We start from the raw sequence: 288,358 nt of genomic DNA, 5'->3' as shown, positions 1-288,358 counted from the left end.
TGTAATGTTGTTAATGAAATCATGGCATAATTGTGTTAATCCAGTGGTTGCAAAACAAAACCCCAAGTGTGACAGTTGCATTTTTGGAAGCATCTCTGTATTTTAAATAGTATTCCTAAATTCTTATCCTTGGACTTAAGGTCCCAATACATCTGCAACAAATTATTGCAATTTCCTGTTCCCCCGATGACTGGGTCATGAAATCAGGATTATTCAACAAGTTTAAATATCTTGATTCACCAATCCTGACCGAAAATGGTCATGATACACGAATTGGGGATTTTTAATATGAAGAATTCCCTGATTCCTTGACGGACCGTTGATCATCGACTGCCGCCAATCGGCAGTACTGGTAGGGCAGGGGAATTGGTGGCTAAATGTATGGGGGCCTTCAGTTGACAGTCCTTCTACATTAAAACCCATCACCACCAGCACCAAAGTCCAGTCATCATAAACTTACAAGCATTAGTATTTTAAGAGAGGAGGGTACCCACGTACAGCCTCTGTTGCAAGCCACCGCCTCTCCGGCAGCTAGTAGACTCTAGCATTATGCCAGAGTCTACTGCGCATGCGCAGGTCTCCCTGGTAACATGGCGCCCGTGCCTTTTTTCTAGAGACATCTCCAGTGCGCATGCACACATCACTCGGAAATGGCAACGGCGGCCATTTTCCAAGTACTTGTGTCCACGTTGCAGGGACGCTGCCGCGGGACTCTGGAGGAGTAAGTATACTATATGGTTGCCATGTGTATGGCACCGCACACACTGCACCCATTATAGAAACTGTGCCTACAAGTGCCATACATTGGTCAACAATTGCATGTCCCTGTATAAACAGCAAGTGAGAGTTGACCATATGAAGTTTTCACAATACGAACATCCTAACATTGGGGTAATTCAGATCTGACCATAGATGTTCTAAATTTAGAACATTTACGATCAGACGGTGCTAGTCTGCCCCACATATCTGTCCCTACCTCCCCGCAAGGGTGCAAAAGCATCACACAGTGGCAGCGCTTTTGCACCTGCTGAGTAGCTCCCTGCCAGTGCAGTGCCTGTGCACCGGCAGGCCGCTACTTGCCGCACCCCGGGTTGCAGCGGCTGCATGTGACATCAAGCAACTGCCGCGGCCCGCTCTCGCAATGGTCCGGACATGCCTCTATTGTCCCGACCGTGCCCCGCGAACGGCATTCTAATGCCGTTGGCACACCCCCTCCTGCCCCGCGACCGCCTCTGCCTGTCAACCAGGCAGAGGCGATTGCAGCACTGAGATGCTTTTAGCATCTCACTGGGCTCCCGAGGTGCCCACATAGGAATTCAGACTGCAATCGCTGCCGCTGCAGTGATCCAGTCTGAATTAGGCCTTTAACATAACACCAGAGTAGTGATATGAAGCTCCTGTAATAGATAGATGCAACCTAGCTGCCTAGATTGTTTAATACAGCCCTGTAGCATCTGCAGCCCAGCTCTCAACCACTATAAGGCACCACCAATAGGGTAAACTGTTTTGGCCAGGATACACACAGCCTTTGCTCTCTGGCCCAGTCCATAACGTCATATTATTTTCTATATAGAGCCACATTAGACAAATAAAGAACCTCATCAATGTTGGACTGGCCCACAGGGGTACAGGGGTTTACCCCCAGTGGGCCCATTTGCCTGGGGGGCCCCACCTCTTCCTCTAGGAATCAGATTCCAGACTGTGCACTTTAAATATGCATTATACATATGTTACATTGTACTGCACAGGACTATGGTGTATTCTCTACAGGGCATTGCTCTTATTAATCTGATACATTATCATGCATGCACTGGCAGTATTTACTATATATATTTATTAAGAGGCCCAGACCATATACTTTACAATGGTTAGCCAAGCCTTTGTAGCAACTGGCCACACCCCCTCTTGAGAGTGGTCACACCCCTAAATATGGTCCCCTACCGCTATATCCCCTAGTGGGCCCTTCATGTCCCAGTCTGACAGTGGACCTCATTCAGCTTCAGTTGCAGCTCTGCGATTGTAGCACAACTGCAACTGCATAGAATCGCACAGCAAGAGCTGCCCAGCATGTTCAAAAGGCCGCCCAGCACAGAACAAGTTGCCCACCGATGTGTTCGCAGTTCTGCGAATGCAGCCGCAGAATTGAGAAAGCATTGCAAAAATTGAGTACCATTGATAGTTGCGGTTAACCCACGGCTACTAAGAATAATGAGAATACAGTTGCACCGGGCGCCATATTTTAAGTCGCAGCAATCGCAGCTGTCAGATGCATGCCCCCCGAAAACGGCCATGACACTCCTGCATTTTTCTGGCCACTCCCCGCAAATGCCATGTGTATGCCCACAAATGCCCGCCTCCTGTCAATTAACCTGCGACTGCATCCTCGCAAGATGCGATTGCAGAAGAATCACGGGTCACGCAAGTGCAATGCATTCGCAGCACTTGTGCAGATGGCCGATAATCGGCCGATCAATTTTTCAACTGAACCTGAGTAAGCCCCAACGTCCACATGTTCTTGATTACCCATTTTAGTAAATTGACCAGGGCTGAACTGCCAGAGACAACAGAGTCAGTTGCTGCCAGGCTCCAGCCCTGAAAGGGGCACCTCCTCCATTGTCCCCATTCCGTGTCCTTCTTGCTGCTGGGACCAATGAATTTAGCTGCCGCTGACCGCCAGTCTCCTGCAGCAGCACCTGGAAGTCCGGCAGTGGTGATAACACTGTACTGTGAGGGGGAGGGGCAGGATGGGAACGCTGTGCATGCACTGACGGATATAGTTTCAGCAGCAGTGGTGTACCTAGTGGCCTTCCATCTAGGATGCCTATCTGACTGTTTTCACAAGCAAGCCCTGCCCCTGCTCTGGCCTATCCTCCTCTGACCTTATGCTCAGGGAAGAAGGATCGGATTCTCGCATTAGTATCAAAATTTCTTCTATCGACTCTGCTCTTCTACTATGTATTGTGCCAATACATAGACGAGGAGCAGGGTCGACAGAAGAAATTGTGTGCCACCCAAGGGCTTATCATTGCCAGCCTCTAGTACATTTCAGAAAGAGTCTGGGTATAGAGATATCTGCATATTAGGGTGTGATACAGAAGATAGACATTATAAAGGTCAACAGGGATCAAAATTTTGACAGTCAAAAAGGTCAACAGGGTCAAAAAGTCAATAGTCAAAAGCTCCACAGGGTTAAACGGTCACCAGGGTCAAAAGGGCAACATGAAATGTTCGACTCAATTTTTTTTTAAATATGATTTTGTGTTTTTAAACATATTTCACCCACATTTGTTAAATGCCTTCCCTTGTGGGCTCGCTTCACTTACCACGCTTCGGGCTCGGAGGCTTGCTTCACTCCCCACAAGGTTACCAAAGGTAATAGATTGTGACATGAAAAGTAAATGTAGTAAAAGTTGTAAAAACATGATTTTAAAAAAAAAAATGGTTGAATATATAAATCATATGTGTCAACCTTTTTCACGCAAACTTTTGACTGTTGCTCTTTTGACTCTGTCGACCTTTTGACTGTCATCCTATGGAGTGTTGACCTTTTGACCCTGCTGACCTTTTGAGCCTGCTGACCTTTGGACTATTGACTGTTGACCTTGTATCTATCGATCTATCAACGACCCTCCCGCAAATTATAGGCAAACTAACATAATTGTTTTGTTTCCCCTTGTCTAATACTTATATTAACCGATATCCTTCTACGTCGCACAGCTCCCTCTTACATAATACTTTTTAGTTACTATTTCTTGATTTTTATTTATTTCATCTTGTAGTCTCATTTGTATTTTCTTAACCAGTTTATTTATGTTTGATAAGACTCAAATCTTGAAGTTGGCTACCATCTGTAGTATTTGTACACCTGTTACTGTCATTGAAAAAAAATTATGTGGCAAGCCCTCGCTTAGCATCTAGAATTGTATTACTAAGAGGGAAATAGCTGATTGGTTGCTGTGAGCAACTTATTCACTTCTCCATTCTTTAGGTTTGATACATTTACCCCTAAGCTTAAAAGCAGAAGCCACAATTCACTAGGGGTGTGGCATATTACTGTATCTAATCAGACAATAAAGGTTGAGGTTAAAGTGACTTTAACAACTTGCAAAATGCACAAAATTAATAGCTCTGGTATCACCAATGTTACAACAAGAGATAAACAGGCTTTGTTTATCCGGGAACTGAGCACACCCAAACTGTAACTTGGGTTTTCCCGCCAGGCTTATATTTCAAAATGGGACAAAATGTCACCTTCCCAGCGTTGGATGTTTTGAATTCGATATAAGTCCCTTCGGCAGTGATTTGGGAGCGATTTCACACAGGATTCCGGACAGAGAGCATATACACTAGACTGCCAGAGCATTATAGCAATATGTATTTGTGTTAATTTATCATTTGTGAAAAAAACAAAAAAGCTGTTTATGTTTTTGTACAACTTCTGCGTTCAATAAGCGTAGGCGCGCACACCCAAAAAAGGGGCGTGGTCTCAAACCTAAAGGGGCGTGGTCACACAATAGTAATAATGCCCACAGTAGTAGCACCCGGCCCTAATACACATAATGCCCACAGTAGTAGCACCCCGTAATACACAATGCCCACAGCAGTAGTGCCCCTTTTACAGTGACCACAGTAGTAGTGCTCCTTATGCAATGTCCACTGTACTGGTAGTGCCCCTTATATAGAGCCCATAGTAGTGGTGCCCCTTATGCAATGCCCCCAGTAGTAGTGGCCCTTATGTCCCCAGTAGTTATGCCCCTTATGAAGTGCCCCCTTTACAATGCCCTCATTAGTAGTGCCCCCATTAGTAATGCCCTTAATGGTAATGGCCCTGTGTAGTATTGCCCCCAGTAGTAATGTTGCCTGTAGTAATGCCCCCAGTCATTTAGCCCCCTGTAGTTTAGCCCCAGTAGTTATGCCCCCAGTAGTTTAGCTCCCAGTAGTAATGCCCCTGTGGTTATGACCCCAGTAGTTTACCCCCACTTTAGTTTAGCCTCCCAGTGGTAATGCCCCCAGTAGTTTAGCCCCTGTAGTTTAGTCCTCATGTAGTTTGCCCCATGTAGTTTAGCCCCCAGAAGTAATGCCCCCAGTAGTAATGCCCCCAGTAGTTTAGCCCCATGTAGTTTGCCCCAAGTAGGAATGCCCCCAGTAGTTTGGCCTCTGCAGTTATGCCCCCTGTAGTTTAGCCTCCCAGTAGTAATGCCCACCAGTAGTTTAGCCCCATGTAGTTTGCCCCAAGTAGGAATGCCCCCAGTAGTTTAGCCGCTGTAGTTATGCCCCCAGTAGTAATGTGCCCCTGTAGTTTGCCCCCAGTAGTTAGCCCCATGTAGCTTGCCCCCAGTAGTTAGCCCCTTGTAGTTAGCCCCATGTAGTAATGCCCCCTTGTAGTTTAGCCCCGCTGTAGTAATGCCCCAGTAGTTTGCCCCCAGTAGTAATGCATACCTCCCAACATGACCCTCTCCAGGAGGGACACAATGCTCTGCTTCTGGACTCTTCTCTTAATGTATGATAGCCAGCACCTGTGTTGAACAGGCTAATGGATAAGAAAGGTGTTTCAGCACAGGTGCTGGCAATCATACATTAAGAGGGAAGTCCAGGAGCAGAGCATTATGTCCCTCCTGGAGAGGGTCATGTTGGGAGGTATGGTAATGCCCCTGTAGTTATGCCCCCAGTGGTAATGCACCCCCGTAGTTAGCCCCATGTAGCTTGCCCCAAGTAGTAATGCCCCCAGTAGTAAAGCCCTCTGTAGTTTACCCCTTGTAGTTTAACCCCCCTGTAGTAATGCCCCTTGTAGTTCAGCCCCCCTGTAGTTTAGTCCCCAAATAGTAATGCCATCAATAGTTTAGCCCCTGTAGTTATGCCCCTTGTAGTTTAGCCCCCTTGTAGTAATGCCACTTTTATTTTAGCCCCCCTGTAGTAATGCCCCCCTGTAGTTTTGTCCCCAAATAGTAATGCCCCCAGTAGCTTAGCCCCTGTAGTTATGCCCCCAGTAGTGTGCCCCAAGTAGTAATGCCCCAGTAGTAATGCGCCCCTGTAGTTTGCCCCCAGTAATTTACCCCTTGTAGTTTGTCCCCAGCAGATGTGCCTTAAAACCCCCCAAAAAGCACCATACTTACCAAGCCCCATTCCCGCGTCTGACCGCTGTGATCCTCCCAGCGTCCGGCTCCCTGCACAATGAGAGGGACGTCATGACGTCTCTCTCATAGCGCACACTAGAGCCGGGAGCCGGAAGCAGGAGCTCAGTACTGAGCTCCTGCCGCCAGGCTTCCACAGTGCGGGAAGAGCTGGGCGCCGCTGATAACAGCGGGCACCCGGCATCTCCCTGCGGCGCCGGCACACATTGGGTTAGGTGAGCCGGAGGAGGCGGAACTGCGTTCCGTCTTCATGTGGAACTGACAGAACACAGTTCCGCCCCTTTCCGGCTCACTTTAACCCCTGTCTGGGAGGAGTGTGGCCACAAGACCAGAGAGGAGTGGTCAGCCATTATAGGCATTACCAAGCATAGTACATAAAGAAAAAGAGCTCTTCCTCTCTGCCCACTTCAAACTGTTGTGTATGTGCCTGGGTTACACCTGGAGAGAACAGTAGTATATGCGCCAGATGCAATTAATGACCCCAGTAGAGTGCCAGATACACATAATGACCCCAGTATATGGCCAGATACACATAATGACCCCAGTATATGGCCAGATACACATACTGCCCCAGTATAGTGCCTGATACTAATAATGACCCCAGTATAGTGCCAATTACTAATAATGACCCCAGTAGAGTGCCAGGTACACATAATGACCCCAGTAGAGTGCCAGATACACATAATGACCCCAGTAGACTGTCAGATACTCATAATGACCCCAGTAGACTGTCAGATACACAAAATGACCCCAGTAGACTGTCAGATACACATAATGACCCCAATAGAGTGCCAGATACACATAACGCCCCCAGCAGTGCCAGATACATATACGCCCCAGCAGTGCCAGACACACATATGCCCCAGCAGTGCCAGATACACATACGTTCCCAGCAGTGCCAGATACACATACACCACCAGCAGTGCCAGATACACATACGCCCCCGGTAGTGCAGTGCCAGATACACACATTCCCCTATCAGTGCCAGATACACATACCCCCCCAGTAGTGCAGTGCCAGATACACATACCCCCCAGTAGTGCAGTAAAAGATACACATATGCCTCCAATAGTGCAGTGACAGATACACATACCCACCAGTAGTGCAGTGACAGATACACATACCCTTCAGTAGTGCAGTGACAGATACACATACCCCTCAGTGGTGCAGTGACAGATACACATATGCCCCCTCTGCCAGTTACAAATTTTGCTCCCACAGTGCTGCTTATTATATATATATATTATTAGCCTGTCATTCAGCACTAGACAAGGCAGCTAGCCTGCTAATGACATCCGTCATCTGTGGTGGCAGGATCGTTCACTGCAGAGTCTGCACAGAACAAATATATAGCCCCAAACATACAGACATCATGGGCGGCAAACTGAACAGCTCACAGTAGCTGGGGGCAGGGACTGCCGCTGGCAGAGGCTCCCGATATTGACAGCACCGAAGGACCCCCTCATTTGCAACACCAGAGGACTCTTTCAGCCCCCTCCCACTGGTGGTGCCCACTGACTGCACTCACCAACTCCAGGACGTGCCTCCTCCTCTTGCGGACCATGGTGACAGGATCCACGGCAGAACAGTGTGACATTATGATGCTGCTAGATGTCATGACGTTACAAACCTGCAGTGCTCCTCTGGGAACGGAGCCTGTCACCTGCCTGGCTAAGTCCCTCCCCCCTGCAGACATAGGCATTGCTATCAACTGGCAGGGCATACCGGTGGATCCCTCGGTACTCTGGCAGGCCAGTACGAGCCTGGCCGTACCCCTCTGCATTAATAAATGTAAGCACTGAGTCAATATGGATTACGATCAATTGATAGAAGATCAGGAGCAGCAACCAAGTACTAGTGCTGTGGCTGCTGCACTCATGATAGTACTGCAGCACCTACTGAAGGTGGTCCAGGGGGCAGAATGTTTAGCAAAGGGCAACTAAAATCAAATCTTTAAAAAAAGGGGCAGAGGTGTCACATTAAAACCAACAAATCAGTGCCTAAAAAAAAACACTAAGGCTGAAGAACAAACTGTGTGTTTACAAATCCCTGAGGAGAGTCTAAAAGTTCCTCACACTGCATGCATGAGGCCAATCTCCCAACCCACTACCTCATCCCTTGGCTATCTATGCCTCACTTACTTCCTACCATCAGGCCACCTTTCGCTTGCTCACACCTCATGTCAACTGTCTGTCTCCCTATACCCCCTAGATTCTGAACTCCTCAGAGTGGGGCTTTCTTCTCTCCTGTTCTCACAACCCTCTTCTCTCACACTTCAATAACAGCTCTCTGCTCTCTCCTACATATTGATGTCTATACCTGCATCTCCTCTCACTCGTTACTGTTTATCTCTTTCAATGGCTGCCTACCCCTAGTAGTATGATGACTACTGCTTTGCTTCCTTTCATCTCGGCTGTAGTGTGTACTGAGAATTGTGTTAATAATTTGTTACCTGTGCTCTGTTTTAGTCTTTCTGTTACTGTAATGTTAAGTTCTGTGTACCCTGTAATATTTTAATGTCTGCCATATGTACCACGCTGCAAAACACTTGTGGCGCCCTATAAATAAAATGTAATAATAATAATGGAGAATTCTCCTTCACCTCCATCCATTATTTCTACACCATCTGCAAATGTGGGGATGAGCAATACAAGTAAAGATGGTGAGGACATAATATAAATTGAGGATGTTAGTGTGGATGATGAGGATGTTGATGATGCTTTTTGTGTAAGTCAGCCACCAGTGGCAGCAGTCCTGTGATAAAAAGAAAGCAATTGTGATGCCTAGGCATAAGATTAAAAAAGCCACCTCTTGTGTGTGGGATTATTTTTACCCAAATCCTGCCAATGTTTGTGAAGGCATCTGCTCCATTTGTGAGGCCAAAGTTAGTAGAGGTAGAGATGTTAATAATCTAGGCACCTCCTCAATGTCATTTGCGGTAAGTTCATGAAATTTATTTTACAAAATTATAATAATATGTAAAGTAATAAAAAGCAGTCCAGTATCAGCTACCAGAAGTTTGGACCAGCCCATGCAGTTTCTACCACCGATATCCTCATTATCAACCTGCTCATTAGTAATCAGAGGTAGTCCTTCTAAAAAATTGGTTGCTGGGGCCCAAACAAACCAAACACTTCAGCCACAAAAGTGTCAGTCCCTGTCGCTGTAGTGCTTGGTTTGTTAAACTCTGCATGTCCTTTTCAATATCCAACATAAAGGTGTGTGGGAGGGCCAAGGACAATTCCATCTTGCACCACTTTTCTTTTCTGCCACTACTGTGTGGCAATGTTTCATAGATATGCTATAAACTGTTGTGTGTTTGTGCCGCTGCTTTGTCGCTTAGTAATTAACTAGCTCGATGCAGCCTTTGGCCAACATTAATGAAAACAATATTATGAGGCCAACATTGACTGAAAATGACTGGAAATTAATGTTATTGAGGATTATCTTTCTAATTTTGTTTATTGATTTTGAGACATACAGTATACTTATATCATTAAGCAGAGTTGTCATGGCAAACTACACAGCTTTACTGTGCTCTCTGCATTGGATGTGATTGTACATATGCAAAGACAAAGAATACAAGCATTTTTTGGTGATACAGTATATAGATAATGTAGGAAAAAAGTATCCCACCTTCCACCAATGCACACTAACACCTACTTTTTCCAACATTGTCTAAATACTGTATCACCAGCAATAATTGTATTCTTTATCTTTGCATATGTACAAGAAAATTTCCCTTTGGATATTGTTGTAGGGTTCTTTTTCCCTCTAAACCAGTATATGGACAAGGCCGGTGAGGTGCGGCTGGTGAGGCCCTGGCTAGTATCGAGTTACACATACGCATATATGATTTGGTGGAGAGTTTTGAATATAAAATGGTGACAATAACACAAATATGAATAATACAAAGATGATGTAATTTTTATACTCAAAACTCTGAAGTGTACTGGAGTATGACAGGTGAGGCTCTGCCTCCATCGCCTACTCTGAACGTACGTCACTGGACAAGGCTGAAAGGCAAAGAGAAACTCAGAAAGATCAAGTCATGAATTTAGTAAAGGCTGGGCACACAAAATCCAACAAATTAAAGTTTTCTGAAGGTCGGAAACTCCTTTAAGGATAGATATTTGTTTTCATCCAAAAATTGATTGTGGACCTTATTCAGGCTTGTTAGCAAATTAAAAAAAGCATACTAATGGGAAAAATCATGTTGCACTGCTGGTGGGGCACATGTAACATGTGCAGAGATGTTTAGATTTGGGTGGAATGAGTTCAAACTGACATCTAAATTGCCGTTTCAAAATAAAGCAGCCAGTATTTACCATGCACAGAAACAATATAACCAACCCAAATCTAAATTTTAGTGAAACAGGAGTTAAGTACCAGATGCCAACCGTATAGTCACTCTGGGTGGTGAGAGCAGCACTGCAGAGCAGAAGCAGTGGGGTGCTTCCAAGAATCAGAGAGCCGGAAAAGCAAATGTGAGATGTCGCAGCCGGAGACCGGGCACTGCCAGGCCTAGTGAAATGCCACGCCCCATCTTGTACAGGGAGGATCCACCGAAACAGGTCCAGACAGTGAATACCTCTTCCGCAAAGTTCAGAGTGAGTACATTGAGACTGATATTGACACTAACCATGGGCAAACTAAAAACCCAGTGCCAGTATCCAGTTTGTTGAACTGTGCAGTAGAAAGAGTGCAAACAGCATAGCGCAACATTCAGTCCTTGTTGGAAAATATCAAAGACAACCACCTCGTGCTTAAACACTGTTGGGAAATAAGAGACTGAGTTATTTATGCAAGTGAAAGTGCATTACTTTATCTGGAAGAGACTGAGTTATTTATGCAAGTGAAAGTGAGTTATTCTATCTAGACGCAGAGACTGAGTTTATTTGCCCAAGAATCCCTTATTACCAAGTTAGCTACTTTTGTTCAGAGACATTCCAATCCCTTTGCTAGCTACATCTTCTTTTGGAATAAGATTGAGTTATGTTGGCATTCTTACAACCCAGGATTACTTGTGTACCTGTATGCCATTTCCCCCATTGCAACGCTGTGGCATCACAGGATTCAAAAAGAGCTCCAATGTTATTTGCCAGTGAATATTATTATAACTTGGTTAGGGAAAGCTACAAATTTAGCAACTGTTATTGCAAAGTGTGTTTTTCATTACTTTTCTCATTACCATATTAAAGATTGTAATATAATATAGCAATATATGTGATTTAATTGATTGTCTTTTGCATTTTTGAATAAACCAATGTGATGTGAACTGTAGTCAATTGTCCTCTCTTCATCTTCTTTTTATGCCCTATTCTTCTTGTGATTATTTAATATTTTGTGCCAACCAATCATCATCTTCGATCCAGAGTTCATTGCAGCTCAATAAAAAGACATCCTGTTAGAATTGCTGACTCACTCCTGTTTTGTATCAATCTATCCTATATCTCTGAACAAGGTACTACAGAGCAAGGTATGGGGAGAAAAATTTCAGGGGAAAGGTCCGTCACATAGCCACCCAACAGCTGTGTTACAGTACCTCTCTCAACCACTTAGACATGCCCGCGAACCCCGGGGTGTTACATATATGGTTGTATCGGAATGCAGAACATACAGTAAGGTGGGTATGTCAGTGCAGTTGGCAGATGACCATGCACACAGACTTGCAGCAGTCAAATGCTGCCATTTTTACAGCCATGCTAAAAGTCATCTTATCACGTTCTGATCTGGACCAATATGCAAACAGTTTAATCACCGATTATACTGATGTTGCGCTTCTGTGCTCTTTCCATAATAATGTTACATGGATGCTACAATATATAACAAGTAGCAAATACATTTTATACACTTGAATGTTTTACTTTAATTAAAACAAACTAAATTTATAAGGTGCAAATGAATAAAATGGCACATTGCATAACACCTTTACCTATATGCCCAACCATGCCTAAAGTGCACGTCTGCCTGACCGAAACTACCTTCTATTTATAGGTGTCTCTACACTACGTAAGAAATCATGGATGAGTGTAATTAGAATGACAAATAGGGCATATAAATGTTTACAGCCCTTTTTAGTCCAGCATAAAAGTTCAGGATTTATAAGAGTCGCTCTGAGCTGAAAGCAGTGATGATACCACTCACAGCACTTGGCACTCTACACCAGGCACATCCTGTCTGATCCTTCTTGTCCTTTTCATCATAACCATTAACCCTACAATCAGCAGTGGCAGCCAAGTACACTTACTGACAGACAGCCTTTTGCCTCTTCATTTAATGGTAATCTATGTGCATATATATTTAATCACTTCAAACTGAATCGCAAAATGTATCATTTTAGATGTATGACATGGTATTTTCAATATCCGGTGTACAGTACAATCAATCAGGGCTGCCAACCATTGGCCAGACAAGAGCGGAATGACATATGGACATATAAGCTGCGCCAGCAGAGGCTTCCTCTATTTCTACTAACAAGCAGAAATTGTGATGCGATCGCAATTTCTTCTTGTTGAAGGGGGGAGGCGGCTGGCAGCATGCTGGGCGGCCTTGACCTGTGATGGGCGGCCACCAGCATGCGATCCAAATGATAGCAAATTCTGCTAATTAGCTGAACTTGCTACTTAATTAGGCCCAAAATCTGCTATCTCATAGCCCAAAATCTGCTATGAACAAGGACATACTGTAACCCCAGGGTAAAGGATTTGAGTTGTAATACATCATCTCTGTAGGACCCGCTCCACACTTCTGAACATGCTTAGGGGCCTGCACAGTTCAGCGCTGTTTGGACCCTGAAACTGAAAGCCCCATTGACGGGGCCGGAATATAGGCAGGGCAGATGGGGCTGTCATTCAGGAGCCCCAACACATTGGGGACCCCACAATTTGGAAAATATTGCCCCGGCAGATTCTACCCTCCCTGGTTGACTCCCAGCAGCAGGGCACTGCAGTGAGTTGATTCGCAGGTGGGAAGAGGATGTGGCCTAATGCTGTGAACTGTTTGCCCCCATCAGAGACCTGTGCTGTAGCCTATCCACGCTGTGCAATTTGTGGGTTGAAGGGGACAGGTCCTAATGCAGTGAGGTGCCCGCTTCCTCAGAGACCTGGGCTGATTGCTGAAGCCTAGCCAGGCTGTAACAGGTAGTGTCTCTCCAATTATCTCCACCTCCCTCCCTATCTCTATTTCTCCTTTCTTGCTCCCCTCTCTCTCCCTGACATGCTCTCTCTCTCTCTCTCTCGCTCTGACACACTCTCTGCTGCCATAATGTGTAAAAAGGGGGACTCTGCTGCCGTAATATGTAAAAAGGGGGACTCTGCCTGCTGTAATGTGTAAAAAGGGGACTTGGCTGCCGTAATGTGTAAAAAGGGAGACTCTGCTGCTGTAATGTGTAAAAGGGGGACTCTAACTGCCATACTGTGTAAAAGGGCACTCTACCTGGTGTAATGTGCAAAAGGGGACTCTACCTGGCGTAATGTGTAAAAGGGGGACTCTGCTGCCTAATGTGTAAAAAGGGGGACTCTGCTACCATAATGTGTAAAAAGGGGACTCTGCCTGCCGTAATGTGTAAAAGTGAGTTTCACCTGCCATAATGTGTAAAAGGGGACTCTATTTGCCTGATGTGTAATAGGGGACTCTACCTGCCATTATGTGTAAAAGGGGACGCTACCTGCCGTAATGTGTATAAGGAAACTCTATCTTCTGTAATGTGTAAAAGGGAGCTCTGCCTGCCATAATGTGTAGAAGAGGACTCTACCTGCCATACTATGTAAAAGGGGACTCTACCTGCCGTATTGTGTAAAAGGGGACTCTACCTGGTGTAAAGTGTGATAGGGACTCTACCTGGCGTAATGTGTAAAATACGGCTCTACCTGGCGTGATGTGTGACAGACCTGGCTTAATGTGTGACAGGGGCTCTACCTGGCGTAATGTGTAAAAGGGGCTCTACCTGGTGTAATGTGTGTAAGTTTCGCTACTGTGCAGCATAATTTGAATAATGAAGACCACTGTACAGCGTAATATGAATTGGTATTCTTTTGTGGCCACGCCCCTTCTCCCATGAAGCCACTCCCCTATATTTTCTCACACACCTTGAAAGGAGCACTAATATTTAGAGTTTGTGTGGACCCCCCATGTTTTGGTTTTGGTTCTAATTACATCCTAGTGTTTAAGTTTTGGTTTGCAAAACCACCCTCAACTTATTGCTTTGGATTCGGATTTCGGTTTGGTTTCAAATCGATAAATAAAAACTATAATTATTCCTAAAAATCTATACAAATCTATAAAAACATCTACAATCATGTAATTTTTGCAATCCAAAACCCAAAATTCGGATTTAAAATCATTATTTCAAAGCTCAGGAAAATCTGAACTGAGGCTCAGATCAGATCTCCTCAGGATCCGGAGTGAGTTTTGGTTTGTTTCAGATCCACAAATTCAGATGGATTTAGATTTTTGGAGAACGAACTGCACATCTCCACTATTTATGAATGTCCTGATTCTACACTGTCTCTTCAATGGAGATGGCAGCATTATGTATATGTACAATAAAGTATCCAGACTTGTCAATAGTCAAATCAGCCAAACATAGATGACTACCCCTCTGGCTCTTGGCCTCTCCCTTTTGGATGACTTCCTCTAGTTTTTGACCCAGGTTCTCAGATATCAGGATCTACCCTTTTCTCTTTACCCATAGATTTTCTTTTGCTATAGTCCCTGTATTATTTCTGTACTTAACATACAGCACATGATTTTCCTAAAGACTGTTACTCTGCACACATACAATTTGAATCCACCAACTCAATACCTGTAAATGAAAGCTAAATGGAACTGATGAGTTAAGTAAAGGTAAGAAAGTTTTAGAAAAGTATAACAGAACTACTCATAAGGGGGTTTATTCAGAGTTGCCGACAAGTAGCCACAGATACTGCTGCATTGCATCCTCAGAACTAAATGTAGAGCTTCTAATGCAGTGCTCTCTAACCCATAGCTCGCGAAGCGCACGGGCTTGGGCAGTCAATGGCACTCCTCCTCCCTTCATTTTTAATATGGTGCCGGCCGTCAGCCAATCAGAGCTCGTGGACCGGCAGTGGCGGCACCTGATTGGCTGCCAGACCGCAAGTTTTGATTGGCTCACTTACCGGCACCATATTTTAAATGCCCGCCGGCGCCAGAGACTCTGTCACCCTCACCGTAGCCGCTCTCCGGACTTCACAGGAGAGGCTCGCGCTGCGCTCTCCTCCCCTTCCATCCCTCATACAGGAGGAGCAAACTGGTGGCAGTAGAAGAAGGCAGCAAGGGTTAGCACTGTGTGAGGCACTGTATCGGACACTGCGGGGGGGGCATTATTTGTCTATCTGGCACTGCTGGGGGCATTATTTGTGTATCTGGCACTGCTGGGAGGCATTATTTGAATATCTGGCACTGCTGAGGGGCATTATTTGTGTATCTGGCACTGCTGAGGGGCATTATTTGTGTATCTGGCAATACGCGGGGGGGCATTACTTGTAGTTGTGAGACCATGCCCACTTTGTGAGACCACACCCACTTTCCCAGAAACGCATGCGCATTGGGGGGAGGGGGTATCTCCTTCAGAGGTTTTATTTTCCAAAAGTAGCTCACACCCCAATAAAGGTTGGAGACCACTGTTCTAATGTATCGCTGTGGTTGCACTGCCTCTGTGCCATTATACTGTAACTATTTGTGCAGGCTGTTGAAAGAGGAGTGTGCTCATAGGCATGCTCAGCACATTACATTAGGGTGTGCTCTGCTTATGGGGTGCCTAAAACCAGTCAGGATGTGAGTCTAGCACTATTTTAAAGTCATCAAACAACTTCTTATAATGTTAACCCAATCAATCAAATATCCCAAACTCTTTCCCAGCACATCTTATCCCTGACATAGCTCTTCTCTCACACATCTTATCCCTGACACCAGAGCCATAACTAGCCTAGACATTTTGGTACCCTGTGCCAGAAAGAGAATTGGTGCCCCTTCCCATATGTAAAATAGGGACAGTGCACAGAGAATGCGCGTGCCAAAAATATGGTTGTGGCTTCATGGGGGAAGGGGTGTGGCCACAGAATGGTACCAATTCACATTACACCACACAGTGATATCCGTTACTCACATTACACCACACAGTAGTACCCCTTATACACATTATGCCATGTTAGAGCCCCTTATACACCTTACGCCAGGTAGAGCCCCTTATACACCTGACGCCAGGTGGAGCCCCTTACACACATTACACTAGGCAGAGGCCCTGAAACACACTATGCCAGGTAGAACCACTTAAACACATTATGCCAGGTAGAGTCCCTTATACACATGCCAGGTAGAGCACTTATACATATTATATCAGGTAGAGCCCCTTATATACATTATGACTAGTAGAGCCTATTATACACATTACACTAGACAAACCCCTTAAAGAAACTATGCCAGGTAGAACCACTTAAACACACTATGCCAGGTAGAGTCCCTTATACACATTACGCCAGGTAGAGCACGTTATACACATTATATCAGGTAGAGCCCCTTATAAACATTATGCCAGGAAGAGCACCTTATACACATTATACCATATAGAACTGTGATACGCCGGTAAAACACTATGAATAATAGTGGGTATAATGTTTGTAAGTGGACTTACTTGCTCCAGTACTGCAGGGGTTAACAGTTCCCCTACTGGATGATGCCAGCAGCTAGCAGGGAAACACTAGGTGCCAGAAGAATGACAGCCACAGCACCTGGAGAGTGGAAAGATCCAGAGCCCCAGCAACAGGCTGACCTGTGAACTGAGGAAGGGGAGGAGCCTGTGGTGAGGGAAGAGAGAACTCGGGGCGGATGTATTAACCTGGAGAAGGCATAAGGAAGTGATAAACCAGTGATATGTGCAAGGTGATTAAGGCACCAGCCAATCAGATCCTAACTGTTAATTTACATATTGGAGCTGATTGGCTGGTGCCTTTATCACCTTGTACATATCACTGGTTTATCACTTCCTTATGCCTTTTCTAAGTTAATACATCTACCCCCAGGTGAGGAGACAGAGCCAAGCTGAGTAGAGCTGCCTGGGAGCTGGCTTGTACCTGAGAGTGCTGACTAGAGGAGTGGGGTGCAGCTGTGGGAGGACTGCAGGAAGCTCTAGTGACTGGAGAGATCCCCTAAGCCACCAGGAGCCGCAACACAGGGACAGAGAGTGGTGCAGACATCAGAGTGTGACCAGTCAGGCACGTTGGGAAGCAGCACTAACACCCCAGGGTAAGCTCCTGTAAAATCAGAGGGAGGAGAGATCCAGCAACAGACAGACCCTCAGGAAATCCCCAGCCTGATACCTGACAGCTAACCTCCTAAGTGCCCAGTCAGTCAGTGTGAGCCAGAAGGAGAGAGACCAGATAGAGCAGGAGCTAGAGACTCTGTGTTGAACTTTTACTAAGGGCAGCTGGGTAACCCCCACATTGGAAGAAAGGCATTCAGCCAAGTGTGATACAACAGACTGTCAGTGGGAAGTATAGTCACTCTACTACAACTGACATCCAGCTGCTATTGAGAGTAAGAAACCAACAACCCATTCCTTATCACACAAAGTGAGAGACTTGGACAGTGATATAGTTATTGTCACACCCTGCAGGTTGCATTACAGACTGTAGTGAGGGGATAAGAACTCAACAAACCAGGAATTGTACTACTTCAATTTGGCTTTCCAAACAAAGAGAGACATATTGCTTCTGCCTCTTAACCTAGCAATCTGGTGGACCAATATGCAATAGGTAGCATCTATCCTTGTGTATCTATGCCTATTTCCCTATAGATTGTAAGCTTGCGAGCAGGGCCTTCCTACCTCTATGTCTGTCTGTTTTTACCCAGTTTTGTTCTATTACTGTTGTTCTAATTGTAAAGCGCAACGGAATATGCTGCGCTATATAAGAAACTGTTAATAAATAAATAAATAATGTGCTTTTGCTAACTAAAAATTCAACTGCCACCTGGAGGACACTAGAAATATTGCCAAGGTTCATTTAATTAATATTGTACTACATGCAAAAGTGGAGTACTACATTTGCAAAGGTGTGCTTAACCGTGAAGTGTGATGTAACTAACTGGCGTTACCTGAAAGATATTACTGTAGCAGTTAGGATTGTCATGTGTTTTACCTGATTTGGTACCATTGTGTATGGTAAACCATTTTCTTTCAAAAATAGCAGTGACAACCTTGTTACTTATAATAAAATACCAGTCACTGTCCTAACGCGTGGTGACGTGTTTGTTGGGATCTTTGGGGGTCCTTGTCTCTCTGCTAGTCACCGAGGAAGCCTGAAGAGAGATTGTACAGAAGGCCAAGGAAGAAGATCGGGAAACGCAGGTACCACTCGATCCACTCACACACCGCCACTCCACCACTAGTTGCGTATTACAGAACCTCTAACACGCATTATGCCAGGTATAGCCCCTTACACACATTATGCCAAGTAGAGCACATTATACACATTATGCCAAGTAGAACCCCTTATACACATTACACCAGGTAGAACCCCTTATACACATTACACCAGGTAGATGACAATCGAGTGAGTGTGTATGTGTCTCACTTACTGGTGGGTGGAGGAATGTGGGTGGGCACCACCAGCACAGCCCTAGTTACTGCCCAGCCTGACACAGCTCTTACCCCTGACCAGTGGTGAAAGTAGAAATATTTTCTTGCAGGTACTCTGTGCGACATGCACCAAAAAAAAATAGCCGTGAGCATGTGTCACAAGGGGAGTGGTCACATGCACAGGGGCACGGCGTGTGACATGCCCCTGTTTCTTGGCACTCTAGGGGTCAAATTGGTAAAGTAAGGTATGGTGGTCCTTCAGGTTTGTTAGCAAACCAAAAAAGTTTGCAATTGGGCAAAACCATGTTGCATTGAAGGTGGGACAGATGTAACGAGCATAGAGATTTAGATTTGGGTGTTGCTTTTGTACAGGGTAAATACTGGCTGATTAATTTCTACACTACAATTTAAATTTCAGTTTGAACATACCCCACCCAATCTAACGATCTCTGCACATTACATCTGCCCCACCTGCAGTGCAAATGGTTTTCGCCAATTCAGGGCCGTAACTAGGTGTGTGCGGAGGGGGCACCCCTCTTTTTGCTTTGTGAAAAAATGATCAGCATTGCAGCTGAGCAGATCTATGTAGTGTGTACTGCAAGGGACTGGTTGTGTGGCTGCACACTACATAGATCTGCTCAATTGCAATGCTGATTATTTTTTTACAAAGTTCCACAAGCCTCATATTGTTAGGAATCTCATAGTTTCTATGCAGGATCAAATAGCTCAGTGAGTAGGATGTCTGACTAGCATTCAAAAGGTTATACAGTAGGTTTGAATCCTGAGTATGGCAGTATATTGAAATGTGTAATTTAAGAAAGGGTAGGATTGTAACTGAATAACAGTGAGTCTATAAATGTGTGTGTATTTTTATATATATATATATATATATATATATATATATAAGATTTGGGGAGGGTATTCACAGCACGGGCTTTCTCTGGGATCAATCTTGTTATACCCCTTCCCCACAAGGCATGCGCCTTATGTCCCTATTGGAAAAATGGAATGGGGGGGGGGGTTTGCCAATTCTCTTTGGCACAGGGTACAAAAAGTCTAGTTACAAGTCTGGGCCAATTTCTAATTTTTTTAGTTTGCTAGCAAACCTGAATAAGGCCCATAGTACACATTTTATTGGTACTCAATTTAAGGTTAAAACAGAATTAATAAGTAAAATAAAAACAAAGCTACTATTGTAGAATGAAAAAGAACAGACGATTCAAAGATTCAAAACAGGTTTGCACCATATCAATGTAAAGCAGATGCTGGTTAGAAAGATGATGCCCATGTATTATGCCCACCTGAAAGTCAAATGTGCACGTGCATATCAATGACATGAAAATTTGATAACTTTGTCTCTTTAAATTTATGCTAAATACTCTATTGTGTTTAGACTGTCACCAATATACAATGAAGGTAATTGTAAAAAGAAAATTTCAAGTTGATTTCTTTCACTCCAAAGGGATGTGCCAAGGCCGGTGGTTCAGATTACAAAACAGGATTTTCTCTAGAAGACAAACTGACAGGTGAATAAACTTGTTTCTATCGTCTGTACAGCATGAAGGATGCACATTAGACAATAGGAGACAAACTAAACCTCATATGCCAGCAGTGATAGAAAAAATAAGATTTGCATTCATTATAACCTGGCAAGCATCATATTAAATAAATACACAAGTTAATTAACATCTGGTATCACAGGCTGAACAAGACATATGAGAGACAATTGAGGTATCACATACGAATCACATAACCTGGGTTGGTTGGTTGGTTGGTTGGTTGGTTGGTTGGTTGGTTGGTTGGTTGGTTGGTTAATTAATTAACAATTTTATATTTCTTTATTTTTTTAAGCAACATGGTCAATAGAAATCAGTGCACATTACCTATAACCTAATACTCACCAGGTTATTTGTTTCTCTCTCCCGGCCAGCACACAATAATGGACCAGCAAGAGACATACATCTTACATGATAATAGTAATGCAGAGATCTCAGTTACATACATTTGCAAACATATGGTAAACCACCAGTTACAGCAAGCGCTGATGGTACAATAAACCAATACATTTATTTGAGCAACTACCATTATGTGTATCACTGTTCTGAGAGACATGTATGGGATCAGCAGTTGGAGAGTATGCTGATATTTGTAGTGACATATTGGAGGAACTTGGGGTGCATCCAGGTGAGTTGACTCTCAATTTAGAAATACAGAAATGTATGACCTAAAGTAGTTAATATTATCATGTAATCAATGCTGCAAGTATGGCGGTATCAGGCAGTATGGCATACCATTAAGAACTTCATAGCAAGTATGCCATACCCCAAAACCACTTTACTACCGCAGGACTACGTTTATTTCCATTTGCATGTCTGACATGAAAACGGAAGAGTTTAGTTTGTCTGGATACAGCATACATGACATCATGACGTTGTGCTGCCCTGGACACCACTGGCTTGAAGGACAGTCACAGGATGCCGTAAGGGGCAGGATGTGACACATGGGGCAGGATGTGACACAGGGGTCATGAGTCTGATTGAACCTCTGTTGTATGATGATGACATTGGTTATATTTCTACACAGTCATCTTCCAGACCATGTGATTTCCTATGTGAATAGTGAATACCAACTGAAGACACTGTCTGTCAAGGAAGGGTCAATTTCTTCAGAGGTTCCCCGTTACAGAGAAACCACTATATAAGAATAGTTAATTTGGAATGGAGAGAGGAGTGCTCCCAGAGTGACACGCCCCTACTTCAAGTAAACACACCACGCGTGTCATGTGGCCACACCTGTTTGCCACGTGGCCACGCCAAATTTTGCCCATGCCATAAGCGTGCGCTCACAGTACCACTAAGAACTGTATTCTGCTTGAACTACTGCATGTAGGACCCCCAGGGCAGAACACTGCAGAAGTGCGGGTCATCCGCAATGAAATCTTGCAGGATCTCATGCATGGGCCATAGGCATATGCAAACTAGGCAATTGCCTAGGGCATTTGATATTCCTAGGGGCATCAACAGCTTCTGCTGATTAAAATGATATGCGGCATGCCTATATTCTGTGTGTAGCATTTCATATGCAGATACAGCTACAGTCTCACACAGTATATAGGCATGCTGCATATCATTTTAATCAGCAGAATCTGCTTGTGCATCCTAGCCACATAGCAATGCAAATAGGATGCATTTTCATAAAAAAGTGCCTGACGTTAGCATTGAGGCAAGATTTATGAGGATACATCTGTATCCAAGCAGAGTCAGAGGTCACACTGTTAGTGACAGTGTGAGTGCTGTGTGCATGTGAGTGGGTTGGTTGTGCAGTAGTGTTCGGAATATGTGTAAGGAGCATTATGTGTGTCATGTAAAAATGCATTAATAATGTGCAACAGATGTGTAAGGGGCACTATGTGTGTCATTATGTGTATAAGGGCATTAATAATGTGCGGCATATGTATAACAGGGTACTACTGTATGTGTGTCATTATATGTATAGGGGCACTAATAATGTGCAGCAAATGTGTAGGGGACACTATGTGTCATTATGTGTATAAGGGCATTAATAATGTGCGGCATATGTGTAACAGGGTACTACTGTATGTGTCATTATGTGTATAGGGGCACTAATAATGTGCAGCAAATGTGTAGGGGGCACTATGTGTGTCATTATGTGTATAAGGGCATTAATAATGTGCGGCATATGTGTAAGGGACATTATGTGTAAAAGGGCATTAATAAAGGTTGTCATAATGTGTAAGGTGCATTATGTTTATAAGGACATTAATAATGTGTCTCATATGTGTAAGGGGCATTACTGTGTGGAATTATGTATATAAATGCATTACTAATGTGTGGCATTATGTGTATAAGGTGCTCTACTATGTGGCGTTGCATATAGAAAGGGCACTACTGTGTTGTCTAATGTGAATAAAGAGCAATAGGGTGTGGTGTAATGTGAATAAGGAGCAATTCAGTGTGATGTAATGTGAATAAGGGGCTCTACTGTGAGGAGTAACGTTTATGATACTACTGTGGGATGTAATATGAACTATGGACACTATCGCATGATCAAATGTGAATAAAGTTGCAGTACTGTGTGGCGTAATTGGAATTGGGGTTACTATTGTGGGGCCATGCCCCTAGCCAGCAAAAACACACCCCTTGTTGGGCTGTGCGCAAAATGTGCGAACTGTTCCTATTTAAAATATAGGGGTACAAACCCCAAAATAAGGACTGCTATGGGTGAGGGGTGATGGTGCTGGGAAAGAGGTGGAAGGTCAGAGGCGGAACCAGGGGTTGTGCTAGGGGGCACCAGCCAAAATCTTGCCTAGGGCATCATATTGGTTAGGGCCGGCTCTGGGCACTAGAGCCATAACATACAGACCCTCCAACATGACCCCTTCCATCAGGTGCAAAATGCTTAGCTCCTGCACTTCCCATTTAGGATTGAAGTCACCTGTGTTGCAATTAATGAACTAATGAACACTAATGAACTAATTCCACACAGGTGTCAGCAATCATAAAGAGGGAAGTCCAAGAGCAGAGCCTTTTGTACCTGATGGAAGAAGTCGTGTTGGAGGGTCTATGACTTGCGCATTACCACTAGGCTGATTTGCTACAGTACATTACTTGCTGAAATGACTAGAAGAGAGAGTTTTCTCTCTCACTCAGATGGCTCACATATTAATCATACTTATCTACTCCCCTGGAATGGCCGAGAGTCTCCCGAAAATTGGGTGGCCCTCCCAGCTCCCCGGAAGAGCAGGCAAGTCTCCTCATTTTGGAGGTACTCCCTGCTGGCCTCCCACTTAGCGAGTAATGAGGGTGGTCCGGGCGGTTGATGATGCAATTGTCACGATGACCGACATTGTAGAGTGGGGGGGCGTGGCTACAATTATGCAAACCCGGCCATAACGTCCCCATGCCGCCTCCACCACACCCCCTTTGCCTCATCACACCCACGCTCCGGGCCCCCACCTGAGCCGACCTGGCTACTTTTCCCCGGAGAGAGCAGCACAGAAATCGGCAACTATGATATTAATACATATTGGTGCTATTGTTTCCCACTTCACATGGAAAAGCAGCAAAACAGCTTCATTTTCATAATGATAAGTGTACTATTACTTTATTTACCCCTTTATCACTCATTCAAAGGGAGATTTATCAAACCTTCTAAAGAGGACAAATGAAGAAGTTGCCCATAGCAACTAATAAGTGAAGCATGGGTTCTGCATGTCTCCCATTTCTAGGACAATCATCTACATCTGTCCATACTGCTGGTAACATTTAAAGTCTTGCTGGCAAAGTTATTTCACTTGATTCATAAAAACTCTTGGTTTTATTTTATTTAACTAGTTATACTGTATGGTAATCTCTATTAATGGTAAATTAAGTGCACTTCAGTTTCTATAAGAAGACTTTTGTTTACCAGCTCTGTAATTACATTCAGTTTTGTCGCCATGGATACATTCTTTAGATCTCTGGTTCAAGAGTACCATGTCAAAATAACACAGATACATTGTAATAATAAAAAGGTACAAACCCGCCGATTGCAATGTAAACAAAACTGAAAGACATACTAATTGTTATTTTTATGCATTTTTTCCTGATCCAGAAGAAGTGTTCTCTGGATGCTACTGGAAGTGTTTAAGACTACAACGGTTTCTATGGTGGTATTTACAAGTGTTACCGCACATTCAAAGCTGTCAAGGCAAAAAGAAAACACAAACTGCAATGAGCAGGAAATAACAAATTAAACAGCACTGCCTGTTTACGCTTATTCTGTGTGGTGTATAGCCCAAAAAATACAGTAAAATAAGCATTACGTCAACAGATGTATGTTATTACATAGGATTCAGAAGACACATGCCAGATGTAACAGCATTCGGGGCAACTGGAACTGTTTTCCATCTCCGTGAGGGTGGGATGTATTAAAATACATTGCCGCCCCTCGCCGCCTACCGCAGCAATGCTAATCGCATATGTACTAACATATGCGATTAACATTGCAATGCGGTGACGGAGGTCTCCGTCACCTCCCTGGGCTCTCCAACTCCTCCCAGGCCGGGAAGCAGACAGCAGGCTGTCCCGGGCGCCTCCTCCTCTTCCCTGCAGCCAGATGGACCTCTTGCTGTGTTGATAGGGGGAGGAGGAGTTTGGCTTCCGGGACCAGGGCTGCCTGCACACAGGTATGACGGGGGGAGGAGAGGAGCCGCTAGCGGCGCAAGGCAGCAGGATGCGGCTCGCCGGCGTTAAGAAGCCCATAGGCTTCTATAGGGTATCGCCATCAAAAAATGGCGATACCCTCGGCGGCAAAAACCCAGCAGCCGGGGGTTAGTACATATAAAAATGTGGTAAAACCCCTGAAAATGGGGGTTTTACCGCTTTTTTCCTTTAGTACATCCCGCCCTGAGTCACCAATTTAAACAATAAAAAATGGGTGTTGACCCGCCTGGTGAGTTACCCACACACAGTGGAAACATCCGTGACAATACAACGTATAAATTCCTTAAGCACTCATGATATCACTGAGGAACACCATCAATAATGGTATATTCCAAAACTATTTTGTGACCCCAAAAAGAGATAAAGCTGCAGAATCTCAGAAATCTATACTATTTTTCTTATCTGAAACAAGATATAAATAAATTCTATACAGTGTAATATATTTAATTGAAGTTATTAAATCCAAGAAAAACTGTTATGACCCAGGAGAACGCAGGCTAGAAAGAGCCTGGTAACTTATCATAATCCCACCTCAGCTAGGACAAAGTGGTGCAGTGTATGCGGTACACACGGGCCCCTGGGTCCAGAGGGGCCCACACCGTACTTCCTGCATCCATATTTTAATAACCTCTGCAGAGTTCCGCAGCAGTGACAATGACTCTGAGCACTAGGACTGCGGGAAAATGGCGTGGTGGCCATTTTCCTGCCATTTGTGCATATGCAGTAGGGAAAATGACTGGGAAGATGGCCACTGTGCTGTGTACCCAGAGACCTGCACACTAACTGGTGCTCAGAGTCACTGCTCTGCCTGATAGAGAGGTTGGGCACCCTCTTCTCTTAATACGCCTCTGGAGTTATGGCAGGTAAAATATTATGACAGGCCTCCAGACTGTAAGCTCTCACTAGCAGGACCCTCCACAGTCTGCACTATCATTGTCTCCATTGTTATCCCACAGTCAGCCTATCTGGTCCTTTCTGTCTGCCCTCCCAGCAATGCTAATAACTGACTCAGTTGTCTTATCATCTTACTGTTTGATCTTCCCCTTGTACTCTGTTTGAATTTTTTTTATATTGTATTGATTGTATTTGTACATTTACCCTGGTACAACCTTGCAGACACTTGGTGGTGCAATAGAAATGATGATTTCAAATAATACAGGTAAGTGTTGTTTCTGCTAATTTAGCGTTACACTGCTCTTTTATCTGCTATTTTTACAATGTGAGTTTTCTTACTGTGGCCTTAGCTAGGTTGTTCATCAGCGTTCATCACAATCCTCCCCAAGGTTCTAAAATCGCTCTCCGTTGCCAGTCATCATATTTTTTCTGTCAACATCTCTGGTTAGTAAACTGCCAACGGTCACATGTGCAGTGAGGGGCAATGAGCAATAGAACTTTATACTGCTCAACAGTATGAGGACTTCTGATCATATAAAGGCCATACATACTCACGTATTCATTTTCACTAATGTCCCTTGTTGAGTTTGTTTTGTATGTTGTGCTGTAGAGGCAAATGCAAAGCACTTTGAGTCCTATTAGGAGAAAAGTGCTGTATAAATAACATTATTAAGTTATTATGCATACTGTATAGTAAACATACAATGCATTTGCAGAGTTCAAGATACTGTACTTTGATTTATTGCAGAAATCTAAATAAATAAGCAAAAATCACAGAAAGCAGCTGCTGTGTATATTACTTATTCCAGGCCCCCAAAAAACAAAATCAAAACGAACAAAGACACGGATAAAGCTTCAACTTAAACATTTACAAATGCGCTTACAATGCTTGCCACAAGTGTTGCTAAATCACTGTAATCAGTAGCAGCTAATTACTGCTTCCACCATTACTTCTCACTATCACTCTACTGTAGCTGCAGGTTTCTGCTAAACAGGCATGCTGATAATTTTGTAACCACCAGGATTAGGATATTGAGGACATTACTACCGGTAGATATTTTACAGTCTCATAAATAAAAGGGTAATTCCATATGTAAATAATATATGTAATAATAAGACTAATATTTGTTCATGAAATACAGTATGTATTTAGTTTTGTCCTGTTATTGTGACCACTGAGATACATTTAGAAGATACTTGTATGAATCTCAGGGGCAGTTTCTAGAGATGAGCGCCTGAAATTTTTCGGGTTTTGTGTTTTGGTTTTGGGTTCGGTTCCACGGCCGTGTTTTGGGTTCGACCGCGTTTTGGCAAAACCTCACCGAATTTTTTTTGTCGGATTCGGGTGTGTTTTGGATTCGGGTGTTTTTTCAAAAAACACTAAAAAAACAGCTTAAATCATAGAATTTGGGGGTCATTTTGATCCCATATTATTATTAACCTCAAAAACCATAATTTCCACTCATTTTCAGTCTATTCTGAATACCTCACACCTCACAATATTATTTTTAGTCCTAAAATTTGCACCAAGGTCGCTGGATGACTAAGCTAAGCGACACTAGTGGCCGACACAAACACCTGGCCCATTTAGGAGTGGCACTGCAGTGTCACGCAGGATGTCCCTTCCAAAAAACCCTCCCCAATCAGCACATGACGCAAAGAAAAAAAGAGGCGCAATGAGGTAGCTGACTGTGTGAGTAAGATTAGCGACCCTAGTGGCCGACACAAACACCGGGCCCATTTAGGAGTGGCACTGCAGTGTCACGCAGGATGTCCCTTCCAAAAACCCTCCCCAATCAGCACATGACGCAAAGAAAAAAAGAGGCGCAATGAGGTAGCTGACTGTGTGAGTAAGATTAGCGACCCTAGTGGCCGACACAAACACCGGGCCCATTTAGGAGTGGCACTGCAGTGTCACGCAGGATGTCCCTTCCAAAAAACCCTCCCCAATCAGCACATGACGCAAAGAAAAAAAGAGGCGCAATGAGGTAGCTGACTGTGTGAGTAAGATTAGCGACCCTAGTGGCCGACACAAACACCGGGCCCATTTAGGAGTGGCACTGCAGTGTCACGCAGGATGTCCCTTCCAAAAAACCCTCCCCAATCAGCACATGACGCAAAGAAAAAAAGAGGCGCAATGAGGTAGCTGACTGTGTGAGTAAGATTAGCGACCCTAGTGGCCGACACAAACACCGGGCCCATTTAGGAGTGGCACTGCAGTGTCACGCAGGATGTCCCTTCCAAAAAACCCTCCCCAATCAGCACATGACGCAAAGAAAAAAAGAGGCGCAATGAGGTAGCTGACTGTGTGAGTAAGATTAGCGACCCTAGTGGCCGACACAAACACCGGGCCCATTTAGGAGTGGCACTGCAGTGTCACGCAGGATGTCCCTTCCAAAAAACCCTCCCCAAACAGCACATGACGCAAAGAACAATAAAAGAAAAAAGAGGTGCAAGATGGAATTGTCCTTGGGCCCTCCCACCCACCCTTATGTTGTATAAACAAAACAGGACATGCACACTTTAACCAACCCATCATTTCAGTGACAGGGTCTACCACACGACTGTGACTGATATGACGGGTTGGTTTGGACCCCCCCCCAAAAAAGAAGCAATTAATCTCTCCTTGCACAAACTGGCTCTACAGAGGCAAGATGTCCACCTCATCATCACCCTCCGATATATCACCGTGTACATCCCCCTCCTCACAGATTATCAATTCGTCCCCACTGGAATCCACCATCTCAGCTCCCTGTGTACTTTGTGGAGGCAATTGCTGCTGGTCAATGTCTCCGCGGAGGAATTGATTATAATTCATTTTAATGAACATCATCTTCTCCACATTTTCTGGATGTAACCTCGTACGCCGATTGCTGACAAGGTGAGCGGCGGCACTAAACACTCTTTCGGAGTACACACTTGTGGGAGGGCAACTTAGGTAGAATAAAGCCAGTTTGTGCAATGGCCTCCAAATTGCCTCTTTTTCCTGCCAGTATAAGTATGGACTGTGTGACGTGCCTACTTGGATGCGGTCACTCATATAATCCTCCACCATTCTTTCAATGGTGAGAGAATCATATGCAGTGACAGTAGACGACATGTCCGTAATCGTTGTCAGGTCCTTCAGTCCGGACCAGATGTCAGCATCAGCAGTCGCTCCAGACTGCCCTGCATCACCGCCAGCGGGTGGGCTCGGAATTCTGAGCCTTTTCCTCGCACCCCCAGTTGCGGGAGAATGTGAAGGAGGAGATGTTGACAGGTCGCGTTCCGCTTGACTTGACAATTTTCTCACCAGCAGGTCTTTCAACCCCTGCAGACTTGTGTCTGCCGGAAAGAGAGATCCAAGGTAGGCTTTAAATCTAGGATCGAGCACGGTGGCCAAAATGTAGTGCTCTGATTTCAACAGATTGACCACCCGTGAATCCTTGTTAAGCGAATTAAGGGCTCCATCCACAAGTCCCACATGCCTAGCGGAATCGCTCCGTGTTAGCTCCTCCTTCAATGTCTCCAGCTTCTTCTGCAAAAGCCTGATGAGGGGAATGACCTGACTCAGGCTGGCAGTGTCTGAACTGACTTCACGTGTGGCAAGTTCAAAGGGCATCAGAACCTTGCACAACGTTGAAATCATTCTCCACTGCGCTTGAGACAGGTGCATTCCACCTCCTATATCGTGCTCAATTGTATAGGCTTGAATGGCCTTTTGCTGCTCCTCCAACCTCTGAAGCATATAGAGGGTTGAATTCCACCTCGTTACCACTTCTTGCTTCAGATGATGGCAGGGCAGGTTCAGTAGTTTTTGGTGGTGCTCCAGTCTTCTGTACGTGGTGCCTGTACGCCGAAAGTGTCCCGCAATTTTTCTGGCCACCGACAGCATCTCTTGCACGCCCCTGTCGTTTTTTAAATAATTCTGCACCACCAAATTCAAGGTATGTGCAAAACATGGGACGTGCTGGAATTTGCCCATATTTAATGCACACACAATATTGCTGGCGTTGTCCGATGCCACAAATCCACAGGAGAGTCCAATTGGGGTAAGCCATTCCGCGATGATCTTCCTCAGTTGCCGTAAGAGGTTTTCAGCTGTGTGCGTATTCTGGAAACCGGTGATACAAAGCGTAGCCTGCCTAGGAAAGAGTTGGCGTTTGCGAGATGCTGCTACTGGTGCCGCCGCTGCTGTTCTTGCGGCGGGAGTCCATACATCTACCCAGTGGGCTGTCACAGTCATATAGTCCTGACCCTGCCCTGCTCCACTTGTCCACATGTCCGTGGTTAAGTGGACATTGGGTACAACTGCATTTTTTAGGACACTGGTGAGTCTTTTTCTGACGTCCGTGTACATTCTCGGTATCGCCTGCCTAGAGAAGTGGAACCTAGATGGTATTTGGTAACGGGGGCACACTGCCTCAATAAATTGTCTAGTTCCCTGTGAACTAACGGCGGATACCGGACGCACGTCTAACACCAACATAGTTGTCAAGGCCTCAGTTATCCGCTTTGCAGCAGGATGACTGCTGTGATATTTCATCTTCCTCGCAAAGGACTGTTGAACAGTCAATTGCTTACTGGAAGTAGTACAAGTGGGCTTACGACTTCCCCTCTGGGATGACCATCGACTCCCAGCAGCAACAACAGCAGCGCCAGCAGCAGTAGGCGTTACACGCAAGGATGCATCGGAGGAATCCCAGGCAGGAGAGGACTCGTCAGAATTGCCAGTGACATTGCCTGCAGGACTATTGGCATTCCTGGGGAAGGAGGAAATTGACACTGAGGGAGTTGGTGGGGTGGTTTGCGTGAGCTTGGTTACAAGAGGAAGGGATTTACTGGTCAGTGGACTGCTTCCGCTGTCACCCAAAGTTTTTGAACTTGTCACTGACTTATTATGAATGCGCTGCAGGTGACGTATAAGGGAGGATGTTCCGAGGTGGTTAACGTCCTTACCCCTACTTATTACAGCTTGACAAAGGGAACACACGGCTTGACACCTGTTGTCCGCATTTCTGTTGAAATAGTTCCACACCGAAGAGCTGATTTTTTTGGTATTTTCACCAGGCATGTCAACGGCCATATTCCTCCCACGGACAACAGGTGTCTCCCCGGGTGCCTGACTTAAACAAACCACCTCACCATCAGAATCCTCCTGGTCAATTTCCTCCCCAGCACCAGCAACACCCATATCCTCCTCATCCTGGTGTACTTCAACACTGACATCTTCAATCTGACTATCAGGAACTGGACTGCGGGTGCTCCTTCCAGCACTTGCAGGGGGCGTGCAAATGGTGGAAGGCGCATGCTCTTCACGTCCAGTGTTGGGAAGGTCAGGCATCGCAACCGACACAATTGGACTCTCCTTGTGGATTTGGGATTTCGAAGAACGCACAGTTCTTTGCGGTGCTACTGCTTTTGCCAGCTTGAGTCTTTTCATTTTTCTAGCGAGAGGCTGAGTGCCTCCATCCTCATGTGAAGCTGAACCACTAGCCATGAACATAGGCCAGGGCCTCAGCCGTTCCTTGCCACTCCGTGTGGTAAATGGCATATTGGCAAGTTTACGCTTCTCCTCCGACAATTTTATTTTAGGTTTTGGAGTCCTTTTTTTACTGATATTTGGTGTTTTGGATTTGACATGCTCTGTACTATGACATTGGGCATCGGCCTTGGCAGACGACGTTGCTGGCATTTCATCGTCTCGGCCATGACTAGTGGCAGCAGCTTCAGCACGAGGTGGAAGTGGATCTTAATCTTTCCCTAATTTTGGAACCTCAACATTTTTGTTCTCCATATTTTAATAGGCACAACTAAAAGGCACCTCAGGTAAACAATGGAGATGGATGGATACTAGTATACAATTATGGACGGACTGCCGAGTGCCGACACAGAGGTAGCTACAGCCGTGAACTACCGTACTGTGTCTGCTGCTAATATAGACTGGTTGATAAAGAGATGTCGTAGTATGTATGTATGAAGAAGAAAGAAAAAAAAACCACGGTTAGGTGGTATACAATTATGGACGGACTGCCGAGTGCCGACACAGAGGTAGCCACAGCCGTGAACTACCGTACTGTACTGTGTCTGCTGCTAATATAGACTGGTTGATAAAGAGATGTCGTAGTATGTATGTATAAAGAAGAAAGAAAAAAAAACCACGGTTAGGTGGTATACAATTATGGACGGACTGCCGAGTGCCGACACAGAGGTAGCCACAGCCGTGAACTACCGTACTGTACTGTGTCTGCTGCTAATATAGACTGGTTGATAAAGAGATGTCGTAGTATGTATGTATGAAGAAGAAAGAAAAAAAAACCACGGTTAGGTGGTATACAATTATGGACGGACTGCCGAGTGCCGACACAGAGGTAGCCACAGCCGTGAACTACCGTACTGTACTGTGTCTGCTGCTAATATAGACTGGTTGATAAAGAGATGTCGTAGTATGTATGTATAAAGAAGAAAGAAAAAAAAACCACGGTTAGGTGGTATACAATTATGGACGGACTGCCGAGTGCCGACACAGAGGTAGCCACAGCCGTGAACTACCGTACTGTACTGTGTCTGCTGCTAATATAGACTGGTTGATAAAGAGATGTAGTAGTATGTATGTATAAAGAAGAAAGAAAAAAAAACCACGGGTAGGTGGTATACAATTATGGATGGACTGCCGAGTGCCGACACAGAGGTAGCTACAGCCGTGAACTACCGTACTGTGTCTGCTGCGACTGGATGATAAATAATGATATAAAAAATATATATATATCACTACTGCAGCCGGACAGGTATATATATTATATAATGACGGACCTGCTGGACACTGTCTGTCAGCAGAATGAGTTTTTTATAGAATAAAAAAAAAAACACCACACAAGTGAAGTCACACGACGAGTGTTTAACTTTTTCAGGCAATCACAATATAGTATACTACTAACTATACTGGTGGTCAGTGTGGTCAGGTCACTGGTCAGTCACACTGGCAGTGGCACTCCTGCAGCAAAAGTGTGCACTGTTTAATTTTAATATAATATGTACTCCTGGCTCCTGCTATAACCTATAACTGGCACTGCAGTGCTCCCCAGTCTCCCCCACAATTATAAGCTGTGTGAGCTGAGCACAGTCAGATATATAATATATACATAGATGATGCAGCACACTGGGCTGAGCAGTGCACACAGATATGGTATGTGACTGTCTTGTACTCCTGGCTCCTGCTATAACCTATAACTGGCACTGCAGTGCTCCCCAGTCTCCCCCACAATTATAAGCTGTGTGAGCTGAGCACAGTCAGATATATAATATATACATAGATGATGCAGGCATGCAGCACACTGGGCTGAGCAGTGCACACAGATATGGTATGTGACTGAGTCACTGTGTGTACCGTTTTTTTCAGGCAGAGAACGGATATATTAAATAAAACAACTGCACTGCTGGTGGTCACTGTGGTCAGTCACTAAACTCTGCACTCTCTTCTACAGTATCAGCCTCAGGTCAATCTCTCTCTCTCTCTCCTAATCTAAATGGAGAGGACGCCAGCCACGTCCTCTCCCTATCAATCTCAATGCACGTGTGAAAATGGCGGCGACGCGCGGCTCCTTATATAGAATCCGAGTCTCGCGAGAATCCGACAGCGTCATGATGACGTTCGGGCGCGCTCGGGTTAACCGAGCAAGGCGGGAAGATCCGAGTCGCTCGGACCCGTGAAAAAAAACATGAAGTTCGTGCGGGTTCGGATTCAGAGAAACCGAACCCGCTCATCTCTAGCAGTTTCCTGTTTTTTATCCTTTGTGCGAGACTGCCTGTTTTTTTAAAGCAGCAATCATTTACAAGGCAAAACCCATTTGCCTATGACTGTGTGCAATAATTGTATTCAACTACAGCTTCCTTCATACATTACACGCATGTATCTAATAGCTGTATTCAGAGGTGTAACTAGTGTTTTCGGAGCCCGGGGCAAGATGAAGAGTGGCGCCCCCCCTCCCCCCCAAAAAACCCAAAACAAAACAAACACCAAAAGAAGTATGTGCGCGCTCCGGAAAATTGGCGTGGCCACGCCCCAGAAGGGGTGTGGCCACTGAAAATACCCCACAGTGCCAGCTACAATGCCCCACAGTGCCAGTTACAATGCCCCACAGTGCCAGATACATGCCCCACAGTGCCAGTTGCATGCCCCACAGTGCCAGTTACATTGCCCCACAGTGCCAGTTACAATGCCCTACAGTGCCAGATACATGCCCCACAGTGCCAGTTACATTGCCCCACAGTGCCAGTTACATGCCCCACAGTGCCAGATACATGCCCAACAGTGCCAGTTACATTGCCCCACAGTGCCAGTTACATGCCCCACAGTGCCAGTTACATTGCCCCACAGTGCCAGATACATGCCCCACAGTGCCAGATACATGCCCCACAGTGCCAGATACATGCCCCACAGTGCCAGATACATGGCCCACAGTTCCATTTACATCCCCCCCCCCCCCGCTCACTCACCACTTCTTCCTGTTCCCTCTGTACTATGTGAGGGGAGGAGAGCGCAGCGCCTCTCCTGGCCCTCAACGCTCCAGGTCTCCGGCGGCGGCTATGTGGCGCCGGTACGCTTGCCAATCAGAGCTCGCGGACCGGCAGCCAATCAGGAGCGCTGCTGGTGCTGGCAGCGGCGGTGAGGACATTGAGGGGAGGGAGAGACGCTGCGCTCTCCTCCCCTCACATTGCAGCGTGACGGGGGCGAGTGGGGCATGATGCCCTGGCCGCCGGCAGCGCCCCCCTCTGCTGGGCCTGTCAAGGCGCCCAGGGCACGTGCCCCACTAGTCCTACCTTAGTTACGCCTCTGGCTGTATTCCCTGGAGACATATTTGCCTAGGCTGACCATATTATCCCTTTAACCTGGGATACTCATGAATGACACAGGTTCTGTGGCTGGCTGACTACAAGCCTGCATTTCACCTGGTTTTAAGCAGCCACAGAACCTGTGTCATTCATGAGTGTCCCAGGTTAAAGGGATAATATGGTCAGCTTATATTTGCCAAGCTGCCGGACTGCATCATACAGTGCATCCGGAAAGTATTCACAGCGCTTCACTTTTTACACATTTTGTTATGTTACCGCCTTATTCCAAAATGGAATAAATATTTTTTCCCCTCAAAATTCTACACACAATACCCCATAATGACAACATGAAAAAAGTTTTTTGTGTGATTTTTGCTAATTTATTAAAAATAATAAACTAAGAAATCACATGTACATAAGTATTCACAGCCTTTGCCATGTCCGTCAAGGTTGTAACATAACAAAATGTGTAAAAATTGAAGCGCTGTGAATTTTTTCCGGATGTACTGTATATTGAGGAAAATTTAATTCCGGAATGTCACATGACATTCTTCCAGCATTTCAAGCTTTCAGTTGCACCCTCTACACTGTAGCAGATGTATTAACCTGGAGAAGGGATAAAGAAGTGATAAAGCAGTGATAAGCGCACGGTGATAACGCACCAGCCAATCATTACAGATATGAAAAATGACAGGAGCTGGCTGGCTGGTGCGTTATCACCTTGCGCTTAGCACTGGTTTATCACTTCTTTATCACTTCTCCAGGCTTAATACATCTGCCCCATTATTGTTTTACTGGCAGATACCTACTGTCTTAACGTAGCTTAGACAGTCCATATCTGAATGCTCTATCACATTTCAAGTTATGAAGGCTCTCCTGATAATACAGCAGTAGCGATCAGGTGCCTTGTGCAAGTGCCACTGGTGCGTGTAACAGGGAATAAGTATAAGGTGAGTTGAGGAGATGGGTCAGGAATAGATGGGTCACTTTATAAAGTGCCATTTGTGACCTCTAAGTGTGGCCATGCACCCAACATGGCATAGCCACTCCTCCATCATAACTTAATCCAGCAGTATATGTGTTTGGAATAATATAATAATGGAGCAATTTGCTTAAAAGTGGACATGTACTTCAATGCTTAGCTTAAATCTTTATATTAATATTATAGTAATATTATTTCCAGTCCTTGTCATAAGTTTTAAAGGATCCTCCCTTTGAAGGAGCAAATGCAGGATTTTTAGTAGGGTGTTTCCAAATGTTTGACTTTAGAGCAAATGTGGCCAAATCGGTTGGGCAATTGGAAACCCCCTTTACATTTGCCTATGCACTTTACACTGGATTTATTACAACAAAAGAGCAACTACAGTAAGAGAAACCTAAAATTAAATTGGGATATCAGTTTAACAAAGAGGTAAAAACAGAAATTGAAATATTATTTTAGATTTCTCTGAGCCAGTAATTTATTGGTACCTTTTCATTCATTTTACCCTGTCAATACCATATTACCCCTATCGCCAGATTTTAGAACTAATTATGGCCACATTGTATGTAGTGTGTGTGTGTATATATATATATATATATATATATATGTAGTGTGTGTGTGTATATATATATATATATATATATATATATCTGCTTGTAAAACCCTAACATCAATCACGCTTGATCACAATATCTTATGAAAGATGAAATGAGATGTCTTTCCAACAGGCTCACTTCAGTCTTTCCTTGATGATCCACTAATCACAAAGTATCTCTCAAGAAACAACTAACCTGAAGGACATTATTGATCAGAGTAAAAGCTAAAAAATACTGTGAGCCCTCAACAAATTAAGCCTGCCCGTCAGACTCGTCTAGATGTCATGGTTAAGTATCTTACCTTGTCTTTTAATCAATGCATCATGGAAAATTGGTCTTTCAGTGGTCAAGAGAGTGAGATTAGTCATTTAAAGTTATTTTAGTTTATGATCAAATTGAAATTCTGGTGATTATAGTGCAACAGTAGTAATTCTTGTTCACACACAAAGGAATCAAGTCAGTGGAAAACAGTGTTTAACATATACTGTATAAGTAAGTTTAATGTATCGATTGACATTAAATTCATAACACTTTTTTTCATACACAGGTATTCATACTGTACAATGTTACTTGTACTCGAGAGCACAAACTAATAAAGAATGGTGAGGATTTTATATTTCAATGTTACCAAAAGGAAAATGAATAAAAAAGTTATTAAGTATCCAACTAAGGTAAATATTTATCACTTTCCACCCCAATAATGTGTTTTATATCAGGAAAGATGAGTTCAGTGAAACACAAAATAGACCAAAGATGGCCATGCCTACTCCCTATTTTCAAGCCTAATAGATTATCAAACTCAGGGCCGTCTTAACGGCAGTGTAGGCCCCTGGGCAAAGCAATGCACTGGAACCCCTACCCATATTCCAGTGGTAGGGGAGGGGGGTGCTATCAGTGGCAGCTTTGATGTCCCGCGGGTGGTAGGGCGTGTTCTATCTTCCGCTCAGCATGTAGGATCTGGAGCAGTAATTTCTGATTTACTCCTTTACTGCACAGATGGTGGGAGATGGGGCGGGAAGGAGAACACTAAACTGTAGAAGGGGGTATTGAGCTGAATAAAGGGGCCCTGGTATATGACTTCCAGTATGGCATGGGGTGTTTAATATGCAAGGGAGGGGTTGATAGTTGAGTGGGCTTAATATTCATTATTTTCCAGTGGAAGGGCAGCTTGCTTGATTGCAGATATCTCCAGTTCCTGGAAGTAGATTTCTTAGCCTTTAATGGGAAAACCACTAGAAGTTACACCTTTCAGAAGTTACTGGGTACTTGGGGATCAGAGTTCAGGAACCAGAGCAATCCTACAATGAAAATATAAAACTGCATACCAGGCGTGTGGAGCTGGAGCAGGGACCAGCTGCTGGAAGGCTGATATCTCTGGTTCTGGGTATAGTAGAAACAAGCTGCCAGTGTCCACTGAAAGGGGAGAGTCCCCATTTTTGGACTATACCCTCAGAAAAACTCTAAGTCAGACAGAACCTGAGATACAGTATCTGGCTAGGAATAGCAATTGACAGGCTCGGATGGGGACCACTGCTTTGTAGTCCGGTTCCCCAGGGCCGGTTTTAAAAAGTCTGGTACCCCTGGAAAAAAAGGGACCCTCAGCTATCAGCCTAGGGCTCTTAAATTCTTGGGGCCCTTGGGCAAGAGCCATCTCAGCCCATACGAATACACGGCCCAGATGAAACTGGCAAAAATATATTGCTGACCCCATGGTTACAGTCTAGGGCCAGATGTACTAAGCCTTAAAAAGTGATAAAGCGGAGAGTGATAAACTAGCAACCAATCAGCTCCTAACTGTAATTTTTTAAACACAGCCTGTGACATGGCAGTTAGGAGCTGATTGGCTTGTAGTTGACTAGCCCAATGCGTCGGGCACAGATGTAGACACAATGAGTGTGGATGCATCTGTATATTATTGTATGTACATTTTCTCAGCCTTATACCAACATACACAGTCTTCAAGTATCTTGGTCCAAGCCTGGCTCATAGCATTACGGATTCTAGCTTGGTATCAGCATAGCTGGTCCCACACCAGCAATTAGCTAGTTGTCCCAGTCCGACATCCAGTCTGCCACCAGCCTGACATCCAGTTCATCATCTGGTCCCAGTCAATCATCTAGTTTCAGTCTGATCTACAGTGTATACCAGCTCCCGTACTAGGAATTCAAGTCCGAGCGCTGAGACCTGTGTGCTGGGTGCAGTAAAGCGCAAAGCTCATTGTGGGGGTCCCTGGGGAACACCACCAACACATCAGACTCCATGTCTCTGCACTGGGATTAGTCAGATACCTCAGTATGGGTAAATGTTCATCAATCCATCTGGAAATCGTGACACATTCTCTGCTGTGCTTTGCCTGCTGGGACGGGTTTAATGGTTCTGGTGAGGGGTAATGCTACTGAGGTAGTATTGCAATAGAGGCGTGTCTGGGGTGGGGGTAGATCTACAGTAGACACCCATGTATACAGGCTGGAGAGGGTAATGCTACAGTGGGGGCATATGGACATTGAAGGGGTGTGTAAAGCCACTGAGTGGAATCTATTGCCACTGATGGTGAAGGGGGGGGATGCTACATTATATGTCTAGAGGGTGGTGCTAGACACTGCTAGGTGCATTTTTTCCTGTAAAATATAAATAATTTTTTTAATGATTATATATATATATATATATATATATATATAGTTATATGTAGCGCAATGAGAGGTGGCACTCGGAGACTTTCAAATAACAAAAAGTGTATTAGTGGTGGCACATCAACGTTTCGGGGACTCCCGTCCCCTTCTTCAGGAAACGTTGATGTACCACCACTAATACACTTTTTGTTATTTGAAAGTCTCTGAGTGCCTCTCATTGCACTACATATGTTAGGCCAGCCGGCCTGTGGATGGCACCGGTGCAAGATTATCCCTCGACGGATTGCGAGAGTGCCGGGGCTTTGGAACATATATATAGTTATATATATTTAATAATATTTGAAATCAGGGCTGCTAATTGTAACTTTTGGACAACTGTCACACTAGCACTTCTATTACATTGTGGGACAAGTGCAGACTTTGGATGTAACTGCGCTCCAAATCGCAGATATAAAATGTGTTCACTAGAATAAAAAAAATTCCACAAGAATGTTGTAATTACTGACATTGCCATTCACCTTAATGTTTTCAGATACAGATAGAGCAACAACGATATGAAAAGATGAAACAATTAGCAGAATCTACTCACTTGTACGCTGTTCATGGGCAGGTGGGGACGTGGATTAATTTGCCATGATGTGGAGCCTGAATTGTATTTTGCTCACTCAATTTTGTAAACTTTAAGAGTTTTCATTTTAGTTTATTATTTGTAAGGTTATAAATGGAAACATTTTTTGTCCAAGGCTTTTTCTAATTTGGGAACAAAAGTTAAAACCTGCTTCCACACTGATTTCTCCCTGGAACGGCTTCATAAGTACATGTTCTGCAGCACGGACTGATTGCATTTGAGGTTGTATTTGTGAAATGAAGAATTATTGTCACTGCCATTATTTGGAATACCTCAGGTGGTTTGTTTGTGTTATTGCTATTTAATACTAGCGGCACAGTGTGACATTAGGAGTTTGCAGAATGTACAGTGAGCTTTATAATGCACTGTGTGCTTCTAATCAAGTGGTAATAGATTAACTTCCATTCATCAGCACTTATTGTCTGTCAATATATGAAAACTAAGCTTGTGTATTGATTATTCCAAACATGCTTGGAAAGCCCAAAAATAAGCAGCCTAAAACAAATCTAAAAGAATAAAAATCAATAGCAATTACAGTTATTATAACTTTTTTCTAGCAGTTTAGCAGATACAATTTCATTTTATACAATGCTTTCCTAATTTGAAATTTTAGTTCACAAATTCAGTTTACTATACTGTAGCTGAATAGGCCTATTTTAGTAAAACCTACAATTTGAATTAATAGTGGTAATTACATGTATACTACTACACATCTATACATGTACTGTAGTGTCCTCCTGCTCCTTATGGTCCAGCACAGGGGTAGGCAATGTGTGGCACTCCAACTGCTGTGCAACTACATATCCCTGCATGTCTTTCCAGTTTTAGCACACCCAAACAGTAAAAACTGCAGCAGGGCATGCTGGGACATGTAGTTTCCCATGAACTGGAGTGCCACATGTTGAATACGTTTGGTCTAGCACAGTGGTTCTCAAACTCGGTCCTCAGGACCCCACACACTGCATGTTTTTCAGGTAACCCAGCTGGTGCACAGGTGTATTAATTACTCACTGACACATTTTAAAAGGTCCACAGGGGGAGCTAATTATTTAACTTGTGATTCTGTAAGGAGACCTGCAAAACATGCACTGTGTTGGGTCCTGAGGACCGAGTTTGAGAACCTGTGGTCTAACATATTGTATATTAGGCGAGTCAATTTGAAAATAGCCAATGATTGTATTGTATGGGTTTCAGCTTATTAACAGCAGTAATAGTTATGGTTTGAGCTTTATTGTAGAGTTATCCATCAAAGGAGTCACCATCAAAGGTATTGTTGCTTGCAATCACTGGTTTGTGGCCATGCAAAACATAAATAAGGTGATCAGAAGAAAAGGAGAAACAAACTGTCCAACCTAACACTGCATTTCTGACTATGTGTGTGTGTACTGCTGCAGTTTACATGTACATCATTAATTGAAGGAAATGGGTTCTAGACCCCACATAATAAGGAAATGAGGAGGGGGTATTAGATAAATAAAACTGGAACTCCTTGCAGCAGCTGTTATCAACACCTGTTTCATCTGTATGTGTGTACTGTATATGATTTGCACATTCCCCAGTTTCTGGTAGCCCTACATCCTGCAGCCCCTTCACTCACTCACCTTTGGGCGCTATCCATCCTGTTGACACTTCAGCCACTCATAATCAATTTTGCAGCCCCTCTGTTATGAGCCACGGCTGTGGCTCATTCCTGTTTTGCATTTTTGTTCTGTATTTTATGTTATACTTCTGTTTATGTTCCCCGTGGGTGTCATGGGGTGCTCGGAGCTCACCCTTAAGGAGGGGATACTGTTATGAACCACAGGTAGTGGTTCATTCCTATTTTATGTTTATAAAGTTGTCTTGCATGCCAGGATTTCCCGTTGCTCTGTTTTAGAATACTCTTGTCTGCTGCCGCTGGTGGGTCTGTGTAATTGCAGCTTGTTCCCATGTGTTCAGCCTCACCTGGCTGCTAATTGTATCTTGTCAGTTTGGAGTCATGCTAGAGGGCAGCTGCACGAGATTATTAATTAGGCCTCTCTGTTATATGCTGGCTGACTGCAATTCACAGATGCTGGTGATATTTCTTGGTTTTCAGTCTGCTTGAAGTCTGATCTGGTTCCTGCCAGTCCCTGAGCTCCTGTATAGCAGTGTCTGACTAGCTGCTTCCTGTGTTGATTCCTGTGTCAGTCCCTGTGTCGATTCCTGTGTCTGATCCCGTGTCCTGCTGTTAGGCGTTCCTGCCCTGAGGTCCAGTGGCTTTGCCTATCCCTGGTCAAGTTCCTGGTTTCCTGGTGTCCACCGGTCTGTCGTTTTGGATTCTGCCTGTCCTCCAGTTCTGAGAGTGTGTGTCGGCATCATTGAGGGTTCCTGTCCGTTTGCCAGTATTCGTACCGGTTCCGTGAGTAGCGGCTCTGCCGCGTCCGTTGGCCTAGGCCGCTGTATTTCACTATTGTTTCTGTCCCTGGTGTTTTGCAGAGGGTTCTGCTTATGCTGTCACCGCCGGTACACAAAGGTATTGTGTCGGCGTGTGATCAGCATTTCCTTTGTTGTTATTTTCCTTTGGCGGTTTCTCCGCACATACTTTAGGTTTTTAGTTAGCTTGTAGCCCCTGGCCTGTTTGCTTAGTTAGAGGGCCTCTTGTTATCATCCTGTCTCGGATTTCCCTTTGTCTCTCACTAAGACCGGGGGGCATCGGAGTTGGGCAGACATAATCCGCCCTTCAAACGCGGCTGCCAAGGGCTCAAGAAACCATAGTCTCGCAAGGGATTTCTGACAGCACGGGTGAGACAACAGAGTTAGGGCGCCAGGGGCTATTCCCTTTCCATTCCCCTTTCCCAGCGTTACGTCCTGGTGCTCTGGACTCACTTCATGAACATCTCCCTTGTTCTGAGCACCAGGAACCTAACACCCTCCACCCACTCACCTCCTGCCACCCTCCATCCCACTGCCCTTTCACCCACTCACCTCCAGTCACCCGCCATCCCACTGCCCCTTCACCCAGTCACCCTCCATCCCACTGCCCCTTCACACACTCAACTTCAATCACCCTCCATCCCACTGCCCCTTCACACATTCATCTCCAATCATCCTCCATCCCTCTGCCCCTTCACCTACTATCTTACAGTCACCAGGGGCAGATTTAGGGGTGAGTGCACCCCTAGGAACACAAGTAATGCCCCTCCCCCCCTTGCCTAATTTTATTATTTTCAGTGATTGGTTTAAAGGTTTCATTTGCTTATAGATAATTTAATAGAATAATAAAAAAACCATTAAATAGTATTTCTTTTTTTTAAATTATGTATACATACTGTATTTACTAAGTACATACCTCCCAACTGTCCAGGCAGAGGAGTTGGGAGGTAAGTTAAGTAGGACAGCTTACAGGGGCAGTATGTGCATGTCCTACACATTTACACTCCATTCAAGATGGCATATGGTACACTACAGTGGAAATATTCTGCAGTTACTGGTACATATTGGGCTGACAGTACCAACACAAGCATTCAAGTGCCAACCCCAAACAAGTGTCTCCCCTAGGCACGTGCCTTCACCACTGCCGGTCACCCCCCATCCCACTGCCCCTTCACCTACTCACCCCCAATCACTGTACATATTGCTCCCTATAGTACTGCCTTGTACAACACTCTACAACAAGCACTGTAGGCTCAGCATTGACAACAGTTCACTTAAAACATACTGTAGGCAGGACTTCCGCCAAAAGCTACCTGTGTTGAAGAGCAATAGGACCTCTGTCATCGATGCAGAACCATCGACCGAAAACCATTGATTGCTGGTAACTATCAATGGAAATCCCTAGATGATTATGATTATTATTATTATTAAAGTGCCACAGTGCTCTGGATCATTGGACATAGCGAAAGCAATGAGGATGCTTTAGTGTTGGTGTTATAAGTGGAAATAGGTAAGCTTTAAGAGCAATTAAAGATTTGAATAAGTGGGTAGGTGCATGGGAGAAGTCTTGTCAGGCACAAGATAAAACAAGCTGCCAGAATCCAAGCACACTACTCTTGAAGGCCTGGTGAACCATAGGTCATAATATTGCCAAAATGCTAAGTTAAAATGGGAGATTATGTTATCAGTTTTCCTTGTAAAGGATTTCCTTGTTCTGGGATGTCCAGAGATTTTATGGAGACTGTCTATAACTCTTGTCAGATTGTGTATATAGTTATTATGTTTTCTAGCTTATTCCAAGTTTATAGCTATTATTGTATTTTATTTATAAGGCTCCACAATGTTTCAACAGTTCCTTACATGGAATATACATAGTAACAGTGAAGCTTGTCATACTGTAAATACAATGGGGTAAATTTACTAAGATGGGAGTTCTATTTAAGATGGGAAGTTGCCCATAGCAACCAATCAGATTCCAGGTATTATCTTCTAGAAGATAACTGAATGAGAAGTAGAATCTGATTGGTTGCTATGGGCAACATCCCATCCTAAATAGAACTCCCATCTTAGTAAATGTATCCCAATATAGGGTAAATATATAGGAACAGCATTTAACAATAAAATGAAAGACTAGGTAGGTGAGGGAGGAACAAAAAGGAAAAAGAGCCTTGCCCCATGAGAGCTTACAGGTGGGGGGAACAGTTGAAGGGTGAACTCTTAGCAGATGTGTAGATTATGGGCTGAGCTGTATGTGGAGATTTAGGAGATGTGTTAAGAAGAGACTCTGGCACATAAGACTACTGCACCGTGCAGGGGAGGGGGCCCATCCGGAAGTGCACACGGGACCTCTTCTCTGTTGAAACCCCCCTGTGCAGTATGCTTTGTCTAGATGCAAAGTTTCTACATTATTTGCTTTGCTCCCAACCCTGAATCAGCCCCATAAAGATTAGAATACTACAGTATATTGACCCAATATTTCCACTGTTGCCAAATTATTTGCACAACTCATTTTATATGATTCATTTGAATGATTGAAATATTGCCTTGCAAGCCAGGACTTCTCATTTCTGCTGTGTATTGTACATGCACTACTAGAAGTTTCTGTCATAGACACACTTGTGAACCATAAGAGTATGATGAGTATTCTAAACCAGCAGTGTAAGTAAGATGTCAATGTTATTAAAAGGGACAGATTCCTCTGGCTGAATTCATTATTTATTGCCGCTGACCAGTTTCATCTCAGACAACCCCGCTGGACTGAGCACATTGTGAGGAATTGCTAATTCTGTCCACGATTACATTATAACTGTATCTGTTTAAGATATCATGTCATTCCATACCCATATTGTTTTGCTGTGTTTTTGTAACATGCCCACACATTTACTAAATAATTCATGAATGTTTTTCCCACATTATTGCCTTATTGAAAATGTTTTTAATAACTGATTTTATTGACCATCTAAGCATGATTAGGAATATAAATTACAGCAGATAAGTATTTCTATTTGAAAAATAGTAAAATTTAGATCACAGAGATGAACCAAAGTGGATGAACGCTGTCGGTTTTTTGAAACAGTTTTGCTATTAAATCTGTGCACAGTATTTATACTGCAGGGAACACTGCACATTATTAACAATAGAGAGAAGCAAAAACAATAAATAATTTTCATAAATTGCTGGATTTTTGGCAATATAAGAGACTGCAAAGGGCATTTAGGCTAAATTCATCATGAAGAGACTAAATTACAATTACCGTAGTTAGCAAAACTGGGAGCAACGTCTGAGAACAGATGGGACAGTGCCTTGCTATGGCAGACATTGCTCAAAATATAATTTCCCATATCCAAGAACGTATTTACACACTGGGCCGTCCTGAGCTGTCAGACTGTGGGCTGAGAAAGTAATAACCGTTCCCTATTCATTCTCCCATATTGATCAAATGTTCATCTGGCTGTCCTGACATAGCTCATGGAGGCCAATCTGTACTTTCCAAACTCCGTTCTCAAAGGCCCCATACTTATTTGAAGGATATCCATGTTTGAGCACAGATGCTTAAATAAAAATTAACTATTATGTCACCTGTAGTCCTTTATGGATATACTTAAAACCAGGACTGTTGGGGGTTTTGAGGACTGAGCTTGGGAAACACTGGTGTATATGAGAAATGCTACTTTGTTGTATATATTATTTATTTCATGAAGTCCGACTGAAAAATGGAAGACCACTAAAAAGCAACACATGACTCCTAGTCAGAGCAGTAGAGAGCCTGACTGGGCCCCAGAACTTTAGAACTAATCACAGGAGACATGGCCATTTACCATAAGACAGAAATTGTATTTTAAGCACCTCCTTGGACATACTGCAGCCCAGCACTGTGGGCTGGGCTAAGGAGAAAAGCTGCAGCCAGGAAAGAGGGGCAGACCTGGGCCCCTCACTGGGCCCCTCCGCCAGACTTGGGCCCGGGTAATTAATACCCCCTGCTTTCGGTGCCGCTGCTCCTTGTAGGTACATAACTGGGCCTCCTCGAAAAACTTAGGAGGGGCCCAGTGATACTTCTGTAGACTTCTGTTCTCCCCACTCTGCTCCAAAAAGAGCAGAGAGGGGGCCACTTCTGGGCATATGCAGCCAATACATGTGCCCATTGAGCATACACCACTAGACAAGGACTCAGCTCTGCTATTTTCAAAGCAGTTAGGGGGCCTAGGGGAATTCTGTTGGCTTCTGCCACTGCATTCAAGCTAGATAACTAAAACTCCCAAATTTGAAAACAAAAATCGACAATACTTTAGTTACATGAAAGTTTCTCAGTGTCAATGCTACATCAATGCTGTAGCAGGCCAATTTTCTGATCTGTGCTGGGCCCGGCCTCGAAGACGTAGCATCATGATGTCACTTTTAGGGAGCTGAGCCACATTGACAAGGAAGAAGAGCACTAAGGATGCTCCGAGCTCTTCAGGCAGCAGGGTTCATGCCTGGGGTGTTCTAATGATGCCCTGGACAGCTCTGCTGCAGCTCCACAGCCTACAGGGTGTCACGGGGCAGTGACAGTGGCCCCTTAGGCCCTATCCCCTGGCAGTGTCACTGTCAGACAGGAACATACTGTACATTAATACTGCCTGACATTGAAAGTATTGCGGAGGGCTTTGCTGGTGCCTGCTGTAAATGCAAAAAATAGAACACAATGCATTCAGAAAAATGTATGTAACCGCAAGTAAAAAAGCCTGCGCTTATAGGGACACTAGAACACTTTCTGTTGTTTCAGTTCCTTAACCGCGGCACAGCACACTCATACCTCCTATTGTAAAATGCAATAAAAAAGTTGCAGGACATTACTGTATTCCTATTCATGTACCAAGACACACAATTTCATAGAAACAGGCAGTCACAGAGTTCCAGCGACAAATGCTGGGATAGATCGGGGAAATTGGGACACAGGAAACATGACCAATTACATCACTTTCATGTTTTAATGACCAACAGTAGCAAAGTGTAAATGTTAAAAGTGTGATTGCTTCAAACTACTCTCAGTAGTTCTACAGTGAAGAATAAAACAAATATTACATATGTCTGTGCTGTACTCCTTGGGGTTCATTTACTTTTATGTGAATTGTGTGCTTACTGCCTGCAATAGTAGACATATGGGGTGAAACATTACTGTAAATTGCTATGAGGATAACTGGTTCCTAAAGCAGATTAAAGCTTATTTCCAGACCTGGATTGATTCTTTGACATTTGCCAGAAGGCTGGTATGCTTGAGAGTATTAACGGACTATTCTTCTAAAAAAGTGTTAAAATAGTTTTCTCTGGCTCCCGGACTTGGTTTTAATAAAATACTATTCATCAATAGAGATGAGTGATTTGGATTGTGTTGAATCTGATAATTTCAAGTTCCAAGAATGGCCTCCTCACTTTAAATCTGAGAATGAGACAAAGGCCCTGATTCTGCCGGGATTGGAGTTCCAGATCAGGACAGAGAGGCCCCGCTCCACCTTCCCCGTGGCTACGGCCTGCAGACATGCCATCCTACTCACACTTTGCACTTATACTGACTCACAAAGAGAAATGAGAAGAACTTGAAGTGTAATCCCTGCAGTCAGGCGTGCTCTTACCAACCGCCCATACCTGCGGCTTGCTCCATTCCAAGGCTCTGACCAGCTCTGTGGGACTGGGCACCTTGCACTCCGGGGAATGGAGCACATTTAACCCCAGGAAACGACTCTAACAGCCACATAGTGTAGTTTATGCCCACACGTTTTATTTTGCCCACTATAATGCAGCAGCACAGAAGTAAGAGCCATATATCCATGCCCCATGTACTTAGTGGTGGATTTCCCACTGAGTACATGGGGTATGTGCCTAGGGGCGGCACTTTCTGGGGGGTGGCACAGCAGGCTGATAAGGCCAGGTGATTCTTTTATTTTGCAATAACAAATTGTGGCGCAAATTGTGGTGCGGGAGGTGGTTGTGGGGTGAGATTGGGGCTGCTTCGCAGTGTGCAGGCATCAGGACTGACCTTGACATGAAAGGGGCAGTGAGATGATGGGGGGACACACCAAAAATGTGCCTAGGGGTGGCCTGACCCATAAATCCGCCTCTGAGCAACAGTCAAGGTAACGTATTATTCCAATTATCCCAGGCCTATGCTAAAGTGTTCTGGGGGTGATTGTCAAACAAAAGAAATGCTCTGCGCTCCCAATCACTTAGAGTTAATTGACCAATCAATTAAAGGCAGTCTATCATGGAGAATAATTGACTCAATGAGGCTTGACCCTTTTTTAAAAAAAAAATATTTTATCAAACAATTAGATACCACATAAACACATAAAACAAACAATACATGAAAAATTGACAATTTAAAAATTCAGAGGTTAATACCTCTAGCATATGCAAGCAGAAACACTGTATCTATAATTGTAAATGTGCTATTAAGACAGTATACAATGTAACTAAAGTGCAAAATTGAATATCTTGAGAGAGAGGCTCTCTATCAGAATGTCAATTGATTCTACCACTGGCGTCCCAATATAAAATCATATATACTGTCCACAGAAGGCTCCGCAAAAACTAGTATGGCACTATTAAGGCAAAACAAACAATGATAGTTACCCCCGTGCTGGTTCCTGGAGTTTATCACAGGGTCCTGTATGCAAATGCACGAGGTAGATGTAATGATTTTTAGTTGATGCCTCAGTGATAATTGGAAGGCAAACTTGCTGAAGTGCTCTCACCTTCGTTAGAGAAGCCGGCAGTTGACCATATGATGCTATTGTATTAGGAACTTCCCAACAGGGGATGTGATTGATTCAGCTGGTGATAGCAGTGTGGTAAGGCAAGTCCACTGATGGCTGATGGGGGTGATTGTGGTCTTTTCATTGGTTGAATGTCAAAATCATAATATTGTACAGTGTGTCTGTGTGTGTTACTCTCAGTCTTCTACTCTGTCTTTCTACAATTGTTTGTGTGTGCATCTGCTCCCCCCATGCGTGCCTCTACTCTCCCGATGTGTGCCTCTGCCACACCTAACATCTGTACCTCTGCCAGCTAGTCACTCTCTTTATCTCTCTTTGTCCCATTATTCCATCTGTCTCCCCATCCCCTCTGTTCCTCCTCCTTCTACTAGTGGTATATTTGGGGGGGAGGGGAAAACAGGGTGTTGCCACTATAACACACAGGGGGAGAAATGAAGAGTAATAAACTGAAGAGAGACAAATTACTAGCCAGTAAGCTCCTAACTGCCATGTTACAGGTTGTATGGTAAAAACCAGGGTCCAACTGCGCTAATCCCCTGGTAATTTTTATATATTTTTATATATTTAAACTGTTTCAATCTGTCTAAAGGGGTTTTCCCCACTTTTATTTGTTTCTATTTATGTGAAAAAAGGTGCAGATAGCACTTTCTTGTATAGGATTTATTATAATAATGTACTCTGATAGAAAAAAATTATGTGCAGCTTTTATTATAATAATTAATAATAATTAATATTAATATTATAATAATTAATATTATAATTAATATGATAATTTTAATAATAATAATTTTATTTATATAGCGCTCTTTCTCAAACAGGACTCAAGGTGCTTTACAGACATCAAAAACAATGCACATAATACAGAGGATTTAAGTAATACTGCAATAGATAAGCCACACAGACATAATAAAAGAAAACCTTAAGCACACAGAAAGCATAATGCAAGATTGGTGTAGGCATTTTAGGTAATAACTTCCAAGGGTTGTGTATTCCACCCTCACAAGGTACCAGGTGAGGCAGCCATCTTGGGCACACAGTGTAGGATTACCCAGGGTGGAATAGTCTACCCCTAGAAGAGATGACACAAAATGGGGGTGATTCCAGAGTCCTAAAGTTCAGAGGAGGGTTCCAGCAAAACCACCAGGTCTATGTATTTCTCATTCCATCCACAAGCATACCAGATGAGGCAGCCATGGTGGGTGCACTTCGAAGGTTACACTGTGGGAGATGAGCCATACAAGGGCCCAGTGCATATATGGGAAAACTGACACTTGTGTAGTAGTATGATGTACCTTGTATGTAGGGCGCAATGGCAGGGTGTACAATCAGTGGAGGTAAACATTACAGGAAGAGCACACAGTGGGGTGGAAGAGAAAAAAAAACAACAGGGGGAAAACAATTGCAGGTAACCAGTGGCAGAAGGAAAATTGGGATAACATTATTTTGCTAAGATCACAGTACTTGTGGGTAAGAGAATGTGGGGAGCACACTCAGGACCAATGGAGATGTCCCTGCTGAGCCTGGTCCTGGTGCTCTCCCCCCACAGTTCTCTGCTCATCTTGAAGGTCAGGCCCAGAGGCAGACTTTATGTTCTCAGCCGGAGAGGTGGTAAGCCTGGTCCTGAAGATCTCATGGTAGAGGTTAAGAAAGACCACATAATGATCCTGAGTTTTTTGGTTGCAACGCAGTCCTTCTGTTTAATTGTTGGGTTGTTTGCCTTCTGTTTTCCTGCGGGTTATACACAGGTATAACACTGCTATTGATTTTAGCTGCCACCTTATAACTAGCCACTTCATATACTAGGCACTGCAGCGTCCTAAAGGACTGGCGTCCTGACCTATACTGAATAAATAAGTCTACAAACACATGTTCATCCTGATTACAACCCCCTCCCCCACACAGCAACCCTCCACCTTCAGCAAAAGGTGTTAATCAGATCTAACAAATGTAAGGTCAGTAAACCACACTCTATCACTATAAGTTCTTTGCATAGTACACTTAGAACAGCTTTCTAAAGTATTAACCATGCAATGTAAGTTGGAATAGTCTGCAATATTGTTTACCTAGTAACCTTTCAGTAAAAGCAGTTGGAATAGTCTGCAATATTGTTCACCTAGTAATATTTCAGTAAAAGCAGTTGGAATACTCTGCAATATTGTTTACCTGTTGATGAGAAGGGGAGAGGAGGAGTCAATTTGCAATCAATATCAGTTGAAGATGACATTCAGGTATAACACTGCCATTGATTTTAGCTGCCACTTTATAACTAGCCACTTCATATACTAGGCACTGCAGTGTCCTTTTTGGGAAAGTTATATAATAAAATTAAAATAGAATAAACAGAACAGAATAAATCCTTATTTGATGAATAGTAGCAGGCTGAAGAAGAACCAGGCTGAATAAGAACTACTTGGTCCTTCCCATACCCCTGAGAAGAGTAGGAGAGTTCATGAGTTGTACTGTACGTCTGATACTTGTTTATTGGTTAATTATTCACACTGATGAGGCTGATGAGCAAACTGAGAAATATTCCTCATCTGAGTCTGAACCGTATTCTGGAATACTCAACCTTTTCATTTGCTTTGTCTACCTGTATCTTTTATTATCTAATTACTGTCTGAGGCAGTTTTATCTGTGTCCAATCCCTCTTTTTATTATTATGAAGAGTTTCTGTGCTTTGCCCATCCATATCTCTTCTTAAAGTACTATCATACTACCTACCTGCAAGTTCATCATTCTTCATTTATGTCCAATGCCTCCTACTTGCACCGCTAAGACATGTTGGGCTTTGCCCACCTCTACCTTTAATTAAACTGCCATCTTGTCAGCCTTTCCACACAGTTTAATTCATTTGCATCCAATGCAAACTTGACTTGTTTTTTTAGAATGTACGTTTTGCCATCCTATTTGGGGCTGCTCTGTCACTCTGTTTACTTTGTGTCAAATGCCAACTCTCTTCCTACTAGTAGGAAATGGATATTTGATGAAAATGCCACCCATCTACCTATTTGGGGCTGTTCTGTAGGTTTCATTTGCATTCAATTCTATATCCAAGTTGTAGAAAGTTTACGCGCAAGGTCATCAACCTGTGACAAACAGCGATTTATTAAATACATAAAAAATATAAGGATACAAAAAACTAATTTAGGAACATAAAAACCATCAACTGTAAATATTTTTATTTGTATCCTACAATTTTTAAATTGAATTTACATTTCTGAGTTGAATTCAAATCAAACTCAACCCCATAAGATGACCTTGTTTTTGGATACATTTCTGAAACACAGTAATTCTCTTTTTTCAGTCTTGAGTTGCAGAAGTTTTTGGGGGCAATAAACAATTGGAAAGCAAACAAAAAATAATCAAATAAGTCATGTACCATGTGTGGACTGCTATATGTTTTATGCCAATGCTACTTTTTATCTCCACTGTAGTAATACTTACTAATTTATTGTTTGGAGCACACATGCCCTCGGGGCCTACACATCACACCTTGCACCCTTTTTTTCAATTCTCACCTCTCCAGAGTCCCCTGCCGGTGGCAGCAGCTCTCCACAAATCTCTATGTAAATGGCACATGCGTAGTAAGGAAATCTCAGGGTAAATGGCCGCCGCGCCATTTCCCCTGGAGATTTGTGCATGAGCAATAGAGTCTGTGCCCCTCTAGTGCTCAGACTCTATTGTGCTGCCGGGCGTCAGCTGCAGAGGAGATGGACCAGATGGAGGGGGTTACACACAGTCCTCCTCCACTGTTAATATGCCCACGAGTATTGCCAAGGTAGTTTCCTGTAACATGTGTTATATATAACATATGGATAATGGATTGGATCATTGTGACTGCATTTTTGAACTGGAAAGAATGCAATTTGTTTTGTAGTAGCATATCCAGGGTGTTTGGAACAAGGTCTGTAGTTTACATTCGCTGGTGCATTTTGACCTTGACAAGTGAGCTTGAGGTGATGTTTGTGCTTGTTTTTGTTCTGTTTGTTGTTGTGCTGTTTGAAGTTTACTGTGAAGTCCATGTAGCATGAGACTCGCTGAGTAAATGAATACATTTAAGACTACAAATATGTTGTGCATTCTATTTAAAAATGTACATGAAACAGAATATGTTCAGACTTTGCCTATACTGTTAGCTTATTTAGGCAAAGTCTGAACATATTCTGTTTCATGTACATTTATATATATATATAGCAGACGTGGAGACTGCGGCACTCGTGATGAATTTTGAAAAAAGTGCTGTTTATTAAATCAAGCCCATAATAGTAAAAATGCCACGCAAGGCCGACTATATATATATATATATATATATATATATATATATATAATTTAAGATACCAAAGTATTCTATAACTATTTAAAAAGACTAAGAAATATACTGTATTTAGCCCCTTTGGTGTTTTTCACAATTTATTTTCTTGCATCACAGGATCAAAATGGATTGATACATCTAAATAAGTCCTAAGTTATCTACAGAGCTCACATGAGATATTGATTAGTGTCTACCTGTGTACAATTAAAGTCTTTGCATTGATTTCAAAATAAAAACACTTGTTTGCGAGAATTCCTTTTATTTGGTTATTTTCAATCAAAGGTTTCATCATGAACATCAAAGAACATTCAAAGCAAACTGAGAATGAATCATTGAAAAGCACCAAAGGAGAAGACATGAAAAGAGGTTGCTCTCCTTAAGGGGTCTGTTTATAAAATAATATTTGCAAATATATCCCCAAATGTAACATAGATATCTGCTATGGTCCCACAATTTCAAACAACAGAAGCAGCCTTGAATCCAGGCTAGACTGTTGGATTTACTAAGCTCCAGAATGTGAAGCTTGGCCAAGGCAGCTAACGCCATCTTCAGATGGCATTAATGGCTATATCCTATGGGCTACAATTTGCAGAAATTACTGGGAACAGAATCCTCCCCAGGAGCAGACCAGGCACGTGCAATAGCAATGAGAGGTCCTGATAGACACATCGCAGGATGGCATATTTTGGAGCCTCTATCCCTGCATGTGTTTTTTAATACATTTTGGTGGTATATCATTTCTTCTTGCCACAAAAATTGTCAATAAGAAATTATAATTATTTGAATCTAACACTAGATAATTGAGTTAATATGCTCTGAATGAGACTTTCAATCCCATCACAATGAAATCAAAAGAATATGGCATCTCTGTGACTTTATCTAGAACAGTCTGGTCTACAAATCTAAGCATCCATGCAAGAAAGGTTTTCTGCCTCTGGGAGGATGGGCTTTTTCCTCAAGTTATTTATTTATTTATTACCAGTTATTTATATAGCGCACACATTTTCCGCAGCGCTTTACAGAGAATATTTGGCCATTCACATCAGTCCCTGCCCCAGTGGAGCTTACAATCTATGGTGGTCATTTCGAGTTGTTTGCACGTAGCAACTTTTTGCTGCTCTTGCGATCAACTTGGCTCCACCTATGGGGGAGTGTATTTTAGCATAGCAGGGCTGCGATCGCTTGTGCAGCCGTGCTATGCTAAAAAAGTTTCCTGCAAAACAAGACCAGGGTCAGACCTACTTACCCGTGCGACGGATCCAGCGACGAAGGTCCCGGGATTGACGTCAGACATCCACCCTCCAAACGCCTGGACATGCCTGCGTTTGGATCTCCCCACCCGGAAAACGTTGAGTAGATGCCTCGAAATACCTCCCCACCGTCAATCTTCTTGCGATCGCCGCTGCAATCACTTTCAGCGCCAGCGTCATCGCTGCCCGGTGACGACCATCGCCAGGCAATGACGTGCGTGTGCATTGCGGGCACCATGCAGCCGCAGTCCCAACCCCTTCGCACCACAGCGAAGAACCGCTGCGTGCGAATGGGTCGGAATGACCCCCTTTATTCCCTACCACATGTACACACACATTCATGCTAGGGTTCATTTTGTTGAGATACAATTAACCTACCAGTAATTTTGGATTGTAGGAGGAAACCAGAGTACCTGGAGGAAACCCACGCAAGTACGGGGAGAATATACAAACTCCACACAGTGAGGGCCATGGTGGGAATCGAACCCGTGACCTCAGTGCTGTGAGGAAGTAATGCTAGCCATTACACCATCCGTACTGTCCAATGGGAACCTAAGGACACAGGGTGGAGAGGTAATGCCTCCAGCAGATATATTTCCATTAGGGAGGAGGGGAATGGCACGGGGGAATTAAGTGCCATTTGGGGGGTAAAATTACATCAGCGATCTGACAATGGGGGACAGGGATGAGGGGGAGGGCAGGCACCCCCAAATCGTGTTTTTTTCACCAAAAAATGTAAAGATGTTTTTAAGTCTGTTTTGTTTTTAAACACTTTTTATAATGCATCAGAATGTACAGAAAATACCAACTGCAGCAATGACAGCACGTAACCTTGTAAGTACGTTTAAACTGGAAACATCTAAATCATTTTATCATTAAATATAGTTTCAAAGAGGGCTCCATAGTAGTTCACAGAGCAGTAATGGAGAGAGGTGGACTCCCAGGCACAGGCCCAAATTAACAAAAGAAAGATAAGGAAAAAATAAATTAAAGGAAGAAGGAAAGCGAAATAAAGGTACTGTAATTAAGGAGGGATAGGGGAGGGGGCAGATAAACTGGAGGGTCTTCCAGCAAAAGCCGCATCTCATATAACACAGTGCTCCTGAAACAGAGGTGAATTTGTTTAGAAGTCATGTTCAGTGGCGCACCCAGGGGGGTTTCCGAGCACCCAGAAACCCCCCTCCACTAAAAAAAAAAATATATATATATATTTTTTTTTTATTTTTTTTTTAGCTGCATGAGTATTATTAATGGCTGTCTAGCATCCTCTGCAGCCTGCTGTCTTCCTGGTGGCACTTGTAAGTGCAATAAAAGTTTACTTTATTTTAATTATAGTACAGATATATCCATGTCCATACATATATACACATATATATATACATACATATAAACACACACACACACACACACACACTTATGATATGTATATACATGTGTATATATATGTGTACTGTATGTGTGTGTACATATATATATATATATATATATATATATATATATATATAGGCATGTTTAATATGCTATGTATATGTGTATATGTATGTGTGTGTGTATGTATGTATTTATTTATTTATATATATATATATATGTGTGTGTGTGTGTGTGTGTGTGTGTGTGTGTGTGTGTGTGTGTGTGTGCAGATATATGTGTGTATATATATATATACACACACACACACACACACACACACTAGTTTTACGGACCCAGCATATACTGCGTCACCTCAGTCCGCACCCCTGTGATTGGCTCCGCCCAGTTCTAGAAAAAACCCCATGCAAATCCTGCGTTTGCCACTGATGTTCAAAACACCTCCTGATATGTTATGGAGAGAGACCTCCACCCAGACTATGGATCCTATTCAGGTTGGATTGCAGAATCTGCAATCTTTTCTATCGCATGCTGGGGGCTGCCCAGTGCAGGGCAAGGCCACGCCGCATGCTGATGGCCCAGCAACAACTGTGGATGACCCCCAGCCTTCGCAGCCTGGCTGTGAAGGCAGGTGCACTTTCACCATCTTTTTCTTAGAAGCAGCTGCATGTGACATCACACAGCTGCCCTGAAAATTGCTCTGACCCACCCCCATTCATAGGATCCTGCCACCGCAACCCCACGAACGCCTCTGCCTAGCATCGGCCAGGCACGCACGTGCAGGACGTGACCTGCGCGTGTGCCCTGGTGCCTGCTCAGGCAAATTGTATTGCGCTGCGACCTGAATAAGGCCCTATGTGTTTGACTTAGTGTGTGTATGTACATGGCCAGACTAGATGGGCCTAGTGGTTCTCATCTGCTGTATAATTCTGTGTTTCTATCTGTGACTAAATCACATTTTGCAAAAAATTGTCAATTTTTGAGTTCACAATTAAAAAAAATATTTGAGGTTTCCTGTTGAAATGCAGGGTGAATGCAGCAAGTCAACCAGATCAAAGCAGATGATTGTAGTCCAAAAATGTTCGAGGTTCTCAAAGCCAAATTCAAGCCAATTATTCTCTAGAAATGGAGAAGATGTGCAGAGATATTATAGCAAGGCTTTATACTGTCACAAATTAATTGTGAATATCTGAACTTTCTCCAACTTATTTTTAAGGCTTCCTTGTGTACAATATTTTATAAGATATGTATAATAAATATATTGTATAATGTCTATAGTAAAATAGATGGATTGTAAATTCATCAGGAAACATTAAACCTATAGGAATGGTAGATATAAACACAAAGATTATGTTAATACAGAACAAATATGTATCTTGCAGAATCAAACTCTCATAATAAAATGACACATTTCAATTTGTTTTCCCATAGTAGTTACAGTATGTTTATTTTCAGCTTGTGCCATTTGGTCTTGTTTTCCACATCCTCCCTTTTAGTCTCCTAAGTCACATTTCTTTCATTGAAAATATTGTTTCTGAAGTGGAGTCATCAAGTAAATAGGTTCAATTCGGGGAAAGAGAACTATATTCATCAGAACCCCCCTTTGTTAGGAAATGAAATCACGTAATGCCATGTACGCTGGGGAAGGAAGGGGCACAGCACACTTTCAAGACAGTAACTGCTGTGTGCACTGCTGGGACTTCAGCTTTCTTGTGTAGGAATCATTATTTATCTGGAACAATAGCGCCATCTAGAGTTTCTGCCTTTGCTAAGTTCACCACCTCCTCCCAATTCAACTGAATTCATTGAAACATTCTCTTAGTGGTTTCTTTTTTTATTCATGGGCAGATGTAATAACCTGGAGAAGGCATAAGGAAGTAATAAACCAGTGATATGTGCAAGGTGATAAAGGCACCAGCCAATCAGATCCTAACTGTTAATTTACATATTGGAGCTGATTGGCTGGTGCTTTTATCACCTTGCACATATCACTGGTTTATCACTTCCGTATGCCTTCTCCAGGTTAATACATCTGCCCCTCAATTACTATATATCCATATAAGCAAATCAAAGACATGAAAAGCTACCTCTGACAGGTTTTATCAATGTGTTTGAACACAAATGACTTGTATGAGAAAGATTTATACATTTTTTTATGTATTCTTAAAGTAATGCACTGTATTCTAGTGCATTTAATGATATATGGGGGGTGTACTGTAGTTCTTCAAGCAACATATTTGAGAATCTCCACTTGAGTCCAGATATCCTCTTCTTTCAGTACTCCAAGCCAGTCCTCTATCATCAGATGTCTATAGTAGATGCAGATTCAGCAGAGGCCAAACTGAACATTAACCTCAACCTCCAAGATTTTTTTTTTTTAAAGTAACCAAAAAAGAAGAATAAGACAGAGGGGTCATTATTTTAATCAAAATTGTGTACAGTATGGTTCTCCTCCTGGAGTGGGAGATTTGCCAGTGCCTGGTCCATATAAATGTGCAGCCTCAGCAGTGAAATAATCCTCAAATAGTAAAAATAAAAAGTGCATAAATCCCTTTTCCTTATTCTTCACACTAGTTCAGTATTCACAGCATATTTTTCCATCCACTGCCCGCCCTTTCCTATTTTCTTTTAGCAAATGCTCCCATTTGTTGTCCCTTCTCTCCTCACTTTTCTCCACCTCCTCTTTTCTCAAACTGGCTGAATGTGAGGTGCACAGACTCCACTTCATCAAAAGTTGCTCTGTTATTGAAATATGAAGCTATTTCCTATCCTAGAAGAAAACGGTTTTCCTGAGACCAGTTATCAATGGTCCCAATATGTTCCCTAGCAGCATAATGCCAGCCTGTTCTCAGGGCTTAACTGCCTGTGCCTGCTGCTTGCCCTCAGCCACTACCAAGTCTCCCATCCTCACCGTCTCCTTCACGTTCCCATCTGCTTCTAATTTTGTCCTGCAGTTGTATATACTGTATATTCCCAACCCCTCCCACTAGCGTGTCACCCAAACCCTGAACACACTATATATACTGTACATGCCAGTTACACAGTACTGTGACATTGCCTTTCCCATTGCATTGTTCAAATAAATAACTGTCATGGAACGTTGGCTGCTCTGATAAAGCGCAAAAAATGCAACATTGGCTGCGCTGACAAAAGCGCAAAGAAAATCGCACCTATGTGCGCACTTCCTCCTGGTTTCCCCTATACAGAGTGGAGTGTGGTGAGAGTTTGGGCGATCTGCCCCTATGAAGTCATCGGGCTTTTCCTATAGTGGGCTCGCAGTCAGCAGAGAGGTGCATAAAGGAGCTCTGTGAAGTTTGTGGTGGAGCGCTGGGTGTGTTGCGCACACAAAAGACACCGTGTTGCTGTCCTCAGCACCGCGCACTGAGAGCCGGGCAGGCTGAGCGCTGGGCTGTAATTAGCACAGCTGGGAGGCGTACATGCTCGTGACGTGTTACTTTCCCTTTCTGCTCGATGAGAAAGTGGCTTCTGGTGCCCAGGATCAGGACCTCTGCCATCCAGAGAGCCACAAAGAAACAGTCTGAACACACAACCAAAGTTTAAAAGGTGAGCATTTCAGTAGCACAATAATAATATTGATGTTTTATTTTCACTGCAAAGCAGCAACAGCCGATATCTGATCATTGTACTGTATAAAGAAAAAAACTTTTATCAAACTTTTTTTTCTTTTTGTATGTAACTATTTTGTAGATTGTTAACTTGGAATTAAATTACAAACTGCAGTATATACACATCTCTACCTGTAGAGTTTGTACCTGCAGCACAGCATACTGTAAGTGCCCATTAGCTGCATGTCACCACTGTGTTGGCAGGTGTACTGGACACCTTGATGGGTATTGAATGTCTATGGTAATGGATCCTGGCTATTAATACTTTTGCAGAGGGCCACAGCTCTCATGTTTTTCCTATTGGTTAGGTGACTGCAGGTTTGTTCTCCGTTTTACATACTATCAATTTGTGTATCTGGTGATGAAAGGTTCACAGCTGCTACTTTATTTGCCCTTTTTTATTCATGAAAAAAACTGGTACTCACATATGGGACTTTATTTTTGAATTACTTAAAATTAACCTCAAATGGTTTAGGTTTTTGTATGTTGCAAAAGTTTATTCCAATAGATAGATAGACGGACAGACAGACAGACAGACAGACAGACAGACAGACAGACAGACAGATAGATAGATAGATAGATAGATAGATAGATAGATAGATAGATAGATACAGTATATAGGTAGATAGGTAGGTAGGTAGGTAAATAGATAGACAGAAAGACAGATAGACAGACAGACAGACCGACAAACAAATTAGACTCCTATTTTTGGGCGTTGGGCTAGATTTTATCAAGTGTAGTTATCTCAGTGATAATGGATGGAGCCTAGAAGCAGTCAGTCACATGTTGATATGTTCTATAATCTTTTTTAAAATTTTTATAAGTGCCAAAACTATTGTTCTTACTGTATCGAAAGTAATATGTCAATGTATATATATATATATATATATATACACACACACACACACACACACACACACACACACACACACAGATTGAGTATCCCTTATCCAAAATTCAAAATCCTAAATCTGTGGGTCCCCTACTGAGATAATAACATAAATATTATATACATTATAAATATTATTTATAAAGAAATAAATATATAAATATATATATATATATATATATATATATATATATATATATATATAACATCTCATATCCACGTAGCAACATAGACAGGACCAGCACACTGTAATTTTGTCAACAATACCGTATTTACTCCATATAAGTGAACGGCGGGGAGTGATGACGGTGACTTCAGGTGTGACAGGTAAGCGTCATTAGGTGTGCTTAAATAGAGCACACAAGTGAACATGGTTTTGGCACTTTATACAGGCATTCTTTGCATTCTTTGCACAATGCACTATGGCACTTTTATGACTGTTCCCCTGATGATGGATTAAGTCCGAAAACGGCTGTTTGGGAGGTCTACTGTGTTTCCCTGTGCTTGCCAGACGATGAGTATATGATGAGCCTTGTATCTTTATTCACTTATATGGAGTAAATACGGCATTGTTGACAAAATTACAGTGTGCTGGTCCTGTCTATGTTGCTACGTGGATATGAGATGTTACATTAACTTTGTTGACCGGACACCTGGATCTTCTCTCTGAGAGTGTCAGTGCGGCTTCCCGGATTCCTTTTCTGTGATGACTATATATATATGTATATATATATATAGATAATGTATATAATACTTATGTCATTATCTCAGTAGGGGACCCAAAAATGTGGGATTTTTAATTTGGATATAATATATATAAGAAATACATAGGTATCATAGTATGTAATAGATTAATAAAACAACAACCTAATAAACAGGATAACATGATAGTATACAACAGTTAGCCTAATGGTGCATTTTCCAACCTAAGCTTTCTATATTCACAGAAAGGGCTCACAGATCATAGACCGTCTACTATGTGCTGTGGTTAGACCTGATACGACAAGTTTTATGAATGTGATACAACTCAGATTTGGTGGTGATTGCACAAATGTGAATTCCTGTCACTAAAATAATACACAATGGGCCAATACATATGGGAGTTTTCAGCGTGGAAAGTTTGTCTGTACATGTTCCAGTATGATGTCATAAGTTAAACAGACCTTTTAGTGTATTCTTGGCACAGAGAACCAGAATAAAAAAAAGTGCAATAATGCAGTTGCTAGCATATGAGAATATTGATCCAATGTGACATAAATCTGCTTTATTTATTTTCTTAGTAACATAAAATCTACAGATAATTCAATCTATGGTACATTTTATCTTCAGTTTAAAGTGCATTGTAAAACAATACACATGTAATGCACATTTTATGATGTGTCAAATTGTGCATAAAAACAGTGTTCTTTATTCATGAAATAACATTGAATCTGATTTTTTTAGTGTAAGCACATAAGCAGAATGCTTAATACCATCTTATACAGTGTGTTATAGTATGTAATTAATATACTATATATATATATATATATATATACACACACACACACACATGATTTGTCATACATCTAGCATCTATACGCCATACGGTGAAGATGTCAGGCGTTAGTAAGCAGCTCCGAAAGTTCAGTGTACTATCTTTTTCTTTAAAGTGTGCGTCTTATTCACACCGCAGATGCACCACTAGAAGTGTACTAGAGATGATGGTCTGCGACAGGAATTCGTTTTAATCATACAAAAAAAATCACAGACAACAGGCAACAGTACTTGGCATGAGGAGAAGCTGCGGCTGCTGCATTGTAGCACTTTGTATATAGATTTAGACTCATTTGCACACAAATGTACAAATGCTGCACATCACATTGATCAGTGTAATCTAGCAGAGTAGTTTTGTTGAATACATGAATAAGACGCACAATTTGATTGAGAAAGATGCTTGGTATGGACAAGTCACCCAGGACCTGTCACACCGAGTCACCTGGGACCTGGCATGCTGAGAGGGTCTGTTTAGTGGGACTGAAGCCTAAGTGTATAAGGACACATCTGTATATAGTTGCTTGGAGAAGGGACTGGATAGGTCTCGGGACGTTGTTCCTACAAGGGAATAAGGTTTCCTAATTTTGCACGTTAGGATTGTTGGATGATAGTTTATATAAAAATCAATGCTTATAATATCTTTTATGTCTAATGCTGTGTAATTATATATAGCTTTTTTATAAAGAATATATATTTATAATACAAATGTTTTTTATACTTTGCAAAAATTGTTGATCAAAATATTATTATAACAACTTGGTTCTACTTTCATATCAATTCGACTCTTACATATTGAGTGTGATATCTATCTATCTATCTATCTATCTATCTGTCTGTCTGTCTGTCTGTCTGTCTGTCTGTCTGTCTGTCTGTCTGTCTGTCAATCTATCTTTGGAGTCTCAATGGTTTTAAAGACTGTTATTTAGTAGGACCTTATGGTGGGTACACACTAAGACAACTCGCAATGATGCAATGTTGTCAGCAATCGGACTCGGCTGGTGAGGGGGAGCGGGGACCATGCTACGGAAAGCCCTCGCTGGCGATGTCGCCCGTCGGCCCTGCATGCACTGAACAATATCATGAACGGCGTGTCCGAATCGGGCACATCACGCCGATATCGTCCTAGTGTGTATGCACCTTTACTATAGCACATATGCTATTCAACTGTCCAGTAATGATCATCACTCTGCATTGTCTAAAATTCTTGAACTTTTGAGAAGTTTGTAAAAGTTATGATTTTTTGGCAATTTTGCTGCATAATTTAACTAATAAACTTAATAAAAACTAAAACTAAAACCATGTACTCTGTTATAGTCTCCCCTCCCCTTTTCATTGCAAATGTATGTAATTTTGTGTGAGACAAACATATATTTTCTTAAGTTGTTTATGATCTACAATAACATTCCATATATTGGGGTATTAATGCTGTATGCTTCGAACATTTGCACATTCAACTGATGTCCACTCTTTGGGGTTGATTCAATTTGGGGTTGATTCAATTTTGGGCATGGCTGTGATTTGCCCTTTCCGGAACGGCACACTACGGCGAACAACATGGCTACTTTCTCCCCACCCCATAGAGGTTGAGCCACGATAGGCAGATATGTGCACAGCGGAACACTGCGGAATGTTCTACGGCACATCGCCTGTAATCAAGTAGGTCTCTTTGACATCTATAAAAAACACAATTATTAGAAAGGGAATATTGTTTACCAAAGGTTATGATGCATAGCCTACTACAACACACGGAAAGCATTTTAATCAGCCTGAAAATCTGTCTTTAATGGCCTTATGTTTTTGTAACAAACACATAAGTGCTATTTAAAACAAAATATCATCATGTATAGATTACTGTGAACTTTTGTTATTCCAAAGGAATTATTAGACATTCCGGCTCCACAGTTCGTTACTGTAGTGCACAGCCTCATTTGAAAAGGTAGCTTGTAATTTGTAGGCAACAAAATGTTCTTTGGGATGAAAAAGGCTAAATGTACTTAAGGCTTCAATGAGTAGCGTTAAAGGAGGATTGGAGGAAACAGCTGGCTAAACAAATATTAGGTGTAGAGTAGATGCAATGGCATAAATTAATAATGCAGCTCTTTATTTACTATATGAATGGTAGGTTTGTAAGAGTAGGCTGAAATAACTATGGTTACTGTGCGCCACCTAGTGGTTACTGCCATGAATCTGGAAGCTTGGCCTTCAAACAAACCACATCTGTGATGGATTTAAGTGAACTCAATTCTATTTTAGTATGAACAAGACTTTTTTTATAAGGTAATGTTTAAATAAAGGGCTGGTACATGTAAAATTGTAAAATTAAGGAATACCAACGGTAACATTCCTATGGCTTTACTCACTTCTATAAAGCGTGACAAATGTGAGTCACGTAGACTAAAATAACCAAAGTTTATAAGACATGAATAACAAATGAAAAGTAACTAAAAGGTTGAATAAACAGAACTGTTTTTAGCTTAAGTGCAGCATAAGATAATGATTATTTAACTTAGCATAGCAAATACTCAACAGAAATAGGGACAGATCCTGCTGAACTACATCTACCAAGGTACCCAGCATTTTTATTGGCACATCGCAACCATAAATGGCAGGAAGGCAAACCAGTATAAATTATGACCAATGTACAAAAAGGACAAATTTAATTAAGTTGCGTCGAGGAATGATGTGCTATGGCAGCCAAGCAGTCAGCATTCATTAGTCTGGCTACAAAAGGATATATATATAATCTGAGAATTGTTTGGTTGCTATGGGCTGCAACACATCATTGCCATTTGTGTACTCTCATTTAGGAAAACCAAGGGCAATATGTATTAATCTGTAAGATGCAGGTTGTTGGGGAATTTCTGTGAGTCTGCCTAGGTCTGCCTACGTATTACAGTACATATTGGGCCTAATTCAGCATGGATTGTAGATGTGCTAAAAAATCGCACATCTACAATCCATTACACTGATGTGGGGGAACGCCAAGCACAGGGGACGTCTGCCCCACGTGACGGCTCCTGCCCCCCCCCAAATGAATAAATAAATAAATGTGAAAGCATCGTGCAGCGGTAATGTTTTCGCATGTTCATGGTAGCCCTCTGCCCATGCAGCCTAATTGCGAAGGCAGACAGCTAACCGGCATGTTTCAGTTCGCAGCGGCTACGTGTGATGTCACGCAGCTACTGTGGCCCGCCCCGCAAATGGTCCGGACACACCTGTGTTGTCTAGACTGAGCACCCCCAACGCCGCCACTGCGCCCCCTCCCGCTCCGCGAACACCTCTGCTTGTCAATCAGGCAGAGGCATTCGCAGATGTGAGATGCCGTCGCATCTCACAGTGTGCGTACACACAGTGTGGCTTCTGTGCGTGCGAACACTTCACAGGGGTTCAGCATGCGAACACTGCCGCAGCAGCGTTCCATGCTGAATTAGGCCCATTGCCCAAATGTCCACCAACAATTAATTATGGTGATACATTAATATTAGAGTTATGGAGCTCCGGTGATACCATCTTCAAGTTCTGCTTTTGCTGTGCTGTTCCATGTAATACCATTCTGCACTGTGATTTAATGTTCAAGAATAGAGTTGGGAAGATGTTTGTCAGTTCAGTTTGCTGTGTGGTGTAGTTGAGGTCGGAGGCATAAATACAAATTCTGCTGGATGCCTGTGTAAAACTAGACAGCCCAATGAGGAATGAGGTGAATATGTAGTGACACTGTATTTAAAATGTATTTATATGTAGGCATTCGTTACAGAAACTTGAGTAAAGAAATGTCTTTAGAATGGGCTCATACACAGAGTAATCACACAAAGTAAACATACTGGAGACTAAATTAATCTAAATACCAACACATTATGCATTAATTATGTATGTACTGACCACCATCATTTTGTGGATAGCACCAAGGTCACATTTATGTGGGTATCTATGGTTTTGTAGCCTTTCTGCGGCCTGACGTGAAGTATGGAGCTGCAGACCACCCCAACGGCGTACACCCTCCTTCCAGCATTACCACCTTTTAAAATGACTTGTTATAACTAAAGTTCCTATAGTGGTGGCACATACACTGTAGAAAACCCATTGAGTAGGCAAATAAGTGATATATAAGATAGAATAGAATATATTATCAGCTGTAGTTATCTGCTCAGTCATATACCCAGCAATGCTCAGTAATAATCACACCAATAGTAATACCTATTGATATGTACATTAATATGCATAGCAGTAATGACCAATTATTTACCTAGTAAAATAACAAGGACGAATGACAAGTAAGTAATGGTGGTCAGCAATGTGGTCATTATATTGCCAGCAGGGTAAATGTCTTGTAATGGGCTCAGAGTGGACCACCCCAGTAATTAGGGAGGCCAATTTCGGGCCATTTCTTCAATCCCGGGTATCGGGATTGAAAAATGGTCAATTTCGGAATTCCCGAGATTGGCTTTTCCCTATGTGGCCGCCACCCTCACCCCGCACACATAACTCACCCATACATCGGGGGCGGGACACATCCTCTTCTCTCTCTGCGGCTCTCGGCGGCGGTCAGATTGAATCCCGTCCGTTTTTGGGCCTCCCTACCAGTAATACAAACAGTGGTAGCAATAAATTTGCCAGCAGTGGAAATGCCAAGTAATAACCACAGCAGTAGTTATGTCAGTAAATAACTTGCAAGCAGAAGCACTGGGCTATTGTAGCTTTAGCACTCACTACTAATACTAAAGTATGTGTGCACTTGTAAATGCTTTTACCCCGCCGGGTCCCATCACTAGTGGAGTGTCGCAGGATGACACTTGGCCATGTGTGGGCACCATAAGAGATGACCTTGGCTGAACCAAGCGATGTGGACTAGCTAAAATGAAAAGGATTAGCTGGATCTTTGTCAGGTTAAATGACTACATGCACACACGTGTGTCAGCTGGGCATGCTCATATCATGTTTACCTTTCACCAGCAGAGTTAGGCTGCACATGAATGTGAGAAAAACCTTGTAGGGCCAGTATGGTTAGTTGCAGCCATACTTCTTTAAATACAGGTGTTTGCATATACAACTAGCCTCAATATACCATGTGGCGTGAGTGAGCTGCCAGGTCCTGTGCAACTCTTCTAGCGCAATCCATCTTAGTTGCAATGTGTTTAGAAGTAGGACACACCAGGCAACTGTGCTTGTTAATGTGATATGCAACACTTGTATATCTGTGTGCGACTCAGTCTGTTTACAAAGCACAAAGGCATTTGTCCTGAAAAAAAGCTGTGTCCACTGCATTGCGACACGTTGTATACAGATTCAGACTCAGGGGGTTATTCCTCATATTCGCAATTTCCCCTCTACCGGTGCCAATACACACGCGCAGGCCCTGCCCTGCGTGTGCACGGGCCGCCCAATGCGACCACTTCACATTGGTTGCGAACACCTCTGCCTGCCTCTTGACAGGCAGAGATGTTCGCGGGGCATCAACACAACACTGCGGGGCAGGGGGTCGTCCTTACTTGCTGAGACCGCAATTAAATTACGGTTGCATACGCCATTCCAAATGGTGGGTGACCTTACCCTGTGATGTGCGGGCCCCAGCATGCAAAGGATTGCAGATTCTGCTTTTTAGCAAAATCTGAAATCCAACCTGAATAACCCCCACAGTCACACACAGATGTACAAGTGCTACATATCAAATTAATGGGCACAGTCTCCTGGTGCATCGAGAGGGGCTATTTGGCACTACTACAGCAATATATTATGAGGACACGTCTGTATTGCTGTGATATGCTGTAGATAAAAGTTACCACCAAACATTGTTAAATAAACTTCTAGACTTAGGGGGAAATTTACTAAATCTTTTTTGTGAGAGTATACAAATCGCCCATAATTGCCCTATTTCACCCCTAATTGCAAGTGTTTTGGCTTGCATCTTGTCTTTCAGTAGAGGATGCAGTTGAATTTTGGCGTGTGTGATTTGTGTCAATTTTGCGGTCTTTTCATGGGAAGTTGCTTTAGAAGTCACACTTGAATGTGCTACAAGTCGCAATAAATTCACACTAGAATACCTCAGAAGGTGCATGCCAGTACAAACCAACTCACTCCTCAATTTACACCACAAGTCACAACTCAAATCCCACCATAAGAAGCACCTCAATTCGCACCACAAGTCGCTGTAAAGCCGCAAAATCCCCAAACACATTCCGATTTGTCAAAAAATGCACATTCTACGTTGACATCACTATGTTGTTATAAAAACTCCCCAAACCGCCAGGAACGTGAATTGGTGGCGTTTGTGGTGGAGTTTGGTTGAGGTAGTTGCACAGTTGTTGGAGAGGGGAGTTATATATCTATTTTGCCATTGTTACCTGGGACTGTAAATTGTCTTGTGTTTTTGTGCTGTCTTGGTCATTTTTAAAGCGTGCCTTGTGTTTGTCATGTGTCATTTTAAGTTTTGTCTTGTCATTATTTAGTAGGGCCTGTGGTGTGGAAGTGTGTTGTGTCTGAGAGAGTTGTTAGTGGAGGGATTTATTATTTTCTTTTATTTATCAGTGTTAAGTGTTTTTTGTTGTGATCAGTGGCGGTTTTTACCTATGGGCTGCAGGACTGCAGCCCACCCAGGTAAAATCTGCCACCCAGTTCACTGTCAGTGAAGCCAGATGCAGTCCGTAAGACTGCACTGGTTTCACAGTGACTGGCAGTGACTTCCTAATGGAAGTCCTACCTGACAGTTACAGACATAACAGGCAGTCCCAGTAGGAGGTGTTTACTCCCTCCGAGACTGCCAGACCGGGCTGCAATAGGCAGAGAGCTAGCTTCCTATAGTAAAATAGATTTTTCTTCACCACTTAACACAGCGATAGAAAATCTATTATACCTGAAATGTAATAGGAAAAACACTAGAGACAATCAGTGATACTCAGCTGCCTGGTGATACTGGCTGACTGCGGTAAAAATACTCTTAACACATTGCCAGACTGTCCTTACTCATAAACAGGGGTTAAAGTGGTGGTGGTGGGGGGGGGGAGCGAGGTGGAACTGAGTTCCACCACATGTAATGGTAGGGGGAATTAGTTCCACCTCCTCCATTGCACTACACAGTAATTTCAACAGAAAAGCATGCTCCATCACCTACGTCAATTAATGATGATGCAGGCTGCGCTAGTGTTACTGATGAGCTGCAGCCACTTCCCAGTTCCTCAGGTCCTGGTGGCTCTATGGTCTTCATCCATTTACAGCCCTCCTCTCCTGGTACTCACACACGCTGTGTCTGTTGGACCGCATTCATCCTCTAATCAGGTTCCAGCGGCTTCCTTTTCCGGCACAGCGTATGTAATGTTATGCTGGCACCGCTGCTGAAGGAGAGCCATGAAGAGGAGTAGGCTCTGTACCTCTTGAAGACAAGATGAGAGGGGGCTGTAGGGTCAAGAGAGGTTGGGAAGCTGCTGGAGGGATACAAGACATGGAGCTGCTGGAGGGAAACAGACGGTGAGCTGCTGGAGTGACAGAGGCAGAGATATGTATAAAGGGCACTACTGTGGGCATTAGGTGTATAAGCGGCACTACTGTGGTCATGATTTGTAAGGGCCACTACTATTGTGGGCATTATGTATAAGGGGCACTACTATTGTGGGCATTATGTCATAGGGGCACTACTACTGTGGACATTCTGTATATAAGCAGCACTACTACTGTGGGCATTTTGTGTATAAGCAGCACTTCTGTGGGCATTATGTGTAAGGGGCACTACAAGTGTGGCATTATGTGTAAGAGACACTACTACTGTGGGAATTGTGTAAAATGGGCACTACTGTGGGCATTGTATATAAGGGGCACTATTGTGTGGCATAACCATAATAAGAGGCATTACTATATGGTGTAATATGAATCAGGGACACTACATGCAGTGTAATGTGCATAAGATTGTGCTACTGTGTGGTGTAATTTGAATCAGGGGTACTATTGTGTGACCACACTTCTTCTTTCTGAGATCAATGTCTCTTTTATAAAGTATGACTCTAGCACTGGCCCTGGCTCTGCTTAATGTGTGTGTGTGTGTGTGTGTGTGTGTGTGTGTGTGTGTGTGTGTGTGTGTGTGGGGGGGGGGGGGGGGGGGGGGGGGAGGTGGCAGAGTAAATGACCACCACCTCTCCAGGACCACTTTAAGCCCTGCTCATAAATCTGACTCTTAGAATAAGATCCAGGAAAAAGGTGCAACTTTGTACCCAGGCAAGCTATTTCTGATGCAATGCCTGCAAGTCATATTTATATTTGCAGCAAGGAAACAGTGCCTGCCTTTGCATGTAGCCAACAGACACTGGAAGCCTCTATGTATATTCCGCAAGAGTTCAGCTAGAACATGCCCCCTTCTAACTCTAAATCTGTCTGCACATTTTAAACTTGCCCCCTCCTTTGTTATTTCAAGGTGCAAAATTGCACCCTATCTCTGGATTTACACCTAAAGCCAAGTGCACACTATACTATTATCATCCAATCAGCTGATAATTGGCTGATGGGCACGATTGGATAGTGTGAATGCAGGAGCGGTAGCCAATAAATTACTTCAAATGCTCCTGCAATTCGACAGATCGGGAGATGGGGAATTGCCTATGCTGCTCACCATGGGCGTAGCCAGAACTTTGTGTCCCCATAAGCAACATTTTGAAGGAGCTTTTGTACCAGTGCTTCTAGAGAGACACCTCTCCGCAGCAGTTGTTAAATTTATACCCCCCATAATAGTGCCCTAGTTCATTTTCTGAACCATAGTAGTGTCTTAATTAATGTTATGCCCCATAGTAGCGCTCTAGTTCACAAGATGTCACATTGTAGGGCTGCCAGTACACATAATGCAACACAGTACTCCCAATTCACATTATAAAAAATTTACCCCAGTTCATATTATGTCACATGACAGTGTCCCCACTTCATATTATGTCACACTATATTGCCTCCACATCATACTGTGCCACGTTACAGTGCCCCAGTTCATATTATGTAACATTATATTATGTAACATTATAATACCTTCAGTGCATTGTATACCACATTACAATAAGCATGTCCAGAGGCATTATTTTATATATATATATATATATATATATACATACAGATGGATAAGGCACTCCAAGAAAGCTTCACTGTGAATAATGCCGGTGCCCCCGTTAAGACAAAGCATAGGTAGAAGAAAAAGACGTGGCACTCACGGCAACTTGCAATGATCACAGACAAATCAAACTGCTGATGTGTCTGTGATCATTGCAAGTTGCCGTGGGTGCCACGTCTTTTTCTTCTCTCTCTCTCTCTCTATATATATATATATATATATATATATTTATTTATTTTTTGTAGGCCCCAAGGCAAAAGCTTGTAAGGGTACCTACATTATGTACCACCAATCTGCACACATGTAACTGTGACAGGGAAAATGGGCCCCTCTCAGCTCTGGGCCCCATAGCAGCTGCACATCCCTGTACCTATGGTAGCTACGCCCTTGCTGCTCAAACTATCTCGTTCCTGACCTCCCAGTCCCATTGAAAAGATCAGAAGAACGTACATACATACTGAGCAAGAAATTGTTGTGTGGATGGGTGCACACCGATCTGATAATCACTCAGGTGGATTGGAGCAGTTATCAAATTGGCATCAATTATTGTATAGTGTGTACCCAGCTTAGCTCTAAATGAGACCAATAAGAATGTATATACTGTAGTGTAACATTATGACATGGTTTATAACATCACAGAGCATCACAGCAGGGCAATGTAATAAGAGGGTAGCATCTGACTGATTTAGATTTTGCACCACAGGTGATTATTTTGCCAAGCAGTTAGAACGCAAAAGGATATAAACCATTGCCCTAAAATCATGCAATGCAATATATAATACAAAAATAAAGATATATGTATTTTTCCAGCAATAGGATAAAAAATTTAATTGCTGTGTGACTCATTCACAGTGACTCTGCCATGCTTCTGCATTCTGTCCCTTCTAAGTATGAAAACAAGATTTGGCAATGACAAAAGCAAGGTTTGTTGTATGCAATGTGATATTTGATAATATGTTTTTCATCTTAGTATATAAGTCTAAATTTGCCAATCTAGCAAGTTTATCTTACAGTGTGAAAGCGTTGCTGATAAAGGGGCAGCCGTGCCACCAGAGTGAATGGTATCAGTGTGTAGCAGCTCCTTTCTTTATTATGCATTGGCTAAGTAATCTAACTCGGCTAACCCTTTCAGTGCACAAGACCGTAAAAATTTATCGCACAGGGCCATTGTGTACTGTAGCTTAGTGTAAATACTTTAAAGTTGTTACAATTTGATATGAAATGTACTTGTAAGAATTTCTCTATCCAAAACATCCACTGTAGCTGTAGGATAGTATAATAAAGGATATTAGAATACAGGGATTATGCTTACTAAAGGTCGAATTCCATCAATTTCTTTTGATTTAAAACCAATGAAAAGTGATCTAAATCAATATTGGGTATCTGGGGCTAAAACACACATTTACTAGCACTTAAAAATGAATATTAAAAAAAATCATGTTAGTACGAGTGTGCTTTAGCCCATAAACCACAACACTGATTTAGATTTTTAGTTTTCCATAGAGATGAGCGCCTGAAATTTTTCGGGTTTTGTGTTTTGGTTTTGGGTTCGGTTCCGCGGCCGTGTTTTGGGTTCGAACGCGTTTTGGCAAAACCTCACCGAATTATTTTTGTCGGATTCGGGTGTGTTTTGGATTCGGGTGTTTTTTTCAAAAAACCCTAAAAAACAGCTTAAATCATAGAATTTGGGGGTAATTTTGATCCCAAAGTATTATTAACCTCAAAAAACATAATTTACACTCATTTTCAGCCTATTCTGAACACATCACACCTCACAATATTATTTTTAGTCCTAAAATTTGCACCGAGGTCGCTGTGTGAGTAAGATAAGCGACCCTAGTGGCCGACACAAACACCGGGCCCATCTAGGAGTGGCACTGCAGTGTCACGCAGGATGTCCCTTCCAAAAAACCCTCCCCAAACAGCACATGACGCAAAGAAAAAAAGAGGCGCAATGAGGTAGCTGTGTGAGTAAGATTAGCGACCCTAGTGGCCGACACAAACACCGGGCCCATCTAGGAGTGGCACTGCAGTGTCACGCAGGATGGCCCTTCCAAAAAACCCTCCCCAAACAGCACATGACGCAAAGAAAAAAAGAGGCGCAATGAGGTAGCTGTGTGAGTAAGATTAGCGACCCTAGTGGCCGACACAAACACCGGGCCCATCTAGGAGTGGCACTGCAGTGTCACGCAGGATGGCCCTTCCAAAAAACCCTCCCCAAACAGCACATGACGCAAAGAAAAAAAGAGGCGCAATGAGGTAGCTGACTGTGTGAGTAAGATTAGCGACCCTAGTGGCCGACACAAACACCGGGCACATCTAGGAGTGGCACTGCAGTGTCACGCAGGATGTCCCTTCCAAAAAACCCTCCCCAAACAGCACATGACGCAAAGAAAAAAAGAGGCGCAATGAGGTAGCTGTGTGAGTAAGATTAGCGACCCTAGTGGCCGACACAAACACCGGGCCCATCTAGGAGTGGCACTGCAGTGTCACGCAGGATGTCCCTTCCAAAAAACCCTCCCCAATCAGCACATGATGCAAAGAAAAAGAAAAGAAAAAAGAGGTGCAAGATGGAATTATCCTTGGGCCCTCCCACCCACCCTTATGTTGTATAAACAAAACAGGACATGCACACTTTAACCAACCCATCATTTCAGTGACAGGGTCTGCCACACGACTGTGACTGATATGACGGGTTGGTTTGGACCCCCCCCAAAAAAGAAGCAATTAATCTCTCCTTGCACAAACTGGCTCTACAGAGGCAAGATGTCCACCTCATCTTCACCCTCCGATATATCACCGTGTACATCCCCCTCCTCACAGATTATCAATTCGTCCCCACTGGAATCCACCATCTCAGCTCCCTGTGTACTTTGTGGAGGCAATTGCTGCTGGTCAATGTCTCCGCGGAGGAATTGATTATAATTCATTTTAATGAACATCATCTTCTCCACATTTTCTGGATGTAACCTCGTACGCCGATTGCTGACAAGGTGAGCGGCGGCACTAAACACTCTTTCGGAGTACACACTTGTGGGAGGGCAACTTAGGTAGAATAAAGCCAGTTTGTGCAAGGGCCTCCAAATTGCCTCTTTTTCCTGCCAGTATAAGTACGGACTGTGTGACGTGCCTACTTGGATGCGGTCACTCATATAATCCTCCACCATTCTATCAATGTTGAGAGAATCATATGCAGTGACAGTAGACGACATGTCCGTAATCATTGTCAGGTCCTTCAGTCCGGACCAGATGTCAGCATCAGCAGTCGCTCCAGACTGCCCTGCATCACCGCCAGCGGGTGGGCTCGGAATTCTGAGCCTTTTCCTCGCACCCCCAGTTGCGGGAGAATGTGAAGGAGGAGATGTTGACAGGTCGCGTTCCGCTTGACTTGACAATTTTGTCACCAGCAGGTCTTTCAACCCCAGCAGACCTGTGTCTGCCGGAAAGAGAGATCCAAGGTAGGCTTTAAATCTAGGATCGAGCACGGTGGCCAAAATGTAGTGCTCTGATTTCAACAGATTGACCACCCGTGAATCCTTGTTAAGCGAATTAAGGGCTGCATCCACAAGTCCCACATGCCTAGCGGAATCGCTCCGTGTTAGCTCCTTCTTCAATGCCTCCAGCTTCTTCTGCAAAAGCCTGATGAGGGGAATGACCTGACTCAGGCTGGCAGTGTCTGAACTGACTTCACGTGTGGCAAGTTCAAAGGGCATCAGAACCTTGCACAACGTTGAAATCATTCTCCACTGCACTTGAGACAGGTGCATTCCATCTCCTATATCGTGCTCAATTGTATAGGCTTGAATGGCCTTTTGCTGCTCCTCCAACCTCTGAAGCATATAGAGGGTTGAATTCCACCTCGTTACCACTTCTTGCTTCAGATGATGGCAGGGCAGGTTCAGTAGTTTTTGGTGGTGCTCCAGTCTTCTGTACGTGGTGCCTGTACGCCGAAAGTGTCCCGCAATTTTTCTGGCCACCGACAGCATCTCTTGCACGCCCCTGTCGTTTTTAAAAAAATTCTGCACCACCAAATTCAAGGTATGTGCAAAACATGGGACGTGCTGGAATTTGCCCATATTTAATGCACACACAATATTGCTGGCGTTGTCCGATGCCACAAATCCACAGGAGAGTCCAATTGGGGTAAGCCATTCCGCGATGATCTTCCTCAGTTGCCGTAAGAGGTTTTCAGCTGTGTGCGTATTCTGGAAAGCGGTGATACAAAGCGTAGCCTGCCTAGGAAAGAGTTGGCGTTTGCGAGATGCTGCTACTGGTGCCGCCGCTGCTGTTCTTGCGGCGGGAGTCCATACATCTACCCAGTGGGCTGTCACAGTCATATAGTCCTGACCCTGCCCTGCTCCACTTGTCCACATGTCCGTGGTTAAGTGGACATTGGGTACAACTGCATTTTTTAGGACACTGGTGAGTCTTTTTCTGACGTCCGTGTACATTCTCGGTATCGCCTGCCTAGAGAAGTGGAACCTAGATGGTATTTGGTAACGGGGGCACACTGCCTCAATAAATTGTCTAGTTCCCTGTGAACTAACGGCGGATACCGGACGCACGTCTAACACCAACATAGTTGTCAAGGACTCAGTTATCCGCTTTGCAGTAGGATGACTGCTGTGATATTTCATCTTCCTCGCAAAGGACTGTTGAACAGTCAATTGCTTACTGGAAGTAGTACAAGTGGGCTTACGACTTCCCCTCTGGGATGACCATCGACTCCCAGCGGCAACAACAGCAGCGCCAGCAGCAGTAGGCGTTACACGCAAGGATGCATCGGAGGAATCCCAGGCAGGAAAGGACTCGTCAGACTTGCCAGTGACATGGCCTGCAGGACTATTGGCATTCCTGGGGAAGGAGGAAATTGACACTGAGGGAGTTGGTGGGGTGGTTTGCGTGAGCTTGGTTACAAGAGGAAGGGATTTACTGGTCAGTGGACTGCTTCCGCTGTCACCCAAAGTTTTTGAACTTGTCACTGACTTATTATGAATGCGCTGCAGGTGACGTATAAGGGAGGATGTTCCGAGGTGGTTAACGTCCTTACCCCTACTTATTACAGCTTGACAAAGGGAACACACGGCTTGACACCTGTTGTCCGCATTTCTGGTGAAATACCTCCACACCGAAGAGCTGATTTTTTTGGTATTTTCACCTGGCATGTCAACGGCCATATTCCTCCCACGGACAACAGGTGTCTCCCCGGGTGCCTGACTTAAACAAACCACCTCACCATCAGAATCCTCCTGGTCAATTTCCTCCCCAGCGCCAGCAACACCCATATCCTCCTCATCCTGGTGTACTTCAACACTGACATCTTCAATCTGACTATCAGGAACTGGACTGCGGGTGCTCCTTCCAGCACTTGCAGGGGGCATGCAAATAGTGGAAGGCGCATGCTCTTCACGTCCAGTGTTGGGAAGGTCAGGCATCGCAAACGACACAATTGGACTCTCCTTGTGGATTTGGGATTTCAAAGAACGCACAGTTCTTTGCGGTGCTTTTGCCAGCTTGAGTCTTTTCAGTTTTCTAGCGAGAGGCTGAGTGCTTCCATCCTCATGTGAAGCTGAACCACTAGCCATGAACATAGGCCAGGGCCTCAGCCGTTCCTTGCCACTCCGTGTGGTAAATGGCATATTGGCAAGTTTACGCTTCTCCTCCGACAATTTTATTTTAGGTTTTGGAGTCCTTTTTTTTCTGATATTTGGTGTTTTGGATTTGACATGCTCTGTACTATGACATTGGGCATCGGCCTTGGCAGACGACGTTGCTGGCATTTCATCGTCTCGGCCATGACTAGTGGCAGCAGCTTCAGCACGAGGTGGAAGTGGATCTTGATCTTTCCCTAATTTTGGAACCTCAACTTTTTTGTTCTCCATATTTTATAGGCAGAACTAAAAGGCACCTCAGGTAAACAATGGAGATGGATGGATTGGATAGTTTACTAGTATACAATTATGGACGGACTGCCACGGTTAGGTGGTATAAAAAAACCACGGTTAGGTGGTATATATTATAATAATAATACAATTATGGATGGACGGACTGCCTGCCGACTGCCGACACAGAGGTAGCCACAGCCGTGAACTACCGCACTGTACACTGGTTGATAAAGAGATAGTAGTATACTCGTAACAACTAGTATGACACTATGACGACGGTATAAAGAATGGAAAAAAAACCACGGTTAGGTGGTATATATTATAATAATAATACAATTATGGATGGACGGACTGCCTGCCGACTGCCGACACAGAGGTAGCCACAGCCGTGAACTACCGCACTGTACACTGGTTGATAAAGAGATAGTAGTATACTCGTAACAACTAGTATGACACTATGACGACGGTATAAAGAATGGAAAAAAAACCACGGTTAGGTGGTATATATTATAATAATAATACAATTATGGATGGACGGACTGCCTGCCGACTGCCGACACAGAGGTAGCCACAGCCGTGAACTACCGCACTGTACACTGGTTGATAAAGAGATAGTAGTATACTCGTAACAACTAGTATGACACTATGACGACGGTATAAAGAATGGAAAAAAAACCACGGTTAGGTGGTATATATTATAATAATAATACAATTATGGATGGACGGACTGCCTGCCGACTGCCGACACAGAGGTAGCCACAGCCGTGAACTACCGCACTGTACACTGGTTGATAAAGAGATAGTAGTATACTCGTAACAACTAGTATGACACTATGACGACGGTATAAAGAATGGAAAAAAAACCACGGTTAGGTGGTATATATTATAATAATAATACAATTATGGATGGACGGACTGCCTGCCGACTGCCGACACAGAGGTAGCCACAGCCGTGAACTACCGCACTGTACACTGGTTGATAAAGAGATAGTAGTATACTCGTAACAACTAGTATGACACTATGACGACGGTATAAAGAATGGAAAAAAAACCACGGTTAGGTGGTATATATTATAATAATAATACAATTATGGATGGACGGACTGCCTGCCGACTGCCGACACAGAGGTAGCCACAGCCGTGAACTACCGCACTGTACACTGGTTGATAAAGAGATAGTAGTATACTCGTAACAACTAGTATGACACTATGACGACGGTATAAAGAATGGAAAAAAAACCACGGTTAGGTGGTATATATTATAATAATAATACAATTATGGATGGACGGACTGCCTGCCGACTGCCGACACAGAGGTAGCCACAGCCGTGAACTACCGCACTGTACACTGGTTGATAAAGAGATAGTAGTATACTCGTAACAACTAGTATGACACTATGACGGTATAAAGAAAGAAAAAAAAATACCACGGTTAGGTGGTATATATTGTAATACAATTATGGATGGACGGACTGCCTGCCGAGTTCCGACTGCCGACACAGAGGTAGCCACAGCCGTGAACTACCGCACTGTACTGTGTCTGCTGCTAATATAGACTGGTTGATAAAGAGATAGTATACAATACATACAACAATGAATATACTACTATACTGGTGGTCAGGCACTGGTCACCACTAGTCACACTGGCAGTGGCACTCCTGCAGCAAAAGTGTGCACTGTTTAATTTTAAATTAATATAATATTATGTACTCCTGGGGGCTCCTGCTATAACAACCTGCAGTGCTCCCCAGTCTCCCCCACAATTATTATAAGCTTTGCCTTTTATACATTGATGTGCAGCACACTGGGCTGAGCTGAGTGCACACAGACTGAGTCACACTGTGTGACTGGCTGCTGCTGTGTATCGTTTTTTTTCAGGCAGAGAACGGATATAGCAGAGAACGGATATATATTAAAATAAATAAAAGTTAACTAACAACAACTGCACTGGTCACTGTGGTAAACTCTGTCTGACTCTGCACAATCTCTCTCTCTCTTCTAATCTAATTTCTAATGGAGAGGACGCCAGCCACGTCCTCTCCCTATCAATCTCAATGCACGTGTGAAAATGGCGGCGACGCGCGGCTCCTTATATAGAATCCGAGTCTCGCGAGAATCCGACAGCGTCATGATGACGTTCGGGCGCGCTCGGGTTAACCGAGCAAGGCGGGAGGATCCGAGTCTGCTCGGACCCGTGAAAAAAACATGAAGTTCGTGCGGGTTCGGTTTCAGAGAAACCGAACCCGCTCATCTCTAGTTTTCCACTGATTTGAAATCAATAAAAAAAATTATGAAAACCGATCTTTATTGAATATACCCCCCATAAATATACCTGAGATCTGGCATTCAGCTTACTTCAGTAGATTGCTTTCCGGCCAATCATGCACTCCTGTCTTCTACTCTCCTATGGGAAGATGGGCTACTTAAAAACACAGCACGCATGGTCGGGAAGTTGGAGCTCTTGGGTTTCCCAGTGTGCCCTTCTCTCTTACTGCTGCATTTCTGTTTCAAACCATGGTGTTGGCAGTGGTTGATGCCTCCCAGTGAACTGCCATTTATAGGGCTAATGCAAAGCTGAATGCAGGTCAGCCATTACTGCACTATCATTGCGCTCATAGAACTATAAACCCCCATATGCAGATTTGTATGTATCTTTGCAAGCAGACTGCCCTCATGTGCACGTTAGGTTTGATACCATTCATCTTCATCAGCGTGCACATTCACCAGCCCTAAGATTAATGCAAAATATACTTCTGTAAACAGCTTCCACCCAACTCTGCATAACATCTGTGCTATCGATATGCCATCACTGTACACAGCCTATATGAGAGTGCCCTGTTACAACACAGTTAAAGTCCATCAATCGCTATTGGAGATGTGAATGATATGAATAAGACTTGGTTCTGGAACATGACATAATGCAAGAGACACTTTGCTAATGGATGTACAGGCTGGTCTATAAGTGTGGAAATACCCTTATAAAATAGAAATGAGTGGGAATATTAATCCACTGTCTACACACATGATGTGGGAGCGGGGGACAACTGTTTAGGTTATGTCACCAGTATGGCGGCCATCTTAAAGTAAGCCATCTTGGATGCAACTCTATTTTTTTAATTGGTATGGTGGTCATGTGACAAATCAAACCGATGCAGAATTTAATAAGAAAAACAATGGTGTTTGTTTTAACATATCTTTATTCATTCTCGAGTTTTAAGTGAGTTCAGGTAGTGACATTAATGACAATGGTACTTACACAAACAGAATGTGTTAAGATTGTCTTGATATTGTTGTGGGCTCTTTGAGAATGATGCCAGCACAGCAGTTTTTGGTCGTCCACTTTTTGGTTTATCTACAACTGCTAGGGTTTCTTTAAATTTGGCAACTGCACTGTGAGTATTGGGTCGCCTATTTGGGTGGCTTGGTTGAAATCATTTGAAATAGCACTTCTGCTTCATTTTCCAGATATCAAGACAATCTCAACACGTTCTGTTTATGTTAGTGCTATTGTCATTAATGTCACTACCTGAAAAAAGAAAACTCAATTAAAACTCAAGAATGAATAACGATACATTAAAATGAAGAACATCATGGTTTTTCTTGTAAAATCTGTTTGATATGTCGCATGACTACCTTCCCAGTTCAAAAATCAGAGTTGCATCCAAGATGGTTGACTTCAAGATGACCGCCATACTGTTGACATACCCTAAAAAGTTTTCCCCCACACCCATATCATATGTGTAGACACTCGACTAAGATGTCCTTACGCATTAACTTTTTATAAGGGTGTTTCCACACTTATGGACCACGCTGTACATTGAATTCTGCATTAGCATTTATGTGAATGGAAAGTTCACAGGCAGAAACATTGAGAACATCACTGTTTGTTTGAATTAAGCCCTTAGTAAAGGGAGAACAGCTGGATGAGGCACTGTTGAATCCCAAGAGACAAGTGTTCTATATAACAGAGCTTTATACTACATTTTTAGTTTATTCTTTCAAATACTGGACACTGATGTAAAAAATAGAAAATACAACATTTATTGTTCTGCAGTGACAAACTCATACTCCGTGTGAATCTGTATTGCAAGATAAGCATGCTATCCCCTTTCCGTGTTGCATTTTACACATATATTTTTATTTCCAGAATTACATTTAATTACTAGAATGCAATGAGAAAATTTGAGCATAATCAATTACATTGAAAAATAATTTCAAAGGAATAATTGCATTGTAAGAGAACATAATTTCTTCTGATGATAGTCTTAGTTACGCTAACACATTTCTCTAGAGAGTTACAACTTGGATCTAATTGGCTTTTAGCTCACTGCACAAGAAATCTTTCATTAATTAACAAAAATGTCTAAAATGTTTTGTGTATAAGGCCATGTGACGCAAAGGATATTGTATTTGTTATCATACTAGCAACTTTCTTGGGAAAAGTCAGTGTTTCATATTCAAAGCTTACATATGCATTTCTTGAGGATCCTTGTTCCATTATGGTACATAATAATGTTTTTCTCAGCCATGAAGATAGCATTGAATGCAAAGGATCTCAGAATGGACCCAAACATAATAGGTCATGCTCATTTCTGCTCCAAGACAACAGATCTGGGTCTTTATTTAGACAATCAATAAGAAGCTGGCCACCATTAAAACATCCCAATTTATAGGGACTGTCCAGCTGTCCAGTTGTGTTTTCAGCTGCACTTGCTGTCACTTGCAGTCTTTTGAGCTTTGAGCTTGGAGAGGTGGACCAGAGATTTTCACATGTAGTGTTGAGCAGAAGGAATCACCAACAAATTAGGCATTCAGAAGAGGTTACATAGTGCTGCTGATAGTCATCATCTTCATTCCAGAGCAGTGCTGCCACCCAGGATGCAGGACCTAGAGCAGGGGAAGAGCCAGGGGGTGGGCACTGAGTGCAATCACCCCTCACCCTCTGTAACTTCTCACCAGCCCACTACTATTGGCTGCTGTATAGCAGCGCAGTGGCACATCAAGCAGGGGGAGGGCAGGAACTGCTGCTGTGTAGTGGCAATAGCCTGCCTGGACCTATGCAGTGCTGGGTGGGAGGCAGCAGGGAAGCGATTCTTTGCAAGACCTACACTCACTGAGAGCTAAAGCTCCTGTTCTGCCACACCAGGCTCAATGAGATACCAGTCAGCAAAACACAAAAAGTTATATACTGACTCATGCATATGCAAGAAATACATACATACTAGTGATGTGCACTGGACATTTTTCGGGTTTTGTGTTTTGGTTTTGGATTCGGTTCCGCGGCCGTGTTTTGGATTCGGACGCGTTTTGGCAAAACCTCACCGAAATTTTTTTGTCGGATTCGGGTGTGTTTTGGATTCGGGTGTTTTTTTCAAAAAACCCTAAAAAACAGCTTAAATAATAGAATTTGGGGGTCATTTTGATCCCATAGTATTATTAACCTCAATTACCATAATTTCCACTCATTTCCAGTCTATTCTGAACACCCCACACCTCACAATATTATTTTTAGTCCTACAATTTGCACTGAGGTCGCTGGATGGCTAAGCTAAGCGACACAAGTGGCCGACACAAACACCTGGCCCATCTAGGAGTGGCACTGCAGTGTCAGGCAGGATGGCACTTCAAAAAAATTGTCCCCAAACAGCACATGATGCAAAGAAAAAAAGAGGCGCACCAAGGTCGCTGCGTGACTAAGCCAAGCGACACAAGTGGCCGACACAAACACCTGGCCCATCTAGGAGTGGCACTGCAGGGTCAAGACAGGATGGCACTTAAAAAAAATTGTCCCCTAACAGCACGTGATGCAAAGAAAAAAAGAGGCGCACCAAGGTCGCTGTGTGACTAAGCTAAGCGACACAAGTGGCCGACACAAACACCTGGCCCATCTAGGAGTGGCACTGCAGTGTCAAGACAGGATGGCACTTCAAAAAAATTGTCCCCAAACAGCACATGATGCAAAGAAAAAAAGAGGCGCACCAAGGTCGCTGTGTGACTAAGCTAAGCGACACAAGTGGCCGACACAAACACCTGGCCCATCTAGGAGTGGCACTGCAGTGTCAAGACAGGATGGCACTTCAAAAAAATTGTCCCCAAACAGCACATGATGCAAAGAAAAAAAGAGGCGCACCAAGGTCGCTGTGTGACTAAGCTAAGCGACACAAGTGGCCGACACAAACACCTGGCCAATCTAGGAGTGGCACTGCAGTGTCAAGACAGGATGGCACTTCAAAAAAATTGTCCCCAAACAGCACATGATGCAAAGAAAAAAAGAGGCGCACCAAGGTCGCTGTGTGACTAAGCTAAGCGACACAAGTGGCCGACACAAACACCTGGCCCATCTAGGAGTGGCACTGCAGTGTCAAGACAGGATGGCACTTCAAAAAAATTATCCCCAAACAGCACATGATGCAAAGAAAAAAAGAGGCGCACCAAGGTCGCTGTGTGACTAAGCTAAGCGACACAAGTGGCCGACACAAACACCTGGCCCATCTAGGAGTGGCACTGCAGTGTCAAGACAAGATGGCACTTCAAAAAAATTGTCCCCAAACAGCACATGATGCAAAGAAAAAAAGAGGCGCACCAAGGTCGCTGTGTGACTAAGCTAAGCGACACAAGTGGCCGACACAAACACCTGGCCCATCTAGGAGTGGCACTGCAGTGTCAAGACAGGATGGCACTTCAAAAAAATTGTCCCCAAACAGCACATGATGCAAAGAAAAAAAGAGGCGCACCAAGGTCGCTGTGTGACTAAGCTAAGCGACACAAGTGGCCGACACAAACACCTGGCCCATCTAGGAGTGGCACTGCAGTGTCAAGACAGGATGGCACTTCAAAAAATTGTCCCCAAACAGCACATGATGCAAAGAAAAAAAGAGGCGCACCAAGGTCGCTGTGTGACTAAGCTAAGCGACACAAGTGGCCGACACAAACACCGGGCCCATCTAGGAGTGGCACTGCAGTGTCAAGACAGGATGGCACTTCAAAAAAATTGTCCCCAAACAGCACATGATGCAAAGAAAAAAAGAGGCGCACCAAGGTCGCTGTGTGACTAAGCTAAGCGACACAAGTGGCCGACATAAACACCTGGCTCATCTAGGAGTGGCACTGCAAGTCAAGACAGGATGGCACTTCAAAAAAATTGTCCCCAAAAAGCACATGATGCAAAGAAAAAAAGAGGCGCACCACAGGTATAGAATGTAGATGGATAGTACACTTAATGACGACACAGAGGTAGGTACAGCAGTGGCCTTCCGTACCGTACTGCTATATATAGTATACTGGTGGTCACTGTGTCAGCAAACTGCAAAACTAAAATGCACCACAGGTATAGAATGTAGATGGATAGTATACTTAATGAATGACGACAGAGAGGTAGGTACAGCAGTGGCCTACCGTACTGCTATATATAGTATACTGGTGGTCACTGTGTCAGCAAACTGCAAAACTAAAATGCACCACAGGTATAGAATGTAGATGGATAGTATACTTAATGAATGACGACACAGAGGTAGGTACAGCAGTAGCCTACCGTACTGCTATATATAGTATACTGGTGGTCACTGTGTCAGCAAACTGCAAAACTAAAATGCACCACAGGTATAGAATGTAGATGGATAGTATACTTAATGAATGACGACACAGAGGTAGGTACAGCAGTGGCCTACCGTACTGCTATATATAGTATACTGGTGGTCACTGTGTCAGCAAACTGCAAAACTAAAATGCACCACAGGTATAGAATGTAGATGGATAGTATACTTAATGAATGACGACACAGAGGTAGGTACAGCAGTGGCCTACCGTACTGCTATATATAGTATACTGGTGGTCACTGTGTCAGCAAACTGCAAAACTAAAATGCACCACAGGTATAGAATGTAGATGGATAGTATACTTAATGAATGACGACACAGAGGTAGGTACAGCAGTGGCCTACCGTACTGCTATATATAGTATACTGGTGGTCACTGTGTCAGCAAACTGCAAAACTAAAATGCACCACAGGTATAGAATGTAGATGGATAGTATACTTAATGAATGACGACACAGAGGTAGGTACAGCAGTGGCCTTCCGTACCGTACTGCTATATATAGTATACTGGTGGTCACTGTGTCAGCAAAACTCTGCACTGTACTCCTCCTATATAATATTAATTATACTGGTGATCCCCAGTCCCCACAATAAAGCAGCACACTGAGCACAGATATGGAGTGTTTTTCAGGCAGACAACGTATACTGGTGGTCACTGTGAGCAAAACTCTGCACTGTACTCCTGCTATATAATACAGCTGCTCCCCAGTCCCCACAATTAAGCAGTGTGAGCACAGATATATTATGCAGCACACTGAGCACAGATATGGTATGGAGCGTTTTTTTCAGGCAGAGAACGGATAAAACTGGTGGTCACTTATCAGCAAAACTCTGCACTGTACTCCTCCTAACAGCTGCTCCCCAGTCCTCCCCACAATTAAGCAATAAAGCAATCAAGTTCAACAGTAAACGGAGAGGACGCCAGCCACGTCCTCTCCCTATCATCTCCAATGCACGAGTGAAAATGGCGGCGACGCGCGGCTGCTTATATAGAATCCAAATCTCGCGAGAATCTGACAGCGGGATGATGACGTTCGGGCGCGCTCGGGTTAGCCGAGCAAGGCAGGAAGGTTCGAACCTGCCTCGGACCCGTGTAAAATGGGTGAAGTTGGGGGGGGTTCGGTTTCCGAGAAACCGAACCCGCTCATCACTAATACATACGTCCAACTCATAATGACTCCCTAGATTTGCTCTTCACTATATTGGAGGTGGCACATTATGGGGCTGATGCAGAAACTGAAGTCCTACAATGTGTGCATAGAAACCAATGCATATGCAGTATGCAGAGTTGCCCATTGTAGAAATGTAAGCATCACTGTCCCAAGCCACACACATGGCTTCAAAGTTATCATCATCCCTGTTCACTTTTATTAGACCTATCCTCAGTGCAAAAGGTTCATCTAAAATAAAGCATATTCACGCATACACACAATTCTATATCGTTTCCAATTCTGCCTTCATTTCCTGTATGAACATTGCCTGCCAGAGAACTCCTGCCGCAAACCAGTTATGACATTTCAGTAGTAGGTAGAGATGTGGCTGAATTGTGTGCAGCTCTGCATTCCCATACTTGTGTTGTCTGGTTAGGAAGAATGCACAGTGCGAGAAGGCACAAGGTACAGTCGTGTCAAACAGCCCCTGAGACTCTGCTAGCGTAGGGCAGATTTTCTGCTTAATTCTTTGCTGAAAATGTGTCTCAGTCACAATGCAGAGTGACTATGAAGCATGAGGAGACTGTGCTAATTCATTTGATATATGACACTCAGAGGCGGAACTATCATTGGTGCAGCAGGTGTATTGCAGCGGGACCCATGGGACTCAGACCAGCAATGAGTTGTCCCCTGGCTCCCCACAGACCATTTTGAGCATTGTCAGATGAATGGCCCAGTGCAGAGAGCAGGGTGGGCCCCACTACGTGAGGAACCTACCCCTGCCACCCACTGCCCCCCCATGTCACCCTCTGCCTCCCCCTACCTTCCACTGTCACCCATTGCGTCCTCCTACCTTCCACTGTCATGCTTTGCCTCCCCCTACGCTCCACTGTTACCCACTGCCGTGCGGCATATTGTGAACTTTGGTTGGAGTGGTGTAGGGAAGCCCAAATTATATTTTTGCACCTGGGCCCACCACTCAGAAGTTCTGCCATTGATGACACATATATCTGTGCGACTGAGTCTCTGACTTTGTATATGCAGCGTTACAATGTAGCAGCTGCAGCATTTTGCTACATATACATACTTAGGGGTCTATTTACAAAGCCTTGGATGGAGATAAAGTGTACCAGCCAATCAGCTCCTAACTACCATGTCACAGGCTGTGTTTGAAAAATGACAGTTAGGAGCTGGTAGGCTGGTACTTTATCTCCGTCCATTTTATCTCTGTCCAAGGCTTAGTAAATATACCCCTTAGTCACAGATAATATACAAGCCCGATCAGGGGCACCAGAATGTTATATGGTGGGGTGGGGGGCAGATCATAGCGGAGACTCCAGTCCTTCCTTAGAAAGTCTGCCACAGCATCGTGCTGCCCCATTTCCTGTCCTAGCCAGTTCTTCACACAGATGTATTAATGGGAGGAGGCAGGGATGTCCCAGCAGGCTCAGCTTGGACATGCCTCCTCCCAGTAATGCATCTGTGTGAAGAGCCGGCTAGGACAGGACATGGGGCAGCACACTGTGGCGGCAGACTTTATAAAGTAGGATTGGAGTCTCTGTGGTGATCCAGGGGATAAGCGCTCCCCCTCCCCAAGGCCAGCGCCTCTGTCATGTTTGCAGCGCCTGCACCTCTGTCATGATTGGGGGGGTGGCATGCTACACCCGTGCCCCCCCCCCCTCCCCCCATTCCAACGCTCCTGAGCCTGATGTTAGCAGAGTTGCACAGGACCTGGCGGCTCACTCAGGTCAAGCATCTCATGCTGCATGTCATATTGAGGCTAGATGAATGAGGACACATCTGAATGTTCTGCAAACTGACTTGGGCTCAACCATAGTGGCTACAGGCACAATTCCAAATATTTCTGCAAATCTTTTATGATCTCCAGTCTCACCCTTACTGCCTTTATTTACCAGTGTGATGAAAGAAGTAAGTGTGCGCTCTAACTAATTACATACAATATTCTTCGGCCCCTAGGTGACATACTCTAAAGCTGAATTATACACAAGTGTCCCAATACTTAATTTGGGACACCCAAACCAGCCAAAACTTTGTTAGTTTTTTAAACTGACTTTGCATACTTAAAATCTTACTTTACTTAAACTTGCTTTTAATTTGAACTAAATAAATTGAGGTAAGATAAAGTAACCATCAAATAATCATAATACTGTATGCTGATTTTCTTCTTGCAGCAGGTGTTACACAAGACTAAACTCCCCAAACTCGTGCACCAGTACCCTGGTGTATAAAGTGATTATAAGGGAGAGCTGCGTGACATGGTGGCGGGTGCCGGTATACATATGTTTGACCGACAGATGGGATGTCGGCTGTCACTATACCAACAGCAGTATCCCGTCTGTCAGAATCCCGGCAGTGAATCCCCTCGCGGGCTCACTGTGCTGGCCACGCTTCGGGCCCAGTTGCTCCCTTCACTCACCACAGGTTATAGTCCCACTCAGCTGGTTGCGTGGACCCACCAACGGAGTGGGAATACCCCATGTTTGTTGGGATTCCGTCCGGCAGCATTTCACCGGCTGTCGGGATTCCGGTGCTGCAATGGAGGGCTCACCACTGTATATGCCTCCCTGAGGGATCTTGTATAGCTTCTCTAAAGACTGAAATCCTTTTAACTGAAAAACCGTATTGAAAAAAAGCCTCTAAAACTCCACACTACAGTCCAGATTGGTGGAACATGGACATAAATATGTACAGTATTACCTATTTATTACTGACAATCCCTGACGAAGCCGCCCAGGTGAAACGTGCACGTCGGTATACGGCGCACATGGACGTCACCCGACTGCCTCTGCTATCTCCCTACACGGACCCAGCAATAGCGGTGAGCCGCACGCCGCTCGCAGCGGTTCCATACGCTATCACCCGACATGGACTTGGCATCCTGAGGTGAGCCGTACAACGGTCTCACAAGCTGCGGTGAGCCGCGCGCCGATATTACTGTCTGTTATACATTGTCACCCGACAAAGACTTGTCAAATTAAAGGTGAGCCGCACGTTGCTAACAGCGGTCTCATATACTGCCCGGCAATACGGACCCTGTGAGCTGTGTTGAGCCGCACACTACCAGCAGCAATTTTCTATGCTGGCCGGACTGCCTGTGAACAGTGATTTGCTGCTATTAAACCCGTTGTGAATGTGTTGGAGCGACGGTCATTCCCGTCACTCCCATGGCTCTTATAGGGGTTAGCGTCATGATGGAGTGTGATATGGACGATCACAGCTAATACCTTTTAGTGACAAACAGCTTCCACTTCCCCCCGCATAAAGGAATTGGACGGGAAGAATAATAATTCGATTGATTCCATATGAGGTGACATGTATACCAATGAATTATCGAGGAGAATACACAGCAGATAAGTAACGATCTTTACCTCAATTTAATATCTGTTAGCAGTAATTGGCACATGAATCTAGGTGCTTTATTTCCCAAATGTGCAATGGAAATGACATAATTAATTAGACAGAAATAAGGGAATATAATTTCCTACTTTTAAGTGTGCTAATTGGTGACGTACACATGCATGATGCCGTTTGCAAACATAATGCAATTCTGTTATTATTGCAAATATGATGCAAATTTCTTATTTGTATACTAGACGCAACTATGATATTATCATTATGCTTGTATCAAATATATCACACAAAAAAATGTGTTTCTAACCGATTAACCTACATCTTATTGGGAATATTTACCCTGTGTTCAATTATTATGAAATATAAATTGTGTGGGGGTAAAATTGGTTAGATACTAGGCTATTCTATATGCAACAAGACCTGCAGTGAATACACTCACAAGAATACACTTTTATCAATTATATGACTTGTTCTTTTTCTTTTCTCCTACTTATTATTTCGGTGCTCTCTCATCGGCTTAACTCATTTATTGAGATACCGACAGCAGAAGCACACTATTATCATATTGCACAAACACCTAAAAGGACTCTCTCATCCTTAATTCGATGTCAACAAACATGATTGAGGACAGTAGACATCCTGGTCGTTATTGCATATGAAACCTGTATTTCATAGAAATTATCCTAATTTAATAGCTATGCTATATACAACTACATAAGCAACCTTGCTTCTTTTTCCTTTGAGTGTTTTTCACAGATGCCACAGACTTTATTGTGAATTCACACAACAATGTGATATTTCAAATAAATGTTGTGTTCTATACTAATAAAGGGCTTATAAGTAGTCAGCATCAAAGGTATTATACACTGGCTAGAGACCTATCCCCTGCACTCTCATTAACTTTGCCCTTAATTGGGCAGATTCAGTTAACAGCAGATACAGGTCTTGGGAGTGGTGCATGTGCTCCAGGTGGTTCTCTCATTGGAGATTCAATGCTTTCCAAGCAGATCTCCAAAAGCAGAAACCAGGCATTTAGTCACCTACTTCTCCCCATCTTCCTTCTGACCTTTTCCTTCTCTCCCACTTTCCCCCTCTAAAATATATATTTCTTCCACAAGTGCCCAATTAAGTTTACCTGCTTATTAGATACATACCATCAATTGACTGTAAAGTTTGGCCACAGCATGTATTCACAAAAGGTGCACCGTGTTAGTTGCTTTAAATTTCCAGTCATACTAGGGGATTATCAACAGCAGTATTACAATTAATCGTCTATGACATGTAGGGTGAATGGTTATACCTTAGTAAAAAACTTTGGATATTTTTGGATCTGGAAGTAATCCATAGGACATGTTCCCTACAAACAATCATTTATAGCAGTAGAACTTAATATTATGGACATTTGGATTTAATTGGGACAGTCATATCTATACAGTGAGAAGGACGTCACATGGAGATAGGTTTAGAGGCTTAGCCAGTCATACCATCAATTATCTTAATTGATTAAATGTTTTATGTTGTATGTTAATGTGAGTCCAATTTCAATAAAAGTTACGTTTTAGATTATTAATAGGCGTGCCCCATAAAAAGGAGTTGTCTTCTCTTTCTGTATATTAGTCCATTTATTACTGAGTCATTTGTATAAGAACTTTGATTGGCTATATTAAAAGGGAATATCAAAAGAAGTCAGTGTTGTTACTGCAAATCATTACCCGTGGGTCAAATTGGCAAATATCCTAATTTCAAGGATTCACTTTGTTAACTCTGCTTATAATTGTACGCTTATAATTTCTTCTTAGGAACTCAAGCTTCATTTTGCAAGTTCTTTCCTTGTAATTGCATAAAATGATTATCCAGATAGTGCCATAAATTATGTTTTTTTTAGATTCTGCAACCAACGGTGGGTATAATCCGTGTTTTCAAAAAAATAGATTTAGATGAAAATGTCAAAACAAAGATAAACTGTTGGGTTACAGCATGGATAAGTGAACCTCTAAGTAACAAGTATATAATTGTTTGCAATTATAAGTTTTAAGGACATTAATTATGTTCCTTCTCATACAACAATTTGTCATAGAGAAGAAACAATAAAATTGCAGCATCTAGAGCGATATTTCTTCTGTTTCTTTCCAAAACATGGTAACATTAGAAAAATGAATATAACATTGTATATTATTTCTGCTAGATAATACAGCTGCCTCAACAAAATGAATCTGGACATTTAATATTTACAAGTCTCAGGCATGTGAGTGGTGAGTTACTGCTAGATCTACAGAGATCAGAACAGCATTTATCATACCCACATATCATTTTCCACAATTGTTATTTTTAATCACATTAAAATGCTGGGAAATGATTTGGTAACTTTCTATAGCATACAGTCAACATTGTGAGTTAGCAGTGGCATCACAAGGGGAATCCGGATTATAGGTCAACAGTCAAAAGGTCGACACCAAATGGTCGACATAGTCAAAAGGTCGACATGATCAAGTGGTTGACATGGCAATGGTCGACGCAACAGTTTTTGGGGATTTGTTTTCTTCATTTTTTCAACTTTTTCATACATTGCCATCCACATGGACTACACCTGGGAACAGTAACCTGCTGCAAGCTATACGAGTACAATAAGTGGGTTTCCATGTGCTAGAAGCTGAAATCTAAGACCGAAAAATATGTTGACCTTTTCATTGTGCCGACATTTTTCACTTGTGGACCTTGTGCATGTTTACCATTTGGTGTCGACCCAGACACCGTCAACCTTTTCACTCTTGACCTATTCTATCATAACCATTAAAAGGGTGTGGAAAGTGGGGGGCGCACCCGGGTGTCACTCTTCTAGGAGGTGACACCAAAATGTCGACTCGATCTGCAGTGACAGGGGCCGGGTGCTGCAGTGTGACATTAACCTGTAGCACTCGGCTCCTGTCACTGAGAAGGAACTAGCAGTGCTAAAAGAGTCTCTGGGGGCAGCCTGCACGTCCCCGGTGTGAGGTAAATGGAGGCTTCCCCTGTGAAACCATGTCCCCTTATAGCAATGTCAGCGAGGCTCCTTTGAGGCCACACCACTTTCCGTGAAGCCATGCGCTCTCTTTTCAGATGCATGTGCGGTGTCATCGAACCTGGTGCCGCCACTGTTGGATCATAAAATGATATCAACAAATTGGAATATTTCACATACTGTAAAAGTGTTCAGTTCTGTAGGTGAGCCAGGATTACTGCCTCTTCATAGGTTTACAACCAATTTACCTGTTAATGACTTATGTTGATCTCAACGTAAATTAAATATTAGTTCCCTCTTAGACACTGGGGGCCTAATTTAGAGATGTACGCTAAGACTAACACACCTGCAAATTTGTATGCAGCAGCTGTGTGAAAATATGCAAATGTCGCAGCTACCGGGATTTGTACTTCAACGCCCAATGTGACATCTCTGAACCGTCGATTACATACAAAGATGGAACTATCAGACGTACGTCAGTCAAACATCGACCTTTGAGTAACCCTACTGTCATACAGCATGGCCGCTGACAGTAGCCGCTGGAGCCATTCTAACAGTATATGGGATCGCAGCCGTAAGTTGTGACACACCCTCCGAAATGGTTGTGAAACTCCACCATTACCTCCCAAAGGCAGTCACTTAAGCTTTGTACACATGGGGGGTCATTCCGAGTTGATCACTCACTAGCAGTTTTTAGCAGTCGTGCAAACGCTAAGCCTCCACCCTCTGGGAGTGTATTTTAGTTTAGCAGAAGTGCGAACGAAAGGATCGCAGAGCGGCTACTTCAGACTGTTTAGTTCCGGATTTGACGTCACAAACACGCCCTGCGTTCTTCCAACCATGCCTGCGTTTTTCCTGGCACTCCTGCGTTTTTTCAAACACTCCCTGAAAACGGTCAGTTGCCACCCAGAAATGCCCACTTCATGTCAATTACTCTGCGTCCAACAGTGAGAATGAAAAGCTTCGCTAGACCTTGTGTAAAACTGCATCGGCCGTTGTGCAAGTATGTAGCGCGTGCGTATTGCGCCGCATACGCATGCGCAGAAGTGCCTTTTTTTGCTTCATCGCTGTGCAGCGAACATTTTCAGCTAGCAATCAACTCGGGATGACCCCCATTGAGTGATGTCGAGCCGATTTGCCATTCGTAATGACAGATTGCCTACATTGCTCAGTGTGTATGGGTGATAACCCATAGAATGTTGCCTATCCAAGTTTTACATATTTTTATTTGTATTCAAAAAATCTAACCGCAAACATTACTGTGTTTGTGTTTGCCATTCACATGGAAAGGTGCTGTACAGCCATTTAAATTGAAATGTGTTCAAACTGGCCTGAATGTAATTTAGCCTGTTCTACGTTCTCTACTTTTAACTTGAGTTTGTTAGTCTGTCCAAAGCTTGGAGATATATATTGCAATGTTTTGGACTTAACACTGTTTGGAAACCACTGTGGTAAAAATGTGAGCATCCCTTGTACGGAATACTCATTGATAGTATTACTGACTAACATAGGAAAAATTATGGAAGTCTCTAAGCAGGTGAACACGTAGCATGCAGACTTACTTGTGTACAGAAAGCATTAGTAATTTCCCACCTCCTGGTCTATAAATTTTTTGTGGGCTTTCTTTGGACTGTTCTCACAAATTTGCCAGTGGATTTCCAAGGACTGCACTGCCCTGGAAAAAACGTCTAAATAGATGTTTACAGATAGAGTAATCTTTTCTTCATTTTATTTTTGTACATAGTTTGTGTTCTGTATTGCTAAAATTATACTGTAAAAATACTACACCATGAGGATATCTTTCTTACTCATTTGAACCTTGCTAAAGCCCCGTACACACTGGCTGATACACTAGACGATATGGACGATAATCTTTTTTTAAAGATCTATTGTTCATATCGTCCGGGGTGTAGGGATGAATGATGAACAATGCGCGCACCCTCCGGTCATTCTCGTTCATCCATGATCTACCGAAAATGCAGATCAATGTTAACTATATATTTGAATTGCATGTTCAGGGAGTGAGGGGGATGACGTCACTGAACGATATCGTTCATCGATATCATTCAGTGTGTATGCACTGGAGATCTCCCCTAATTAGCAATCAGCGATATAGAGCTGAATGCTAACTAGCTGAGGTCACACAGTGTATACCCGGCTTCAGACATACCAACCAACAAAACGTTGATGAGATTACGCAAACTAAATCCAGAAAAGCTATATTTACATTATAACTTTGATTATTGGCCCTCATTCCGAGTTGATCGGTCGCAAGGCGAATTTAGCAGAGTTACACACGCTAAGCCGCCGCCTACTGGGAGTGTATCTTAGCATCTTAAAATTGCGACCGATGTATTCGCAATATTGCGCTCACAAACTACTTAGCAGTTTTAGAGTAGCTCCAGACTTACTCTGCCTGTGCGATCAGTTCAGTGCTTGTCGTTCCTGGTTTGACGTCACAAACACACCCAGCGTTCGCCCAACCACTCCCCCGTTTCTCCGGCCACTCCTGCGTTTTTTCCGGAAACGGTAGCGTTTTCAGCCACACTCCCATAAAACGGCCTGTTTCCGCCCAGTAACACCCATTTCCTGTCAATCACATTACGATCGCCGGAGCGATGAAAAAGCCGTGAGTAAAAATACTTTCTTCATAGCAAAGATACTTGGCGCAGTCGCAGTGCGAATATTGCGCATGCGCACTAAGCGGAATTTCACTGCGATGCGATGAAAAATACCGAGCGAACGACTCGGAATGAGGGCCATTATACAGTAAGTTTGATATTATAAATTACATTTTACAGCACATATATTTTTAGGGGTATATTTTAAAACTACTGTAGCTGTTTTACCAATTCTTTGCACAGGAGTTTCTGATTAACCCGTAGCAGATACAGTAAAAAGTGACAGGACCATTTTTGTAGTTTAATTAATTGTACACACTGGAGGTGCAATCCAAATGTTGATTCGATTGTCTGTTTGGGTGTCATCGTTCACGCAACGCAAGCCACGCATTGGTATGATGTCACTATATCAACCACCTTTTCATCTCCTTAGGGGGAGTTTATTAAAATTCTAATTACGTAGTTTTCCTATTTCTCACCTGAAGAATACCTATGTTAAATTTCAGCTTCCTAAAATATCAGGAAGTAAGAGAATTAGTGAGTGAGTGAGTGAGTGAGTGAGTAAGTGAGTGAGTCAGTGAGTGAGGGCTTTCGCATTTATATACTGTATATACTGTAGATAAGTACAGTATCACACTATTGCATGCCTATTAAATCTTCAATAATAATAATCCCCTTGGAGATATTGGGGCACCCGTGGCCCACAATATCGATAGAGAAAATGGAGAACAGCTAGAACCATGACAACCAACAACAAGAATAGATAATCCTCATATTGGGGGTCATTCCGACGTGATCGCTCGCTGCAGTTTCTCTCAGCGCAGCGATCGAGTCGGAACTGCGCATGCGCCGGTACATGCCAGCCGTCGTTGCCTAGCGATCGCCTCTGAGGCAGAGGCGGTTGCTGGACGGGAGGGGGCTGGACGGCGACGTTAAGCCGCCGTTTCGGGGGCGCGGTCCGGCCAACGCAGGCGTGGCCGACCATTGGGGGGGGCGGGCCGCGGCGGCTGCGTGACGTCGGGAGCTACTCTTGAAGTGCAAAGGCATCGCCGCTGTGCGATGCCTTTGCACTTCTGCGGGAAGGGGGGGGTTGGCGGCACTGACATGCGGGGCAGACTAGCCCTGTGCTGGGCGTCCCCCCGCATGTCAGTGTGAATGATCGTAGCTGTGCTAAATTTAGCACAGCTCAATCAACTCGGAATGATCCCCATAGTTTTCCTTGTACATAGTGCATGTATTTGTCATTTTATTATTTCTGTAAAAGCAAACCATCAAAAATACTACAGTACTGTTGGATGCTTATCATTTATCACCATCATATATTTCTATGACTTAATGCAATCATTTAGTATACTATCAAGACTACTAGACGGCTGCCTCATTTATTAATTAGAGAGTGTTGTTTATTATTTTGCATATAGTTATGTGATAAATATTTTTCTGTAATTTACTGACTTCAGTTCTTACTTTTCACTGTTTGTATGCTGTTTTGTGAAATGTTATACAGGTAATGGTTGACATACTGAAAAATGTGGTTAAGCCCACTACCAATCTGGCACCATATCACCGATCTTCATTTCTTAGATACAGTAGATTCTGCTAAGGATCAACTCGCATGCTGAGGACCGCAGAGCACAGGGCAAGGCCGCCCAGCATGTATGGTGCCGCCCTGTGTTGCGGTCGCAACTACATTGCAATTGCATTGCGGAATCAGGAAATAGAGGACAACCCCTGTATAAGCAGTCAGGCTATGTGTACAGGGGCACAGCTGCCATGTTTCCCGTCACAGGAAACGCAGGCAACATCACTGGGCCAACCCCCGAAAACTGCAACGACACGCCTGCATTTCTTTCTCCACTACCCCCACCAACGCCACATCGCCGCCCCCGATTGCATAACAGAAGTTTGCGTATGCGCATTGCGGCCCCAGTGTGCAGCCGTCCACCTCTGAATACCCCCTATAGTCCAGTTGAGTAGAAAGAATATTACATTTAGAGTAACCACAGCCGTGAGAGTGCTGTGTAACTTTAAATCAATTGTTTAGTAGAAACCTAGTAAATGAAGTCAGAAGGTCATGCCTACATTAAGAATTAGCCTATATTTGCAAACTGCTGAACATCATGATGTAAAAAATGGGTTTAGTGTACAGAGGTATATCAGCAAATGCATTAATCAAGTAGCATGAAAAAAAAAAGAGGAAGAACAGTGATGAATCAAACAGGAACATCTAGAAAACTGGCTTGCTATCAAAATGACTGGCAAATCAGTGGCAACCAAATCAGCAAATGCATTAACCAATTAACTAGAGATGAGCGGGTTCGGTTCCTCTGAATCCGAACCCGCCCGAACTTCATGTTTTTTTTCACGGGTCCGAGCGACTCAGATCTTCCCGCCTTGCTCGGTTAACCCGAGCGCGCCCGAACGTCATCATCCCGCTGTCGGATTCTCGCGAGGCTCGGATTCTATCGCGAGACTCGGATTCTATATAAGGAGCCCATTTTCACACGTGCATTGAGAGTCATAGGGAGAGGACGTGGCTGGCGTCCTCTCCGTTTAGAGAAGAGAGAGACACAGTAGAGACGAGAGAGACACAGTAGTAGTAATTTTGGGGAGCATTATTAGGAGGAGTACTACTATACTACTATACTACTTGCTGAAGTGATATAGATTAGATAGTGTGACTGTAAGTGTATTGTATTATCTGACTTGTGGGGGAGACACTGACAGTGGGGAGCAGTTAGAGTCTGAGAGCAGGACTCAGGAGTACATATAACGTACAGTGCACACTTTTGCTGCCAGAGTCAGTGCCACACTGCCATTGTTGTGACCACACTGACCACCAGTATAATAATATATTTTGTGATTGTCTGCTTAGGACTCGGAGTACTAGTTGCAAGTTGCAACGTGAGTGACCTGACCACCAGTTTAATAATCAATCACCACCAGTTTAATATATATATATATATATATATATAATTGTATATAATATATATATATATATATATATATATAATATTGTATACCACCTACCCGTGGTTTTTTTTTTATTTCATTCTTCTTTATACATACTACTATAGTAGCTTACTGTAGCAGTCTGCGGTGCTGCTGACCTGACAGTGTCCAGCAGGTCCGTCATCAGTCATTACATAATAAATATATATAGTACCTGTCCGGCTGCAGTACTAGTGATATTATATTGATTTCATCTCATTATCAATAATTTATCATCCAGTCTAGACTCTATATTAGCAGCAGACACAGTACGGTAGTCCACGGCTGTAGCTACCTCTGTGTCGGCACTCGGCAGTCCATCCATAATTGTATACCACCTACCCGTGGTTTTTTTTTTATTTCCTCTTTGTACATACTACTATAGTATAGTAGCTTACTGTAGCAGTCTGCGGTGCTGCTGAGCTGACAGTGTCCAGCAGGTCCGTCATCAGTCATCATTACCTAATAAATATATTATCTACCTGTCCGGCTGCAGTACTAGTGATATTATATATACATACATATATATATTGATTTCATATCATTATCATCCAGTCTATATTAGCAGCAGACACAGTACGGTAGTCCACGGCTGTAGCTACCTTTGTGTCGGCACTCGGCAGTCCATCCATAATTGTATACCACCTACCCGTGGTTTTTTTTTTCTTTCTTCTTTGTACATACTACTATAGTATAGTAGCTTACTGTAGCAGTCTGCGGTGCTGCTGAGCTGACAGTGTCCAGCAGGTCCGTCATCAGTCATCATTACCTAATAAATATATTATCTACCTGTCCGGCTGCAGTACTAGTGATATTATATATACATACATATATATATTGATTTCATATCATTATCATCCAGTCTATATTAGCAGCAGACACAGTACGGTAGTCCACGGCTGTAGCTACCTCTGTGTCGGCACTCGGCAGTCCATCCATAAGTATACTAGTATCCATCCATCTCCATTGTTTACCTGAGGTGCCTTTTAGTTGTGCCTATTAAAATATGGAGAACAAAAATGTTGAGGTTCCAAAATTAGGGAAAGATCAAGATCCACTTCCACCTCGTGCTGAAGCTGCTGCCACTAGTCATGGCCGAGACGATGAAATGCCAGCAACGTCGTCTGCCAAGGCCGATGCCCAATGTCATAGTACAGAGCATGTAAAATCCAAAACACCAAATATCAGTAAAAAAAGGACTCCAAAATCTAAAATAAAATTGTCGGAGGAGAAGCGTAAACTTGCCAATATGCCATTTACCACACGGAGTGGCAAGGAACGGCTGAGGCCCTGGCCTATGTTCATGGCTAGTGGTTCAGCTTCACATGAGGATGGAAGCACTCAGCCTCTCGCTAGAAAACTGAAAAGACTCAAGCTGGCAAAAGCACCGCAAAGAACTGTGCGTTCTTCGAAATCCCAAATCCACAAGGAGAGTTCAATTGTGTCGGTTGCGATGCCTGACCTTCCCAAAACTGGACATGAAGAGCATGCGCCTTCCACCATTTGCACGCCCCCTGCAAGTGCTGGAAGGAGCACCCGCAGTCCAGTTCCTGATAGTCAGATTGAAGATGTCAGTGTTGAAGTACACCAGGATGAGGAGAATATGGGTGTTGCTGGCGCTGGGGAGGAAATTGACAAGGAGGATTCTGATGGTGAGGTGGTTTGTTTAAGTCAGGCACCCGGGGAGACACCTGTTGTCCGTGGGAGGAATAGGGCCGTTGACATGCCTGGTGAAAATACCAAAAAAATCAGCTCTTCGGTGTGGAAGTATTTCACCAGAAATGCGGACAACATTTGTCAAGCCGTGTGTTGCCTTTGTCAAGCTGTAATAAGTAGGGGTAAGGACGTTAACCACCTCGGAACATCCTCCCTTATACGTCACCTGCAGCGCATTCATAATAAGTCAGTGACAAGTTCAAAAACTTTGGGCGACAGCGGAAGCAGTCCACTGACCAGTAAATCCCTTCCTCTTGTAACCAAGCTCACGCAAACCACCCCACCAACTCCCTCAGTGTCAATTTCCTCCTTCCCCAGGAATGCCAATAGTCCTGCATGCCATGTCACTGGCAATTCTGACGAGTCCTCTCCTGCCTGGGATTCCTCCGATGCATCCTTGCGTGTAACGCCTACTGCTGCTGGCGCTGCTGTTGTTGCTGCTGGGAGTCGATGGTCATCCCAGAGGGGAAGTCGTAAGCCCACTTTTACTACTTCCACCAAGCAATTGACTGTCCAACAGTCCTTTGCGAGGAAGATGAAATATCACAGCAGTCATCCTGTTGCAAAGCGGATAACTGAGGCCTTGACAACTATGTTGGTGTTAGACAAGCGTCCGGTATCCGCCGTTAGTTCACAGGGAACTAGACAATTTCTTGAGGCAGTGTGCCCCCATTACCAAATACCATCTAGGTTCCACTTCTCTAGGCAGGCGATACCGAGAATGTACACGGACGTCCGAAAAAGACTCACCAGTGTCCTAAAAAATGCAGTTGTACCCAATGTCCACTTAACCACGGACATGTGGACAAGTGGAGCAGGGCAGGGTCAGGACTATATGACTGTGACAGCCCACTGGGTAGATGTATGGACTCCCGCCGCAAGAACAGCAGCGGCGGCACCAGTAGCAGCATCTCGCAAACGCCAACTCTTTCCTAGGCAGGCTACGCTTTGTATCACCGGTTTCCAGAATACGCACACAGCTGAAAACCTCTTACGGCAACTGAGGAAGATCATCGCGGAATGGCTTACCCCAAATGGACTCTCCTGTGGATTTGTGGCATCGGACAACGCCAGCAATATTGTGTGTGCATTAAATATGGGCAAATTCCAGCACGTCCCATGTTTTGCACATACCTTGAATTTGGTGGTGCAGATTTTTTTTAAAAACGACAGGGGCGTGCAAGAGATGCTGTCGGTGGCCAGAAGAATTGCGGGACACTTTCGGCGTACAGGCACCACGTACAGAAGACTGGAGCACCACCAAAAACGCCTGAACCTGCCCTGCCATCATCTGAAGCAAGAAGTGGTAACGAGGTGGAATTCAACCCTCTATATGCTTCAGAGGTTGGAGGAGCAGCAAAAGGCCATTCAAGCCTATACAATTGAGCACGATATAGGAGGTGGAATGTACCTGTCTCAAGCGCAGTGGAGAATGATTTCAACGTTGTGCAAGGTTCTGCAACCTTTTGAACTTGCCACACGTGAAGTCAGTTCAGACACTGCCAGCCTGAGTCAGGTCATTCCCCTCATCAGGCTTTTGCAGAAGAAGCTGGAGGCATTGAAGGAGGAGCTAAAAGGGAGCGATTCCGCTAGGCATGTGGGACTTGTGGATGGAGCCCTTAATTCGCTTAACAAGGATTCACGGGTGGTCAATCTGTTGAAATCAGAGCACTACATTTTGGCCACCGTGCTCGATCCTAGATTTAAAACCTACCTTGGATCTCTCTTTCCGGCAGACACAAGTCTGCTGGGGTTCAAAGACCTGCTGGTGACAAAATTGTCAAGTCAAGCGGAACGCGACCTGTCAACATCTCCTCCTTCACATTCTCCCGCAACTGGGGGTGCGAGGAAAAGGCTCAGAATTCCGAGCCCACCCGCTGGCGGTGATGCAGGGCAGTCTGGAGCGACTGCTGATGCTGACATCTGGTCCGGACTGAAGGACCTGACAACGATTACGGACATGTCGTCTACTGTCACTGCATATGATTCTCTCACCATTGAAAGAATGGTGGAGGATTATATGACTGACCGCATCCAAGTAGGCACGTCAGACAGTCCGTACTTATACTGGCAGGAAAAAGAGGCAATTTGGAGGCCCTTGCACAAACTGGCTTTATTCTACCTAAGTTGCCCTCCCACAAGTGTGTACTCCGAAAGAGTGTTTAGTGCCGCCGCTCACCTTGTCAGCAATCTGCGTACGAGGTTACTTCCAGAAAATGTGGAGAAGATGATGTTCATTAAAATTAATTATAATCAATTCCTCCGTGGAGACATTGACCAGCAGCAATTGCCTCCACAAAGTACACAGGGAGCTGAGATGGTGGATTCCAGTGGGGACGAATTGATAATCTGTGAGGAGCGGGATGTACACGGTGATATATCGGAGGATGATGATGAGGTGGACATCTTGCCTCTGTAGAGCCAGTTTGTGCAAGGAGAGATTAATTGCTTCTTTTTCGGTGGGGGTCCAAACCAACCCGTCATTTCAGTCACAGTCGTGTGGCAGACCCTGTCACTGAAATGATGGGTTGGTTAAAGTGTGCATGTCCTGTTTATACAACATAAGGGTGGGTGGGAGGGCCCAAGGACAATTCCATCTTGCACCTCTTTTTTCTTTCATTTTTATTTGCATCATGTGCTGTTTGGGGAGTGTTTTTTGGAAGGGCCATCCTGCGTGACACTGCAGTGCCACTCCTAGATGGGCCAGGTGTTTTTGTCGGCCACTAGGGTCGCTTATCTTACTCACACAGCTACCTCATTGCGCCTCTTTTTTTCTTCTTTGCGGCATGTGCTGTTTGGGGAGTGTTTTTTGGAAGGGCCATCCTGCGTGACACTGCAGTGCCACTCCTAGATGGGCCAGGTGTTTGTGTCGGCCACTAGGGTCGCTTAGCTTACTCACACAGCTACCTCATTGCGTCTCTTTTTTTCTTCTTTGCGTCATGTGCTGTTTGGGGAGTGTTTTTTGGAAGGGCCATCCTGCGTGACACTGCAGTGCCACTCCTAGATGGGCCAGGTGTTTGTGTCGGCCACTAGGGTCGCTTATCTTACTCACACAGCTACCTCATTGCGCCTCTTTTTTTCTTCTTTGCGTCATGTGCTGTTTGGGGAGTGTTTTTTGGAAGGGCCATCCTGCGTGACACTGCAGTGCCACTCCTAGATGGGCCAGGTGTTTGTGTCGGCCACTAGGGTCGCTTAGCTTACTCACACAGCTACCTCATTGCGCCTCTTTTTTTCTTCTTTGCGTCATGTGCTGTTTGGGGAGTGTTTTTTGGAAGGGCCATCCTGCGTGACACTGCAGTGCCACTCCTAGATGGGCCAGGTGTTTGTGTCGGCCACTAGGGTCGCTTAGCTTACTCACACAGCTACCTCATTGCGCCTCTTTTTTTCTTCTTTGCGTCATGTGCTGTTTGGGGAGTGTTTTTTGGAAGGGCCATCCTGCGTGACACTGCAGTGCCACTCCTAGATGGGCCAGGTGTTTGTGTCGGCCACTAGGGTCGCTTAGCTTAGTCATCCAGCGACCTCGGTGCAAATTTTAGGACTAAAAATAATATTGTGAGGTGTGAGGTATTCAGGATAGACTGAAAATGAGTGGAAATTATGGTTTTTGAGGTTAATAATACTTTGGGATCAAAATGACCCCCAAATTCTATGATTTAAGCTGTTTTTTAGGGTTTTTTGAAAAAAACACCCGAATCCAAAACACACCCGAATCCGACAAAAAAAATTCGGTGAGGTTTTGCCAAAACGCGGTCGAACTCAAAACACGGCCGCGGAACCGAACCCAAAACCAAAACACAAAACCCGAAAAATTTCAAGTGCACATCCCTAGTATATACTCGATTATAAGCCGACTTTTTCAGCACGTTTTTTTGTGCTGAAAAAGCCACCTCGGCTTATAATCGAGTCAGCGTTAGGAGGGACATGGAGAGCGCAGTGCGCGGCTCTCCTGTGTCCCTCCTGCATCTCCGGCGGTGTGTGTGTTAAAGGAAGTGCACGAACCGGCACTTCCTTTAACACACGCTGCTGCCGCCGGAGATGCAGGAGGGACACAGGAGAGCCGCGCACTGCGCTCTCCGTGTCCCTCCTTCAGAAGACAGCGCGGGAGCGACGGAGGGTAAGTATCTAGCACTGTGGGGCATATCTGGCACTGTGGGGCACATCTGGCACTGTGGGGCATATCAGGCACATCTGGCACTGTGGGGCATATCTGGCACTGTGGGGCATATCTGGCAGTGTGGGGCATATCTGGCAATGTGGGGCATATCTGGCACTGTGGGGCATATCTGGCACATCTAGCACTGTGGGGCATATCTGGCACTGTGGGGCATATCTAGCACTGTGGGGCATATCTGGCACATCTGGCACTGTGGGGCATATCTGGCACTGTGGGGCATATCTGGCACATCTGGCACTGTGGGGCATATCTGTCACATCTGGCACTGTTGGGCATATCTGGCACTGTGGGGCATATCTGGCACTGTGGGGGCATATCTGGCAGTATGAGGGCATATCTGGCACTGAGGGCTGTGTACGGCTAGAGCTGCATTTCCCACCCTAGGCTTATACTCGAGTCAATACGTTTTCCCTGGTTTTTGGGGTAAAATTAGGTGCCTAGGCTTATATTCGGGTCGACTTATACTCGAGTATATACGGTATATGTTTTTCTCTATTATGTGTCTCTTCATTATTTATTTTTCTTCATTATGATTTAGTAGTCAGACTACTGCTGCAGGTTTTAGAATAGTTATCCACTTCACTAATGTTCATTTTAATACTAAGAATATACAAACATGGGAGCATGTATCAGCCTGTTTTCTTTTGCTTCATTACCTAAAGAAGACACCAAAGAGATGGAAAATCATTGAGCTGTTTCACTACTGCGCATACGCAAAGCACCAGGAAAATGGTCGCTGTGTCATTTTCACTGTGATTTCTGCTGCTCTTCAGCGCCGACCAACGCAAGACTCCTGAGAGGTAAGTATGATTAAGGGTGCAGGGTGTGCGGTTTGGGCTCCCCTGGACCCAGGGACCTGTGTGCCTGGTAAACACCTTCACCCATCATGGAATCACCAATGATTCCCTCCAGCTGTAAGGAATTGTACATTTATTATACACACTATGGATGAGGGTACAGTAAGCCAGAACCTAGAATTGTAAAGAAGATATACCAAAGCTTCTGTGCACAATTTTTTAAAGTCAGTGGTCCATGTGCAATGTATTCAGTAACTCAAATGCTAAATTTGGGTTGAGATTGAGGAAAGTATGTTATAGTAAACACAGTGACATCATTTTGTAAATATTGTAAGATAAGTATCTGCAAAATAAGAACTTCTCTGTATTTTTATACACTTGGGGATTTATTTCTCAATTCAAAAATAAATTCCCTGAAAGCTGGTATTCCTATTAGCGGTTGTATAAGTACAGGTTTAGGCCCTATGCCAGGACCGCTGATCCAATAATCAGATTTTCCATCAGGGCTGTATTAAGCTTTATTGGGCCCCCAGGGAAAGTACCTGTAAATTGTGGAGGCGGCCCCCTCCTCGTCCTGCCAATATGGTGACAGTACATCCCCCGGGTGCCATCTGGGTACTTACCTCCCGCAGCAGCATGCTTCTGGCTCTGTGTTCTGCATGCAGGGCAAAGCAGCTCCCGAGTCCCCTCATCAGTGGTTGGTACTTTATATCTCTCCACATTATCTTTCTCCAAGGTCTGATACATCTCTCCCTATGTGAAGTAGAGGAGACAAGTGCGCTGTAATCTGGCGGAGTTTATTGATACTGACAAGCACCAGATTGCTCCATCTGTCCAAATCAAGCTTGTGCATACTAAATTACTAATGTATATTAATTGTAACTTTTAATCTGGCGCTGATCTTTAATCTGTTGTTAAACTAATTGCCAATTTTTACACATATACATTGGAAACAACATATACATGCCCTTGATCAGAACAGAGAATGAGTATGAGGAGTTTTCAGCTGTTCAGTACATTTGTATTACATGTTTCATTAAATTCACAAATTGCACTGATTGTACAAAATTAGAAACATTACATGATGTCAGATACAAAACATTCACAGTCGCAGTACATTTGGGTGTAGAAGTGTATTGGAAATGTGAAGGGTGATTCCTGGACAGTGACTGGGAGGTAACTGGGGGAGGGCTGATCAGATGCACAAAGAGATAAGGGTCCCGAGCATGTTGTGTACAGAGATGCAGAATCTAACACAAATGAGGCCATATGCAAACGGGTAACCTGCTCCAGCCATATGGCTGGCTGCAACAGTATAATCTGAGGCAGAGATGGGTTTACCGCAAGGCAACCCAAGCGGGCGCCTAGGGCTCAACAGGTTCAGGGGGCCTGGCGACAGTGCTGTTTGTACTTGTGCTGGACATGCTGGGTCTCCTCACCTAATCACAGTGCCGTATAGGAGCCGACCTGCATAAAGAAAGAGAGGTGCGCCCACCCGTCCGTTGATTTAAGAAGAAAAGGTGAGGGGGTGCTAGCAGTGGCTGATGTCCAGCCCGGTAGGTTTTGCTGTTAGTGTTGACCGTCGGTCAGGGGAGGAGGGAATAGTGTGATGGATGCAGCAGCGGGTGGTGCCCTATGGTCGGGGGAGGTGTTGGTGGTTAGTGGTGACTGCCAGTCGGGGGAGTAGGGAATAAGATGGTGGATACGGCGGCGGCTGGGGGCAGATGATCCAGGGAAAGGGGAGGGAGGTGTTAAGGATTAGCGGTGGAAGTCGTCTGGGGGGATCCATGGAGAGAGCACAGAAAATCCATGCGGTGGAGAGTGCTCAGCCAGCAGCACTTCCAAGTAGGAGGGAGCACTGATCATCTTATGTCCGACTCCGCACAGGAAAGCCACGTGGACTAATGTTTACTGTAGTTCTCTGAAGTAGGGTAAGATAGGGATAGCGACGTTGGAGGTCATTCTGACCCGATCGCATGCTGCAGTTTATCACAGCGGTGCGATCGGGTCAGAACTGCGCATTCGCCAGTGCTGCAGTGTGCCGGCGCATGCCAGATGGCCGAAAGCCGTCGGGCCGCTACGATCGCCACTGCCTGATTGACAGGCAGAGGCGGTCACTGGGGGGGGGGGGGGGGCGGAACGGCGGCGTTTGGCCGCTGTTTCGTGGGCGTGGTCCGGCCAACGCAGGCGTGGCCGGACCGAACGGGGGCGGGCTGCAGCGGCTGCATGACATCACACGCAGCCGCTGCGGCCTGGGGTGCAATGACTAGCTCCCACGCTAAAGCTGCGCTGGTCGGGAGCTACTCTTGAAGTGCAAAGGTATCGCCGCTGTGGGATGCCTTTGCACTTCTGCTGGGGGGGCGGCACTGACATGCGGGGCGGGATAGCCCTGTGCTGGGCGTCCCCCCGCATGTCAGTGTGAATGGTCATAGCTGTGCTAAATTTAGCACAGCTACGATCATCTCGGAATGACCTCCCATGTGTAGATGGGAGGCACCACACTTCTTTAAAAAAAACAACTACACATTTTCTTTATAAGTATGTACATAACTGCATCTTTTATAATAGTTCTAATATATGTTTATCACTGCAATTGATCATTGTATTTTTTATATTAGAACATCCTGCCCATTTGGAAAAAGGTTTGTTTTTTTTGGTGCTTGAGGTTGGGCGAAATGAGTTTGCAGCTCCCTCCTTGCTCTCCCATTTGCCATTTACATCAGCGTGTGAAGTGCTGGACAGAAAAGTTCCAGGAAATTTTAAACTACAGTAGCAAGCATCTAGTTATGTGAAACAGAGGAGCATGAATTAGCACAATCTCCTTTTACTTAGGTTTATTTCTCTAACGTCCTAGTGGATGCTGGGGACTCCGTAAGGACCATGGGGAATAGACGGGCTCCGCAGGAGACATGGGCACTTTAAGAAAGAATTTGGATTCTGGTGTGCTCTGGCTCCTCTCTCTATGTCCCTCCTCCAGACCTCAGTTTGAATCTGTGCCCGGACGAGCTGGGTGCTGTTTAGTGAGCTCTCCTGAGCTTGCTATAAGAAAGTATTTTGTTAGGTTTTTTTATTTTCAGGGAGCTCTGCTGGCAACAGACTCCCTGCATCGTGGGACTGAGGGGAGAGAAGCAGCCCTACTCTCTGCAGATAGGTCCTGCTTCTTAGGCTACTGGACACCATTAGCTCCAGAGGGATCGTACACAGGATCTCACCCTTTGTCGTCATCTACACATGGGAGGTCGTCCGATCCCGGAGACGCGCCGCCGTCCCCCTCACAGAGCCGGAAGACAGAAGCCAGGTGAAAAAAGCAAGAAGACTTCGAAGTCGGCGGCAGAAGACTCCAGTCTTCACATGAGGTAGCGCACAGCACTGCAGCTGTGCGCCATTGCTCCCACACTACACCCACATACTCCGGTCACTGTAGGGTGCAGGGCGCAGGGGGGGGCACCCTGGGCAGCAATTAGAGACCTCTTTGGCAAAAGTTTGCATATATACAGTTGGGCACTGTATATATGTATGAGCCCCCGCCAAAATTGCACATGAAAGCGGGACAGAAGCCCGCCGTCGAGGGGGCGGGGCTTCTTCCTCAGCACTCACCAGCGCCATGTTTTTTCTCCACAGCACCGCTGAGAGGAAGCTCCCCAGCCTCTCCCCTGCAGTTACACGGTAGAAGAGGGTAAAAAGAGAGGGAGGGCACATAACTGTAGAGATGAGCGCCTGAAATTTTTCGGGTTTTGTGTTTTGGTTTTGGGTTCGGTTCCGCGGCCGTGTTTTGGGTTCGAACGCGTTTTGGCAAAACCTCACCGAATTTTTTTTGTCGGATTCGGGTGTGTTTTGGATTCGGGTGTTTTTTTCAAAAAACACTAAAAAACAGCTTAAATCATAGAATTTGGGGGTCATTTTGATCCCAAAGTATTATTAACCTCAAAAACCATAATTTACACTCATTTTCAGTCTATTCTGAATACCTCACACCTCACAATATTATTTTTAGTCCTAAAATTTGCACCGAGGTCGCTGTGTGAGTAAGATAAGCGACCCTAGTGGCCGACACAAACACCGGGCCCATCTAGGAGTGGCACTGCAGTGTCACGCAGGATGTCCCTTCCAAAAAACCCTCCCCAAACAGCACATGACGCAAAGAAAAAAAGAGGCGCAATGAGGTAGCTGTGTGAGTAAGATTAGCGACCCTAGTGGCCGACACAAACACCGGGCCCATCTAGGAGTGGCACTGCAGTGTCACGCAGGATGGCCCTTCCAAAAAACCCTCCCCAAACAGCACATGACGCAAAGAAAAAAAGAGGCGCAATGAGGTAGCTGACTGTGTGAGTAAGATTAGCGACCCTAGTGGCCGACACAAACACCGGGCACATCTAGGAGTGGCACTGCAGTGTCACGCAGGATGTCCCTTCCAAAAAACCCTCCCCAAACAGCACATGACGCAAAGAAAAAAAGAGGCGCAATGAGGTAGCTGTGTGAGTAAGATTAGCGACCCTAGTGGCCGACACAAACACCGGGCCCATCTAGGAGTGGCACTGCAGTGTCACGCAGGGTGTCCCTTCCAAAAAACCCACCCCAATCAGCACATGATGCAAAGAAAAAGAAAAGAAAAAAGAGGTGCAAGATGGAATTATCCTTGGGCCCTCCCACCCACCCTTATGTTGTATAAACAAAACAGGACATGCACACTTTAACCAACCCATCATTTCAGTGACAGGGTCTGCCACACGACTGTGACTGATATGACGGGTTGGTTTGGACCCCCCCAAAAAAAGAAGCAATTAATCTCTCCTTGCACAAACTGGCTCTACAGAGGCAAGATGTCCACCTCATCTTCACCCTCCGATATATCACCGTGTACATCCCCCTCCTCACAGATTATCAATTCGTCCCCACTGGAATCCACCATCTCAGCTCCCTGTGTACTTTGTGGAGGCAATTGCTGCTGGTCAATGTCTCCGCGGAGGAATTGATTATAATTCATTTTAATGAACATCATCTTCTCCACATTTTCTGGATGTAACCTCGTACGCCGATTGCTGACAAGGTGAGCGGCGGCACTAAACACTCTTTCGGAGTACACACTTGTGGGAGGGCAACTTAGGTAGAATAAAGCCAGTTTGTGCAAGGGCCTCCAAATTGCCTCTTTTTCCTGCCAGTATAAGTACGGACTGTGTGACGTGCCTACTTGGATGCGGTCACTCATATAATCCTCCACCATTCTATCAATGTTGAGAGAATCATATGCAGTGACAGTAGACGACATGTCCGTAATCGTTGTCAGGTCCTTCAGTCCGGACCAGATGTCAGCATCAGCAGTCGCTCCAGACTGCCCTGCATCACCGCCAGCGGGTGGGCTCGGAATTCTGAGCCTTTTCCTCGCACCCCCAGTTGCGGGAGAATGTGAAGGAGGAGATGTTGACAGGTCGCGTTCCGCTTGACTTGACAATTTTGTCACCAGCAGGTCTTTCAACCCCAGCAGACCTGTGTCTGCCGGAAAGAGAGATCCAAGGTAGGCTTTAAATCTAGGATCGAGCACGGTGGCCAAAATGTAGTGCTCTGATTTCAACAGATTGACCACCCGTGAATCCTTGTTAAGCGAATTAAGGGCTGCATCCACAAGTCCCACATGCCTAGCGGAATCGCTCCGTGTTAGCTCCTCCTTCAATGCCTCCAGCTTCTTCTGCAAAAGCCTGATGAGGGGAATGACCTGACTCAGGCTGGCAGTGTCTGAACTGACTTCACGTGTGGCAAGTTCAAAGGGCATCAGAACCTTGCACAACGTTGAAATCATTCTCCACTGCACTTGAGACAGGTGCATTCCACCTACTATATCGTGCTCAATTGTATAGGCTTGAATGGCCTTTTGCTGCTCCTCCAACCTCTGAAGCATATAGAGGGTTGAATTCCACCTCGTTACCACTTCTTGCTTCAGATGATGGCAGGGCAGGTTCAGTAGTTTTTGGTGGTGCTCCAGTTTTCTGTACGTGGTGCCTGTACGCCGAAAGTGTCCCGCAATTCTTCTGGCCACCGACAGCATCTCTTGCACGGCCCTGTCGTTTTTTAAAAAATTCTGCACCACCAAATTCAAGGTATGTGCAAAACATGGGACGTGCTGGAATTGGCCCAGATTTAATGCACACACAATATTGCTGGCGTTGTCCGATGCCACAAATCCACAGGAGAGTCCAATTGGGGTAAGCCATTCCGCGATGATCTTCCTCAGTTGCCGTAAGAGGTTTTCAGCTGTGTGCGTATTCTGGAAAGCGGTGATACAAAGCGTAGCCTGCCTAGGAAAGAGTTGGCGTTTGCGAGATGCTGCTACTGGTGCCGCCGCTGCTGTTCTTGCGGCGGGAGTCCATACATCTACCCAGTGGGCTGTCACAGTCATATAGTCCTGACCCTGCCCTGCTCCACTTGTCCACATGTCCGTGGTTAAGTGGACATTGGGTACAGCTGCATTTTTTAGGACACTGGTGACTCTTTTTCTGAGGTCTGTGTACATTTTCGGTATCGCCTGCCTAGAGAAATGGAACCTAGATGGTATTTGGTACCGGGGACACAGTACCTCCAACAAGTCTCTAGTTGGCTCTGCAGTAATGATGGATACCGGAACCACGTTTCTCACCACCCAGGATGCCAAGGCCTCAGTTATCCGCTTTGCAGTAGGATGACTGCTGTGATATTTCATCTTCCTCGCAAAGGACTGTTGAACAGTCAATTGCTTACTGGAAGTAGTACAAGTGGGCTTACGACTTCCCCTCTGGGATGACCATCGACTCCCAGCGGCAACAACAGCAGCGCCAGCAGCAGTAGGCGTTACACGCAAGGATGCATCGGAGGAATCCCAGGCAGGAGAGGACTCGTCAGACTTGCCAGTGACATGGCCTGCAGGACTATTGGCATTCCTTGGGAAGGAGGAAATTGACACTGAGGGAGTTGGTGGGGTGGTTTGCGTGAGCTTGGTTACAAGAGGAAGGGATTTACTGGTCAGTGGACTGCTTCCGCTGTCACCCAAAGTTTTTGAACTTGTCACTGACTTATTATGAATGCGCTGCAGGTGACGTATAAGGGAGGATGTTCCGAGGTGGTTAACGTCCTTACCCCTACTTATTACAGCTTGACAAAGGGAACACACGGCTTGACACCTGTTGTCCGCATTTGTGGTGAAATACCTCCACACCGAAGAGCTGATTTTTTTGGTATTTTCACCTGGCATGTCAACGGCCATATTCCTCCCACGGACAACAGGTGTCTCCCCGGGTGCCTGACTTAAACAAACCACCTCACCATCAGAATCCTCCTGGTCAATTTCCTCCCCAGCGCCAGCAACACCCATATCCTCCTCATCCTGGTGTACTTCAACACTGACATCTTCAATCTGACTATCAGGAACTGGACTGCGGGTGCTCCTTCCAGCACTTGCAGGGGGCATGCAAATAGTGGAAGGCGCATGCTCTTCACGTCCAGTGTTGGGAAGGTCAGGCATCGCAAACGACACAATTGGACTCTCCTTGTGGATTTGGGATTTCAAAGAACGCACAGTTCTTTGCGGTGCTTTTGCCAGCTTGAGTCTTTTCAGTTTTCTAGCGAGAGGCTGAGTGCTTCCATCCTCATGTGAAGCTGAACCACTAGCCATGAACATAGGCCAGGGCCTCAGCCGTTCCTTGCCACTCCGTGTGGTAAATGGCATATTGGCAAGTTTACGCTTCTCCTCCGACAATTTTATTTTAGGTTTTGGAGTCCTTTTTTTTCTGATATTTGGTGTTTTGGATTTGACATGCTCTGTACTATGACATTGGGCATCGGCCTTGGCAGACGACGTTGCTGGCATTTCATCGTCTCGGCCATGACTAGTGGCAGCAGCTTCAGCACGAGGTGGAAGTGGATCTTGATCTTTCCCTAATTTTGGAACCTCAACTTTTTTGTTCTCCATATTTTATAGGCAGAACTAAAAGGCACCTCAGGTAAACAATGGAGATGGATGGATTGGATACTAGTATACAATTATGGACGGACTGCCACGGTTAGGTGGTATAAAAAAACCACGGTTAGGTGGTATATATTATAATAATAATACAATTATGGATGGACGGACTGCCTGCCGACTGCCGACACAGAGGTAGCCACAGCCGTGAACTACCGCACTGTACACTGGTTGATAAAGAGATAGTAGTATACTCGTAACAATTAGGATGACACTATGACGGTATAAAGAATGAAAAAAAAACCACGGTTAGGTGGTAGGTATATAATAATAAATAATACAATTCTGGTCGGACGGACTGCCTGCCGTGTGCCGACACAGAGGTAGCCACAGCCGTGAACTACCGCACTGTACACTGGTTGATAAAGAGATAGTAGTATACTCGTAACAATTAGGATGACACTATGACGGTATAAAGAATGAAAAAAAAAACCACGGTTAGGTGGTAGGTATATAATAATAAATAATACAATTCTGGTCGGACGGACTGCCTGCCGTGTGCCGACACAGAGGTAGCCACAGCCGTGAACTACCGCACTGTACACTGGTTGATAAAGAGATAGTAGTATACTCGTAACAATTAGGATGACACTATGACGGTATAAAGAATGAAAAAAAAACCACGGTTAGGTGGTAGGTATATAATAATAAATAATACAATTCTGGTCGGACGGACTGCCTGCCGTGTGCCGACACAGAGGTAGCCACAGCCGTGAACTACCGCACTGTACACTGGTTGATAAAGAGATAGTAGTATACTCGTAACAATTAGGATGACACTATGACGGTATAAAGAATGAAAAAAAAACCACGGTTAGGTGGTAGGTATATAATAATAAATAATACAATTCTGGTCGGACGGACTGCCTGCCGTGTGCCGACACAGAGGTAGCCACAGCCGTGAACTACCGCACTGTACACTGGTTGATAAAGAGATAGTAGTATACTCGTAACAATTAGGATGACACTATGACGGTATAAAGAATGAAAAAAAAACCACGGTTAGGTGGTAGGTATATAATAATAAATAATACAATTCTGGTCGGACGGACTGCCTGCCGTGTGCCGACACAGAGGTAGCCACAGCCGTGAACTACCGCACTGTACACTGGTTGATAAAGAGATAGTAGTATACTCGTAACAATTAGGATGACACTATGACGGTATAAAGAATGAAAAAAAAAACCACGGTTAGGTGGTAGGTATATAATAATAAATAATACAATTCTGGTCGGACGGACTGCCTGCCGTGTGCCGACACAGAGGTAGCCACAGCCGTGAACTACCGCACTGTACACTGGTTGATAAAGAGATAGTAGTATACTCGTAACAATTAGGATGACACTATGACGGTATAAAGAATGAAAAAAAAAACCACGGTTAGGTGGTAGGTATATAATAATAAATAATACAATTCTGGTCGGACGGACTGCCTGCCGTGTGCCGACACAGAGGTAGCCACAGCCGTGAACTACCGCACTGTACACTGGTTGATAAAGAGATAGTAGTATACTCGTAACAATTAGGATGACACTATGACGGTATAAAGAATGAAAAAAAAACCACGGTTAGGTGGTAGGTATATAATAATAAATAATACAATTCTGGTCGGACGGACTGCCTGCCGTGTGCCGACACAGAGGTAGCCACAGCCGTGAACTACCGCACTGTACACTGGTTGATAAAGAGATAGTAGTATACTCGTAACAATTAGGATGACACTATGACGGTATAAAGAATGAAAAAAAAACCACGGTTAGGTGGTAGGTATATAATAATAAATAATACAATTCTGGTCGGACGGACTGCCTGCCGTGTGCCGACACAGAGGTAGCCACAGCCGTGAACTACCGCACTGTACTGTGTCTGCTGCTAATATAGACTGGTTGATATTTAAAGAGATATTAGTAGTATACAACAATACTATACTGGTGGTCAGGCACTGGTCACCACTCCTGCAGCAAAAGTGTGCACTGTTAATTAATATAATTGTACTCCTGGCTCCTGCTAACAACCTGCAGTGCTCCCCAGTCTCCCCCACAATTAATTATAAGCTTTTAATTTATACATTGATGACTGTGCAGCACACTGGGCTGAGCTGAGTGCACACAGACTGAGTCACACTGTGTGACTGACTGTGCTGTGTATCGTTTTTTTTTTCAGGCAGAGAACGGATATAGCAGAGAGAAGTGAACGGATATATTATATTAAATAAAAGTTAACTAGCAACTGCACTGGTCACTGACTGTGGTAAACTAACTCTGTCTGCGACTCTGCACAATCTCTCTCTCTCTATCTAATCTATCTCTATTCTAATGGAGAGGACGCCAGACACGTCCTCTCCCTATCAATCTCAATGCACGAGTGAAAATGGCGGCGACGCGCGGCTCCTTATATAGAATCCGAGTCTCGCGATAGAATCCGAGCCTCGCGAGAATCCGACAGCGTCATGATGACGTTCGGGCGCGCTCGGGTTAACCGAGCAAGGCGGGAAGATCCGAGTCGCTCGGACCCGTGAAAAAAAACATGAAGTTCGGGCGGGTTCGGATTCCGAGGAACCGAACCCGCTCATCTCTAATAACTAGGCGCAAAAATCAATATAAACAGCAGCTACTGGGTTAACATTAAGTTACTGTGTTATTCCTGGGTTAATAGCGCTGGGGTGTGTGCTGGCATACTCTCTCTCTGTCTCTCCAAAGGGCCTTATGGGGGAATTGTCTTCAGATGAGCATTCCCTGAGTGTGTGGTGTGTCGGTACGTGTGTGTCGACATGTCTGAGGTAAAAGGCTCCCCTAAGGAGGAGATGGAGCAAATATGTGTGTGAGTGGGTGTCTCCGTCGACAACGCCGACACCTGTTTGGATATGTGTAATTAAGTGCTAAGGTGAATTTATTGCACAAAAGATTAGAGAACAGACAGGAAATCTACCCATGACTGTCCCTATGTCGCAGAGACCTTCAGAGTCTCTCAATGCTCACTATCCAAAATAATAGACACTGATATCGACACGGAGTCTGACTCCAGTGTCGACTACGATAATGCAAAGTTACAGCCAAAATGGCAGAAAAGTATTCAATATATGATTATTGTAATAAAAGATGATTTGCATATCACTGATGACTCATCTGTCCCTGACACAAGGGTACACATGTTTAAGGGGAAGAAAGCTGAGGTAAATTTCCCTCCTCTCATGATGAAAAAGAGCGGGAATCTCCAGACAAGAGACTGCAGTTTCCCACAAAGAATTCTCAGGGAGTATCCTTTCCCCACTAGGGCCAGGATACGATGGGAATCTTCCCCTAGGGTGTCACGTTTGCCCAAAAGGTAGCCCTGACGTAAAAGCTATTCTCAGGGATCCTGCAGATAGCGTGCACATTCTGGTACACTACTCAGACCGGCGATTGTGTCGGCATGGGTTTATAGCGCTGTGGCAGCGTGGACAGGTACCTTATCAGCAGAGATTGAGACCCTAGTATGTATATATATATATATATATATATATATATATATATGTATATATAGAGATATATATATTAAAGATGCTGTCTTAAGAGATATATATATATACGTTGATTAGAAGAAGGCGGCACTCAGTCAGACTATTATTGGAAGATATGGGTCATTTATTTAGACCAAGTAGGCCGATATGTTTCGGGGTGAACCCCCGTCCTCAGGGCCAAATACAGCAAAAGAACAAAACACGTGGAATATATATATATATATATATATATATAAAATATGCCCAAAGAGACATGAGTTTACAGGGTCCTAGAGTCAAAGCTATGTCGATTTCTGCTTGACGTGTCCTGTAGAATATGCAATGGACAGATGATGCCGACTTAAGAGGCATATGAAAGGCTGAGGATTGTGTGGAGAAGGGTTCTCGGACCTGGTCTCCACAGCTATAGCTGGTAATTCTGATATTTTGCCTTATATTCCTGCACAGCCTAGGAAAGCACGACATTATCAAATGCAGCCTTTCGAACAAAGAAACAAGAAAGTCAGAGGTGCGTCCTTTCTTGCCAGAGGCGGGGGCAGAGGAAAGAAGCTGCACAACACAGCTAGTTCCCCGGAACAGAAGTCCTCCCCGGCCTCTACAAAATTCACTGCATGTCGCTGGGGCTCCACAGGCGGAGCTAGGCCCGGTGGGGGCACGCCTTCGTAAGTTCAGCCACAAGTGGGTTCACTCCCTGTTAGATCCCTGGGCAATAGATATTGTGTCTCAGGGATACAAGCTGGACTTTGAGGAGATGCCCCCTCACCGACGGCCCTGCCGGCTTCCCCCCACGAGAGGGAAACAGTGTTAACTGCAATTCACAAATTGTATCTTCAACAGGTGGTGGTCAAGGTTCCCCTCCTTCAACAAGGAGGGGGTTATTATTCGACCATGTTGTAGTCCCGAAACCAGACGGTTCGGTCAGACCCATATTGAATTTAAAATCCCTGAACATATACCTGAAAAGGTTCAAGTTCAAGAATCGCTAAGAGCGGTCATTGCAAGCCTGAATGGGGGAGATTTTATGGTGACTCTGGACATAAAGGATGCATACCTTCATGTCCCCATTTATCCACCTCATCAGGCGTACCTCAGAATTGCGGTACGGAATTGTCATTACCAATTTCAGACGTTGCCGTTTGGTCTCTCCATGGCCCCGAGAATATTCACCAAGGTAATGGCGGAAATGATGGTGCTCCTGCGGAAGCAAGTCGTCACTATTATCACGTACTTGGACGATCTCCTCATAAAAGCGAGATCAAGAGAGCAGTTGCTGAACAGCGTATCACTTTCTCTGGAAGTGTAACGGCAACACGGCTGGATTCTATATATTCCAAAGTCGCAGTTGGTTCCTACAGCTCATCTGCCTCTCCTAGGCATGATCCTAGACACAGACCAGAAAAGGGTTTATCTCCCGATAGAGAGAGCTCAGGAGCTCATTACACTGGTCAGGAATCTATTAAAACCAAAATAGGTGTCAGTGCATCACTGCACTCGAGTCCTGGGAAGGATGGTGGCTTCATACGAGGCCATTCCCTTCGGCAGGTTCCATGCGAGGACCTTCCAATGGGACTTACTGGACAAGTGGTCCGGATCACATCTTCAGATGCATCGGTTAATCACCCTATCCCCCAGGGCCAGGGTGTCTCTCCTGTGGTGGCTGCAGAGTGCTCACCTTCTTGAAGGTCGCAGATTCGGCATTCAGGACTGGGTCCTGGTGACCACGGATGCAAGCCTCCGAGGGTGGGGGGCAGTCACACAGTGAAGAAATTTCCAACAACATCCTGGAACTAAGGGCCATATACAACGCCCTACGTCAAGCGGAGTCCCTGCTTTGCAACCAACCGGTTCTGATTCAGTCAGACAACATCACCGCAGTGGCTCATGTAAACCGCCAAGGCGGCACAAGGAGCAGGGTGGTGATGGTAGAAGCCACCAGAATTCTTCGCTGGGCGGAGAATCACGTAAGCACACTGTCAGCAGTGTTCATTCCGGGAGTGGACAACTGGGAAGCAGACTTCCTCAGCAGGCACGACCTCCACCCGGGAGAATGGGGACTTCATCAAGAAGTCTTCACGCAGATTGCAAGTCGGTGGGAACTACCACAGGTGGACATGATGGCATCCCGCCTCAACAAAAAGCTACAGAGATATTGCGCCTGCTCAAGGGACCCTCAGGCGATAGCTGTGGATGCACTGGTGACACCGTGGGTGTTCCAGTCGGTCTATGTATTTCCTCCTCTTCCACTCATACCCAAGGTGCTGAGAATCATAAGAAAAAGAGGAGTGAGAACAATACTCATTGTTCCGGATTGGCCAAGAAGGACTTGGTATCCAGATCTGCAAGAAATGCTCACAGAGGACCCGTGGCCTCTGCCTCTAAGACAGGACTTGTTGCAACAGGGGCCCTGTCTGTTCCAAGACTTACCGTGGCTGCGTTTGACGGCATGGCGGTTGAACGCCGGATCCTAGCAGAAAAAGGCATTCCGGATGAAGTTATTCCTACACTGATAAAGGCTAGGAAGGATGTGACAGCTCAACATTATCACCGTATATGGCGAAAATATGTGGCTTGGTGTGAGGCCAGGAATGCCCCTACGGAGGAATTCCAGCTGGGCCGTTTCCTTCACTTCCTACAGGCGGGAGTGACTTTGGGCCTTAAATTGGGTTCCATTAAGGTTCAGATTTCGGCCCTATCCATTTTCGTTCAAAAAGAACTGGCTTCTCTGCCTGAAGTTCAGACGTTTGTAAAGGGAGTGCTGCATATTCAACCCCCTTTTGTGCCTCCAGTGGCACCTTGGGATCTTAACGTGGTGTTGAGTTTCCTGAAATCACACTGGTTTGAACCACTCAAAACGGTGGAATTGAAATATCTCACGTGGAAGGTGGTCATGCTATTAGCGTTGGCTTCGGCTAGGCGTGTGTCAGAATTGGCGGCTTTGTCACATAAAAGCCCTTATCTGGTTTTCCATGCGGATAGAGCAGAATTGCGGACCCGCCCACAATTTCTGCCGAAAGTGGTTTCATCCTTTCATATAAACCAACCTATCGTGGTGCCTGTGGCTACTACTGACTTGGAGGATTCCAAGTCACTGGATGTGGTCAGGGCTTTGAAGGTTTATGTAGCCAGAACGGCTAAGGTCAGGAAAACAGAATCTTTGTTTATCCTGTATGCTTCCAACAAGCTTGGGGCGCCTGCTTCAAAGCAAACTATTGCTCGCTGGATCTGTAACACGATTCAGCAGGCTCATTCTGCGGCAGGGTTGCCGCTGCCTAAATCAGTTAAGGCCCATTCCACAAGGAAGGTGGGCTCTTCTTGGGCGGCTGCCCGAGGGGTCTCGGCATTACAGCTTTGCCGAGCGGCTACTTGGTCAGGTTCAAACACCTTTGCAAAGTTCTACAAGTTTGATACCCTGGCTGAGGAGGACCTTGTGTTTGCTCATTCGGTGCTGCAGAGTCATCCGCACTCTCCCGCCCGTTTGGGAGCTTTGGTATAATTCCCATGGTCCTTACGGAGTCCCCAGCATCCACTAGGACGTTAGAGAAAATAAGATTTTACTTACCGGTAAATCTATTTCTCATAGTCCGTAGTGGATGCTGGGCGCCCGTCCCAAGTGCGGACTTCTTCTGCAATGCTTGTATATAGGTATTGCTTAAATAAGGGTTATGTATAGTTGCATCAGGGTTGGACCTGTTGCTCTGTTGTTGTTCATACTGTTAACTGGGTAAAGTTATCACAAGTTATACGGTGTGATTGGTGTGGCTGGTATGAGTCTTACCCTGGATTCCAAAATCCTTTCCTTGTACTGTCAGCTCTTCCGGGCACAGTTTCTCTAACTGAGGTCTGGAGTAGGGACATAGAGGGAGGAGCCAGAGCACACCAGAATCCAAATTCTTTCTTAAAGTGCCCATGTCTCCTGCTGAGCCCGTCTGTTCCCCATGGTCCTTATGGAGTCCCCAGCATCCACTACGGACTACGAGAAATAGATTTACCGGTAAGTAAAATCTTATTTTTAACTATACTTATGACTCCATGCAATCTCATTGACCTCCCCCTTCTCCTTTCCCTCTCTCTCTGCTTCTCCCTATCCTCTCTGCCTCCCCCTTCTCTCTCTCTCTCTCTCTCTCTCTCCTCTCTGGGCCTCCCCCTGCTCTCTCTCTCTCTCTCTCTCTCCTCTCTGTGCATCCCTTTATCCCATCTCTCTCATCTCTGTGCCCCCTCTCTCCTCTCTGTGCCTCTCTCATACTCTCCACTATGCCCCCTCTCTCTCTCCTTTCTATGCCTCTCTCATCTCTCCTCTCCTCTCTGTGCCTCTCTCTTTCTCTCCTCTCTCTGCATCTCTCTGCTGCTTTCTCTCTTCTCTCTCTGCCTCTTTCTCATCTCTCCTCTCTGTACCTCTCTATTTCTCTCCTCTCTGTCCCCCTCTCTCCTTTCTATGCCTCTTTCTCTCATCTTTCCTTTCCTCTCTGTGCCTCTCTCTTTCTCTCCTCTGCATCTCTCTGCTGCTCGCTCTCTCCTCTCTCTGCCTCTTTCTCATCTCTTCTCGATCTCTCTCTGTCCCCCTCCTCTCTCTGCATCTGTAACGCTTACTCTATCCTCTCTCTGCCTCTCGCTCATCTCTTTTCTCTCTCTCTCCCGCCGGCCTCCTCTCTCTGCATCTCTCTGCCGCTCGCTGTCTCTTCTCTCTCTGCCTCTTTTGCTCTCTCTTCATAAACGTCTACAACCAGCTCCCATCTCGTTTCTTGCACCTGTTTACAGTCTGTCTCTCCTCTTTGTTGTTGCCCCTTTTTGGTCTTCTTCTCCCTCTGAACCTCCAACACAAACCTCTCACAGTGGGTGATGTCAATTGTCAGTTCCACTTAAAGAAAACAATAGAACTGTCCTTGTTGGCGTTGCTCTTTGGGGATAATTCTGCTCATCTCCAGCTTCCACCGCCAGCAGCTCCCCCAGCAGCAGTGTGGCTACTGGGAGAGCTGCTGTTGGTGGCGGAGGATGGACTTGAGCAGAATCAATCCTCATATTGCCGGAAAGGAGGCTCCAGATCTTCCCCCACCGCAGAGTGCAGGTATTACCTGCACAGCTGCTGCCACCTCACGGATGTGTGGGCGTGGGAGGTACAAAAACAGCAGGCACATTCAGGAGGAGGTGATGCCAGCATATAGTGCTGTGGATTGTTTGAGGAAGGGGGGGCCCAACTTGGTATCTTGCTTAGGGCCCCATGAGGTCTAGATCCACCTCTAATCTGAGGAATTTGTGCGTTTAAGGCCACTGAAAATGGGTGTACACCAGAGAAGGTCTTGTTAGCAACATTAGCATAAAGTTACAACGCAATTGTGGGACCGTGGCTGCATTCTATACAAAATCAGGCCACCAGCCTACTTAGTCCTTCCATCTTCTCACATTTCTCCCACTAAACCTGCAAGCCTCAAGTTGTAAAGTATGTGCCCTACACTAGTCACACGCACTTTCCCCACTAGCAGCCACACGTGCATCTCAGCTACAGTACTTTATGTACCAAGTGACACCCACACCTCTTTAACTGCAAGCTGTTTTGGACAGGACCATCTTTACTTTATGTTTTATGTTATTGTATGCCATTGGTTGTGTCATGATGCCCTGCACTGTGTAATATGACAATGCTTATAATAATAATAATAATACTAATAATAATAATACTACAGGTTGAGTATCCCTTATCCAAAATGCTTGGGACCAGAGGCATTTTGGATATCGGATTTTCCGTATTTTGGAATAATTGCATACCATAAGGAGATATCAAGGTGATGGGACCTAAATATAAGCACAGAATGCATTTATGTTACATATACACCTTATACACACAGCCTGAAGGTAATTTTAGACAATATTTTTTATAACTTTGTGCATTAAACAAAGTGTGTCTACATTCACACAATTCATTTATGTTTCATATACACCTTATACACACAGCCTGGGGATCATTTAATACAATATTTTTAATAACTTTGTGTATTAAACAAAGTTTGTGTACATTGAGGTTTCACTATCTCACTCTCACTCAAAAAAGTCCGTATTTCGGAATATTCCGTATTTTGGAATATTTGGATATGGGATACTCAACCTGTAATAATAACAACAACAACAACAGAGACCTCTTATCCTCTTATTATCTGTAGAATACTTCCCTTCTGTACCATGTTAACGCCTTTGATATAGTTGAAATCATCTGTCATACTCCCTGCTCCAAGTTATGCATGTGTGATGGTAATTTTTGTGGTCTAGACCATGCACAGGTTTAGTTGCCCTTCTTTGCACTACTTGTCTAAAGTCTCCTAAAGTAGTGAAATCCCTTATCCACCTCAGTAGATGGTTTTTAATTTCTAATATGATACTAGTAACTTGGACCCGGCATATGCTGCATGGCCTCCGCCCACCCTGTTACATGTCTTTTGTGTCATCTGCAGACTTTACCTTCCGTACCGTTAGTAACGCCAGAGCAGCGCCCCACGTCCACTGGTAACCTTTCTCTCCAGCTGATTGCGCTGCTTTCTTCTCTCTGTTGTATGACCTTTTGCCAACATGTTATCTTTCTCATTTGCTTATCCGTCTTCAGTGTGGGAGAGTATCAAGGGCTCAATTGAAATCTAGCCATATCTAGATAATCTATATCTATGGCTCCAATTTGATCTCTTTCCGTAATCACTAAGTCAAAATAGGCAATCAGATTTTGTTTCTCATATTGCTTGGGATTACAAGCAACTATTAAAACATCAGAGTCCTATAAATCAGGGGATACATATAGATAATTTATCCCCCTTAAGAAACAAAGCGAGTGCACATTTATTATTACCATTTACTATTGGGATCCTTGTGACCTAAATTTGGCATCCCAACATCTTAGGTGGAGAAGTGGTGCACTTGTAATCCCCCAATTTGCAGGAAGTTGGGCAGGGTAGTCACACGTCCATGTGTTGTGGAAGCAGCTTTGGCATTAAAAAAATGGTATTTTAAAGAAATGCCCACTGTGGATGTAAACACAACCACACCCCCATTTTCTTATGGTTATGTCCCCTGGCCCTCCATATGTTAAAAGGTATTATGTACTGTATTATATAAATAATAAGGAAATTGTTACTGGATAGGATTATAGATACAGTAGATGTAAATGATATTGCATGGCAGAGCAAATCTTTTAAATGTCCACTTATCACATTCAATGACATGGATGCATTCTTAGTGAAACTCAATGAATAGGACATATAGTAACATATTAGTGGTGCATCTATCTATCTATCTATCTATCTATCTATCTATCTATCTATCTATGTGAATATTATCAATCCATAAATAAAATCATATAAAAACATTCATTTGTGTGTATGGTCTTGATAAACTCGAGAACTGAATCAATTTTGATTGGGTTGTCACTGAAATGTTTCTTGAGATCCTCCGAGTAACTAAGGGGTATATTCAAATGATGTCGAATTACTGAATTTGTCGAAAAACTGGGCTTTTTCAACAACAAAAAACACGTCGAATTGGATTCGACAATTCAATATGGTACTTTTCAACAAAAAATCTGTCGTTTCAGTCGTTTCAGTTTCGACTTTTTGCTCTTCGACAATTTCATGTCTGTAATGTTAACAGTGCGGCTTTTCGACAAAAGTATATTCAATTGAAGAATGTCGATTCGACAACAGTGCTTTTCGACAGTCATTTCGTCAATTTCATTGCGCCTCCTTTTTCTGTCGTGAGCTGATAAGAAATTTTAAAAACATATTTTTTGTTGCTTTTTTGATTGCTAATAGCATATCTATTTATATGTGAAGGGATTATCTACTTGGTTTGTCTATTTATGACCCACAGTATTATTTAATCGATTTTTCAAAAGAATATTTTTTCCTTTATTCGGCTGAGAGAAATGTACCCATGATTCCACAGTTACCCAGGATACACTTCTCCAAAGCCACTCCTCTCTCCTCACTCCCGTTTTTGAGACTTCAGGGAAACAAGCAGCCATTACAGTCCGCTCTCTTGTGGAATCGTTTTTAGGACAATTCCTGCGTTTTCCAACATATATATCATATTTTTTTCATATCGTATATATGTTTCCAAATGGCGGGAAGTCGAATCCAGGCCGCCCACTATTCGACAATTGGTCCGTTTTTCGACAGAGGCTGCGTCAAATCCGTTTTTAATTGAATATGTCGAATGCAGTGTCCCGGTAGAGGGTTTCGGCTGTCGAATAGTGTCGAATCCAAAAACCGACGAATTCACGCCGGAATTCGACTTCAATTGAATATACCCCATAGACTATGAATCATCCCGCTGTCATATTAATTGGCTAATTAGCTAACAGAATTCTCAACGCATCGAATCGTCTCTGTTGTCACGCCACAGAGCAGGTAATGCAGTGGTGAGGGAGCCTGAGCAGCCAGCCAGAAGCCGCAAGATAGCCGCCGCCTGACCAAGTCAGCAGCACTGCAGTCAGGGACATGCAGGCGACAGTCAAATGGTATTAGTTCCCTCAGTGCACTGCACTTCATGGCACTGACTAGCGCCCCCTTGTCCCTCCCTCTACCCCGTACCGGCGCACGTATTTGCACAATGTATTTCAGCACTTCAAAAAAATAAAATAAAAATCCTAAATGATGGGGTGGGGAGGGAGGGGGGTAGTGCCTTGGTGCCTCCCCTGAATCTGCCACATCACTATCACCACACACCTGATAAAGACGAAACGTGTGCAAGTCAGACAAACTTAAATATAAGTCTATAGCGCTCTCGGTCACACACGGCACTGTGCGAGTGGGTTCCTTATGTATTGAACCGGTCCATGCGATCTTAATTAGTTTTCACATTACAACATAACTGTATAAACTTAATAATCACTTGGAATCATTGAATTAAATTAATAATCACTCGGCAATGATGGGTAGGCACTGCTAGTATTTAAAAAAGTAAAGAAACAACAAGTGACATTGGAATTGAATGTGTGAATATTTATACCATCAAAACGGAGGAACAAGAGCTAAAATAAATCAACTTCAATTCTAACCTTTGTCAAATGTAAAGCTGATATGCTGAGTATTATACTGACTGCCATTATAACTAAATGCGGTTTATGTATTTTATTTTACTATATATTATTATATAAGCTATTATCTTGATAATAACAATAGCGTTGCGTGAATGTGATCATCATACGCAGAGAATTAAAGCGAGAATTATAGTTAGAATCAGGGCCGTAACAGTGGGTGTGCAAGCATTCTGTGGGCTGCATGGTGTGCAAGAGTTCTGTGGGCTGCACACACTGCTGCCCTATGGTCCCTGGATCTGGCTAGCACAGTGCATGAAACTGTACCCTGCAGCAAGACTCTCTGCTGCAGTGCCGTAGGAAGAGTTCTAAAGGTATTTTGGAAGTGCACACCACAGCCCTTACAGTCTACCGGATCCTGAGGAAGCTCGAGGCATTGCTGTAATTCCTGAAGAAGTGATAAAGCAGTGATAAGTGCAAGGTAATAACGCATCAGCCAATCAGCTCCTAACTGTCAATTTATTTACATATTGGAGCTGATTGGCTGGTGTGTTACCACCTTGCACTTTTCACTGCTTTATCACTTCTCCAGGCTTAATACATTTGCCCCCTGGATGCCCTACCTCCTCAACATGACATTACCCTGGGGGCAGAGCCGGATTAGGAGGGGGACCCCGGGGGTAAGTACCCCGGGCCCCCTTTTTTAAAAGGGCCCACCGCCGCCACTGCAGATTGGATCTCTGTTCCGATCTGCGGTATTGCACTGTGCTCCCGGGAGCCAGTGCCACACGCAGCGGCAGGGCAGCTCAGCGATTGCTGTCGCTGGCGGCTCTGGCTCCCGGCTCCACTGCACTGAACATGCTGGCGCCACGGCCGCACGCAGGGAGTCAGTGCCTGTAAAGGGAAGGACAGCTGAGCGACGGCTCAGCTGTCCAATAATCTAACAAGCAGCAGCCTGCGGCTCAGTCATTGGCTGGGCTCGCAAGCTACAGGGAAGAAGGAGGACGGCGCGTGGAGCCTGGAGGCAACAGCCATCACCCAGTTTCAGCCAGCTCTCCTAGGCTATCTGTGGTTGTGCAGCCTGCCAGCATCAAAGGACATAATAAGGCTGGCTGTATTATGTACTGTTTTTTTTTATATATATATATATATATATATATATATATGTGTGTGTCATCCACCCGATCCTTCTCTCTCTACACTCGCCCGCTATGCCTGGTCAGCAGGCCTGGCAACAGACATGCCGCTGCCGGGGCAGTAGAGAGTACATTAGTCAGCAGCACCTGCTACCGGAACTCACATGTGAACAAGACTGCACTCACAAGTAATGTATAATGTGTGTTATATAATGTATTTGGAGGGGCACTATGTGTCACATAATGTGTTTGGGGGCACTGTGTATTATATAATGTGTTTGGGTGGTACTATGGGGTCTATTCAGGCCGGGCCACAGCCGCTCATTCGCACGTGGCGTAATGTGAATTTTGGCTCATACCGTGTGACATAATGTAAATTTTGGTTCATACTGTGTGGCGTAATGTGAATTTTATCTCTTGGTGTGTGGCGCAATGTAAATGTTGGCTCATACTGTGTGGTGTAATGTGAATTTTATCTCTTGGTGTGTGGCGCAATGTAAATGTTGGCTCATACTGTGTGGTGTAATGTAAATTTTGGCATATACTGTGTGGCGTAATGTAAATTTTGGCTCATACTGTGTGGCGTAATGTAAATTTCGGCTCATACTGTGTGACGTAATGTGAATTTTATCTCTTGGTGTGTGGCGCAATGTAAATTTTGGCTCATACTGTGTGGCGTAATGTAAATTTTGGCTCATACTGTGTAGTGTAATGTAAATTTTGGCATATACTGTGTGGCGTAATGTAAATTTTGGCATATACTGTGTGGTGTAATGTAAATTTTGGCTCATACTGTGTGACGTAATGTGAATTTTATCTCTTGGTGTGTGGCGCAATGTCAATTTTGGCTCATACTGTGTGGCGTAATGTAAATTTTGGCTCATACTGTGTAGTGTGACATATGCACACGCAGGGCGGGGGGGGGGGGTTGCGAGTACCTAGAAACCCCCCCCTGGCTGCCGATCTATTGCGCAGCAGTTGACTTTTTTGTTTTTTTTACACGCATTACCACCGGAGCTCATCGCCTCTTACTTTAAGCAGTGAGCGATGAGAGCCGACGCTGGCTGCAGGCAAGTAAGGGGAGCAGCAGCTACTCTCAGGCTGGTGGGACTTGTGAGGTCAGCAGCGCATGGTAGCGGCGCTGTCTTTGCGTCTTCACTTCCCACCGCAAACGCAGCAGCGAAGTGATATGTTCGAATATGCCGCTGGCGGGAGGGTGCCGGTAATCTATAATAAAGTGTGCTCTCCTTGAAAAGCATTAGTGCAGGGACGGAAGGGGAGGAGAAGAAGAGTGGAGGAGGTGAGGAATGTCTGTGGTGCCAGTACTGTCTGTTTATAGGGGGAGATGTTTGTGGTGCAGGGCTGTCTATAGGGGCGGGGAGGGAGTTATTGTGGTGCCAGCACTGTATGTCTATGGGGTGGGAAGGTTGTGGTGCCAGTACTGTCTAACTATGGGGGGGGTGGGGGGGGAGGGATGGTTGTGGTGCCAGTATTGTATATCTATGGGGGTGGGGGATGGTTGTGGTGCCAGTATTGTATATGTATGGGGGTGGGGGGTGGTTGTGGTGCCAGTATTGTATATGTATGGGGGTGGGGGATGGTTGTGGTTCCAGTACTGTATGTCTATGTAGCGGGGTGGTTGTGGTGCCAGTACTGTCTAACTATGGGGGGGGGATGGTTGTGGTGCCAGTATTGTATATCTTTAGAGATGAGCGCCTGAAATTTTTCGGGTTTTGTGTTTTGGTTTTGGGTTCGGTTCCGCGGCCGTGTTTTGGGTTCGAACGCGTTTTGGCAAAACCTCACCGAATTATTTTTGTCGGATTCGGGTGTGTTTTGGATTCGGGTGTTTTTTTCCAAAAACACTAAAAAACAGCTTAAATCATAGAATTTGGGGGTCATTTTGATCCCAAAGTATTATTAACCTCAAAAACCATAATTTACACTCATTTTCAGTCTATTCTGAATATCTCACACCTCACAATATTATTTTTAGTCCTAAAATTTGCACCGAGGTCGCTGTGTGAGTAAGATAAGCGACCCTAGTGGCCGACACAAACACCGGGCCCATCTAGGAGTGGCACTGCAGTGTCACGCAGGATGTCCCTTCCAAAAAACCCTCCCCAAACAGCACATGACGCAAAGAAAAAAAGAGGCGCAATGAGGTAGCTGTGTGAGTAAGATTAGCGACCCTAGTGGCCGACACAAACACCGGGCCCATCTAGGAGTGGCACTGCAGTGTCACGCAGGATGGCCCTTCCAAAAAACCCTCCCCAAACAGCACATGACGCAAAGAAAAAAAGAGGCGCAATGAGGTAGCTGACTGTGTGAGTAAGATTAGCGACCCTAGTGGCCGACACAAACACCGGGCCCATCTAGGAGTGGCACTGCAGTGTCACGCAGGATGGCCCTTCCAAAAAACCCTCCCCAAACAGCACATGACGCAAAGAAAAAAAGAGGCGCAATGAGGTAGCTGACTGTGTGAGTAAGATTAGCGACCCTAGTGGCCGACACAAACACCGGGCCCATCTAGGAGTGGCACTGCAGTGTCACGCAGGATGTCCCTTCCAAAAAACCCTCCCCAAACAGCACATGACGCAAAGAAAAAAAGAGGCGCAATGAGGTAGCTGTGTGAGTAAGATTAGCGACCCTAGTGGCCGACACAAACACCGGGCCCATCTAGGAGTGGCACTGCAGTGTCACGCAGGATGTCCCTTCCAAAAAACCCTCCCCAATCAGCACATGATGCAAAGAAAAAGAAAAGAAAAAAGAGGTGCAAGATGGAATTATCCTTGGGCCCTCCCACCCACCCTTATGTTGTATAAACAAAACAGGACATGCACACTTTAACCAACCCATCATTTCAGTGACAGGGTCTGCCACACGACTGTGACTGATATGACGGGTTGGTTTGGACCCCCCCCAAAAAAGAAGCAATTAATCTCTCCTTGCACAAACTGGCTCTACAGAGGCAAGATGTCCACCTCATCTTCACCCTCCGATATATCACCGTGTACATCCCCCTCCTCACAGATTATCAATTCGTCCCCACTGGAATCCACCATCTCAGCTCCCTGTGTACTTTGTGGAGGCAATTGCTGCTGGTCAATGTCTCCGCGGAGGAATTGATTATAATTCATTTTAATGAACATCATCTTCTCCACATTTTCTGGATGTAACCTCGTACGCCGATTGCTGACAAGGTGAGCGGCGGCACTAAACACTCTTTCGGAGTACACACTTGTGGGAGGGCAACTTAGGTAGAATAAAGCCAGTTTGTGCAAGGGCCTCCAAATTGCCTCTTTTTCCTGCCAGTATAAGTACGGACTGTGTGACGTGCCTACTTGGATGCGGTCACTCATATAATCCTCCACCATTCTATCAATGTTGAGAGAATCATATGCAGTGACAGTAGACGACATGTCCGTAATCGTTGTCAGGTCCTTCAGTCCGGACCAGATGTCAGCATCAGCAGTCGCTCCAGACTGCCCTGCATCACCGCCAGCGGGTGGGCTCGGAATTCTGAGCCTTTTCCTCGCACCCCCAGTTGCGGGAGAATGTGAAGGAGGAGATGTTGACAGGTCGCGTTCCGCTTGACTTGACAATTTTGTCACCAGCAGGTCTTTCAACCCCAGCAGACCTGTGTCTGCCGGAAAGAGAGATCCAAGGTAGGCTTTAAATCTAGGATCGAGCACGGTGGCCAAAATGTAGTGCTCTGATTTCAACAGATTGACCACCCGTGAATCCTTGTTAAGCGAATTAAGGGCTGCATCCACAAGTCCCACATGCCTAGCGGAATCGCTCCCTTTTAGCTCCTTCTTCAATGCCTCCAGCTTCTTCTGCAAAAGCCTGATGAGGGGAATGACCTGACTCAGGCTGGCAGTGTCTGAACTGACTTCACGTGTGGCAAGTTCAAAGGGCATCAGAACCTTGCACAACGTTGAAATCATTCTCCACTGCACTTGAGACAGGTGCATTCCATCTCCTATATCGTGCTCAATTGTATAGGCTTGAATGGCCTTTTGCTGCTCCTCCAACCTCTGAAGCATATAGAGGGTTGAATTCCACCTCGTTACCACTTCTTGCTTCAGATGATGGCAGGGCAGGTTCAGTAGTTTTTGGTGGTGCTCCAGTCTTCTGTACGTGGTGCCTGTACGCCGAAAGTGTCCCGCAATTTTTCTGGCCACCGACAGCATCTCTTGCACGCCCCTGTCGTTTTTAAAAAAATTCTGCACCAGCAAATTCAAGGTATGTGCAAAACATGGGACGTGCTGGAATTTGCCCATATTTAATGCACACACAATATTGCTGGCGTTGTCCGATGCCACAAATCCACAGGAGAGTCCAATTGGGGTAAGCCATTCCGCGATGATCTTCCTCAGTTGCCGTAAGAGGTTTTCAGCTGTGTGCGTATTCTGGAAAGCGGTGATACAAAGCGTAGCCTGCCTAGGAAAGAGTTGGCGTTTGCGAGATGCTGCTACTGGTGCCGCCGCTGCTGTTCTTGCGGCGGGAGTCCATACATCTACCCAGTGGGCTGTCACAGTCATATAGTCCTGACCCTGCCCTGCTCCACTTGTCCACATGTCCGTGGTTAAGTGGACATTGGGTACAACTGCATTTTTTAGGAGACTGGTGAGTCTTTTTCTGACGTCCGTGTACATTCTCGGTATCGCCTGCCTAGAGAAGTGGAACCTAGATGGTATTTGGTAACGGGGGCACACTGCCTCAATAAATTGTCTAGTTCCCTGTGAACTAACGGCGGATACCGGACGCACGTCTAACACCAACATAGTTGTCAAGGACTCAGTTATCCGCTTTGCAGTAGGATGACTGCTGTGATATTTCATCTTCCTCGCAAAGGACTGTTGAACAGTCAATTGCTTACTGGAAGTAGTACAAGTGGGCTTACGACTTCCCCTCTGGGATGACCATCGACTCCCAGCGGCAACAACAGCAGCGCCAGCAGCAGTAGGCGTTACACGCAAGGATGCATCGGAGGAATCCCAGGCAGGAGAGGACTCGTCAGACTTGCCAGTGACATGGCCTGCAGGACTATTGGCATTCCTGGGGAAGGAGGAAATTGACACTGAGGGAGTTGGTGGGGTGGTTTGCGTGAGCTTGGTTACAAGAGGAAGGGATTTACTGGTCAGTGGACTGCTTCCGCTGTCACCCAAAGTTTTTGAACTTGTCACTGACTTATTATGAATGCGCTGCAGGTGACGTATAAGGGAGGATGTTCCGAGGTGGTTAACGTCCTTACCCCTACTTATTACAGCTTGACAAAGGGAACACACGGCTTGACACCTGTTGTCCGCATTTCTGGTGAAATACCTCCACACCGAAGAGCTGATTTTTTTGGTATTTTCACCTGGCATGTCAACGGCCATATTCCTCCCACGGACAACAGGTGTCTCCCCGGGTGCCTGACTTAAACAAACCACCTCACCATCAGAATCCTCCTGGTCAATTTCCTCCCCAGCGCCAGCAACACCCATATCCTCCTCATCCTGGTGTACTTCAACACTGACATCTTCAATCTGACTATCAGGAACTGGACTGCGGGTGCTCCTTCCAGCACTTGCAGGGGGCGTGCAAATGGTGGAAGGCGCATGCTCTTCACGTCCAGTGTTGGGAAGGTCAGGCATCGCAACCGACACAATTGGACTCTCCTTGTGGATTTGGGATTTCAAAGAACGCACAGTTCTTTGCGGTGCTTTTGCCAGCTTGAGTCTTTTCAGTTTTCTAGCGAGAGGCTGAGTGCTTCCATCCTCATGTGAAGCTGAACCACTAGCCATGAACATAGGCCAGGGCCTCAGCCGTTCCTTGCCACTCCGTGTGGTAAATGGCATATTGGCAAGTTTACGCTTCTCCTCCGACAATTTTATTTTAGGTTTTGGAGTCCTTTTTTTACTGATATTTGGTGTTTTGGTTTTGACATGCTCTGTACTATGCCATTGGGCATCGGCCTTGGCAGACGACGTTGCTGGCATTTCATCGTCTCGGCCATGACTAGTGGCAGCAGCTTCAGCACGAGGTGGAAGTGGATCTTGATCTTTCCCTAATTTTGGAACATCAACATTTTTGTTCTCCATATTTTAATAGGCACAACTAAAAGGCACCTCAGGTAAACAATGCAGATGGATGGATTGGATACTAGTATACAATTATGGACGGGCTGCCGAGTGCCGACACAGAGGTAGCCACAGCCGTGAACTACCGCACTGTACTGTGTCTGCTGCTAATATATAGACTGGTTGATAAAGAGATAGTATACTCGTAACTAGTATGTATGTATAAAGAAAGAAAAAAAAACCACGGTTAGGTCACTGGTATATACAATTATGGACGGGCTGCCGAGTGCCGACACAGAGGTAGCCACAGCCGTGAACTACCGCACTGTACTGTGTCTGCTGCTAATATATAGACTGGTTGATAAAGAGATAGTATACTCGTAACTAGTATGTATGTATAAAGAAAGAAAAAAAAACCACGGTTAGGTCACTGGTATATACAATTATGGACGGGCTGCCGAGTGCCGACACAGAGGTAGCCACAGCCGTGAACTACCGCACTGTACTGTGTCTGCTGCTAATATATAGACTGGTTGATAAAGAGATAGTATACTCGTAACTAGTATGTATGTATAAAGAAAGAAAAAAAAACCACGGTTAGGTCACTGGTATATACAATTATGGACGGGCTGCGGAGTGCCGACACAGAGGTAGCCACAGCCGTGAACTACCGCACTGTACTGTGTCTGCTGCTAATATATAGACTGGTTGATAAAGAGATAGTATACTCGTAACTAGTATGTATGTATAAAGAAAGAAAAAAAAACCACGGTTAGGTGGTATATACAATTATGGACGGGCTGCCGAGTGCCGACACAGAGGTAGCCACAGCCGTGAACTACCGCACTGTACTGTGTCTGCTGCTAATATATAGACTGGTTGATAAAGAGATAGTATACTCGTAACTAGTATGTATGTATAAAGAAAGAAAAAAAAACCACGGTTAGGTCACTGGTATATACAATTATGGACGGGCTGCCGAGTGCCGACACAGAGGTAGCCACAGCCGTGAACTACCGCACTGTACACTGGTTGATAAAGAGATAGTAGTATACTCGTAACAACTAGTATGACGACGGTATAAAGAATGAAAAAAAAACCACGGTTAGGTGGTATATAATACAATTATGGTTGGACGGACTGCCTGCCGAGTGCCGACACAGAGGTAGCCACAGCCGTGAACTACCGCACTGTACACTGGTTGATAAAGAGATAGTAGTATACTCGTAACAACTAGTATGACGACGGTATAAAGAATGAAAAAAAAAACCACGGTTAGGTGGTATATAATACAATTATGGTTGGACGGACTGCCTGCCGAGTGCCGACACAGAGGTAGCCACAGCCGTGAACTACCGCACTGTACACTGGTTGATAAAGAGATAGTAGTATACTCGTAACAACTAGTATGACGACGGTATAAAGAACGAAAAAAAAACCACGGTTAGGTGGTATATATTATAATACAATTATGGATGGACGGACTGCCTGCCGAGTTCCGACACAGAGGTAGCCACAGCCGTGAACTACCGCACTGTACACTGGTTGATAAAGAGATAGTAGTATACTCGTAACAACTAGTATGACGACGGTATAAAGAACGAAAAAAAAACCACGGTTAGGTGGTATATATTATAATACAATTATGGATGGACGGACTGCCTGCCGAGTTCCGACACAGAGGTAGCCACAGCCGTGAACTACCGCACTGTACACTGGTTGATAAAGAGATAGTAGTATACTCGTAACAACTAGTATGACTATGACGACGGTATAAAGAAAGAAAAAAAAAACCACGGTTAGGTGGTATATAATACAATTATGGATGGACGGACTGCCTGCCGAGTGCCGACACAGAGGTAGCCACAGCCGTGAACTACCGCACTGTACTGTGTCTGCTGCTAATATAGACTGGTTGATAAAGAGATAGTATACAATACTACTAATATACTGGTGGTCAGGCACTGGTCACCACTAGTCACACTGGCAGTGGCACTCCTGCAGCAAAAGTGTGCACTGTTTAATTTTAATATAATATTATTTATCATGTACTCCTGGCTCCTGCTATAACAACCTGCAGTGCTCCCCAGTCTCCCCCACAATTATAAGCTTTATATACATTTACATTGATGTGCAGCACACTGGGCTGAGCAGTGCACACAGACTGAGTCACTGTGTGACTGTGTATCGTTTTTTTCAGGCAGAGAACGGATATATTAAATAAAACAAACAACTGCACTGTCTCTGGTGGTCACTGGTCACTGTGGTCGTCAGTCACTAAACTCTGTCTGCACTCTGCACTCTCTTCTAATCTACAGTATCACAGCAATCTCTCTCTCTCTCTCTCTTCTAAATCTAATCTAAATGGAGAGGACGCCAGCCACGTCCTCTCCCTATCAATCTCAATGCACGTGTGAAAATGGCGGCGACGCGCGGCTCCTTATATAGAATCCGAGTCTCGCGAGAATCCGACAGCATCATGATGACGTTCGGGCGCGCTCGGGTTAACCGAGCAAGGCGGGAAGATCCGAGTCGCTCGGACCCGTGAAAAAAAAAGTGAAGTTCGTGCGGGTTCGGATTCAAAGAAACCGAACCCGCTCATCTCTAATATCTATGGGAGTGGGGGATGGTTGTGATGCCAGTACTGTATATCTATGGGGGTGGGAGGATAGTCTAGGAGCTGCTGCTGTCTGTCGGGGGGAGGGGGGGACGGTCATGGTGCCAGTGCTATCTGTCTATAGGGAGTGGGGGGTTTGTGGTGCCAATACTGTCTGTCTATAAGGGGGGGAATGGTTGTGGTGCCAGTACTGTCTGTCTATGAGGGGGGGAATGGTTGTGGTGCCAGTACTGTCTGTCTAAGGGATGGGTGGATAGTCTAGGAGCCGCTACTGTCAGTCTGAGGGTAGGGGGGGAGGGTGAATGGTCATGGTGCCAGTGCTGTCTGTCTATGGAAACCCCCCTTTCAAAATCCTGCGTTTGCCACTGTGTAATGTAAATTTTGGCATATACTGTGTGGCATAATGTAAATTTCGGCTCATACTGTGTGACGTAATGTGAATATTATCTCTTGCTGTGTGGCGTAATGTCAATTTTGGCTCATACCATGTGACGAAATGTGAGTTTTGGCTTATACCATGTGACGTAATGTGAATTTCGTCTCATATCGTATGGTGAAATATTCATTTTGACTAATACTGTGTGGTGTAATGTGAATTTTGCACCAAAGCCCACCACTCTCTAGTTCTGCCCCTAGGTCAAGGATAGGTTGGGGAAGTGTAAGTAACGATAAGATGCAGCGGCAGCTAGGATTCAGGGTTATGGCGTAGGAGACAGTCAGTACCGGCCATTGGTCACACCATTATGTTTCATTTTATTTCTCTGGGGTGTACTATATCTACTTGTATTATTAGGAACCAGGGAGAAATTAGATTACACCATGTGATTTGTTTTTGTGTAAAATATTAAATACAGTTTGAGTATCCCATATCCAAATATTTTAATACTCAAAGTTATTAAAAATATTGTATTAAATGACCTTCAGGCTGTGTGTATAAGGTGTATATGAAACATAAATGTATTCTGTGCTTAGACTTGGGTCCCATCACCATGATATCTCAGTATGGTATGCAATTATTCCAAAATATGGAAAAATCCAATATCCAAAATACTTCTAGTCCCGAGCATTTTGGATAAGGGATACTCAACTTGAAATAATAAATATTCCTTTTTAGATGGATTAGTCTGAAAGATTATTTCAAATTTACAACCTAATTGTAATTTTCTTTGTAGTGATTGAAGACGCTATGATTTTAATTTGAAATCTTAGGGCCCCCCTGTTTTAAGTACCCCAGGCCCCCCGAAGCCTTAATCCAGCTCTGCCTGGGGGCATGACCACCACAGGACGCAGAGCAGCCCTGATACGGCACTGCTCAGCTTCCACTTTTATGCCACAATACTACACTCTCTTCTAGTCCTCCAGAACTGCTCCTTTAACTCGTTACTGGATAAATTATTACATATGTTACTTTTGTTACCAGTATACAGTTGCAGGTTTGGTATGGAAGGTCGACACTCACTGAGCCTGAGTCAGACGCAGCTGAAAGCAGACATCTTACAGATTTCAGCATAATACGCATGTGTGAAAGAAAGGGGGATAAGTATTAGGCAGTGAAAAGAATGGAGAAGTGAGCTAGTGGAGAAGTTGCCCATGGCAACCAATTAGCATTGAAGTAACATTTATCATTTCCACACTATAAAATTATACAGAGCAGCTGATTGGTTGCCATGGACAACTTCTCCACTGGCTCACTTCACTCTTTACACTGCTGACTACATCACTCCATAAATCAGATATGAATTATACCACTTGATGGAGATTACTCCTACAAATAGATTGACACAATATACTTTCTGAGAAATGGGCATTTCTGGGCGGCAACTGGGTGGCGACCATATATTCGCAAGGACCAGGCGCTGGTGATGGAATGGGAGTTTCATTGGCAGGTGATTTCCAGGCTTGATCATAGTGTTTGAATGGAGATAGGACGTCTGTTTCTGATTGATCTATTGCACCTAGCATGGTGACTGCAGACAAGACCCAGTGAAATCGTTAGGCATCCACATTTAGTTGAATGGATTTTCTACACACTTTGCTGGATTGTTGCTTTTGCATATGAAAGTAAGTAGATGGCCATGGTGGTACGGAAGAGTGGCGGTGTACAAATTAGGTCCGCTATGTCTGTAGTAACTATCAACCCCGCAGTGCTGGTGCCATGATGTTGACATTGGCGTAATGCTGCTACTTATTTTTATTATTATTATTATTATTATTATGATGATTAACAGTTACTTATATAGAACCGGCATATTCCATTCCACTGTGCTTTGGGGAACAACAGTAAAAAAATAAGACTGGGTAATAACAGACAGACAAAGAGGTAAGAGGGCCCTGCTGGCAAGCTTACAGTCTATAGGGAAATAGGCATTGGCACACAAGGATTAGTGCTACATATTGCATATTGGTCCAGCCAGATTGCAGAGGTTCTTGGTGAGCTGTATGATCCAGTCACACACGGATGTTGGCCTGGGATCAGGAGGATGTGAAAGTGAAGAAAGAGAACACGTAATGTTATCTGTGGACTGTATACAGAGAGTGTAATTAGGTAAGATAGCTTATGGAGGCTATGTGGTTGGTTTTGTATTTCCTGAAGAGGTGAGTTTTCAGGGAACACTTAGAGGTTTGGAGACTAGAGAAGAGTCTTATTGTGCATGGGAAGGTGCAGTCTGAAAAAAAGTCCTTTAACTGTGAGCGGGAGCGAGTAATGAGTGTGGATGAGGGACTCACATCTTGTGTAGAGTGGAGAGGTCGGGTTGGGAGATATTTCGAGATAAGAGAAGAGATGTATGTTTATGTAGTTTGATTAGTAGCCTTATGTGTAAGTAAAAGTGTTTAATATTGAATACGGTAGAATACAGGCAACCAGTGGAGGAAGTGACAGAGCAGAGTATCAGGCAATGAATGTTTAGCAAGGAAGATCAGCCTTGCAGCTGCATTCATAATGAATTGTAGTGATGAGAGTATGTTTTGGGGAAGACCAGTAAGGAGACAATTGCAATATTCAATGTGGGATATAATGAGTGCATGAATCAGAGTTTTTGCAGTGTCTTATGTAAGATACTTACAGCACAGTAGTATTAAGCAGTGGCGGCTGCTGCCACTCCAACCATTATAACCACACATTTCAGGGGGGAGCCGGTCAGCACATATAAACATACAAGTGATGTTGTATGTAATATATGTGCTGGCTTTCCTTACCCAGGGATCAGCAGCGCTGCTGTGTGTATCACTGACCTACCCCTGCCTGCTGCAGAACTGTAGACATCACTCTGCTTGTCTATCATTTTCTATAAACTCATCCCTCGACTTATAAATGGCCATCGGTTGAGCAGCCCATCAATGGTTACCATCGATGGTGCCATCCGTGATAACCATAAAAAAAAAACATGGGTGTAGCTCAGCAGATAGCCTGGGGCTGGACTAAGCTCTGTGCAGGTAAATATATATATATATATATATATATATATATATATATTTGGTTCTACTCAGCCATTGATGGCAGAGAACGATTGGCTCTCTGTCATCAATGGCAAAACCATCGTCCATCGATAGATAGCCATCGCTTTTTGGCAACTATCGGTGGTCGATGGCCATCCCTTCCCCGACTTCTGTGAGCCAATTGGAATCAGGAGGCGGGCTTATAGAAGGTAATAGACAAGCAATCTTGCTTTTGTACAGTGCTCTGGCACTTGAAATATTACGTATATATAAAAGAATGACCTGAAATAGTGGGAGAGTTGGATTGATTGGAGGAATTGGTGGATAAATCACAATGTGTAACTGAACTATGGAAATGTATTATTAATGTTTTTTACCCCCATGTTGCTATTAAGTTTTAATGTGAATATTTAATTCTTCAGCATGCTGGTGCAGAATTTATACTTGACCCTAGAAAGATGGATCGCATAACTTTAATCATTCACAGGGGTATAGTAATTGGCTACTCAAGTCTAAGAACATTGGCCCTCATTCCGAGTTGATCGGTCGCAAGGCGAATTTAGCAGAGTTACACACGCTAAGCCGCCGCCTACTGGGAGTGTATCTTAGCATCTTAAAATTGCGACCGATGTATTCGCAATATTGCGATCACAAACTACTTAGCAGTTTTAGAGTAGCTCCAGACTTACTCTGCCTGTGCGATCAGTTCAGTGCTTGTCGTTCCTGGTTTGACGTCACAAACACACCCAGCGTTCGCCCAACCACTCCCCCGTTTCTCCGGCCACTCCTGCGTTTTTTCCGGAAACGGTAGCGTTTTCATCCACACGCCCCTAAAACGCCGTGTTTCCGCCCAGTAACACCCATTTCCTGTCAATCACACTACGTTCGCCAGAGCGAAGAAAAAGCCGTGAGTAAAAATACTATCTTCATTGTAAAATTACTTGGCGCAGTCGCAGTGCGAATATTGCGCATGCGTACAAAGCGGATTTTCATTGCGATGCGATGAAAAATACCGACCGATCAACTCGGAATGAGGGCCATTGGTTTAAATGCCTCTGGAGGTACCACTGATACATGTAACATATACATCTATTTGCAAAGACAATAACATGTTAATCTAAGGAGATAAAAATAAGAATTGTTTTATAACAAAATGAGAACAGATAAAAAAATAGAAGATTAAAAGCAATTTAAAGGAAATCATTGAGGAGGTTAGGATCATCTTAAAACATAAAAATATGAAATTGTCAGAATTTGCCCTAAGTGACAATAAAACTCCAACAGTAAAATTCTGAAAATATATGCGAAGATAAAACTGAGAGCTAGAGGAACCAGTTAGCAAATGAAAAGTAGGACTTCCATTAGGGATTTAATTACAATAAAGGAAAAAAAGGTTAATCACAGCTTGGTTGTAAAGCAAAGTTTGACAAAAGTAGTATAAATAAATGTAAAAAGTCTCATATGCTTCGCCAGTGAATTTATGAGGTGACATTTGATTTAGGGTACCAACATAAACTGAAAATTGTGGCCATACAGTGGTTGAAAAAAGTTTTAAAAAATAGCTCTAGTATCCCTAGGCATCCAAACACCTGGGTTCTCTCATTTATTTTCCTTTATATCTCCCAATTTATGAACATTGATTTGCAAATTATTTTAGCAGTTTATATTCTACAGTATTTACATTTTTGATCCTGAAATGTTTCAAGTAAGTAACATTCCATAACATTTTCAATTCGCTATCTCAAACAGGGCCGAAACTAGGATTTTTGGCACCTGGGGCAAGGCAGTAATTTAGCGCCCCCATGCACACACACACTTTGGAACCATGTCAAAAACACAGTAATAAACAGTTGGCAAAGGGGGTTATTCAGATCTGATCGCAGCGGCAAATTTGTTAACTAATGGGCAAATCCATGTGCACTGCAGTTGGGGCAGATATAACATTTGCAGAGAGAGTTACATTTGGGTGGGTTATATTGTTTCTGTGCAGGGTAAGTACTGGCTGCTTTATTTTTACACTGCAATTTAGATATCAGTTTGAACACACCCCACCCAAATCTAACGCTCTCTACACATGTTATATCTGCCCCCCCCCCCCCCCTTACAGTGCACATGGTGTTGCCCATTAGCTGTCAAATTTGCTGCTGCGATCAGATCTGAATTAGGCCCAAAGTGACAACCAGTACCGTCAGGGTGCATCCAGCACACATTCCCTAGGAAAATGGATAGGAACACAAAAACACTAACATGCACATCAGATACAGTATTGTGGGGGACTCTGACGGGCCAACTGCTGTAGGACTACAAACCCCAGTATGCCAGTCAGGATATAGGACCAATTAAAGAGGAGTACCAACTTTCTGGGGAGGAGGGACACACAATGTGGGTTATCCTGGCTGCAGAGAGGAGTCCCTAGGACTGGCTGGTGTTATATACCTGATATAAGCCATGCAGTCACTGTCACCCTGTCCTACTCTGGTGGAGCTGCCATGAAGGAAGGGGGAGGACCTGAGGAACAGGGTCGGGGGCATTTATAGTTTACACAGGCACAGGAGTGTGTGAACAGCCACCCCCGCCCCATTCATAAGTGTTCTAGTTGCCGGGGGGATTGGTTTCCCAACACTCGACATTGGTGGTACTGGGGAGCGGGGACCTGCAGCGAGGGTTCTGGGACCTGGCAGTAGATAGCCCCTTAGGGTCCGTCCTCCTCTGGTGGAGCTGCGTGTGGGAAGGGGGAGGCGCTGGGGAACAGGCCTGGGGGCAGACATCGCTTACACAGGCACAGGAGTGTGTGAACAACCATGGACCAGCGCTTGGGAAATGAAAGGGGGCAGCTGGAGAGTCCTTGGTCACCACCCCTGCCTCATTCATTAGCATTCTAGTTTCCGGGGAGGGGGGAGTTTGATTGGTGGTGAAGGGCAGCGGGTACATGCTGTCAGGGTTCTTGGACCTGGCAGAAGGTAGCCCCTTAGAGCTGAGAGGAAGGAGGGGAGGCAGGGTACCCATCTCTGCACCCGGGGGCATGCCACCTTAAGGGCCCCCCCTAGTTGCGGCCATGTCTCAAATCCTGGCAACAGACATTGCTATTGTGCATACATACTGTATTTGTCAGTCACTGTGCTTTCACTACAACCACAAATACATGTTTAAAGACATGAGGGCATTTGGATTAGGAAAAGGTCAGTGGGGGTTATACTTGCAGGATGTAGTTATGTGACTGTCGATCAGCGGATCACCGGTCACATTACCTCCCCCTACACCCCGCACACTCACAATCCCGATAGTCGGCATGCCAACCAACAGGGACTATTCCCACAAGGGGCTTGTTGCGCTCGCCCCCGGCAGCAGAATGCCGGCGTCGGTATGCTGACCGGCGGTCACTCAATACACACCCATACTTGCCTACTTTTGCAATCTCTGTTCCGGAAGAAGCACAGAGGAGAGATGCAGCTGACTGGAAGTGGGGCTGGGGCCCAGCGATACGTGTCAGTAGGCTCCGCCATTCCCCCACAGGGAATACCACGAATCATGGTTGGCTCAAGATTTTTCATAGAAACACATCATTATGGCCCCAGGCCGCTCCCCGTTTTACTGCTGTTTGTGGCATTATCCTTTCCATAGTACCCACTTTATTACAATAAATGGTGGCAAACTGCTCTAATCAAGCTGGTAACAATCCTCAGGTGCTGCGGGAGGGGGTTACTCTAGACAAGAAAAACAAAAGGGATTTTTCCCACGCACTCTGCTGGCTGTTAGTAAGAAGAACTATATACTATGTAATAATAGAAAATGTAGAGCTCTTCGTTACATATGTTTTGCAAAAGATATGATAAGCCTCCAGGCCACTTCATGGCTGCTCTATTACTGGAGGTCCCTAACTAAGCATAAGTCCAGGGCTTGGACCCCACAAAGTCGGCTCAGGCCCGACCACCTTAGGGCAGCACACCATTGAAATACTAAAGTGTTAATATGTGTTAAGAAAGGAGCAGAAGCTATGGGTTAGAAAGTGCTACAGAAATAAGGGTGTTAATAAAATACTCAAAAGAGTAATATTAGTGAAAAAATAGGAGTGTTACATAAGTGCTAAATAAATAATATGGCGTGCTGCCCCAAGGTAGCCCAGGCACACCAGACCTGAGGGGTACCACTCCCCAAACTCACACACAGCATAATAATAATAATAATCACTATGGGTCATACAATTGCTTAATGTACGGCCACATGATAATGGCACATACAAAACATATCCAGATTGAGAGCTAGCTTACCTGGAGGCACCCCTGTATCCTCCAAATGGCACCACAGGACCCAACATGCCCTCCTAATGCTGGCTCGATCGATGCCTCACTGAACTGCAATAAATGGTGGCAAACTGCTCTAATCAAGCTGGTAACAATCCTCAGGTGCTGAAAAACAAAAGGGATTTCTAGACAAGAAAAACAAAAGGGATTTTTCCCACGCACTCTGCTGGCTGTTAGTAAGAAGAACTATATACTATGTAATAATAGAAAATGTAGAGCTCTTCGTTACATATGTTTTGCAAAAGATATGATAAGCCTCCAGGCCACTTCACGGCTGCTCTATTACTGGAGGTCCCTAACTAAGCATAAGTCCAGGGCTTGGACCCCACAAAGTCGGCTCAGGCCCGACCACCCTAGGGCAGCACACACTTTATTAGGAAGTGGGCAGGATATGAGAGGTCTGCCTAGTCTTCTGGGGGTGCAGGGGAATGCCTGCAAATTACTAGTCTCCTGCCCCTTCCCAGAATGTAGGCAAGTATGATATATTGTATGTATAAGGGGATGAGATCTGAGCAAGGAACTTCCCAAACATGAGAGTGAATGGAAATTCTGTCTTGGGACCCCAGCACTGTAGTGTCTCAATGAATTCATTAATTACAGGATTTACATAGACTTGTATGAAAGCAGCCATGACAACACTAGACAATATTTTTAAACAAAACAGAAAAGGAATGTGCCAACGCTCGGTTTTACCCATATTGCACATGGTACCAGCTGCAATATTAATGCCATATATGTATACAAAACAAAAGATATTTGTTGTCAGCACTATCACTACTACTGCAAATCTGTGTATAGCTAGCAAATAAAAGCATGGGGATTTTGTTAATTTGTTGGACAAACCATATAAGCTTGCAGCCTGTCATCAAATGACCACAATTTCTGAAAGTTCCGTAAGGTAATGTTTCAGGCCAACAGCAGTACCCTTTATCGAGACAGAACATATACATGGGGCTCGGATTCTAGGCGGTATAGCCAAACCTCATTGGGAGTTCTCAGATCCACTTTACATGCTGCACTTCCTGCTGAAGGGATAGGGTCAGCCATCTTAGGGGTGTGACTGCATCTCAGCCACCCAGGTTCACAGAAATGCCCCAAACCTGGGTGCTGTGTACCTGTTCCCGCCTCCCAGGTGTGTCAAAAGAAAATATGATTTCCTCTACACCCCTACAGAGTAAACCAATCACCAGTGGTCATAGTTTGGGCTTGTTACCGCTAATTTGTCCCCATCACAAATCCCGAAACAGCACCAGAATATGATGACAGACTGGGCTGAGTACACTGCAGCAGGGGTGTAGGATCCTCCTGTCATAGGGGGTCATTCCGAGTTGTTCGCTGGCTGCCGTTGTTCGCAGCGCAGCAATCAGGCTAAAAAGCGGCACTTCTGCGCATGCGTATGGGAAGCAATGCGCACGTGCGACGTACTTTCACAACGGCCGATATAGTTTCACACAAGGTCTAGCGACGCTTTTTAGTCGCACTGCTGGCCGCTGAGTGATTGACAGGAATGGGGCGTTTCTGGGAGGTAAATGACCGTTTTTAGGGAGTGAGCTGAAAAACGCAGGCATGTCAAATACAAACGCAGGCGTGCCTGGAGAAACGCAGGCGTGGCTGGCCGAACGCAGGGCGTGTTCGTGATGTCAAAACAGGAACTAAATAGTCTGAAGTGATCGCAAGCTAGGAGTAGGACTGGAGCTACTCTGAAACTGCTCGAAAATATTTTGCAGCAGCGGTGCAATCCTTTCGTTCACATTTCTACTAAGCTAAGATACACTCCCAGAGGGTGGTGGCTTAGCGTTTGCACAGCTGCTAAAAGCAGCTAGCGAGCGATCAACTCGGAATGAGGGCCATAGTGTAAAACTGTTCCAGTCTATTCAGTATGTGACTGTATTCACTAGAGGAAACAAGCCTGCAAACTGAAACACAGACTTCACCTAGGAAATACTGATGTCATGCTGAGCTGACTGGGACTGTGTTCCATTATGACTGGTAATTCTGGGTCTTCACCCTTAGCTACTAGGTCTGGAGGTTATTAATGTTTAAAGTAAAAAAATAGTATTGTTAAATGTGGCACTACTATTCTAAGCAAGCCCTGGAAGTCAGAATACAATGCTTACTTGCAGACTGTTGAGACCTCAATTTAGGGAGGTTCAAGTGGCAAGTGCAGGGGGTGATGAGACCACGGACAGGCCGCTCCTGCTTGGCTGCTCATCTAGAAATTTGCGAGCAGGGGTGAAGCTAGTCTTTCTGTCACCCAGGCAAAGACTTGGCTTGGCACTCTCCCCAGTAGATAGTGGTTATCCTTGGCTTGCTTGTATACAACTGTCAACATTTTAAAGACGTAAATATTTTTAGGGTGAGGGTAAAACTTATTACAATAAGTTTCTTGTTTTTTTCACTTTTTAAATGAAGAATACAAACTCCGTTGTCTTAATTTTCAAAGATAATTATCAATTAACTCAGAGCATCAACACAGAGCATCATAGTGACTGCCAAACTATACAGAGAGCATCACAGAGGCTGCCATATAATATAGAAAGCAGTGCAGTGACCAATTTAAATTTGTATAATTCTTATACAGTTTATCTTTGGCAAGACCATGTAGGATTATAAAGGCTGTATTATTAAGCCCCTTAAGGAGTGAATCAACAATGACATTTTAAAATAATGGTACCACTGGGATGTAGTCAAAAGATCGACAGTGACAATATCAACATTCATAATGGACGTCCCACTTATTTAAGACTAGCTGCCTTACCCGTTCGTCGCACGGGAGTTTCTGATTTTCACGGTTGTAAATATAAATGAGTGTTAAAAATTTGGTAAATCTGTAGAGATGTAAATTTGAGAAGTCTTAATGTAAGTAAATATTAATCCATAGTTCTTGGCGTTACACGAGGAGCACCCGTAGCAGATAGGGTAAAAACGGGACAGGGCCATTTTTGTAGTTTATTAAATTCTACCCACTGGAGGTCCAATCCAAATTTTGATCCATTTGTCCGATTGGGCGTTATTGTTCACGCAACGCAAGCAACACATCAGTAACGACGTCATTATGTCAACCTCCTTTTCATCCCCTTAGGGGAGGTTTATAACAATTATAATTACATTGTTTTCCTATTTCCCACCTGAAGAATACCTATGTTATATTTCAGCTTTCTAACATATCGGGAAGTAAGAGAATTAGTGATGAATCAGTGAGTGAGTGAGGGCATTCTCATTTATATATATATAGATTACAGTCACCTGTGTTGGACTAATTCATACATTAAGTGGGAAGTCCAGGAGCAGATCATTTTCTACATGGTGAATGAGGTGTTGTTGGTGGGCATGGCGCTGGGATAATAAAATCATTGGTGATGTGTGACTACTGCAAACCTGCTGAAAAAAATGTCCTTTGATAAATTTATCACATGGATTTGTCATGTTTTCTTCAAACTGCTATTATGATTGACAATATGCAAAATGTCATGAGATTACCATGGCAGCCATAGTCACATGACATATATTATAGTGAGCAAATAAGCATTGTAACATCCCTCTGCTCAGTATGCATATTCATAGCACAATCACCCCCATTACTCTGCCATCATAGTTACTGAGGAGTTTCTTGACTGACTGGCTGTAGCCCAGAAATCAGGCTGTACTCTGCTCAGAAATTAGACATTCCTGGCAGTGGCAGCCATAGTAATCTCCCCCACAAAGCAATTTCGCAGAGAGAACACTGAGTTATCGGAGGACTTCCTGGAACAATGCTTTGTGTTATTTCACGTTATACAAAACTTGGTATTGAAAGAAAAAATAAACTGCTATGCCGCATTGCAGACTTAGGGCCTTCTTCAGAGTTGATCGGAGCTGCGTGCGCGATCCATCATGATGCAGTCACATCCCGGAAGGATGTATTCGCATCATGATTGACAGGCGGCAGACGACAGAGGGCGGCGACATGGTGTTATTGGGGAGTGCATCAGGAAATGCGTGTCAGGGCGTTTTGGGGGCCAGCCGATGACATCGCCTGTGTTTACTGCTATCGAAAACATGGCGGCGGTATGCCTGCCTACTCAGCCATGCTGCGTATGCAGGGGTCAACGGTCAACCTCTATTTAAGTTTTTGCGATGCAGTCACAATTGAATTGTGATCGATTTGTGGGGCGGCACCCAGCATGCAATTTTAGTGGTCGCAGATTGTGCTAAAATAGCAAAATCTGTGACCAACTCTGAATAACCCCCTTAGTCCCAATGTAACATTCTTCAATTACAATAACATTTATTTTCCTTTTTTATAAATCAGATACAGTGCATTGTTTTTTATATGTTGTGGAAGTTGACGAGTAAAGTCTGTTTTTCTGTGTTCTTTGGATATAACTTGTAGGTTCATTGAGTGCTGCCATTTCTATTGTTTATGGGGATTGCATAAAAAAACACCGCTGTCAGGAAAAATGGATGCCACAGCCAGAGGAAAGTGTCATTAGGGTTGACAACACAGTACCAGTTTACACAACTGCTGAAAGACCTTTGAAAGTCATGTTTTATAAGAGATTATCAGGAAAGTTGTCCAGAACTTTTAGTTCAGAAATCCACCCCAGGCTACAGCTTATATTTTACTTGTTTGTATTTCACATTATTCAGAAAAAAAGAGCTCAGAACATTTCTAACATTAAGGGACGTCTGTCAGTACACATAACAGTAAAAGTTAGATTTATAAACTTCATTTCAGAAGAAAGTGCATTTGACACCACACTCTTGCCGTAGCAGCTTGACAGGTTCCTCACATTGGTGCCCTGCCTCTCCTCATTATGGGGGGAGAGGAATTGGGTTAGATATATTTTAATAGTACATCTCACGCATGATTGCATAAAATCATCACTTTTGCAAAATCAGAGCTTATTAAATTTCCTTCTCTGTGGTTTCCCACTTACATGTATCCCCCTACTAACATCATCGCACTCAGAGCCGGCGGAACCCGCTCAGCAAAGGGATTCAGTGCAGGGAGGCGCAAGGCAGGAGCTCCAATCCCGGGATTGAATCCCGGCCAATTCCGCTGATCCCGATCCCGGGATTGGCCACCCTAATGGGGAGTGGTGACCAAAACAATGGTGTGTTATGGCCCTTTTGGGGACGTACTGTAGGGTTGCTTAGAGGTCCGATGGTGTGACCGCTAAAGGGTGGGTTTGGGGGCATCTACCACCCACTATGCATCACTGCTGGTTTTGCCATACAGGCTGCCAGATTTGCTAGCCGATAGTTGGGATGGTGTTTTTAAGCCCGCTGACAATGAGCAGCCGGCCTAAAATGGGCAAACCAACATATCTATGTGGACAGTTAGAAGATGAGGACTATCAATACTCTTTTAATTATGACAATTAATATTTAGTGATGAAGGAGGAAAATCACATTATCAATACTGTGAAGGAGGCAATAATATTTTATTAATATAATTGGGTGCAAAAATTATGTTTGGATTGACAGCAATATTTTGTATTAATGATATTAAAGAGGCAATATTAATTCATTCTTAATTGGTTTAAAAAAAACAACTAAATATATATATATATATATATATATATATTAGTGCTGGGCAAGTTAACGCGTTATTAACGCGTTAACTCCATAAGACAGTAACGGCTATTAATATTTTTAATGGAGTTAACGCTGCTGCTGCGCCGGAAGCAGTCATTCATCTGACCCACTGGATGGAGAAGCCGCTGGATGCCGCCGGAGAAGAGGAAGCCGCCAGCCACCAAAACCTCTTGAGACTGAGACTCCGGTATGCTTGTCCACAACACACATAGTTAAATGAAGAAAAAAAAATTGTGTGGGGTCCCCCCTCCTAAGCATAACCAGCCTCGGGCTCTTTGAGCCGGTCCTGGTTGTAAAAGTACAGGGGGGAAATTGCGTAGAGTTCCCCCATATTTAAACAACCAGTACCGGGCTCTGCGCCTGGTCCTGGTTCCAAAAATACGGGGGACAAGAGATGTAGGGGTCCCCCATATTTTTAAAACCAGCACCGGGCTCCACTAGCCAGAGAGATAATGCCACAGCCAGGGGACACTTTTATATAGGTCCCTGCGGCTGTGGCATTACCCCCCCAACTAGTCACCCCTGGCCGGGGTTCCCTGAAGGAGTGGGAACCCCTTCAATCAAGGGGTCCCCCCCCTCCAGCCACCCAAGGGCAAGGGGTGAAGCCCGAGGCTGTCCCCCCATACGTGGGCGGTGGATGGGAGGGTGATAGCCTTTGTGTAACAAATAGAATATTAGGCTTTTTTAGAACTACAAGTCCCAGCAAGCCTCCCCCGCAAGCTGGTACTTGGAGAACCACAAGTACCAGCATGCAGGGAAATAATGGGCCCACTGGTACCTGTAGTTCTACTACAAAAAAAATACCCCCCAAAAAAACACAACGCACACACCGTGAAAGTACAACTTTATTACATACATGCACACCTACATACACACATACTTACCTATGTTGACACGAAGCCCCTCGGTCCTCTTCTCCAGTAGAATCCACGGGGTACCTGAAAAAAAAAATTATTCTCACAAACAATTCTGTGTAGATCGGTTCTCTTCTTTTCCGACGTAATCCACGAACTTGATTAAAATAAAAACACGGAAACCAGATCCACGCGACTAAAGGCTTCCATGTTTACACATGGAACCCCTTTTCCCGAATGTTGGGACCCCCCGTGACTTCTGTTACTGAAGATCCCTGTAGCCAATCAGGGAGCGCCACGTCATGGCGCTCTCCTGATTGGCTGTGCACTCCTGTCCTGTCAATCATGATGAGCGCACTGCCTAGAATGGAGGAGAGCGCTCCTCCATTCTAGTCAATGATGGGAACTTTGCGGCCTACGGTAGGCCGAGAGGTTAATTGGGGTCACCCACAAGAGCGACGCCAATTAACCTTGTGGTCTACCGCATGGGGGACAGCCTCGGGCTTCACCCCTGGCCCTTGGTAGGGGTGACTAGTTGGGGGGGGGGGTAATGCCACGGCCGCAGGGACCTATATAAAAGTGTCCCCTGGCTGTGGCATTACCTCTCTGGCTAGTGGAGCCCGGTGCTGGTTTTAAAAATACGGGGGGCCCCTACATCTTTTGTTCCCCATATTTTTGGAACCAGGACCAGGCGCAGAGCCCGGTGCTGGTTGTAAAAATATGGGGGAACCCCTGTGCTTTTTTTCCCCCTGTATCTTTACAGCCAGGACCGGCTCAAAGAGCCTGAGGCTGGTTATACATAGGAGGGGGACCTCACGCAATTTTTTTTTCAGTTTTTCTGTTTTTAAATGCTACTGTGTAAAAGGAAAACTGCAAACCAAATGTTATTGCACTGTTGTTCATATAGAAAGACTGCGTAGGTCATGTAATATGGCCGAAACAGCGTAAACTCACCGACTGGGCTTGCTGCACGCCTCTTAATGCATCACTCTGGCACGGAAGGGGTTACAGTTTTTGTGGGAGGAATGTAAGGAAAACTGCCTGGATTGTGATTGGCTGGATTCTGTATAGGGGCTGGTCTGATATACATATAGTCTTCAGACCCAGGACATCCTGCCTCTTGCCTGCTTTTTCCGTGACAGACTGCAAGTACTTGGTTTACATTACCTATTTAATTTCCTTACTTCATCTCATTTCCTATCTCTCTTTCTCCCTTGTGCTTTCCCTATTCTTCCTTCTACTCCCCTGTTGTCCTAGAGGGAAGTCTGATCCCAGCATAGCAGTATTGGCTGCAGTCTGTGATTTCAGTGTTGTGCTGGCTGCCGGACCCGGGTGCAGCGCGGCCCTTCCTGCCCGGCTCATGGACTCTGCTGAGGTCCTGCTGCTGCTGCGGTGCGGGAGACCCAGGGCGTGCGCGGCCGGGCTCGGCCGCCCGTCCGTACTCTCTTCCATCCGCGCTCTCCGCCACCGTCCCCGCTGCTGGCTGCGGCTGGGGACGGAGCGCCGGGGGTCCGGGGGCGGCTGGTGCGGCCAGCTGAGAGACACAGTATTTATGTCCCTAAACCCGCCGCCCGTGGCGGATGGTGGCCGTGCAAGTCACGTGGGGCCGGGACAGCGATCCCACCCTGCCGCTCGCCGGCTCTCTGCCGCCAGGGGGGGCAGCCCCCATCGTCTTATAACATGCAGGTCAGTCAGGGGGCTATAATGACACGCTCCAGCGGGCGGAAGGGGGGTCGTGCGGCTGCCGGACGTGTTGGGTCCGTGCGGCGCGTGCGTACTGCAGATCCTTTGGTCACCAGGGGAGCCCATATGAGGCCTGCCCCCACTAGTGCAGATTATAACATGCAGGCTCCGGTCCGGGCAGCGCTCTCCCGCAACAGGGTGGGGAGACGTGCCCGCTCTGCGGCTGTGGATGGCCTGTTGCCTCCGACGGACCTTGCAGGGCCCGTCGAACGGGGTCGCGTCTTGTCCGCCCACGGTGGGATGGGCCTCCTGGCCTCTCCTGCCATGGCTCGCGCGGCGCTCAGTACTGCCGCCAGACTTGCCCGTGCGGCCCCTGCCGGTCACGGGCCGGGGCCCAGGCTGTCGGTCTCTCACCCCATATGAGGTCGGCGTGCACAGGCGGGTGGCGAGCGGTCTGGCCCTGCATCCCCCCCCCCGTACCCAGGCTGCTTCTTTCGATGCTGCTGCAGACACCCCTCTGTCGGATGTTGCACTGCCCCCCTTTCTAGCAGTGACGGCGCTCCAGTATCTCATCCTGAGGCCAATGCTCGGAATGGCAGGCGGTTAGGGCAGGATTTATTGCAGCAGGACGGCTATGCCGTGATACCCGACAGTGAGGGATCTTCCGGGTCCTTGCTTCCGACGGGGGGTTTGCGAAACTCCTGTGGGGCACGCGACTCGCGTGTCGGGTCTGATCTTAGCGCGCCGGCAATGGCGGCTGCACCCTTGGTGGACGCCACCGTCTTGTCCGCCATTGGTGCCGCTGTCGTGCCGGCGGTGGCTCCCTTGTTATCCTCCGTACCCGGGGGTCAGGGGCAGGCCACTGCTTCTTTGGCAGATAGCACTGCGCGATCTCTTACTCTGCTCCTGTCCACTGGTGTGACGGTCGTAACGCCAGCCCTGCACACGGCGGCTCCAGGACCGGTGGGGGGGGACAGGTGAACAATGTCTCTTTTGTCTCCCAGCCGTGGACGTCGGGATAGAAATGGAGTCAGTCGGTGCCTCCACCAATCATCCGGCGGGTCCTGGGATGGACGGGTTCCCTCTCGTGTGGGTGAGTCTTCATCGGACCCTGACTGGTCCAAGGGGAGCGTGGTTACCCCCGTAGCGGTTTGGGGATCAAGTACTCAGTTCCGCTACTCTTGCGGGGGCAGCAGTACGCGTCTGGTTTTCCAGCGAGCGCAGGTAGACACAGGCACAGGCGTCGGGGCACGGACTCTTCCCTCGCCTCCACGTCCTCGGAGGGAGTGTCCTCCTCCGACGGCGGTTTGCACAGGGTCAAGCGTCACCAACAGCACGAGCGCCGGTATTCAACCTCTTCCGCCTCGCAAGTGTCGGTGGAGTCGTACACCATTCACTGCGCCAACACGGCAGTGCAACGTGGGCTCAGGCCCCGGGTCCGGGACCGGATCCGTGAGGGCCTATACGGCAATAATTTTGCTCTTACTAGCGATAATCGTACAGCCTTGCTTTCAGCTAAGACATAGGGACAGGGTAGCGAGGGCGCTTTGCGCTCCTACCCGAATTGGGTTAGAAGCATGTTGATCTTCGTGGCGTATTACTTACAGACGCGCCCGGACGAACACATGAACATTGGGCGCTATCAGTTCCTTATACACGTGCTGTACCATAAGTACAATGGGTCGGCTTGGCGACGTTACGATGTGGGCTTCCGGCACAAATAGCATGGGGCGACGCATCTATACCTACGGTAAAGTGGATGTGGAATTGTGCTCGGAGCTTACGCAGGCTGCCGGCTTTCCAGGGGGTTCATGGAGCGCGGGGCATTGTATATGCTTCGCTTTCTATATGGCCAATGTGACTTGGGTGGGCGATGTCGTTTTTGTCACTCCTGCATCAGATGTGGCGGATGCCATGGGATCAAGGACTGCCCCCAGACCTGGTACCGGGGGTAATTCTGTCCAGCAGACCCGTTAGAGCTGCGCTCCCGCGGCCCCAGGCGCTGGCCACAGCCCCCACCCCACTTAGACTTCGGGCTCTCATACCCTGGCTGCGACGATACCCACGGTCGGTGGACGCCCAATTCTTACATTCGGGTTTCGCTTCTAGCTTACCCTTGCCAATACATGGACTGGTGGTCCCGGGGCTGGTTCGATCCTGCGTTCGGCCCGGGAGTTCCGGAAGTGCTCCGTCAGAAGGTTAAGCCTGCAGTGGCATTGGGCAGGATGATAGGCCCTTTCCGAACCCCCCCCCCCTTACCAGATTTGGTCTTGTCCCCCGTAGGCATAGTGCCCAAGATGACCGCGGGCAAATTTCAGCTCATCCGACATCTTTCCTGTCCTCTTGGGTCATCGGTTAATGATGCTATCCCTTATTATCGGTGTAGAGTCATTTACCTACCTTTTGATTCGGCCATAGACACCATTAGGTCATTTGGTCCGGGGGGCAGGGAGGTGTAAAATTGGACATCGAGTCAGCGTTTCGTCTCCTCCCGCTGCAATCTTCCGCCTTTCGATTTTATGGGTTTTCACACTGGACGATGGCTACTACTTCGATAGATGCCTCCCTATGGGTTGTTCTGTCTCTTGCTCATACTTCGAAAGGTTCAGCTCTTTCCTCTAATGCTGTCGGGGGCAGGCGACGGGCTAGCGGGTAATTTCGCACTACTTGGACTATTTTCTTTTGATCGGCCCACTGGCCTCTGATCGCTGCGTCTACTTGCGGCAGAGGGCATTGGCCCGCTTTGCACACTTCGGGGTTCCGGTTGCACCAGAGAAGATGGTGGGTCCCTCCGCCTCCTTGGTTTACCTCGGGATTCAGTTTGATACGGTCGGTGGTCTCTGTAGGCTCCCTGTGGACAAGGTGTTGCGTCTTCACGATGGTATCCTCTGTGGGCTCGCTGCGGGCAAGCTTACACTGAAACAGGCTCAATCTTTATGGGACCTGTTTAATTTTGCTTGCAAGGTTATCCCCATGGGTAGGGTTTGCTGTAGAAAATTGTACCGGGCTACAGTGGGATTAGGCGCCCGCATCATTTTCTTAGCTTATCACTCGAAATCCGGCGGGATTTTCGTATTTGGGACGAATTTCTAGTTCATTTCCACGGCGTCTTATTATGGTGTGCGTCTCCTTGGCCGCATGCCTGGTTTAGCGTGCACCTCCCGACTAACATGCTGTTGCGGGCACTTTTTCCCCATTCTGGTCGAATTGGTGTTGTGCGATGCCCTGCGTAACAAACAGGTTATCTTCTAGTGCGACAACTTGGCCGTGGTTGTTTGCTATGAACCGGCAGACGTCCACGTCCTCGCCTGTCCTGCGGGTCCTTGCACAGATAGTCTTGCTATGCTTGGTGCGAGCAAAGCATGTCCCGGGCGTGCTAACAACATTGCTGATGCCCTTTCTCGTGGCGACTGGCAGCGGTTTAGGCGCTGGGCTCCTGCAGCTCTACTCCATGGGGAATCATGTCCTGCTTATGTGTGGCAGGTTATCCGCCCGGATTGGAGGATGTAGCCCACAGGTCGTTGGCCCCGGCAACTTTCGCGGCTTATCTGGCCGCCTGGGAGCAGTGGAGTCACTACCTTTTGGAGAGGGGTCATAGTGGTAAGGCCTCTCACGACTTCCTTTTAGCTGACATCTGGTTTTGTACACCGACGGGATTTCGCAGGCGTATGTTGGTAGGGTTCTTACGGGAATATCTTACTTTCTGCAGCTTCGGGGGGAGGAGGCCTTTACTAAGTCCTTTTTCCTTCGGAGGGTGTTGAAAGCATGGGCTCTGGCGATCCCGCCCCCTGGCCGGACAATCGCCGGTCGATCAATGGGTCTTTGCTGAGGCGAATTTTGGGATCCCTACGGAGTATTTGCTCTTCAGGGTACGCGGTTCGCCTCTTCATGACGACCTTTACGATGGCCTTTCACGGTGCGTTCAGGGTGGGTGAGCTGGTGTCCGTTTCTCGGACTTCTGCCTTGCCCATGCTGGAGGCCTGCATCGTCATACGCCCCGACGGTTTGTGGTGTAGGATTCAGCGCTCCGAGACTGACGTAGTTGGCGGGGGGCTTTGGGTTCGAATGGGGTCGGGCTCATGGGCAGGGCATTTGTCCAGTTACAGCGGCCCGGTTTTATTCATCCGTACGGCCTCCGACGCCTTCCGGGTGGCTCGTCCGTTGTGGCGGTTCACCGTTGACTTATCTCTATTCCGGTCGGTTTTGGGACGTTGTATTTTATACCTGGGTCTGTCTCCGGCCGACTATGGGACTCACTCTTTCCGCATCGGCGCCGCTTCAGCTGCTGCTGCGGCGGGTTGGTCCGAAGTCGAAGTCCGGGCACTGGGTAGGTGGAGGTCTGCTGCAGTCAGGCGCTATATCAGGCCTTTTCCTCCCAGTGCGCCCCTTTTGAGGATTAGCTGCTCGTCGCAGTTGCACTTTGCGACTGCGGGGGCCTTGAGGAATTTTTGTTTTATCGTTGGTTTTAATTACGGCTGTTGCCGGCTGACGAAGTTTTGCGTTTTTGCCTCAATTCAAATTGGGCGACCCCCCCCCCTTCCCCCCTGTTAGGGTCGCTGGTTAGGTTACCCATTCTTCTCCATACTACATTTTGTTTATTCACCTCAGTCACACCCTTCTTTTGCAGGACAGCGGCTCGATCCGCGCTTTATATGGCTTGGCCATTCCCACGTCGGTGTCGGCTCTAGCTTGTGACATGATCCGGTTTCCAGAGCGGCAGGCTGTGTGCTGGTTGGGGCGTAGAGGCCTCCGCTGGGACGGCCTGCGGGATTGGCTGAGGTCGGCAGTCGGCCGATTCGGGTATCTGCTTTTTCTGGTCCTGCCTGTGGGTGGCAATGATCTGGTACACCGGGTCTTGAGGTCTGTTTAGCTTTGTGTTCTGTTTTCCTTAGTGTTCTGTTTTTCTTTAGTACGAGTATGCTTTAGTTGAGTTGAGTTTTCGGTTCGGTGGCGGTGGCAGGTGGGTAACCTGGCAGTTGGCCGGTTTCTGAACGGTTATTTTAGTTTAACTTAAGGAGTTTATTGTTAGTAAGTTCGGGTGAACTTTTCGGTATTTTTATAGTCTTATTATTAATTGATGGGCACCACCGTACCTGGTGGGCCCATATGATAGATCATAAACATATGTGGATATCGGGGCTGGAGGCCCAATTTTTTCCCCGTAGGGGCGGAAGCGTACCTCCGTCCCTACAACTGTCGGTGGGCAGGGTAGTGGCAGAAGGTCGACCCCTGGCCTTGGATTTTTGATTTCCGATGTCTGGGATGGAGGCAGGAGGCCGATCCCGGAACATCTGGGGCAGAAGGCACCCTCACACATATGTTTTTATTGCTCGGGATGGAGGCAGGAGGCCGATCCCGGAGCATCTGGGGCAGAAGGCCCCCTCACACACATATGTTTATTGCTCTATTTTGTCATATCATTTTGGATCACCCTTATTAAGTTGTTTATCATGCTTAACCGTTCTTCTCCCCGCCACCTTAGTTAGAGAGGGAAGTCTGCATTTTAGTTTTAGTATTAATAGGCCTTCCTCTCAGTCAAAATAAAAAGCTGACCCCTTTCACACCAATTACGGTTGTTGTGTCTTTATTTATTAAGATAAGTGTGCTTGAGTGGCGTGCGAATGCATCTGACGTGTGAAGTTTAAGACTACGTAGGTCATGTGATATGGCCGAAACAGCGTAAACTCACCGGCTGGGCTTGCTGCACGCCTCTTAATGCATCACTCTGGCACGGAAGGGGTTACAGTTTTTGTGGGAGGAATGTAAGGAAAACTGCCTGGATTGTGATTGGCTGGAATCTGTATAGGGGCTGGTCTGACATACATATAGTCTTCAGACCCAGGACATCCTGCCTCTTGCCTGCTTTTTCCGTGACCCACCCTCCCGCCCTGGGGAGTTAGTTTTTGTTGCTACAGTGGGGTTACTTGTGTCGGCTTTTGGTGGCCGGTTTCTGAACGGTTATTTTAGTTTAACTTAAGGAGTTTATTGTTAGTAAGTTCGGGTGAACTTTTCGGTATTTTTATAGTCTTATTATTAATTGATGGGCACCACCGTACCTGGTGGGCCCATATGATAGATCATAAACATATGTGGATATCGGGGCTGGAGGCCCAATTTTTTCCCCGTAGGGGCGGAGCGTACCTCCGTCCCTACAACTGTCGGTGGGCAGGGGTAGTGGCAGAAGGTCGACCCCTGGCCTTGGATTTTTGATTTCCGATGTCTGGGATGGAGGCAGGAGGCCGATCCCGGAACATCTGGGGCAGAAGGCCCCCTCACACATATGTTTTTATTGCTCGGGATGGAGGCAGGAGGCCGATCCCGGAACATCTGGGGCAGAAGGACGCCTCACACACATATGTTTATTGATCTATTTTGTCATATCATTTTGGATCACCCTTATTAAGTTGTTTATCATGCTTAACCGTTCTTCTCCCCGCCACCTTAGTTAGAGAGGGAAGTCTGCATTTTAGTTTTAGTATTAATAGGCCTTCCTCTCAGTCAAAATAAAAAGCTGACCCCTTTCACGCCAATTACGGTTGTTGTGTCTTTATTTATTAAGATAAGTGTGCTTGAGTGGCGTGCGAATGCATCTGACGTGTGAAGTTTAGTACTAAAAGTGCGCAATACACCACGTTTGAATTCATTATTGACTTTAGTGCCTAACAATACGATTAATCGCTATTAATCGCAGAAAATCCTGCGATTAATCGCGATTAGAAATTTTAATAATTGCCCAGCACTAATATATATATATATATATTTATATATATATATATATATATATATATATACATATATATAAAACATTGGTGGTCATTCCGAGTTGTTCGCTCGCAAGCTGCTTTTAGCAGCTTTGCACACGCTAAGCCACCGCCTACTGGGAGTGAATCTTAGCTTATCAAAATAGCGAACGAAAGATTCGCAATATTGCGAAAATACTTCTCTGTGCAGTTTCTGAGTAGCTCGAGACTTACTCTGCCAGTGCGATCAGTTCAGTGCTTGTCGTTCCTGGTATGACGTCACAAACACACCCAGCGTTCGCCCAGACACTCCTCCGTTTCTCCAGCCACTCCCGCATTTTTCCCAGAAACTGTTGCGTTTTTTCGCACACACTCATAAAACGGCCTGTTTCCGCCCAGAAACACCCACTTCCTGTCAATCACATTACGATCACCAGAACGAAGAAAAAACCTCGTAATGCCGTGAGTAAAATTCCTAACTGCACAGCAAATTTACTTGGCGCAGTCGCACTGCGGACATTGCGCATGCGCAGTAGCGACTAATCGCTCCGTTGCGAGAAAAAAATAACGAGCGAACAACTCGGAATGACCCCCATTGTCTTTATTGAAGCATAACATGCTAAATCAAAGGTAGAAAGGGTTACAATAACAGTGTCACACAAAGAGCATGGATACAAAACTCGTAACAATGTATAGGAGGCATTATATTAAGATGTGGGAACCATTGACAGGTAGTTTTTAAAACCTCCGGTTGATACTGTAAATATGGTGGTTTACAGTATATTGGCCCTCATTCCGAGTTGATCGGTCGCAAGGCGAATTTAGCAGAGTTACACACGCTAAGCCGCCGCCTACTGGGAGTGTATCTTAGCATCTTAAAATTGCGACCGATGTATTCGCAATATTGCGATCACAAACTACTTAGCAGTTTTAGAGTAGCTCCACACTTACTCTGCCTGTGCGATCAGTTCAGTGCTTGTCGTTCCTGGTTTGACGTCACAAACACACCCAGCGTTCGCCCAACCACTCCCCCGTTTCTCCGGCCACTCCTGCGTTTTTTCCGGAAACGGTAGCGTTTTCAGCCACACGCCCATAAAACGCCGTGTTTCCGCCCAGTAACACCCATTTCCTGTCAATCACATTACGATCGCCGGAGCGATGAAAAAGCCGTGAGTAAAAATACTATCTTCATAGCAAAGATACTTGGCGCAGTCGCAGTGCGAATATTGCGCATGCGCACTAAGCGGAATTTCACTGCGATGCGATGAAAAATACCGAGCGAACGACTCGGAATGAGGGCCTTTGCATTGTACTGGAAAACTTTAATTGCACAAGAATTAGTATTAAATACTAGAGATGAGCGGGTTCGGTTTCTCTGAATCCGAACCCGCCCGAACTTCATGGTTTTTTTCACGGGTCCGAGCAGACTCGGATCCTCCCGCCTTGCTCGGTTAACCCGAGCGCGCCCGAACGTCATCATGACGCTGTCGGATTCTCGCGAGACTCGGATTCTATATAAGGAGCCGCGCGTCGCCGCCATTTTCACACGTGCATTGAGATTGATAGGGAGAGGACGTGGCTGGCGTCCTCTCCATTTAGATTAGAAGAGAGAGAGAGAGAGAGAGATTGACCTGATTTACTGGAGCTTAGGAGTACTGTAGAAGTGTAGAGAGTGCAGAGTTTACTAGTGACTGACCACAGTGACCACCAGACAGTGCAGTTTTATTTAATATATCCGTTCTCTGCCTGAAAAAAACGATACACACAGTGACTCAGTCACATACCATATCTGTGTGCACTGCTCAGCCCAGTGTGCTGCATCATCTATGTATATATATCTGACTGTGCTCAGCTCACACAGCTTATAATTGTGGGGGAGACTGGGGAGCACTGCAGTGCCAGTTATAGGTTATAGCAGGAGCCAGGAGTACATATTATATTAAAATTAAACAGTGCACACTTTTGCTGCAGGAGTGCCACTGCCAGTGTGACTGACCAGTGACCTGACCACACTGACCACCAGTATAGTTAGTAGTATACTATATTGTGATTGCCTGAAAAAGTTAAACACTCGTCGTGTGACTTCACTTGTGTGGTGTTTTTTTTTTTATTCTATAAAAAACTCATTCTGCTGACATACAGTGTCCAGCAGGTCCGTCATTATATAATATATACCTGTCCGGCTGCAGTAGTGATATATATATATTTTTTATATCATTATTTATCATCCAGTCGCAGCAGACACAGTACGGTAGTTCACGGCTGTAGCTACCTCTGTGTCGGCACTCGGCAGTCCATCCATAATTGTATACCACCTACCCGTGGTTTTTTTTTCTTTCTTCTTTATACATACATACTACTACATCTCTTTATCAACCAGTCTATATTAGCAGCAGACACAGTACAGTACGGTAGTTCACGGCTGTAGCTACCTCTGTGTCGGCACTCGGCAGTCCGTCCATAATTGTATACCACCTACCCGAGGTTTTTTTTTCTTTCTTCTTTATACATACATACTACTACTTCTCTTTATCAACCAGTCTATATTAGCAGCAGACACAGTACAGTACGGTAGTTCACGGCTGTAGCTACCTCTGTGTCGGCACTCGGCAGTCCGTCCATAATTGTATACCACCTACCCGAGGTTTTTTTTTCTTTCTTCTTTATACATACATACTACTACATCTCTTTATCAACCAGTCTTTATTAGCAGCAGACACAGTACAGTACGGTAGTTCACGGCTGTAGCTACCTCTGTGTCGGCACTCGGCAGTCCGTCCATAATTGTATACCACCTACCCGAGGTTTTTTTTTCTTTCTTCTTTATACATACATACTACTACATCTCTTTATCAACCAGTCTATATTAGCAGCAGACACAGTACAGTACGGTAGTTCACGGCTGTAGCTACCTCTGTGTCGGCACTCGGCAGTCCGTCCATAATTGTATACCACCTACCCGAGGTTTTTTTTTCTTTCTTCTTTATACATACATACTACTACATCTCTTTATCAACCAGTCTATATTAGCAGCAGACACAGTACAGTACGGTAGTTCATGGCTGTAGCTACCTCTGTGTCGGCACTCGGCAGTCCGTCCATAATTGTATACCACCTACCCGAGGTTTTTTTTTCTTTCTTCTTTATACATACATACTACTACATCTCTTTATCAACCAGTCTATATTAGCAGCAGACACAGTACAGTACGGTAGTTCACGGCTGTAGCTACCTCTGTGTCGGCACTCGGCAGTCCGTCCATAATTGTATACCACCTACCCGAGGTTTTTTTTTCTTTCTTCTTTATACATACATACTACTACATCTCTTTATCAACCAGTCTATATTAGCAGCAGACACAGTACAGTACGGTAGTTCACGGCTGTAGCTACCTCTGTGTCGGCACTCGGCAGTCCGTCCATAATTGTATACCACCTACCCGAGGTTTTTTTTTCTTTCTTCTTTATACATACATACTACTACATCTCTTTATCAACCAGTCTATATTAGCAGCAGACACAGTACAGTACGGTAGTTCACGGCTGTAGCTACCTCTGTGTCGGCACTCGGCAGTCCGTCCATAATTGTATACCACCTACCCGAGGTTTTTTTTTCTTTCTTCTTTATACATACATACTACTACATCTCTTTATCAACCAGTCTATATTAGCAGCAGACACAGTACAGTACGGTAGTTCACGGCTGTAGCTACCTCTGTGTCGGCACTCGGCAGTCCGTCCATAATTGTATACCACCTACCCGTGTTTTTTTTTTCTTTCTTCTTTATACTTATACATACTACTACATCTCTTTATCAACCAGTCTATATTAGCAGCAGACACAGTACAGTACGGTAGTCCACGGCTGTAGCTACCTCTGTGTCGGCACTCGGCAGTCCGTCCATAATTGTATACCACCTAACAGTGGTTTTTTTTTCTTTCTTCTTTATACTTATACATACTACTACATCTCTTTATCAACCAGTCTATATTAGCAGCAGACACAGTACAGTACGGTAGTCCACGGCTGTAGCTACCTCTGTGTCGGCACTCGGCAGTCCGTCCATAATTGTATACCACCTACCCGTGGTTTTTTTTTCTTTCTTCTTTATACTTATACATACTACTACATCTCTTTATCAACCAGTCTATATTAGCAGCAGACACAGTACAGTACGGTAGTCCACGGCTGTAGCTACCTCTGTGTCGGCACTCGGCAGTCCGTCCATAATTGTATACCACCTACCCGTGGTTTTTTTTTTCTTTCTTCTTTATACTTATACATACTACTACATCTCTTTATCAACCAGTCTATATTAGCAGCAGACACAGTACAGTACGGTAGTCCACGGCTGTAGCTACCTCTGTGTCGGCACTCGGCAGTACGTCCATAATTGTATACCACCTACCCGTGGTTTTTTTTTCTTTCTTCTTTATACTTATACATACTACTACATCTCTTTATCAACCAGTCTTTATTAGCAGCAGACACAGTACAGTACGGTAGTTCACGGCTGTAGCTACCTCTGTGTCGGCACTCGGCAGTCCGTCCATAATTGTATACTAGTATCCATCCATCTCCATTGTTTACCTGAGGTGCCTTTTAGTTGTGCCTATTAAAATATGGAGAACAAAAATGTTGAGGTTCCAAAATTAGGGAAAGATCAAGATCCACTTCCACCTCGTGCTGAAGCTGCTGCCACTAGTCATGGCCGAGACGATGAAATGCCAGCAACGTCGTCTGCCAAGGCCGATGCCCAATGTCATAGTACAGAGCATGTCAAATCCAAAACACCAAATATCAGTAAAAAAAGGACTCCAAAACCTAAAATAAAATTGTCGGAGGAGAAGCGTAAACTTGCCAATATGCCATTTACCACACGGAGTGGCAAGGAACGGCTGAGGCCCTGGCCTATGTTCATGGCTAGTGGTTCAGCTTCACATGAGGATGGAGGCACTCAGCCTCTCGCTAGAAAAATGAAAAGACTCAAGCTGGCAAAAGCAGTAGCACTGCAAAGAACTGTGCGTTCTTCGAAATCCCAAATCCACAAGGAGAGTCCAATTGTGTCGGTTGCGATGCCTGACCTTCCCAACACTGGACGTGAAGAGCATGCGCCTTCCACCATTTGCACGCCCCCTGCAAGTGCTGGAAGGAGCACCCGCAGTCCAGTTCCTGATAGTCAGATTGAAGATGTCAGTGTTGAAGTACACCAGGATGAGGAGGATATGGGTGTTGCTGGCGCTGGGGAGGAAATTGACCAGGAGGATTCTGATGGTGAGGTGGTTTGTTTAAGTCAGGCACCCGGGGAGACACCTGTTGTCCGTGGGAGGAATATGGCCGTTGACATGCCTGGTGAAAATACCAAAAAAATCAGCTCTTCGGTGTGGAGGTATTTCAACAGAAATGCGGACTACAGGTGTCAAGCCGTGTGTTCCCTTTGTCAAGCTGTAATAAGTAGGGGTAAGGACGTTAACCACCTCGGAACATCCTCCCTTATACGTCACCTGCAGCGCATTCATAATAAGTCAGTGACAAGTTCAAAAACTTTGGGTGACAGCGGAAGCAGTCCACTGACCAGTAAATCCCTTCCTCTTGTAACCAAGCTCACGCAAACCACCCCACCAACTCCCTCAGTGTCAATTTCCTCCTTCCCAAGGAATGCCAATAGTCCTGCAGGCCATGTCACTGGCAATTCTGACGAGTCCTCTCCTGCCTGGGATTCCTCCGATGCATCCTTGCGTGTAATGCCTACTGCTGCTGGCACTGCTGTTGTTGCTGCTGGGAGTCGATGGTCATCCCAGAGGGGAAGTCGTAAGACCACTTTTACTACTTCCACCAAGCAATTGACTGTCCAACAGTCCTTTGCGAGGAAGATGAAATATCACAGCAGTCATCCTACTGCAAAGCGGATAACTGAGGCCTTGGCATCCTGGGTGGTGAGAAACGTGGTTCCAGTATCCATCATTACTGCAGAGCCAACTAGAGACTTGTTGGAGGTACTGTGTCCCCGGTACCAAATACCATCTAGGTTCCATTTCTCTAGGCAGGCGATACCGAAAATTTACACAGACCTCAGAAAAAGAGTCACCAGTGTCCTAAAAAATGCAGCTGTACCCAATGTCCACTTAACTACGGACATGTGGACAAGTGGAGCAGGGCAGGGTCAGGACTATATGACTGTGACAGCCCACTGGGTAGATGTATGGACTCCCGCCGCAAGAACAGCAGCGGCGGCACCAGTAGCAGCATCTCGCAAACGCCAACTCTTTCCTAGGCAGGCTACGCTTTGTATCACCGCCTTCCAGAATACGCACACAGCTGAAAACCTCTTACGGCAACTGAGGAAGATCATCGCGGAATGGCTTACCCCAATTGGACTCTCCTGTGGATTTGTGGCATCGGACAACGCCAGCAATATTGTGTGTGCATTAAATATGGGCAAATTCCAGCACGTCCCATGTTTTGCACATACCTTGAATTTGGTGGTGCAGAATTATTTAAAAAACGACAGGGGCGTGCAAGAGATGCTGTCGGTGGCCAGAAGAATTGCGGGACACTTTCGGCGTACAGGCACCACGTACAGAAGACTGGAGCACCACCAAAAACTACTGAACCTGCCCTGCCATCATCTGAAGCAAGAGGTGGTAACGAGGTGGAATTCAACCCTCTATATGCTTCAGAGGTTGGAGGAGCAGCAAAAGGCCATTCAAGCCTATACAATTGAGCACGATATAGGAGGTGGAATGCACCTGTCTCAAGCGCAGTGGAGAATGATTTCAACGTTGTGCAAGGTTCTGCTGCCCTTTGAACTTGCCACACGTGAAGTCAGTTCAGACACTGCCAGCCTGAGTCAGGTCATTCCCCACATCAGGCTTTTGCAGAAGAAGCTGGAGACATTGAAGGAGGAGCTAACACGGAGCGATTCCGCTAGGCATGTGGGACTTGTGGATGGAGCCCTTAATTCGCTTAACAAGGATTCACGGGTGGTCAATCTGTTGAAATCAGAGCACTACATTTTGGCCACCATGCTCGATCCTAGATTTAAAGCCTACCTTGGATCTCTCTTTCCGGCAGACACAAGTCTGCTGGGGTTGAAAGACCTGCTGGTGAGAAAATTGTCAAGTCAAGCGGAACGCGACCTGTCAACATCTCCTCCTTCACATTCTCCCGCAACTGGGGGTGCGAGGAAAAGGCTCAGAATTCCGAGCCCACCCGCTGGCGGTGATGCAGGGCAGTCTGGAGCGACTGCTGATGCTGACATCTGGTCCGGACTGAAGGACCTGACAACGATTACGGACATGTCGTCTACTGTCACTGCATATGATTCTCTCACCATTGAAAGAATGGTGGAGGATTATATGAGTGACCGCATCCAAGTAGGCACGTCACACAGTCCATACTTATACTGGCAGGAAAAAGAGGCAATTTGGAGGCCATTGCACAAACTGGCTTTATTCTACCTAAGTTGCCCTCCCACAAGTGTGTACTCCGAAAGAGTGTTTAGTGCCGCCGCTCACCTTGTCAGCAATCGGCGTACGAGGTTACATCCAGAAAATGTGGAGAAGATGATGTTCATTAAAATGAATTATAATCAATTCCTCCGCGGAGACATTGACCAGCAGCAATTGCCTCCACAAAGTACACAGGGAGCTGAGATAGTGGATTCCAGTGGGGACGAATTGATAATCTGTGAGGAGGGGGATGTACACGGTGATATATCGGAGGATGATGATGAGGTGGACATCTTGCCTCTGTAGAGCCAGTTTGTGCAAGGAGAGATTAATTGCTTCTTTTTTGGGGGGGGTCCAAACCAACCCGTCATATCAGTCACGGTCGTGTGGCAGACCCTGTCACTGAAATGATGGGTTGGTTAAAGTGTGCATGTCCTGTTTTGTTTATACAACATAAGGGTGGGTGGGAGGGCCCAAGGACAATTCCATCTTGCACCTCTTTTTTCTTTTATTTTTCTTTGCGTCATGTGCTGTTTGGGGAGGGTTTTTTGGAAGGGACATCCTGCGTGACACTGCAGTGCCACTCCTAAATGGGCCCGGTGTTTGTGTCGGCCACTAGGGTCGCTTATCTTACTCACACAGTCAGCTACCTCATTGCGCCTCTTTTTTTCTTTGCGTCATGTGCTGTTTGGGGAGGGTTTTTTGGAAGGGACATCCTGCGTGACACTGCAGTGCCACTCCTAAATGGGCCCGGTGTTTGTGTCGGCCACTAGGGTCGCTTATCTTACTCACACAGTCAGCTACCTCATTGCGCCTCTTTTTTTCTTTGCGTCATGTGCTGTTTGGGGAGGGTTTTTTGGAAGGGCCATCCTGCGTGACACTGCAGTGCCACTCCTAGATGGGCCCGGTGTTTGTGTCGGCCACTAGGGTCGCTAATCTTACTCACACAGCTACCTCATTGCGCCTCTTTTTTGCGTCATGTGCTGTTTGGGGAGGGTTTTTTGGAAGGGACATCCTGCGTGACACTGCAGTGCCACTCCTAAATGGGCCCGGTGTTTGTGTCGGCCACTACGGTCGCTAATCTTACTCACACAGCTACCTCATTGCGCCTCTTTTTTTCTTTGCGTCATGTGCTGTTTGGGGAGGGTTTTTTGGAAGGGACATCCTGCGTGACACTGCAGTGCCACTCCTAAATGGGCCCGGTGTTTGTGTCGGCCACTAGGGTCGCTTATCTTACTCACACAGTCAGCTACCCCATTGCGCCTCTTTTTTTCTTTGCGTCATGTGCTGTTTGGGGAGTGTTTTTTGGAAGGGCCATCCTGCGTGACACTGCAGTGCCACTCCTAGATGGGCCCGGTGTTTGTGTCGGCCACTAGGGTCGCTAATCTTACTCACACAGCTACCTCATTGCGCCTCTTTTTTTCTTTGCGTCATGTGCTGTTTGGGGAGGGTTTTTTGGAAGGGACATCCTGCGTGACACTGCAGTGCCACTCCTAAATGGGCCCGGTGTTTGTGTCGGCCACTACGGTCGCTAATCTTACTCACACAGCTACCTCATTGCGCCTCTTTTTTTCTTTGCGTCATGTGCTGTTTGGGGAGGGTTTTTTGGAAGGGACATCCTGCGTGACACTGCAGTGCCACTCCTAAATGGGCCCGGTGTTTGTGTCGGCCACTAGGGTCGCTTATCTTACTCACACAGTCAGCTACCTCATTGCGCCTCTTTTTTTCTTTGCGTCATGTGCTGTTTGGGGAGTGTTTTTTGGAAGGGCCATCCTGCGTGACACTGCAGTGCCACTCCTAGATGGGCCCGGTGTTTGTGTCGGCCACTAGGGTCGCTAATCTTACTCACACAGCTACCTCATTGCGCCTCTTTTTTTCTTTGCGTCATGTGCTGTTTGGGGAGGGTTTTTTGGAAGGGACATCCTGCGTGACACTGCAGTGCCACTCCTAAATGGGCCCGGTGTTTGTGTCGGCCACTAGGGTCGCTAATCTTACTCACACAGCTACCTCATTGCGCCTCTTTTTTTCTTTGCGTCATGTGCTGTTTGGGGAGGGTTTTTTGGAAGGGACATCCTGCGTGACACTGCAGTGCCACTCCTAGATGGGCCAGGTGTTTGTGTCGGCCACTACGGTCGCTTAGCTTAGTCATCCAGCGACCTCGGTGCAAATTTTAGGACTAAAAATAATATTGTGAGGTGTGAGGTATTCAGAATAGACTGAAAATGAGTGGAAATTATGGTTTTTGAGGTTTATAATAATATGGGATCAAAATGACCCCCAAATTCTATGATTTAAGCTGTTTTTTAGGGTTTTTTGAAAAAAACACCCGAATCCAAAACACACCCGAATCCGACAAAAAAAATTCGGTGAGGTTTTGCCAAAACGCGGTCGAACCCAAAACACGGCCGCGGAACCGAACCCAAAACCAAAACACAAAACCCGAAAAATTTCAGGCGCTCATCACTATTAAATACAGGTGTGCTTTTCATCCTATCCACAGTAGTGGTTATTCGCTGTGTTTATACTGCAGTTAGTGTGCCCTCTGCATGCGGGTGCACTGCGTACTCACTCATAGGGGGTCATTCCGAGTTGATTGCTAGCTAAAAATGTTCGCTGCGCAGCGATGATGCAAAAAAAGTCACTTCTGCGCATGCAGAGAGAACACACAAGCATGCGCATGCGTATGCGGCACAGTGCGCACGCGCAACGTACTTTCACAACGGCCGATGTTTTTTTACACAAGGTCTAGCAAAGCTTTTCAGTCGCACTGCTGGTCGCAGAGTGATTGACATGAAGAGGGCATTTCTGGGTGTCAACTGACAGTTTTCAGGGAGTGTTTGGAAAAACGCAGGCGTGCTAGAAAAAACGCAGGCGTGGCTGGCCGAACGCAGGGCATGTTTGTGACGTCAAATCAGGAAATGAACAGTCTGAAGTGATGGCAAGCTAGGAGTAGGTCTGGAGCTACTCTGATACTGCACAATTTTTTTTTGTGGCCGCTCCGCGATCCTTTCGTTCGCACTTCTGCTAAGCTAAAATACACTCCCAGAGGGCGGCGGCTTAGCGTTTGTATGGCTGCTAAAAACAGCTAGCGAGTGATCAACTCGGAATGACCCCCATTATCCATAGTATCGCATGATGACCATGCTTCCATGATCGGATTGTGACGCACGCGGGCGCCAATAATCGTCCATGTGATGTGTTTGCATGCGGGAGTATGAATGAGCGGGGACACATCCATATGTGCAATATTGTGGGTGAATCACAATGACCGCTGCATCCTAGCACTTCTTATACAGATTCAGACGCATTTGCACACAGATGTACAAGTATTGCATATCAAATTGGTCAGTTTAGTCACATGAAGCAGTTTTTTTGTCACATCACATTGCGACTAAGATGCGCAGTCAAGTGATATGGTGTGAAAAAGACACTTGCACTGGACCTGGCGCACTGAGAAGGAATGTTTGGGGTGGACTGCGGCAATAGTGTATGAGGACACATCTGTGTGCAAACAAGACAGAGCAGTACTCACACTGCCAATACTGTGTATGTAGTACATTCAATAGAAAAATTATTAACCAGTAGTTATACAAATTGGGGTACACCAAATATACTGTAGATACATTTTTATGAATTTAAGCTTTTGCAGCTCCACCCTCAACCATACCACAGAGCAGGATACATTGGCTGTCATCTTCCCAGCTTTATGTGCAGACTATAAAGTCTGAGACATGTGACTTTACAAATAAAGGATCTGATGCAGAGTTCAACGTATGACTGCTGAGTATTGCAGAGCGCATGCTCTAATACTTAGTGCCCACAATTACGTGATACAGAGGTGTATGTGTATCAGTCACATATATAGGTAAATGGGTTGTAACAAGAAGTTCACATTTGGCATAGCTAAGTGAGGGCAAGTCAGTGTACTGCGCGCTATGCAGAATTTGCGTAAACTTAGATATAGAAGTTGAGTGGCTAACTATTTGAGACAGGTTCACTAGTAATGCCCAAATATTAGTCCCAATGGATAGTGAGGGGTCCTTGTTTGTGTCGTTTTCTTTTTAGTAGTACTTGTGTGTACAAACTATAAAATATACCTTTCCAAACAATTAGATGGATGTAGCAAATTGGACGCAAACTCACGTGTCTTCATGTAGATGCAGCTCCGATAGGCATTACGGGGTGGTGATAGGGGATGGCTAAACCACCCCTCCTGCAGCCTAACCCTCCCCTTACAGCCTAAACCTAACTGTCTCCTCCCGCAGCCTAACCCTCACCTCTCCTCCAGCAGCCTAACCCTCACCTCTCCTCCCGCAGCCTAACCCGCTGTCGGGATTCTGACAATTGGGATCTCGACCGCTGAGATCCTGACTACATTCCCAATAGGAGACCTTCCTTGTAATGTGTTTGTGATCATTGATATGATCACTTCTCCTTCAGAAGCTGGTAGCACTACTGCGCGTGTGCTAGCTACCAGGGCCAAGCTCCAGATTAATCTACACATTCTGAAACTTGGAAAATTCAGCATTAAAGCAGCACCCATAGAAATCTATGAGGGCTGCTTTTGCGATCGAAAATGGGGGGTGCCGTAGATGCATTCAGTTGGTACGTAATATTTGCAGGTACCCCCTGAAAAACAGATGTTTTTTTAGCAGGTATCCCACAACTAAGCTTTGAGAAATATGCCTCTTAGGGTTTTATTAATATAAAAATATTCTTGACCAGACAATTACAGAGGTTTTCATCAATATAGTGCGTTTCGCCACTTCTTTAGCTAACAAAAATATACTGTTAATGTGCGTGGGGGATCTGGGCTTGGTATTAATCCTGAGAAATTTCCACCAATCAATATTATTTCCAGTATGGTGTCCACTCCGCTCATAACCCCCGACCTGTACGCTTAGCTACACTTGTGTCCGTTGTTTGATGATGATGTATATTAGCAAGCCAGGCATACAGAATGGGGCTGTCACATCACAAGATGATAATCACTCCGCATACGGGCACATTAACGCATTTAGAAGCAACATAAGCCTGATTCCCATCAAACTCAGCATCAGGTTCATAGTGCAAATACTTATTGCATCTAATGGCAGAAGCCAAAGCAAAAGTTCCAGATTGTACTGCTGGAACTTTGGGGCTAATTCAGACTTGTTTGCTCGCTAGGGTTTTTTTGCAGTCCTGCGTTTGCATAGTAGCCCATAGGGGAGTGTATTTTAGCTGTGCAAGTGTGCGAACGCATGTATAGCAGAGCTGTACAAACAAATCTTGTGTAGTCGCTGCACAGCCCAGGACTTAGCCGCTGCGATCACTTCAGCCTGTCCGGGACCAAAATTGACGTCAGGAACCCTCCCTACAAACACATGGACACGACTGCGTTTTTCCAAACACTCCCAGAAAACGGTCAGTTGACACCCACAAACAGCTTCTTCCTGTCAATCTCCTTGCGAACGCCCATGCGAATGGATTCTTCACACAAACCATTCACTGAGCGGCGATCCGCTTTCTACCCGTGCAATGCGTCTACGCATGCGCAGTTTAGACCTGATCGCCTGCTGTAGGAAAACGCAGCCTAGCTATCAGGTCTGAATAAGGCCCTTTGTACCTCTGCAGGATGGCCTATTATGGTAGTCATTGGTGCAATTGTTGGTGCAGCCTTTCTTATCTCTACCACCAATGAGATTTTTCAAAACTTAACTCCCCATTCAGAATGCGGTGCTTTGGAGACTGTTCTGAATCATAAAATAGCCATATAGCAAATGTGAAAAATGTGTCCCACCATTAAGCTTTCATGCTTAAAATGATATCAACACCCCTGTCCTTCAAACGCATTATACAATTATAGAAGACAGATGGAAGATTGTGAGATGGCTCATGTATCAGACTGTCAGATTCTGATCTTTACCCTGATTAGTTGAAGGAAGGATTTCAGAAGATTGAAGTTGTCCTGTCTGAAATTACCCATCAGCATTGTAGAATGTTATCACAGCAGAGCACGATTAACATGTAGATTATATCTGTTTCTCATTACATAGTTAATCTGTTTATTTATATATAAATCTGTATCCGCAATGCCGCGTTTGTTTTATAAAGGAAAGTGCTGAGCAGAGACATTATTATGGGTAACACGTGTATACGGAGGTATGTATAATATAGAGTAACAGCTTTACAGACCATAAAATACATTTTTTGTAACCGAGTGCATATATTTTCCCTGCTTTTGTTCTCATTTTGCCTCGGAAAGACTTTATTAAATTGACCCTTTGTGTATTTGTGGCCTGGCTATGATTACATTTGAATTATCCTTGAAGATAAATGTCTTTGTATCTGACAATACTATTCATGCTTTGTAAGACTCAAGCACTTTTCAATTTTCATTTGTTTTCTGAATGACACATGCAACGCTACAGTCCGCGAACATTTCATTTTTATAGCGTTCAGTGCTTTTCCAGGGAGAATTTCACTTCTGTTGAACATTTCTCCTTTATGACATATGAGAGCAAAGGGGACTCAATTTTTGATGGAACAAACAGTCTTAGAATTTTAACATGACCTCTCGTAACCGTCCATTTCACCAGTCTCTCCTCGTGTACAAGAAGATATTTCCCTTATCATTCCTCACTATTTAATGAAACTATTTTCATGCATCATTCTCTCCAAAGATGTTTTAGTAATGAAAAGCTATGTATTAACAGAAAGAAAAGGAAATTGGAATAAAGAAGGAATAAAATGAACAAAAGCCTCTATTGCAATGCTAAATTTATTGTTTGATTTTAGGGCTTTTAGGTATATGGAAATAGTGAGATTGATTGTAATGTATTTCATGTAGTTAGACTATCCGATTGGTGGTTCCCTAAGGTATTTCAACTCTTCTACAATAACATTTTTCATATTTTAACAAATTCTAGAAGTCTATTTGTCTCAATGACGCTGCAATAAAAATGCAAATCTGCACAAAAATACTTTGAAAACACTTTTGTACTTTAAAATATATTACTAAAAACCAAATACAAGTTGTCATGCAAAAGCCATGCTAGCTGTCACTGCTGAATCTCCCTACTATTAATAAATATGCCAGTAAAGCAAATGTAGTGAAGTAAGAAGTAAGAACTTTCTTTTTAGTTTAAAATGGATTTTCTCCATAGATATAGCAAAGCAAAGAAGATCACCAATCACTGTCACTAGAGCATTTACAGCCTGTCATATGTGGTTCTCTAGTGTTAGTGACCATGGGTGGAGCTATAGTGGCTGCAGGGGGTGCCATTGTTAAGGAGCCTATGGACTTACAGTGGCGGTTGAAAATTTACATGCAGTTATTAACGATACTGAAAGCAAAGGTTCACAAACTTTTGCAACTCACAGATATGTGATATTGGATCAAATTTTTTCCTCAATAAAAAAATGAGCACGTCTAATTTTTTTCTCTCATTTGTTTAATTTGGTTCTCTTTACCTACTTTTAGTACTTGTGTGAAAATCTGAGGTAGTTTTAGGCCAAATTTCAGCAGAAATATAAAAATTTCTGAAGGGTTCACAAACTTTCAAGCACCACTGTAAGGGGCCTCGAACCAGGTCATATTTTTGTTCCCAGAATTGTCTATTAATTACTTTGGTCTGGTCAGTTGCCCTCCCTTAAAAGCGTTCATATACAGTAGGGGATGGTCTTCAGTATGCCGACTGACGGGATCCCGGTGCACAGTATACCGGCGCCGGAATCCCGACAGCCGGCATACCGACAGCCGGCATACCAACACTTATTCTCCCTCGTGGGGGTTCACGACCCCCCTGCAGGGAGAATAAAATAGCGTGGCGCACGTAACGCACCACTGTGCCCGCAAGGGGCTCATTTGCGCTCGCCACACTGTCGGTAAGCCAGCGGTCGGGCTCCCGGCGTCGGTATGCTGGTCGCCGGGAGCCCGACCGCCGGCATACCATACTGAACCCACAGTAGGTGGAGGTCTCTCTCTCTCTAGCTCCAGACTGATATGATACATCTCCTATGCTCCCATGACAGGCATAGCTGAGTTAATCAACAAGCTTGGCACTGCTGGATAGTAGGCTTCTCCTTAATAACTGTCTATACACTCCACTGAATGTGGAATCTCCTGCATTAAGAAGTTTCTCCCTCGGGTAGGAGCTCTTTGGTCTCCGCTACCAACTCCTCTGTCTTTACACTCACAGGAAACTGCAAAACAGGACTCAAGACCTGCCAATAGGGATAGAGCATTTTAAGTATTGTCATTGGCTAATAAGAGGTGTATATACGATAAGTGGTGGTGGACCTACATTTTTGGGGCCCTGAAGTTTGAACTGTTATGGGAGCCCCTTGAAAACCAGCAATAGGGCAACATGCAACAAGGTCTAAAAGCCTTGTTGGAGAACGGGGATGGCGGGGTGGAGCCCTTAAAAATGGGCAATACAGTAAGCCCCTTCGCACCATCCTGAGTATGTGGAGAGAGGTCAGGCATTTGGCATGGTGAGAGAGTGCGGGTGGCAGATGTGGTTCATGAGGTGAGAGAGTCTGCAGAACAGATGTGGTGAATGGCAGGGCGAGAGTCTGTGGAGGAGGTCTGGTTACAGCAAGCCCCAACCCCTTTAATGTTTACCACTAACAACACCCCCCCCACCACCCCCTTTAATAATCACCTAACATCACCCCCTCCCTTCAGTAATCACCTCACAGGCACTCCCCCATTTCAATTATCACCTCACAGAACCCCTACTTCATTAATCATCTCACTGCACTCTCAGAGCCAGCAAAGTTAACTTTTTAGATGTCTCCTTGGCCAGGGCTCCTTCTCACCTTTCATTGCTCCCAGCCTCTTTCCCAGGACATGCCCTTTCAGCGTCCACCATTCTTGGAAAATTCATAAAGAGAATTTCTGCAGGCTGTTGGGAATGGTAGTTTAAAACAGATACACGTTTCACACTATTTACAGAGTGCAAATCACAGAACTAGAGAACAGCTCCCAGCAGGGGTGTAGTATGGCAACCCAGTGGTCAGGAGACCGCCGGTCAGCTTACCGACACCGGGATCCCGGCAGCATACCGACGCCGGGATCCCGGCGGGGAGGGGCAAGTGCAGCAAGCCCCTTGCGGGCTCGGTGGCGACCTGTGGTCGCCACGCGTTCTATTCCCACTCTATGGGTGTCGTGGACACCCACAAGTGGAAATAGTCCCTGTTGGTCGGCATGCCGACCATCGGGATAATGAGGGGTCGGGATGCTGGAGGAGGTCATGTGACTGTCGGTCTCCCGACCGCCGGTCACATGAATACCAACCCCCAGCAGCTCCCACTGTACTAAGTGACGTGCATCCAGTCTGTAATAGCAGCTATGATGCACTAGAAGCCTGGCTGTCATGGTGTTATTGGTGACTAGTGATGTGCACCGGACATTTTTCGAGTTTTGTGTTTTGGTTTTAGATTCGGTTCCGCGGCCGTGTTTTGGATTCGGACGCGTTTTGGCAAAACCTCACCGAAATTTTTTTGTCGGATTCGGGTGTGTTTTGGATTTGGGTGTTTTTTTTCAAAAAACCCTCAAAAACAGCTTAAATCATAGAAATTGGGGGTCATTTTGATCCCATAGTATTATTAACCGCAATAACCATAATTTCCACTCATTTCCAGTCTATTCTGAACACCTCACACCTCACAATATTATTTTTAGTCCTAAAATTTGCACTGAGGTCGATGGATGGCTAAGCTAAGCGACACAAGTGGTCGACACAAACACCTGGCCCATCTAGGAGTGGCACTGCAGTGTCAGACAGGATGGCACTTCAAAAAAATTGCCCCCAAACAGCACATGATGCAAAGAAAAAAAGAGGCGCACCAAGGTCGCTGTGTGACTAAGCTAAGCGACACAAGTGGCCGACACAAACACCTGGCCCATCTAGGAGTGGCACTGCAGTGTCAGACAGGATGGCACTTCAAAAAAATTGTCCCCAAACAGCACATGATGCAAAGAAAAAAAGAGGCGCACCAAGGTCGCTGTGTGACTAAGCTAAGCGACACAAGTGGCTGACACAAACACCTGGCCCATCTAGGAGTGGCACTGCAGTGTCAGACAGGATGGCACTTCAAAAAAATTGTCCCCAAACAGCACATGATGCAAAGAAAAAAAGAGGCGCACCAAGGTCGCTGTGTGACTAAGCTAAGCGACACAAGTGGCCGACACAAACACCTGGCCCATCTAGGAGTGGCACTGCAGTGTCAGACAGGATGGCACTTCAAAAAAATTGTCCCCAAACAGCACATGATGCAAAGAAAAATGAAAGAAAAAAGAGGTGCAAGATGGAATTGTCCTTGGGCCCTCCCACCCACCCTTATGTTGTATAAACAGGACATGCACACTTTAACGAACCCATCATTTCAGCGACAGGGTCTGCCACACGACTGTGACTGAAATGACGGGTTGGTTTGGGCCCCCACCAAAAAAGAAGCAATCAATCTCTCCTTGCACAAACTGGCTCTACAGAGGCAAGATGTCCTCCTCATCATCATCCTCCGATTCCTCACCCCTTTCACTGTGTACATCCCCCTCCTCACAGATTATGAATTCGTCCTCACTGGAATCCACCATCTCAGATCCCTGTGTACTTTCTGGAGGCAATTGCTGGTGAATGTCTCCACGGAGGAATTGATTATAATTCATTTTGATGAACATCATCTTCTCCACATTTTCTGGAAGTAACCTCGTACGCCGATTGCTGACAAGGTGAGCGGCTGCACTAAACACTCTTTCAGAGTACACACTTGTGGGAGGGCAACTTAGGTAGAATAAAGCCAGTTTGTGCAAGGGCCTCCAAATCGCCTCTTTTTCCTGCCAGTATACGTACGGACTGTCTGACGTGCCTACTTGGATGCGGTCACTCATATAATCCTCCACCATTCTTTCAATGGTGAGAGAATCATATGCAGTGACAGTAGACGACATGTCAGTAATCGTTGGCAGGTCCTTCAGTCCGGACCAGATGTCAGCACTCGCTCCAGACTGCCCTGCATCACCGCCAGCGGGTGGACTCAGAATTCTTAGCCTTTTCCTCGCACCCCCAGTGGCGGGAGAATGTGAAGGAGGAGATGTTGACGGGTCACGTTCCGCTTGACTTGACAATTTTCTCACCAGCAGGTCTTTGAACCTCTGCAGACTTGTGTCTGCCGGAAAGAGAGATACAACGTAGGTTTTAAATCAGGATCGAGCACGGTGGCTAAAATGTAGTGCTCTGATTTCAACAGATTGACCACCCGTGAATCCTGGTTTAACGAATTAAGGGCTCCATCCACAAGTCCCACATGCCTAGCGGAATCGCTCTGTTTTAGCTCCTCCTTCAATGTCTCCAGCTTCTTCTGCAAAAGCCTGATGAGGGGAATGACCTGACTCAGGCTGGCAGTGTCTGAACTGACTTCACGTGTGGCAAGTTCAAAGGGTTGCAGAACCTTGCACAACGTTGAAATCATTCTCCACTGCGCTTAAGTCAGGTGCATTCCCCCTCCTTTGCCTATATCGTGGGCAGATGTATAGGCTTGAATGGACTTTTGCTGCTCCTCCATCCTCTGAAGCATATAGAGGGTTGAATTCCACCTCGTTACCACCTCTTGCTTCAGATGATGGCAGGGCAGGTTCAGGACTGTTTGGTGGTGCTCCAGTCTTTTTTACGCGGTGGCTGAATGCCGAAAGTGGCCCGCAATTCTTCGGGCCACCGACAGCATCTCTTGCACGCCCCTGTCGTTTTTTAAATAATTCTGCACCACCAAATTCAATGTATGTGCAAAACATGGGACGTGCTGGAATTTGCCCAGATGTAATGCACGCACAATATTGCTGGCGTTGTCCGATGTCACAAATCCCCAGGAGAGTCCAATTGGGCTAAGCCATTCTGCGATGATCTTCCTCAGTTTCCGTAAGAGGTTGTCAGCTGTGTGCCTCTTCTGGAAAGCGGTGATACAAAGCGTAGCCTGCCTAGGATCGAGTTGGCGTTTGCGAGATGCTGCTACTGGTGCCGCCGCTGCTGTTCTTGCTGCGGGAGGCAATACATCTACCCAGTGGGCTGTCACAGTCATATAGTCCTGAGTCTGCCCTGCTCCACTTGTCCACATGTCCGTGGTTAAGTGGACATTGGGTACAACTGCATTTTTTAGGACACTGGTGAGTCTTTTTCTGAGGTCTGTGTACATTTTCGGTATCGCCTGCCTAGAGAAATGGAACCTAGATGGTATTTGGTACCGGGAACACAGTACCTCAATCAAGTCTCTAGTTGCCTCTGAATTAACGGTGGATACCGGAACCACGTTTCTCACCGCCCAGGCTGCCAAGGCCTGAGTTATCTGCTTTGCAGCAGGATGACTGCTGTGATATTTCATCTTCCTCGCAAAGGACTGTTGGACAGTCAGTTGCTTACTGGAAGTAGTACAAGTGGTCTTCCGACTTCCCCTCTGGGATGATGATCGACTCCCAGCAGCTACAACAGCAGCGCCAGCAGCAGTAGGCGTTACACTCAAGGATGCATCGGAGGAATCCCAGGCAGGAGAGGACTCATCAGACTTGTCAGTGACATGGCCTGCAGGACTATTGGCTTTCCTGGGTAAGGAGGAAATTGACACTGAGGGAGTTGGTGGTGTGGTTTGCAGGAGCTTGGTTACAAGAGGAAGGGATTTAGTGGTCAGTGGACTGCTTCCGCTGTCACCCAAAGTTTTTGAACTTGCCACTGACTTATGATGAATGCGCTGCAGGTGACGTATAAGGGAGGATGTTGACACCTGTTGTCCACATTTGTGTTGAAATAATTCCACACCGAAGAGCTGATTTTTTTTGTATTTTGACCAGGCATGTCAATGGCCATATTCGTCCCACGGACAACATATCTCCCCGGGTGCCTGACTTAAACAAACCACCTCACCATCAGAATCCTCCTTGTCAATTTCCTCCCCAGCGCCAGCAACACCCATATCCTCATCCTGGTGTACTTCAACACTGACATCTTCAATTTGACTATCAGGAACTGGACTGCGAGTGCTCCTTCCAGCACTTGCAGGGGGCGTGCAAATGGTGGAAGGCGCAAGCTCTTCCCGTCCAGTGTTGGGAAGGTCAGGCATCGCAACCGACACAATTGGACTCTCCTTGGGGATTTGTGATTTAGAAGAGCGCACAGTTCTTTGCTGTGCTTTTGCCAGCTTAAGTCTTTTCATTTTTCTAGCGAGAGGATGAGTGCTTCCATCCTCATGTGAATCTGAACCACTAGCCATGAACATAGGCCAGGGCCTCAGCCGTTCCTTGCCACTCCGTGTCGTAAATGGCATATTGGCAAGTTTACGCTTCTCATCAGATGCTTTTAATTTTGATTTTTGGGTCATTTTACTGAACTTTTGTTTTTTGGATTTTACATGCTCTCTACTATGACAATGGGCATCGGCCTTGGCAGACGACGTTGATGGCATTTCATCATCTCGGCCATGACTAGTGGCAGCAGCTTCAGCACGATGTGGAAGTGGATCTTGATCTTTCCCTATTTTAACCTCCACATTTTTGTTCTCCATTTTTTAATGTGTGGAATTATATGCCAGTATCAATAGCAATGGCCTACTACTATATATACTGCGCACAACTGAAATGCACCACAGGTATGGATGGATAGTATACTTGACGATACAGAGGTAGGTACAGCAGTGGCCTTCCGTACCGTACTGCTATATATACTGGTGGTCACTGTCAGCAAACTGCAAAACTAAAATGCACCACAGGTATAGAATCTAGATGGATAGTATACTTGATGACACAGAGGTAGGTAGAGCAGTGGCCTTCCGTACCGTACTGCTATATATACTGGTGGTCACTGTCAGCAAACTGCAAAACTAAAATGCACCACAGGTATAGAATGTAGATGGATAGTATACTTAATGATGACACAGAGGTAGGTACAGCAGTGGCCTTCCGTACCGTACTGCTATATATAGTATACTGGTGGTCACTGTGTCAGCAAACTGCAAAACTAAAATGCACCACAGGTATAGAATGTAGATGGATAGTATACTTAATGACGACACAGAGGTAGGTACAGCAGTGGCCTTCCGTACCGTACTGCTATATATAGTATACTGGTGGTCACTGTGTCAGCAAACTGCAAAACTAAAATGCACCACAGGTATAGAATGTAGATGGATAGTATACTTAATGACGACACAGAGGTAGGTACAGCAGTGGCCTTCCATACCGTACTGCTATATATAGTATACTGGTGGTCACTGTGTCAGCAAACTGCAAAACTATTTGCACCACAGGTATAGAATGTAGATGGATAGTATACTTAATGACGACACAGAGGTAGGTACAGCAGTGGCCTACTGTACCGTAATGCTATATATTATATACTTGTGGTCACTGGTCAGCAAAACTCTGCACTGTACTCCTCCTATATAATATTACACTGGTGGTCCCCAGTCCCCACAATAAAGCAGCACACTGAGCACAGATATGGAGTGTTTTTCAGGCAGACAACGTATACTGGTGGTCACTGTCAGCAAAACTCTGCACTGTACTCCTGCTATATAATACAGCTGCTCCCCAGTCCCCACAATTAAGCAGTGTGAGCACAGATATATGCAGCACACTGTGAGCACAGATATGGAGCGTTTTTTTCAGGCAGAGAACGGATAACTGGTGGTCACTGATCAGCAAAACTCTGCACTGTACTCCTCCTATATAATACAGCTGCTCCCCAGTCCCCACAATTAAGCAGTGTGAGCACAGATATATGCAGCACACTGAGCACAGATATGGAGCGTTTTTTTCAGGCAGAGAACGGATAACTGGTGGTCACTGATCAGCAAAAGCCTGCACTGTACTCCTCCTATATTATACAGCTGCTCCCCAGTCCTCCCCACAATTAAGCAATAATGCACAATCAAGTTCAACAATAACGGAGAGGACGCCAGCCACGTCCTCTCCCTAACATTTCCAATGCACGAGTGAAAATGGCGGCGACGCGCGGCTGCTTATATAGAATCCGAATCTCGCGAGAATCCGACAGCGGAATGATGACGTTCGGGCACGCTCTGGTTAACCGAGCCATTCGGGAGAATCCGAGTATGGCTCGGACCCGTGTAAAAAGGGTGAAGTTCGGGGGGGTTCGGTTTCCGAGAAACCGAACCCGCTCATCACTATTGGTGACAAGCTATAATCATACAGTACATAAAAATAGAGGTGAAAATGGGCACCTCCAGGATTAGGGGCCCTGAAGTTTAAGCTTAATTAGTAAAGAACACAGAGAAGCGCTGTCGTTGAAAGTATTATACAATTTATTAAAAAGGTAATTATCACAATTTAGTGAATAAAACCAGGTATCCTGTGGCTTGAAAACACAACAAATATTATGTACCAAACATTAATAGCTTAAATTTAAAGTAGCAGCAAATAAATAGCACATTCAAATGCTCCCCTAAAACAATGTAACCACCTGTGCTTCAGATGGTAATATAGCACTTGTAATTATAGGAAGCTCCTTGCTGAAAGCTCCACATGTGGGCTATTTGGACATATGAGCTCATTGGATGTTTTGAAGATTTGAAAGTCCATCCGTAGTGTAAATATAGTAAGCAGTTCACGTTTGTATTGTCCACTTAACAACTATCTGCTCCCAATATTCTCATTCAATATTTGAGAGGCTTTTATCGGGTAGCTTTAATAAGCGCAGTTCAATGCACAGCACGATGACATTTAAGCTTAAACCGCTATTTTGACAGTCTAGTGTTGTGCTTACCCCAGCCTCTGCTGAAATACAGTTGATCGGTAATTCCTTTCAAGTGGTGGGCGCCGGCTGCCCACACCGCTAAGCTGCGGCACCGAGGAAGTTGAAAAGAGCAGTGTATAATAGTGGACTGGACACTCGAGATGGCAAACAAAGACGTATGGATCCAAACCATATACCGCTCACTCGCGGTGATGTAGCGGGAGCCGCCAAAGACGTGCTTTTGGATATGGTCAGTCTCTGGTAATAACAATCAGCAGGATACTGAGCGGGATGCTAGGAGGAATGCTTGACGCGTTTCTCAGCCTCAATCCTGGGGCTGTTTCATCAGAAGTAGTTTCATAGTAGTTCCGCTAGGATAAGGCTGCACAATAGGATGACATTTTCAGTGAGTGGTGTGTGCAGTGGATACTAAAATGGTAAGGTTGTGTGTGTAGTGGATGTTATAATTGTAAGGGGAGTGTGTGCAGTGAATGTGCTGGAGAATTGTCATGTGGAGTAATCTGAACTTGGGGCAATGCAATGTGACATTATAGGAATTGGTGGCAATATAATATTAAAATGTGCTCGGGCACTGTAATGTGGTACAATAGGAACTGGAATCACTAGTGTCATAATCTGAACTGGGGGCACACCAGTGTTGCAGAAAATTAACTGGAAGGCACTGTAATGTAGCACAATATAAACCGGAGGCACTGTAGTGTGGCATAATATGAGCTGCTCCCAGCGCGAGATTTAAAAATGTGCCCTCCTCATTGACATTAAAAAATGCACCCCCACAGATACAAGAAAAATAAATGTGCACTCCCAGTGAGGGGGCGTGGCCTCACTAAAATGGGTGTGGCCTCATTAAAATGGACGTGGCCTCACCTGAAAAGACTATGGGGGTCATTCCGAGTTGTTCGCTCGGTATTTTTTTCTCGCAATGGAGCGATTAGTCGCTAATGCGCATGCGCAATGCCCGCAGTGCGACTGCGCCAAGTAAATTTGCTATGCAGTTAGGTATTTTACTCACGGCATTACGAGGTTTTTACTTCGTTCTGGTGATCGTAATGTGATTGACAGGAAGTGGGTGTTTCTGGGCGGAAACAGGCCGTTTTATGGGTGTGTGCGAAAAAACGCTACCGTTTCTGGGAAAAACGCGGGAGTGGCTGGAGAAACGGAGGAGTGTCTGGGCGAACGCTGGGTGTGTTTGTGACGTCAAACCAGGAACGACAAGCACTGAACTGATCGCAGATGCCGAGTAAGTGTGGAGCTACTCAGAAACTGCTAAGAAGTGTCTATTCGCTATTTTGCTAATCTTTCGTTCGCAATTTTGATAAGCTAAGATTCACTCCCAGTAGGCGGCGGCTTAGCGTGTGCAAAGCTGCTAAAAGCAGCTTGCGAGCGAACAACTCGGAATGAGGGCCTATGTTTTTTGACCCTGCACCCACAGACCTCGGCCACCACAGGGAGATAAAAAAAAAAACATTCCACCATATTAAGCCCCACACAGTAATGCCCCTTGGATCATATTATTCCACATACCGCAATACCCATGATACATTATTCCATACTGTAAAGCTTCTTATTACTTTTAAATTACCTGCTCATTGCCAAGGGTTTCACGCAATGGGTGTCATTTTCATTGCCAGAGGTTTCATGCTCTGGGATCCATGCTCGTTGCCACGGGTATCATGCTCTGGGATCCATGCTCGTTGCCAGGGGTTTCATGCTCTGGGACGGGTGTCATGATTATTGCCAGAGGTAACACTCGTTGTCAGGGCTCTGGGGTTTATAATGCTAGGGGTGTGTAATGCTAGTTGCCAGGGGTGTATAATGCTAGTTGCCACAGGTGTGTAATGCCAGGAATGTGTGCTAGTTGCCAGGGGTGTGTAATGCCAGGAGTGTGTTCTAGTTGCCAGGAGTGTGTGCTAGTTGCCAGGGGTGTGTAGTGCCAGGAGTGTGTGCTAGTTGCCAGGGCTGTGTGCTAGTTCCCAGGGGTGTGTAATGCCAGAGGTGTGTAGTGCTTGTTGTAATGGCCATGTACAGTGCCAGCCAGCCCGCCAGCAGCTCCCCTGCTCCCTGTCATTAGCACTCCACTCGAGGGGCGGAGTTTAGCAAAATGACGCGTTTCGTTGTGACATCACAACGCAAATGCGTCATTCCATGAAACTCCCCCCCCCCGAGCGGAGTGCTAATGCAGGGAGGAGGGGGAGCTCCCGGAGCATTGGAAAGTGCGGTGAGGTAAATGGCTCAGGAGGCACTGGCTAGCACCAGAACCAGATTTACACGCAATATATGAGCCAAATCTCCAAAAATATGAGCCAAATGAGCCAAATCTCACCAAATCTGGAAATTTGGTGAGATTTGATCCGAGATGTGCAGAAAAGATAGATAGGTAAGGCACTGCCTCACCTGCCATAGACTTTTTACTCCAGAGTTTTGGTTTAAAAAAATTAATAGAATGATAAAAATAAGATATTTCAAACATGTTCTTTGTATTTTTCATATACTTTATACAGTCAAAACTCTGGCACAAACGTTAGTATGACAGGAAAGTCTCTGCCTCACCCCACCACACGTCACTGGTGCCTCGTGCCACGGCACTGCTGGCCCGCCGCAAGAAACGGCACTGGATATGTCTTTGAATGATGTTGGTCACTCACAGACATATCAGGTTAGCCCTGCAGCACAGCAGATGCCAATGTATCATCTAGATATATCAGTAACTCTGGCTGTGTGTTCGGCCAACCAGCCATAGGTTAGCCGCAGCAGCCATTGAATATGACAAAAGAAGTGGGCGTGCATATTCAAATGGATTTGTTGCCACACATATGGGACTGTGGATTGGTAAGTGTGTATGCACAAGATCGTGTGGCGACACCAGGAGGGCAGTCTGCACTACTCCTCCTGCGCTGGAGACGCGTCCGTCTGAAAAGGGGAATGGTTGCTCAAAAGGGGGCGTGGCCTCACTGGAACTCACTTTGGGCAGGTTTCCAGCATCCCTGGAGATGCTGACTGCCCCCGCAGACTCGGCTATGTGTGTGCCTGCTCTTCATGTGTGACAGGAGCCAAGTGCTGCAGGAGTATGTCACACTACAGCACCCGGCTCCTGTCACTGCTGAAGAGCCAGCACTTTGGTGTCACCCCTTCCTGGGGTGACAACTCAGTGTGAGCCGCACACCCCTCGCTCCCGGCTAGTGACACCAGTGCATACCAATCGATAAATAGGCTGACGGCTTGTGTACCCATCAAAAGATATCATCAGTAGCTGAATACATTATTTCCATCAATAAATTTGATTTAGACAGAAAGATGAATAACGCTGTGCTTGTACTGTATTTCCAGCCTCTGACAGTCATTTATTAACTAACTAACTAACTAACCAATTGAATGTTTATACTGATTTGTCGGTGGGTAGAGGAGGTCTTTAGTCACTGGACATGCCTGCCCTCCAGACCTGCTATTATTTATTATTATTATTATTATTATTATTATTATTACTACAGGAAAGAATGGTAGCAGTGACTGTCAAACTATTAGATTTTGAGGCGCTCTCCCGCCAATACATGCAATAGACTGATTCTACCCTACTAATGTCAGCAGCATTACCAGTCCATTTAAGCCTTTTGTGTGTTATTGGGAGGGGAGTTTTAATACAGTAATTGTATGTGACGGGCTGGCAGAAGGCCCCCCATCCAGGATTGGGTGGTGAGTGGATAGTAGCACTGTTGTGTGGGGCTGTGCATTCTGTGCCTCCATTTACAGTACTTTCCCTCCTCCTCTTACCTTATTATTAGTAAAGCTGACCCTTTTCCTATCAATAAGTCTCTGTGTGTTTATGTTATATTTATATATTGTGTATTACCTGCAAAAAAATGTATATCCATGCTCTGACCAGGGACAACACTGATAAAAAAAGTTTTGGTTTCTTTTAATTTATGACATTGAAACAATTAAAAATCCAGAAAGCCAGAAGTGTCTCCCCTCACAGCAACACACACAAGATGTAAAAGATAAGATTTAAAAATCATTAGATATAAATGTAGTTCATATACTGTACAGTAATATTCAATGTTACCTGAAATTTTAAATTACAAGAAGTAACAATAAGTTTTGCTGCCAATAAACGTGTTGACCTGTGGCTCCCTGACTATTGGTTGTATTACTCATTGTAAAGTTGTCTAAAAATCTGCCCCGTTCATAAGTCTTTGAGTCAGCTTTAGTAAGCAACTTTTTCAAATGAATTATACTGTAGTTTAGACACAATGAGGACAAGGAGCAGGAAATGATATATTTATATATGCACAGCTGGCTTCATTTCTACATGTAGTATTCTACAATGCATCTCTTGCAGTCTAGAAGACAGGGATCCTCAACGCATCTTTGGAAATTTAAAAAGTAGGGATCCACAGCGCATCTCTGGCAGTCTAGAATGTGGGGCTCCCTCTATGTATCTTAGCAGTGTAGAATTTGAGGCTCCAGACCGCATCTCTGGCTGTCTAGAATGTGGGGCTCCACAGCGCATCCCTGACAGTCTAGAAGGTGGGGCACAACAGCACAACTCTGGCAGAAGGTGGGGCTCCACTGTGCATCTCTGGCAGTCTGGATAATGAGATTACACAGTGCATATCCTGCAGTGCAGAAGGTGGTATTCCACAGTGCATTTCTTGTAGTTTATTAGATGCATATCTTGCTTTCACAACACATATCTTCTAATATAGATTGTGGAATTCTGTTGCATATGTTTTTGAGTTTAGGTGTGACTCCATAGTACACATCTTTCAGCATAGGTGAAACTCCACATCGTACAACTTTCAGTTTAGGTGGAATTCCACAGAACAAATCTTTCAGTTGAGGTGGAACTCCACAGCACACATCTTTCAGTTGAGGTGGAACTTCACATCACACATCTTTCAGTTTAGGTGGAACTCCACAGCACACATCTTTCAGTTTAGGTGGAACCCCACAGCATACATCTTTCAGTTTAGGTGGAACTCCACAGCTTACATCTTTCAGTTTAGGGTGTGGGACCCCACATTGCACATCTTTGTGTTTAGGGAGTGAAACTCCACAGCACATGTCATTTAGCTTGGGAAGAACAAACGACTCCAGAGCACATGTCTTTGAGTTTAGGAATTGGGACATCACAGCGCATGTCCTACAAGATGGATGGTGGGACACCACAGCTCATTTCTTTCAGTTTAGAAATTGGATATCCACAGCATATATCGTGCAATTTAGAAGTTGTGATTTCACAGCACTCTTCTAGAGATTAAGGTGGGATTCTACAGCACACCTTTTTTATTTTAGAAGGTGGAACTCCACTGCATGTTTCTTGCATTACCTGTTGAAATTGGCTTTGACTACTCTAAAAGTCCTGTTTCTCCCACCTCTACGGTGGCATTCTGTAGTTTGAAGATCCATTTATGTAACTAAAGATCCTTGTGTCTCTACACAAAGCTAATAACACCTTTAAATATGGTCTTTAGCAATAACAAATCCAAATCATTTTAAAAAACCTGGGGGTATATTTACTAAGATTCGTAATTGTCGGGATTTGGAGGGAGTTTAACACAAATGACATCGGTAGTGTGAATTTGCTACTTTTTGGGTTTTTTTACGACTCATTTACTAAGCTATCGTATTCTGCATTTTCGTTTTTTCCGATGCCAATGCAATTCGTAATTTCGGGCAGTGTTTTACGGGAGTGATTAGTAAAACACTGCCGGACTTAACACAATGAATCCCGGCCGGATCTGTGAGATCCGTGCAGGGCTTAATTGTGTATATTATGGTAAGTGTGTAAAGTGTTAAAAATCATAAAAAAAAATTGCGTGGGGTACCCCCTCCTAAGCATAACCAGCCTCGGGCTCTTTGAGCCAGTCCTGGTTGTAGAAATATGCGGGAAAAATTGACTGGGGTCCCACCATATTTAAACAACCAGCACCGGGCTCTGCGCCTGGTCCTGGTGCAAAAGATACGGGGGACAAAAAACGTAGGAGTCCCCCGTATTTTTAACACCAGCACCAGGCTCCACTAGTCAGAGAGATAATGCCAGGTAATGCCAGAGAGATAACTGCGAGGTTAAGTGGGGCCAACCACAACAGTGACCCCACTTAACCTCGTGGTCTACCGCAGACCGCAAAGTTCCCTTCATTGGATATAATGTAGCGCTGCTGCGCTACATTGTATCCACAGAGCGCCACCTGACTGACAGTGCAGAAGCGCACAGCCAATCAGGAGAGTGCCATGACGTGGCGCTTCCTGATTGGCTGAAGGGACCCTCTTTGACAGGAGTCACGGGGGTCCCGACATTCGGGTAAAGGGGTTCCATGTGTAAACATGGGACCCCTTTCAGTTCGTGGACCGGGTATTTTATTTTTTTATTTTACCAAGTACGTGGATTATAACTTTTAAGAAGAGGACAGCTCTACCCCGGATTCTTTGTAAGTATAATTTAATTTACAGGTACCCCTGGATTCTACTGGAGAAGAGGACCGAGTGCTTCATGTCAACATAGGTAAGTATGTATGTATGTAAGTGTGCATGTATGTTTAATAAACTTTTACTTTCACAGTGTGTGTGTTTTGTTTTTACTTGGGTATTTTTTTGTAGTAGAACTACAGGCACCAGCGGTCCCGTTTTCCACCCGCATGCTGGTACTTGTGGTTCTCCAAGTATCAGCTTGCGGGGGAGGCTTGCTGGGACTTGTGGTTCTGCTACAAAAAACAATATTCTTTTTTTTACACAAAAGGCTATCAGCCTCCCATCCACCTCCCATGGATGGGGGGACAGCCTCGGGCTTCACCCCTGGCCCTTGGGTGGCTGGAGGGGGGGCCCCTTGATTTAAGGGGTCCCCACTCCTCCAGGGTACCCCGGCCAGGGGTGACTAGTTGGTGATTTAATGCCAGGGCCGCAGGGACCAATATAAAAGTGTCCCCCGGCTGTGGCATTATCTCTCTGACTAGTGGAGCCCAGTGCTGGTGTTAAAAATATGGGGTACCCCTACGTTTTTTGTCCCCCGTATTTTTTGCACTAGGACTAGGCGCAGATCCCGGTGCTGGTTGTTTAAATATGGGGGGACCCCAGTCAATTTTTTCCCCCGTATTTTTACAACCAGGACTGGCTCAAAGAGCCCAAGGCTGGTTATGCTTAGGAGGGGGGACCCCACGCAATTTTTTTTATGATTTTTAACTCTTTCACACCCCTTCCCACTGACAAACATGCACGGATCAGCCTATCAGAGTACAGTAAAAAAAAGCAGGTCTATTTGAAAACTGCTTTTTTTTACGATTTGTACTTTTTCACGGCAGTGTTTGGCTATTGCCGGCAGTGATTGTGAATATGAATTTTTAGTAAATTACCGAGTTGTATAAAATAACAGGCGTGTTTGACCGATGGTGTATTCATTCGTATTTTTTTTCTCTGACTTCCAAAAAAATACGAATGAATGCCCTCATCCCTGCCGAGATTTTAGTTTAGTAAATTCCCGAGATGACACTTTGAAAAAAAAAAACCAAATCGGTCAAAATCGGGAGCTCAGTAAATATACCCCCTGGTCTAAAAATGTTTTTATTTATTTTGTATTGAGAGGGTATGTAGGTAGGAATACTGGGCCTAATTCAGACCTGTTGTGCGAATTCACAAGGCGAACGATTATCGATCATCTGCGCATGCGTATGGATCTTAGTGCGCACGCGCAAGGCCAATCTGCGAAAGAATCCAGCTTATTTTTTGATCGCTAGGAGATACGCAAGTTTATTGACAGGAAGCAGACGTTTTTGGGTGGTAACTGGCCGTTTTCTGGGAGTGTCAGGAAATACGCAGGCGTTTCCCAGTGTTTTCATGGAGGGTGTGTGATGTCAGTTCCGGCACAACCAGCCTGTTTCTATCGCACTGCAGGAGTAGATCCTGGGCTACCCACAGACTGCACAGGCTGGAAAAAACATACGATGGTGAGTGAGTTACAAACGGATGTGCATCTGATCGGTGTTAGCAAAGCTTTTCGCACGGCGTACACAGACTTACACAGGGTGGGTATTAACTCTGCATGGGCGGCGACTATCTGATCACAAACCTCTGCAAACTCGCAGAGGAGCGATCAGGTCTAAATTAGGCCCATAGATCCTGTCGCTCACCAGGTCTATACTATACTGTATGTGTCATTACAAACTGTATATGAACATTTGCAGTCATGTTGACAACATATGCCATACAGTCCATGTGCTTAATAGTACTTCTTATTTGCATGTCCAAAAATTTTCACAATGTGTTTGTCAACACATGACCTTTAAGCACCAGTCAGTAGCAATATAGGTAAATTTACCCATATCTTGATACAGTCAACTTTAAATTAATTGCTTTCTAGTACTCATCTTTCTCTGCCAAGAAACAATGAGAAAAGTAAAATTAGTAAGTGCTCGCTACCCCGAGCTATTTAATATTTTGTTAGTTTTCAGCACTTTTTATGATATGAAAGATTTTGACAAAAAATGTAGTCGACATCTCACTTAAATATTATTCTGAATTCTCTAGATCTAGTTTGAAGTTTAGCTGATTTTCATATAATTTAATTATCTCTATAAGATATCATGTTGGTTATATTTTGATATTTGTCCATTAGTATATTTCTATTATCACCTATAGCTAGTGTCGGACTGGGACATGAAAGGCCCACTGGGGGAATGCAGTAGTAGAGGCCCATGTTATGGGGTGTGGCCAGTCTCCGCAGGGAGTGTGGCCAGCCACCACAGATGCTTGGCTAATCATTAGAGAGTGCATGGTCTGGGCCCCTCGATAAATATATATATATATATATATATATATATATATATATATATATATATATATAAAGTAAATACTGTTAGTGCATGCATGATAATTTAGCAATTTGTAGAACATACACCATAGTCCTGTGCAGCCCTGTAGAATATACATATGATCCCAATTAATGGTCACTCGAACAAACAAAGCCTGTAGAAAACTTTTTAATTACTTAAAAATGTATTTAAGCTGCAGAATCATTCCAATTTGTCATATATTTTCTTGTACTGACTTTTTTCATTAAAAAAGAAAAACATTATTATTTTTCTGTCTTTGCTTCATATTACATCTTTTACAAAACAAAACCAGTTTATCTGTGATCTTAGGCAGGGCCGAAACTAGGGGGGGGCTAGGGGGGCAGGTGACCTGGGCGCCGGATTGGAGGGGGCGCCGAGACCCCCAAACACCGCCGCGGCACTTTTAAACCCCCTTCTCCCGAGTGCCCAGCTCGGGGGGCGGGGTTTCGCGGAATGACGAGATTGCGTCATGACGTCACGGCGCAAACGCGTCATTCAACGAAACCCCGCCGGAGGAGGGAGAAATGAAGGGGGAGCCCGGAGCCCCGCAGACGAGGAGGGAGAGGCGGCTGAAGAGCGGCGAGAACCGCTTCAAATGTAAGTCAGCCCCTCTCCCTTCCTCTCTCTCTCTCTCTCTCCCTCCCTCTCCCCACCACCTGCCGTAATGTTTAAAATGGGGACCTGTGCCTGCGTACTGTGTAAAATGGGGACCTGTGCCTGCGTACTGTGTAAAATGGGGACCTGTGCCTGCGTACTGTGTAAAATGGGGACCTGTGCCAGCGTACTGTGTAAAATGGGGACCTGTGCCAGCGTACTGTGTAAAATGGGGACCTGTGCCAGCGTACTGTGTAAAATGGGGACCTGTGCCTGCGTACTGTGTAAAATGGGGACCTGTGCCAGCGTAATGTGTAAAATGGGGACCTGTGCCAGCGTACTGTGTAAAATGGGGACCTGTGCCAGCGTACTGTGTAAAATGGGGACCTGTGCCAGCGTACTGTGTAAAATGGGGACCTGTGCCAGCGTACAGTGTAAAATGGGGACCTGTGCCAGCGTACTGTGTAAAATGGGGACCTGTGCCAGCGTACTGTGTAAAATGGGGACCTGTGCCAGCGTACTGTGTAAAATGGGGACCTGTGCCAGCGTACTGTGTAAAATGGGGACCTGTGCCAGCGTACTGTGTAAAATGGGGACCTGTGCCTGCGTACTGTGTAAAACGGGGACCTGTGCCAGCGTACTGTGTAAAATGGGGACCTGTGCCTGCGTACTGTGTAAAATGGGGACCTGTGCCAGCGTACTGTGTAAAATGGGGACCTGTGCCAGCGTACTGTGTAAAATGGGGACCTGTGCCAGCGTACTGTGTAAAATGGGGACCTGTGCCAGCGTACTGTGTAAAATGGGGACCTGTGCCAGCGTACTGTGTAAAATGGGGACCTGTGCCAGCGTACTGTGTAAAATGGGGACCTGTGCCAGCGTACTGTGTAAAATGGGGACCTGTGCCAGCGTACTGTGTAAAATGGGGACCTGTGCCTGCGTACTGTGTAAAATGGGGACCTGTGCCAGCGTACTGTGTAAAATGGGGACCTGTGCCAGCGTACTGTGTAAAATGGGGACCTGTGCCAGCGTACTGTGTAAAATGGGGACCTGTGCCAGCGTACTGTGTAAAATGGGGACCTGTGCCAGCGTACTGTGTAAAATGGGGACACTTGCCAGCGTACTGTGTAAAATGGGGACCTGTGCCTGCGTACTGTGTAAAATGGGGACCTGTGCCTGCCGCAATGTGTAAAATGGGGACACTTGCCAGCGTACTGTGTAAAATGGGGACACTTGCCAGCTTACTGTGTAAAATGGGGACACGTGCCTGCCGCAATGTGTAAAATGGGGACACTTTTTCCTGCCGCAATGTGTAAAATGGGGACACTTTTTCCTGCCGCAATGTGTAAAATGGGGACACTTTTTCCTGGATATGAAATTTATGTTAGAAAAGGCAGTTTTTCAGGTTAAAAAGTTCTGAAAGAGATATATATATAATATTTTTATTCATTTATTTATTTATTTATTTATTTTTTATTTTATTATTTTTATTCATTTATTGTAAAATATTTTTTTTTTTTTTTGCGGGGGGGGGGGGGGGGGGGGGTGTCAAATGACTACCTTGCCCCGGGTGACAGAAATCCTAGTTTCGGCCCTGCCTTAGGTTACAGGTATCTTGCTCATTTTAAGACCAAAGAGCTGGACACCGATAGCCGGATCATAAAGAGAGTAGCATCTTGTTGAAAGTGAATCGGTTTTATGTTCTTGAGTCTAGAGACACTCTGGTGATTTATTTCTAGACTTTGAATGATGGATTTCTTTTTTTTCTCCCCTCCTCCCTTCCATACTGTGATGTTTAATAAGGCACATCTTTCTGAAGAGGAATTCTGGGGAATAAAAGAACTTTGATGGTGTATTTTAGGCTCTTTATAGTTTGTCCTTAGTATTTGTGTTTATGGGTATGACTGGGGGCCTAGACCTGCCAGGGAGGTGGGCTCAGCATGTAAAGAGATCCTCTGTGGTCACATGCTTGGCCATGCCCCACGAGCTAAAGGCCACTTAATCAGTGAGCTGAATCGCAAAACAATTCACTATGTAACACAAATAATTATTCTGCATGGTTAAACTTTGCAAATCTGTGTGTTGATTGACAGTTATGTGTGGGTTCCCCAAAGCACAATTTTTGTTTAGCTCAGATCAGTGGTATCGGCAGAAGTATATAATTTTATAATTTTATGTAGCCTTTTATATCATGTATCAAGAGCATCAGGCTTTTTCTTTTCTTCTAATTGAAGGTTACTAACTTTATTTGACTGAGTGCTAAGGAAGAATCTGACATGTGCCTTAATCATCCTCCTTACACACAATAAGAAATACGCCCACTGAACGCCTTTTTTTCTCCTTGTGTTCTATTTAACCTTTTATGAGTTGTTCCAGAATCACGCAGGATGGAAAAAGCAAAAATATCACTTCAAGGGCAATCCTGCTGCCACTTGAGGATCACGCCTCGATTCATTTCAAATTGCATTTTTCACTTTAAAAAATGAGTCTAACGTGCTGTAATATGCTGCTTCTAAACAGGATTGAGCCATGCAATTTAACTAGTCGAGTCCCATGACTAGTGGTGACTCTAGAGGTGGGGGTGCAGCACAATCCAAAATGCATATGGAAACCTACACCACCTACGCCCACCTACACTGCCAAACATCATCGGCTGGGACTCACTGGCAGTTGGTGTGGCTCCCCTATTTGAATTTTGGACTGTTCTGCAGCCCAACACCTCTGCAACTGCGCATGACCATTGTTGGCCAATCTGTCTATAAGATGAATCAGAATGTAGTGTTTGAAATGGTGAGAGCAACTTTGTTTGCTGTAATATTCCCAGAGTTCTGAGCGGCAGCATGTTATCAGCATGCCTCTCCATCTTGGACAGCAGTAAATGGATGGCTGCATGCTCAAAACCTTAGGAGCTCTTATTCCGAGTTGCACTTAAAGTGCCGCAACTGTCATCATTAGTATTGGCACTTGCACTTGGTGCAAGAGATCCATCAGAAACAGGATTCTTTTCAGCATATGCACAACTCATAGAGCTTTTTATACACATCCATGACACTCTCATGACACTTTCACAAGATGTAAAGTGTGGTCACGTTGTCACAGCCTCAAAATCACCTATTTCACAAAAAGACAGATCAAGCCAAAATAAGATGGGCATATGTAAAAACGCATAAATTGCATCTGCGCTGTATGCTGAAACTTACCATTTCTTCTTCCTCCATCTAGTGGGCACAGGGAGGATGATGGGTATAATAGCCTGGAGAGCAGAGTCTGGGCTCCCAGCATGCAATAGAAATTATTGCAGATTCTGCTTTTTAGCAGAATCTGCAATCTTACCTGAATAGGGTCCTAAGTCCCCACCCCATCACATGCCAGGAATGCACACAAAGATTTTGTCCCTCTTCACTGGAACAAGCTCCCTTGCTCTGTTACACTCTCCTCAACCTTGCAAAGCTTCAAACGGGCACTGAAAACGTTCCTGTTAAAGCATACCCTTCCGCATAACTCAGTCTTGATCCTCATGCCTTGGCCATCTCTGCCTAGCTTACTTCCTGACACCAGGCCACATATTACTTGCTAGTACCTCATGTCACCTGTCTGTCTACCTCTTCCCCTAGATTGTAAGCTCCTTGGATCAGGGCCCTCTTCCCTCCTGTTCTCACAGTCCTCTTCTCTTGCATTTCAGTTACAGCTCTCTCCTACTCAGTGACTGTCTATACCTGCATTGCCTCCTTCTTGTGACTGTTCATCTCTACCAATGGCTGCCCGCCCCAGGTGGTATGCAGATCACTTCTTTGCTTCCTGACATCTCAGCTGTATTGTGTACTGAGAACTGTGATGCTAATTGTTACCTGTGCTCTGTTTTAGTTTTCTGTGATGTTAATTTCTGTGTACCCTGTATTGTTCTAATGTGTGTTTTATGTACGGTGCTGCAAAACACTTGTGGTACCTTATAAATAAATTGTAATAATAATAATAATAATAATAATAATAATAACACACGTCTGACCCTGTGAGTCTCTTGTGTGCCTTAAACGCAGCTGAGCACGTGCTCAGTGCGACATAGACACAGACACAGAAGAAAAAACATTGTTCTGCAATGTATGCCAGCCAAGATGGCTGCCTCACCTTTTGCATGCTCTTGATCATCTGTATAAAACAGCTTAAATTCACCATAACAGACCTATGAATCATCATAAATACAGTATCCAAGGACTTACCTTTAACTTGTACTACTCTACACGGACATCTCATCAAAACCAATGGATTGCATTCTAGAGATGAGCGGGTTCGGTTTCTCTGAATCCGAACCCGCCCGAACTTCATGTTTTTTTACACGGGTCCGAGCGACTCGGATCTTCCCGCCTTGCTCGGTTAACCCGAGCGCGCCCGAACGTCATCATCACGCTGTCGGATTCTCGCGAGGCTCGGATTCTATCGCGAGACTCGGATTCTATATAAGGAGCCGCGCGTCGCGGCCATTTTCACACGTGCATTGAGATTGATAGGGAGAGGACGTGGCTGGCGTCCTCTCCGTTTAGAAATTAAAATAGATAGGAGAGTGAGAGTGAGACACTTCATTTACTTACTGGAGCTTAGGAGGAGTTATACTAGTGACTGATGACCAGTGACCTGACCACCAGTGCAGTTTTATAATTTATTATTATTTAATAATCCGTTCTGTTCTTGTTCTCTGCCTGAAAAAAACGATACACAGTGACTCAGTCACACTCACATACCATATCTGTGCTCAGCCCAGTGTGCTGCATCATCTATGTATAATATCTGACTGTGCTCACACAGCTTAATTGTGGGGGAGACTGGGGAGCAGTTATAGGTTATAGCAGGAGCCAGGAGTACATATTAAACAGTGCACACTTTTGCTGCCAGAGTGCCACTGCCAGTGTGACTGACCACTGACCACTGTGACCAGTGACCTGACCACACTGACCACCAGTATAGTATATTGTGATTGAATGTCTGCCTGAAAAAGTACACTCGTCGTGTGACTTGTGTGGTGTTTTTTTATTCTATAAAAATTAAAAAACTCATTCTGCTGACAGACAGTGTCCAGCAGGTCCGTCAATATATAATATATACCTGTCCGGCTGCAGTAGTGATATATATATATATATTTTATATCATTATTTATCATCCAGTCTATACTAGCAGCAGACACAGTACGGTAGTTCACGGCTGTAGCTACCTCTGTGTCGGCACTCGGCAGTCCATCCATAATTGTATACCACCTACCCGTGGTTTTTTTTTTCTTTCTTCTTTATACATACTACATCTCATTATCATCCAGTCTATATTAGCAGCAGACACAGTACAGTACGGTAGTCCACGGCTGTAGCTACCTCTGTGTCGGCACTCGGCAGTCCATCCATAATTGTATACCACCTACCCGTGGTTTTTTTTTTCTTTCTTCTTTATACATACTACATCTCATTATCATCCAGTCTATATTAGCAGCAGACACAGTACAGTACGGTAGTCCACGGCTGTAGCTACCTCTGTGTCGGCACTCGGCAGTCCATCCATAATTGTATACCACCTACCCGTGGTTTTTTTTTTCTTTCTTCTTTATACATACTACATCTCATTATCATCCAGTCTATATTAGCAGCAGACACAGTACAGTACGGTAGTCCACGGCTGTAGCTATCTCTGTGTCGGCACTTGGCAGTCCATCCATAATTGTATACCACCTACTCGTGGTTTTTTTTTTTCTTTCTTCTTTATACATACTACATCTCATTATCATCCAGTCTATATTAGCAGCAGACACAGTACAGTACGGTAGTCCACGGCTGTACCTACCTCTGTGTCGGCACTCGGCAGTCCATCCATAATTGTATACCACCTACCCGTGGTTTTTTTTTTCTTTCTTCTTTATACATACTACATCTCATTATCATCCAGTCTATATTAGCAGCAGACACAGTACAGTACGGTAGTCCACGGCTGTAGCTACCTCTGTGTCGGCACTCGGCAGTCCATCCATAATTGTATACCACCTACCCGTGGTTTTTTTTTCTTTCTTCTTTATACATACTACATCTCATTATCATCCAGTCTATATTAGCAGCAGACACAGTACAGTACGGTAGTCCACGGCTGTAGCTATCTCTGTGTCGGCACTCGGCAGTCCATCCATAATTGTATACTAGTATCCATCCATCTCCATTGTTTACCTGAGGTGCCTTTTAGTTGTGCCATATAAAATATGGAGAACAAAAATGTTGAGGTTCCAAAATTAGGGAAAGATCAAGATCCACTTCCACCTCGTGCTGAAGCTGCTGCCACTAGTCATGGCCGAGACGATGAAATGCCAGCAACGTCGTCTGCCAAGGCCGATGCCCAATGTCATAGTACAGAGCATGTCAAATCCAAAACACCAAATATCAGTAAAAAAAGGACTCCAAAACCTAAAATAAAATTGTCGGAGGAGAAGCATAAACTTGCCAATATGCCATTTACCACACGGAGTGGCAAGGAACGGCTGAGGCCCTGGCCTATGTTCATGGCTAGTGGTTCAGCTTCACATGAGGATGGAAGCACTCAGCCTCTCGCTAGAAAACTGAAAAGACTCAAGCTGGCAAAAGCACCGCAAAGAACTGTGCGTTCTTCGAAATCCCAAATCCACAAGGAGAGTCCAATTGTGTCGGTTGCGATGCCTGACCTTCCCAACACTGGACGTGAAGAGCATGCGCCTTCCACCATTTGCACGCCCCCTGCAAGTGCTGGAAGGAGCACCCGCAGTCCAGTTCCTGATAGTCAGATTGAAGATGTCAGTGTTGAAGTACACCAGGATGAGGAGGATATGGGTGTTGCTGGCGCTGGGGAGGAAATTGACCAGGAGGATTCTGATGGTGAGGTGGTTTGTTTAAGTCAGGCACCCGGGGAGACACCTGTTGTCCGTGGGAGGAATATGGCCGTTGACATGCCTGGTGAAAATACCAAAAAAATCAGCTCTTCAGTGTGGAGGTATTTCAACAGAAAAGCGGACAACAGGTGTCAAGCCGTGTGTTGCCTTTGTCAAGCTGTAATAAGTAGGGGTAAGGACGTTAACCACCTCAGAACATCCTCCCTTATACGTCACCTGCAGCGCATTCATAATAAGTCAGTGACAAGTTCAAAAACTTTGGGCGACAGCGGAAGCAGTCCACTGACCAGTAAATCCCTTCCTCTTGTAACCAAGCTCACGCAAACCACCCCACCAACTCCCTCAGTGTCAATTTCCTCCTTCCCCAGGAATGCCAATAGTCCTGCAGGCCATGTCACTGGCAATTCTGACGAGTCCTCTCCTGCCTTGGATTCCTCCGATGCATCCTTGCGTGTAACGCCTACTGCTGCTGCTGTTGTTGCTGCTGGGAGTCGATGGTCATCCCAGAGGGGAAGTCGTAAGCCCACTTGTACTACTTCCAGTAAGCAATTGACTGTTCAACAGTCCTTTGCGAGGAAGATGAAATATCACAGCAGTCATCCTGCTGCAAAGCGGATAACTGAGGCCTTGACAACTATGTTGGTGTTAGACGTGCGTCCGGTATCCGCCGTTAGTTCACAGGGAACTAGACAATTTATTGAGGCAGTGTGCCCCCGTTACCAAATACCATCTAGGTTCCACTTCTCTAGGCAGGCGATACCGAGAATGTACACGGACGTCAGAAAAAGACTCACCAGTGTCCTAAAAAATGCAGTTGTACCCAATGTCCACTTAACCACGGACATGTGGACAAGTGGAGCAGGGCAGGGTCAGGACTATATGACTGTGACAGCCCACTGGGTAGATGTATGGACTCCCGCCGCAAGAACAGCAGCGGCGGCACCAGTAGCAGCATCTCGCAAACGCCAACTCTTTCCTAGGCAGGCTACGCTTTGTATCACCGGTTTCCAGAATACGCACACAGCTGAAAACCTCTTACGGCAACTGAGGAAGATCATCGCGGAATGGCTTACCCCAATTGGACTCTCCTGTGGATTTGTGGCATCGGACAACGCCAGCAATATTGTGTGTGCATTAAATATGGGCAAATTCCAGCACGTCCCATGTTTTGCACATACCTTGAATTTGGTGGTGCAGAATTTTTTTAAAAACGACAGGGGCGTGCAAGAGATGCTGTCAGTGGCCAGAAGAATTGCGGGACACTTTCGGCGTACAGGCACCACGTACAGAAGACTGGAGCACCACCAAAAACTACTGAACCTGCCCTGCCTTCATCTGAAGCAAGAAGTGGTAACGAGGTGGAATTCAACCCTCTATATGCTTCAGAGGTTGGAGGAGCAGCAAAAGGCCATTCAAGCCTATACAATTGAGCACGATATAGGAGGTGGAATGCACCTGTCTCAAGCGCAGTGGAGAATGATTTCAACGTTGTGCAAGGTTCTGATGCCCTTTGAACTTGCCACACGTGAAGTCAGTTCAGACACTGCCAGCCTGAGTCAGGTCATTCCCCTCATCAGGCTTTTGCAGAAGAAGCTGGAGACATTGAAGTAGGAGCTAACACGGAGCGATTCCGCTAGGCATGTGGGACTTGTGGATGGAGCCCTTAATTCGCTTAACAAGGATTCACGGGTGGTCAATCTGTTGAAATCAGAGCACTACATTTTGGCCACCGTGCTCGATCCTAGATTTAAAGCCTACCTTGGATCTCTCTTTCCGGCAGACACAAGTCTGCTGGGGTTGAAAGACCTGCTGGTGAGAAAATTGTCAAGTCAAGCGGAACGCGACCTGTCAACATCTCCTCCTTCACATTCTCCCGCAACTGGGGGTGCGAGGAAAAGGCTCAGAATTCCGAGCCCACCCGCTGGCGGTGATGCAGGGCAGTCTGGAGCGACTGCTGATGCTGACATCTGGTCCGGACTGAAGGACCTGACAACGATTACGGATACGGACATGTCGTCTACTGGCACTGCATATGATTCTCTCCCCATTGAAAGAATGGTGGAGGATTATATGAGTGACCGCATCCAAGTAGGCACGTCAGACAGTCCGTACTTATACTGGCAGGAAAAAGAGGCAATTTGGAGGCCCTTGCACAAACTGGCTTTATTCTACCTAAGTTGCCCTCCCACAAGTGTGTACTCCGAAAGAGTGTTTAGTACCGCCGCTCACCTTGTCAGCAATCGGCGTACGAGGTTACATCCAGAAAATGTGGAGAAGATGATGTTCATTAAAATGAATTATAATCAATTCCTCCGCGGAGACATTGACCAGCAGCAATTGCCTCCACAAAGTACACAGGGAGCTGAGATGGTGGATTCCAGTGGGGACGAATTGATAATCTGTGAGGAGGGGGATGTACACGGTGATATATCGGAGGATGATGATGAGGTGGACATCTTGCCTCTGTAGAGCCAGTTTGTGCAAGGAGAGATTAATTGCTTCTTTTTTGGTGGGGGTCCAAACCAACCCGTCATATCAGTCACAGTCGTGTGGCAGACCCTGTCACTGAAATGATGGGTTGGTTAAAGTGTGCATGTCCTGTTTATACAACATAAGGGTGGGTGGGAGGGCCCAAGGACAATTCCATCTTGCACCTCTTTTTTCTTTAATTTTTCTTTGCGTCATGTGCTGTTTGGGGAGGGTTTTTTGGAAGGGACATCCTGCGTGACACTGCAGTGACACTCCTAGATGGGCCCGGTGTTTGTGTCGGCCACTAGGGTCGCTTATCTTACTCACACAGCTACCTCATTGCGCCTCTTTTTTTCTTTGCGTCATGTGCTGTTTGGGGAGGGTTTTTTGGAAGGGACATCCTGCGTGACACTGCAGTGACACTCCTAGATGGGCCCGGTGTTTGTGTCGGCCACTAGGGTCGCTTATCTTACTCACACAGCTACCTCATTGCGCCTCTTTTTTTCTTTGCGTCATGTGCTGTTTGGGGAGGGTTTTTTGGAAGGGACATCCTGCGTGACACTGCAGTGCCACTCCTAGATGGGCCCGGTGTTTGTGTCGGCCACTAGGGTCGCTTATCTTACTCACACAGCTACCTCATTGCGCCTCTTTTTTTCTTTGCGTCATGTGCTGTTTGGGGAGGTTTTTTTGGAAGGGACATCCTGCGTGACACTGCAGTGACACTCCTAGATGGGCCCGGTGTTTGTGTCGGCCACTAGGGTCGCTTATCTTACTCACACAGCTACCTCATTGCGCCTCTTTTTTTCTTTGCGTCATGTGCTGTTTGGGGAGGGTTTTTTGGAAGGGACATCCTGCGTGACACTGCAGTGACACTCCTAGATGGGCCCAGTGTTTGTGTCGGCCACTAGGGTCGCTTATCTTACTCACACAGCTACCTCATTGCGCCTCTTTTTTTCTTTGCGTCATGTGCTGTTTGGGGGGGGTTTTTGGAAGGGACATCCTGCGTGACACTGCAGTGCCACTCCTAGATGGGCCAGGTGTTTGTGTCGGCCACTAGGGTCGCTTAGCTTAGTCATCCAGCGACCTCGGTGCAAATTTTAGGACTAAAAATAATATTGTGAGGTGTGAGGTATTCAGAATAGACTGAAAATGAGTGGAAATTATGGTTTTTGAGGTTAATAATACTTTGGGATCAAAATGACCCCCAAATTCTATGATTTAAGCTGTTTTTTAGGTTTTTTGGAAAAAAACACCCGAATCCAAAACACACCCGAATCCGACAAAAAAAATTCGGTTAGGTTTTGCCAAAACGCGGTCGAACCCAAAACACGGCCGCGGAACCGAACCCAAAACCAAAACACAAAACCCGAAAAATTTCCGGCGCTCATCTCTATTGCATTCTTGTGTTGAGGAATATACCCATTGGATAAAAGAGCAGCAATAGGTTATAGCAATAACGATTATAGCAATTAAAATACAAGATGGCACTGCAGATGATTGCCTCGGAGCTATGCAGCTCAGCCAAAATACCTGTTGCCCCTTGTTTTCCACTGCCCTTGTCTACCCACCGGTGACCAAATGCAGCAGGGAAGCCCTCCTAAGTTGGAGCGCTCCCACGGTACTTACCCCACGTTTGGGCCCGTCGGCGGGTGGATCAGCGGCCCTTGCAGCCCTCACTGCCCCATGTGGCAGGGATGCAGACGTCATGGACGCCAAAGTGGATGACCCAGCGGCTGCGCCCCTGCCCCCCCCCCCCCCCCCCGAAGCTCGGGCGGTGACTGGCGGGTGGATCGGTGGCCACGGAAAGAGAATGACGGAGGCCCCTATGTCGGCCCTAGTAGAAGAGTCTGAGCTCAGAGGATAGGCTGTCGCGCAGGTGCCCTAGTGAGGTGGCAGCGGTGAGGGCACCGGTCTGCACTTCCGGCGATCCTGCTCTCGAACGTGCGCTCACTGGCAAAGAAGTTCGATGAACTGTCCCTCCGTCTGTGCAGCGCAGGGTCAGGCATTACATTTATAAATATATAAGGGGACAATACACAGAGCTTGCGGGGGATCTGTTTTTGGTAAGATCATCACAGACGATGTGTGGACACCCACTTCGGTTAGAGGAGATTTCGCACACAGAGTCAAAAAGGTTTTGTGCACAGTAAGGACAACACATGTTTGGAATTCCCTGTCAGAGAGTTTAGTAATGGCGGACTCGATTATTACTTTTAAGAATGGGCTAGATAAATTCCTTATGGATAAGGATATACAGGGTTATGGTGCGTAGTCACGCACTGTAGTTATTAAAAAAAGAGGGATAAGGAATAAACACAACAGATGACATTAGCAACAGACAAAATCAGTCCTAAAAAATAACATAGTGTAGATGACCAGACATAAGTTGAACTCGATGGACAAATTGTCTTTTTTTAACCTCAAAAACTATGTTACTATGTTACTATTATAGGGTTGTCCATTCTCTACTTTATGGAGACGTGGCTGGACGACCATATTGCGGACAACCCGATATCTCTGCCGGACTTCTGTCTCTTCAGGGCTGATCGCTCCAAGGTTCTCTCAGGAAAAACGAAGGGTGGTGGCATCTGCTTCTACATCAATGACAGATGGTGCACCAATGTCACGATCCTAGGCAAATCATGCAACCCTCACCTGGAGATGATAAGTATCAACTTCTATTCCCCCCTGGGAATATGCCTCAGTTGTCCTTGTGGGGGTGTACTCCCCCCCTCACCTGCACGAACGAAGCCTTGCACCACCTGGCCGTATGCATATCCGACACAGAACAAAAACACCCAGCCTCTCTGCTTATAGTGCTGGGCGACTTCAATAGAAGTAACCTGAGCAAGGAGCTACCTAAGTACAAACAAGTCACGTGTCCCACTAGGGAAGGGCGCACCCTTGGCCACTGCTACACTACCCTCAAGTCTACCTTCCAGTCTATCCCGCGTGGTGCAGTTGGCCTATCTGACCACTGCCTCGTCCACCTACTCCCTACCTGTACACAGAAGCTGAGAGTGGTTAAGCCTGCCGACAAGACTCTTAAGAAATGGACCAATGAGGCTAAGATGAAGCTCCAGGCATGCTTCGACTGCACGAATGGGGGGTCTTCGAAGCCTCGGCAACCGACTTGAATGACCTGATAGACACTGTCACATCCTACATCAGCTATTGTGAGGACATGTGTGTACCTACCAAGACTTAACGCATATACAACAACAACAAGCCCTGGTTCAACACCCAGCTCAGGCAACTTCGTTGGGCGAAAGAGGAGGCCTATAGCAGAGGTGACAGAGCACTATACAACCAAACTAGGAACTCTCTGACTAAAGAAATCAGGCTATCAAAACAGCAGTTCTCGGACAAGCTGACAAACGATCTCTCCACCAATGACCCCGTATCTGTATGGAAAGGAATGCAATCCATAACCACCTACAAGAAAACATTGAAGTCCACCACCATGCACCAAGACCCAGCGGACGAGCTGAACCACTTTTATTGCAGGTTCACAAAAGAAGTTCCCTGCAATCACCTCTACTATGCCCCGAACACTGACTGACATCTCCAGGCAATGCAAGTTGCCCAAGAAGAGGTGGAGGCACTGTTCAAAAGGGCCAAACACAGGAAAGCTCCAGGTCCTGATGGAGTGTCACTATCTGCCCTGAGGGTATGTGCGGGTCATGCCCCCATATTCACCAAGCTCTTCAACAAATCGCTGGAGCTGCAGAAAGTCCCTTCCTGCCTCAAAAGGTCCACTATCGTCCCGGTCCCCAAGACACTCTCTACCACGAACCTGAACGACTACAGGCTGATAGCACCGACGTCTGTAGTCTAGAAAATGTTTGAGCGTCTGGTTTTGAATCACCTGAAAACTGTGACTGGCCCCCAACTGAACCCCCTACAGTTTGCCTATTATTCAAATCGATGTGTCGAGGATGCAGTCAACCTGGGCCTGCACTACATTCTACAAGCACCTAGACATTCCGAGGGTCCTATTTGTTGTTTGTCGATTTCAGTTCGGACTTCAATACAATCGTCCCCAGCATCCTACACCCCAAATTACTTTGCCTAGGGGTCCCAGAAGCTACCTGTTCCTGGATAGTAGACTTCCTGACAGATATGACACAGGTGGTGAAAGCGGGGGAATTCACCTCTCAAGCGTGATCTATTAGTACAGGGGCCCCTCAGGGCTGTGTCCTCTCAACCCTGCTCTTCTCCCTGTACATAAATGACTGCACCTCAGAGGCGCAATCAGTAAAGATCATCAGATTCGCTGACGACACCACCGTCATCGGCCTCATCAAGGACGTGGACGAATTGGCCTATAGACAGGAAGTAGACCGGTTGGCCCAGTGGTGCAGCCACAACAACCTTGAGCTCAAACCCCTCAAAACCGCTAACGATTGCTGAAAGTGTGGTTTTGCTAGTGGACTCCTTCACGTTCCTAGGGACCACAATCTCCCAGGACCTTAACACAGGGCCGTCCCCGCCAGGTCCACCAGAAGTCTCAAAAGTTTCTTTCCCCAAGCGGTCCACCTGCTGAACTCCTGAACATTGACTGACTAGACGTACATGTAACTCACTTGTGTCCCTGCAGTATTCCTATCTGTATGACTTTACTTGCTCCCCCACCCCACCTGCTTATCTGTTACCTACTTGGCTGTTGTATAGCAAACTAGCAAACCGAAGACAAAGTATTAGTATACGCAAGTATACCTGGCCAATACCTGATTCTGATCCTGATTCTGTAGTGCATGCTACTCAGAATCAGACTTAGCTTTGGAAATAGCAGTACTGCTAAGTGACTAACTTTAAAGTGGACGTGACATATGATCAGGTGTAATTGATATCTGTAAGACTTCCTTAAATAGAGAAATACAAACAGGCAACATACGGAAGAGGGATATTGTATGCAATGGATATATAATATTTAGAAGACCCAGACTCAGAATCTGGACTTCTAGGAAAACCATTTCTATCATTTTGGATGTACAGATTTTCCATGCTTTGCATTTTCAATACATTAAGTGATTCATGACCCCCGTTGTCTAATACTTTATTGTGTCTATATTTGCATATGTTATAGATATTTTTATAATATTCTGTAAAGTTAAAATATATTTTTTAGACTATATATATGGGATCTATGTAGTTACTTACCACAGCACACACAAAGGGTGGTATCCTATTAGTAATAATAGGCTTTTTAGCCCGGTAATGCTATTGGGCTATCCAATTATAGCCCATTTTTACAGTGCTGTAAATCACCGGTTATCAGCTGATAACACATGGGATCCGTGATAACATCGCAGACCCATGTGTTTGCGTCCGATAACGGTTCTCCTGGGGCTGGTTATTGGGGATTCTGCTTCGAAGCATAATCCCTGATAAATGCCAGTTTACGGGCTAATTGGTTAGCTTGGGGGAATCCAATTAGCTGTGGTAACTCACCACAGCTAATAGGATACCACCCAGAAAGTCACAAATAGCACTTTGTGATTTGGGGGCATATTTATCAACAGTGGCGGCTCCTACTTACAATTAGTAGGGGGCTTAACCTTTTCGATATGCCCATTTCAAAGTTCAAAAAATCATTACAACTGATGAATGCTGCAAGGGCATTGGAGATCCTCTTTTCGCCTGCCTATATCTCAGTGGTTTCGGAGAATTGACAGACACATTCTAATGGAAGATCTTCCATCCTGCTCGAAACTGTCCTCCTCTGACTTTCCTGCCACTTGGCATGCATGGCTATACTTTAAAGAGACCTCAGACTATGCTTTCTACGCTGCTGTAATCTTACCCCCTCTTGTCCCGACTCTTAGATGACACAGTTGTCTTCTTTTGTTCTTTCTCCTCTCTTGGATAACTCCTTCTCTTTTTACTTCTTTCTTTCTCTCTATCTTTATAATTGCTTTTGATATATATATATCTGTGTTTCCTTTAAACAGCACAGTGGAATGCTATATTTTGAGATATTTCATATGTCTATAATTGGGGGACTATATTGCACCCTGGGACCTTTTATATATATATATATATATATATATATATATATATATATATATATATATAATTCTTCTTTTTGCTGTACCTTACTATGTTGGTGTATTCCAGCTAAACCACTTATGATAATGTGTATGTTTTGCTGTTTTGTTTCAATAAACACTGATTGCAAAAAAATGGACTGCACCGACTAAAGCCCATAGAAGCCAGCTCTCTGCTTATCGCAGCCTGGTCTGGCAGTCCCAGAGGGAGGAAACACCTCCCAATGGGATTGCTTTGTGTGTCTGTGACCACTGCCAGTCACAGTGAAGCCTTTGCAATCAGGAACTGGCAAATTTTACCTGACTGGCCCACAGGGGAAATCCCTGGTGGGCCCTACTGCCTGGGGCCCCACCTCCCCCTCTAGGGATCAGGTTCCAGACTGTGCACTTGAATTATACATTATACATATGTCACCTTATACTGAACAGGTCTATGATGTGATCTCTACAGTGTATTGCTGTTATTAATCTGTTACATTATTATGATGCACTGCCAGTATTTACTACAGTATATATCTATCAAGGGGTCCAGCCCATGCACTCTCTGATGGTTACCACAGCCTCTGTAGCAGCTGGCCACACCCCCTTTGGATTTTAGTTACACCCCCTCCAGAGACTGGCCACACCCCTAAACATGTGCCCCTATCACTGCATTCCCCCAGTGGGCCCTTCATGCCCCAGTCCGACACTGCCTGGGGGGGCTGCAAACCTGCAGCCCATAGGTAAAATAAGCCACTGTTTATCAAGCCCATTTTTCATAAAATGATACATAATGATCCATAAAATTATACATAATGCTACATAATGATGCATAATGTTTTGTATCCTGGCTATGGGCGTTATTCTGTGGTGGATGCAGAAGAGCTTGCAGCAATGTCTATTGACGGTCACCAGACTGCGACTATAGGCAAATGCCAACACAAACTCTTTCCCTTGCGTACAGTACATCCATGCAACCGGGAGTGCGCATTCCACTTTCAGCATCAGTAATACCGCTTGGTACATTCTTATGGCAGGTGCGGTTTCTCCATCTGACTATAGACTCCTATTTCTGCTGTGTAGGCAGCCACTTCCAGTGCCACGGCCAAGACATATCCATAATGCGCCCATTAAAGGGTTCAGTTTTGAATGTTTTTCTAGTTATCTCCCAGTTAGTGTCCAGAAATGCACTTTTCAACAGAGCCCTTGCAGGCTCATTGGACACCCAGGGGTGGGAATAGACCCTGCATTTCAGCTGCCGGCATTGTGAGCACTCGGGTCTCTGGCATCGGCATTGTGACTGCCGGGATCCAGATCGCCAATCACATGACCGCATCCTATAAATCGAACCATTCCCCAAAAGTGTAGCTTTTCCTAGCTTTGTGCCAAATGCTGCCACCACCTGAGAGTGGTAGTAGCTGCTTTATGCTTATGGAGGCATTTTCAGGGGAAACAGATGATGGATCTCACCATCCTTTTCCCACAGCCTCAATCCTCAGGAATGACACTGTGCTCATATGCAGTATCAGTAACTGTGGAGGAGTCTTTTGAAAATATGACAGAATCCAACAATGTGCCCAGTTCACTATTTGCAGGGGCAGTGTGAAAGAACTGGCCTTGTATTAATTAATTAATTAATTAAGCAAAAAAAAAAAAAAAGATTATTCCCTTATCAATGCCGACTGATACTAATCGCGGCACTGTCACAATTATTAATACATATATACCTTTCTCACATGGTTATCAGGCCTATTTTATATGACTTATATTACAGTATATGAATTATTACATGTCTGGACATTTCTAATCATATTGACAGCATATACCAGGCATTCCCAACCACGGTCCTCAAGGCACACTAATAGGCCCTACACACTGGCCGATTTTTTGAAAGATATGAACGATCTCGTTCATAAATGAACGAGAACTCGTTCATATCTTTCAGTGAGGAGACTTAAGCGATGAACGATGCGCGTCCCCGCGCTCGTTCATCGCTGGTCTCCCGTCGGCTGTGCATGCAGGCCAATATGGACGATCTCGTCCATATTTGCCTGCACTTCAATGCAGCCGCGTGACGGGGGGAGTGAAGAAACTTCACTCCCCCCGTCACTGCCCCCCCGCCGCCGGGTCGCTCGTCGGCCGTATCGGCCGTCGGGCACCTCGGCGGCACATCGCCAAGTGAGTAGGGCCCATAACAGTGCAGGTTTTAGTGATATCCAGGCTTCAGCACAGGTGACTTAATTAGTAGTTCAGTTATTTTGATTTAACCATCTGTGCTGCAGCCTGGATATCACTAAATCCTGCACTGTTGATGTGCCTTGAGGACCGTGGTTGGGAATGCCTGGCATATACCATATAATCCATTTGCTTAATAATAATAATAATAATAATAATAATATTTTTACTGTATGTCAGCACTTTTCCATAAACAAGATTTGTCATAAAATTTGAGACTGGTTCACTAAATTACCTTTAAATTAATTGTAAAGCACAACGGAATATACTGCGCTATATAAGAAACTATTAATAAATAAATAAATAAATAAATACTAACTGGGAGTAAAATATATGAATTTATCTTGATAAAGTCAAAATAAAATTAATTGTATTCTAGAAGTCATCTGTCTTTGCCAAGAAATGAGGAAACCTTAAACTAATAAATGTTGGCTGGCCACGCTATTTAATATTTAATTACTTCTCATGCAAATTTTAATATACTAGAATTTGACACGGATATATTTCCAATTTCATATATACTGTGTTGAAGACTTTTTATAATGTTATATGACTTTGTAATCTCTGTAGGACCCCCTGTAAGTTCCATTTTTACCTCTTTGTCTATTTTGTACTTTCATCTTCTGATTGTAGTAGATAGAGGCAGGGAATCTATGTGCAGTGCGTATACTGTACCTCTGCTGATTGCAGTGGCTGGCCAAGCACATGAATAAGTGTGTCAGCATTCCAGGTAACAATTAATTGAGAATCAATCTGTGCAGCTGCAGCGGTAGCGTTCTGTACTATCATGCCGTGAAACTGCACCATATTTAACACTTAACACATAATCAAGTTAAAAATGCAATTGATATACAGTAGCAGTGAAATGGAAACAGCTATTCTAAATAGTTTTAATTTAGTGTAACAATGCTTTAATCAAACAATCGATATGTCTACTCTATTGTGTATAATTAAGTAACAAAAAATTAATAAAACATTACTATATGACTTAAACAGCTCAGTACTTTAGTACTATATATTGCTGCTTTAGATTCTTGTTGTAACATTTACCTCATCCTGTATCAGTTGCAGTAACTTCTGTAGTCAGAGCAGGGAAAGCGTTTCCCCACTGATGGTGAGGCTGTAACAAGTTAGGCAGCAGGATCAGCAGAGACGTTGGAGGTTTCCTACTTTTCACAAGCCTCTTCCTATGTTATGCATTTTCAGTGAGGAAGATCCATTTGGTATCTGAAGATGAAGAGGATACTTTTCCTGGTGCTAATTTCTTTCTGCTGGGCTGATCACCATGCTAGTATCTCCACACTGCACCATGATCGAATCATTCACGTCCACGGTAAGTCTACGGTAACAGTATGCAGGCGGATTTATTTTGGGCATATATGTGATGTACAGTATAGTGCTGTTTGCTTCCTGGCTCTGGGTCTCAGATTATGCTGCATTGACATCCTACCTGTCTTACTTTTGCTCAGTTTGCATTCGTATTCTCATTCTGCAGGGTCTGCTGTTTGTAATGACGTGTACAACCTTAGTATTGCATTTATTTATTACAATATCAATGGTCTGTTTCAGGCATCCTTCTACATGTGCACCCATTTACTGTAATGTTACTGCAGTGTCCTTCATACTAAACATAGGGTATATATTAATAGCCTAATAAGTGAAACGCTGCCTTTATTTTTGGTACAGGGCTTACCTTAGCTGATAGCTGTGTTCTACAATTCATATTTATTAGTTATTTTCATTTATGGGTTTTTTCCTACCTATGAAGCATGCATCTGCAGCAAGATCTCAGTCTGCAGTGCATGTCAGCTTTCAGTTTTGGCATTAGTACTGTAGTTAAAAGTCCCGATGCCAGGAATATTCAAAGCCTGCACATTGTTCGTCTGTGGCACATTTGGACAGTGTATATTTATTTGTTGGACAAAAATAGAACAGTTAAATGTAAAATGGGCTCGCATTCACTTGTAAATGGAAAAGATTACATTTCATGTGACAAGAACCATTAAAGAATGTAACATATATTAATGACAGCTGTAGGTCTTAAAACGTGATATGTGGAGCTCATTAAGATGCCCTGTAGTATGTATTCTGCTGCCAGATAGGCCGTACACATTTATTGTCTTACAGGCCCCTCTCTGACAGAAATACTTTTGTAGGCGCTATGCAAACTGAGATATAAATGCCCACTGTGATGCCAGGATTTCAGCTCAGCCCACGTGTGAACGTGATGTTTAGCAAGATTCAAATGCATAACTGCTAATTAGTTAATTGCACACAAAAAAAATTCTGTGAAAAGGGAAAAATTATTTTGTTTGTATAGAGAAATACAGTATGTCAAAATTGTAGCTGCATATGTAGCTTCTATGGCTCAGCCTTTACAGGTGTATTGGTAGTCGTGCTGTAATGCTGGCATTGCCTGGCTTTTATTTTTTTATCTGTCTCTAGCTGTGGCGTCACAACGAGTGGTGCAGGCCACACTCGGTGGGTGACACCAAAGTGCCAACTCCTCTTCAGTGACAGGAGCCTGGTGCTGCACTGTGACATTTACACATAGCACCCGACTCCTGTCAGCAGGGGCGGATCCAGAAGAAAATGATAGGGGGGGCACCATGGAAGGGGCAAGTACATTTGCGTGCGGCTTCGGTGCATGTGAGGTGGCGCTTCTTATACAATGCCCACAGTTGTAGCACTCATTATGCAATGTCCACTGTACTGGTAGTGTCCCTTATATAGACCCCATAGTAGTGGTGTCCCTTATGCAATGCCCGTATTGCCCCCAGTAGTAATGTTGCCTGTAGTAATGCCCCCAGTCATTATGCCCCCAGTGGTAATGCCCCTGCAGTTATGACCCCAGTAGTTTAGCCACCAGTAGTAATGCCCCCCTATAGTTTGCCCCATTGTAGTTTAGCCCCTGTAGTTATGCCCCCCTTATAGTTTAGCCACCAGTAGTAATGCCCCCCTGTAGTTTGCCCCATTGCATTTTAGCCCCTGTAGTTATGCCCCCCTTATAGTTTAGCCTCCAGTAGTAATGCCCCCAATAGTTTGGCCCCTGTAGTTATGCCCCCAGTAGTTTGGCTCCCCCTGTAGTTTAGCCCCCAAGTAGTAATACCCCCAATAGTTTGGCCCCTGTAGTTATGCCCCCAGTAGTTTGGCTCCCCCTGTAGTTTAGCCCCCAAGTAGTAATGCCCCTGTAGTTTAGCCCCCAAGTAGTAATGCCCCCTGTAGGTGCCCCCCAGTAATAATGCCCCCAGTAGCTTCCCCCCCCCCAGTAATAATGCCCCCAGTAGCTGCCCCCCCAGTAGTGATGCCCCCAGTTATAATGCCCCCAGTAGTAATGCCCCCCCTCAGTAGTAATGCCCCTTGTTGATGCCCCCCCAGTAGTAATGCCCCTTGTTGGTGCCCCCCCAGTAGTATTGTCCCCCCGTAGTTTCCCCCAGGAGATGCCCCCGCTGCATTAAGGAAGAAAAAAACATAATACTTACCGAGCCCCGTTCCCGCGCCATTGCAGTCCTCCTTCTGGCTGGCGTCCTCTCCTCAGTACTATGAGAGAGACGTCATGACTGACGTCTCTCCCATAGCGCACGGCACAGTGACAGCGCCGGAAGCCGGAGCTCAGTACTGAGCTCCTGCCTCCGGCTACCGCTGTGCAGGGAGACGGGCGCCCGCTGGTAACACAATCTCAGCGGGCGCCCGTCATCTCCCTGTGCGGCGCCGACACCGCGGGGGGGGGACGGGGGACGGAGGGGGGGAAGCCACAAATGACAGGGGGGGCACGGGCCCAAGTGCCCCCCCCCTGGATCCGCCACTGCCTGTCAGTGTGTAAGAGCCGGCACTGTACTACTCTTACTGGTCTCTGGGGGCTGCCCAGACATTAAATGCACCGCCCTGGGTGTCACCTTTATTAGTGACACCCTTGGTTTCTGCCTATACCCTCTCATTCTGTCCATCCCTCCCCACACGCACGCACACACACACACACACACACACACACACACACACACACACACACACACACACACACTTTCTCTCTTCCACCTGTACTGTGGGCCTAATACAGAGGTGGATGCTATGCCAATGTTTGTGGAGACCGGAGCATTTTTTTTAGTATTGATTACAGCCAGCGGTCGCACTAAGGACTTGGACGCAGTGTTAATGACAGACAGGCAGCGTTTGTGGGTGGTAACCGAGGTGTCGTGAGTCATATGCAGATGTGTTGCAACCATTTGGGTGGGGGGGGGAGGGATGTCTAAGTCTGCAACTCTGTCTGTATGCAAAGTTAAAATTACTCTATTGTTTACTTCAGACGGACATTCTAGGCTGGCTCAGGTGAATGATGATGCGACCAATGTGCTACCAGTGCTGTGCATTTGTACGACCGACTACCATATGCCTGCAGCTGCAACATTTGTAGATGTTTGCAAATCTACTGCGTACAGAATCACAGTTGCAGCGAATTTGTATGCACCTCTGAATCAGGCCCTTTCTCCCCACCTCCACTTCTCTCCTTCCTGTTTTCTCTCTTGCCTACCCCAAAACTTGCTCTCTTCCCCACGGTGTCTCTTTATCACCGCCACCTCACTATCTCCTGTGCATCTCTGACACTGGTGGGAGGGCTCAGAGGTCAGACATTATATTACAGCGTGATAACCGAACTGTGAACCTAATTCAGGGTTGATCGCAAAAGCAAAATCTTCTTTAATGGGCAGAACCATGGGGGTCATTCTGACCCGTTCGCTCGCTGCTTTTTGTCGCAGCCGAGCGAACGGGTCCCTACTGCGCATGCACCGGCGCCGTAGTGCGCCGGCGCACGCCAGACGGCCGAAGGCCGTAGCAGGGCTGCGATCGCCTCTACCTGATTGACAGGCAGAGGCGATCGCTTGGCGGGAGGGGGAGGAACGGCGGCATTTGGCCGCCGTTTCGTGGGAGCAGTCCGGCGAACGCAGGCGTGGCTGGACCGAAAGGGGGGCGGGCCGCAGTGGCTGCGTGACATCACACGAAGCCGCTGCGGGCTGGGGAGCGATGAGTAGCTCCTGGCCAGCATGCTAAAGCTACTCTTGAAGTGCAAAGGCATCGCACTGACATGCGGGGCGGACTAGCCCTGTGCTGGGCATCCCTTCGCATGTCAGTGTGAATGATCGTAGCTGTGCTAAATAAAGCACAGCTACGATCAACTCGGAATGACCCCCTATGTGCATTGCACGTGGGGAAGATGTAACATGTGCAGAGAGAGTTAGATTTGGGTGGGTTATATTGTTTCTGAGCAGGGTAAATACTGGCTGCTTTATTTTTACACTGCAATTTAGATTTCAGTTTGAACACACCCCACCCAAATCTTACTCTCTCTGCACATGTTACATCTGCCCCACCTGCAGTGCACATGGTTTTGCCCATTAGAGAAAGATTTTACTTTTGTGATCAACCCTGAATTAGGCCCTGTGTCTCTCTATTACCATCCCCTCTCTCCTGTGCATCTCTGACACTGGTGGGAGGGGTCAGCAGGGGCGTAACTACCCCTTGGCCAGGATAGCACTCCCCAGGGGCGCCAGCAGTAGAGGGGCACCGTCAGGCGGTGCCACCCGCGGCCCAGGGGTAGAATCACATAGTGCCTGCAGGCAGCAGCAACAGTGAGTTGAGCCTGCTGTGTGTGTCCGCCGGCGCAGCGGCCGCTCTCCAGTGAACGAACTCCAAATAACTACAATTCCCAGAAGCTCTTGCTGCCGGGAGCTCTTGGCAGTAAGGGCCGCCGGGAACTGTAGTTTATTTAGAGTTTATTCACTGTAGAGCGGCCGCAGCGCCGGCGGACACACACAGCAGGCTCAACTCACAGTTGCTGCTGCCTGCAGGCACTATGTGATTCAATCAGTGTAGAGCGGCCGCGACGCCAGCGGACACTGGCTCAACTCATAGTTGCTGCTGCCTGCAGGTACTGACTCATCTATACTGTGAACATAGATGACTCTACACAGCCCACCACCACTGCCTATCTATCTATCTATCTATCTATCTATCTATCTATCTATCTATCTATCTATCTATCTATCTATCTATCTATCTATCTATCTGTATATATATATCTCTGTATATATAATGAATCAGGAAAGGTTGTAGTGTCCCCCAGGTGACCCCCAGGGAATACTACGTGTAGTAGCAGGACACTACAACCTTTCCTGATTCAACACTAACAGCAGGATCACCACTTTTTCATCCTTCTGAAGTAATTCTCTATCTGTGCCTGGATGGGTCTGGGACTCAGGGTCGACAACAAAAAGGTCGACACACCTTAGGTCGACGCCAATTGGTCGACACACCTTAGGTCGACATGGACAAAAGGTCGACAGGAACAATGTCGACATGGAAAAAGGTCGACATGAGTTTTTTATGTTTTTTGGTGTCGTTTTCTTCGTACAGTGACCGGGAACCCCAATTAGTGCACCGCGTCCCCTCGCATGGCTCGCTTCGCTCGCCATGCTTCGGGCATGGTGCCTTCGCTCCGCTTCGCTCGGCACAGATTACCGTTCCAATCGTAATCCACGTGGATCGTTAAGTATGAAAAGGTTCGAAAAAAGAAAAAAAACATAAAAAACTCATGTCAACCTTTTTCCATGTCGACCTTGTTCCTGCCGACCTTTTGTCCATGTCGACCTTTTGTCCATGTTGACCTAAGGTGTGTCGACCAATTGGCGTCAACCTACGGTGTGTCGACCTTTTTGTTGTCGACCTGGAGTCCGGATACCGCCTGGATTCCCCTCATTGTACCTAACTCTACTCTGTACAGATTGAAGACCTGGGACTTTTACTTTATGTGCTCTCTAACACGAGAACTAGAACATCAATCAGTGAGGATGATGGTAAATGAATAATATACTGTAGGTCTTAAATTTCCAATAATTTTCCTTGACTCTAACCCATTGTGGTTTCATTAAATACAAGCATAGCTTGGGCTGGTGTGATGAGACAATGCTGCAGTACTGTTAGTGTCTGCAGTCCCTCATCAATTTAATTTAGATAATTAACCAGTACATATTTTAATTTTATATTGAAGAAAACTGTTTGTTTGTGTGTAATTGTGGGATACTACACTATTTTATGTACCTAATAATAAATAAGATTTTAAACCTACCGGTAAATCTATTTCTCCTAGTCCGTAGAGGATGCTGGGGACTCCGTAAGGACCATGGGGTATAGACGGCTCCGCAGGAGATAGGGCACCTAAAAAGAACTTTGACTATGGGTGTGCACTGGCTCCTCCCTCTATGCCCCTCCTCCAGACCTCAGTTAGAGAACTGTGCCCAGAGGAGATGGACAATACAAGGCAGGATTTAGCAATCCAAGGGCAAGATTCATACCAGCCCACACCATGTAACCTGGAACATACATAACCAGTTAACAGTATGAACAAAAACAACAGTAACGGTCCAAGACCGATGTCAACTGTAACATAACCCTTATGTAAGCAACAACTATATACAAGTGTTGCAGAGTTTCCGCACTGGGACGGGCGCCCAGCATCCTCTACGGACTAGGAGAAATAGATTTACCAGTAGGTTTAAAATCTTATCTTCTCTTACGTCCTAGAGGATGCTGGGGACTCCATAAGGACCATAGGGTTTATACCAAAGCATCCAATCGGGCGGGAGAGTGCGGACGACTCTGCAGCACCGACTGAGCAAACGCTAGGTCCTCCTCAGCCAGGGTATCAAACTTGTAGAATTTAGCAAAAGTGTTTGACCCCGACCACGTCGCCGCTCGGCAAAGTTGTAAAGCCGAGACGCCTCGGGCAGCCGCCCAAGAAGAGCCCACCTTCCTAGTGGAATGGGCCTTAACCGAATTTGGTACCGGCAATCCAGCCGTAGAGTGAGCCTGCTGAATCGTATTACAGATCCAGCGAGCAATAGTCTGCTTTGAAGCAGGAGCGCCAATCTTATTGGCCGCATACAGGACAAACAGAGCCTCTGTTTTCCTAATTCTAGCTGTCCTGGCTACATACATTTTTAAGGCCCTGACTACGTCCAGGGATCTGGAATCCTCCAGGTCACCGGTAGCCACAGGCACCACTATAGGTTGATTCATATGGAACGACGAAACCACTTTAGGTAAAAATTACGGACGTGTCCCAAGAAGAGCCCACCTTCCTAGTGGAATGGGCCTTAACCGAATTTGGTACCGGCAATCCAGCCGTAGAGTGAGCCTGCTGAATCGTATTACAGATCCAGCGAGCAATAGTCTGCTTTGAAGCAGGAGCGCCAATCTTATTGGCCGCATACAGGACAAACAGAGCCTCTGTTTTCCTAATTCTAGCCGTCCTGGCTACATACATTTTTAAGGCCCTGACTACGTCCAGGGATCTGGAATCCTCCAGGTCACCGGTAGCCACAGGCACCACTATAGGTTGATTCATATGGAACGACGAAACCACTTTAGGCAAAAATTGCGGACGTGTCCTCAATTCAGCTCGATCCACATGAAAAATCAAGTAGGGGCTCTTGTGTGATAGAGCCGCCAATTCTGACACTCGCCTTGCTGATGCTAAGGCCAACAACATTACCACCTTCCAGGTAAGAAATTTCAACTCAACCTTGTTAAGCGGTTCAAACCAGTGTGATTTTAGGAACTGCAACACCACGTTCAGGTCCCATGGTGCCACTGGAGGCACAAAAGGGGGCTGGATGTGCAGCACTCCCTTTACAAATGTCTGGACTTCTGGAAGAGAAGCCAATTCCTTCTGAAAGAAAATCGAGAGGGCCGAAATCTGTACCTTAACCGAGCCTAATTTCAGGCCCATATCCACTCCTGTCTATAGGAAGTGGAGAAGACGACCCAAATGAAAATCTTCCGTAGGTGCATTCTTGGTCTCACACCAAGACACATACTTTCGCCAGATACGGTGATAATGTTTTATCGTCACCTCCTTCCTAGCCTTTATTAAAGTAGGGATGACCTCTTCCGGAATCCCCTTTTTTGCTAGTATTCGGCATTCAACCGCCATGCCGTCAAACGTAACCGCGGTAAGTCTTGAAATACACAGGGCCCCTGCTGCAACAGGTCTTCCCTCAGAGGAAGAGGCCAGGGGTCTCCTGTGAGCATCTCTTGTAGTTCCGAGTACCAAGCCCTTCGAGGCCAGTCTGGGACAACGAGTATCGTCTGTACTCTTCTTCATCTTATGATCCTCAACACTTTCGTGATGAGAGGAAGAGGAGGGAACACGTAGACCGATTCGAACACCCACGGTGTTACCAGTTCGTCTACTGCTACTGCCTGAGGGTCCCGAGACCTGGCGCAATACCTCCGAAGTTTTTTGTTGAGGCGTGACGCCATCATGTCTATTTGAGGAGTTCCCCAAAGACGTGTTACGTCTGTAAAGACTTCTTGATGAAGTCCCCACTCTCCTGGATGGAGATCGTGTCTGCTGAGGAAGTCTGCTTCCCAGTTGTCCACTCCCGGAATGAAGACAGCCGACAGAGCGCTTACATGATTTTCCGCCCAGCGAAGGATCCTTGTGGCTTCCGCCATCGCGACTCTGCTTCTTGTCCTGCCTTGGCTGTTCACATGAGCCACTGCTGTGACATTGTCTGATTGAATCAGAACCGGAAGGTTTCGAAGAAAACTCTCCGCTTGTCGAAGGCCATTGTAAATGGCCCTGAGTTCCAACACATTGATGTGTAGACAGGACTCCTGGTCTGACCAGAGACCCTGAAAAGTCTTTCCCTGAGTGACCGCTCCCCATCCTCGGAGGCTCGCGTCCGTGGTAACCAGGATCCAGTCCTGAATCCCGAAGCGGCGACCCTCCAGCAGGTGAGCACTTTGCAACCACCACAGGAGGGACACTCTGGTTCCTGGGGACAGAGTTATTTTCCGATGTAAATGCAGATGGGACCCGGACCACTTGTCCAGAAGGTCCCATTGAAAAGTCCTTGCATGGAACCTTCCGAAGGGAATGGCCTCGTAGGCCGCCACCATTTTCCCCAGAACTCGAGTGCATTGGTGAACTGACACCCTTTTCGGTTTTAGCAGGTCTCTGACCATGTTCTGGATGTCTTGGGCTTTCTCTATTGGGAGGAAGACCTTCATTTGTTCCATATCCAGTATCATACCTAGGAACGGTAGTCGAGTTGTCGGAATCAACTGTGACTTCTGTAGATTTAGAATCCAACCGTGTTGCTGGAGCACTCTCAGAGAGAGCGCCACACTGCTCAGCAATTTCTCTCTTGATCTCGCTTTTATCAGGAGATCGTCCAAGTATGGGATAATTGTGACTCCATGCTTGCGCAGGACCACCATCATTTCCGCCATTATCTTGGTGAAAATCCTCGGGGCCGTGGAAAGTCCAAACGGCAACGTCTGAAATTGGTAATGACAATCCTGTACAGCGAATCTCAGGTATTCCTGATGGGGGGCATATATGGGGACATGAAGGTACGCATCCTTTATGTCCAGAGACACCATAAACTCCCCCTCCTCCATGTTGGCTATTATTGCTCTGAGAGATTCCATTTTGAATTTGAATCTTTTTATGTACAGGTTTAGGGATTCAACATCGGTCTGACCATACCGTCCGGTCTCGGGACCACAAATAGGGTTGAATAGTAACCTCTTCCCTGCTGGTGCAGGGGAACCTTGATTATCACTGCTGTATACACAGCGTTTGAATTGCAGCTAACACTACATCCCTTTCCGATGTGGAAGCTGGTAGGGCCGATTTGAAAAATCGGCGCGGGGGCACCTCCTCGAATTCCAATTTGTAACCCTGGGAAACTATTTCCAACACCCAGGGATTCAGGTCCGAACTGACCCAGGCCTGACTGAAAAGTCGAAGACGTGCCCCCACCAGTGCAGGCTCCCTCATGGGAGTCCCAGCGTCATGCTGTGGGTTTTGGAGCAGCCGGGTAGGACTTTTGTTCCTGGGCACCTGACGAAGCAGGTGCTCTCTTGCCTCTGCCCTTACCTCTGGTGAGGAAAGAGGATCCCCGACCTCTTTTGGACTTGTGCGACCGAAAGGACTGCATCTGATAGGGTGTTGCTTTCTTTTGCTGTTGGGGAATATATGGTAAAAAATTTGATTTACCTGCTGTAGCTGTGGAAACCAGGTCCGTCAGCCCATCCCCAAACAATACATCACCCTTATAGGGTAGTACTTCCATATGTTTTTTGGAATCCGCATCACCCGTCCATTGGCGAGTCCATAAGGATCTTCTCGCTGAGATAGACATGGCATTGGCCCTAGACACTAGCAATCCAATGTCCCTTTGAGCATCCCTCATAAATAAGACTGCTTCTTTTATATGGGCTAGAGTTAGGAATATAGGCCCTCATTCCGAGTTGATCGGTCGCAAGGCGAATTTAGCAGAGTTACACACGCTAAGCCGCCGCCTACTGGGAGTGAATCTTAGCTTCTTAAAATTGCGACCGATGTATTCGCAATATTGCGATTACTAACTACTTAGCAGTTTCAGAGTAGCTCCAGACTTACTCTGCCTGTGCGATCAGTTCAGTGCTTGTCGTTCCTGGTTGACGTCACAAACACACCCAGCGTTCGCCCAGGCACTCCCACCGTTTCTCCGGCCACTCCTGCGTTTTTTCCGGAAACGGTAGCGTTTTCAGCCACACGCCCCTGAAACGCCGTGTTTCCGCCCAGTAACACCCATTTCCTGTCAATCACATTACGATCGCCGGAGCGATGAAAAAGCCGTGAGTAAAAATACTTTCTTCATAGTAAAGTTACTTGGCGCAGTCGCAGTGCGAACATTGCGCATGCGTACTAAGCGGATTTTCACTGCGATGCGATGAAAAATACCGAGCGAACAACTCGGAATGAGGGCCATAGTATCCTTATCCATAGTATCAAATTGATCTCTCAGCTCATCTGTCCAAGCTGCAATTGCGCTACACACCCATGCCGACGCAGTCGTCGGTCTTAACACAGCACCCGTATGAGAATAAATACCCTTTAAGGTAGTTTCTTGCCTGCGATCTGCAGGGTCCTTAAGGGCTGCTGTGTCAGGAGACGGTAGCGCCACTTTCTTGGACAAGCGCGTCAGGGCCTTGTCCACAGTGGGGGGTGATTCCCAAATCTCCCTGTCCTGCTTAAGGAAAGGGTATGCCATAAAAATTCTCTTGGGGATCTGCGGTCTCTTATCCGGAGTCTCCCAAGCTTTTTCAAAGAACTCATTTAATTCATGAGATGTGGGAAAATTAATAATCTGTTTCTTTTTCTTAAACATGTGTACCCTTGTGTCGGGGACCGAGGGTTCATCCACAATATGCAACACATCCCTTAGTGCCACAATCATACACTGAATGATTTTAGTCACCCTAGGGTGCAATTTTACTTCGTCATAGTCGACACTGGAATCAGAATCCGTGTCGGTAGTAGTGTCTTGTGTTAAGGGACGCTTTTGAGACCCCGACGGGCCCTGTGAGTCGGTCCAATCTGAGGATTGACCGCCTGATGTCCCCCCTAAACCAGCCTTATCAAGCCTTTTATGTAAAGATGCCACACTTGCATGCAACGTATGCCACATGTCCATCCAATCTGGAGTCGGCACAACCGACGGGGACACACCACTCATTTGCTCCACCTCCTCCTTGGAGAAGCCTTCCGCCTCACACGTACCGACACCCCACACACACAGGGAGTTACCTATAAGGGGACAAAACCCCAACCAGGCCCTTAGGAAAGACAGAGAGAGAGAGTATGCCAGCACACACCCAGCGCTTAAAAACACTGGAATATATGACCAGATAGCGCTGTTATATGTATATAATTGTAATCTCCACTCACTGCGTCGCCAAAGTGCCCCCCTCCTCTTTTTTCCAGCCTGTGAAGCTCAGCAGGGGAGAGAACAGGGAGCCAGCGTTTCCTCATGCAGTCTCTTCTCCCCCATGGTGCATGGTGGCCTGCTAAAATGTATGTAAAAACTCTGTCGGCGTCATAGTGTACATATATCGGGTGTGGGTTGTCATAAGTATTATCAGCACTCTAAAGGGCACTGACAGCCATCAAATGAAATTGTGCCCAAACACACAAATAATGCAATATTTAGGACTAGTAAGAAAAAAATATAAATATATTGATTAATCCAATCACACAGTATAAAAATGCAAAGGAGCCACATCATTGGGGATACTATTGTGTGGCCACGCGCCTTTTTCAGCCTTCCCTATTTCAAACCTGCGGGTGGGGGGAGCACTTTGCCAGAGGTGCTCAGACCCCTAAATACACCCCTGGGGGTCAGACATACATTCCACCGTGATGACAGAACTGTGTCTCTCTATTACCTCACCCTCACTGTCTCCTGTGCATCTCTGACACCGGTGGGAGGGGTCAGACATACATTCCAACGTGATGACAGAACCGTGTCTCTCTATCACCTCACCCTCACTATCTCCTGTGTATCTCTGACACTGGTGGGAGGGGTCAGACATACATTCCAATGTGATGACAGAACTGTCTCTCTATCACTTCACCCTCACTATCTCCTGTACATCTCTGACACTGATGGGAGCGCTCAGTGGTCAGACATACATTCCAACGTGATGATATGTCTATCACCTCACCCTCACTCTCTCCTGTGCATCTCTGACACTGGTGGGAGGGGTCAGACATACATTCCAACATGATGACAGAAATGTGTCTCTCTATCACCTCACCCTCACTATCTCCTGTGCATCTCTGACACTAGTGGGAAGGGTCAGACATACATATGGGTCCATGTTTATCTTGGCCTTTAATGGGATTAACTGAGACTGGGCAGTCGGACTTAATCCCCTGCTGCAATGACTTAATCCCCTGCTGTATTGTTCTCTGTATTGTATTGCATCTGAGAATAATAGATGAAGTGTTTATGTAAATAAACCATGGTGTGCCTAGGCGCAGCAAAGAAGCCAAGATAACCGTGGATCTATCTGTACATTCCAACGTGATGACAGAACTGTGTCTCCCTATCACCTCACTCTCACTATCTCCTGTACATCTCTGACACTGATGGGAGAGCTCAGTGGTCAGACATACATTCCAACGTGATGATATAAAATGTCTCTCTATCACCTCACCCTCACTCTCTCCTGTGCATCTCTGACACTGGTGAGAGGGTTTAGAGGTCAGACATACAGTAAATTCCAAAGTGATGACAGAACTGTGTATCTCTATCACCGCCCCCTCACTCTCTCCTGTGCATGTCTGACACTTGTGGGAGGGCTCAGAAGTCAGTGTGATAATGTAATTTTTTTCTTTAAATAGCAGTCAATTTTATTATATAGAGTGGTGTTTTTAAAAAAAGAAAGCAAAATAATATTTAAAAAAATGATCAAATTTAGAAAATTGCACAAATATTTGAAATACGTACCCAAATATTTTTGTTCATTCACGTTCATTTATTATTTTTTCTTCTTACACTCTTTCAATTAAAAATTAATAAGTGAAAGGTGATAACAGTAATAACACACCAGCCAATCAGCTCCTAACTGTCATTTTTCAAACCCGTAACAATTGGTTGGTGCATTATCAGCTTCCATTTATCACAGCTTTATCATTTCTCCAGGCTTACTACATATGCCCCACAGTGTCATCCCACCGGTACTGCTGCTTAAATCAGTATTGTCCTATAACTTACACCAGACCATTACACGCCAGAATTAGGCTGCATTCAGGGTGAGTCTAAACACATTTTAGAGAGAAATATGGAATATAGATATGGAATATAATGGGCTTGCTTCAGAGTTGGACGCAATCCAATGTCTTTGCAGTTGGCCGATGTTTTTTCTAGACTGGGTTTGAGTCGCAATGCGCGTGTGCTGCTATGGATTACAGACAGCGTTCGCAGTGTGGATTTAGACATGCATCATCGCTTAGAGAGTGATAAAATGGAAAGTGATAAATGACCAGCCAACCAGCTCCTAACTGTCATTTTTCAAACACAGCCTGTGACATGCTAGTTAGAAGCTGATTGGCTGGTACTTTTTCTTTCTCTATTTCATCTCTCCAAGCGATGATGCATCTAGCCCTATCTGATTCACAGTGAACTTTTGTGGGAGGTATTGGGGGGGGAGTGAGTTCAACACTGACACCTTGCGACCATTTTGTTTAGCAGCCAGCAATTGTGTCTTTGGGGGTCATTCAGACCTGATCGCACGCAAGGTTTTTTATGCTGCAATCAGGTCAGAACTGCGCATGCGTATGCTCCGCAATGTGCAGGTGCGTGGCCCCCCGGCAATGGAGATCGCCGGAGAGCGACGGACTTACCGAAGAAAGCGATTGCACCGCCGATCGTAAGAAGATTAACAGGAAGAGGCTGTTTGTGGGTGTCAACTGACCGTTTCCAGGGTGTGTCGGAAGAAACACAAGCGTGTCCAGCCGTTTTAAGGGAGGGTTCCTGACGTTATCTCCAGGCCGGATCATCGCAGCGGCTGAGTAAGTCTTGAGCTGTGCAGAGACTGCATTAACATATGTTTGTGCAGCTCTCTGCACATGTATTCGCACCCCTGCACAACGATTACCCCCTCCCCCTGTAGGCGGCGACTACCTGTCGCAGCAGTGCAAAAAACACCTGCTTGCGACCAGGTCTGAATTAGGCCTCTTGTCCGCCATGGTACTGGCCCCGGTGTCTTAGTTCAGATGGACATTTGACAACTGCGACCACCTCTGAATCAGGCCCAAAGTACCAACTAATTAGCTTCTAACTGGCATTTTGCACGCATTAGATCACTCTCCACTTCATCTCTCCAGATTTGATAATGCTCCATGTAAGTGTGCTAGCACTGTGTCCATATCAGCATGCAAGTACTGTGCCACATCCAGAATACAAGGACTAGTGCCGACACTATGCCGACATTCTTCTATCAGATCGAGAGGTTGGGTATGTCAAATATTGCACAAAAAAGGCAACCTTCCAACCAGACTGCTGCAGCGGTATTGAGGAGCATTTTAACCTGTTTATCGCCTAATGCTCCTCATCTCCCCTGCGTATCGTTGAGCCAGTCAGCCAACTCGGCTTCTGGTGCCACAAAATCTTCAGAGACCACACCCGAAGTCTTTTTGTTTGATTGTGCCTTCTTCTAGCTTGTTTCATGGCTGCTGGAACTGTTCTCCCTGTTGCATGCCGCCGTTAAATTGTGCTGGTCTGCTCTGCGGCATCTTGTATGAGATGCCGCAAGTGAGTGGAGATATGATGCGGCGAGCTATAATTGGCTTGCAGTGGCTGCCTCTGATTGGCTGCCAGTCTGCGAGCCAAACATAGCTAGCGGACCAGCAGCCAACCAGAAGCGGTTGCTGCCAATGCCAATTTTAAAGTGGTAGGATTCCATTGGATGGACCTGAATCCTTGCCTATGAAATTACATCCGCATCGGCCCTATAGAAAATGGCAGCCCCATCAGATCACTCCTGTTGGGTTCCTTCTCACAACCCCTCCTTTCTGAACCCGTCTCTGCGCCACAGTGATCCACAGTGCCTGTCAGTGGGAAATATAGGGCATACATAAAAAAGGGACTTACAAGGTAGACAAATACAGTCTAATTAGAAGTGGACAAAGTGGAAACAAGTAGGGGGCAAGACTGGAAGTGGGGTTAGTATAGATAGAAAAAGGGTAAGGTCTAATAAAGAGACATTTTCAGAGAGAATTATTAAGGCTGTAATAAGGTAAGTTGGGAATTCTGTAAGTGGTAGCAGCAGGTGAAAAGTTGAGTATGTGGAAGCGAGAGTTGAGCACCAGACCCAAGGCACGGTATAGGTCAGAGACAGATCTAAGATGGCAAAAGGCAAAAGGAGAAAAATTTTAGTAGCATCTTTGGCATAGGAGACACGTTTTCAAAATTATTGAGGATGCTGAAATAACACAATTAGGCCCATATTTATCAAGCCTTGTAGAGTGATAAATTGTGCAGTGATAAAGGCCCTCATTCCGAGTTGATAGCTCGCTAGCTACTTTTTGCAGCCGTGCAAACGCATAGTCGCCGCCCATGGGGGAGTGTATTTTCACTTTGCAAGTGTGCGATCGCATGTGTAGCCGAACGAGATGAATAGTTTTTTGCAGTTTCAGAGTAGGTCTGAACTTACTCAACCCTTGCGATCACTTCAGCCTGTCCGGCCCCGGAATTGACGTCAGACGCCCGCCCTGCAAACGCCTGGACATGCCTGCGTTTTCCCTACCACTCCCAGAAAACGGTCAGTTGACACCCATAAACGCCCTCTTTCTGTCAATCTCCTTGCGATCACCCGTGCGAATGGATTCGTCGCTAGAAGCATTGCCCAGCAACGATGCTGTTTGTACCCGTACGACGGGTGTGCGCATTGTGGTGCATACGCATGCGCAGTAGTAACGAAAATCGGCAGCATGCAATCAACTCGGAATGGCCCCCAAAGTACCAGTCAATCAACTTCTAACTGCCATGTTACAGGCTGTGTTTGAAAAATGACAGTTAGAGGCTGATTTGGTTGGTACTTTATCACCGTGCAATTTATCAGCTCCTAACTGCCACTTCACAGGCTGGATTTGAAAAATGACAGTAATGAGCTGATTGGCTGGTACTTTTTCTCCATCTACTTTATCTCCATCCAAGGCTTAGTAAATAGACCCCTTAGTCCCCTACTCACACGTTACACATTTATGGGACTCGGCTGTTATGTTTTCACTTGATTGTAAGCCTTCATTTGTTGTCTGTCAATAATAAATCATAAAAGTAATTGCAGCAAAGGCTTTGCTTCAGCTCAGTTCCCAGCTGTAAATCAGTTTTTTTAGAGAAGTAGAGCACACATACTATCACAATATCCGGGGACTGTGTATAGGGATACTCAGCAGCAGTGGCGTAACTACAGGGAGGCTAGCCTGGCATATGTCCAGGGACCCACAAGTTGAAGAGGGCCCACCAAGCTCTATTGTCCAAGCTCCAATGTCTGGATATGCCCGAAGCCGTGGCCTGGATTTCTGGTCTCCTGGATCATTGTCTGCCATGACCACACCAATGCTGCTGCCTGCTGGTATCATCTGATCCCCCGCTGTCTGACACTTACTGTATCTGAGTAGGCTCCTCTGTCGTTGGGGTCTGTCTGTGGAGGTGGAACTCTGTCAGTGAGCTCGCCTGTCTTATTATAGTAAAAAATCACTTCCATCTAGTTTTTCTGAAGTTGTACAGCTTTGATGTTATTTTTGACCATTACTGTCATAACTGTCAGTGCGGAGCATACTTTTACCAAACTTAAAGTCATAAAAAAACTCTCTGAGATGCACCATAGGACAGGAAAGAGTGCAAGGTTCAGTAGCTCTACCCATTGAGCAGTAGATGGATAGGATGCTGGATTTTGAAGACATTATAGATAACTTTGCCGAGGTCAAAGACAGAAGGAAGGAATTTTAATGTATGAAAAAGCTATGCAGTAATAAAGTTTAACAAGTAGTAACTTCTGATTACTATTTATTTTGTACACAGTAAAACGCCAGTTCTTTAATATGTCCTTGGCTGAACAGGTTTACATATATTGTGTTGATCAATGAATTGGCGTTTCACTGTAAGTTGTATTAAGAGTTGTTACATATTTGTAATATGCATAAAACAATTTCAGTATGATAAAATATATGATAAAACATGTAGACCTAAGGGTTTGTAGAAATCAAATAGGAGGTCCACCTTGAGAGTTTACCAGGGTCTACTGAATGATGACAGGACCTTTCCTTTCAGTTTTCTACAAACTTGATGTCAGAGACGGGTTATAGGCAGGCCAACTGTGCGGCGGGCTCAGCAGCATCACAAAGCAATGACATTAAGTTTCTAGTGCTGAAAACACACTGATAGCAGTGTCTCGGGTCATGGACTGGACACCTCTTTAGGCTGTTCAGTCTCCGGAGCTGCACTGAAATAAGTTGTTTTCAGGGACTGGAAGGAGAGAGATGGGGACTCCGGATAGGGGGTACTTTGAAAGTGCAATATTTATTTTTAGGGGCTTCCACAGGTTAGTTGCCTAGGGGGCCCCACATACCTTGATCCATCCCTACAGGATGTAATATGAACAGATAATCCCTACAGGTCTGATTTATTATCATGTTACAAACCCACGTACACTGTTTCACAAGTTGCACAATAGTCCCTCTCAGCCCCATCTCATTCACGCCGGATGACTTGCTCCATATGACACTATGTGTAGGAGGACACATCACTATTTATTAAAGACATGATGGGCGTGTTTGGTTGGAAGATATGGGCATAGCTCTCATATTCCAATGGTTACATTTGCAGGTTTGGAATCCAGAGTTTTTCAAAAACAGCTGTCTGATAAATTAGGCCCTGGTATATGTGATCAGCTTGTCTACATTCAAAAAGGTCAACACCAGAATGCCGACACAATGTTGACATGGACATTAGGTCAACGAAGAATATATCGGCATACACTTAAATTGGCAGGGCTAAATTGTCACATAGAAAAAAAGAAAAAAGCAGGTGCACAATTCAAGCACTAAGAATACTAATAATCAGAACAATTATAATGACCATACACTAATTAAAATCACCTAAGGGCAGGTGGGTGGGATACTAGTCTATACAGAAGGAGTCTCACCTTCAAGTGTGCAACATACTGTATACACAAAAGCAGAGGGAAAAAAGGGGACTGCACACCCTAATTTCAAACACAATAAGAGGTGCTACCGAGCTGAGACATATAGTGCCACGCACAATAAAAAGAGAAAAATAGGTGCAGCCTTTAAGCACTAAGGATATTAATAATCAGGTGGGCTTACATTTTTGGCCAAATATGTACTAAAAAACCTTATTATTACTCCATGTTAAATTGTGTAATTTATTATAATTGTTCTGATTATTAGTATTCAAAGTACTTGAAGTGTGCACCTGCTTCTTTCTTTTTTTCTGTGTGGCACTATAAATCTCAGCATAGTAGCACCTCTTATTATTTACAGTTACATTGTCAACACATTCACATAGTTAAAATTTCAATATATGTTTTTTTGTTAATTTTTAGGGTTAGGATTAGGGTTAATGTTAGGGGTTAGTGTTAGGTTTAGGGTTAATGTTAGGGTTAGGATTAGGGTTAGGGTTAATGTTAGGGGTTAGGGTTAATGTTAGGGGTTAGGTTTAGTGTAATGTTAGGGGTTAGGTTTAAGGTTAGGATTAGGGTTAATGTTAGGGGTTAGTGTTAGGTTTAGGGTTAATGTTAGGGTTAATATTAGGGGTTAGGTTTAGGGTTAATGTTAGGGGTTAGGTTTAAGGTTAGGATTAGGGTTAATGTTAGGGTTAGGTTTAGGGTTAATGTTACGGGTTAGGTTTAGGGTTAGGATTAATGTTAGGGCTTAGGGTTAATGTTAAGGGTTAAGTTTAATGTTAGGGTTAATGTTAGGGGGTTAGATTTAGGGTTAGGCTAAAATAAGCAGAGAAACATAAGTCATTGACGTTCTGAATGTGTCGACATTTTAACCACGTAGACCAAGTGTATGTCGAGGGAACTGGTTATCAACCCAATTGCCCATGTCGACATTCTGAATGTCTCATCTTCTATATGTTGACTAGTCATACTACAGGTAATAGTATGTGTAAATAGCACAAATAAAACAGCACTCTGCCGACCTTATTGAATAGGTAGTACCTTGTATGGTCAGTGATGCATTTTTAAAATAATGATTCTTTGAGTGCCAAACACCTTAAAATATATGTAAAAGAGGTAAATAAATAAAGAGGTTTTGTCTTCTATAAATTCTTGATATGTGAACTCCTGATTGAACCACGGGGGTCATTCCGAGTTGTTCGCTCGGTAAAAATCTTCGCATCGCAGCGATTTTCCGCTTAATGCGCATGCGCAATGTCCGTACTGCGACTGCGCCAAGTAAATTTGCTATGCAGTTAGGATTTTTACTCACGGCTTTTTCATCGTTCTGGCGATCGTAATGTGATTGACAGGAAATGGGTGTTACTGGGCGGAAACAGGCCGTTTTATGGGCGTGTGGGAAAAAACGCTACCGTTTCCGGAAAAAACGCAGGAGTGGCCTGAGAAACGGGGGAGTGTCTGGGCGAACGCTGGGTGTGTTTGTGATGTCAAACCAGGAACGACAAGCACTGAAATGATCGCAGATGCCGAGTAAGTCTGTAGCTACTCAGAAACTGCTACGAGGTGTGTAATCGCAATATTGCGAATACATCGTTCGCAATTTTAAGATGCTAAGATTCACTCCCAGTAGGCGGCGGCTTAGCATGAGCAAATCTGCTAAAATCCGCTTGCGAGCGAACAACTCGGAATGACCCCCCACGTGTGGTTTCTACTCTAACGTATCGTGCAATGCTGATACATAAAAATAGCAATGTGTAATATTGTTATTAAAATTCACAACGACAAGTTCCCCTATGGTTTTACACTAACTTGAAGGTGACTTGTGCCTGTATTCAATGTCCAAAAATGAAAACAGTTAAGATGGTTCAAACCGCACTTATATATATATATATATATATATATATATATAGTGGCAGCCTATGCAAATCAATAGGAGCGTTCACCAAGACCTTAGTGTAACAATCAATGGAAAATTTTCGCACATGGGGGGGTCATTCCAAGTTGATCGCTTGCTAGCTACTTTTTGCAGCCGTACAAATGCATAATCGCCACCCACGGGGGAGTGTATTTTCGCTTTGCAAGTGTGCAATCGCATGTGCAGCCGAGCGGGACGAAAAAGTTTTTTGCAGTTTCAGTTTAGGTCTGAACTTACTCAGCCCTTGCGATCACTTCAGCCTGTCCGGTTCCGGAATTGATGTCAGACGCCCACCCTGCAAACGCCTGGACACGCCTGCGTTTTCCCTACCACTCCCAGAAAACGGTCAGTTGACACCCATAAACGCCCTCTTTCTGTCAATCTCCTTGCGATCACCTGTTCAAATTAGTGATGTGCACCGGAAATTTTTCGGGTTTTGTGTTTTGGTTTTGGATTTGGTTCCGCGGCCGTGTTTTGGATTCGGACGCGTTTTGGCAAAACCTCCCTGAAAATGTTTTGTCGGATTCGGTTGTGTTTTGGATTCGGGTGTTTTTTTTACAAAAAAAACCTCAAAAACAGCTTAAATTATAGAATTTGGGGGTCATTTTGATCCCATAGTATTATTATCCTCAATAACCATAATTTCACCTCATTTTCAGTCTATTCTGAACTCCTCATACCTCACAATATTATTTTTAGTCCTAAAATTTGCACCGAGGTCGCTGGATGGCTAAGCTAAGCGACACAAGTGGCCGACACAAACACCTGGCCGATCTAGTAGTGGCACTGCAGTGTCAGGAAGGATGGCACTTCAAAAAAATTGTCCCCAAACAGCACATGATGCAAAGAAAAAAAGAGGCGCACCAAGGTCGCTGTGTGACTAAGCTAAGCGACACAAGTGGCCGACACAAACACCTGGCCCATCTAGGAGTGGCACTACAGTGTCAGGCAGGATGGCACTTCAAAAAAATTGTCCCCAAACAGCACATGATGCAAAGAAAAAAAGAGGCGCACCAAGGTCGCTGTGTGACTAAGCTAAGTGACACAAGTGGCCGACACAAACATCTGGCCCATCTAGGAGTGGCACTGCAGTGTCAGACAGGATGGCACTTCAAAAAAATTGTCCCCAAACAGCACATGATGCAAAGAAAAAAAGAAGTGCACCAAGGTCGCTGTGTGACTAAGCTAAGCGACCCAAGTGGCCGACACAAACACCTGGCCCATCTAGGAGTGGCACTGCAGTTTTCTAGTGAGAGGATGAGTGCTTCCATCCTCATGGGAATCTGAACCACTAGCCATGAACATAGGCCAGGGCCTCAACCGTTCCTTGCCACTCCGTGCCGTAAATGGCATATTGGCAAGTTTACGCTTCTCATCAGACGCTTTCAATTTTGATTTTTGGGTCATTTTACTGAACTTTTGTTTTTTGGATTTTGCAAGCTCTCTACTATGACATTGGGCATCGGCCTTGGCAGACGACGTTGATGGCATTTCATCGTCTCGGCCATGACTAGTGGCAGCAGCTTCAGCACGAGGTGGAAGTGGATCTTGATCTTTCCCTATTTTAACCTCCACATTTTTGTTCTCCATTTTTTAATGTGTGGAATTATATGCCAGTATCAATAGCAATGGCCTACTACTATATATACTGCACACAACTGAAATGCACCACAGGTATGGATGGATAGTATACTTGACGACACAGAGGTAGGTAGAGCAGTGGCCTACCGTACCGTACTGCTATATATACTGGTGGTCACTGTCAGCAAAACTCTGCACTGTATTCCTCCTATATAATATACTGGTGGTCCCCAGTCCCTACAATAAAGCAGTGTGAGCACAGATATATGCAGCACACTGAGCACAGATATGGAGTGTTTTTCAGGCAGACAACGTATACTGGTGGTCACTGGTCAGCAAAACTCTGCACTGTACTCCTCCTATATAATATACTGATGGTCCCCAGTGCCCACAATAAAGCAGTGTGAGCACAGATATATGCAGCACACTGAGCACAGATATGGAGTGTTTTTCAGGCAGACAACATATACTGGTGGTCACTGTCAGCAAAACTCTGCACTGTACTCCTCCTATATAATACAGCTGCTCCCCAGTCCCCACAATTAAGCAGTGTGAGCACACATATATGCAGCACACTGAGCACAGATATGGAGTGTTTTTCAGGCAGACAACGTATACTGGTGGTCACTGGTCAGCAAAACTCTGCACTGTACTCCTCCTATATAATATACTGGTGGTCCCCAGTGCCCACAATAAAGCAGTGTGAGCACAGATATATGCAGCACACTGAGCACAGATATGGAGTGTTTTTCAGGCAGACAACGTATACTGGTGGTCACTGTCAGCAAAACTCTGCACTGTACTCCTCCTATATAATACAGCTGCTCCCCAGTCCCCACAATTAAGCAATAAGCACAAATATTATTAATAAACGGAGAGGACGCCAGCCACGTCCTCTCCCTAACATTTCCAATGCACGAGTGAAAATGGCGGCGACGCGCGGCTGCTTATATAGAATCCGAATCTCGCGAGAATCCAACAGCGGGATGATGACGTTCGGGCGCGCTCGGGTTAACTGAGCCATTCGGGAGAATCCGAGTTTGCCTCGGACCCGTGTAAAATGGGTGAAGTTCGGGGGGGGTTCGGTTTCCGAGGAACCGAACCCGCTCATCACTAGTTAAAATGGAATAGTTGCTAGAAGCATTGCCCAGCAACGATGCTGTTTGTACCCGTGCAACGCGCGTGCACATTGCAGTGCATACGCATGCGCAGTAGTAACCTGATTGCTGCGCTGTGAAAATCAGCAGCGTGCGATCAACTCAGAATGACCCCCATCGGGCCTAATTCTGAGTTGATCGCAGCAGCAAATTTGTTAGCAGTTGGGCAAAACCATGTGCACTGCAGTGGGGGCAGATATAACATGTGCAGAGAGAGTTAGATTTGGGTGGGGTGTGTTCAAACTGAAATCTAAATTTCAGTGTAAAAATAAAGCAGCTAGTATTTACCCTGCACAGGAACAAAATAACCCACCCAAATATAACTCTCTCTGCAAATGTTATATCTACCACACCTGCAGTGCACATGGGGGGTCATTCCGAGTTCATTGCTCGCTAGCTACTTTTTGCAGCCGTGCAAACGCATAGTCGCCGCCCACAGGGGAGTGTATTTTAGCTTTGCAAGTGTGCGAACGCCTGTGCAGCCGAGCACTACAAAAATAGTTTGTACAGTTTCTGAGTAAGTCTGAACTTACTCAGCCACTGCGATCACTTCAGTCTGTCCGGTCCCAGAATTGACGTCAGACACCCGCCCAGCGAACGCTTGGACACGCCTGCGTTTTTTCCAACCACTCCCTGAAAACGGTCAGCTGACACCCATAAACACCTTCTTCCTGTCAATCTTCTTGCGATCGGCTGTGCGAATGGATTCTTCATTAAATTCATCGCCCAGCATCGATCCGCTTTGTACCCGTATGACGTGCCTGCGCATAGCGGTGCATACGCATGTGCAGTAGTGACCTGATTGCTGCACTGCAAAAAACGGCAGCGTTTGAACATTTCGGAATGACCCCCATGGTTTTGCCCAGCTGCTAACAAATTTGCTGCTACGATCAACTCTGAATTACCCCCATGGTGCAACCATATAAACCGAGTTATATATAACAATCAATGCTTACTCTTTCAACCACTTATGTAGCGAAGTTTAAAGTGCTATTATATTCTTTCCTTAGAAAGGATCTTGTTATCATCCTCAAATGGCATATGGTCCAGATCCGATAATGCATCTCAGTGAACTGGAAACTCAGAAGGATAGATATATAGGGCAACACAGCTTCATATACCAAGAAGACAAATGCACTCACATAAAAAACGTATTGAAAGCATATATATCACCCAAATGGATGTGGATACACGCTGGAAGTCAGATTATTCAAAGGGTTGTTGGTCCCAAAATCCCTGGTGCCGAATCCAGCGGGTCAGTACTTTGTGCTTTAGTACGCTTTTGGTCAAAAGATCTTCCTCAGAATCATCATTGACATGCTGCTGCTGTTTGGGGGCAGAGTGGGGGCATGGTTGGCCTGAGTTCATGGGAACGGGGGCGCATTTCCCCTGGTTTCTGGGAGTGCCAGGTTCAGGTTCTGCGCCAGAGGACACAATTTTCCTGGCCTCGAACGCAGGTAGGAGGCGCAAGTCTGAGTAAGCTTTGGCTTACTCAGATGGCTGATGATGGAAACATCAAGACCGGTGGTTGTAATGGTGATCCGATGCTATGTCTTCAGACGCAGCCCTCAGAAGCTGTCAGGAGACGTCTTTTCTCTGGTATTCGGACTCCAGGTCGACAGCAAAAAGGTCGAGACACCTTAGGTCGACGCCAATTGGACGACACACCTTGGGTCGACATGGACAAAAGGTCGACATGGACAAAAGGTTGACAGGAACAAGGTCGACATGTAAAAAGGTCGACATGAGTTTTTCAGGATTTTTTTCTTTTTTGGAACCTTTTCATACTTAACGATCCACTTGGACTACGATTGGAACGGTAATCTGTGCCGAGCGAAGCGGTAGCGGAGCGAAGGCACCATGCCCGAAGCATGGCGAGCGAAGCGAGCCATGCGAGTGGACGCGGTGCACTAATTGGGGTTCCCGGTCACTCTACGAAGAAAACGACACCAAAAAAACATTAAAAAATCATGTCGACCTTTTTTCCATGTTGACCTTTTGTCCATGTCGACCTAAGGTGTGTCGACCTTTTTGCTGTCGACCCTCAGTCCCAGACCCCATTTCTCTTCAGCCGCTTCCCTGTGACCGTGCAATAGCATACAACTATGACTCAGGCTCTATATTCAATAGCACTTCCTAGGCCATCATTCTTAATCCATTCAGTTTTTGGGACTATTATGCGGGAACAGTCATGTCAACATATGTGTTTGAAATACAGGATGATACAGTTCATGCCCGCACTATGTTTAAATAATACAGTGTATTTTTACTATGTTGCTTATTTCATTAGTTAACAGGAGGCTTATAAGGCTTTTAACAGTGTTACAATGTCTTTCCTCTAGTGAATAAGGTTATTGTTTCCTTATTGTTTTTCTTTTGTCCTGACGTTCATGTTCCAGTATGTGGTGTGTTTGCAATTAACATTTATGACATCATAATGACAGAATTTTGGACATATCTTGGTGCCAAAATTATTTACATTCACTTACTTGGAACATATTAACATAGTCTTGTGTATATTGCTTGAGAAAAGGTCATGTAAATCCAAAACGTTGCAAAACTCAATAAAACTTTCATTTTATGCACTATTATGGATTGGAGGTAATACGGTAACATGTCCTCTTCTCTCTCTCTCTCTCTAAGGGTGTGTACACGCGGTGAGATATTTTCTTTCGATTTTGACTATATAGTCAAAATCGCAAGAAAAGTTAGTGCAGATCGCAAGGTGAAAGTCACCTTGCGATCCCGATTCGATCACATTGCGCGGTCCCGCCAGGTCGGCATCGCAAGAAAAGATAGACTGTGCAGGCATGTCAATCCTTGCTAGATCGTGTACTATCTAGTTCATCTCACATGTCAATGACATCTCACATAAGCCAAAATCTCACATAAGCCAAAATTGTAAGCACACATAGTCCATATCTCAAGAAAAGTTAGTCAAAATCAGTGGTGCTGGGCTCTGGCGGAGTTCAAGGGAAATCGCAAGTGAAAATCGGGCATAGCAAGGATCTCACCGTGTGTACACACCTTAAGATAGTTAAATAGATAGATAGATAGATAGATAGACAGACAGACAGACAGACAGACAGACAGACAGACAGACAGACACACACACACACACACACACACACACAATAATTGTGAATGAGCGCCCTGTATATTTTCACAAAGTTTAAACCCACATTAATTAGAGGTAAAACATTACATAATTATTAAGAGTAAATTTAAATGAATACTACATGTTCCAATTTCATGTATTTATTAAAACACAATTTCATATAAAACCGTACACGTAAAAGTGTGGTAATAAAAAAGGTTCATATTTTGACAGAAATTTTGATACAGCACAATCTGTATTTTGACAGAATTCCTCTCCCGACTTCTTGCTAGGAAGATCAGGGATCACAATAGTAAGAAAACCCCAGCACGTTTCGTCGCTTGGTGAGACTTCATCGGGGTTATATCTACAAATGCAAAATGTACATCTTAAATAACTTATCCATGTGTCAATACATATATTTATACAGTCACAATGAAGTATATTTTTTTGGCTCTAGTTAAGTGAGAGTAGCGGCTCACCATTTATTATAACCTGAAGAGGCACTGTAGCGCAGAAAGGCGGTATTGTTATCTATCTATATATCTTAGATACATAGATAGATAGATAGATAGATAGATAGATAGATAGATAGATAGATAGATATTGTGTGGCAGCATGAAGGTAAACTGAACATGTATTCTGTGTGGGGTAGGAGGGATCTGACAACACAGAGAAGAAATTTAGGTATGAGCACCTAAGGGCTGCAGGGTACAGTCAGTCTGCAGTCAGAACAGGCTGTGTCCCAAGTGGGGTTGGGAAAGCCAGTGAGAGCTGAGTGTACTTGGAAGCCCCTGGGGGCCAGAAAGCCTAGGTCTAAGCATGTAGGAGATCTTGAAGACCACCTGACACTGAGTGTGAGAAGGTCAGGACGTGCCTTAGGGGGGGTACACACGGAGCAATATTCTAAGCAATCTGACTAGATTGCTTTGAATTTAAGCATTATCGCTCCGTGTGTACCCCTTACAGCGATAGCGAAGCACAGCCCCGCGCATCACAATCGCTGCTGCTAGATTGGCCTGCATGCAGGCCAATCTAGCGGGTTGCTCACTTCACCCGCTGGGTGTAGTGTGCGGCTCCCCCGTCTCCCCCCGCATGCTCAGCACACATCGCGCTGTGTTGAGCAGCGGGAGAGATGTGTGCTGAGCATCTCTACTTACTGAACCTGTGAGATACAGGACTGAGACTTTTGTGAATGACTTTACAGACTAGCTGCAAAAGTATAGATAAGGGTGAAGAAGTGAGTTAGTGCCATGCCCCGAATGGGGGCTAGGCTGTTTGTGATATATACAACAAAACAGGATGGTATAGGTATCTGCATAGTATATAAAAAAAATTTTTGTTTGGTATAAAATAAAGTCCATAGACAATGTAACTGTGCTTGGCTGTATGTGTAGCCACTGGGGGGTATCAGGATAAAGTCCTCTCCTATGTTACTTTTTCCATCCAATTTTAGTGATCTTTAAAATCTGGAAAATAGCCCAGCACCACAGACAAAAAAACTAATAGTTTCAAATATTGACAAAGAAGAACAAGAGAAACATCTTGAGGGGTGCACACTGGAACCAAAATAATGAGTTCAAATTGTTTAACGTTTATTGATATGCATTATAAATCAAATTATTTCATAAAGAATGGTGAAATATTAAAAATAGTTTAGTGATAAAGGCAGAATAAGTGAATAAAACTATTTAAAATCTCCAGCTGTTGTTCTTTTCTGTGAACTTTGTTGTTTTGTATTTTGCTAAATTGCCTGTACAGTCTCTGCTTATTTCTACTTTATTTGTATCATCCTACTTGTCAGTCTCCTTGAATTGCAACAAATTATCCCTTGCTGTGATACTATGTTGCTGCTAAGTTCTTATTCTTTGTATCTACTGTTTTATTTTAGTATTACTCAGCAGGGATGTGTAGTTTATATATAATGTCTATGGCCCTCATTCCGAGTTGATCGCTCGCAAGGCGAATTTAGCAGAGTTGCTCACGCTAAGCCTACGCCTACTGGGAGTGTATCTTAGCTTCTTAAAATTGCGACCGATGTATTCGCAATATTGCGATTACAAACTACTTAGCAGTTTCAGAGTAGCTTCAGACTTACTCGGCATCTGCGTTCAGTTCAGTGCTTGTCGTTCCTGGTTTGACGTCATAAACACACCCAGCGTTCGCCCAGACACTCCCCCGTTTCTCCGGCCACTCCTGCGTTTTTTCCGGAAACGGTAGCGTTTTTATCCACACGCCCCGAAAACGCTGTGTTTCCGCCCAGTAACACCCATTTCCTGTCAATCACACTACGTTCGCCAGAGCGAAGAAAAAGCCGTGAGTAAAAATACTATCTTCATTGTAAAATTACTTGGCGCAGTCGCAGTGCGAATATTGCGCATGCGTACTAAGCGGAATTTCACTGCGATGCGAAGAAAATTACCGAGCGATCAACTCGGAATGAGGGCCTATGTTACAGGGGATTATTTGTATATCCCTTCACTGTAGATATTTATTGATATGTATATACTGATTCATGGTCAGAGATATAAACTCCATGGTGGTGTGTCAATATCACTAGAAATAACGTTGGTTTCATAAGATCAGTATAATACACCTTTTGTTCTAGACATCAATATAATACCCATTTTGATCAATGTGATACACCTTTTGTTCTAGACCAGGCCTGGCCAACCTGTGGCTCTCCAGATGTTGTGAAACTACACATCCCAGGATGCCCTGGCACAGTTTTAGCATTCCCTAATAGCAAAACTGTGGCAAGGCATGATGGGACTTGTAGTATTACAACAGCTGGAGAGCCACAGGTTGGCCAGGCCTGTTCTAGACATTCAGAGTTGTATAAAACTCTCCATTGCCATAATACATAGTGTACTGGTGTAATATCATTTACCACGAACCCCCCTTTTTTAGAGCCTTATTTAGACCTTGTGTATTTAACCATTCAAACACATACTCATATAATCAACGTATTCCAATATAATTTTCACTCACTTAACTGAAAGTATACTGATATTATGTGTCCATGTTTCTTATTGTATGGTTATTCATGTGTCATATCCCTGTTACGGCTTGTAGCTGTAACACGCGCTTGGAGTATATTCCCTTCTCGTATTGTACCACCTGAACTGGGCTGGATTTCTCAATAAATTTATTATGGGGCTATGATTGTGCCTTCCTTAATATGAGGCAATGAATTACAGTTGTAATCAAGATAAATTTGTTACACTGTTATGATCCTAAAGCCACCTCTGTTCATGCATGCACCGTCCCTCCCATTTCTCTCTCCACCATCAGCCGCCTCTGACCTACGCAGCGAGTGTGGGAGCTGCAGCTACCAAGTTCACAGGGCTACCGTCTCCATCTCCGTACTGCAGCTTGAATGGAAAAAGCCAGCGGTTAATCATGCACTGTAGGATATACACATAATTTTCTTTTTTCACACAGAGAGGTTCACTGTTTTAATACAACAGCCGGGAAGCAGCCCACGATCGTTTCACCATTGGCTTCCTCAGAAAAGAAAAACAGCCGGAGATTTTCAATAGTTTAATTCAATTATTCTGCTTTTATCACTATACTATTTTTAATATTTTACCATTCTTTATGAAATAATTAGATTTTTAATGCATATAAATAAAAGTTAAATAATTTGAACTCATTATTTGGGTTCCATACAAGATGTTTCTCTTGTTCTTCTTTGTCAATATTTGAAACTGTTGGTCTTTGACCTGAGACATTGGGCTAGCACCTAACAAAAGAGATACATATAAGAATTAATGTTTTTTCATAAATAATAAGATGTAAAAAATAGGAACCTTGGATCTTCTGAATATTAAACCAAATAAGCTCATTGGATAATGGTGCAGGATTAACCAAGCATTTTTTTTTGTGTGTGAAGGAAAAATTAAGCAATTGAAATCATGTACAGTATAAGTACTTGACGAACAGCATATCAGTCAACACAATTCACCCAGTATCCAATAAATTATATATAGCAGAAACACAGCAGACGTTATAAGATTCTACAGTAAGGTACAGGTCAGGGGTGGAAAGGTGCCTTCAGATGTCATCAGTGTGCAGGTAGGACGGGAGGTAAAATGGATCAACAAGAGAAGGGATGTACAATGAGAAAAGCCCAGGGCCAAGAAGAGAGACTTGTGAGATCACAACAGATATAGAAGTGGGAAAGAAAGGGAGCAAATATACAAAACAAATGTATTACCCAGCATTTGCTGTGTTACCCTTTGAGTGAGGTACCCTAGAGATGGAATAACAATTTCATCAATTCCAATTTCAAGTCCAGTTTGAAGAAACTACTAGGTTAAAAAACAAGGTCATACTTCCTTCCTAGGTGACAGCATGCAGTAGACAGGATGCCTTAATAAAGACATCTGGTATCTCGAAACACATTGGCCTAAGGAGGTACTATCCAGTGGAGCTACATGCTGAGGGCGTGGCAACCAGGGCCGGTTCTAGACCTTGTGACATTCAGGGCGAAAGTTTCCTTTGGCACGCCCCCCCACACACACATACACCCACAGGATAAGCATAGTGCGCGCGAAGGTGCGTGGCAAAGAATAGTGTGGCTTCATAGGGAAGGGGCGTGGCCACAGTTATGCCCCCTGTAGTTATGGACCCAGTAGTTGTGCCCCCTGTAGCTGTGCCCCCTGTAGCTGTGCCCCCTGTAGATTTGCCCCCAGTAGTTGTGCCCCCAGTAGCTGTGCCCCCAGTAGGTGTGCCTCCTGTAGCTGTGCCCAGAGTAATTGTGCACCCTGGTTTGTGCCTCCTGTAGCTGTGCCCCCTATAGATTTGCCCCCAGTAGTTGTACCCCCTGTAGATTTGCCCCCAGTAGATGTGCCCCCTGTAGCTGTGCCTGGAGTAGTTGTGCCCCCTGTAGATTTGAGCCCAGTAGTTGTGCCCCCTGTAGCTGTGCCCGGAGTAGTTGTGCCCCCTGTAGATTTGAGCCCAGTAGATGTGCCCCCTGTAGCTGTGCCTGGAGTAGTTGTGCCCCCTGTAGCTGTGCCTGGAGTAGTTGTGCCCCCTGTAGCTGTGCCCCTGTAGCTGTGCCCCCAGTAGGTGTGCATCTGTAGCTGTTGCCCCAGTAGGTGTGCCCAGCACCGAAAACACACAAAAAAAATACTCACCTGCCCCCTTCTGCTTCCCGACTGCTGCTGGACGCGGCTCTGCCGTCCGTGCGTGTGACGCGTGACGTCACACGCAAATCACGGACCGGAGGGGAGGAGGGACGGGAGCGGAGAGGATGGACGGGAGGGGAGAGGAGGGACGGGAGGGGAGGGAGAGATTTGAAGCAGCTCGGGCTTCCAGCTGTCAGTGACTGACCGCTGCGGCTGATACTGCTTGCGGCCAGGCAAAGGTTCTGGCGAAGTCGAGCTGCGGCGCCCTGTACTGTCTTGGGTTCCTGGAGCTCAAGCTCCACCAGAACTGCCCTCCCTATGCCCCTGTTCACAACAACACACTCTGCCACACCCCACAGTACCGCGGCACAAAAGGGCTCTTGAAAACAAGGAGAGTGACCATGCAATGGATTGCATTGAGAACAGAAGTGGGTGAGGCCATCAGTAGCCATAAGAAAAAGGACATGTAAGAATGATATGTGAGTGTAAGGCTTGTTTCTGATTATGAAGAAAAAAGAATGAGTCTAACTGGCTGTGCAAATATGTATAGAGAAAATGATTAATAATAACAAATTATTACATACAGTTGGTATTAAGCATTAGAAAACATTGAAAACACAATAAAACAAAACACTATCAGATTAGTGAAACGTTCAGACGCAGCACATATCAGTGATCCATAGAAATAGTATTTGTATGTATTATTTTCTCCTTATTTAATCTCACTGCTGTGTGGAAGTATACAATCATGTTGACATTCAAAATATTGACACCATATTGTTCCAATTGTCTGAATTTTAAACATTTTGAATGTCAACATGTTCAGAATATCGAAATTAAATATGTCAGAAGGTTAACATTGTAAATGTCAACAGTCAGAATGTCGATACATGAATTTAGGGTTAGGGTTAAGGTTAGACTGCAATTATAAACGAACATTGGCATACACCCAGGGGAGTTTTAAGAGAGGAGGAGGCACGTGTGCAGCCTTCTGCTTCAGGGGCCCCCTCCTCTCTGACTGATGCACAGGATTTAATACTTACCTCTCTGGAGTCCCCCGGCGGTGCCATCCTTCTCCGCAGCAGCAACAGAGTCTGAGAACAGACTGTATTGCGCATGCGCAAACCTCCGGGAGCACGGCGTGGCTGAGATTTTGCTAATGCGCATGTGCGAAACTCCAGGAAAAATGGCCACCATGCCATCTTTCCGGAGTTTTAAGCAGGCGCAGTAGAGTTTGTTCCCCCTAGTGTTCAAACTCTATTGTGCTGCCGAGAAGGGATGGCTCCAATGGGGGACTCCAGAGAGGTAAGTATTAAACAAATGGGTGCAGTGTGTGCGGGGTGGGACCCCCTGGACCCTGGAAGCCCGTGTGCCTCACACACACTGCACCCATTATAGATACGCCAATGAATACACCGCACCAGTGTGGAATAGGTCAAATGTAATGATCTGTACATATAGCTGTTCTGGGCCCTGTGGTCTTGCAGATGGGTAGTCTGCATTCCTCTGAGGATGCCGCCACTACAAGTGTCCCGTTTGAAGCTTTGGCTAAGCTCCAATCTGCTGCAGATTAGAACAGTGATTTCCTCAACTGCCGTATAAAGGCAGTATAATCAGTAGCGAAACTAGTGAGTGAAAGGCCCAGTTAAAAAAATGTGTGTGTGTGTGTCCCCATGCTAAAGAAAGGAAAGCAAGGATGGAGAGGAAGGGAAGAGGAGAGAGGACAAGGGGACAAGAAAGAGGAAGGGTGGATGCAATGGTGCAAGTAGAAATGTTTTCTTAGTTGTACTGATAGTACATGGTCACACAAAACTAGGGGGGTGGCAATAGGACAATAGGGGCATAGCTACATTATGCCACACACCGTAATGCCCGTTACACATTATGCCAAACACTGTAATGCCCATTACGCATTATGCCACACAACGTAATGCTTATTACACATTATGCCAGACACCATAATTATTTATTTATTTATTACCAGTTATTTATGTAGCGCACACATATTCCGCAGCGCTGTACAGAGATTACTTGGCCATTCACATCAGTCCCTGCCCCAGTGGAGCTTACACTCTATATTCCCTACCACACACACATTCACGCTAGGGTTAATTTTCTAGGGAGCCAATTAACCTACCAGTATATTTTTGGATTGTGGGAGGAAACCGGAGTACCCGGAGGAAACCCACACAAGTACGGGGAGAATATACAAACTCCACACAGTTAGGGCCATGGTGGGAACCGAACCCATGACCTCAGTGCTGTGAGGCAGTAATGCTAACCACTACACCATCCGTACTGCCCATACACATTACACATAATGCCCCTTACACATTATGCCAAACACTAATGCCCCTTACACATTATGCCAAACACTGTAATGCCCCTTACACATTATGCCAAACACTATTATGACCATTTCACATTATGCCACACACCATAATGCTAATCACACATTATGCCACACACCGTAATGCTTATTACATATTATGCCACACACCGTAATGCCCATTACACATTATGCCAGACACTGTAACACCCATTACACATTATGGCACACACCATAACACCCATTACACATTATGCCACACACCGTAATGCCCATTAAACATTATGCCACACACTGTAATGCCTTACATATTATACCACACACCGTATTGCCTATTACATATTATGCCACAGACAGTTATGCCACTGACTCCATTTTATGTCCCACACACAAAAATGCCCCTTATAAATTATGCCCCAGCTGTGGGCTGGTCGTACTGGGTACCACCACCATATTTCTTAATGGTACTCCATACCACCCTACTTTCAGCACTGGATGGATGGCAACAAAAGAGGAGTGAGGATGGAGGGGATGTGGCAGGGGAGAAAGTAAGAGTAGAGGTGATGAGAAGAGGAGGAAGGGGACAACAGGTGAAAGGGGATAAGTAAGAGGGAATACAGGGAGACAGCAGAGGAAAGTGCCATTTTATCAACTCTGAGTAGCATACTTTCCATAAAGACCCACGTTTGTGTCTTCTAGAATGACTCCTAAGAGACACAGGGGTTACAGAGTTTCAGAATTAGGTGTTTCAATGTAAAATTTTCCCTTGTATATCTGATAATAATCTTAATGTGTCTGAAGCATATAATGGCACTGGTTAGCCAGGCACAGTGTGTGATGTTGACACTGGGATCAGAGAGAAGTATGTCTGTAGGTGTCTGGGGAAGTGTGGTACTGGTCAGCATTAGACGGAAGAGTATAACACAGAGTGCAGCCAGTCACCCACCTCTTGCAGGACACATATAACTGTTTGGAGAACGTCAGTTCCCCTCCAGCGCAGAGCCCCAGCATGTCATCAGCTGCAGGCTTCTCTCCTCGGCTCAGTCTTGCCGGCCTCTCTCCTCAGCTAGGCACTGCACTCAGAACTACAGCAAACACTCTGGCGAGGCCCACCTTTGCTGTCATTGGCTATCACCTCAGACAGCTGAAAAAGTGACTCCCTGCATACACTCCCACTGATCAGTTGGTAAAGCATGCTGGGACTTGTAGTTTCACAACAACTAGAGAGTCACAGGATGGCCAGGCCTTGTCTAGAGCTCTCCATCAGGTCAGTATCCCATTTTTCAGAGGACAGTCTGGAGGAGGGGGAAATCATGATGAACCAGAGGAAGCAGAATGAAGCAGAAGGAGGTGGGATGGAGCAGGAGGAGCCAAGGACAGAGAATGGGGAGGTGAGATGGAGCAAGTGGAGGTGGGGACAAAAAAGGGGGAGGTGGGATGGAGCAGGAGGAGGCCTGGACAGAGAAGGGGGATGTGTGATGGAGCAAGTGGAGGTGAGGACAGAGAAGGGGGAGGTGGGATGGAGCAGGAGGAGCCAAGGACAGAGAAGGGGGAGGTGAGATGGAGCAAGTGGAGGTGGGGACAAAGAAGGGGGAGGTGGGATGGAGCAGGAGGAGGCCTGGACAGAGAAGGGGGAGGTGGGATGGAGCAGGAGGAGCCAAGGACAGAGAAGGGGGAGGTGAGATGGAGCAAGTGGAGGTGGGGACAAAGAAGGGGGAGGTGGGATGGAGCTGGAGGAGGCCTGGACAGAGAAGGAGGAGGTGGGATGGAGCAAGTGGAGGTGAGGACAGAGAAGGGGGAGGTGGGATGGAGCAAGTGGAGGCAGGGAAGAGCAGAGACTGAGGGGCTAGGCTGGCTGACCTGAAATCCGTACACAACCCCTCCGCCTGAACCGCCCATATTCTTTCAGTACTCGCACAGCCCGCAGTGACAGCATTCAATAATGAGTGACTCAGACTCATTATTAGTACTGACTACTAGCCATTGCCATGGGCCCTGATGCAATGCATCATCTGAACTGCTGATAGTTCTGTCCCTGAGTGTAATAGCTGATAGGGAGGCGGCACAATAACACAGCGAAGGCTGCTTGCAGTAAACTATGTGTAAATGTTCATCCATACTGTGAGCTTTACTAGCTTTTGTGCCTACTGTAATTGGCTCTTTCAGTGATTGGGCAGGCACACAAAGGGGGAGGAACAGAGGTGCAGAGGGATGTGAGGTCTCTCTGAGATTTCCAGATGCTGGAAGATTATTTTCTGGCAGCCGTCCAGTGGGCATTTTTGTTTGCATCAGATGTGACCATGTCAGGAAAGCCCAGCCTGTCCTGATGCGAGACAAGTGGTTAATCATGCACAGGTGAGTTAATCTATTTTGCTGGGTCAAATCCATACAACATGTCCTGTTAGTGCCTGAGGGTATTGATTTCGAACCCCTGCTTAAGTGTACTATCTTTCCACAGTTTCGAGGCATCACAGTTTTTACTGCAATAATTTCAAAAGCCACATTTACAAATCCTGCGGTTGTAAATCATAGGGCTGTCATAATCCAGCATTGCAGTAAAGCAGTTGCCACCCATTGCAATGTTACATTTCCAAGACAGTTATACAGTATATGGGTTCAGTTTGTATAAAACCCAATGCTACTTATAGTTTAAACCTGTGGTCCTCAAGGCAACGTAACAGTCCAGGTTTTAAGGATACCCATGATTAAGCACAGATGATTTAATCTAAGTAAATGAGGTACTGATTAAGTCACCTGTGCTCAAGCATGTATATCCTTAAAACCTGGATTGTAGTGGGTGCCTTGACTATGGAGGCAGATGTATTAAGCCTGGGAAAGTGACAAAGCAGTGATAAATCAGTGATAAGTGAAAGGGTGAAAAAGCACCAGCCAGTCATTGCCAGTTTGAAAAATGACAGTTAGGAGCTGATTGGCTGGTGCGTTATCACCTTCCACTTATCACTGCTTTATCACTTCTCCAGGCTTAATACAAAACCACTGATATAAACCAAAGACCTAAGGTTGCCCGCTGCCCATTGCCGACAGATATCATTTTACCAATAAAAACTGTTAAATGAAAAATACATAAAGTACAGGCGTTCCCAGGTCTTTCAATCCACAATCAGGGCTGTAACTAGGTGTGGACGGATGTTGCTTAGCACACAGCACAGTTTCTGTGTGGGCGCACCATCCGCATCCACACTAATAGGCCACCTAAGCTGTAGCGCTGCCCGCTGTAGTGTACAATATATTAGTAGCATTGCGCCCGGCTCCTTCTCTGCCGGAGGCAGCGCTGCTAATATACATTACAGATACAGCAGGCAGCGCTGGGCTGTCTGTGAATTTCTCTCTTACCCTGTGTGCTCTGCTCCGCCCCCCTCCTCCTGCTCTCCTGCACTGTAAAGAGACTTCCGGGTATGGGAGATGGCTCCTGCTGCTGCTTCTGCTGTTGCTGCTCAGCCCGTGAAGACAGGCTGCTTCTCTCTCTCACCCACTCCCTCCCACCCTTCCCCCGTTCCCTCATGCAGGCATCTAACTAAATGACTGTCCAGTGCATGGTCATAACGCAAAGGTCTCTGCTTAATTTATAATGTAGGTATGTGGTTTAATACATTTTTACATACAGTAAAAGAGTGACTATCCTTGTGGCTGGTCATTTTGGACAGTTTTAGATAAATTACAACAGTGTAGGATTTTGTAGGGAAAAAAAACCCTGCACTTGCAGTCTTCATTAATCCAATATCCCCTGAAATTGAGAATATAATGCTTATTGTTTTTAAATATTCTGCTGCCCATTATAAGGGGGACTCTGCCTAATCTGTAAAAAAGGGGGACTCTGCCTGCCTAATGTGTAAAATAGGGGGACTCTGCCTGCCGTAATGTGTAAAAAGGGGACTCTACCTGCCTAATGTGTAAAAAGGGGGACTCTACCTGTCATAATGTGTAAAAAGGGACTATACCTGCCTGATGTGTAAAAAGGAGGACTCTGCTGCCTAACGTGTAAAAAGGGGACTCTGCTGCTGTAATGTGTAAAAAAGGGGGACCTGCCTGCCTAATGTGTAAAAAAGGGGGACTCTGCCTGATGTTATGTGTAAAAAGGGGACTCTACCTGCCATACTGTTTAAAAGGGGATTCTACCTGCCTAATGTGTAAAAAGGGGGACTCTGCTGCTGTAATGTGTAAAAAGGGCACTTTTCTGCCATAATGTGTAAAAAAGGGGGACTCTGCTGCTGTAATGTGTAAAAAAAGAGGGACTCTGCCTACCTAATGTGAAGAAAGGGGGACTCTGCCTGCCATTATGTGTAAAAAGTGGACTCTACCTGCCATACTGTGTAAAAGGGAACTCTACCTGGCATAATGTGTGATAGGGGCTCTACCTGGAGTAATGTGTAAAATGTGTCTCTACCTGGTGTAATGTGTGAAAGAGGCTCTACCTGGCGTAATGTGTGTAAGTGACGCTATTGTGCCCCTTCCCCATGAAGCCACTCCCCTATATTTTTTGCGCACGCCAGCACGCACTGGCTCTGCTTTCTATATGATGGGGGGGGCGATGCATTTTCTTACACTCAGCGCTAAAATATCTAGTTACGGCACTGTCCACAATAATTGTATCTAAAACAATTACCAGTGCAATTTGTTAAAGCCTACACTGAAAACAATTGAAATATTATTCCCGGTGTTATGATTGCATTTCATTTGCCATTTAAACACATTCTATTTAGCTGGGATTTTTTTCTGCCACATTTTCATCTGTCAGAGTCTATTTCTCTGGAAGACGCTGCAGCAGCTGCACAGTATGTGTCCGAGTGTCATTTGTTTTAGTGGTGGTTATAAATCATTCTCTATGAAATAAGTCACAACATTTACAGAATTGTTTTCATCTACGCTAATTAGCTATCTATATGTTCTATACTCTTCAGGCACATGTGAAGCATTAAAGAAATGAGGTTCGCACACTAACTTTGGGAGGATTAGATTAAAATGCAGTACACATGTTGGAACACAGTGTTATCACATTCAGCTAATATAGTGGCAATAAAGCAAGTTATAGCTGTCTATTAATCCATTTTGCAAGGCCTCTGAAAGGTCATTGAAACACTCTAATGAGCCTGTATGTCTGCCCGATACTTTCTGAGCAAATAGTTCAGATGGAAACCAATATTCCAATTGATTCATATGCTATGAATAAAGTGCGAATATAGATGGGAGTTAATCTGCTTTTCTTCAGGAGAGAATTGCTTGTTAGCATGTTGAAAAAGACAAGTTTCTTTATAATGTCAATGCCAATAGATGCTAGTTACTATTCTTATATCCTAAAATAAATAGACGTAATAGCACTGGGGAAAAAAAGCTTTATGATTATATCAAAGCACGCGGAGCTATAATAACATTAGACTACAACTGTGCATTGATTTTGCTTTGCCACTGGCTTACAAATTTCCCTTTTACTCCTTGGCTGTTTTATGGGCTGTCTCGTATTCTTATCACTGTCTCTGTTTTCTTCACAATGGTCCTCAGCTAAAGATTGCTCTGCAAGGTTCTGCATTTGTTCACGGTAACCTTTCTCAAGGACTCCTAATCATTCTTTCAAGTAACTGCAAAGAGGCCTGATTGTTTAATTATTTTGTTTAAGTATAGTGGTAAAAAGGGTCTCGGGGACAACTTTCCATTCCATTTCAGTAACAGGGGTTATTTATTCATGTTAATAATAAAACCAATAATAGAACAGAGGGACTCTAAAAATACCCAGAGTTTTTGAAACATTATGGGGTATATTCAGTGTCGGACTGGGGCAGGTAGGGCCCACTGGGGGAATGCAGTGGTAGGGGCCTATGTTAGGGGTGTGGAAAGTCTGCAGAGGGGGTGTGGCCTGCCACCTCATTGGTTTGACTAACCATTAGAGAGTGCAATGTCTGGGCCCCTTCATAAATATATACAGTAAATTCAGCTGCTGCATGCATGATAATGTACCAGATTAATAACAGATTAATAACAGCAACTGTAGAAAATACACCATTGTCCAGTATAAGGTAACATATGTATGATGTATAATTCAAGTGCACAGTCTGGAACCTGATCCTTAGAGCAGGAGGTGGGCCACCAGGCAGTGGGGACCACTGGTGGTTTCCCCTGTTTCCCTGTGGGCCAGTCCAAGCCTGGGTATATTTACTAAAGTGTTGGTTTTTTTGAAGTGTAGATGTGGAGATCAGAGTCCAGCCATTATCTTCTAGAAGGTGTTAGACAAATGAGAGGTAGAGTCTTATTGGTTGCTATGGGCAACATCTCCACTTCTATAAATCCGCACTTTTGTAAATACTGTATACCCCTATGTGCTAAAAATAGGACTCAAACTGTCCGCATGCATCTTCTCATACACAAATAGAGTGATTTATTTAAGAGCTGATTGCACCTTTACTTTCCTTCACATTCTGGCAGACAAGGACAACATAAGCTTTAATGTTCCTTATTTGGCTATACAAATAAAAATTTTCACATAAAACACAATATCACCACTTTATCCTTTGGCGCTGTGGATCAAATTATAACCAATTTCAAGATTCCACCTCCTCAGGTGCTCCTTCACGCAGCAAATATCTTGCAGCGTCTTAATGCACTCAAAAATAGAAGGAAAAAGATCTCATAGTGGATCACACCTTCAATCTATTTGTCACAAGCACAATCGATAGTAAAGTCCCCTACCAGAAATGGTGGTCTACTTTATGTGTTGACAATATCACATTCACTGGAGCGGCTAAAGCCTGTTATGATCACACTCCTTCCTTCAATTCACTTTCAGTATTAATCCGTTGTATATGTGGGATAAAGGAAACTTCCAATAGTGTAATACAATCTTTTAATGAACTTCATAAAAAAGAACAATATTTAAAATGGACTCTCACCCGGTCATATGGTCTACCCAGTGAAAAAGTAGACAATTGCACATAAATTTTTACAGTGTCAACAGCATCTCCGGATATCCCCTGCACCATCTGACCACGAGAGAGCTACACCAAACAGTCCTCATCCAACGCGTTTCGATAACCAAGTATCTTCCTCAAGACATGAGGAGAAAATGCCTTAGACTGCTTTTTATACCCAGTCTATCCAATTAACAGTAAATCTTATTTCCAGACATGGGATCACTATCCATACTAATTCCCATCCTTTCCCCACATATACTCCAGTCCATCTAGTTCACTCCTCCTTTCTCTCAGTCCCTCCTGATGTCACTTTTCCCGACATTTGATGCGGAACCATGCCACTTCCGGTTTAGCGTCATTTCCAGTTCCACGTCATTCCACGGAAACCGGAAGTCTGCGCTCCTTTGTGCTCCTCATTTTGTGTTCTTATCAAAATACTTTTATTACATTGGAGTCTGAGGTATTATTTGTTAACATACATATTAAAAAAAGTTTACCACAAAATGTATAACAAATTTGAAACTTAGTTAAGAGTTTTTTTTAAGGTAGTAAAAAAATAGACATAGCACGCCCTCACAAGTTCAGCACATCACTCAGTAATTATATTTAAAAAAACAGAAAAAGAGTTATCATGTCATTTAAAAACAACTACAGAAGATGTACTAGATACACTTGGGATCTAGCTAGGATAGAATAACATGCGTTCCCTGAAAACTCACCTCTTCAGGCTAGCTTATCACATTCCAGAACCGCTCACTCAACCTTCATAAGCTTTTCTATCCAATTAAATCCCCCACTGTACAGTCCACACTTATCCGCCACATATTTTCTCTTTCTTCACTTTCCCTTCTCTCTGACCATGGTTCATCATTGCTGTGATGTGATATCATGCAGACCACCAAGAACCTTTACAATCTATTGGAGAACTATGCAATGATAGCACCTATCCTTGTGTATAAATGCCTATTTCCCCATAGATTGTAAGCTTGCGAGCAGGGCCTTCCTATCTTTATGACTGTTATTACCCAGTTTTGTTGTATCCATAGGTGTGCGCAGGGGGGGTGCCTGGTGCGCACAGGCACCCCCTAATGTCTGGCACCCCGATCTCACATGCCTCATGCAGGGATCACCGAGCAGGCTGATTACTGTCCCCTCTGTGCTGCACCCTGTCAGGACTGTATTACAGACTGGATACCTGGGTTAATCAAGGGTGCCACTGCCACCGGCTTTCAAATTCCCAGCTCCACCACCATGTACAAAAACAGCGTGATGTGACGTGATTACGTCATGCTGCTCACATGCCCACCCGTCACACCCGCTACACGCCCACCTCAATCCTTCTATTCTATGCCAACGCCAGCCACTGATGAGGAGCAGCATGCAGCCAGCGTTCCTCTTAGGAAGACAAATTCAATACTGGCAGGCGGCCGGCAGCAGCATTGACACATCACTCGTTTTTCCAGCAGCAGCAGTACTAGTCTGTGACTGTCAGTGAGTGACTGACTTGTAAGTAAGCTGCTGCAGCTTGCAGGGGAAAGAGAGGGGGAGCCAGACCAGGCTGAGGAGGAGCACTGTAATTGCAGTGAGTGCCATCAGGGGTGTTTGTTTGGTGCACACCACAACATCTGACAATGTATCTGCTTTATTAGGATTGGTACAAAGGTGGAAATTTTATATGCGTTGACCATCAATAGATGGTGCTAGACACGCCCAAAAGGCGGTGCTAGACACACCCCTCCGACGGTGCACCCCCTAATAAAATGTGCTGCGCACGCCAGTGGTTGTATCATTGTATTCAATTGTAAAGTGCAACAAAATTTGCTCCGCTATATAAGAAACTGTTAATAAATAAATAAATAAAAATAAATGTTTTCTGTTTCAATATAAATGTTGTTAAGCATAAACCGGTTAACCTGTCCTGACCCTTTTAATCTTCAATGTATTACACTTTGCAATGTTGTGTGTATGTACATCATCCTCAGTTATCACTTTTTCTGCAGGTGCTTTACATACTGTAGATTGGCTAATCTCTTTCTCGCCATCAACTTTCCATATTTACAGTATGTGTCTATAGCTGTACATTATTTCTTATGATAAGCGTCCCGACTGCATACAGAGGAAGCTGCGCTCATCTGAGGAGGCTTCATCGCCGACATGCACTCCCGACGTGACTAGGTGATCCGTCTGCCCAGTCACGCTGGGAGTGCACAGAGACACTCTCCCATTCTATGAATGGGAGAGCGTCTTCGAATGGGGCGCATCTCTGTCATGGGCTGCACGGACGTAGACACTAGTAGTCGCTAGGTGCACCTGGGCGGGCGCGCCCAGGCACAGACGGAGCCACGGCTAGCGTGGCTCCATCCGTGTGTGACATCCATGCTGTGTACTTAGCTCCATTGGGCATGTTGCAGGCCTGGAGGTAAATCTGGTGTATATGGCTGAAAACTGCATGCACAGAAACAATTATACGCATCACACAATGGGGCAGCCCCTGTGTATGCACCTGGTTTGCTACTAGTCACCATTGTCAGTACACCTTGGCACCTGCCCTATACTAGGTGCAAAAAATATGTCTTCAAACAGACATATATATGGTTACATCCACCTCTATATAACAGTTACATGGACACGTTATTAATTTTTCCTGCAAAGTCCCATTGCAGCTCTTCAGTTCTTAGTGTAGGTGTCATTGAAATGCGTAACTCTGAATCAATCACACTTAAGCTGGCTAAGGGCCTAATTCAGACCGGATCGTAGATTGCGTAAAAACGCACATCTACGATCAAAACCTTTAGCATGCAGGGGGATGCCCAGCACAGGGCAAGTCCGCCCCGCAATCCAGGTCCTGCCCCCCTCGCAGGCATGCAAAAGCATCACATGTCTGCAATGTGAAAGGGTCTGAGGCTACTCAGCCCCGGGTCGGACCCAGGTTCAAAAGCCGTGTCCGACCTGGGTTTGTGATGTGAAAGCGATAATAGAGATTTATTTTAATTACATGGGCATCAATAGTTAAAGTGACTATGTATTACAGTATATTAACAAAATTATCCTAGAAATGAAAAGTAAAAGAACACAGAACATTTAATTATATTTTTTCTAATCATTCTAGAATTCAATAACTTGTACATAAAAAATAAATGCTTTCTTGGAGCTGTAAAACCACTCACATAATTCATTCTCTTTGAGTTTTGTGTTGTATAGCTGGAAAACGCTGACAAATTATCACCAAATCAAATCCTTTGTCCTTTAATTCCACTCAAATCTTCAGTGAGCTATTTTTACTGTATAAAGGCAAACATGGTCATGAAAGCTCCCCCATGGTCAAGGTCTTAAAGATATTCATGCTAAAGCACAGGTGACTGAACTAGAACCTCAGTTAGTTTGATTATATCATCTGTGCACTAGCATGGATATCTTTAAAACCTGGACTGTAGGGGTGCCTTGAGGACCACGTTTTGGACCCACAGTTATATGGGAAAAATGAGAACTATAGTTCACACAAATTGTTTTTGTTTACAATGAATAGATGAGTAGAACCAGGGGCAGATTTAAGGATGAGCAGGTCCAGTAGCGTCTAGTTTCCCTTCGTGGAAAGGACCTTTCCCATAATCCACCGGGTCCACGTCACCAACTATTTGGAATAGTAACCTGTGGCGAGCGAAGCGTAGCGTGACACTGAGCCCGCAAGGGTACAATTGAGCATAGACAAAACTAAATACCCTAGAACAAACAGAGAATAGATAAAACATTAACATGCTGTAAGGGAAATAGAGAACTTCCGCCCTCTTCTGCTGTCATTTCTGCCCCCAGCAAGTAGCCTTACGTGCCTAGTGAGTAATCCCCCAGTGTGATGAGGAACATTACCAGTATGAAACTGATGGACAGTCAGAAGATGAAAATATTCACTATGTTATATATTATAGAATAGCAGCAACAATTCCATCTCCATATACTCATTACTGTGCTTTTAATAACTTTATTGACTGTCATTCTTTTCCTTTGTTCCAGAAAATGGTCCTAGTCTCTTTGTGGAGGTAGATCAAACAAAGGTAATCTCCCATCGGGGGGGCAATGCTACACTGCCATGCAAATTTTTACACGACACAGTGACTGCTGGACCACCCTCTCACAAAATCCGCATCAAGTGGACCAAACTGACTACAGATTACCTCAAAGAGGTGGATGTCTTCGTTTCAATGGGACACCACAAGAGGAGTTACGGCCACTATCAGGGTAGGGTTTACCTACAACAAGCAAGTGAAAATGACGCTTCGCTGATAATCACTGACATAACACTGGAAGACTATGGCAGATACAAATGTGAAGTAATTGAAGGACTGGAAGATGATACTGCCGTTGTGTCACTGGATTTACAAGGTATATTCATTTGTGAGCTCATCCATATTTTAAAGTGAAGGACTAAACCTATTATCCAAGTCTACTTATATAAAGCAGCAACTAAACAGTTTCACTAACTTGTACAGTGGGCCTGATTCATGTTTAGAAGTAAAGCAAAAAAGCAAGCAACTGGGCAAAACCATGTTGCACTGCAGGTGGGGCAGGATGCAACATGTGCAGAGAGATTTAGATTTGGGTGGGGTGTGTTCAGACTGAAATCTAAATTGCAGTGTAAAAATAAAGCTGTCTAACATTTGTGGGCTACAGATGTAGCCAGGCTCATTGTTGTCGCGATGCGTACACATGTGCATACACATCGCAGCAACACCTAGCCGCACTTGGCTGCGCCTATTCGTACCTGCCACTAAGTCCATGCAATGCGTATCAATCACGGGTGTGAATATATGCATGCGCACGCCAGAGTGGGCGCACATGGCGGAAAGCTAGTTGCAACCGCGACAAGGCACAGCCACAATCAATGTTACTACATCTGTACATGCAAAAGCAGCCAGTATTTACCCTGCACAGAAAAATGTTTTTAATGTATTTGCTCCCCTTGCTTGGCAACATGGTTTGTTCCAGACACAAAATTACTGTTCTTGGTTTTTTGCTTTACTTACAAACATCAGGCCCAATGTACAGGACTAACTGTAAATGTTTCAGGAGCTGCTCACAACTAAATTTATTTTCAGGTAAAGTTCAGAGATGGAGATATTTCCAGAACACATCCTTTTATCTACTTTACTAGTAATCTCAATGAAGAAAACTACTGTAATGCCAGAGCCTTACCAGACTGAAATGGCTAATAACATACAGCAATAGCGCAAGCTCAGCAACATATAATTGTAAATAAATTGTCAAGTATCTCATTAACTTTACACACGAGACAAAATAAATTCATATCATATAAAAAATGTAGCTAAAAATCAACATTAAACTTAAATTACTTTGTTTCCCAAGGATTTCTCACCCTGTGCTCCTTCGCTATGATCTCCAGGCTGCAGAGGCGTATCTAGGGCGGGGCGAGTGGCGCACATGCCCTGGGTGCTGTGACAGGTCTGACAGAGGGGGACACCGCAGGCCAGTGGAGTGTACCTGGTGGAATGTCCAAAGCTGGACATTCCGCTGGTGTTCACTGTGCTCCAACTGCTCCATCTCCACTCTGTACCATCCAGGGCTGGGAGTGTGGGACTTGGCAGCTATGCCCGTGACGTAATTGCCGGCCCAATAGGCATTATATGGGGAGGGACTAGTGAAGTAGCCGCGGGAGCCAGCCTCAATGTGTGGACGGGGTGTCCGAACCCCGGAGTCTCTGCACCATTTTATTTCTTTATTTATTTATTTTTTTCACTTTTTTACTTTACTAATGGTTTGCGTCATCGTCGCAGGATCCGGCGATGGGTGGTATGTCGAGGTGACATCTCCATTGGTGTGAGTGACAGCAGAAACATGGGGCCAGGATGTTTGTTGATTAAGCTATGCAAGCCGCAGGAACACAGTCTGCATGCCCACGGCACACGGCCCTTACCTCACTGTTGGTGGCTTCTCCTCACACTGCAGCGGAAGCAGGCTGAGGGTCTCCTCTGAAACTCAGCTGTGACTCAGAGACTTCAGCAATCAGCCGAACTTCAATTCCTTTCTTACCTTGCTGCCTCTCTCTGTCCCTACTGTATGTCCCTGCTGGCACTCTCTACCCCTACATCCTTGTTGCCTTTCTATCCCTACATCCCTGCTACCTTGCTACAGTATGTTCCTACATCCCTGCTGCCTCTCTCTGTCCCTGTTGTATGTCCCTGCTGCCACTCTCTATTTCTCTACTGAATGTCCCTGCTGCCTCTCTATGTCCCTGCTGCCACTCTATGCCCCTACATCCCTGCTGCCTCTCTACAGTATTTTAATACGTCCCTGCTGCCTCTCTTTGTCCCAGCTGTATGCCCCTGCTGCCACTGTCTATGTCCCTACTGAATGTCCCTGCTGCCACTCTATGTCCCTACTGAATGTCCCTGCTGCCACTCTATGTCCCTGCTACCACTTTATGTCCCTACTTCCCTGCTGCCTCTCTATGTCCCTACTGGATGTCCCTGCTGCCACTCTATGTCCCTTCGCCGCTGCTGTCTCTCTATGTCCCTGCTGCCTTTCTATGCCCTACATCCCTGCTGCCACTCTATGTCCCTATGTCCCTGCTGCCTCTATCTGTACCTACTTCCCTTCTCTCTCTCTCTCTCTGTGCCTAGGTCCCTGCTGCCTCTCTCTGTCTCTGCTGTATGTCACTGCTGCCTCTCTCTGTGCTTACTTCCCTGCTGCCTCTCTATGGGGCCCATATATCAAGGATTACATATTGAATGCGATCTGGGCGGAATCTTACCACCCAGGATTGCACTTCAATATGCGATCCCTTCGGGTGACACCCGGCACCCGCAGGGACAGGGGCTCTGTAAGGATCCATCCCTATGATGTGCTCTCCGGGCGGCTGGGGTCCTGCGCATGCGCAGTCACACGTGACTGCGATGCACTGGGGCATTTCCGGCGGAGGGTTATTAGGAATGCAGCCAGATCTATTTTCCGCAATACGTAGCCCATAGGCTACAATGGCCTACCGAAATCTTTTGCGTGGTAACAATATCGGGAATGCTTTGCATTCCTGAAATTGATACATCTGGCAGCATCGCATCCCCCAAAGAAACCTATATGTAATGTAGCAGTCCATGTCCCTTTTACACTACACACTGACCAGGAGGGGAAGGACGGGGGGAGGGGTAGCAGAGTGGCCCTCTTGGCATCTTTATCAAAAAAGGTGTCCCCATTTACATAATATCTGCTCAATGATGACTTCTTCCAGGTGTGATACATTAACAGCTCCACAATATTGGGCACCTCCTCTTCACTCAGGAACCTACCATTCTGTGTCCTGCTATTAAAAACAGTAGTTTTCCAAGTGGTAGGCCATGTATACAAACTGTGATCTGTCATGAAGCAGAAAATGAGAGTTAGGACCTGCCGGACCCTGTCTGACAGCTGTAAGAAGTCATCACTGTGACTGTGAGATAGAAGAAATATATTGGTACAGTACTGGAACACTTCAATGTGGTGGATCCATTCATACTTTTGCTATGTGGCCATATAGCAGCAATGATGGCGGAGAACTGCCACAGTGTATTTACTGCTTCATTATTTCTTTCCTAAAATGTGACCTATAATTTACTCTGTCAAATGTAAGATACTATATATTCTCTTACATGACCTACTGGTCTTTTACAGGTCAACGTTTCCATTCTAAGGAGCTTTAACGGAACAAATAATTGTTTTTAATTCTGTCCCTTTAACATCAGTTCATTGGAAAAAAGTGACAGGAGCAGATCATTATCTCACATTTGCAATGGGTCATGTTGGGAATGATGCTCATGTTTCCATTGTCATGTTGATAAAGTGTGTATTTAATCCACTGCTAATTGTCTTTTAAATGCTGCATTCCCATGATACTGATGTTAGTTGGTAAATCACTGAATAAATGGGAATATAATGCCTAATCTGATTAAAACAATGTCATTTAGCTGCTTCACTTTTTATAATTAAATTGTTATTCTTAGTAGTCCAATTTATAAGTGTGTCTTGCTCATTTTATTTATTTCCTTATTTAAAGATTATCAAACAATTGTTTGAATAGCAATTATTTTTCAGTCAGTACAATACAATAATTTTCCCTTCAAACCAGATGCATTATAATTGTATAGGACCTTGTTTTGATGAGATGTTGCATGATTTATGGTTGACTTTTAGTACATACAATCATGTTATAAAAATATATTAAATGGCTTGTCAACATTCAGACGATTTTATTGGATCGCACATATTCTCCTTTAACGCCTTTAAAATACCCAAATTGCTTGTCATAGCCAAGCCAATTTTTACATTTGAGGTACATCGATTCTGCTGAACATTTTATTTAGTTTGTAATTAAGTTTACTAATAACCAGCATTGAGTTTGTTGTGAACTGTGGGGATGCAAAATTTTGGAATACTGATGATCTGCAGGCTTCTTTGACTGGAGACGTTATTTAACATTAGAGCACTTGCTTGTTTTCTACTCTTGTGCTTCTATGTTTCTAAACAGGGGCCCTTTATTGTACTGTATGTAACACTTACATACAGGCCCTATATACAGTACATATAAAAAGTTGATGTTAATGTGGTGATAGTTTATATTGCAGGTTACATTGCATATATCATAAATCAAAGCAATAAGTCATTGAGATCTGATTAGTTAAAATATTTGGGTACATAGCAGATACAGTATGTACTGTAAACTAGATAATGGAACTCCTATAGTCCATCAAAATAATCCATTGGGTTTGTTTCATATGTATTTCTAACTAAATTCACTTTTATAGAAAATTAATTTAAACTGTTTCTTACATTTAAATTAATCTTTAATCCACTTATGCTTTTTGTATTTCAGGTGTTGTTTTTCCATTTTATCCACGCTTCGGTCGCTACAATTTTAATTTTCATGAGGCCCAACAAGCCTGCCATGACCAGGATTCTATAATTGCTTCTTTTGACCAGCTCTATGATGCGTGGAGGGCAGGATTTGATTGGTGCAATGCAGGATGGCTAAGTGATGGATCTGTACAATACCCTATCACAAACCCTAGAGAACCCTGTGGGGGCAAAAACACTGTTCCTGGAGTTCGGAACTACGGCTATAGAGATAAAGACAAAAGCCGATATGATGTCTTCTGTTTTACCTCAAACTTCAAAGGTAATATCATTATTTCTAACATAGGCCCTCATTCCGAGTTGATCGGTCGCAAGGCGAATTTAGCAGAGTTACACACGCTAAGCCGCCGCCTACTGGGAGTGAATCTTAGCTTCTTAAAATTGCGACCGATGTATTCGCAATATTGCGATTACTAACTACTTAGCAGTTTCTGAGTAGCTCCAGACTTACTCTGCCTGTGCGATCATTTCAGTGCTTGTCGTTCCTGGTTGACGTCACAAACACACCCAGCGTTCGCCCAGGCACTCCCACCGTTTCTCCGGCCACTCCTGCGTTTTTTCCGGAAACGGTAGCGTTTTCAGCCACACGCCCCTGAAACGCCGTGTTTCCGCCCAGTAACACCCATTTCCTGTCAATCACATTACGATCGCCGGAGCGAAGAAAAAGCCGTGAGTAAAAATACTTTCTTCATAGTAAAGTTACTTGGCGCAGTCGCAGTGCGAACTTTGCGCATGCGTACTAAGCGGATTTTCACTGCGATGCGATGAAAAAGAACGAGCGAACAACTCGGAATGAGGGCCATAGTTCTCATCTAAAAGGTTTTTCTTAAATCAGACCACAGGTCACAGGCACTGAGGGGTATATGTATAAAACCTTGGAGAGAGATAAAGCATCAGCCAATCAGCTCCTAACTGCCAGGTTACAGGCTGTGTTTAAAAAATGGCAGGAGATGATTATTAATCTCTCTCCACTTCATCTCTCTCCAAATTTGATACAATTCTCTGTTGGTTGTATAGTCCAGACGTTACTACAATCAGGGAGGGCCTGCTTCAAAGTGTAATTACACAGCTAATATACTGTATGGTATATTTCAGTCCTTAACTTCTAAGCCAGGAAAAGATGCACCTTTCTTGGTTGCAACAAGGGGTATCCAATGATGACATTAGTCACTGCAGGTAGTGAATAAAATATGGGATGTCTACTAGGGGAAGCTTTAAAAAAAATGACTTGTAGCCCCTCATTGCAACTTTCAGTCAGAGTTATTTTAAATAATAAAATAGTTTTTATTGAATATGTAAGACAATACAACTGATTTACATTAGAACAAGGTAAACATAAGGAGTAAGAAAGTGCGGTGGGATGGGGAAGATGGTAACAAGAGGAGAGGGAAAAGACAAAGACAACAGTGTCACAAAGAAGAAATAACAATGTAACACGAGTAATACAACTTTGCTGTCACAAAACAATAAGTGAACCATCAATCATATAATACAAGGGATGCAGTCGTCACCCTGATGGTCACAATCCAAACCTTCAGAATCCAGCGCCGGAATCCCGACGGGTGAAAATGCCAACAACTTGAAACGGTAAGTACGAGGCTTAGGATTAGGCTGTAGGAGAAGAAGGGTTAGGTTTAGGCTGCGGAAAGGGAGGGTTAGTAGGGTTAAGCTGCAGGAAGGGATGGCTAGCGGTAGGCTGCGGTGGGGGGTGTCGGTTAGGGTTATGCTGCAGGAGGTGTGAGTTAGGGTTGGGGTTAGGGTTAGCCGTAGAACGCATACCAAAGATTGTTACCGAAAAAAAATAGTTTGGTGTGGCTACTGTAATTAGTAAAGTCTGTGGTGCGCCAAATGGGAAAATTCTGTGTGATTTGGGCAAAGGTGTGTGTGGACACATCTGTATATAATGTACTGTTCTGGAGGTATGGGAGTAGGGGGTGGAGGAGTCACTGCATTTATTGAGAAATAGGGGAATAGACTATAAGAAAAATGTAATGCTGAAGTCAGAACCATAAATGACATATATAAGTGCTCTTTCTAAGTCATAAGTACTGCAGGAAAACAGCTTTCTGACAGCGCATTTCACACATGTTCTGAGATATTGCAGTACTTTAACCTTCTCTATATTCTTGTTAAGCTGTTGTGAATCAGCAAAAAAAAAAAAAAAAACAAACAACAAATCATATCCCATCAGTTGGGGTACATGCATATGCACATATACACAGACTTTTTGGCTAGTATGGGTATTTTTTATGGGATGTCGTCAGGATCCCTTTGGTTGGGATCCCGACAGTCAGCATGCCGCCACAGTATCCTGATGGTCAGAAAGTACTGAGATTATAGGGTTTGCTACTAGGGAAAGAAGAAGAAGCAATTTTATTGTACAGATACATTTTTTAATTACATTTGTGGGTACTAGCAATATTTCATGCAAGTCACTATTTCTCTGGTGATCAGTTTAAAATGTTGTTTTATATGAAAGTATTTGATATAATACATTTCATTAATCAGTGTACTGTTTATCACAAAATGTGTGATACTGCAATTAATTGATAAGATGCTGCTATTTCTGGAACATTTGACGGAGAACACAGCTTTCTGGCACCAGAAGATGCTAATAGGAATTTAAGTATTAGTTTCCATGGAGACTATTTACTTTGCAATCCTCTTCAGACTTTTATTTAAGAGCTCATGTTCACTAAGATTAAGACAAGGCTTGAAAAAAAAAATTGTAAGATAATATATTGGATATGGCATTGTTACATTTCATAAGGTGTACAGTGCTTTACAGGCATGCTGGGACGTCATACAATAAAACATACTATAGCATGGTGGTGAGAAGACAGTGGGAGATGTAGTGACTTCCTAAGGTCATAACACTGGAATCCAACCAAGATGTTCTGTATCAGAATCCTATCACTGTGTTACTTAATTCATGCCACTGGCTGACAGCACAATTCCCAGGCATGGTTTATTAGCAATAACTCAATTTTATTATCACTAAATAGTATCCTGGGTAAGTTAAAACCATCAAATGCAATGAAACATATTATACCCTATCAGTAAATTATGTAAATACTGCATTACGAAATTAAATAATACTTTGTGAACTTTTTATCAACATCCTATATTTATTTAACATTATCATATAGAGAGAGATTTATCAAAGCATGGAGAGATATAAAGTACCAGCCAATCAGCTCCTATCTGCCATGTTACAGGCTGTGTTTGAAAAATGACCGCAGCTGATTGGTTGGTAGTTTGGGGCAGATGTATCATGCATTGAAAATAATGGAGAAGTGCACCAGTGGAGAAGTTGCCCATAGCAACCAATCAGATTCTACAGTACCTATCATTTGATAGAATATACTTAATAAATGCTATGTCAGAGCTGATTGGTTGCTATGGGCAACTTCCCCACTAGGCCACTTCTCTACTCTTATCACTGCTTCATACATCAGCTCCTCAGTCTTGCTCTTTATTATTTTTTCAGAAGTTTTGATAAATCTCCCTCATAAATTGTTACATTGTAATGGACATTAAATACTAATATCAGTTCCTTTTATTTGTTCACTTGTAACTGCAGTGGTGATGCCATTTTTGCGTATTTTTGTGGCGTGCCTATTATAGTTTTACTAGCATAAGACTCCCCATACTTTCATGTCTTACCTGTACATTGGAATAGTAATGGTACCTTAAGGTGTAGTTACCATAGGTACAGAGAGTGCAGCTGCTATAGGGACCAGATCTGAGAGGGGCCCACCTTCCTGTCAAAGTTAATGTGTTATTTATATTTATTTCCATTAGGTGGTCCAAAGAGACACACTTTTGCCTTTGGGGCCTACAATATAACTAACTAGTTACCAGCCCGTCAAAATGACAGAACAACATAGCAGTAAAGTCAGCACCGACACTTGAAATGCTCCATCAGGTGCCATCTAGTGGCTGCCGGCATACAAAACCCTATAATTCCCCCCCCATAGAGATGAGGAGCAGCTTTAGCCTTTTATTATATAGGATTATGCTCCTGGACCTGCTCATTCCAATGTGGTATAAAATGAACTGGGGGGCATTATAGTGTTACATTATATGAGTCGGGCACTGTAATGTGGCACAGTATGAAGTGGAGGTACTATAATATGAACTTGGGGCACTGTAATGTGGCATAATATGAACCTGGTAATGTCAGTTGCGGTTACTGTGTCACATAATGTGTACTGGCAGTCCTACAATGTGACATAACAGTAACTAGGGCACTGCTATGCTTCAGAAAATGAACTAGGGCACTGTTAGGGGGTATAAATTAACAACTGCTGCAAAGAGGGGTGGTATTCAGTATGCCGGCTGTTTGGATCCTGGCGCTCAGTATACCGGCGCTGGAATTCCGACACCTGGCATACCGACAACTATTCTCCCTCTTGGGGATCCACGACCCCCCTGGAGGGAGAATAAATAGCATGGCGAGCGTAGCTCGTCACCGTGCCTGCAGCATGGTGAGCACAGTGAGCCCGCAAGGGGCTCATTTGCGCTCGCCCAGCTGCCGGCATGCCGGCGGTTGGGATCACGGAGCATAACATACTACACCTGCAAAGAGATGTCTCTCTAGAAGCATTGGGGCAGGGGCCCTTCAAAATGTTGCTTTGGGGCCCACAAAGTACTGGCTATGCCCCTGATGGTGCCTATAGTAAGCACAAGGGGGGTCATTCAGGTGCGGTTGTTGCAATGATTTGTTGTATGCAATTGTGATTGTATGCCAATATGGGCAGAAGCTAAGCTGTGCAAAAGGACGCCCACTGCATACAGCGCTGCATGATTATGAAACATCGCTACATCATCACTCATCGGGTCGCCACACAGATTCCGAATGCCTGTGTAGACACGCAGGCTGAGCTGCTCTCCCAGGAATTAGAGTGCTCTCCAGTAGCATGTGTGATCACAGCTGCTAATATATGCATGCCCAGAAAACGCCATCCAAATGACCATGACATGCCTGCATTTGCCCGACCACTCCCCATTACCACCCCCAAACACTGTATCCTGTCACTCACTTTGCAACTAAAATCTTGCGTTGACCACATTCGCGAATCAGTGGATGCACTGCGGCTAAGACGCATGTGCAGCTTGAAAATATCGAGTGATATGCGTACAACCACCACTTTGCGTATGCACCTGAATGACCCCAAGGTTCTATAAATGTGAGACTATTTGATCATTTTCTACGTTTTATTGCTTACTCTTTCTGGCCTCATTTACAAAAGTCCTTTGGCCCTTTTATCACGAATGTATAGAAAACTAGAAGCAGCAGGAATTTGTTTAGGCTTGTAAGCATTAAATAGCCGTTATTATGGAATGCAGCAGTGTATTGCTAACATCCCAATCCATAGTGCACCTCACAACACTGTTTAATATGTATGCTCCATATAACTTCATATTAAAATGTTTACTTAATGACAGGTCTGTTCAGTTGAAGTAGAGTACAGAGCACACATGGGGACAAAACAGGGATCATAGTAACATTATGCAAGTCTGTGACTAGGAGCATGGGTTTAACAAACATGGCTAGAGATGCTGAGGACGAAGAATCAGTTGGGCGCAAGATTTAACGAGGTAAAAAACCTTGCATACCTCGTGCCCAGTTTTGGATTACTATAGGTTGGCATTCTCCCGACACCCACGGTATCCAATTAGTAAGAAAGTGGTCACATGAAAAAAAATTATACTTACCTCTCAGGGGGTCTCTGGTGTTCCCCCTTCCATCACTGCTGGAAGTCTCCGGTGGTCTCCATGGCTCCCGGTGGTCTCCCCTCTATCACTGCTGGGAGGCTCCGTGGTGTTGGGAGAAGTAGTTCCTAATGGTTTATGTACAAATCCAATGGTTGTGGGGCTGTCACATGCGCAGAACAGGTCTTGCTATATCACTCACAGCCTCCTGTCAGCGGCAGAATGGTTGACATGCTGTGGTGTTTGGGGGTCGGCACCCAGCACCGTTTTTCAAAATGGGAGGGTGTCAGACCGTTTTAAGGTGTGATGGGTCCAGGGTCTGCATTGTCTGACACAGATTAATTGGACCTGGGTAAGTATTATCAGGTGCGCAATCAACAGCAGCCAGTAAGGGAAGGGTAGGTTCCCGTTTGGGTAGATAACAAAAATGAAAGTGTGTGTTCCAGCGCTGGCTGTTTATAGAAAAATAGAAAAATAGAACGGCTTGTTATAATAATAAGGCTGGCTTGGACTCATAATAGCATCACCGGATGTCAGACTAAATGAAGTCTTGAGGTGAAAGTGACAGATACCGGTAGGCCAAGGTAATGGTGCAAGGTAATGGTTCCTCAGCTAGGAAAGAGTTCTCTGTGAGGTGGGGAATCCGTTCTACCAAAGGTGCTTGAAGTCCCAGTAAGGCAAAAAGAGGGTCCAAATATCGCCAGCATGCAAGTAGGAGATCCAGATGGCAGGGCACAGTGGTGGGTAGGCTCAACACGTTTCGCTGGTATAATGTGACCAGCTTCCTCAGGATCCAGCCTTATTGTGGAGATCTTTGGCAACCAAGCTACACCAGCATAGAGAATTGGTGATATATATTAATATTCATGAATTTCTGATTATACATGTTGTGTGTAATTTTAATAAATTGTTATCTATATTTTTAATATTACAAACCGTTCTGTTTTTCTACAAACAGCCAGCGTTGGTATACACTTTCCTAATTGGACATGGGTGTCTGGATCCGACGACCAGCTTGAGCAAGCTATAGCTTACATAGGCTGACAGTGCATAAAAACACTGCAAATAGCGACCGATGGTCATGATGGTTTCAGAGGCTGCGTCCATAGGCGCAGCACTCAGATCTTGCATATGCGTGCAGGAGGCCCCTATCTCCTACAGATATCACCTGCTGCATTTGAATTTTAATTACCATGGAATTGCGCAGCCGCTTCCTTCCTTACATGAATTAGGTCCTTTGACACTGCCCAGAAGGTGAAGAAGTGAATCTGATAGTGTAGGCAGGAAAACACGAGAAAAGAAGGAAAATACATGGAAAAAGGCCTTGCTCTTGAAAGTATACAATGTGGGGGGTGGGTGGGCAGACAAAAAAGGGATGGGAGGGGCAGTAGGGCTGTAGTATGAGAAGGCTGTTAAGATTTGTTGAAAATATGAGTTTTCTAATCTTGGGGAGTAGTGAATGGTCTGATTGTGCATAGGAGTAAGTTACAAAAGTGCAGAGGATGTGATGATGAGACATTTCAGTTTTATTCTATAGGAGATAGGGAGCCAGTATAGCAACTGGCAGAGAGTGGAGGTCAACACAGAACACAGATAGGATAATAGCCTGAGCAGTGGCAATGAAGATAGAGGTGGGTGAGAGGGAGGTTACATAGGATGGTGAAATAGTTAAGGTGAGAGAAAATGAGAGAATGGATTTGTGGTGTGTCCAAGGTGAAATGTCATCATAGAAATGGTCCTAATTCCCAAATGTATTAAACCTTAAAATGTGATAGAGTGGAGACGGATACAAGAGTGATAAAGTACCAGCCAATCAGCTCATAACTGTCACTTTTCAACCACAGCCTGTTACATGGCAGTTAGGAAGCTGATTGGCTGGTCATTTATCACTCTTTATGTGTCTCCACTATACCACTTTTTAAGGCTTAATACATTTGGGCCTAAGATGGAATCAGCAGGGATGGAAGATAGACTTATTTTGTGAGGGGAGAGTCTAGGATGACTTGAGTAGGGGATAGTATTGTCAATGGTCAGTGAGAGGAGAGGAGGTGAGGGGGTAACATCTCTAGTTGTATGTATATATATATATATATATATCTTCCATGCTCTAGTTCTATTCACTGTCCTTACAAAAACATAAAATACTAAAAAGCTCATAGAAAAAAACACATTAATCAGAACAGCACATATTTCCTAGCAACTGATTTGCCAATTGTGTGCATACTAGTGATGTGCACCGGAAATTTTTCGGGTTTTGTGTTTTGGTTTTGGGTTCGGTTCCGCGGCCGTGTTTTGGGTTCGAACGCGTTTTGGCAAAACCTCACCGAAATTTTTTGGTCGGATTCGGGTGTGTTTTGGATTCGGGTGTTTTTTTCAAAAAACCCTAAAAAACAGCTTAAATCATAGAATTTGGGGGTCATTTTGATCCCATAGTATTATTAACCTCAATAACCATAATTTCCACTCATTTTCAGTCTATTCTGAACACCTCACACCTCACAATATTATTTTTAGTCCTAAAATTTGCACCGAGGTAGCTGTGTGACTAAGCTAAGCGACCCAAGTGGCCGACACAAACACCTGGCCCATCTAGGAGTGGCACTGCAGTGTCACGCAGGATGGCCCTTCAAAAAAATACTCCCCAAACAGCACATGACGCAAAGAAAAAAAGAGGCGCAATGAGGTAGCTGTGTGACTAAGATAAGCGACCCAAGTGGCCGACACGAGCACCTGGCCCATCTAGGAGTGGCACTGCAGTGTCACGCAGGATGGCCCTTCAAAAAAATACTCCCCAAACAGCACATGACGCAAAGAAAAAAAGAGGCGCAATGAGGTAGCTGTGTGACTAAGCTAAGCGACCCAAGTGGCCGACACAAACACCTGGCCCATCTAGGAGTGGCACTGCAGTGTCAGACAGGATGGCACTTGAAAAAAATACTCACCAAACAGCACATGACGCAAAGAAAAAAAGAGGTGCAATGAGGTAGCTGTGTGACTAAGCTAAGCGACCCAAGTGGCCGACACAAACACCTGGCCCATCTAGGAGTGGCACTGCAGTGTCACGCAGGATGGCCCTTCAAAAAAATACTCCCCAAACAGCACATGACGCAAAGAAAAATGAAAGAAAAAAGAGGTGCAAGATGGAATTGTCCTTGGGCCCTCCCACCCACCCTTATGTTGTATAAACAGGACATGCACACTTTAACGAACCCATCATTTCAGCGACAGGGTCTGCCACACGACTGTGACTGAAATGACTGGTTGGTTTGGGCCCTCACCAAAAAAGAAGCAATCAATCTCTCCTTGCACAAACTGGCTCTACAGAGGCAAGATGTCCACCTCATCATCATCGTCCGATTTCATCACCCCTTTCACTGTGTACATCCCCCTCCTCACAGATTATTAATTCGTCCCCACTGGAATCCACCATCTCAGGTCCCCGTGTACTTTCTGGAGGCAATTGCTGCTGGTGAATGTCTCCACGGAGGAATTGATTATAATTCATTTTAATGAACATCATCTTCTCCACATTTTCTGGAAGTAACCTCGTACGCCAATTGCTGACAAGGTGAGCGGCGGCACTAAACACTCTTTCGGAGTACACACTGGAGGGAGGGCAACTTAGGTAGAATAAAGCCAGTTTGTGCAAGGGCCTCCAAATTGCCTCTTTTTCCTGCCAGTATACGTACGGACTGTCTGACGTGCCTACTTGGATGCGGTCACTCATATAATCCTCCACCATTCTTTCAATGGTGAGAGAATCATATGCAGTGACAGTAGACGACATGTCAGTAATCGTTGGCAGGTCCTTCAGTCCGGACCAGATGTCAGCACTCGCTCCAGACTGCCCTGCATCGCCGCCAGTGGGTGGGCTCGGAATTCGTAGCCTTTTCCTCGCACCCCCAGTTGCGGGAGAATGTGAAGGAGGAGATGTTGACGGGTCACGTTCCGCTTGACTTGACAAATTTCTCACCAGCAGGTCTTTGAACCTCTGCAGACTTGTGTCTGCCGGAAAGAGAGATACAACGTAGGTTTTAAATCTAGGATCGAGCACGGTGGCCAAAATGTAGTGCTCTGATTTCAACAGATTGACCACCCGTGAATCCTGGTTAAGCGAATGAAGGGCTCCATCCACAAGTCATACATGCCTAGCGGAATCGCTCTGTTTTAGCTCCTCCTTCAATGTCTCCAGTTTCTTCTGCAAAAGCCTGATGAGGGGAATGACCTGACTCAGGCTGGCAGTGTCTGAACTGACTTCACGTGTGGCAAGTTCAAAAGGTTGCAGAACCTTGCACAACGTTGTAATCATTCTCCACTGCGCTTGAGTCAGGTGCATTCCACCTCCTTTGCCTATATCATGGCCAGATGTATAGGCTTGAATGGCCTTTTGCTGCTCCTCCATCCTCTGAAGCATATAGAGGGTTGAATTCCACCTGGTTACCACCTCTTGCTTCAGATGATGGCAGGGCAGGTTCAGGTGTTTTTGGTGGTGCTCCAGTCTTCTGTACGCGGTGCCTGTACGCCGAAAGTGGCCCGCAATTCTTCTGGCCACCGACAGCATCTCTTGCACGCCCCTGTCGTTTTTTAAATAATTCTGCACCATCAAATTCAAGGTATGTGCAAAACATGGGACGTGCTGGAATTTGCTCAGATGTAATGCACGCACAATATTGCTGGCGTTGTCCGATGCCACAAATCCCCAGGAGAGTCCAATTGGGGTAAGCCATTCTGCGAAGATCTTCCTCAGTTGCCGTAAGAGGTTGTCAGCTGTGTGCCTCTTCTGGAAAGCGGTGATACAAAGCGTAGCCTGCCTAGGAACGAGTTGGCGTTTGCGAGATGCTGCTACTGGTGCCGCCGCTGCTGTTCTTGCAGCGGGAGGCAATACATCTAACCAGTGGGCTGTCACAGTCATGTAGTCCTGAGTCTGCCCTGCTCCACTTGTCCACATGTCCGTGGTTAAGTGGACATTGGGTACAACTGCATTTTTTAGGACACTGGTGAGTCTTTTTCTGAGGTCTGTGTACATTTTCGGTATCGCCTGCCTAGAGAAATGGAACCTAGATGGTATTTGGTACCGGGGACACAGTACCTCAATCAAGTCTCTAGTTGGCTCTGAATTAACGATGGATACCGGAACCACGTTTCTCACCGCCCAGGCTGCCAAGGCCTCAGTTATCCGCTTTGCAGCAGGATGACTGCTGTGATATTTCATCTTCCTCGCAAAGGACTGTTGGACAGTCAATTGCTTACTGGAAGTAGTACAAGTGGTCTTCCGACTTCCCCTCTGGGATGACGATCGACTCCCAGCAGCAACAACAGCAGCGCCAGCAGCAGTAGGCGTTACACTCAAGGATCCACCGGAGGAATCCCAGGCAGGAGAGAACTCGTCAGACTTGCCAGTGACATGGCCTGCAGGACTATTGGCTTTCCTGGGTAAGGAGGAAATTGACACTGAGGGAGTTGGTGGTGTGGTTTGCAGGAGCTTGGTTACAAGAGGAAGGGATTTAGTGGTCAGTGGACTGCTTCCGCTGTCACCCAAAGTTTTTGAACTTGTCACTGACTTATGATGAATGTGCTGCAGGTGACGTATAAGGGAGGATGTTCCGAGGTGGTTAACGTCCTTACCCCTACTTATTACAGCTTGACAAAGGCAACACACGGCTTGACACCTGTTGTCCGCATTTCTGTTGAAATAATTCCACACCGAAGAGCTGATTTTTTTGTATTTTGACCAGGCATGTCAATGGCCATATTCGTCCCACGGACAACAGGTGTCTCCCCGGGTGCCTGACTTAAACAAACCACGTCACCATCAGAATCCTCCTTGTCAATTTCCTCCCCAGCGCCAGCAACACCCATATCCTCATCCTGGTGTACTTCAACAGTGACATCTTCCTGTCCAGTGTTGGGAAGGTCAGGCATCGCAACCAACACAATTGGACTCTCATTGGGGATTTGTGACTTCGAAGAACGCACAGTTCTTTGCTGTGCTTTTGCCAGCTTAAGTCTTTTCTTTTTTCTAGCGAGAGGATGAGTGCTTCCATCCTCATGTGAAGCTGAACCACTAGCCATGAACATAGGCCAGGGCCTCAGCCGTTCCTTGCCACTCCGTGTCATAAATGGCATATTGGCAAGTTTACGCTTCTCCTCAGACGCTTTTAATTTTGATTTTTGGATCATTTTTTTACTGATCTTTTGTGTTTTGGATTTTACATGCTCTGTACTATGACATTGGGCATCGGCCTTGGCAGACGACGTTGATGGCATTTCATCGTCTCGGCCATGACTAGTGGTAGCAGCTTCAGCACGAGGTGGAAGTGGATCTTGATCTTTCCCTATTTTTTTAACCTCCACATTTTTGTTCTCCATATTTTAATGCGCACAACTAAAAGGCACCACAGGTATACAATGTAGATGGATGGATAGTATACTTTATGTATGACGACGAGTGACTGAAGACACAGAGGTAGGTACAGCAGTGGCCTACCGTACTGCTATCTACAGTATAATGGACCTGGTGGACACTGTCAGCAGACTGCGTTTATAGTATAAAGAAAAAAAGACACCACAGGTATACAATGTAGATGGATGCATAGTATACTTTATGTATGACGACGAGTGACTGAAGACACAGAGGTAGGTACAGCAGTGGCCTACCGTACTGCTATATACAGTATAATGGACCTGGTGGACACTGTCAGCAGACTGGGTTTATAGTATAAAGAAAAAAAGACACCACAGGTATACAATGTAGATGGATGGATAGTATACTTTATGTATGACGACGAGTGACTGAAGACACAGAGGTAGGTACAGCAGTGGCCTACCGTACTGCTATATACAGTATAATGGACCTGGTGGACACTGTCAGCAGACTGCGTTTATAGTATAAAGAAAAAAAGACACCACAGGTATACAATGTAGATGGATGGATAGTATACTTTATGTATGACGACGAGTGACTGAAGACACAGAGGTAGGTACAGCAGTGGCCTACCGTACTGCTATATACAGTATAATGGACCTGGTGGACACTGTCAGCAGACTGCGTTTATAGTATAAAGAAAAAAAGACACCACAGGTATACAATGTTGATGGGTGGATAGTATACTTTATGTATGACGACGAGTGACTGAAGACACAGAGGTAGGTACAGCAGTGGCCTACCGTACTGCTATATACAGTATAATGGACCTAGTGGACACTGTCAGCAGACTGCGTTTATAGTATAAAGAAAAAAAGACACCACAGGTATACAATGTAGATGGATGGATAGTATACTTTATGTATGACGATGAGTGACTGAAGACACAGAGGTAGGTACAGCAGTGGCCTACCGTACTGCTATATACAGTATAATGGACCTGGTGGACACTGTCAGCAGACTGCGTTTATAGTATAAAGAAAAAAAGACACCACAGGTATACAATGTAGATGGATGGATAGTATACTTTATGTATGACGACGAGTGACTGAAGACACAGAGGTAGGTACAGCAGTGGCCTACCGTACTGCTATATACAGTATAATGGACCTGGTGGACACTGTCAGCAGACTGCGTTTATAGTATAAAGAAAAAAAGACACCACAGGTATACAATGTAGATGGATGGATAGTATACTTTATGTATGACGACGAGTGACTGAAGACACAGAGGTAGGTACAGCAGTGGCCTACCGTACTGCTATATACAGTATAATGGACCTGGTGGACACTGTCAGCAGACTGCGTTTATAGTATAAAGAAAAAAAGACACCACAGGTATACAATGTAGATGGATGGATAGTATACTTTATGTATGACGGCGAGTGACTGAAGACACAGAGGTAGGTACAGCAGTGGCCTACCGTACTGCTATATACAGTATAATGGACCTGGTGGACACTGTCAGCAGACTGCGTTTATACTTATAGTATAAAGAAAAAAAGACACCACAGGAGTGTTTTTCAGGCAGACAAACGTATACTGGTGGTCACTGTCAGCAAAACTGTGCACTGTACTCCTGCTATAGCTGCTCCCCAGTCTCCCCCACAATTAAGCAGTGTGAGCACTCAGCACAGTCAGATATATCATGCAGCACACTGAGGCTGAGCACAGATATGGTATGGAGCGTTTTTTTCAGGCAGAGAACGGATAAAAAAAAAACTAGCAAAACTCTGCACTGTACTCCTCCTAACAGCTGCTCCCCAATCCTCCCCACAATAAGCTAAGCAGTAGCAATCAGATCAACTAACTTTAACTATATAAACGGAGAGGACGCCAGCCACGTCCTCTCCCTATCAATCTCAATGCACGTGTGAAAATGGCGGCGACGCGCGGCTGCTTATATAGAATCCGAATCTCGCGAGAATCCGACAGCGGGATGATGACGTTCGGGCGCGCTCGGGTTAGCCGAGCCATACGGGAGAATCCGAGTATGGCTCGGACCCGTGTAAAAAGGGTAAAGTTCGGGGGGGTTCGGTTTCTCGGAAACCGAACCCGCTCATCACTAGTGCATACTGTATATATCTTTTTGACCAATTTCTGTTTTTGTGAAATGCCTTTGTGGATATGTTTTCACACTGTTTGAGATGCTACGGTCCTAGTTGAGCTCACAGTATTAAAATCCTATGTTAAAGTCCTGACTTTGGGCCATTCTACTACACAGTTTGGAGAAGCAGGCAGAATTGCAGTATTTTCATGATTGGTCAGGAGACTCAGCAGCTGCATGATATACAAGGGGGAAGATAGCATCACATGGTTGGATGTAAACTGGACCTATGACTTTCACATCCAACCTGGTGACCTTTCTTCATACAGGTACAGCAGCTGCTGTGGAACCTCACAGTCAGTCATGATGGTAGATGTTATAAGTAATTCCCAGGCCTGTGCGAGCCGTATTTATTTATGAGAGAGTAGGATTGCTTTTTTTTCATGCTTAACATTTGCACATTTATTATTCTAAATGAAAATCGTTAGACTGGATGCCAAAATTACATTAATGGATATTTCTAAATAAGAAAAAATGTTGTTTCCTCTTTTTTTGTTGTTTATATACATATCTTTTTTATTTAATAGCATGATGGCCAGTTTCTAAGTGTTCTACAAAACAATCTCTTTAAGCAATAGAACAGACACAGTGCTTTTTTATACCTCTATAGGAATCTTTCTAGTTCAGCTTAAAACCGCTAAAATTGCAAACAATGAACATTACATAATTAGAATGAAACAAATCAAATACTTTATGTTATATTACAGCTAAATCCATGGGCGGATTTAGGGGTCATGCCGCGCCTAGGCACAACCGTAACTGCCGCCCCAGCCTCCCTAATTTTATAATTTTTATTGATTGGTTATAAACTCTCATTTGATGATAGCTAATTTAATAGAATAATTAAAAAAGCCACTATGACATTTTTTATATTATTAAGTATGTATACATATTTACTAAGTAGGACAGCTTATAGGGGCAGTCTGTGCGTGTCCTACCCATTTATACACCATTCAAGATGGCATATGGTATAGTACAGTGGATATATTGTGCAGTTACTGACACTTTTTGGGCTGACAGTACCAACACAAGCATCCAAGTGCCACCCCTAAACAGGTGCCACCCCTAGGCACGTGCCTCAGGTGCCTAATGGGAAATTCGCCACTGGCTAAATCTAAAGTTTCCAACCCAAGAAAAAATACCATTATACTGTAGGTTCCTATCAGATTAAACCTGCACACCATTCAGTTTACAGTATATCTTTGTTATGCCGTCATTAATGTATAATTTTAGGTACACAGCAAACTCATATTCCTTCAAAGCAATGTGTTTAGTTTGCCGGAAAAAAGCCCCCATGCTACTCTGCTCATTGGAGCTTCACTACAAATGCACCAGCCCCTGCAGAGCTTTAGAAAAGAAGGGGAGGAACTTCATTACAGTGAATTTCCTCACCATCACCAGTTGTTCTAGAATTAGACATACAGACTTTTTGCTGAAGTATTTTATTTATTTAATGTTTTCTTCATTATGTGTTGTAAATCAACTTGGCTTTTAGATTTTAATGAGCAATTTCTTTTTTCCTTTTTTTCAATAGGTCGTTTCTACTACCTTATACACCCAACAAAGCTTACTTACGATGAAGCTGTGCAGGCCTGTATTAAAGATGGTGCTCAGATTGCTAAAGTAGGCCAGATGTATGCAGCATGGAAGTTCCTTGGCTACGACCGATGTGATGGAGGATGGTTGGCTGATGGCAGTGTCCGTTACCCAATCTCAAGGCCAAGAAGACGCTGCAGTCCCAATGAGGCAGCTGTACGTTTTGTAGGTTTCCCAGACAAAAAGCACAAGCTATATGGTGTTTACTGTTATAAAGCATAGAACTACAATATCCTAAGAATACAAAACAGTATTAAAGAAAACATTAAGAACATGTGAAAGATTTATTTTAAAAATGAACTCATGCAAGCTATAAAAACTGTGATAAACCTTTTTACTTACTGTAAAAATTATTGTCATAAATCCATGTCATTCGCGTAATTTTTTTGTATGAAATTCTTTTTATAAATCATCTGTGCAAAAAAAAAATATTTTAAGAAAAATTCTAATTAATTTTGAACTAGAGCAGAATGATTATTAAATCATAACAAACTATACCAAGTAGTATACAAAGTAGTTTAATGAATGGGACATGCCATAGCTTGACAGTTGCTAAAATGTAAAATGTGGAATGCAAGATTATTCCAAACAAAAGTATATAAAGCACATTTTTAAATTGTTGCTATACAGATATTTTTAAATGCACTACCAGGAAAACAAATGATCATCAGGTTTAAATTATGTCCTTCCAGTGTCTAAATGCTTGTTTTGCAAACCTAGAAGGACAGTTTGCAAAAAGCTTAAGTATTTCAATTGTATTCGCTTTGAAACATGGTTTTATGATTATGAAAAAAACCACAAAAAATAATAATCCAGTGATGTTGTATGAAGCACAGCAAAAAAAAAAAAATATTGTCAACATTCAAACTGTATTTTTATTGTGTATGAAATATTAATGAATGTTTGCATAATTAATGTATGAACCCTACTTTGTTTTTAATTGCGCTAAATGATGCCTAAGCAGCATTGAGTTACAGGTACATTTTACAAGCTTTACTCGGTTATTTAAGCAGCAAAGGTTGTTTAGTAAGACGCATTTAGCATCTTCTCAGGGCAGTTATTCCATGTGAACTGCTGGACAGAACAAAACACAAAAAAATTATAACAAATTTATTATATGTAAGTCTTTAAATATTATTGTCTTTATAAAGATATATTTAATATTTTGTTCATATTTACAGTGAAAGTATAAATGCAATTGGATTTAATTATTCATTAACAATAATATAATACATGTTCCCTGTTTTTAAAACGTTAATTTCTTCTCATACCTAAGAGCACGCGCCTATTTAATTAAACAAATAGTATGAAATAAATAATTGCGTGTATTATAGCTATGATATTATCCTTCCTCTTATTAAATGCCAATAATATGATGTGTCAGAATATTGTCAAAGTATATTTATATTTCGTTGAGCATGCAGCGCAGGGACAAAAAGACAACACTATGTTTTTTTCCAAATTATTTTATGTTTGTTGTAGAGAATGTTTTCTTATTTTAAAAAGCACACTTCTTATTTTATCAAATTTTATTTATAAAATTCCCAACTCTTTATATTATTATGATAAGAAAATATAACTCCTGAATTAATGCGTTACATCCTTACCCTACTGATGTTATTGAGTATTTAGAATTTTATAGTGTTGTCCATGATTTTAGTTTCCAAACATAATGAGTTTTTATCAGTAATTTGAGAAATTCTTTACATGGAAAGAAACACGCTTATGAATTGTATGCATACCACAAATAAATATCAGATATACTGTAAGCATGTAGACTATAACATTGATAGCTTAAAATTATATATTTCCATATTTAAAAACTTAGCTTCACAGGAAGTACAAAAATATATTAACATATCCAGAGGCATATAATATGGATTTGTGCAATTAAAATGTTGTTTTGTATTGAAGGCTTAAATTATACAAATAATTTAAATGCAGCTAAAAAAATGCATAGCAGATATAATAAGTAAGAAAAAATAATAATTTCTGAAGAAAAAAGGTTCATAAGTGATTGTTACACAAATGGAAGTTTGTCACAAAGCAAATATGTTTACATGGGTTTAACTTTAAATAAAGGCAAGCTAAAAGTAATTGAGTTGCAACAACTTTTAAGGTTGTTTTGCTCTTTATGAAGTATTCACTTAATATAAGAAGTAAAGTTTTTACTAGGCAAACCTAAGCTACATTGTATAACAATTCAGATCTGTACAGGGGTGCTAAATAATTGAAGCTTGTACATTCATATTTGTTAAGCTTCATTTTAGGGTAAGGAACCCTGATTTTACTGCCTATCTGGTCTACAGTATAGCCTTTTATGGGCCATAAGTAATGGTAAGCTCTGACTGCCTAGAAACGATAACACATTTCAGTCGATTAGACTTCTGAGAAATGTTTTCATGAGATCATCTAAGGCACAAGATAAAACACAGGGAGGGGGGAGGGGGGGGGGTGGAGGGGAGAGAGTTGTATCAAATAAGCGAAAACACAGTGGTATGAAAACCAGAAAAACAGAATAGGAAACAATACTGCAATAGAGACTCATTCAGTAAATAAAAATGAATCCTAGGTTACGTTAAAGTCAACTTTGCTGTTTGTGATAAATATGTAATGGACTTTTAAGATATGAAAACATTTAAGCACACTATGAAACCTTGTTTAGAAGGATAGGGGTATAGATATTGTAAGGGCCATACAATAACTGGATGTTTTAAGAGAGAAGAATAATTACTATAAAATACATAAAAAGTAATGGGCTTGCTCTACTATTGAGAAGACCGTGGTGCTGCAGGGAAAAATGAATTGTATTATAAGGAAAAATGTGACAATAAACTACAAATTATTTTATATTTTTCGGACTTTGTTTTCTTATTTAACATGCACACTTGTAGCCTTCAACGGCAGAGAAAAACAACTTACAGTAATTAAGATGATCTGCAATATTATGATGGATTAACCTCACTTATCTTCACAGCAAAATGTTCTATTCTTACAGCTGACAGCTTAATATGGGGCCTAATTCAGACCTGTTCACTCGCTAGGGTTTTTTTGCAGTCCTCGTTCGCATAGTCACCGCCCACAGGGGAGTGTATTTTCGCTTTGCAAGTGTGCGATCGCATGTGTAGCAGAGCGGTACAAACAGATCTTGTGCAGTCTCTGAGTAGCCCAGGACTTACTCAGCCGCTGCAATCACTTCAGCCTGTCCGGGACTGGAATTGACGTCAGGAACCCTCCCTGCAAACGCTTGGACACGCCTGCGTTTTTCCAACCACACCCTGAAAACGGTCAGTTGACACCCACAAATGGATTCTTCCTGTCAATCTCCTTGTGAACACCCGTGTGAATGGATTCTTCGCACAAACCCGTCGCTGAGCGGCGATCCGCTTTGTACCCGTGTGACGCACCTGCGCATTGCGTTGCATACGCATGCACAGTTTAGACCTGATCGCCTGCTGTACGAAAATGCAGTTTAGCGATCAGGTCTGAATTAGGCCCAAGGTTAGATCTAATTTCATTACCGTGTATGGTTTATACATAATGTAATACATGTGCTGCTAAATGCAACACTACAAGTTATCTATGCCTTTCTACAGTATGTATGAATGACACTGTAGACAGGCATAGAAATCTTGTGGATGGTCACAGGATACCGGTGCTTATGATGCTGATGGTCACATGACTGACAGCTGCATGCCGACACTCACAATCCTGACACCTGGTGGTATGTTAACCCACTCCCCTCTCTACCCTCCTTTCCCACAGCCTAACACTAACCCTCACTTCTTGCAGTCGGGATTCCAGCACCAGTCTCCTGACCACCGGCATTTCAATCGTTGGTATGCCCACTCATTGGCGTTTCTATAATGGGTGCACTGTGTGCGGTGCACATGGGCTCATGAGTCCCGGGGGGGCTCACACCGCACACACTGCACCCATTTCTCCTATACTTACCTTTCCGGAGTCCATTGCTGACTGTGTGTGGGCCCCCTCCTCTACTGTAGCCGTCGCGCTGCTGCTAGCGCACTGACCACTATAGACTCTGGCACAGTGCCAGAGTCTACAGCGCATGCGCAGGACTCCAAAAAAATGGCGCGGCGGCCATCTTTTGGAGACCTGCGCATGTGCTGTAGACTCTGGTACTGTGCCAGAGTCTACAGCACTCAGAGCGCTAGCAGCGGCGTGACGGCTACGGGAGAGGAGGTGGCCCACACACGGAGTCTGCACACGGGTCCCCTCCTCTCTAGAGACGCCCCTGTGCCCACTACAGATGTGTCCTCCTACATCTTTGCTACAGTCACGTTAAGCAGCCTTCTAGTCATGCTATAGTGTGACTCAGTATCTCTGAGCGCCTTTATGTGTGACTTTTTCCATTTAAATGCGTCTAAATTGCTTTGCTATGCGAATAGGATGCACAAGAAGCTTAAGCTGATTAAAATGATATTCTGCATGCCTATATTCTGTGTGTGACTGCTGCTACACCTGCATATGAAATGCTACATTACAGGGTTCTCCTTGAAATCACTTTAATGTAGCATTTTGTATGCAGATACAGCCACAGTCGCACAAAGAATATAGAAATGCCGCTTCTCATTTGTTAAAGTCGAAAAATATTACAGAACACACAGCACGTATAAAATACACACACATGCCCACTGCGCGTGCACTTGTTCCGCCGTGCGTGCACATATCCGCAATTTGCGTATGGTCGCTCCCGCGGTCCTGCGCATGGTATGGGTATTTACGGCGGAGTTTGTGAACACATGGAGGGCTATCAAAACATTACATATTTAATCCAAATAGTGCACATTGTACACATAGTCCCCCTGCACCACATCAGCAAGTATCAACAGTTTAAATGATTCCAGAACAAAGGGATTCACCTTTGCATGATAGGAGGGGACAGTCTAAGGTTATAAGATGGTGTCTGGTATCCAGCTGTAGGGTATTTTAAGGGTAACATTCCGGTGTTGGTTTGCGGAAGATCGCATGTTCCTGTGGCTAGTTATGTGCAGAAGCAGAATATAGATATAAACTGTATTTACTGTATATTATGTATGCGGCGGGAATCCAGAGGAGACCACCCACAAGAACAGTTGAGAAAGACATCGCCCACCTTTTCAAATCAACCTATGACCTCTCCTGTACTGTAAAGATGCATCCCTGTGTCCAATGGACAAAGGGATTACAGTATCCATTGTATTGCTTTTGGAAGACTTGTATAAATAAAGTCTGCTGCAGCCCGGCCACACACAAGACTCTTAACGTTATCTACCTGATAGCGGAGGACCGGACCGGGAGGCGCATGCGAATATTCTCACGTATGTACATTGACTGTAGCCATTTACTCTGTTGTATTGTAGTGCATAATTTGTATTGTTAACTCCCTTTCAGAAATATTACTCTGTGGTGTCGGAACCCAGTGATTAACTACAAATCGGTGTTGTGTCCTCTTTTCCCTGCTAGGGTTTAAAGTGTATTACATTGACTAACTGCATAAGGTTTAAAAGTGTATTGAATTGGGTGTGTACGCGCTGCGTGTACTTTGTACCCCTAGCGTGGCGTTTGTATGCAGAGTCCGTACATGGTACGGGACTCATTACGCAAATAGCGTAAGAGGTACGTAGAGTGCATATTAAGTTTAGCGGCCGCAGCGGCTCCATGGTAAAAGTGTGTTTAAAGGTATAGCTTTATGTTTTAAGATAATATCGACATTATCAATTGGGGGCATCGTCCGGTTTTTCCACATACCCGCAGCCTAGCAGGTTAAAGCAGACTTTATCTATCAGCAAAGGGCAGACAGGTATCCTACGTAAACCTTTTTCTGGCCGCAGGATACACTGGAAACCCTATTTTATTGCTGATTAGGTGGCGTCTGCTCTGCATGGTTTGTAGGGATGCTGGTGGGACCCGTAGAGTAAATACGCAAAGCTATTTAAAAAAATCTGTGAATTTCTGTTTGGTGCCAAATGCGCACACAACACAAGCGTACACCTGTACTCTGTATATCTGCTCACATTGTTGCCATAAGTACTGATTACTAGATTCATTTAGACCTGTGCGGAGAAATTTGTTGCTATTTAGTTAAAACATAGAATAAATATTAAGGAAGTAAACGTAAAACACAAACACAGTCTGGCCTAGTTAAAAAGGTTTATACAGAAAGAAACTGTGTTGCATTAAGTGAGCGATTATAGGTAATATCGCTTACATTTATAGAAGTGTGGGATTTGTACTATTGCGGACGTACGGCTTTTGTACACGAGTCTCGGACAAAGGACGGGACTGCGTACACAACATAAAGACATACACACGGTCATGTGTTTACGCAACGTGCGTAAGGGTACGACCGCTAAGTACAAATTACACAATAGCATTGTTTAGTTTAGGGGCGGGACAGTAGCCACGCTACATTAGCACAAATTGCTCAGATTCCAAGATTTAGTTTAAATAAAACCTTTTTTACTGTATTGCCTCTGGTACTAAAGCTGTTTATCTGAATGAAAGATAATTTTCTGTACAGAAAAACCAAAGTGTATTTGAGTGAACGAACGTGAGTGAGCAAACGTAATAAAGGTTTAGTGGACCCAGGGAATTCGGGATCCCATCGAGTGGTACATCAAGTGAGTGGAGACTTGGTGGCGTGAGGCAGCTGACTCACGTTAATATAGATTGAAGTACAAAGGAGCAAGGTAGCAGAGTACCGCGGCCCAGGAGGTCAGCGAGGTTTAGAGTACCGTGGCCCAGGGGGTTAGCGAAGGTTTACCCATTTAGTTGTTTTTTTTATATGCTCCGGCTGAGGTTTCGCAGCCTGAAAATCGATTCCAGTGGTCGTACGGCGGATAAGTAACAAGTACCTATACGCTGTGCGATTGGACCGCGCGTTCGTGGGTGCAATATTTAGCGCAACGTGATACCCTTTTTACGAGCTTTGCGTAAAATCGCGGTATCATTAGCGCTGTATGTAGCATACGCAAGCGTGATTTGTGTATAATAAAGGTTTAGGGAGTTTTCGCTGGTCTCTCTCAGGAAATCTCCAACAGCTTATATTTACTGGAAAGGGTAAGTTATTCCCAGAAACTTCCAGTAAATAGAGGTTACATAGGGCCCTAAGTTGGGTACATTGCCTTCGCTATCGACAGTGTATGGTAGTACTGGCCAACGTGGGCGGTGAGCGGGTGAAGAGCGCTCGGAGAACTTTCATCGTTGCCTTATATTGAGTATTTTGTTTTTTTGTGGGATTAGCCGAAAGGACAATACCTGCAAAATATGGGGGCCAGTTGCTCAAGTAAGGGACGTTCAACCAGGGTTCAGGTTGACATACCGCGGCCCAGGGGGTCAGCGAGGTTCATAATGTGTGAGAAGTATGGACCACACACAGAGGTTTTGTGCAATGAATGGGAACGTATGACTGCGGGAGATAGGGAACCATTCCCTAAGGTAGGCAGTTTTGAACCAGAGGTATTGCAGAATTTAAGGATTAGGATATGTCTGATAAAATCCCAAAAACAAAGGGTCAGACACACAAATTGTTTAAACTTATGGCAGCAAGAGGGCGATATGCAAAGAGAATTAGCTCATGCAGCAGGTTCCAAACCTAGCAGGAAAATGATGGCAACTGCACCACCACCACCGTATATTGTGGGGGAGAAAATTGCTACAGACAATGGCATATTGGTATCCGATAAGAGTATAGATGATAAAATGTACTAACGCTAACCCTTGCAAGTTGTATCCCATTTTAAACTTTCCTCAGGACTGGGAGCAAGAAAATGAGCCCAGCACGATATCGGCACTCTCTCTAGCAGCCACCATACAGAATACTCAGGTGGGCACGGCCCAACCAGTAAGAGCAGTAGTAAGGCCCCCTAGCGGAGGGATAAGTGAGGTCGTGTCCACAGGTAAGTACGGTACCATATATTATGCAGAAACAATAGCACCTCAGATTGTGGAGTCAACTCAAAATGACGCAATTGAATTAAATCCTGTCAGGGTGTTCGCAGTCCCCAATGGGAGGACTGACGCTCAGGGAGTCACTCCCATCAGGAACATTGCTATGCATTGTCCCTTGTCCCGGACAGAATTGAGGGCAATTATGTCAGAATTTCCCGATCCCAGAAAGGATCTAGTCACATGCCAGAGGTTCATTAAAGAGTTAGCTAACGCCACCGAACCCATAAACAAAGATTGGCGAACAGTGCTACGAGTATGTTTACCTTCCAATATTGACCCCGCAAAATTCATTACTGATTGTAAATTAGATGCAGAAGTACCTCTCACTGATGAGTACACTCAGGAGAATGTACGACAAATCAATCTGCAATTAGGAGTATATTTCCCTACTGTTGTCAAATGGAATAAAATCTTTTCCATAAGACAAAAAGAAGGTGAAATGGCATCTGAATATTTCCACCGAGCACTGCAGGAAATGGCTAGATACACTGGGATCGAGGACATTAAGGACAATGTACATCACAGGGAGGTAGCTGTGTCAGTATTAATGGACGGTTTAAAAGAGACATTAAGAACAAGGGTACAAACCACTCTACCTAACTGGAGAGGTATCTCGGTGGCTGCATTAAGAGAGTCCGCTATCGAGCACGATCGGAACGTCATTAAGCACAGGGAGTCACAGGGGGATAAGCTGATGACAATAAGTATAAATGCTCTTACAACAAAGCCGCATCAGCCAAAACCCCAGACCCCTGATGGTAAGTCATGTGTAGTAGTATGCTATAACTGTCAGAAGGAAGGACATTTTGCATGAAATTGTAGGTATACAAACACACATAAGGTATACCGACCCCCTAGACCAGGATATGAACCACACTATAATACACATAATTGGGATCAGGGATCGCATAGGAGAAGTTATGAGCCACATGCAGGGGAAACAAGGAGGTACCCACCTAGGAGGGACTGGCAGACCTCCGAAAATTCTCAGTTACCCCCCTCACATATTGTAGCTGCCAGTGCATTGCGGGAGGGTCACAATATACAATAGGGGTTAGGCAACACCTGTAGTCTGCAGCCAGTGAAGTTGATTGCTAGCCTTGGTAGTGAACCTGAGGTCACAGTTGATGTAGCTGGTAGATCATTACCTTTTCTTGTAGATACAGGGGCGGCCAGGTCAGTGTTAAATTCGACGGTAGGTATGAAAACTATGGGTAAAACAATTTCAGCAATGGGAGTAACAGGAATAGTGCAACACTACCCTTTGAGTAAACCTGCGGAGATTACGATAGGGCCTTTGCAGACCAAGCATTCCTTTTTGCTAGCTGCATCGGCTCCGACTAATCTACTTGGGAGAGATTTATTGTGTAAAATGAGGTGTCATATATTGTACTCCTGAGGGTATCTTCTTGGATATACCCGAGAATCACGTTCAGGAAGTGCAGGATATATTAGACACCCCACAAAGGCTAATGTCACACTCTGCTGTTATAGACAGGTGTCCATCAAAGGTAGAGGAAATTATCTCACGAATACCGGGATCCCTCTGGACCAAAGATGGACAAGACAGTGGATTGATGGCGAATGTAGCTCCAGTAGTAGTGCAAATAAAAGATGGTAGGATAGCTCCAAAAATCCCTCAGTATCCTCTGAAGCCAGAGGTGGAATTAGGAGTGTACCCTGTCATAGAGCGCTTGCTACAACAGGGCATCCTAGTCAGGACATCCAGCACTGCCAATAGTCCCATCTTCCCTGTGAAAAAGAGTGGGGGGAGGGGTTACAGGCTAGTGCAGGATCTAAAGGGTGATAATCAAGATAGTTGAGAGCCAATTCCCCGTAGTGCCAAATCCAGCTGTCATCCTCATGCAAATTCCCCCTACTGCAAAATTTTTCACTGTCATTGACCTCTGTTCTGCCTTCTTTTCGGTCCCTCTGCACCCTGACAGCCAATACCTGTTTGTATTCACATACAGGGGAGTACAGTACACCTGGACTCGCCTACCCCAAGGTTTCATTGACAGCCCAAGTATTTTCTCCCAGGCTTTGCATGACTGTTTACAATCCTTTCAACCTGAGAGCGGATCAGTATTAATACAGTATGTAGATGACTTACTGCTGTGTTCTGATTCACTCGAATCGTCCTTGAAAGACACAAAACAGCTTCTGTTTCACCTTTCTAATACGGGACACAAGGTTTCAAAGGATAAGTTGCAGCTGTGCCAGACCAGGGTAAAATATTTGGGACATTGCTTGACGCAAGGACTTAGACACCTCACCGCTGATAGAATACAGGCGATTCGCGACATGACTCTGCCACAAACCCAGCAACAGATCCGCACCTTTCTTGGAATGTGTGGGTACTGCCGAAACTGGATCCCAGGGTTCTCCATACTGGCTTTACCTTTGCAAGAAATGGTCTCTTCGAACAAACCAGATCGGATCTCGCACACAGATGAGTCCGAACTGGCATTTGAGAGACTCAAACAGTGCCTATCACAGGCACCTGCATTAGGCATGCCAGATTATGGGAAACCCTTTGAATTGTACGGTACGGAAAGTGCTGGGTGTGCGGCAGGTGTCCTAACCCAGAGACATGGTGATGCCAGAAGGCCGGTTGCTTACTACAGTGCACAGTTGGACACCGTAGCGCGGTCTCTCCCCACATGCTTGCGAAGTGTTGCAGCGATAGCTTTGCTAGTAAGTAAAAGCGAAGACGTAGTGTTAGGACACAACCTGACAATCCATACACCTCATGCAGTATCAGCCTTACTGAACTCCGCCCAAACCAGACATGTCTCATCATCACGGTTTACAAAGTGGGAATTAGCACTAATGGCCCATGTAAACATCACCATAAAGAGATGCAGTGCACTAAATCCTGCAATTTATCTGCCGGGTGTGCCTGGACAGGCACAAAGGGTGGAGGATGAGAATGATGGTGAAGGAGGATTAAGTGCAGACACTGACACGCATGATTGTATGGAATACCTGAACCAGACTTTCACTGCAAGACCTGACATTAGTGACAACCCACTGGAAGGCGTAGATTTTACTTTTTACACTGACAGTAGTTGCCACAGACAGATGGACTCGGGAGACCTGTGTACTGGATACGCAGTCGTAGATGACAGAGGTATCATAGAAGCTGAACCCCTGGGCCCACCGCACTCAGCACAAGTTGCTGAGCTGGTCACCCTAACCAGAGTGTGTGAATTGGCCAAGGGTAAGTCAGCCAATATATACACAGATTCTAGGTATGCCTTTGGAGTAGTGCATGATTTCGGGGCCCTATGGCGCCTCAGAAATTTCACGACGGCAGCTGGCACACCTGTAGTGCATGCATCCCACATAAAAAGGCTTCTAACAGCGATACAAGAACCAGACAGGGTGGCTGTTATCAAGTGTAAAGCACACACTTACAACCAAGATTCAATCTCACTTGGTAACAGCCGGGCAGACAAAGCTGCTAAATCAGCAGTCAGCACCCCCATACAAACGAACATCACATCACTGATGACATTCAACACAATCAACACACAAAAATTAATTGAAATGCAAAATTTGTGTTCTCCACAGGAAAAGGCGGTCTGGAGGTCAAAGGGGTATGGCCAGGAGTCCTCAGGACTCTGGACAGGTGTACAGGGTAAGCCAGTGGCCCCCAGAGCATATCTTCCAAGCTTAGCTGAGGCGGCACACGGTCTGACTCATCTGGGTAAAGAGGGTATGTGTAAGCTGGTGAGAGCCTACTGGTGTGCACCAGGATTCTCTTCTCATGCAGGTAAGAGAGCAATGACATGTCTTACTTGCTTGAGGAAGAATATTGGAAAGTCAATACCAACAGAACCATCCCATATCCCTCCGACAGATGGCCCTTTTCAGGTAATACAAATTTATTTCATACAGTTACCACCCTGTTGGAATTTAAAATATGTGTTAGTCTGTATTGATGTGTTTTCCAATTGGGTAGAAGCGTTCCCTGCTGCCACAAATACTGCTAGGTTCACTGCAAAGAAAATTGTGCAGGAATTTGTGTGTAGATATGGTATCCCTAGAGTAAGTGAAAGTGATAGGGGTACCCATTTTACAGGTGAAGTCTTTCAGGTTATGTGCAAACTGATGGGAATTAATAGCAAGCTGCATACTCCATACCGCCCACAGGCAAGTGCGAAGGTGGAGAGAGTGAACAGCACTATTAAGAACAAGCTGAGCAAAGTGATGGCTGAGACTGGATTGTCGTGGCCAGAAGCTTTGCCACTAGTATTGTACAGCATCAGAACCACTCCCAGGTCCCCCCTTAACCTATCACCCTTTGAGATTCTTTTTGGTCGACAACCCCATGTAATGATAGACCCCCGGGATGATTTGAAATGCAATAACGAAGTGACTGTAAAATATTTGGTTAAGATGAGCCAGCAGCTGAGGAATCAAAACAGAAATCTAAAGCTGGTGATTCCTGACCTACCGAACAGTAATTGTCATGACATTGAACCTGGGGATTATGTAATGATTCAAAATTTTCTACGCTCAGGTTGCCTTATTGACAGGTGGGAAGGACCGTACCAAGTCTTACTAACCAGCACGACAGCATTAAAGGTTGCCGAAAGAGAGACTTGGGTCCACTCGTACCACTGTAAGAAGGTCGCTGACACAGAGAGAACCCGTGACAAAGAGCAGAGTGTAGAGAACATCGTATCACTGGAGTGTCTGTTCCGGGAAGGTTGAGAGGCAGGACTGTTGTCACGGCACCTGAGCGCGGAGAACAACAAGACCAGAGGCGGTTGTCGCACCAGTTTTCTTTTTTTATTATTTTCTCCATCTCCCACTACCCTCCTTCTCTCCTTCCCTTTCTCCCCCTTCTTGTTTCCCTTCTCTTCCCTTAACAAGATGGACTTACCCCAAGAGACTGCGTTCCGGGTTTTCCTGTTAATCCTGTTGTTGACCAGGACAGTCTGTTTCGGTGAGGGTCCCAGAGAGGTCGAGAAAGGATCTGGAATGGGTTCTGATGGCGAGGATGGATTTGTAGAATCTCAAGAGCAACACATCACTCGAGCAAAGGCGAGTATCAGAAAGTGATCTGGTAGTCAGGGAGCTCGGGGGCACTGTGAAGGGTTATTGGCTGAGGAAAATTGCATTTGTAGGAATTGTGAGAACATAGTCGAGGATGGGTGCATCCAGAGATGTCAGTCCAGCCTTAATATCAACATGGACCGTCATCCATTGAGTGATTACCACTCACTAGTGGGTAAGGTCTTAAACCAGACAGAATGCTGGGTGTGCTCACAAGTACCTCAAGGTCAGAGCAAGTCAGGATTAGTACCGTACCCTTTAGCAATAGATGAGGTACTCGAAGTATGGGGTGGGAGACCGGTGGACAAGAAATTTAATATTTCTAGGCCCCCTAGTTTGAAGCTCCACCAGTATCATGTAGATAGATCCTTAGTGTGTTTCAACATTTCCAATTACCGAAAACCGGGAAATTGGGAAGTGGCCTGGAATAACCAGACAATGGCCTTTTCACACAGAGCTGATAGACCCATAGACTCTGAACTTGTACGCCAAATAGCCAACAGTGGAAGGTATTTTCGGTATAGGTATACTCGAGGAAGCAAGACCATGTGGGTTGGAGAAGTATCACCAGGGTACTGTGCTCATATCATCCAGCCTGATACTTGTACTGAACAGATGGGAGAACTAGGGATTGGGTTTTTCACTTGGAAAGTTTGTAATATGGTAATGTCATATTCTGTCCCATATGTTCTCCCCGATGATGCCTATTTCATATGTGGGAGGAAGGCGTATAAGTGGCTTGCCCCGAACTCAGGGGGATTGTGTTATGTTGGAAGAGTGTTGCCAGAGGTCATGACCATAGCCCATGATAAGATGAAAGATGTTCACCTCAGTGCTCAGGCTCCTTATACTCATACTCACTATGAACACATCGTCAAGAGACACCTCATAGAGAAGACAGAGCACGTAGCCTCTGATTTAATCCACGAATCCACCGGGATTCAATTCCTTCTCGCATTAGACATCACCCGTACTGCCAGAGGAATTATAAAATATAGGTATATCCATGCGCTAGCGAACTTGATAGATAATATCACTGAGATGTATGACGACACCTTCAGGTATATGGGTAGGGAGTTACAAGCTTACAAGACAGAACTGATCCAGCACAGGATGGTCCTCAATTATATCACAGCCATGACGGGTGGGTACTGTGTCACTTTGGCAACTCAATATGGTGTGAAGTGCTGCACGTATATTACAAACAGCACTGACGACCCCACAGAGATTATCGATCAAAAGATGGATGATATATTGCAGTTGAAGTGGGAGTTCCGGAGGAGACACAACCTTACCCTGACCGCTGTGGGTAATGAGCTGACCGGCTGGATTAGGAGAGTGGGCTCAAAATGTTATTATGAGTGTAGGAAAGTTTCTCCTTTGTATCCTGGGAGTAGTCATAATTATTGGCTTGATATTTAGGAGTGTTCGAATTCTAACGTGGCACAAGCACGGCACAAATTTGATGAGTTTAAGGAGCGGGGGCATTGTTACAGCAGCAGATTTGATTTACGACCCATCCATAGAGGCAGTGTTATGATAAGGATTGCAAATGAATTCCATGGCCTGTTTCTTTCACCCATTTTTCCTTTGTCTCCCCCTCTGCCCAAATACACCGATCCGGAAAAGACATCGATCCTACCCAAGAATGATTATGAAAATGTTATGTGAATGTATTTTAGATATGTGTCTTATCTTCATCTCTACAAACTTCAGTTAGTGACACACATAGTCGACAGGTGATATCCACATATACTAGCACTCACATATGTTCCCCCTCCATGTATCATCAACTAAATG

At 44.9% G+C, this 288,358-nt stretch overlaps 1 protein-coding gene across 2 annotated transcripts; it reads left to right on the top strand.

Annotated features, from left to right (window-relative positions):
• The first annotated feature begins 58,678 nt into the window (after positions 1 to 58,678).
• Positions 58,679 to 275,987, top strand: HAPLN1 (hyaluronan and proteoglycan link protein 1). 2 transcript variants are annotated; one of them, XM_063963954.1, is made up of 5 exons: positions 58,679 to 59,131; positions 208,333 to 208,459; positions 252,808 to 253,176; positions 257,654 to 257,956; positions 273,477 to 275,987. In XM_063963954.1, the coding sequence occupies exons 2-5, from the start codon at positions 208,360 to 208,362 to the stop codon at positions 273,758 to 273,760; spliced, it is 1,056 nt and encodes a 351-aa protein (XP_063820024.1). In that variant the 5' UTR covers positions 58,679 to 59,131; positions 208,333 to 208,359; the 3' UTR covers positions 273,761 to 275,987. The 2 variants fall into 2 exon arrangements, with proteins under 2 accessions (XP_063820024.1, XP_063820023.1); XM_063963953.1 differs by lacking the exon at positions 58,679 to 59,131 and having other exon boundaries at positions 208,191 to 208,459.
• Positions 275,988 to 288,358: the final 12,371 nt, after the last annotated feature.

The sequence above is a fragment of the Pseudophryne corroboree genome, chromosome 1 (genome assembly GCF_028390025.1).
Source record: "Pseudophryne corroboree isolate aPseCor3 chromosome 1, aPseCor3.hap2, whole genome shotgun sequence".
In the NCBI taxonomy this organism is placed as follows: domain Eukaryota; kingdom Metazoa; phylum Chordata; class Amphibia; order Anura; family Myobatrachidae; genus Pseudophryne; species Pseudophryne corroboree.
This window is presented reverse-complemented; position numbering and strand designations above follow the sequence as displayed.

Excerpts from the sequence above, each read along its gene's own strand:
- HAPLN1 (XM_063963954.1), top strand. The coding sequence starts at position 208,360 with ATGAAGAGGATACTTTTCCTGGTGCTAATTTCTTTCTGCTGGGCTGAT. Across the intron at positions 208,460-252,807 it reads TCGAATCATTCACGTCCACG|AAAATGGTCCTAGTCTCTTT; the intron begins GTAAGTCTACGG and ends CCTTTGTTCCAG. Across the intron at positions 253,177-257,653 it reads TGTGTCACTGGATTTACAAG|GTGTTGTTTTTCCATTTTAT; the intron begins GTATATTCATTT and ends TTTGTATTTCAG.